Here is a 288,358-nt window from a genome sequence, read left to right on the forward strand (position 1 = left end):
ACCTATTACACCTCTATTTTTCTTTACTAGATAAATAATCCTTATGTTTCATGATGCCTACCACATCAGTTACATGTCCAATAGCGGAATAATTAGATTTTACAAACAGCTCACGCTCACAATATGAATTTAGCATCTCATACGACTGAGCTATGTCTGCGCAAACCTTAATACTAGGTCTGATACGCTCTGCATGGTAACGAGATACGGGCATTCAAATAGAACATTAGAGTACGATGAAATACGTTTGAATACTGGTACTAGTATGAGAATATTGAATGATGGCAAATGTCTAGAATCATTTTGATGTGTATAGATTTTCCTGGTACTATTGTTTTAAATGTAAATATGGTTTAATTTGAAAGTACCAAAGAAAAAGTGCCGAATAGTGCAACAATTAAAACCCAAATTCGTCGACAACATTAAAGTCCATTCTTTCCTAAAACAACTGTTCAATGTGAAAATTCATAATTAACAGTTATTTTAAGAAAACTGTTTATGCTGTGGGTGAAATGTTCTTCACACAAAAGTTTGTAAGTACTCCAATTTTTTTTACTTAGTTTAATCAACTATAAAAGTCCAAGTAATATATGCATAGGTATCTATGCAGTACATACATACTACAGAATATAACTTTCAAACCAAAATACATGGACGCTAAAGTTGACGGATGAGGCTTTCACAAAGAGATTTTCACTCTACTTCCACGAAATCTTACTGGGAGCGAACAAACAACCATCAAGGTCCTTTGGAAACAAGTAAAGCCTCAACTCCCTGTACTTTCTTCACAATTTTTAACAGCTTTGTTTTTTTTTTTTAAATACTAAAAAACTTTCATTAATATAATACAGTTTAGAAATTAAGTTCAAAATTAGAACACGACAGTTTTTACAAAGCAGTTCCATACTCATTTTAACTATATTCCCGAACCTCTTTCTATAATTGAGACGTAACCATACCAATCGCAAACAAAATCCGTCTTGTTCCAAGTAAAAGCTTATATAACTTCAGCAATGACAAAAACGGACACAGATATACATAAATCTGTCAGCGTATCACACAATAGACCAGTGAGGACCAATAATACTACACATTCATTTGTTTTAACACAATACAATACAGATTACAAATTAAATTCAAAATTAGAACACGTCAAATTTTACAAAGGAGTTCCATATTCATTATACGCTAATTACCGAACATTTTCCTTAAACTCCAGCCGAACTGACCACGCCAATCTCACACAGAATCCGGCTTGTTCCCCCAAGTAAAAGCTATGGACACAGATATATGTACATAATAAAGCTGTCACCATATCACACAATAGACCAGTGAGAACCAGTAGATACTAAACCTTCATTTGTTTTAACTGTGTTACCTGCATGAGTGAGATAGTGCGTATAATCCGGTGATTTAGTGAGCATTCCGCTTCGTTAGTGGGAAGCTGAGATCAATACGTAAATGTGTCATAGTGGGTGGATTTTTTGTTCTGTTTTGGGGAAATTGTGGTGGTGAAGGTGAAGGTTGAATTTAGTGATTTGTGGAGTCTTTTTGAAAAATGAAAGTTTTATGAAAAAATATAAACAAAAGAAACACATAATGTTGTTCTAAACTTCTAAGTAAGAATTACAGTATAGGGGTAACACCATAATTACATGGTATTAACAATCTGAAATTAAACACAAAACCCAGATGATTTGTCACTATTACATGTAAAATGTAGGTAGAGTATATACCCATTACTGGACTTAAGAAACAAAAGAAATAAAAGCAATTTCAATAGAGTTATAATTTAATTAATTCATGCCCCATCACACATATACTATCAATATTTTTTCTAATATTAATTAATCTCTTCATTTAATTAATCTCTATACACAATACCGACATTATTTTCTCCGAATCTATTTCTCGGGTTTGAGCAAATATTTCCTTGCTCCCAATACGTAATCTTCGAGGCAAGATACCCAATTAATCGTTTTGACGTCGAAATTAAATGCTTCTCTATCCACAGCTGACATACTTTCTAGAAGATTCCTCACATTTCGGTCAGAAAACTTCCATTCGTTAAGTAGGAAGAATTTTACAGCATCTATGATTTTTTTCAGACGACCCTGAAGCTTCATTTGGCTGAAAAGGCGAATGTTTATATAAGTATGTATTTAGTGTATGTATTTATTGTAAATATGATAAATAAAACAAAAAAAAAGTGTGTATTTGATAATTCTTCACGTGTAAGTAACTGATCTGATTTTAATGGAACTTGGCCGTTATTTAGCTTATAAATCAGAATAAGGCTAAATATAGGAAACTTTTGTTTAGTACGCGGCCGAAACCGCTGCCTAAAGATGGCTAGAATTAGATTTAAAGTTCAACCATCCATAAAGTCAAACCATCAAGACTGTAGTCTTAGTCAACCCTATTTTTATTTTGGTAAATTTAGTAATACATCGATAAAAGGTTGATACATAGAGGACCAACATTTTACAAAACAATATTAAACAATATTTTCAAAAATACATAATTAAGTTAAATTAGTTACTTACGTAGCTTTCTTTCTCATTAACATACACCAAAAGTCAATAATATACGCTGGTATAATTTGTAGTACGAAAGTAAGTATCTTGTATAGTATAACGTTCGGTGTAAATATTAGGAAGGGGCACGGTAACGAATCTGAAAGTTGAGAAAAATATAAATTCATTAGTTGGTCATATACAACATACCGAACAATTTTGATTATTCTTTTTGTATTTAAAACAAGGTCCACGGAACAAAATAACAAACTTCAATATAAGTTTTAAAAAACATAAGGTCTTAAGGAACTCCAATGCGACCCTCAAAATACACATAACCATTCATGATAATTATTTTTTTACGATTTCCAAAAAGCACAAGGTTCTCAAATTATTATATTTTTTGGAAATAATTATCAAAAATCTTACTCAACGAGTGTTTCAATGCTATTCTCCTACAAATCGCGCTGGCCCCATCGCACGTGATAGGATTCGAAGGTCCAGAACAGCAGTTATATACTTTAATATGTTTTGATCTGAAATAAAACCGAAGGAAATATCGATTATATGCCATTGACAGCAGTTTACGTGAATGCAATAACTGCGGCCTTATGATATTGTCACAGACTGCTTGGAAAAGATAGTTGAAAACAATATCCTTATTTATATACAACGGATTTCAATAATGTATCTCTATATGTGGATTTGCTAAGTAGAGATAGAATTTTGGGATTAGCCCTATACCTACAAGTTACGTCAAGTTTCTATTTCTAGTTAACAAATTAACAAATAGATAGATTATTGAAACCCGCTAATAGAAAGAAAAAAACAACTGACTATCATCCAGATTGTCTCAAGGAATTAGCATTAGGTAGTTAAGGAAAGCATAAAGGTATAATGCAAATAAGTCGGGTACGCATGTACTGAAAATATTATCACATCATAAATAAATAAGATAGGGATCATTCGTTTTACGTATCCAATAAAAAATATGACTTGTTTTGATATGTAAGACGGCCTCAATAACCGAGCCTTCTCATAAAACACAAATGTCTGCTACTTACTTTTTACACTCCGTAGCGGCGACGATAATAAGGTTACTAACAATGTCAACTGGGATTAGATCTGTGATGTTGGTGCCCCTGCCTTTGACCACCTTCAGGACGCCAGCAGGCATACCTACGAAGAGTCCTGTGGAACCATTCCAAGTGTCTATCCAGCCAGGACATGGTTCTTTGAGGGCTGACATTACTGAAAATTTTAAAACAGTAAGTGCCTTAAAGAAACATACGAGCAATGAAGTCGTTTGGATCAACTTAAAAAAAGAAGTTTGCAATTTTTATTATCATGAGTGTAAATAAATTGTCTACGTGTAATTTTTTGGAGTAAGAAACTGTAGTAGTAGTTGACGATTTTTAAGAACCCAATAACGTTTTATCCCTAGGAAGGAGTCTTTAAAAGTCTGCCTGTTCCGTTTTGTAGAAATATGTGTGCAGACACGTCCAATTTGAACAACAGGAAAATTTGATTAAGAGGATATTATAATTTATTTACTAAAAGGATTTTTAGCCATGCAGACATGTCTGTGCGATATCACCGATCTATACTGATAAGTTGAGCTAATTTCTTAGCATACCTAATTTAAAAAGTCTGAACTCGCTATCTGACCGATTGGACGTTGATTAGAATTTTCTTATTAGATATCCAAATTACAGAGATAAATTAGATAGACTCTAAAGATTATTTCTATTGTCCTAATTTTTGGAAATCATATCAAATAGGTTTTGAGGTTACCTATAGATGGTCTCACTATAGCAACTGGCAATTCTTCGCTTTGCTTCATAACTTGTTCTTCGGCGAATGCTTTGGAAAAAGTATAAGTATTGGGTTTTTTTCCTGAAATCAAAGATAATAAGTTCTTCAATGAATTTTAATTAATTAGCTGTTATTTTAATAATGGGAAAGGTTACGTCTTAAAAAATGGTGGTGAATGGTGACATTTGAAACCGGTCACATATTGGACCTCTGACGCACATGAGACGATATATTGGAATTTATTTCTTGGTGCAGAAATAAAAAACTGAATTAACTTAAAAAAAAATACTCATCATCTCCCGAGCCTTTTCCGAACTATGTTGGGGCAGGCTTCCAGTTTAACCGGACGCAGCTGAGTACCAGTGTTTTACAATGAGCGATTGAAAAAATAAAAATAGTCTGTATGTAAATATTTCTTGTGTACTTGTTCGTGGAGGTACTCACCTAGAAACACGTCAATAATCCTTTCCTTATGGGAAAACGATTCAGCAACTTTTCTGGCGTCTTCTAACTTAATAGGCATGGGATACACCACTTCATCGATTTCCTTTCGATCCGAATTGGTGAATGCTGTCGATACGTGCACGAAGGCCTGTTAAAAACAATTTAGAATATTTAATATGAAATTATTTCAAGTCTTTAAATAATAAGTAACCAACAGTACTGCTAACAAAATGTTACAAAACTGAACTCAGACACTTTTTACTGAATTAAACGAGGTTTTCCTTCAGAACATTTTTTCAGTCAAGAAATTAAGTACATGCATATCAGGTTTCCATTAACTTTTATCGATGGTTATTGAACATCCCTTGTAATTTGCGTACCTGTAATTTTTTCAGACGGCGACATAATTCTATTACATTTTCAGTTCCATTTACGTTGATCCTAATGGCATCTTTCAGAGGCAGTTTGAATGCTACCGTTGCTGCTAAGTGAAAAACAACCGACACCTGTAAATATATGTATAGTAAATAAGTAAAAGGAATGCAATAGCTAAAATAAATGCCAAAACTACCAACTGAATTATTGTATGCAACGTATTTATAAGTAGCAATAAGTAATAAGCAAACTTAAAAAATAATTTAGAACATTATCTACTCGAGTTCTTGCTGAGTTTCATCTTACGAGGATCTTAATTATAATTTCAACATATTTCAAAAATTCTATAATTTTGTTTAGTGAAATTCTATAAACACGCCTAAACAACAATGTAGACGACACGCAAGCAACTTTATTGAAAAAAATACGCTTAAAAAAATACCCCGTGAGATCCATAAATAAATATTCACACAGACATACCTCGTCCTCCAATATATTTAAAACATTATCCGACAATCCGAGATTCACCCTGGTAATGTCCCCAGTGATGACTGTAATTTTTTTGAGGTCCTCATTTCGGCGTGCTTTTAATCTGTCGAAAGCCTGAAAATATGGAATTGATATTCGCCAGAAATTCATAAAAATGACGCAGTTGTTATATATTTTTATGTAATCGTGAGTACTAAATAAAATCTATCTAATTATGTATATATTTGACGACACATACCCTCAAATATTTTTTATTAGTAGGATTCTGTAAATTATATTATATATTATGAAAAAAACTATACTGAATAAAAACTCAATGCATTTACTTAACTGGGATATAATATATTTCATGAAACAAAAACTTCATAGACTTTTTAACAAAACAATCTACTTTGATTGCAAACATCTATTCTCAACCTCTTGGCACCAAAAATCGCGTTGCCAAGTTGCGTTTCAGCCTTTTTTACGCTTTACTCGGGTGGGCATTCAGACATATTAAACTCATATTTAAAAACCTATACTTACTGGCGTGCTAGTAATACGAGCCAGTCGCTCGCTCGCCTTCTTGCCATACTTGTCACGTACTAGCACATAAATTTTGTCAATCGCACTGCAGCTGAACAGCAACTTTTCTATTAAAGTCTGAAATGATTAAACTTGCTGTTTTGAATACTGTTTAGGGGCTAACTACGTGCATTCATGGTCTAAATGCTTGTGACTCTAGCAGTACCTACTCATTACATAGTTCAGAAGTTTTACCACAAAGCATAACAATGTAGTCTCGTTAATTTTCCCATTTTGATTTTATAATCACAAGCTATGTTATCTATGATTATCCTTATAAAGCCTTTGTCTGTTAAGAGACTCCTAAGCTCTTGACTTTTCGTAAGAGAGACACCTCCTCTGGTACAATACAGTAACAGAAGTGGTCATAATCCACATATCGATGGTCACAGAGAGTCACATTAGAAATCATTAACTTAAAAACAAAGCATTCAGTAGGTGAAATTAAATTAAGTTTATGTTACACAATTGTACCCGAATTAGTACTATAGTATAGAGGATGCAGAAAATTATTTATGTTAGTATAAGATTTTTTTGAATTAAAAATGCTTTTTAATTTAGTCGCTACAGTTGAAAGCTATTTTAAGTCACTATCGAGAGACGCACTACATGTAAGAAAATAAAACCAATTTCTTACCTTCCCAACGAATCCAGTACCGCCAGTCACGAGCACAGATCTTCCAGTATAAAAGGCTTCGACCCTTGATATATTGTTATCAGACATAATGAATTATTTCTAAGCAACGACTACCCCAAATAAAATTATATCTCACTTAAAAAAGTAGTTTCAGACCTTTAGTGGCCACAACCGTTCATTTAGAACTAAGTAAGACCTATTAGAAATCACTAGATATGAGATAACTTATAAAAACGATAGTTGTTATCTATTTTGCAAGTAGGTCAAATTATATTTCAGTTTTAAAAAATCGTGGATCTGGTCATAGAGAAATTATAAACTTTTTTTACTAAAAAATACCTATATAGGTTTTTCATTAAAAAAACCGAGAACACTTTCAAAAAAAAAATACAGATAAGTCAACTATTATCTCATTATGGATAAGTTAACTATTAAAAATCCAGAAAAATACACCTATTCGTACAATAGCACAGTTTTATGTCATTTACACCAAGAAAATTATATCATTTATATTAAGAGCTTCTTTTTCTCTTAAATTAATATTATTTTAAAAGCGTCAGCGCGAGTCAAAATTACTATAAAGAGTAAAGGGAAAATAAAGCTTCGAAACCATTTATAGCAAAGTTTTGAGTTTGCATACAGATATTTTTTTTCATATTTATTGAGATTTTAAATGATTTATTCAGAACTAATATTTTGAACGCAGGTAATGATTAAAAGCACTGTGACATATTTTTTGAAGAGCCCTCGTTTGATCTTAAAAGTGTGATCAGTCACAATGCCAATGACATCAAATTGTTCTTATGGATAGGTTTAAATCACGCCATGATTTGTCATTAGAGAAATTAACTATACATATGTTATAAACATAGCAAGTTATATTTTATTCTTAATTATTTCTTAATAAGTAATAAACATTGAATTGAAGAGTTGGATCAGTATTTCCACGATTTCTTGGTTCACCGATTAGTTTTAATACTAAAGTATTCAAATATTTTGTAGTATCTAAAAGTTAACCTTTCAGCAGTTTTTGCAGTCTGAATAATGTTTTTTTTTGAGAAGCTCTATAATTCATCGAAATATACCTCTACAGCCTGAAAAAAATATAAGCATGTCGCTAGTTACATTGCTTGTAGAAGTTTCGTTATCAGTTCAATTAGGTAGTAATTAATAATTTTCTTGTGTAATACCATAGCGAGCCATCTATCATGTGTATCATGTCAAGTTTAAATGTCGGGCATAGGGATAAATGTTGGACATGGACACATACGCTGTACAATGTTCCCCTGAAAGGCAATCAGTACCCTCGCCCGCCGATAGATACCGCTGAAACCGCTGAATGAACCGTGAGCTTTAAATTATCTTGTGTAAGTATGCTTTCATCAAATCTTTTTCAATTTTATTAACTAATTATGTGTTCTTTTTATTTCGTGAAACGATTAGTGCTTTCTGGAGGAGGCCCACGTTCAGATGAGGACATGGTAAGTATATATGTTATGCATTTACTGTTTTACGGGTATTTCGTTTTCCTCTTTCCTCTTAATTTAATGCTTAATTTAAAGCTAATTTTTTGTTAGTGAAAAGTAACCCGCTATTTTAATAAATCTCAAATACTCTGTGATTTATTGGCCAAAATTCTGTAGCACACAAATAACAAAAAAACATCACTTTTAAAAATTTAATAACAAAAATAAAATATACAGTCACAGAAAATACAAAAAGATAGACAAAAAACAAAACTTATCACATATATAGAAATAAAATTATATATTTTTTTTAATCTGAAAATATTAAAAAGTAATAAGTATCTTGCGACACTTGCACTGTTTTCTATCGATCCAATAGTTATAGGAATGTAGATCACACGACATGTATGATGTGAGAAACTTCATAAACCTAATCTATCACTAACAATCAAAATAAAATTTCCACCATATCCACCGTACCTTTCGGCGGCCTTTTTCTAATGTCAAAATTTTAAGTGACAGTATTTTTGACAGATTATGTTTTTTATACAAAATCTGGCTTGTCACGGCAAAGGAGACTTAAACTTTAAAGGAGTTTTGTAGCGCTAATCGGTCCAATACGCTACACGACTACAATAATTCTTCAGTGTTAGGAGGAAGATTAACGCTCAATTCTTCTCCGTGTGAGAGGAGGCCTGTGCCCAGCAGTGGGACGATGAAAAAGGCTGTAACAGTAACAGTAACGACAGGAGGAAGATTATAGGTAGGTTATACTTTTTATCGTTTTATTTGTGAGATCTGGGTGTAACTGTAACTGTCAAAATCGAAACTGCATCTGTCTGACACAAAATATGTATTATCAGAAAGCTATTAAGATAATTATTTCCAATGCATTTCGAGAAGATCGCAGTTTTCCCAGTGGGCTCACGCCCATTTCTATCCATCGTAACTTTTATCAGAAGCAATAAATAAATACCACAACAAAAAGCAAACAATTTATGATAGAACGAGATGTCAGATTTGATAGAATGTATTTAATATGATTAATGGGTATTTAATGCAAATCTGGGTAATTATAGAAAGATGTCACTAAGTTTAAACCTTTTATAAAGTATTTAGTCACAATTTTGTACAATTAAGGGAAATAATACATTAAACCTTTTCAAGGATTGTTTTGGTGACGCAAGAATCCCGGAAAAATATATGTATTTACGCATAACAGACGCACCCATAGAATTCATTTATGTAGTTTTGCTATTCAAGGTAGGTAAATATCTCACATGTATGCTCTATTTAAGTAGGCACATAATATAACTGAAGGTACTTATTAATCTTATTCTTGATAGAACTTTTTACGTACATACAAAGAAACAAATAAACATACCTACTGCTTAAAATAATGCTTCAATAAAATTGATTTAGTAAAAGTTATTATATACATTGATTTTATCCGTATGTTCTTTTTAAACTGAGTTTAGGATCACGTTCAAATAGGTATTAATGTCAGGTTCGACTGCGGTTTTACTCGATATCGAATTCATGGTCTTAGCTATAATGAATGATAAACATTTTATTACAATCAATCGAAGTTACCGCGTGAATCCCTCGTGTGGTTATAATTAAATTAATAAACGCCTGAGCGATTCTTGCGGCAATGCGTGAACGTCGTACAATTGAATCACTTTTCTTGCAGGCGCTTCATTAGAAACATGTGATTGGGAAACGTTTTCGGTTTTCATGTATCCAATTTGGATAGTATTGAGATATAAATTAAATAAGAAATAGTGTTTATTATAAGAGTAATGTAAGAAACTATAAAATTCAGGACATGTTTTTTTTTAATATTCTGCAGTTGATATTTTTTTTAATTAAATAAATATTTTAAATTACTTTTGGACACGGTAATTTCGATACTTAATACCAATCCAAACACTTTTAAGGATTTTAAAAGTATTTTTGTCGTCCCTTTCATTCTTCTAGATCGTTTCAAAGCAGATGCCACTCGAAATACTTACATTAAAAATCTGTTTCCGAAATCATTTTCGATCTAATTGGACCTATAGTATGAATGAATATTTTGGTTCAAACTATTCCCCGATTTTTTTTTCAATATCCGATATTTCCATATCAAAAACTTTTATCAAAAAAATATTGTATCGGTAAAACGAACGTATTGTTTCATTTTGGTCAGCTACTAGCCTATCAAAAGCTTCGGGTTAATCAATCCAATAAAAAAACGCGCGATAGAAATTGGCACGTCTGTCACCTACTGACCTTATTCGAGCGATGCAACCATCACTGTGTCAGCTGAGCAATTATAAGATCGATCTCGTGCGTGGGTACGCAATACGCTATGTAGAAAGCATTGCACGAATGTTATAGTATGTACATTAGTACTTATGTGCACCAACGAGTATGACAGTACAACTGTATTATGAAGTACATTTATCTAGTAGAACAGAGTAGTAAAGATGACGCTGAAGAGTCGTAACTTTCGCATCATAACATTGTCGTTGTTCCAAAGTAAAGTAATAGTTCCGGAGCAAGATAGAGACAATATTTGTATTTCATAGACTAGGTATTGAAACATTATCAAATCAGAGCATCTGATCTTATGCATCAATTTTGTAACCATGTTTTTTTACGTGCTCTGCTGCCAATTATTTTAAGAGTCTCTGTCAGCCATCGTAATAATATCTATTTAGTTATTCGTATCATCTCCCAGGCAATTCATTCATCTTTTCCTCGGTCTTCTTCCCTTAACTTTGTGAAATATATTTTTAACCACATCCCGTCTATAAAAACACCTAATAAAATAACAATGAGCATACTAGTATTCAACAGGAGGAACATAATTTAAACCTACGTCGTGTAGTAACAAAACATGCTAAAGAATCTAGCACTCTAAACAAACAATGCTGATTGTGGAACGTCGTGGCCTGAAAACCGAGCTTGAATACAATCTCTTCCCCGACTGCCGACCAAGAGACATGACACGGATAGTTTGAACAGGCGTTTATCAAGACAAAGGATTGACCAATGTATCTATCCAAGATTAAAGATAGACGCAAACCGAGATGCTATCGGCAATTCCGGGACCGTATTCTAGTGCTATTTCCGGATTTTACTATGAGTGCTGTCGATATTTTGGGACTATCCTATGTCAGATTACAGGAGGTTTTCCGTTTTATGTCTTTGAAATACTGCTGGTAACATTATTTATGAAAGGATTGGAAAGCCATAATCTAGAGATATTGCTAATGTTAAACAAAACGTATAAACTTCTCGTCAGTTCTGAAATGTTCCATCAGACGACAGTTCATAACATGGAGTGATGAAACTTTTTTAATGTTTGTATCTTTCATTTTGTTTTAAATGGGAGAAGTGGTATTTAAGTGTGTACGGTTATGATGAATGACAGAATTAATTGTTACTAACAATATAACTTCTAGAACGAACACGGAAATAGTATTTTCATTGTTTAAATATAGCTAAATATAACTGACGTGTTTCTCACGGCATTTAATTATACATATTTTGTTAAATATAAAAATAGAAACTACGTAGAAAGATAAGAACAATATTATATATTTATAGTTTCAATGCTAATATATAATAATATGGAGTTTTTTGCCGGTTCTTCTCCATGAGACCACCTTTTGGGAACAGTGCAACTAGTTAGACTTTTCTTAAGAGCCTGCAAAGGCTAATTCGAAATTTTAATATAAGCATACCATAATGTACTTTAGTAGGTATAATATCGCTAATAATGAATGCTTAAAAATATTGTGAAGAGAATTCAAAAACAAAGTTTTATTTTTCTACTTCCAATTAAATCAACAGGTTTTTCCATTCCTTGGGTCTCATGCCTAAACTGCATTTCTTACCACGACGGCTTATCTCGAATGAGTTAAGGATCGGCGCTGGACAAAATCATGGTGTATAGGTGTACGCGCAGTATCAACTGTCAGTCAGACCTTTTTCCCTCACTCTCATAGCCCGATGGGACGGCAACCCGACGCGGCTGGGGAAGAGATCAGGCGCAGATCCGATAGGTAGGAAGGGTTTATCATCTCTTAATATTTTTTTCCGTAATTTTTAGTCTATCTTCAGTTAGCATAAAAATACTTTATTAATGTAAAAATATATTTGTAAAAGGAGTCAAAGGAAAAACTTTGAACAAAGAATCAGCACTGCCATTGAAAGTGGAAATGTATCCCCGCTGACAGCGTTGCGGACGAATATTTTCAAGCATAATTAATGATTTTTTTTTATATTATAATATTAACATAAAACAAATTTTAGTTTAATGTTTTAAATGTACATAATATTTTTTTTTATAAATATTTTTTTTTTTATATATTTTTTGATATAGGTAATGTAGTGCGTATGAAAGCAAGTAAATATGAAGCGTGTACCTGTTGTGCCACACTGCCACAGTTGACCTCAATTCAGTTATAGGGTCGCTGAAACCCATCCTGCTGTCAGATTTCCATTTACTCCAGTGACAGGCTACGATGTCAAATCCGTCTCTACTCAACATTAAGAGCACTCTCGTCTCTAATTAGAGATTAATTGAATCAGGGAGCGACGGAGAGCCCTTTGTCGGTTACTCGCATAAAACGCCCTCTCCATCAAACGAACCCTTAAAAAGAACTTTTCAATTGTAGCTAAATGAATAAAGTTTGATTGATTTCTAAGTCATGGTGATAAAGAATCGATTGGATTATGAATTTCGAACGTTTTACACACTCTCAGCGGAGTTTGGATGTTATGTCAGATTCAGTTGGCCGCCACGCGTAGACGGCGTCGCACGTAGCGCTATGTTCCGCGCTGTAACTGACGGCTGGAAGCGATATTGGTGGGGAACAGGTACGGAACAAACAATCACGACTTCCTCAATAAACTCCTAAATTGTTTAATAACACGTGACAAATTAAAAAAGTGGTTCGATTATTTTTTAATATTATTAGTCCGCGCAAGTTTTCTCTGTATATTTTACCGGAGAAAATAACGGTAAATGAAGAAGTGTCGGCCGCTCGTTATATTTTATGTCAGGTGTCCTTATTGTGGTATTGTTACGGCAAATGATTGTTTGTGGAAACTAACACGGCGGGCATCATGTTCGCTGTAAAAGAAAAGTCGTGTTGTGTAAAGGGTGCTAAGCGGTACGAAGTACAGCGTAGCTCAGAAGTTCGAAACTATTTGCGTCTGCGTTCGTTCAACTTCGCGCGCACTCGTGCGTTTCCGGAGCACGTGGTGAGGGTTCGTGTTGACAGGTGTGCTGTAATACTGCAAAACCGATAACAATATTTACTTACCGGTTTTTCGAGAAAATGTGCCGGTGACTTTGTTTCTTACGCTCTTGTACCTAGGCCCCTATCTGCAATGAGTTGCTGTTATTATTATGCTACGATGAGTACCTATTGACCAAGCTAACGGACTTTCGATTTCTAATTAAACAAATTATAACATTAGCAATTGATGCTCATTAAAATTAAATTATTTGCCAGTACTGAGTCAAGTGAATGTAAGCTATTGTTTACTAGTTAAATAGAGTATTACTTTATAAATAATGCAAATTATTCGTAGGTATCTTGTTGGTTGCCCGCATGTTTTAAATGTCTAGGTCAATAATGACGACGTTTATATAATTATTTATAAAACCTTGGCTTGGAAGTATTTATTTCATAATTTCTGCTATTAAAAATGCAATAATAGAGGATCATTTAAAATTAAACTATTTTGTAATCTCTGACGATCATTAAAATCCCAAAATTACAGTTAGTTACATATTTTTTAAAAACCTTACATACAGGAAAATAATAACTTATAACAAAATATTATAATTTTAACCCAGATCTTAGTTTGTTTACGTACAACATAAAAATATAAATTTAATTTATGAAATAGCTCTCCATTTCAGTAAACGGATCTGAAACTGTCAACTTTCAATAAAAAAATAATGCTTGTAGGAAAATATTTGCAATAGGTAAGAATCGAATCATTTCACGTCACTCTAAATAGGAAAATCCCTACCAAACAAAAACTATATTTTGCAGAAATCCCGAAGAGTTTCAATAACAAATTAGTAACAAAACTTGGGAATACATAAAACAAAACAATAGGAAAATAGTGTATTTTGGTAAAGTTTGTTGAAATAGGACATCGCGTGATACAATTGTACGATAAAGACAATATTTTTCCTTGTAGAAGCTGTTACGTAGGTAGTTTAATTACTTACAATTATTGGTACTTTAAGACTAAGTAAACGCTTGCTTACCTTGAAATGACAATATCGTTGTGTTCGCTCCATTGCGTTAGATACATGTTTTTATTATTATTGATTTGTAGAATATAAAGGAACCTGTTTGTTTTTTTCTGGTTATTTTTTGTTGGTGTTGTTATATGGGTACCATACTAGGAAGTAGCATACTTCGAAGAGTACGTAATAATTTATATCTAACATTATTTAAACTTATAGATACTAAAATCAAAAACATCAAAACATGCTTGTTTATTTGTGAACTGTGAACTGAAATGAAATGAAAATGAAATGAAATACGTTTATTCAAGCGTGTGACACTGCCTTACAAAAAAAAAATGTTTATTTTTATTTTGATCTAGGTATGCAAAATCATTATTTAAAAAATACAAGACTTGTAGCTTGACAACTGGTGTCTGTAACTAAACAATAGATACACGGAAGATCATAAATCTTCCCACATCAAGTAAAAAGACGTAAACAAATCGTTTTTAACTGAGTAGCAGTTACTCAGTCACAGTAACATAAGTTGACATTTAACCTTCACAAAGAACTTGTCATGTAAAGACTATGTTAGAACTGTAGAAAAAAACCGTTCTCTAGGAAACTATTTATCACAGTTATTTTAATCTTGTCAGACTTGCTTACTAGGCTTCATTCATTCAGATAGTTGTATGTATCTAGACGTTCATAATTTGCCTAGCTTTTACCCAACTATGCTCGGCTCGGCTTCCAATCTAACTGAATGCAGCTGGGTACCAGAGTTTTACAGGGGGCAACTGCCTGTCCAATCTCCTGGTAATAAAGGTTTATATGCTTGTCTTTCTGGCTTCTGACTTTAGTGACTGCCACAGATTTTCCAAAGACCTTCCGAAACACGGAGTTTAATAAGATGATCCATGGACCACGAGTTCGTCAATTCTAACTAGATTAAAAAAAAACGAATTCAATCACGAGTTAGGTACACTCTCCTGAACGAGATTTTCCCATGTTTATAGAGGTACAAAACAATGTAGCTTCAAATAAACTTTTCACACGTGCACCTCTATAATTTTCCTCCGAGCTATAAATAATACTTAAGTTCACACACTCATTAATAAAACATACCCATATAAATAGATTCATCTCATATCAACATTATGTAGTAAAGATGCAGAGACTGAGAGTTTGTGGGCGTGAATCTCTTCAACTACCAGACAGATTTAAAAAATGTCTTACTGTTAGGAGTAAATATAAAGCATAAGAGCTCTTGTCCACTGCATGTTTTTTATAGTGACCCATACAACACTGACGGCCGTGAGAGCATAATTTACCGTAGTTTTTTGCGGCAGCAAAACGTGTGTGAACAAGAGGCTTACTTCTCTTTATCACCTCTTTCACCAGCGTCACGTAAGATCCACTACAGATAAAATAAACCTATGTTACTCGGGAAGAGTATAACTTTCGAACAGTGAAAGAATTTTCCCAATCAATCCAGTAGTTTTTGACTTTATTCATTACAGATAAAAGTACCTACCTACATTTTTTCCTCCTTATAATATTAGTAAAGATGAGAAAAACAAAACACTATAGAGCCCCTCAAAACCATACATTAGATACAGGTTCACGGGCAAGCGATACCAGGAATCATAGCTAGTCTTCATAAAGGCACGCACATAATTAACCGGTCCGGTCCGGTCCGGTCGGTCGGTACGGTTTTATTGGCCTAATAACCGGTCCCATTGCACAACCACTCGTAGTTAGTAAGGACAGTTACTGACTCACGTTTGTGAACTATGGAACCTCTTATTGACTCTAAGTAGTAAATTAGTTGGCTATGAACGTTTTAATTGAAATGTCTCAATAATTTACGGCTTCTGTTAGTAGCTACAAATACAAGCCTCTGTGTTGTTCTTATAATGCAAAGTAGAAATCATTTTATCAATCAAAATCAATATATTCTGTTAATTAATATTCCTTACCTTGAATTATTTAAACTAACTGTCCATAACAGATACTTCTTTTTAGTCCTGTTTAGTTCTAATTTACGCATTTACATATATAATCCTTTTTACTTAAATTCAGATACCTAATCTTTGACACAAGTTGAATACATTTTTATTGGTACAGTTAAAAGACAGTTAAATAAAGAGTTTTTTTTTTTTATGAAGCCCTGTTTCTCTCTTAAGATTATCTTACAACTTTCTTCATTGTTGTTGTTATAAGGTCTTATGACTATAAAGATAAGTTTCTGACTCATAAAAGCACGTGGTAATTTTATATTAGCCAGGACTATAAAAAAACTGGTAAATAAATATTTCCAGTTTCTAGATAACTATACACTAAAACCAGCTTTGAATGTTCACGTTTTTATGTTCGAAAACTAGTACTAAAAACGTAATTTGGTACTGTATGGTAGGTCAACATGCAATTTCTCCTGTTCTAGAAAAAAATACTGGTTTATTTTGTAACTGAAATGAGGTTATTGTCATGGTTTATTATTTTGATGTCCAAAATAATGGTTTTTTAAATCTCTGCTTTGTAAAAAAATAAGATTTTGCTTAAACTGGAGCACTCAGGCAATGATTTAGTACATATCCTTATCAATACACGTGTAATAAAAATGATTTTCATTTCATAAACAAATATTGCTAATTCTTTATCATATACAAATAATCACCTCATATCTTATAAGCATTATTAATAAATTAATCGCCCCCACTATCAGAAGACGCTTATTCAAAAGATCGCAATAGATAAAATATTAATCACTATTATCATTTTACTTATTATAATATCCTTAGGAAAATTTATTCAGGGCATTGCTAAAATCGGTTGCTGACTTCACCATTCAAATCTAAGATTAAAAACTATGAATTGGGCATTAGGGAAATCAATTAAATTTAACCAAACACCACTTTTTACCAAGAGACAAAACCGACTTAGGCGATTATCACACTGCCCCGCATGATGCAGCGTAGTGCGTGGATGCGTTTTTTTCCGTTGTATGGAAATATCTCCGTTTGTATGGAAAACACGCATAGTCCAACACACTGAAAATGCATCCACGCGCGTTCATGCGGATCACGCACATACATGCGGAGAAAAACGCAGCCCCGTGCGGGGCGAAACGCAAGGTATGGCACACTGATCCCGCAGTGACGCGCGTGATTTTGAATGGGCGTGACGTGTATATTTGAAAATGGAAGCCGCCGTGCGTGAATTTACAAAACGCACCTACGCGCGTGAGTGCGTGAAAAACCCGCACGATGTTGCAGATCTGCACTCCCGCAGGAACGCGCGTAGGTGCGTCGACACGCAAGATGCAGCGTGATGCGGGGCAGTGTGAAGATCACCATAATATACCACTAACTTTAACAAATAGGTACTATGCTAAATAACGCATCAAAATCGGTAAAGCTAAACGCACCATTGCTAAGGGTAAAAAAAGTTCAAATCAATCTTGTAGGTTTGAAAAAAAAGTACGGTCGAAAGGAGTTAACTCGAGTTTAGCGCAAATTGATTAGTGATCAGGTAACATCTATTGTATGGTAGAACCGGTTCCAAACCGGTCTACAGGGAATGTTTCGATACTTCGATAGAATTCATTAATTATTCGAGTCCTTGGTTCGTTATTACGAAACAGAGCGAAAATGCAATATAATTGATAATGACTTGGATTCCTAACACAGATATTATTACTGTTACGCTCTGAAAATCGATATAATTTAATTAAAACTGATATAGGTGTGTTGCATTTTCCTCTATTGCATCGATGAATACAATACTGATAACATTGCATGATAAAAAAATGAAAAAATAGCAGTAAGGAAGTACCTATTAATATTATTGCAGGAAAACCTGTCGGAAATAAATATTTTTTCAAGAGTGTTTATACGGTAAAGGTACATTTTGAATGTCAACTGCCGACCGCACATGCCGCGACTGCATGAAATCGGCCGCAGCTTCACTTCTGGCTAGTATGTCTTTACATGAAACCGTTTTGGATCGAAGCGGCAGCAGCATGTGCAGTCCCTCTCTGATATCGACTGTTGTCATGCAGTCGCTGCAAGTGCGGTCGGCAATTGCAGTCGGCAGCTAGCTTTCAAAAAGCAACCTTAAAGAATTTCGTTCGTCATGTTTAAATATATCATAGTATTCTATTAGGACGCGACATATGAGTATGTTTATGGAGCAAATAAATTGACCAGAGCAATCATTCCTATAAAATCGATTGCGGCCACACGCAGATTGATGGAACCAATTTGTAGCATTCTTCTGATAACTATGTAATATGTACTTGTAGGGTAGAGTAATAGAACCGATATTAATCGTCAATAACTGTGTTGAATGATGATAATTGATGATTAATTGTCAATCATCATGCATCAATGTCTATAAAATAAAGTCTTATTTACTTTGGCCCGTAAATAAAGATCTAAACATCAGCCGCTTACATTTGGAAAGGGATAATATTTCTTGAATTAACAATAATACTTTATTTATTAAAATCAGCGTTTCCCTATTTAATCTGGTTTCCAAAACAGCATCCTAAATCTCCCAACATTTCATTTACACGCCTGCCAAAGTTCTAATTATTAGCATTCCAACGGCTGCATTTCAAGCGTAACATAATTTATAATAATATTCATAACATTTCAACATTCGGAACTTGTAACAATAATATACGTGATTTATTATTAAAACTATTAGCGAACATATGTAGTTTTCTTAGCTTTAGCACGTGCCAGAAACATTCTTTATTATCATTCTAATTTATAAATATCCTAGTTAATTGTTTTACTCTTTATTTTGATTTAATAAATGGTACTTTGAACCTTCACTGGACACTGGACAAAGTTTTACAACATTTATTTTTAGCACGGTCAAAATTAGAGACAACTGAATTATTCACCAGGAATCCTTTTATTGTACAGTGCCTTTCTATACTAAAATATATTTCCCAATGTGTGTTTTAAATTGTGTAGTTTTCTGTTATTCGTATAAATATGTTGGTGTGATCAAGCGTGACTTCTTTAAGTGCTCTAAAAAACTGTACAATAAAACGAAGTAGGTAATCGCAATAAATCTCAATTTCATATATGATTTAAAAATAACTAGGTACATCTCGACCAACTTAATTATGTCGGTGACCGTACAAACAGGCAACTACCACAACTACTGTAAGGTTTCACGCTTAATAAAACCTTTAATTTACGCGAGCAAAGCTGTAGGCTATTACTATGTATGAATGAATAGTCAGTGGGAGGGAAAAAATGAATGCGGCCGAGTAATTTAAAATTCATATGTCACGACTGCATAGCTGCGCTGTGTATCAGAATGCAATATCCGTAGATGACATCTCTACTTCATGTAGAATATTAATCAATGATTTGAGTACTAAATGAACTCTTGTATACTTATACCTACCTAGTCTAATAAAGTTATACTTAGTTGGTTTTCAGTTCAATATTAATTTGAACATCGTGTTTAGAATACAAAAGCTACTAAATGCTAAAAGGCATTGTTGTCGAAAAATAATCACGATTGTGGTGAATCGAGATAGAGTATAGATAGAAAGAACATTGCTTTTTAACCGACCTCGCAAAAGAGGTGAGGTTTTTATGTGTGTTCACAAATTATTCATATTTCATACCTCTATACTCAGTTACATAATTATAACGACTCAGGATTTAAGCGTGACAGCGAACAGAGAGATAAAGCTACATTCCCATTTGTCACACCAGTCACAACTTCACCATATAAGTACCCAAACACGCGGTATCAAAATCAGATAAAAATCGTGACCTTCGCATAAAATACCGTGGAACATAATGCGTTTATAATCATGTATGTACCTACTTTAACCTACTCTAAATTGCACCTACAAGTTATTAGTATGTAAACAACGTGTAAATGTAAATAAGACACACACGACATTTCCAACGTGACTGAATTAAAAAAACAGGTTTGTTTATCAATAAAAAAGTACGAAGTTCAAAGTAGCCAAAGTACGGAATCGGTTTCCTTGCAAAAATCTTATCTTATCAATGAATTCAATTTGAAGTCTTGAGGTTTTATTACTCCGGTTTTTGGGTCAATGCTACATTTGTATACGCTTGCTGTTAGCCACAGTAGTTTGAAAGTAGATATTTTTTTAGATACATAGATAACCCGTGACTCTTATAAATATCTGATATTTATCTGTATGTATTAAAATTCTCATGGCAAGGCCTTCCTTAGGTTAGTCTAATTTTGCTCAAATCATCAGCAACAGCAGTTTTCAACCTTTAGTTTCGTTGGAACTGTTTTATTGGAAACCACAGAATCCCAAGAACCGACACCTTAGGGGAGTACCTACCCATAGTACCCATAGTGTTATTTATAATTTAACTCTTACTTACAAACCCAAAAATCATTTCGCACTTAGTGCTAAAAAAAACTTAAAATATAGTCAAAATTATCGCTAGGAAGTAAGCGTATCAGATAACATTATCTCACACCATTAACACGACACTCATACATTGTCCCTTATCGCGAACACTCCACTTATCTACGCCAGAATATCTTCTCGTACTACCGTAGTAGTAATTATCTTTACGTAACGGTGAAACCCGTTTTCTTGTGAATTAACTCGCTTTTGATTCTGAAGGGGTGGTGAAATGATCTCGAGTATATCCTTAGACTATGTATTTCATAAATCTTGCTACTAAGTTAAAGTAACCCGAAAAAAAAAACATTTTACTATTTCATGCTAAAAATGCAGTTTCTTTAATATAAGGGCAACTTAACTATAAGCCTTCTCACTCTGTCATCCAACCTTTAAAGACAAAGTCAAATGTTTTTATTTCAAATAGACCTTTGCTCCTATGAAACGCCACACTAGTTGCACGGTTCCAAAAAAATGGTGTCCTGGAGAAGAGCCGGCAAGAAACTCCATAGACACAAAGTAGTCATATCTTACCATGATCATCGTTATAATTAAATTAAAAATACTTACTGATTAACAGACCAAAATTGCTAGGCATCGAACTTAATGACTGAGCCTTTGCAATAATGCCTACAAATTAAAAAACAGTAGGTACATAATTTCCATTTAACTACAGCCCTTTTTGTTTCGGCTGAGGAAAATGCCTGACGCATACACACGCCCGGGAGACGGTGAGGTTATGTGGGGCTTGCACCCACTAAAAACCTCAGCGTTTGTGCCGTCTTCTGCCTTTTAGAGAGGGGCCACGAGGACCAAAGACGACTTTCGTGACCTCTCGGCAGTGGCTGGTCGCCTCCGTCTACTGGCGATCCATCTCAGCAGCAGCTCGTGCAATGCAGGTAGCAGGAGTTCCCCGGTCTGCTACCCACTGGCTGCTGCTAGGGCGGCATCTGGGCGGCGTAACGCGTCCGACGCCTGCCCACCCTCCGGCGACGAATTGGGTCCGCATGAGCGTCTGCCTCACGGACCCGCTCCGCCGCCTCCTTCTGCGATATTACTTGTTCGCAGAAGGTATCTACGGCTTTCCAGCCGGCCTCGCTGCCGATCATCCCTCTCACCAAATTCGGCAGCGAGAAGTCCTGTCCGGTGTAAGCCGCCAACACATTGCGCTGCTCGTCCCAGGCGGGACACAGCTCAATGGTGTGCTGCGCTGTATCCGGGCTACTACCGCACTGGTGGCACACGGGGGTAGGTTCCCGTCTAGCCACCTTATGCAGATAGTACCCGAAGCACCCATGGTTGGTCAAAATTTGGGTGGTACGGAAGGACAGCACTCCGTACCTTCTTCCCACCCACTCTTCGAGAATTGGCCCTATTGCCGCCGCAGTCCAATGACCAGCAGTAGGCGCCGCCAGTCTCTCCTTCCACTCGGACAGGACATCCTCCTGCGCCTGCTCGCGCCATCTTCTCACAAGCTCGGGCGGAGGACAGTCGCCGCTCGAGCGAGCATTAGCTCTCCGGGAATAAATCTCCGCGAGCACTTGTGCCTCTAGATCCCACGGGGGGGTTCCAGCCAGGGCGCATGCGGCCTCCGCAGAAACGGTCTTATATCCGCGGATGACTCTGTTCGCCATGATCCTCTGTGGCTTACGCAGTAAAGCCCTATTTGAGGGACTCCTCAAAGAATCAGCCCACACCGGTGCTCCATAGAGCGCCATCGACCTAACCACCCCCGTGTAAAGCCGCCGACATATCGCGCTTGGTCCGCCCGAGTTCGGCAACAATCGACCAAGGGAGGACGCAGCATTGATTAACTTTGGCTGAAGCTGTAAAAAGTGCTCGCGAAAGTTCCACAATCGGTCTATTACCAGGCCCAAGTATTTCATTTTGGTTTGAACTCTTACCCTTGTAGTCCCAAGGGCAAGGTGGGCCCCGGCAGGTGGACGACGCCGGGGTCCATGAAATACTATGGCCTCCGTCTTTTCCAGAGCAACGCGCAGTCCGAGCGCTTCAATACGGCTGACGACCAGGGACACGCACTGGATTGCCGATTGAGCTGCTTCGTCAAAAGTCTCACCCCGAGCGGTAACGAGGGTGTCATCTGCATAGCAAATTGCACCCTGCCCGGCGGTAAAGCCGCCACGCAGGGCCCAATCGTATCCGATGTTCCACAGGAGTGGTCCCAGGACTGACCCCTGCGGAACACCGCACGTAACAGAGCACCGTACCATGCGCCCGTCGCGTCCCTGGTAGCAGACGCTCCGTCCTCTCAGGTAGTCTGCCACTAGCTGCCTCAGGTATGTAGGCACTCCGTGGAATTGGAGCGCTTCACCTATGCAGCTGAATGGCAGACTGTTAAATGCATTGGCGATGTCCAGTGACACCGCCAACAGCACGTTCCCTCCGGCGACCGCTTCCCTCGCCTCTGCTTTCAAGCGCAATATGGCATCCACAGTCGATCGTTCGGCTCGAAAGCCATACTGGGCATCCGACAGGTTGGGGCCGGTCGTATTAAGGTGTCGAGTTATACGGCTGGCCAGAATCCCCTCCAGCATCTTACCCGCTTCGTCTAACAGGACAATGGGTCTGTAAGCCGAAGGTGAATCTGGCGGCCGACCCGGCTTTTGCAGAAGCACTAAGCGTCCTTCCTTCCAAGGCTCAGGGAACTGTCTCGACGTTAAACACGCGTCGAACAGTTCCTTCAGCTGATCATTCATCGCATCGCTCAGTGCCATGGCTAGTACCTTGGAGGGTACGCCATCCGGGCCGGGAGCTTTATTCTTGGAGCGCGCCTTCAAAATCACAGTTTTCATCTCCGCCTCAGTGATTGGCAGGATCTCCTCTTCATCGTGCTGTTCCTCCTCAGGCGGAGCCATAACTGGAGGTACATGTTCTGCCCGATTGGGAAATAGGGCTTCCACTACTTGGCTAAGGAACTGAGGTTCGAGGGCCTCCGTAAGTGGGGGGCCCTGAGCACGAAGTTTGTTCCTTGCTGAGAGATACGGGCGTCCCCAGGGATCGCGGTTAAGGCCATCCAGCATCTCGCTTCTGCTTTGGTCTTTCGCCCGAATTATCGCCACCCGCAGAGTTTCTCGTGCAACCTGGTACGTCTCATAAAGCTCAGCCTCTAAGATGTTAAGGCTGTCGCTGCGCTGGCGTCGCCTGCGGACGCTAGAGTAGCACCTCCGCGCATGAATACAGGCCTGCCGGAGGCCCGCTATTTCCTGAGACCACCAGTAGACCTCCTTCTTAGAAGGTCGCCGGCGCACACGAGGCATGGCCGCATCACAGATCGCCGTCATGGCGCTCCGGAAACGATGGGCCCCGACGTTGACGTCGGCCGCTTCTGAGCGTGTTGGTGGCAATAGCCACGCCTGAACAATGGCGGCCTCTTCCAGTAATTCTCTATCAAGCTGCTTTTGTGCCCATCGTGGAAACTTTTGGGCATTCGAATGTCGAGCAGCAGCGTCATTGTATGAAGACACAGATACATCCAGACGAATGTATCTGTGGTCGGATAAGGTTTCAGTATCCTGCACAACCCGCCAATCTAGTACGCGCGCGGACAGAGCCGGCGTAGCGAAAGTGAGATCCACTATTGAACCCCCGTTCCACCGCACGCACGTGTTAACTGACCCTATTCAAAGAACGAGTCCAGTTACCGCCGCCCATTCTTCGACAACACGTCCTCGTATGTCAGGTCGGGAGGAGCCCCATGCAGTAGACTTCGCATTGAAGTCCCCCATGATCAAGACCTGGCTTGGTGCCATCCGAAGAACAGAGGCCCCAAGTCTGTCAAGGAAGTCTTCAAACTCGGGAAGGGTCCTATTCGGAGAAAAGTATACGCCGAAGATGATGACCTCACCCCACTTAGCTGCAACGTATCCCGAGCCCCTTTCCTTGAGTGTAGGAGGAGTGCAGTTGGGATCCGCTGAGCCGATTATAGCTACAGACGAGTCCACGTCACCCACCCAGTTAGGGCGAGGAGAGACAAAATATGGTTCTGCAGCTACGGCCACGCCTATCGACCACTCTGCCATGGTTTGCAGAAACAAGTCCTGTGCACCGGCACAGTGATTTAGGTTCGCCTGGAGTATTTTGTGGTTACGGACTTGGTCCATTAGAGTCCTCGATAATCATTTCTATCTCCTGTTGCCTTTGGTCTGGCAATACTTCGCTATGGGGGGTGGCCTGGATGTTGGCGGCCGTCTTCCCCCTCTTTGGCTTGGCTGGGGCCTTACAGCCCTTTCCTCCTACTGCGTGATTTGCGGGCAGCTTTGCTGCCTCGCAACCCAGGCAATGGGGATCGTCAGTGCAGGTATTTGCCTTATGACCTGGTTTTCCACAGCGGTAACAAAGTCCGGCGTAGTCCACGGTAGAAGTGCATAGAGGAAAGGTATGTCCTAACCCCATGCACTTATAACACCGTATGGGTCTTGTCTCCAGAACCTGAACCTTTGCGGAGCTCCAGCCAACGAGAAGTCGATTGGCTTCGCCTAACATCTTGGCAGAGGCTACGGGGCACCGAATTCTGGCAGAACCGGCTCCTCCAGGACCAACACGAATTGCGCTGACGCGCACCGCCTCCTGGGAGCAGCCCGTCCTGCGCGCAACCGCCTCACATATGTCATCTTCGGTGACAGAATCGTCAAGGCCGACAATGCGCAGTTCGGCACACTTTGTTGGCCTTGAAATCCGGATGCCCTCCGGAAAGATCTGGCGCAGCTGTTCAGCTACACGATCCGCTTCTGCAGCGCCATTGGCTCCCGTGAACTCAAAAAGTCGAGCCCCCGTTGCAGCTCGACGGTATCTGATGTCGGTGATACCGTTCTCTTCATGATTGGCCGCTTGTCTGGCCTTTGTCAGGACATCTTTGTAGGTAAGCCCCTTTTCTGCTGCCTCAGGTTGAAGCGTCAGAACCAGGGCAGCTGACTTCGGTTCGCGAAGCTTTCTGCGTCGATTCCGTGACTTTTTATTTTTCTTCCGTCCTTTGGCTTGAGACGACGAGGGCTTAGCACCGCCTAAGATGGTGGCAGCGGCCTCTTTCGACGTAACCGCTTTCTTTTTATTCTTCCTGTCTTTCTTCCTATTAGAGGCAGTTTGCCACTCCTGCTGTGGTTGCGCAGACGACGGTGCCTCTGAGACTGAGGCTTGAGTTGCCGCGATGACAGTTGCGGTTGCGGACGCCTGGCTTGTACCAGCCGCAGCACTCTGCCGCTGTTTTTGGGCTGCCGTCTTTCGATCGGCTGCTAATGGAGGGCGAAGATTCACCTGTGGTAGAAGGCGATCTTCAATCCCCGCCATACGAGCATCCAACATTTTGCCTACGCGGTCAATAACGCCACGCAGCAGCTCGTCGTCTACTGTGGACTTTTCCGGGGTGGAAGGTATCGACGGCTGCGGTTGCTGACGTGGCAAGTTAACTGAGTGGAGACGCAACGAGAGCATCTCCTCTTTGAGAGCTTCAATCTCCTTGTCCTGGGATCCAACCTGCTGCCTCAGGCGCTGGATTTCCAGCTGGAGGCGGCTAGTCTCCTCTGTGGCACTCCTGGCAGCGAGCATCTCGACGCAGCAGCGCACCTGCTCCGCCGCTTCTCTCATGGTACGTTGACTCGTACCTTTAAGGTTCTTTGATTTCCGGATGGACTCCAGAAGAACCTCCACATTCTGGATGCCTGTCCGCTCCAGTCCTGCCGCCGAGCTGTCGGTGCCCGTAGGTGGCAGTAAGGAGCATGCGGCTTCCACGTCCATCGCTTCAGAGACTCGTCTGATCCTTGGTTCAATCGAGGCCTGAGACGTGTCCGTATCGCTTTCGTCACTTAAGCGCGACGTACTTGGCCGCCAAAAGCGTCCCCTTCCATGACGGCCAGGCTTTTCCTTGGCCTTCGTCGGCACCTTGGGAGGCGGCAGCAATTTATCGTCACTGGACGCCGCCTCATACTGCCGCTTCTCAATTTTCCTCAGCCTGGAGGACCAAGGTTCCAGTGATGCGGATGTGCCGGGCATAGAACCCAGCGACTCTACATCACAAGGAGTATTTCCATCCATCTTTTTAAAAACATCATCCAATCGGTCAGTATCAATAATCGGTATCCGGTTTTCGCGCGTTTGGTCGTTGGTAGAATTGTGGCAAATGTTGTCCCCCCCAGAATACGCGGGACAGACAGAGCCGTTAGACGGGTCTGTGGAGGATTCTCCCATTTGGGTACCTCCCTGGGGTACGCTATCTGTTACATGTGCCATTTCCATAAGGTTCCTTTTAAGGGTGAGGTCCCTATCTCCCACATTCTCGTCTCAATATATACATACAGATATATACAGTAATATATTTATCATAATTATAATATTAATACTATATGTACACTATAAAATATAATATATACTCGTATAAGTATAACCCTGACCCGCACCATCCGATGACCATAGCTATGGCCCACAAACGGTGCATTCCCTTCCAAAAATTCTAGCCTGCTTACAGGAGCAGGGCAGATCGTATGTATCACCAAAGGTGTAGGCTAAAACCCCTCAACATTCACAGCCTGATTAGATCAAGGAGCGAATCCCATACCACCCGAGCGGCCCGCCAAGGCAGGAGAGACTGGATGGTACAACTTAGTGATTTTTTATAGAGGTTTTCTTCCTCGCGACCCTGTAAACAGAGCCCCCGTTCCGCTCAATGAGGCTTACGGGTTGTCCGACAGTAACCGAAGTCGACGTCTAGCCAGCAGAAGTAGCACTGACTGACCGAACCTGCCGCACGCGATCGCTTTCTCTACTGAGGAGCAATCCCATCACCTGGTTTTGGTCCGCGCCGAGTAAACCCGGTACCGCACATATCTGTGCGGTATTCCCCTATCCGCCACCTGGGGACGCGCCCGGTTGGAGACCAGAAACTCCACCGGGTTTAACTACAGCCCTAGAGCCTACCAAACCGTATCCATACGGTTCGGTAGCTTCACTCTAAAAGCCGCGTGTTATCTGCTAGACCAAGAGCCAGTAACAACCGAAGCAGTGGGTATGAACAAAAGGTGGTTACGAAGTTTGACTGATGGTTACTTTGTAGTTGCAGCTGTATTTGAAAATAACATAGCTAAACAAAAACTTATATTTTTACCATCGTGTCTTAGTTTATATTCAATATGACATCAATAAATACCACTTTTCTATGTCAGTCCAGCATCGCAGTAGTCTATCGCTCATACACACTTTAAGGTAGATACACACACAGTGTTTCAACCTTTATAAAATAATTAAGATCTGACAGTCGCTCGCTCTACATCTATTCCGTAATTATTACGGATGCGTGCGCGCACCATATCGTTTCAACGTTCAAACAATGCGTGACACGAGATCAACTGAGAATAGGATAGCTGATACCGTGTGGTTGTTATCAACTAGGTATGTAGGAAAGATTTTGAAATGAAATGAATTTGGGTTCCGGGTTCAGGTCGTTAACAGTCGCCTTTAGATAAAAATATGAATAAATAAATGGTTTTAAATAAGTATAAGAGACAAAAAACCTAATTAACGTGATTGTCACATGAATGAATTACTGGAAAGGCTTAAAATGATTGAGTAAAAGCAATGATAAGGAAAATGTTCCAAGAATAACCACTATTTTCATTTTATTTCGCACCAGCCACCTAAAAAATCACCACGTGCTAAAATAAATGAATTTTGATATTAGCTCCATAAAGGTAAATGATGTCAAATATCAATCTCTAATCGCTAAACAACAACAAGATCAGTTATAGAATTCCACAGTAAATAACAACGCATTTTGAAATACCCACTAAGTCTGCTGCCGCTTAGTCTAGATTCATAAGTTACCTGCCTTGAAACAAGCCGGTATTTAGGCTGCACGCGGGTCAAGTGCCGTGACTACTTTAATACAGAACACCTTTCATTTAATGTTCAGGTTTATCTATACTAATATTATAAAGAGGAAAACTTTGTTTTTTTGTTTGTTTGTTTGGTTGTAATGAATAGGCTCAAAAACTACTGAACCGTTTTTAAAAATTCTTTCACCATTCGAAAACTACATTATCCACGAGTAACATAGGCTATGTTTTATCCCGGTACGGGCAGTAGTTACCACGGGGCGCGGGTGACACCGCATGAAAACGGCTAGTTTGCATATAAACTAAGGTAGCATTCAAGTTTAAAGACACGATAAGCGAAGTTACCAAGCGATTTGTCACATGTAGACTTTATCAGGCGAAAAATAATTACATTGACTTAAGGGAACCATTCCTGAAAACCACCCAAAATATGGCAAGGTTAATTCAAATAAGAGGTACTTTTTATAAAGCCTTATCCAGAATATACACGGATTATCGATCGCTCAGTCAACATCATTACAAGTCTCAAATAAAACGAAAAAATCCACACCGTTTGCTAGGCGGGGTCACCCTATTTGTACCCCTATACATATAGGTACAGGTATTTAGGTGTAGGTATGCAATATTGTTAGTGTAAGCTATGGAGCATACCTATGCCAATTTGAAAACTTTGTTAGCCCACTAGATTGGTTGCACGAGTACCTATGTGAACTATACCAGTGTTAATAGGAACTTACAATGTTTATTTTTATGTCAAGTAGAATCGCAACAGTAAGCTAGTTTCAAAACTTTGATTCTTGTATATTTTTGCACAACAAACAATCTTATTTACACATCATTTACTTTAAATTAGAAATCATTGTTGTTTCTCCATCGCCCTGTATCTCACTTATAATACTGTTTTATCATCATCTCCCAAGCCTTTTCCCAACTATGTTGGGGTCGGCTTCCAGTCTAACCAGATGCAGCTGAGTACCAGTGCTTTACAACTTTTTTTATCTCGCTAATGTTTTATATGCCGTGGATAAAGCGATCTAAAAATATGTACACTGAAAAGTACTGTATGTGCACAGAAATATAAAGAGTATCGTGCAAATCGGCCTTAATTTCGTAATGCTCATCGATTCCTATCGCGGAATACCTATCTACGATCGCTTTATTAACAACACACTCTATTAAATTAAAGTATTTTTATGACCATGTTTGCTAACGTTAATAGTTTCAGTAAGTATTAATATTTGGCCTCTACACACCTATGTATACATGATTCGTACTTTTATGCAAGTCGAAGATGTCCTAAAGTAGGATTGTGCATTTAGGTCACGTCAGTTTTCTGAAACGCAAAAATACAAACAAGCTTCAAATTATCTATTTTAGCATTATATTAAAATAATTTCAAATCAAATCTCTATGAAGAATATCTAACTTCTGGTAACTTTACCAGTCCATACTTTGTAAATGTCAAACTTACAAAGGACCTATGATTAAAAACCAGCCCAGTAATTAGGTGATCTATTTCAGTACTAATATCAAAAGTCTTTTGTCTAGCTTGCCTCAACTTGAAGTAAGTATTTTAAATATTCAACTACTTCCTTTCAGCTGTATTGTTCCCACTCCCATATGTGTTATTATCGCTAAACCATAAAACAGTAATTACTTTAAGTTTTAATGTGAAAGAAACTATAAAGGACAGAAATGTTTTCTTTAAATATATACTCAAAAACTATAACAATAAAGTTATGGGTATTAATCTAAGCAGCCATGCAATTTGTTAAAAAATATAAAAGAAAATATCGAAAATATGTGGATCGCCCACATATTTGCATGCAGACAACGTCACCTTTTCGTTTTATTCAAAAAAAATAAACAGTCAACAGTTCAGTCAGCAATGCACCTAGCGTAAGAAAAGTTTTATAACTGAAGAATGCTTGTGGAAAAAATAGCGATTGAAGTCGTTTTAATTGCACTTTCGTTTATCATAATCAAAAATGTAATTTTAATGTGTTAATACTTACAAGAAAACAATGCCTCTCCCAAAGCCTAACGCACTTAATTATAAAAAATTAGCATTCATCAGTAAGTAGGTTACCTACTTAGTTACGTACCTACTAAGTACATATGTATACGTAAACCAGCAAATAGGTGTCAACAAAAAACACTGATTTCTATTAAAAAAAACAACAGCGCAATAAACAGCCGTTTAGTAGTAAACATCAATGGTGAAGATTCATGAATTTTTTACGATGAAATCCGGGTCAGCTGCCCCTTACCCGGGTCGCGGTGTCGCGTCAACACGCCTCTTCATATGAGTGCACTCTATGCGTGTGGTAAGGGTATGTTTATATGCCAATATTTTTATTTGTAAGTACCTTAAGTTTGATTGCGGTAGGAAAAGTAGAAGTAATGTTTACTGGGTTTATTTTCAAACGTGATGCCACGGATATTTCATCATCATCATCATCATCAGCCTATCGCAGTCCACTGCTGGACATAGGCCTCTTCAAGTGTACGCCACGGATATTTGCATAAACCAATTAGTTTTTCACGTTTTACGTATACAGGTATACACTTAAATTAATTCCTATTTTAAGAGAAAACTTTTGAAATCATTTTTTTTTGCTTAATGATTTTCTAGGCCATTGTAAAAAAATACCCTTCATTTGTCATTGTTTAAAGGGAAATTCCAGACATTTTATATTCAGTTCAATACAGTCAAATCCATTTCCAAATGAAACCTAAAATAAGCGCAGCTATAAAAGTAACTTTGTTAATGTAACACACCTGTTGACGTACTGATGTAACGAATTACGACGAAGTCATACGCTGAAGGAAAATTGAGTTTAAGATATTTTAGTCATAAAATATCGGCAAACAATGGTCTATTAAAACTAAGAAAAAAATTTTTTGATACTGGTAAATTATGGAATGAAATAGCTACTTTCATTTTTTTTTTATTAAATAGAAACTACTTTTAATTAAGCATTTGTTAAAAGTCCATAGACGGGAAACTAATCAGTTTCATTGTTGTTGGAGAACACAATGACTAGCGGAGATATCATAACGCAAAAACTCCTAAGAACTGGTCGTTTGGATCACGCCCACCGTACGTTGCTTGACTTACGAGAGGATGGCTGTCCTACCATCCCTATGTGCATCTCTAGCTATCTTTCCGTCTTCCACAGTTTGATCATACCTTCTGCACTTCAATCACATATATTTGTACCTACAAGGCAAAATGTGACATAAAATCAAAAATAACTTTGTCCAAAGCCGACGGTGGTAAATGCAAAATCAGAATATCCATGACTGTTTACCTTCACTCATTTCAGTAGCTACCAACTGACGTAGCCGTAAGCAATCTCAAACGATCAAAGATCAGTCAAATAAACAAGAAATGAACATATCTGTCATTCTCTAAGGTACCTTCGCGTGCTGTCAATTGAAGTAAATTGCAATATAATTCAGCATAAATATTGAAACAAAATTGCATTGTTATTTATTCAAATTGAGTTTCGCATGTATATAACTGTGGGAACTTGCCATTATCATTTCAGTTCCTATACAATTTTCACAGTGCGTTAAAAATAGCTTCAGTTCCAGAAAAAACATAATTATTGTTGAAAAGTTTAATCCTCAGTGGTGAAAGAAAATTCTATAGAATTGCTGATAAAAATAGGCCGCAGTGGAAACGTACAATGTTTTCTAGGAATATCGCTTATTTATTTTTAATATTGTTCGGTGCGACGGAAATACTAGCTGGCGGTAGTGTTGCGGGCACTGTAGATTATATTGGCACCAATCCTGGTAATAATCAGATTTCTCGATAACGCATTAAATAAACATTTTCCATTAACTTTACTATTGAAAAGTGATTGATAGTGCAGAACAAGTTTTTTTTTTTAATTACGTACTATTTATGTTTCAAGACCAATTCAATGGAATGGCATTTTTCTTTAATGCAACTTCTCAAAAGTATTTCGACTTGTATTTTGTAAATTAAAAACGCAAAAATATAGTACATAAGTTAAAGAATGACGTTCAAGAGTATTATTAGATATTGACCTAGTTTCGAGGAATTTCAAATATTTAACGCAACTCTAAATCTATTTATTTTTCGTTTCAGGAATCTTGCCGGACAGGACAAATCGAGTTGAAGACATTTATTTGAGATATTATAATGGGTAAGTTTATGTTTCATTCTTTATCTATTCTAATCTTATAAATCTGAAGTTTGTTTACTTGAACTCGCTAATCTCATACCTCTAATAACGAAAGAAATTCAATCTGTTTCAAACATGGAACAGATTACATTTTGTGTGGGAGCACGAAGCAGTTATGAAACGCGTTAAAATAATCCTATGAAACCCTAACAATCTTACTAAATATTTTCCGTTTAAAACAGTATTCAAATAAAAGGAAGGACAATATAGCTCAGCATATCCATAAGTCCAATAGAAAAAGAAAATGTAATCATGACTCGGTGCCAATAAGTCGGTAAAGGAGAATTGAATGCTTATTGGAAAACGCTGTGTATTACTGTTTGTCACGCGATCTAGTCAATGCAAACAATTCTATGTAAGGCAGTAAGGGTACGTTCAAACCAAAACCATTCTGGAAATAAAGAAGGCTCAACCTGTTTATAAGGAGGTTCTTATAGAGAAAGAATGCTTAAATGCTGTGAATAAATAGATTAGTTCTGTGTACGTTTGATTCAAGCATGTTCAAAGTTGGCCTACGAGCACACTGTAGACTTAACAATCGGAAGACAGTAGACGCGAAGGAAAGCCAACCTTTTTTAAAAGAAAATCTTAGGTCTGATGCCGGCTAAGTCCATGATCTTTGTAATGTGCGTACTAACATTCATTTTCACACTGATCTACGAGCCCAAACAACTATCGGCCTACTAAGAGTTTGTAGTGTGCTTGTGCTCAATAGGATCAGGAAGGAATGCTCTTATTTGTTTGGTCTAAACGCACCCTAAAACAGTAAGGCAGGCAGTAAAAGATACAGGGAAAACGCATTATGCATTGAATGAACCGCACTTGGACTAGATCCGTAGGCCAAACACGAACCGTCAACTGTAAATGTAACCGAACGTGACTGAATTTTCAAGATAAAATATTCGTTTCCCATCTGCGTCGATATTTAAATTCTGCACGAACCTATTGTAATTGTTCATGTCCGTTGATGTCAAAATTTTGTACTTACATGATAGTGAGGAGCCACCAACAATCACGAACATTTTAAGTTTTATAAGTCTGTTAGAAAATGTTCGCGCACAAAGGTTACAGAAATGGAAATGTACGCTCGCAATTGGTAACCACTGCGTGCTATAGCGTGTAGAACACAAGAAACGTTTTGTACATCACACTGATATCAGAATCATCAGACAGCCATCCTGATATCAGAATGGCTGTCACCTTTAGATTCTGAATATCTTCAAATCCACGAGGGTAGCAATTGGTAACAACTAATGGTAGCTGGTAGCAATTAGGTAGCAACTCTCTATGTGTATTTCGAGAGGATCGGTCATTTGTGGCAGCGATCCTGACGCAGACAATTTACAATGACATGCATAAACTAATAAAACTTCCTTTTTCTTTTTCAGACAAACAGTGGACGATTACGTGGACATTCCCCTCAGCCAAGCCAGCCGGCTGTTCGAGATCAAAGGCTTCGACAAGAGCAACCCTACCGTCTTCTACATCCACGGGTTCATTGAAGTCGCCCAGCAGGAGAGTATCCAGGTAAGGAAAGCCATATATCTGCGGGTTGTTCGAAAAAGATACCGCGGCCCTGGTACATGAAAGGCCTATGACGGAACACGACCTTTTTTAGTCAGTAAGAGTCTGACACTCCCTCACCGCTGCTAACCCACAGCGGGAGGGGTCATTTGATGATTTTTGACGTCGTTAAAAAAAAGGCAAACCATATAACTGTATAATCAGTTCAAAAACTTATGTTTACAGCTACTTTTTCTCCGGGTGGAAAGTTGTCCCTTGGGTTGTGGAATATCTAGTAATAATTATGCAATACAGATTTTATACTTAAAAACATAAACACAGGAAAGATGTGAGCTCCGCAAGCTTTAAATTATTTATCTTAAGTAATATGCTCCTATTTTCAGTTATAAATGTTTTTCATTTTCTTTCATTGATTGCAGTTTAGTCGCATTAAATCAAAGACTGCCAGTTGCTACATACTCGATACATTGAATCAGTATCTCATTTCAAAGTAGTCAACGTTAATATATTAGGAAACAGACCATCAACCACCATAAATCATACATAGTAACCAGAAACGTTATGGTTTTACTCAAACGCAAACATGATCTAAATACCTATGTATTTATGTTATGAATTTATCTTCTCTATGATGAATAGTTTGGTTAGCAGCGGAATACCGCTAAACCGAGCACGCCAAAAGCCGTTTAATTAATACTAATTTATGAGCAATCCTGCCGTAATTTACTAATTAAATTGCTTCGTAGTGTTGATTGCAATGTATTTTGAGAGTTCTTCGCATTCCGACCGATTCATTCTAAAAATATTTTAATGGGATTTATAGCTATGTATGCAGATTGTTAGGCTAAAGATTGATCAATCTACTTACTGGAATAAAGTGTATAGGTACATATGTACATATTAGGCATATCTTCACGTACCATGGAGAACAAAATCATTCGATATTTATACTATAAAACTTCGACAAGAACTAGGTAGTCCGAACTAAAGCATTCTTTCACTAGACTAGACTATCTTAGTCTATTTATTGAGAAAGACTTCATATAAGTACTGGTGAGCGAAGCAGTTCCCTCGGGACGCACATAAATTCGCAGGAAACTGCTAGGTATAGCTATTTAAGAGAACTGTTATTTACATTTTCACGTGATTTATCACCACTAATAATATCAGTTAAAATATTTTCACTACAAACACGTACTTACATTCCATTTTGCGAGTTACATTTTAACATTCACGTTCTTATGATTCATACAGTGCATTCCGAGATGTGCAACCACGGCACTTTACGTATTGCATACAAAATATTTTATGAATGATTTAAATGTATCGATTCATGTAGACTGTAATGCAGGGGCAGGTTTGGTAGTTTTGATTTGAATAACTTTTGTCCAACTGCCAAGAAAGGTTATATTGTTGAGCTTCATTCTTGTGAAGGGAATAGATTTCTAACCTAAGAATTTTTGATTTAATAAAGCGGCCAGTCTCTGTCTCTGACACACATTTAGATATCAAACTCATTACTTGTTACTAATTAACGAAACAGAGAAATAGAGACTTTAAATTTCATGTGAACAATGAAATAGGTAAACGGTCCTGGTTAACATGTAATTTTATTCTTTTTGTTATAAGAGTTTATCACTATTGTCTAAAAGACCGATTTCTAAAGACATTTCCTACGCGTTCTATGTTATCTCGCCATTAACCCTTTACCAGGAAGACATCTGTCTTCCATTACGCTATCTGGTGCCATGGGATGGGATAAGGTTGCACAATCACGGAAGGGTTGATCACCGAGATATATCGTGTTTATACAAATATAACTAGTGTTTAAGTCGATATATTTACCAAGTTTAAGCCATTGAATATGTTAGGGTTAAAACCATGTACATATAGACAATATGAGCTTTAGTTGTCAGCTGTTTTATGTTTTTTCAACATTATCTAAACATAGCAATAAACCATGGAAAAGCGGTGTGATTGATGGCAAAATATATGCTTGAGGCTACTATTTAAAATGCCATTAGACCACAATAAAAATCGGAATCCATTTTTTCTGTAGGTAATTTTGTAGGTGTAAAACCACAATGCCATCATCCTCTAAAGCTCATGCTGTTTTTATGACCTCTGATTATTGGTTAGATGAATCGGTATGAAAATCACATCGTAATTCGTAACTTATTGATAACTTAAGCGGCAATAACTCATGGCTAAATCGTTAGCCTCGCAGACGAGAGGTCTAACTTCGACTCTCTTCATAGCACTATTGCCATAAACCCACTCCAAATAAAAGAAAATTTAGCTTAGTCAAGCCATCTTTCATCATCATCAGTAATTTTATTTAGGTAGTCGTAATGTCAGCAATAGGTAAAACCTATTGCTGACACTTTTTATCTTGTTGACAAAGAAAGAGTCAGCAATAGATTTAAAGAAGCTTTAACATTAATGGAGCTTTGTGCAACTGATGGAGTTAAACCACATTGCATTGCATACCTAAGCAAAAATGTTTAATAACGTAATCAATTTATCATTTTTTATTTCCAGGTCATGGTGAGCTCGTACTTGGAAGCCAGACCGGGTACAAACGTGATATTATTGGACTGGTCCAACATGGCCCACGGTTCATACTTAGTCAATGCCGCGCGCAACACGAAAAAGGTAAGATAACATAAAGACATACCTGCGCATTTACATATTCATATATTTAAATGGCCCATATATGTATAGATAAATCCACGCATTTATTTATATTTCAAGAGCCTTAATATTTCTCATATGGAATTGGCAGAGGCGAATGCTCTTTATTGCAGCTTAAAATTCTGTTTACTAATCGTTTTATGTGCATACACACACACAGTACACAGTTTTGGCAATGGAAATTGACAGCTTTCAGATTTAGATGCCAAAAGAATAATTTTGTACTTAAATACGTAATTTTGATGGCGCAATAAACACATAGTTTGTCTTGCAAGATGTCATGAATAAGATGTGTCCATTTAAAAGTTCCATTTGTGTCAATAACCAAAGCAATTTTTAGATGGTTAAGTTTATTCATATCTTATAGGCTTGACCTAAAAAATCAACGATGATATCATAACGGAATTTTCTTACCATCTTATGCGTATTCAATCGACATGTTGTTTTGTTTTTCTATATACAAGTAAATACGTACATTTAATATACATATGAATAATTTAGACCTACGCCAAAGGTGATGGCTTGTTAACCTGGTGACCTTCATTTGTATGCCATGTCTTCGATATTACTAAATACTAATTTAGTGTGATTGTTTGTAGGTACTGTAATTAAATCCTTGTATTTAATAGTAGATGGTCGGTGACTAAAGAGACTTTGGGGTATTTTAAATATATTTGAGATTTTGTTTAAACTAATAATTTGATAATTTCATTTCCAGGTCGGAATGGCGGCAGCTGAGCAACTAAACAAATTGTTAGACTCTGGACTTCTGTTAGAAAAATTCCACGTCATAGGCCATTCTTTAGGAAGCCACGTAGCTGGATACACTGCGAGGGAACTTAAGACGAAATACAATAAAGTAGTTAAAAGGTACGTAATTAGTCTTCACATTCTATCTTAATAAAGATTTCAGTGATAATAGGGATATACTTATAAGGAGAACCTTCATTTATCAGTAAACGACTGGATGTCTTACAGCTGAAATGATGATGTCAATGAGTGGTATTAATAGTTATGAGCTTTAAGCAACGGTTATAGAGCTTCAGTTATCAATATTTCCATGCAAAAGGGCCTTGTGTGTGAGGGATCCATTCTTTACAAAAATAGTAGCTAATTAGTGTCACCCTATCTATAAAGCCCAAAATTAAATGTCAATGACCTCAATATTTACCCCCTTACACCTTATCTCCCAAGTTAACATCAGCCTACGAAAATTTCAGATTAACAGCACTCGATCCTGCTTTTCCAGCCTTCTACCCTGACGGAGTGGTGATGGAGCACGTGAACGCTAAAGATGCGGAGTTCGTGGACGTCATCCATACCGACGCTGGTGGTTACGGCGCTCCCGTCAGAACTGGTACTGCTGACTTCTGGCCCAATGGGGGGAAGAGCATACAGCCAGGATGCCCCAGATTTGCACCTATACCTCTCTCCGATGATAGTAAGTTCGTAAACTTGTGTACATTGATTAAGTTTGTTCTAATCCTTGAGTTCGTTGAGTGCCAGCTAACCACAGAATTCTGCTTCTATCATTCTCATTTATCTGCTTAAATAAAGTATATTGTCGACTTCTAGCGTCAACCACGTGTGTTGCTTCTTTATTCAGAAGTTACTAACAGCATTTTATAATTTATATGTTAAATGCTTTTGCAATATCTATGCTAAAGTGTTGCTTGTCCATCTTCCATTTATTTAGCTTAGTCGATTTATCTAATTATTCTTTCAGTCTTAATATTACATTATTATATGTATCGTCATTCGTGAAATTGTTCTAGACCTTTATCCTAAATTGTAAAAAATATTCAGCTCCATCTGGTAACACTGAGAGACGAGGCAAACGTTCGCGGGAAAACGCTAGACGGATGAAGAGTAGGTAGAATTTCAACATTTACTTCATGTGGTGTGATGTTCCTTAGCTTGATACTTAAAAAGTAAGAAACAAGGGATTCAGGGGCGTATTAAGACACGCTATAAGTTTTGGAAGAAGGAAGATCTCTCTTGCACTGTATCATGAATTAATACAGGTCATCGAAAAATAGACAAGACTTTTGAGCTAAAAAACAAATAGGTAGTAGCAAACATGGTGACGTTATTGTAATAAAGATACAAAGGTGGTGGTATAAAACACATCTTTAACTTATAGCACTTTCAAAAACAAACCATAGTAGCAAAAGCACAAGGACCATATTTAACTTAGCACCGGCTATGGCTATGTCTCTTACCTCCGTGAGGAATTACGGTAAAGACAGACAAGTGTCTCAGCAAAACATAGCATTTTTTTCCTTGTTTGTCTAAATATTCCTTCTAATATTTTCAGACCTCTGCAGTCATTGGCGGTCATGGCGATTCTTCGCGGAATCAGTAATAAATCCGGAGGCGTTTCCAGCCTCACCTGCCGAATCTTACCATAAGTTTAGAGAAAATGCCAACCCTGAAGAAGGAATGGTTTACATGGGCTTCAACTGTGATACTAGGTAAATTATTGTCGTTTTTAACCGACTTCCTAAAATGGAGAAGGTTCTCTATTGGGATGTTTATTTTTAATGTCTTCATTTATTTTTAAACGTGTGTTTTGGTTATAATGAAATACAGAAAACAGGTACAAATAATCTAGAGGCATACACATAGTACGTAGCTATGTGTGTACCGTCTAGATTAATTGATTTGTTCAAAAATTAATTGCAGTAAGATTTTTGGGCCCGTGGCTGTGTTATAAAAAAATGGTTCAAATATTTTAGGTTTAAAATCAATTGAAGATAACAATTTCAAATACTTAATATTTATTATATTTTATTCCAGTGCCCAAGGATCATATTATTTGACGACAAACTCCGAAACACCATTCGGGAAAGGAATGGATGGACTTTACCCGAAGAGCAAAAAGAATTCCGTTAAAAAATAATAATAATTACATTTAAGATTTATTCAATAGTAAGAAAAACTCTTTAAAAGTACCTAGATGTAAAAAACGATACTCAAATCGGTGTCGGATATTTTCTATGAAAAAAACACAAATATGTTGTTGTACCTTTACAAAAACAATAAGAATTACAACTAGATACTGCATAAGATCTTTATAGTAATGTCGTTAACAAAAATGAAACAAATTCAAACGTAGTACTATATTTCTCCGTATAAATTCATAGTTGTACAAAATACTTAAACAGTGTGTATAAATTCGTTAGATCACAAAATAATTTGAATTAACTATGCTATACATCACATACACAACTATTTTGTAGAAAAAAAAAGCAAATGCGTTCTTTTGTAATTTAATTTTGAAGTTGTGTAAATCAAATATAAAATAGGTGCAGTATGTCATAAAAGTACATAAATAGAGTCTTTATCACATAGTATTTTTATTTTTAAGACAAGGGTGAAATCAAGGGTTTTGTCAATGGTGTACAACTTTATGTGTATCTAATATCAGCAAGTTTAGTGTTCTGTTATTTTAGGGGCTACATATAAAAAATATACGACAAAATATAATTTTTATTTGTTAAAAAGTACTTAACCAATTCATAAAAGCTGTAAAATATAATAAAAACCAACCCATATCGTATTAGAGACACACTTTTATTTTATACTTATCTTATTCACCGACTGTAATTTTGAGACATTTTTGAAATGCAATCAAAAAGTAAATTACCTAAATCCTACTTACATAGTACCTAGTTATTATCAAACAAAATATTTATAGAAAATAAATTATAAAGAGCCTAAAAATAATAACACATTCAATGTTATAAGTAGCAACGCACAATACTATATAATATAGGCATATAATATACATATGTATATGTATTTTTAAGATTGCATCGAAAAAAACTTTACAAAAGTTATAAAGTTACATTATGTATATGTAAGTATAACATCACACTTTCTATAGTTTTAGTAATTTATTAGTGTTCAATCGGTACTTAAGGGAACAATGTTATATTTTAATTTAAATGCAGGACATTTATGATATTATATATTTTGTTGTTGACTTGATTTGAATGTCAGTTTAAATAAAAAATGAAAAATATTACTTTGTATTTTTTTTTATATTAGACAAACTTATATCCTATCCTGGGTTTATATATGACGCTGCATAAATTAATCCAGTAGATATCATTCTTCAATTCTTCTCTGTATACTTTTTTTTCGTTCTTATCACACGTCAAATTATTTTGAACTGGCTTTTGTCATTATTTTGTTTTATATTCAAATTCCGTTGACTCATTCTCATCGTTGCAGCACTCTCATTTGACAGTCGGCTTCCAGTTTTCTGATCGAAACATTTCTATTTCTTCATCATAAGCGATACTTCCCGTTTTCTGATATTGCTCAAACCTTAATGATGCATCTCTTGAAATTAAATACGTAAGATAACCTGCCAGAGCGAAGGCAAAAACCCTGAAAAATATGTTTATATTTTGTGATTTCATACAGCATAAATATAGCAATAACATGTTCGTATTAGCAACGCGTTTATGTCAGTAACGAAAAATGAAAAAAAAAGACAATATGGGACTTGGCAAATACTCTGAATTAAAATATGGGTACTTTTACTTAGTACAATTTTTATGTCACAATATTACATATTTTTATATTATTTATATACATATTATATAAAAATGATAGCCACTTTTCGTTCTAATTTTATAACTCAAGAAGGTTCCCCCCTATCCAAACCAACGGTTTTTAGACTTTGTTCGGACTATTTACTAGATTGTTTATATAATGTTTGCACAAAATAGGTTGAGCGGTTCTCCATTTAACGTAGCGAAGCGCGTATGGGGCTGCTAGTATGTTATATATATGTTACCAGCCAAACTCGATTCCACGACAAACGAACTAAATTTGAGTCAGCTAAACCTCAATTGTCATATTGGACAGATATATTACTATAAAATTATTATATTTTGATACTTAATATTATAAATGTTACTTAATATTATAAATGTTTCTTAAAATAATATTGCATACTATGTTTTTCATAATATACTTTCTTTTTTAAGCTTGAAAAAAAAAAAGAAAAAAAAATTACTACTTCTTTACATTATTATCACTCAATCACTCCACACACAATGTATTTTAGTATATATATATATTTTTAATTAAAGACAGTTGACTCACCCGATCAGCATTTCGTAGGCCTGTTCTACTGCGGCGTGATCTTAGAACGGAATCGCAACGCATAGAATTTCTTTTGTAAGGCAGCGGTCATACAAAACTCTTTGCGGCTCAAAGGTAGAGTAGGTGAACTTTTATAGTTTTTTTTATTATTTATTTATTTATTTACACCACTACCTACCATTACAGGTTTATCTTAACCTAATGCGATAGACGGGACACAATACTACAAAATAATAACTGAAAACATATAGATAACGCCAATGCACAACAACATCAAAACATAAAAATTAAACAGGAAAATTTAGTTCCATCGCTTGGTGGTGCACCAGGATTATGGGCGCACAATGCCTGTGTTTGGAAGTTATTCGCAAATCGAATTTGGTGAAAAGTTTCCACGATAAATGGGCTAACATTAAAAGAATTTTTCCAGATTGTCTTACGTAAAAATCGACTATGCAGGAACTTATTATACCTACTCTATTTGAGTAGGCATCAAACCATGGACAAACCAACAAATAGGTCCAGAATTCGAGTCAGATTAGTTCGTTTGAGAAAACAAACTCTTCAGCTTTTCAATATTAATTTAGATTAAACGTATAATATTAAGTCCAGTAGACTGCACATCAGTGGTAACTGTCATGCACCTTAACTTAATAGTAATAAGTACGATTTTCCTATAAAACTGTTACCACTGACCTGAAGTTGACTGTACGGTGACTGCTGCATATATGTGTACGTAGCCTTATAATTCTAAACAAACGCATTGTTTACCAGGTATGACGTCATTTGTATCGTCTTGCCTTATTTATTTTACAAACATTCATTGTCGGCTCAATATGTCTTCTGCTTCCATTCTTCCCTGGCATTCGTCATACTGACACTCACTCCCTTCTTTCATGTTTACATCTTTCATGCAATATATCCATCTTTTCTTATGCCTTCCTCTTCCTCTCCATCCATCTACATTCATACATAGCACACACTTGGTTGCATGCGTATCATCCCTCCTCATTACATGCCCATACCACGACAATATTCTACTTCTCATCTTTTCTGTAACTGGCGCTACTTTCAGACTTCCTCTAATGTAATCATTCCTCACTTTATCCATTACTGTCACCACACGTCCATCTCAACATTCTCATTTCTGTTATATGCACTCTCTTCCCATCACACTTTTTCAATGCCCAACACTCAGATACATACAGGACGACAGGTCTAGTTATGGGTTTGTATTTTTTAAATTAATCAGATCAAGTGCATCCTTCCATGATTTTGGAAGTAAAAAACCACCTAACACCAATTCAGAAATGTATGGAAATTGAAACCGCACACCGCCGTGGAACGACAGTGGGTATTTATTTTTATTGGCAATGCAGGAAATAAAAAAATTGAATCGTCGTTTTACTAATACTATTTAATTTATTTTAATTACATGTGATATATAACTATAGAATAACACAGTGACTGAATAAAATTATTGATAGTTAATAATACATTTAGGTACCTAACATTTTACAATCAGATACAACCAACTGTAAACTAAATCAGGCCTTGTTTTATTATTCACAATTTTAATTAATTAATAGATAATAGATGGTTCTATTTCATAGGTTAGTATTTTAAAGGATGACAGACATATAATACAGCCATATAATATGTGTAAATCTATGTGCAATTAACTTTTTGCTGACAAATATACTTAAGATGCAACCCATCTCATTCCTAATTTGTCACATTAAGGGTCGTCGTGTTTGGTTTCCAAATCCATTCCACCAGTTCCTCAGACTTAAGTTTGAAGTAACTTAAAGTATCTGCTGACCGTTTTTGTTTAATAGAAGCCCTGATATGACTTACAGTCATATAAACGGTATATATCGCTGCTATGGCCATTCCAGCTCTGAAAAATAATAATTTTAAATACCTAAATAATGATTGAAAGAAAGAAGACGTGACGTTCGTACAAATCCAGGTAACGAACATTAAGGGAAATGTCGAATTAATTTGAAATGGTAAATGGAAATGGATCTGCTGTATTATTGAAAACTGAAAACTAGAAAAAAATAACTATTTTGGGGGGCTCCCATACAACAAACGTGATTTTTTTTGCTCATTTTGCTCTGGCACGGAACCCTTCGTGCGCGAGTCCGACTCGCACTTGGCCGGTTTTTTTCAAATTGACTAAAAGCTAATTAAAGAAATATTTACAGAAGAACACACGTAGCCATTGTTGACTAAAAATGAAACCACTAAACCACTTCAACACCATCAAAAACGTCACTTTGAAATCCTGAAATGTATTGAGCTCATATATAATTAATAAGACCGACTATTCTTTTTCACATCAAAAATACATTTCAAGCAGCTATCAGAATGAAGGAAAGTTGTTGAATGGAGTTATTATCAAGATAGAAAACAAAGCAAGTAAACAAGTATTGTGATATCCTATTATTGAAAAAGCATTTTAATGCAGTGAATATCTATTGAATTGAATTACGTTATCACTTTGCGCTGCCGTACGTATATCGAAAGACCTACTGTTATGTTCCAAGCCTCTATAAGCATTGAAATCACACATATACGTTAAGCTCTAAAAACAATATAATTTATAATTAATTCAAACCATAATTTGGCAGTGCGATTCTTCGCGGAATCAGTAATAAATTCGGAGGCGTTCCCAGCCTCACCTGCCGAATCTTACCATTTTAGAGAAAATGCCGACCCTGAAGAAAGGATGGTATACATGGGCTTCAACTATGATAATGAGCGAATGAAATTAATAGTTTTTTTTTTTTCACGTGCGTCGTATTTTGATTTGTGGCTACTGACTACCCATAATGACTGCCAAAGATGTTTAAATGACAGCCGGGACAAAACAGTTTATTGTGCCTCCTGAAACTTCTTATGACAAGATGGTAACTCATCCACGGACCGACCACTCTAAGCGTTGCTTAACCTTATGAACGAGCATTTCAGTAGATACTGTCTATGCGTTCACAAATAATAAAATTTGTAGTAAGATTTTTGGCTTATGATTGTAAAGAGCCTTAAAAGTTTTATCGTACATGTCTTTCCCAGCTTCATAATCTTCCACCTCTATATACTTAAAATTAAAATATTAATTGTGATTATTTTATGCCTATTTATTGTAATTTTATTCTAGTGCTAACAATCATATTATTGAACAACACACTCTGAAACACCTTTCGGAAAATGAATGGATGGACTTTAACAGTAAGAAAACTCTCAAAAATTAACTAGGTACCTAAATGTAAAAAGCGATACTCAAGTTGGTGTCGGATATTTTCTACGAAAGAAGAAAAAAAATATCCCTTTAAAACTAGCGGGATTATTCCTATTTTTAATTTTATCTAAATTAAGGTGAAATCAAGGATTTTAGGTCGACAGGTTGAATAATGTAAAACTTTATGTGTATTTAATATCAACATGTTAAGTGTTCTGTTATTTTAGGTGTTACATATAAAAATATTTAATAAAATTAAATTTTATTTCTTAAAAAGTACTTAACCATTCATAAAAGCTGAAGGATATATACAAAAAAAAACAACCGATATCAAGTTAGATACACACTTTTTGTTTTATATTTATCTTATTGACTGACTGCAATTTTGAGACATTTTTTAAATGTAATCAAAAAGTAAATTACCTAAATCCTACTTACATAGTATCTAGTTATAGATTCAAACAAAATATTTATAGAAAATAAATTATAAACAGCCTAAAAATAATAACACATTCAATGTTGTAAGTAGCACAAAAATATATAAGATAGACAAATAATATAAATTTATATGTATCGAAAATTGAGATTGCATCGAACAGAACTTTACATGTATGTAAGTATAACACAGCACACTTTCGATATTTAATTGACAATGTTATATTTTAATTTAAATGCGTGATATTTACCTATAACATAGACTAATATACTAGTCTATGCCTATAATATTATATGACTTGATTTGAATATCAGATTAAATAAGAAAGAAAAAATATATAATTTTGTATTTTTTTTTGCGTTTGATGTTTACCTGTATGGGTTCCGTTCAGATAGACCGGGTCGGAGAGCATCGGCGGCGCGCAGTTTTCTTTTGAGCCAAACGTCAAGAAAAAATACACGATCGGAGCCGGTCAGCTCCTCTTATTGTTTCACAAAGAGTGCATTCGAGCATTCTCAATGACAAAAACAGTGCACATGCAAAAATAAACCTTACTTCAAATACTAAGTACTCAATTTTCAACGTGCATAGAATTTGCTCTGCTCTCCGACCCGATCTATCTGAATGGACCCTATTTGTGACATATCACATCAGTAAAACTTAAAATCCTGGGTTTACATATCACGCTGCATAAATAAATCCAGTTTTTATTCTTCAATTCTACTCTATTTACATTATTATCGTTTTTATGACACATCGAATTATTTTTAAGTAGTTTTTGTCTTTGTTTTATATTCAGAATCCGTGGCTCATTCTCATTACTCATCCTGTTCAGCGCAGCACTGTGATTGCATTGTCGGCTTCCAGTCATCTCGGAACATTTCTATTTCATCCTTAAAAGCGATACTTCCAGTTTTCTTATAATTCTCATACCTTAATGATGCATCTCTTGAAATTAAATACGTAAGGTAACCTGCCACAGCGAAGGCAAAAACCCTGAAAAAAAATTTTTTGTTATTTCATACAATATAAACATAACAATAACATGCTCGTAATAACAAAGAGTTTTAAATGATATCAGTAACGAAAAATTAAAAAAAAATAAGAAAAAAATATCAACATGCCACTTGTAATCTGAATTAAAATAATTGCATTTTTTATGTCACAATATTCAGTGTTTACATATTATATAAATAAATTAATGCCACTTTTCTTTCTAATTTTAGGTAAAACTCAAGAACGGGCTCACCTATCCAAACTACAAGGCTTTGTTCGGATTATTTACTAGATGGTTTATATGAAGCTAATTTTGCCACAGCTGAACATCAACAAACATCAACTGTCATTATTTGTATAAAATTATTCCTTCTTTATATTATTATCACTCAATCACTCCACACAAAATAATCTAATTTTAGGATTAATTTTTGCACAGGGATTAATTATTTTTTCATCCCACCATCTCGGAAAGAGTAGTTTTACCCTTTGATATCTGAGCGCAAAAGTCGTTTTTATCCTCTAGAGCGGCAAAGTGATTTGAATTTAGAACATCGTGTGCAATACTCCATTTGTGACAATCTTGATAAGACTTTTCAAACAAATACATAGTAAACAAATAAAATACTGCTTAAAATAATTATTTAATTAATTAAGTAATTTTTATTATTGTTTTTACATATATTTTTAACCTCGTTTCATTTTTAAACTGAGTTTTCAAATAAAATGATCCTTAATAGGTACTTCTTTTTAATTTGATACTCATATGTGCGCGCCATTTTGTTTTCTAGCATCTAGTGTAATTTCCTCGATGAGGTGGGATGAAAAGTTACGTGTTGCACTCGAGTGCAAAAATTTTTCACCTTGTGCTCTTTTGAAAAATTGAGCCCGCGGTTAAAAAGCAACTTTGCACTCTTGTATAACAAATAACTATTACCACATATGCACTAAAATAGTTAAAAACAGTTGACTCACCCGATCAGCATTTTGTTGGTTTGTTGTACTGCGGCGTGATCTTAGAGCCGAATCACAACGCCCAGAATTTCATTTGTAAGGCAGCGGTCATACACACAATGTCTGTGTTTGGAGAATAGTCGAATAGTTGTTAGAATAGTAGAAAAGATTCCTCGATAAATGGCTAACACTCAAAGAATGATTAAAATCAATAAATACCGTAGCGAAATAATTTATTTTCCAAAACTTTAAAGAACAACAAGCCTTACAATTGGGCCTAAACTAGGCAAGGTCTTGGTCACTATTTAATTTATCGTTTGCAAGATAAAATAATCGTATAATACTAGTAGGTAGGTACAGTGTCTGCTGCATATATGTGTACGTAGCCTTATAATTCTAAACAAACTCATTGTTTACCAGGTATAGCGTCATTTGTATCGCCTTATTTATATATATAAACATTCCATTGTTGTTGATTACAGTAGTACTTCATAGTTAATACGGATTGTAACAGTATGTTACAAGCAAAACCACAATACAGGATCCACCACGCCCCCCTCCCCTCATCTCAATAATTTCCAATGCACCTTACTTGTCTAACAGATAGAATACCTACCTTGCCAGGCCAGGTGACCGAAAAAAATCAGCTCTCGAATGTCAGTCTTACAAATTTAAGACCGCGTTTTTTTTTCAAACTTAAAATTAGTTGCGCTCGCTTTTCTCGTGCTATGTTTCCCTGTTTTTTGCTTTCTCCAACCAACAAAAAAATAGGTACGTCTAGGCTAAATTTTACGTCATTTTTGTTTTGAACTAGAACTGCGCTCGCTCATTTAGAAACTGCATGCCATTGTTTTTGCATTTGCTTACTAACAAAGAAGCGAACCTGCGACGGTACTTGCGTTTTGTAGACCCAATGTTAAGTTTGTAAGTGAAAGATTTGATTGGTCGAAAACTCTGTTTTTTACCCTTCCACCCTTGTTTTTTATCCCTTGTCAAAACTTTAAATACGTTCGTTACTGATACTACATATGTATAATAAAAAGTATAGGTATGTCCTATTAATTTTTTGGCAATGTAGGAAAATAAAAAACTGAATCATCGTTTTACATACTTAATTTATTTCAGTTACATCTGACTAACAAATACATAATATAGAGGTAGAATAACACAGTGTCTGAATAAATTATTAATAATTAATAATACATCTACCTAACATTTTACAGTCAGATATACCTAACTTTAAACACAACAAGGCCTCGTCTTGTTACACACAGAGTTCTATTTCACATAGTATTATTTTAAAGGATGACAGACAATATAATTTTATATGTATGAATCTATGTGCATGTGAATTTTTTTGCTGACCAAATATAAGTAAGATATATATCCCATCTTATTCCCAATAACTTATCATGTTAAGAGTCGTCGTGTTCGGTTTCTAAATCCATTCCGTCAGTTCTTCCAAGTACTTAAATTTGAAGTACTTAAAAATATCTGATGATCGCGTTGGTGACATAGTATCCCTGACATGATTTACAGCCAAATAAACGGTATACACCGCTGCTGAAGCCATTGCAGCTCTGAAAAATATTAATTTCATTCAATTAAAGAAGTTTCGTAGACAGGTGTCATTGAACATCTTTGGCAGTCGTTTCTGGTAGTTAGAAACCAGTAAGTTCGACTTCCAGTCTTACCAAGGGAAATCCCAGGCTCTTAGCCAGGATAACTGGGTTGAGGAAGTCAGATAAGCAGTCGCTCCTTGTAAAACACTGGTGTTTAGCTTCATGAGCGTTTCCGAAAAAGAAAGACGATGTGATTCGAACAAAACGTCAAGGGAAATATCGAATTAATTTAAAAACCTTGTTTGTATTTAAAAATATAATAGTACGCCAGTGGTTTTACCCGCTTCTTGAGGGAACCACTCCGCACACCTGGATAAAACAGGCAATATCTTATTCTAATGGATCTGCTGTATTATTGCCAAGTTTCTCCAAAATCCGGTTACAAGAGAACAAGGAAGGAACACACACACACACACACACATGTTACTGCTTTTTTTAACTTTAACCAAGTAAATACCATATGTATTTTAAATTAACTTAAAGCTAACTAAAGAAATATTTACATAAGGACAACCGGAGCCATTGTTGTGTGTCTAATATTTTTTCTGTTATACGTATTTTAACAACTGTAATACCATTCCAAAACAACAACAAAATTACCAAAACTTCACTTTGAAAACCTGAAATGTATTGAAATAATTAATTGCACCGTCAAAACTACATTTCGAGCAGCTATTAGAATGAAAGAAAGTTGTTGAATGGAGCTATTATCAAGATAGAAAACAAAGAAACTAAACAACTATTGTGATATCCTATTATTGAAAAAGCATTTTAACGCCATGAATATTATTATTAACGCTATTGAATTGAATTACGTTATTAGGTTGCGCTGTTGTCGAGTAGATTTTTTTTAAATGTATATTTTATTCCAAGCTTCTATAACTATTTAAATCACACATATACTCTAAGCTTCAAAAACATAATGTAATTCATAATTAATTGAAACCATACTGAGTTCAGTGTTTTTATCTAGTTCCTACTATCCCACTGATGAACAAAGTTCGGCCTATTACATGTCTGCACCCCCTTGATGTTTTAAATCCATCATTAAATATTATTTCTTGACTTTAACTTTTTATAGGTTCATACGCTTTCATTCACTAAAGCCCACCGATAACATAAACGTCAATATTCTTAATGTTCAAGTACTGTGAATTTTCACTATCAATTTTCAAAGTAGGCAGTCGTTTTAGGAAAAAGGGTCTCTCCTTATATACCCTTCGTCGGTATGTCGGTAAAACTTAAAATCGTCTGAAAAAAAAACTGGTAAGCATAATTCTTAAAAAAAAAAAAACAATTTTGTATTATTTACTTTTGTATTTATTTAAAACATTCTTGTACATATACCTAATTAGTATCTCTACGAAATAATTGACTTGTTAGAACTAGCATCATAGTTTTAAACTTATTTAAGTTAAAATCTATAACATAAAGTATTTCAAGTAACAATATTAACACTTGGCACTATCTTGTATTTATCATTATATATTTTTCTTAAAAGATGAAGTTTAAATACATAACAAAAATCTACCACTTACGGACACTTTAATTATACAGGTAGGTATGCTTTACAAGTAGTAACGTATTAAGTAGTTATAAGTTTTTACAAGAATTAAAAATAATTATTACAATTTCAGTATAATTCTTAAATTATATTATCTGAACTTTCGCATGGCTTTTGTTACAAAATTATCCAATATTAATTTAAGACATAGGTTACATTACATTTTTTATTTCAGAAAACCTACAGATATTATTCAGCCCAATGAAACTAAATTACCTTTTAATCACAGCCTATAGAGTAAAATTTTATTATTAATTTAACATTTTAAATATTGTTGGATTCATTCCAATTGGAGGTCCAATTATCAGTCCAATTTGCATACATCTCGTAAGAATCGGGACCTTGATATTCAGTATCATCACTTAAAAATTTGAATTTCAGTACTTCTTTTTTCAGATCGTGGTATATTAGATACACGCTGTATGCTAACGCACCTGTCAATAAATATCTGTAAAGAAATAGTAGATTTCTGTAACACTTTTTTCGAAAAATATCTATATATTTAGAAGGAGAAATCTTAGATAAAAACAGCCAGGAATAATAAGAAACATTTTTAATTCTTTCAGGTCAAACTAAACCTAAATCTTATAAGCGTGCAATTTTTACACTTACCTACATATACCTATAAAATGGCCCTCGAAACACGAATCGAATCGAATAGGCAAGACCATTTAGAAACTTTTCGACACCATGGTGGTAAAAAAATTACAGGCGTAAAATCATGAAGAAACTATTTGACCCATACTTCGAGGGACATCCCTATAATAGATACAATACGTTACTACATGCAACTGCATACTCTATTACAAAATATACAATCTAAAACAACAAACCAATCTCAAAACTAACTCTAGGACTTAACTACAACACTTAACTATTACTACTTTTACAAAAATTATACACGAACTAATTGCAAAAATTTACACTGCATCCAAAAAAATGCTGGCCATGTCAATACAGTTAATAGATAACTTTATTAACAGGAGTTTCAAATGTGTAAAGTCTACCATTAACTAATTTACTCTACATATTCAATAAACTCCTTATTTCTAAAGGATACGTTAAATAAAGGTCGAAATGTGGTCGTCGTGTTATTGTGGCCATCAGTTTCGTACACTTCACGTAAAAATTTTGTGGTCCAGAAAACGGAAAACGCAAAGGCTCCGAGTAGAAGGACCCTGCAAGACAACAATATGAGGACTGCATTAAATGTTACTACTAACCAATTTCCCGTCTATCCATTGAATTGCTAACTAAAGATATATTTTTTTGTCCCTTACAAGAAATGTATAATTCCTATCGTTAGTTAGCAAAACAGTATATAGGGAACGGCTGTAAATGATCTTAGTGATAAAAAATCATACGGCATAAAGCGTACCCATTTCTAATCGTGTTTGCAGTTGCATGAAGTGTAAAAAAACATTAGAACTGAACTTAAGATAATTTTTGCTGATGGGAATGGATTTCTGAACAATTTTAGCTTCTGAACACCTTTACATCGACTAAATATGCTAGAATATTACTCAATCCTCAATTTTGTGTCGGTATTTAAAACACTGTACTAAACTCTGTCATAAAAATAATTCTTCGTGCATTCCCCTACATCTACCTGATAATTATATTATCAAGAAATTTAAATTAATAGAAAAAGAGAATACTTACAGTCCTACCGCCATTGTTTGGGCTGATCTTCCTGTGAGTACGCAGCAGCCAACGTCTTCTGAGTAACTATTGCGTGATTCTCATTATAACACTTAGAATAATGGAGTTCTCGTTTCATAACAATCCTTATCTAATGAAAAAATTGTTTACATATATCCCTTTATGTTTATATTATGTCACTATTCAGACTTTCACTTTTATAGACAATCACTCCAACATAAAATATGAGTTTTTTTTTAATTATAGTCTCAAAACACTTCACGCGACCTACTTAAGTGGTCTCCTAAATTAGTATGTCAAATGAGTGCGAACAAGGACCGTATAAAAGCGAGCAAGAAATCAAACACGAAATTGTGTTGAGAGAGTCAATGTTATGTGAATGTAAGAAATAATAAACTATTTGAATCGTCACCGACCATTGTGTAATATCCTTGCCTACCTGATGAGGTAATATAACAAGAAAAACGTTTTAGAATACACTTCCATATTTATCGAGGACTTCCTTTCTAACTGCCCTATTCAATATTATATCCATCTGTCGTTTTGCTTAGTCCAAAAACACCATGAAATATAGAAACGAAAATATGACTTTGTGTGTGTCACTATTTCCCATTTCCTGCAGTTTCACCAGCGTCCCATGGAAACTTTTAACCGGACCCGGGATAGCGTACCTTCCACTTTTGCTACATAAAAAACATAGTTTTTGTACTACTTTGTATTCAAGCAAAACTCAAACAAGCAGTTTATTGAATTAAGTACAATACCCATTTAGTAATAAAACAACGGGATTTGAAAACACAATGACCAATATAAGTTTATGCTTTTATATTATGAACATAATTTTACATTGAAACAAGTTGGTCGATATGAACTGCATTTCTTTAATTAAACTTAACAATGACACAAAAGAGTGATGGTCAATTAGTCATTATTATAAACTTAGTACCTACCTATTATGAAGTTGAGGAGTGTAATGTACATCATCAAATATGCTTTACAGGCATACGTTTGAGGATTCTCTCTTCATCTCAAAAAAAAACGCTTTGACCTTTTTATAAATGCTCACAAAAATGGTTTAAACAAGTTGAATATATTTTCTATCTCTTCAAGTAGCTTTGCCTGTCCAAAGCCACTAGTGGTCAAGCTGTACGACGTAATAATTTTTCTTCAGAGAGCGTTTTCACAACAGCGCCAGGTTTTCTGCGCGGCAAAGCTCGGTTATCAATTGATTGACAACTACACCACACGTCAGGACTTTTGCGATGCGTAGAAAAGCCGAGCTGGCGACAAATCACACAAACACACCAAAGGCGCATTGGAAGTAAACACTTATCGTGTTGACTTATTACAAAGAGTTTATAATGAAAGTACTTATATCTACTAATTGCACCCTTATTTATTTCAAGAAGGTTTAACTACTTTAAGAGTCCGATACATGGCTTAATCTAGACATCCATTACCTATACTAATAAAGAAGGGAGTGGTCTTTTTATGTAAAGGGGAGACAACGAGCAAACAGTTCGCCTGACAGAAAATGATAATCGCCGCTCATATCCTACTCCCAAGTGCGTTGCTAGTATTTTTTCAAGGGGATTAAAAAAAAGAGAAATTATTCCAGCACTGTTTAATGGAGTATTTTAACGGAAAAGTGAGGCAGCCCCAAAACTGCCAAAACACAAGGAATAAGATTTTTTTTCGTATAATTTTTTATCTTTTAAGCACCTGATAAATTTTCATTAGCATGATGTCGTTAGATAAATTACGAAATCAGGCATCAAAATGTTTGGAAAAAATATGTATCTATAGTTTCGAGTGGCAATTTATCAGAGCTTTGGGTACTGGACAGGTGTTGAGCTCTACATGTTTGGCCTCTCCACGGGGCATCTTCAGGAGATGTTGACCCGTCGACCATTCGCGAGCGCCTAAGCAATTTGTTACACACATTAAGCGCGTCTTCTCTAACTACATACATAGTTCATATACATATTAAAAAATCATATTCATATACATACTGAAATGGCTTCATATTTATATATTTTCCCTTCAGGCATGGAATATTTTATAAAGTTCATAAAATCACACAAAATATTTATAAAATGTCTACGTCTAAAGAAAAACATAATTACAGTGCTATTGATATTTAAGATTATGGTACAGCAGATATGTCTGTTTGTTAAAAATTGACTAGGTACATAAAAATAAGATTAAGATTATTATTGAAAATAATCAATTACTTCATTTAAAAGGGTCAATGGAAACAAATTTATCGTTTTATTTAATTTCATACAAAATCTATTCATATCGATAGTCATCATTTTACAACATTGTGCCTTTATCTATACTTATAATAAATATGTAGAGAGTTTCTGTACATTAAATATATTTCCAAAATATAATCACCCGATTAGTGATCAATACTGATACCAAAAATGAAATCAGTAAAATTTTTGTCTGTCTGTCTTTCTGTCTGTCTGTCTGTCTGTATGTTCGTTATGGAAACAAAAACTACTCCACAGATTTGAATGAAACTTGGCACAAATATTCTTCATACTCCTAGGCAGGTTATAGGATACTTTTCATCACGCTACGATCAAAATAAGCAGAGCAGTGAAGGGAAATGTTGGGAAAACGGGAGAAGTTACTCCATTTTTTAAGTTTTCGTCGCGTGTGCAGCCTTTGTGGTTAAAGCTAAGTAGTAATAGGCTAGGTATGCATAGATTTAGATAACTGGACAGGCTGGTGATTATTATTTCTCCCTCTCTTCGCACAAAGTCCGAATCTAACGCGAACGAAGTCGCTGACAGAAGCTAGCTGTAATAAACCTTATGGTTGGACAATAATTGTGAGTGAATGAACAATAAGTGTATTGAATAAACAAAGTACGATCTATGAGAACCTTTTTACCTTTGTGAAAGTAAATTAATAAATCTAACAATAAAATGTTTCTTTCAATTAAAACAATGAGCTGCATTTGGTTCACTAATTGAATGAACTCTCTCCATAACGACGACAGAACTGTTTTGGATTGCACGAGGCTATCTTAGATGCTATATATTATGCCATCTTAGATGTCAATAATCAGCTATGAACACGCGAAGTGGGAAAAACCATTCCCTCGCCAGTTGTACTCTCTAGTTCCATTTTTCGATTAAAAATCAACAGATATCATTATAATTCTCCCGATAACCATAATCAAATAAAAATAAATCAGGTAGAAGCAAACAATTTATTTAATTACATTATCATACAAAATAAAAACAAACCCTTGTAGGTATCTTATGAAATACTAGAAAATTCGTTAGAACTATTTTTCCTTTTTGGAAATATAGCAGTGCTTTCACACTAGCGGATATTCCGCTCGGTTCCATTTATAAAAATACTCTGTACCCAGTTCAAACGGCCCTTGTAGAACGTATGAGCCATAGCATGAACAATTGACGACTATATAGGTACAGAATATGCCGCCAGCAACCGTGTGACGGATATTTTCCGCTCACGGTTTTTCGACGCGCGACAAAAATCCTCTTGTATGAAAGCGCTGTATCAATAAGATTATCTGTTGTTCACTTGGTTGCCATGGTTACTAGATACCCGTGGTTGGTAAGGTTGGTGCATGGGTCGTCGAAGTTGTTAAGGATCCCATGGGGTCTGGCATGCTCATCAGGTATTTGGTCGTCCAATATGCTCCGAAAGCTAGTAAGCCAGTGATGATTATGCTGAAAGATAAAATTCAATTAATAATAGAAGAAAGAATTGACTTGAATTGAATTGAGTGTTCATGGTGATGATGGTGACGAAGAAATGACTCGTAGCCGTTTTTTTACTACAGCACAGGTAAATATGCCAACTTGTGATAGATTTAAATAGAATATTACTGAAACTCATTTTGTCAAAGGTCACGAAAAATTACGCCTTTTTCTTTTGAGGAAGTCGGTTAAAAAAATGCACAAAGCAAGCTACAGTTTCGCGACTAATACTTCGATCCTTATTTTAAAGTTAAAGCTTTACCAGACCTCTAAGTCTTCTATTAAGAAACGACTGGTTGAGGAAACCAATTTAGAGTTAGTTACGTTACAGGTTAGAACTAAGTAGAAATAACTCTTTTTAACACTAACACAATTACTTCTAAGTAAAAGTATACACTTACAATCCAAAAGGCATTTTGATGTGGTTCTATCGCCTGCTTGACGGTCTGAAACCTGCACTCATGTCAGTCAAACTTGCCTACAGTAACTCAATAGTAACAAAGATTACTATATATAGCCCGAGATTAGTGAGGACAAGAGCACACTGGCAGCGAAAACTATATATTGCTCATCGCTCAGAAATTCTCCTTTCGAAGACTGTGCGAAGAAAATTAAAGTTTGTATTTACTACTAGCTGAACCCGCGCACTTCGTATCGTTTAAACCTTCCCTGGACCTCTATAAACATTTTAAAATCAAAAAAAGCCAAATCGGTCCAGCCATTCTCGAGCTTTAATCAGACTAACGAACAACAATTCATTTTTATTTATATAGATTTCTAATGCTATTAAGAATGCAGCTACTTTGCTAAGTAGGACTAGGATAGGATAGATATAGGATACTAGGATGAAAAATGTACAATCGTCGTATTTCCAAGATGTAGTTTGATCTTAATCTCGACATCGATTCAGCTATACCTATACAGATAGCAGATTCAGAGATAAAGCGTAAGGAAAAAGCAAACTCATTGTAATGTAAGTAATTATCACGACAATTAGTGGGTATTTTACAAATCATCAATCAATTATAAATAAGACTAAGCTTAATTCTTTTTGTGCGAGATCTATATTGAAGATAGGATATGTAGGGATGTAGTTACTTATGATTTCCAGAGTGTGAACGTTTCCATATCATTCTTACGAAAAGGAACGAATAAATCATCAAGCTACTTAAAAGTATAGCTCTCACTAGAAACAGTCCTAACATTCTTCCGAACAAGCAAACTCTGTATTGTCTAAACACTTTTGTATAGTAAAGAATAGTAGCCTGTGACTTATCAATACAGTCATTCAATTCATTCATAGACGTAGTGACCGGCCCTAAATGTATTGATATTATATGATATTCAACACCTGTTGTACAATGAAAGAGAATGCACTTTCTACTCACGGTAAAGAAAAACATAGTTCAGAATACATTGTCAAACCGTCGCCATTTCTTCGAAGGACGGACCGGTTTTACGTTTGACTAAAAGTCATTTGAATAAAGATAATTTTTGATTGCAAAGTGTTAAAAAAATATTAAGTGCGCAAACGTGTATCCAGGAATTGATGGTAAATATTTTTATTCTTTAAAAATTGTAGATTTTGCAGAGTGGACTTTCTATATAAATAGTTTTCTAATACCTTCTAGTCGTAGTGCTAAGTATCTAATATTAGAGGACACATTTTTTGTGTATCCTAAAGGCTCCGAAACTACTGAACCGATTTTAAAAATTCTTCTATTGGAAAGCTACGCTATTCCCGAGCAAACCCGCGGAGAATCAAGTAATAATGATGAAACCTAGATAAGAATTAGGTAACACAACAAAACAAAACTACATTATGTAAATAATCTTTATTGATTGCAGCGATGTGAATTGATCTATAATATTCATCATGATCGAAATAATTAATATTCTACAAAAAATAGTTCATGGAAAGAATCCATATACAAAATAGAATAATTATCATCTTACACGGCACTATGTCTAGATCAGATATAGAAATCGTAATTGATCAGTGTCTACCTTAAAAAGTCCTGAATCATTCAAAAGATTGCAAGATATTTTGCAATAACTAGGTACTCATGAGTTTCAAGTACCTATGAAAATTCTTTCATTTCATCCTGCAAATCGCTTATATTTTAAAACGTTTATCTTCTATCTATCGTAACGATCGAATTGCAAAATTATTTATAAAACCCAAAAGATAAGTGATAACCAGTTCTAACACAATTCATGTTAAAGAACTCAAACGAAACACTAGGTTTGTCCCAAAGTTCGTTTCTCGTCTCATCCTACCTCAAATGAAAGGAGTACCTATTCATCATTCAGAACCTTGGCTAACTAGACGTTAGAATAAAGACGAGTTCAATCAGCTTCAGTATACCAGCAACGAGGCATACTACTCCTATTGCATAGTAGACTTTGTCAAAGGTATCGTCACTTCCCCCTGACATAGGTTGTCCACGGCCGTGATGGGTGCGCGGCGGCGGCGGTGTCTGGGTAACATTACGTCGTCGAGACCTTCTTTGGCATTTTACTTCATGTATTATCTGTAAAAAAATTGATTCATCGTAATCACGACCTCCCATTTTTTCAGAATGAATGTCTTTCGGATGGCATGTTATACTGTAGGTCCCGTCTGTCATTGAACATCCTTGACAGTCGTTACGGGTAGTCAGATGCCAGTAAGTCTGACACCAGTCTAACCAAGGGGTATTGGGTTGACCGGGTAACTGGGTAGAGGAGGTCAGATAGGGCAGTCTCTCATTGTAAAACACAGCTGCAACCGGTTAGACTGAAAGCTGACCCCAACATGGTTGGGAAAAGGCTGGGAAGAAGAAGAGATGGCAATGTTTTGATGGATTAGCATTGATATTTGTGCATCCTTACGGGATATGCAGACTTATGAGTTTTAAGTCAAGTAGAAACACACACGAAGGCGGTGCCATTTATTGGTAATAATTTGCAAAAAACACACTTGTATCTAATCTCGAAAAACAAACAGATTCAAACCGTATCTAATTAAACAAAAATTAGACACCCAACACGTTAGGAAATATTGAGGCTTTCAAAAAATACTGACCAAAACGATTCCAGTTGCCCATAAAAGAGTGATTCCTGTTATCAAATAAAAGCCTTGTACAAAATTGTCAATGTGCTCCTCCACAATCTTGGATATCATTAGTCCTATAGGTATAATTATTTGACTCCATATCGTGCCTCCGACCAGTGTCTGTTCATCTCTGAATCGAGGTCTTGCATCCACCCCTGCTCCCGCCCAAAGTCCGGCCCCAGCAATCACTAACCCTATACTGCAGAGTTGCATTACTACTTCCACGTACTTTACGACCATCTAGTTATATGTCGGAGTTTTGGGGTTTAAATGATGCCTATCTTTACATTATTGGTTTAGTTTTATACCTTTAATTTTGTTGACAAATATCTCAAAGTAAATCATGAAATTCTGACAGCTGTCAATAAAATATGATGCATTCACCGCATTCGGCGTTGAAGCAATGCCATTAGCAGCGTTCGTTGGTGCTCAAATTTCATGGAAATGAAATCTTCTTTATCGATTTGTTGTAATATGAATTAATATTCTTACAGTCGTCATTGAGAGTCATTTTTATGAAAGTAATTTCACTTGCATTCAAACTAACTTTCTCATAACAAAATATTCCCATAACATATCTAACGTCACGACCTTTATTTTCATACAGGAAAGAAAATATGAGCAAGATAGAATAAACATGAATGAACGCATACGAAGAATAGAATGGCTTTCTCATAAGCCGTGCCTGTATAACACATTGTGCGAAACAGGGTCTTCTTACACTGAAATTCTAATACATACATACTTCCCGTATTTTAACCTTGAATTATTCTAATAGTCAAAGCAATTCGGGAGCATCGTTTAATATACAGCTTTTAACCTAATATTTTGGAATACCTAAAATTTCTTCTTGTAGGGATAATGTAAGAAAGCAAGGAAGATCATTCTCGTTTTTATTTTTAGACTTTTTTTATAGATTTTAAAGTACAGAGGTGTATGTGTGTACTTAGTTATATCTACATAGAAGTATGGCTCTCCCGTTTTTACGAAATAAAAGATCTTTTCAGGCCGATACATAGACACCATATTACTTAAATAAAACAAAGATTTACATCAATACCAAAACTCAGTTTAATTTGCTACTATTTCCAGATATCATGACTTCGATGACACTGCAGGACAAATTGCAGCTATCTCCATAAAAAAGTGCCTTGAATGCATATAGGCCATAAAAATGCATGCCACCGTAGTACGCCCGTAGAACCTCTTCAAAATTAATTTTAAATAAATAGCGGCCCTGAAATAGAAACATATTATTATGTAGTTTAAAATAATATTTCCTCGTGGCCAATTAACAACCACACGGGCTGGCCTGTCTCATAAATTAACATATTATGGACATATTGTAGTATGTGCTATGACTGGTGATCATTTCTTATTTTAATATCATAAAAATGCAAAAGAGACTGTCGATCTGCCGCGCTTTCAAGCCAGAACCAATGAACAGATTTCAATGAAAACAAACATAGTTTAAAGCCCAAGAAAGACGTAGGCTACTTTTTAACAGCATCTGAAAAGCAGTTCCGTCATCTCATCGGTAGAACTACTAAGAACATTTAGTTTTATTAATATTCTTTAAGCTAATCAGATGTGTTACCAAACCTTCTTAATAATGCAGTTATTAGTAATGTTGAACAAAGATGTAATGATCGGCTTCACGAATATATGTTCACAAGGCTTGCTAATCTGTAGCCTCAAAAATTCCTTGCCTTTGGATATCGCCAGTACTTTTCCCTGAAAAATTTGAGAAAATACGTAACTAATACGTAACTAATCGTTATAGCGTGCTGTCTACAATCCATCTCCATCTGATATATACGTATAAGCCACTAACGTAACAATTATTCAGCAGTTTTCTTAAGATATTTTTCATCTATACAGGCGGTTCTTAGCCAAAATGGTCATCATTGATATAGAATGGATAAAAAGTAAAACAATGTAAAACCGCGGCAGGGGCGAATATAACTACATATACTTAAAGATTTTTTTCTTTATACGGTATTAAAAAATATATTGAAAAATAATATAGAATGTACTGAAACCTTAACCGGCGACATGTTCTCAGTGATCTGGACATCAAAGTTAATGGTGACGTTATTATGAAGTTTCACGCGGTATATGCTACAATCTTTCCGTTTTGGTCCCTTGCAGAGCTCCACTTTCGTTACCACGAGGCCAAATGAACCCTGGATAGCAGAAAAACAATATTATTCGTTTATTTCAACCTACTACGGTATTCGTAATGTTACTTGATTTTGCCTAAAAATCCATCGTTGCATAGCCTTTTCCCAACTGTTTTAGGGTCGGCATCCAGCATGCTTCCAGTCTCACCGAATGCTGCTGAGTACCAGTGTTTGACATAAAGCGACTGCCTAATCGACTACCACAACCTAGTTGCTTGCGCCATCCGACACCCCTTGGTATGATTCGTGGCCAAAGTAAAAACCAACGGAGATAAACGCCAGCTTGGGCTATCCCGGAACAGTTTAACGAAGATAGGACCACTTAAGAGAAACTATCTAATCTGATAAGAAATTATTATGAAATACAAACCTCCTTAAGATAAGGAAACTGTACTACGTATCATTAGAATCATTTCACAATTTGTTGCAATTCAAGTTAAAAATAAAAATTAATTCTGTAGACACAGCATAGTGTTACTTATCATATACTTCATATATATAAGATTATGGGAACTTTGCTTTATAATCTAATCTAATAAATAAATGATGCAAGAGAAAAAATAATTTGCGATACTCACATAATCCTTAAGTTTATCGGAACAAACATAAATAATAGTACAAGAAATTATAAAACTGTATAAAATGTATGACATTTTCTCTGAAGTCACAAAACGGAGTACATATTGGACATTTTTGAAATTGGCCAACCCAATTATCCACGGTTCATGTTCAGGATAATTGGACCTATTTAAGCTAAACTAGCACAGAATATTATGTGTATCGTTATAGTTCAAAGTCTAAACATGAATTATTTAAATTGAAAGGAGCCTATTATTTTTGTTTGGGAAATTAAGCCTTTCATAAATTGTAGCGTATAATAACCAAACATCTACACCTCGTCTAACCGGAACACTGAAAAAACTACTCTTGAAGAATCTGAAAATAATCACTAAAACCACTAACGATCAGTTCCTATGAAGAGAAACTTCGTTTTGCTTGCGGATGGTAGATAAGTTCTGTTCGTACATATACGTAAATGGACTGGGTAATAGTGTTTGCTACAAATTAAATCGAATAAATGGCGCAATTATCTTGCGACATTACAATAATTTATGTGTGTACATGTATGCCACAATAGTTCAAAATGTTAAAAGGAACACATCTCTTTGTATTTGTACTTATATTTATAGGTGTCAGTTCGGATATAAACTATGTAAGTTTTTCATTTTAGCAGGGAAAAGAAAGACTATGTCACAACATATATGATTATTATATTACAAGTATTTTTATAACTTTTCAGGGGTCTTTCAATTTAACGGTGACAGGCGTCGATATATGCAAGGGCCCGAAACATAAGGATTGTTCTTCTATGACGGTGCAACTTACAGATCGTAATTTACTGAAGTATGATTTAAATGTAACTCAAACCCTCTTGATAACTAAAGTAAGTACTTATTGTCTCTGAAACTCTGAAACCTCAAACGATTTTATTGCTTTTCAATTAATGTTTCTTTAGAAATTAGCATTACCTTTGTAAATTCACTTTTCAAATTTGCACAACCTTCTTCTTCTTGTTCTTAAGTTTAGTTTTTTACGTTTTAAGAGGTTTTCACTAGGTGTTTGATATGTAGGTACTTATTAATAGAACAGATTTAATAATAGCGTTTGAATATTTTAGGGAAAAATAATGGCAATACAAGCAGGAAGAGAACACTTAAGACTACATATGAAGAAACCATGTGAACATCTATTTTTGAGACCGATATTTCAGACTTTCTTTAATGTGACAAAAGACTGTGGTGTATTAAAAGTAAGTCGTTTTTTTCTTTTTATTTATTCCCGTTTCTTTTGCCGTTTATCATGACAATGCTTTTTTCTTTCATTAGAATATATGAGAATAGTTTAGAAGTACATATTTCATGTTTCAAAAAAATAGGAATAATCTTATTCAATTTTTAATTTTTTTCAGGGTCGTTACCAATACAATGTGGATATACAAAAAATCACTCAGTCGTATTATGGTGGAAGTTTCTTACTGGGTAACTTCATATTCAAATCTGTGTTTTATAGTGACGATTGCAATTTTTATTGTGCTGGGGTTAAAGTTACTTTGTTTTGACATAAATTAAGTTAAATAAATACATAGATATTATGTATTATACATATCTTTTTATTCTCCCTGCTGTGGAAAGATGGTTAGTGTAGACATACGTCTATTTGTTTAGTCAAATGTCAGTTTAAGAGATAGTTTGTGAACTATACATAGGTAGTTAAGAATACCCCAAAGTGATTATCTGTAGTAAGTACATACGGGCTGATGAATATTATAACAAATAATAATAAATTATTTTAATTAACACCACACATATCTTAACGACCTTTCAAAGTACTTGTAGGTAACAACAGAAGCTCTCGAGATAAAAGCTGATAAAAACAACACGTTGCTAACTATATGGAGAAAATAACTAAGAGAGAAAAGAGACACTGCAGAATAAACAGTTAGTCGACAATCCACCCAGCCTGTGTTAGTGTATAATCACTATGATCGACCCTACATTAGGCTTTTTTAGAGAAATTCTTGATATTATTCAAAGTTTTCAGCCGGCCTGATGCCGGCTTAATACCTGATCTTTACCATTCATTTTCATACTGATTTATGGGCCCAAACAAACTATCGGCCGACTGAAAGCTTGCAGTGTGCGGGAGTTTTGCGAGTAAAGGGAAATAATTTCCACACCGGAGTAGCGAAAAATAAAGATATCGTATTACCTATTATAAAAATTCCATGAACCTCAGCTATAAGCTATGTAACTGATATTTAACGAAACAGGTACCTATTGTTTTTATGTTCAGTCTAGACAATTCAGACATGCGACGGACTGTTTCATAGACGTTACCTAAATGAGATTGACAGTGCGTGGGCGCCTCTTTAAGCTTATAATAATGAAAAATGTAAGTGTAAGGTATGTCTTCGTCTAATAAGCATTTACTCCTTTCTTAGTTAATATTGTATTAGAGCCAGAATAAAACCAGAATAAAGCAAATGAGTATATGAAAGACATAATTTCAAGGCCTTAGAACTCAAAATGTTATTATGTACATACCTGTGTATTAGTGTGTACTTACAAGTTAGTATCTAGGTACTTACATGGTCTTACAATACAAGAATGTTGAATAGAACTACTCCAAAGGCATATAATAATATGCGATTAAAATAACATTAAAATCAAGTGCTTTTGTGTCTAAGAGTGGACGAGACGAGTCAATTTATTCGTATTTTGTAGGCGGACACTTTTCACATCACAAAGTCATATATTAACATGTCACCGAGGCCCAACCTTGTGCAATTTAAATATATGTATTTTAATGTGTGGCTAAGTAACAGACCTGAATGGGTCCTGTTTGTCTTGCAACGTTAAATCTGGTCCTGACTATCTTTTGAAAATCCTTTTCAGAAGCTAGAAAGGTTGGGAAGTAAAGATAGGCATTTGCTCAATGTAAAATGTCAATCAGCTTCTGGCATCCGGTTAGACTTGAAGCCATGCTCAATATAGTTGGGATAATTATTGTCAGGTGAGGCAGATGATATACACAGCTACAAGGATTCAGGCGATCATAGAATTCTTCTGAAAACTTATTATGTACGTAGCAGGAACTATAAGTAACTAACCATAGGATGCCTACTAATAGTAATTTTATATATCTCCATAGGGAAATATCAAAGAACAATATTATGCTCAGTACCTACGCCCTCACTCACAATAAGTTCAAACATTAACTACATTAAAGAGATGAATTGTTCTTCTTATCAATTTGTTTTTCATTTCACTTAATGTTGTTTATTATTTATTGAGAATGTGAATAATACTCTGATATGATAGACCTCTGTGTAATAATGAGGACAGTCAATGATAAAAACTCTTTCAATTTTATAATTAACGTTATTTATGTTAAAAAAATCTTGTGATATGAAAACATTGTGTTGATAGGTATACCTCCTGCAGTATCCGCTATCACTATGCGTATATCAGTTACATTGTATTTAAAAAGCAAAATATAATTAGTTGTTTTGGAAAAAATGCCCCTATGGCTTTATTCGCCCAACGAATTTGTAAATATTCCATCATCATCATATCAGTTTATTGTCATCCATTACTGAACATATTTCTCCTCCAGTGATGGGCAACTATCCCGGTCTGGTGCAGGGCGCAGCCATGCCCTGCCCACCACTCTTGAAATCAATTATGTTATAAGATGAATGTTGAATCTGCGCCTGATGTCTCTCTGGTCGTGTTGGACTTTCGTTTTGCTGTAATTGGCTATGAGAGTGGGGGAACAGTGAGTGCACCTGTGTCTTCGCAAATGCTCGTGTACTATAATATGTCCTGCGCAGCTGGCTGATCTCCTCAAATCAGAACAGCTTCCGTACCTAGTGCAAATTGGCCTTAGACCAACCTGAATTATAATATGTCCTGCACAGCTGGCTGATCTTCTTCTATGAGAACAGCCGCCGTGGCCGAGATCAGCCTTGGATGCCTACCTTAGTTTACTCCACGGCTAAATCAAATAAAACATTTACTTTCTGAATGTACCGAAATTACCCAAAACGTTTGTATTGAGATAAGTAATCGCGCTTTATTATTTTTCAGTAACACCTTTCCTTTACAGATGTGTGAAACAATAACAACACACACATAGGCATATTAGTTAGATAATGCTTCTATGCGATATAAATAAGCAATGTCATTCTCCTCAGCGTATGAATGCCAATGCCAAGATTTATTTTCAGGATTCAGCGAGTGAATTAAACTGTAGTAAAACCAAATGTGTTACTTTGTTGCGTATGTTTATAGAAAGATAATTTTAGAAATCTGTTGGGTTATGCACAACATATGAAACTGCTGAACCTTTGCCTGACGTTTTATGAATTTTATAAAATGACGTTTTATGACGTTTTATAAAAAAACGCAAGTAAATTTCCTTGTCGATAACATGTTTATTATATAAGCGTACTTTATTACACTACGAAGGACTATAATCTGTTATTACACTCAATATAAGTGAAAAAACATTATTATAAATTGTAAGTCTTCTAGGTTTTAACTGAAAAACGTCTATAATAGTTGATTTTAATATGATTTGGCATAGAGCCTAAATATTAATTTTAAAAAGACCTAGCTAAAATAAACTTAAACGACAGATTTTTTTCCTTTTTTTTACTAGACAAATATAGCATAACATCGTAAATGATCAATTCAGCATTTGATCATCCTAAAACGAATGTAAAGAATATTTATTTTAAGAATTATTTACAGCATTTAAAATAACATAATACTGGCTATAAAAATAAATAAAACATACGGAACACAAAACAAATCAACAAATTCTATACTGCTGTTCGCTTATCTTTAGTCGCGTATGTTTAATACCGGCCCACAGTGCGCGAACTACTCATTTATAGAAGACCGCTGGGGCGAACGCACGTGTGGTAACGAACCGGCTTCAAAATGGTTAAAGTAGACATCAAATACACTAAGGTAAGCTTTATTTATTTATTAATCTAATATATTCTATCTCCATAAAATATTACATTAATTTTTTTTAATTTCAGTGTAAAATCTGCTGTAAATGTGTACTTTTTCAATCAATCGGTTCATCTAGTACAATTCGCCGGGTGTTATATGAAACATGTGTGTTGTCGCTAGTTTGTCGGATTCAATTGTTTACGTACCTACCGGCTTTTTTAATTGTAATTAATTAAAGGTTAATTTTACTCTGATAGTTAGTATTTCCCTACATCTATTTTGAAATGAAAATGTGTACCTAATCATTCATGGAACATAAAAAAAACAGTTTCCGAATAAACCTGTCACAAAATATGTTTGCTTAATATCGTCGTATGTGCCGGCAGTTTTATCGTAAGGTTTCTTATTTTAATGGTTCGTTTGGTTAGCAACGAGCTGTAATTTCATACTTCCGTACTAAACCCGGTGTCGACAATGCAGCGTTCAGCAGTATACGATTGACCAACAAAACCACAATAGGTGATTCTCGGGCCAGTGTGCAGTATGCATTGTAACAAATTGAAAACATTTCCTCAGTTCAGGGAATCGTGAACTGTATCGATGTGAACTGTATCGATGTGAATTGTTAATTCATAATATCATGTCACAGAACTACTCTTTCAGTTAAAATAAGGAAAAATACAGTTTCATGAATGGTAACATGTAGGTACATAAATATGTGTTATACAGAAAAAATATTTATCCCGTGCGTATTAATTTTGTAGTAGAAGATATAAGATATTATAGTACCTACTAAATTACATTTATTTGAGATTAGTAGAAGTATTAAAAGTGCTAAAAACTAGCCTAGTTTTAATAAACGTTTTTGACTTTGACTTATTGTACATATTTTTACTCTTGTAGGTAGATATGGTTTTTTTTCTTGACATACTCGAATGATTATGAGGAAGGTGTACCTAAATGTATTTATTCAGGTGTTTAAGGAGTGTTGGTATCAGTCTAGTAGAACTCAAATATTTACGTGTAGTTACACTAACTTAATATTTCTTTCAAATAGTTGTTCATCAACAATGAGTGGGTGGACGCTGTCAGCAAGAAGACCTTCCCCACCATCAACCCTCAGGATGAGTCCGTCATCACACAAGTGGCTGAAGGCGACAAGGTAACAATGGAAATATTTTTTTCTAAGGCCTTTTTTCACATTTTAAGCAATTAAGCAATTTTCTATATTTTCAATGGAATTCCCATCTTATGTAAAAATTCTGTACAAATTGCGGTGACTTGATTAAAGCTATTAAATAGATTACCATAACAATAAATTCATCAGTTCAAAAATAATGTAGGTTTTCAATAACCGAAGATAGTCAGTACTGTTGTTTACGCTTATCACTTTTAGAGGGAAATGTATTTATGTCAAGCACCTGATTTAGATAACAACATCATAATAATCATTGATAAAGCAGATACTACTGGCCACCTATAATTTTAAATAACATTACTTAATACATAAACTACTATTCGTAGGCTGACATAGACTTGGCTGTAGCCGCAGCCAAGAAGGCATTCCACCGCTACTCTGAATGGCGTACCCTCGACGCCTCCCAAAGGGGTCGCCTCCTCCTCAAGTTAGCTGACCTCATGGAGAGAGATGCTGCGTACTTGGGACAGCTGGAGACCCTGGACTGTGGCAAGCCCGTCAAGCAGGCTGAAGGCGAAGTTGTCTGGTCTGCCGGCATCATCAGATATTATGCTGGAAAGGCCGATAAAATCCTTGGCAACACTATTCCCGCAGGTAATGTTCTAAACAAAATGTCACATAAAATTGAAGCACCTTTACGAACTTGAAAATATCATCATGTAACTAACAGAAGCATGTAATCTTTTATTGATGAGTTAACTATTGCGTAGGTGCCTTCTTGTCAGGAAATCGTTTTAAGGCCAGTTAGAGCTAATATAGATCTAGTAATTCTAGATGACTGCAATGACACATTCCTAACTCCTAAGGTCTAACTAGACTGTTCTTTTAATCGCAATTATATCAGACATTGGTAACATGATGAGCATAAAATAATCTGATGTTAAAAACTATTTCTAATCACAAAAGCTCGACGTGTCCGGTGAGGCGTACATCAATTTTATGATAAACGTCGACATTCTATAATAGGTGTCTCTAAATGATAAACAAAATGTTGTCAAAAAAAAAAGTAAATGTTAAGTTCAGATCTCACCCCACAATGAAACGACAAATACTCGTTCTTAACAATAATTCCGGTCAAAAAGAACCAGCGAGCATACATGGTTGACCTTGTTTGATGGACCCTTGCAAACCTAACCCCACATTTGTGAACCCCATCACACACACAAACCATACCTCACTAGCTACAGAAAAAACGTCAGTATTTAATCTACCTCTAGTATAATGTCGTGTTTACAACAATTTTTGCCGAACATTTTCATAGGTGTGACCTTGGGCGATGGCGTTATAACAATTTTGTATTTCAGACGGTGACGTCATGACCTTCACCTTGAAGGAGCCCGTGGGCGTTTGCGGACAAATTCTGCCATGGAACTACCCAATCCCCATGTTTGTGTGGAAAATCGCCCCTGCTTTTGCTGCCGGTAAGATATTTTATAAGCGTTTTGCTACGTGATAAAAAACTTATGTAGATAACGTAGTCAAATATTTTCTAGCAGTGTTCTAATTTTGGAGCTATATTTTGCATTTGTATAGTTAAGAATACTACAATAGACTAGAAATTGTTTTTGTATATATCTGAAAACCATTTTTTGAACACTGTACAATTAGTTGCCTACATACGTAAATGAATACACAAGAAAGAAGTTGAAAGAAAATTCTTTAAAATGCAAAACCAACATGAAAATAAATTTTCCAAACGTCATTTCTTCACCAGGTTGCACCGTAGTAGTCAAGCCCGCCGAACAGACACCTCTAACAGCTTTAGCCATGGCTGCCCTGGTCAAGGAAGCTGGTTTCCCTGCCGGAGTCCTCAACGTAGTCCCTGGCTACGGTCCCACAGCCGGACACGCTCTGACCCACCACCCTGATGTCGACAAAGTTGCTTTCACCGGCTCCACTGAGGTAAAACTATGCAGAATAAAATGACTAACGGAGATGACATAAAGCAAAACTTCCTAAGAAAGTAGCGCGCCAAAATGAGGATGACAAGGAACCCAAACGTCTCGTTAGTTCTAGTAACTGGTCATGCATACTTTACGCTCCTGGGCCTACAAGAAGGCGCCGATCTCCGCTATCTTTCCTTCCTCCGTAGGTAAAACCCATATCTCCTTATATCCGACTGCACCCAGAAATGTAATTTATATAAACATAAACAAATGACTAACGAAAATTCCCATTCCAAAAATGTGGAGATAAAAAAATAAATGTCATGTAAACGTAGAGTAGACGGAATTTGTATTACATATCGCTGTGTTGTATGTTGTATACTATCGGTATTGTACGATAAATAAAATAATAATCAGCTGTTTTCGATAAAACTGTAAGCATTCCTAACAGTATTAAGTTAGAAGAACACATAAAATAAATATTTTTTACCTGCTAACTTATGCTTAACTGCACTAGAATACGACTTCTAAGCCAATGCATCTAAAAGATTTTTTGCTTATGTGTTCTCTAAAGCCTTTTTTTTGCGACAAAAAATATTTTTTCACCCAATAATACAGGATGTTGAAAATTAGAATTCAAAAGCCAATTTTATTTCGTATTCTCAAAGGTATTTTGTTTGCTAAAAGTCGAAGTTTTAGGTATGACAAACCATAATAAAGATGACATAACAAAATTCGACATGAAAATGAAAATAACAAATAAAATACTTCAGTCTCGTGCCATATAGAGATAAGATTATACATATTACACAACATTATGTAAAGCGTTACAATAGATAAACTTATCGGTAACATTTGGGTGGGATACCTAATGTTTACAATTGCATTAAAATTAATTATCATCCTCTAGCTAGAGCTAAAAGTGCATAATCATGTTTATTTACCTAGTTGACGACTTCGTTGATGTAGTGGTCACCATGCCGGTCTGCCGAACTGATGATCGGTAGACCAATACGTACGGTACGGTCAATCTTTGTGAGATGAGCATGCTTTTTGGCAGTATGGTCTGGGTGACCCTTATATGTACTCCTAAGTTTATATATGTAGTATTTCAGTTGTGTCAGCGCCCATAACACAAGCTAATTGATGTCGCATTATTTATTTATCGCGTTATTTATATTAGTATTCCTCCTTGAAGGGACATAACATTTGCAATGCCAACTACATTATATTACGTGCTTAGCATAATGATTCATATAGGAATGTTTTTTTCTCTAACAGGTGGGTAGGATCATTATGAAAGCTGCATCAGCCGTAAACTTGAAGAGAGTAACTCTTGAACTTGGAGGCAAGAGCGCTCTGGTGGTCTTCAATGATGCTGATGGTAATTGCTATAGTTAACTAAGATGTTACTAAGATTACGATATCAACACACATGTGAAAATATGACGTAGTCACAATATATTGTGTAGATATGATAGTTGTAGAATTGCTCTCATAATATGGTTTCTATTAACCTTTTAAAATCATTCCACGTATTTGGTCTGGTGATTCTCGTTTTTGCTAGTTTACTTAAATGTGCCTATTCACACTATTTTTTTTTAAGTCTTAAAGACGCAATATTTTACATTATGACCCATCATTTTTTTTTTGTTCTCTTATACTTGTGAAATAATAAATTGAAGTGCATGTTACATTTTGTTGTGTAACTTCTGCACACAACAACTGAGACAAAAATAAAACAATAATCTCCAGACCACTTGAGTGTATGTACTTGTGATAAATCGTTCAATTGTTTGTGAAGAGCAAATTGAGGATATAAATGGTCGTTATTTATCGCTTAAATAAAGACAGCACTGTTGTTATGTCACTTAACGCGAGTATAAGTACTATATTTATTGCAAACATCTGTATTATCTACGCTTGTTGTAGGTATAAAAATAATGACGAGTTTCAGCGAACTTATTAAAATAGAGCTTTATTAAAAAGAACATTTCATTTTAATATATGGATGGTCCGTTATCACAAAATAAATATGTATACCTAGTACCTACTGTTATTGCAGTGCACTGTTTTATAAAAACACGAAATCCAAATATCAAAATTGACCATATAATTTTTCTCTACAGTCGACAAGGCAGCAGAGATCGCACACAGAGCTGCGTTCGCCAACGCTGGTCAGTGCTGCGTCGCTGGTACCAGGACTTACGTCCAGTCAGGCATTTACGACAAGTTCGTCGCCAAGGCCGCTGAGATCGCCAAGAACAGGACTGTTGGAAACCCCTACACAGATGTCCAACAAGGCCCTCAGGTTTGTTAAAGAACTTTAGATGATGCAAAAGTTATACTAGAGTGAGGCTCCAACAAACAGCTAGACTAATGAAACGATATTTATACTTGATGATGAGGCCTATCTCGTCATAGCCCAATGATGTCCACTGCTAGATAAAGGGTTCCCCCAAGACTTGCCCACAGTCACCTCTCTGAGTAACGGTATTAGTGAGTGAGTCTAGTCTAACCCTGCTCAAAATAGAGTATTTTTAAAGTAACGCCTATTACTATTACAAATGGTTCAAAGCAATACCTCAAACAACTGGAGATTTTTGTACTGATAAGACTTTTAGAACTGAGATAAAAAAAAATTGCCAAAAAAAAAAGGAAATGCCGACAATGCCACAATAATTTGCATTACAATAACCAGAATCACTTAAAATTTCCAGATCGACACAGAGATGTTCACCAAGGTGATGGGTTACATCGAGGCTGGTAAGAAGGGTGGTGCCCGCTGCGTCGCTGGAGGAGAACGCCAAGGAAACGTCGGCTTCTTCGTCAAGCCCACTGTCTTCGCTGATGTCAAGGATGACATGAAGATTGCTAGGGAGGAGGTGAGTTTTATTCTGTGAGACTTAAGGTTCAAATTCGAATGACAAGTCTCGGGTACAAGGCACGAAGGATTGGACTTTGTCTGTTAGTCTTTGGTCCTGCTAGTTAAATAGCACGTGTAGAATATTTTGGGAGGATCCACGTGTGATGTGTGGTTATGGCATTAACATATGGGCATAACAACATGTTCTAAAACCGGTTTTAACTTTTGTCTGTTTCTGTACTTTATGGGCAGTGCCTTAAGTAAAATCTTAGTTCAAGGTTGTTTTTTTTTCTATTGGACATCAGTTTCTCCTCTATTGCTATTTATGTTTTGGTTGTTCTTAATATTATTGTTTTGTTTGTATAGATCTTCGGGCCCGTCCAGAGCATCCTTAAGTTCGAGACCTTCGAAGAAGTTGTTGACCGTGCTAACGACTCCAACTACGGTCTGGGTGCTGGTGTCATCACCAACGACATCACCACAGCCTTGGCTTTCATCAAGCACGTGCGCGCTGGCTCCATGTGGTTCGTATTTAATGAATTTGTTATATGCAGTCTTATAATGTATTGTAAAAGCATAAGTACTGTATTGGTCGGATGATTGGGTTGAATGATCAAACAATTAGTCATTCCATTTAAAATACTATCACTTAGCTTCATCGGGTTAGAATGGAATCGAGATGATGTTAAATTATTAAAACTCCATTTTCTTATTAGCCAATAGTTTTTAAAGATAGACCGATTAGAATACAATCACTTATAAATTATACAAACATTGGAATACGGAGTCTAAAGTTCAGTTTGGTGTTAAAGATAGAAGTGACTAATACACTTTTTATACCGGCAATGCGATGATTAGCACTGCTTTTAGGTAAGAAAATAACGGAAATGGCAGAAAAAAAGGTTTTCTTTTTTTAGTAACAAAAACAGAAGCTGTTTCATTTTTGCGTTAACCTAGCGTTTTCATTGAGCGCACGAAGTACTTTTATTTAGGTCAAGAAGTTTTCAAATAAAACTTAGTTGAATATAATGCTCTAATGTTCTATAATTTCCAGGGTCAACACCTACGAAGTAGTGACTCCTCAAACTCCCTTCGGTGGATTCAAGGAGTCCGGAATCGGTCGTGAAATGTAAGTAGTTTTCCATTATTGTAACATCATCAATCAAGAATAACATTGCCCACATCACAGGTTTATTTTTATATGCCGTGACAAACTTCCAGTTCTAGCCCAAGCACGAATATTTGCGAAAAGTTATTCGTATCGAAATCGAGTAACATTTGTATGAGAATTGTACAGCGCCCCTATCGGGCGTAAAAGGAAACAAAATATGGCAGCACGAACATTGTTTTGACGTACGGTAACGTAAACTCTCGAAGGCTGGCTATCGAGTATGGTCGAAACATTATTCACTTGAAAAAAGTCGGTGAGAAAGGTTTCGAGAAGTGTAAAAATAAAGTTTTAACCGTGTTTATGTTTTGTTTAGAGTTAGTTTTGTGAATAAAAGTGTTTTAAAATTATTGTTAAGTTATTGGAACAATTAGTAATAGCTTCAATATATTTTAAAATGCAAAGACCGCCACTGTATGAACGTAGTTCATAGTCTTTGCCATATTATGTCATACTATCTTTTAGCGGCAAATTTACTAGAATATTATAGAAATCAATGACGAGAAACAAGGTAGATAATCCTACTATCCTACTAATATTATAAACGCGAAAGTTTGTATGTATGGATATTTGTTACTCTTTCACGCAAAAACTACTGAATGGATTTTAATGAAACTTTACAATAATATAGCTTATACATCAGAATAACATTTCAACAAAAATTTGTAAACATATTGTTCGAAATACTAAACCTGCGCAGACGAAGTCGCAGGCACCAGCTAGTAAATCATATTTTATTTATTTGCGTGTAGAATTAAAGTGTTTGAAAAAAAATTGTTATTTATATGTTTATTTTTAATCATTGTAGAGCAAAACTTAGGAATAGAATTAACCCACTGGACACAAATGAAATAGAATTTAAAAATATAGAAATAGCATTGCACTTAAAATACTTCACACTAAAGTTTATGCCACTCAAACTTATTAACACTGTTTACTCACGCTTCCATGAATTCAACCATCATTTCATATTGCGTCTGACTGGTTCTCATAATTATTTATTAATATTGAAAGCACTTAATTATTTGTAGCAAAAAAAAAAACCAGAAATACTTTTGTTGTGGACGTGTAGCAAAACATAAACAAATTTGGCGCCCTTACGCGCGTCGGATGTCAAGTGGGTGCGTTCGGTACCCGTCATTTTTTAAAAATAAAATCTCCGAAACTATATTATATTGCTAAAGATAATGCCATTTTATAATGTCTAATAATTAACTTTGGGTCTCTTTTTTATATTACATTCAGTTTTTATTATAATTTAATAATAATAAAACGTTTAATCAAAGGTAAAAAAAATATTAACAACTAGAGTTAGTTTTCGAACGCACCATTCATTCAACAATCGTTCATTTTGCTCACTATGGCGCGTCCCTATTTACATTTGCATGACGTCACATTAGAATTCGAATCGAGTGTTCGATAGTGCTTCGAATGTGCTTCGTGCTGCCTACTATCGACAGACTACGTTTTCGAATCGAGGCCTCGATACGTTGTCGATTCGAATACGTTAGATATTCGTGCTTGGCCGGACCTTTGTATATTTTATAAGTTACAAAATGTTTACATAAACGTCAGGAAAACTACTCAAATAACACTATGAGCAAAATAAAGCTACTTTCCCCTAAATCCAAATTTCCTGTATTTGTGAAAATAGATAAATTTATATCTTTCAAATTGTTATTTTAGAAATCGATGGGGGCGGTTTATGTTCAGAAGTGGACGTCCCACAGCTTGAGACGATAATGATGATTTCCATGATTCTAATGGAGGTTTTTCTTTCAGGGGTGAGGACGGTATCCTGCAATACTTGGAGAACAAGACAGTCTCCTTCAGCCTCCCCAAGAAACCACAGCTGTAAACCAAAGAACTGAAAATGACACGAGAATTGAGAAATTAAGACAACTTTTATATTCCAATTATATGTTTATACATGTATGTCTGTAATGCCTGTTATGTATATTATGTCTGTTATTGATATATTTGTATAAATACAAAATTATCAATTATTTTTTAACATGGTCGTTTTTATTTAACACTGCTTGAAAACAATATTGGACCTATTGCTTAGTTACTAGAACTTTTGCAGTATCAAAAAGATTAGGAGTGTAATCATCAAAATTGTTTAACAGTACTCTATTTAAACCCCTAAATATCTACATATATACCCACTTATCTTAGACATTCTATTACTAATCTACAAATTAATAAAATAGGAGTTAACTCTGTGATGTCAAACAGCTTTTTACCTATTGGGTATTTAGATGTACTATACTGTTGTAATAAATACGCAGACAGATAATTCGATACCTATAGAACACAGCTGAATTAATTCGTGTATACCAATCCAGTATCTTAAAGTTAAGTCCGTTTGAATGAGGGGAGCATAAAAGACAAAATATAGAACACAAAGAAAGTTAAGAAAATAAAATACAAGTATGTTTCTCACGAGCTTTTTCCAGGGCCGAGGTAAATATTTCAAACAATCCCGCAGCCGCGGCAGGCTATATATCTATATAAACAATAGTTATATCATAGATACCAAAACAATAACTTAAACAAGCGATATTGTAGATCGTTCTATTTATTTGAGCCTACGATTAAATATCGGAAACTAAATTATGATCATTTGCCTCCAGCCAACCATGATGAATTTACAAATTGTAATTTATATGTTCATGTTCAGCTAGAAAGGTGTTTGCAAAGGGAATCTATTTTATTTAAAACTAAATATAGATCGTTATGTTAAAGTATTTTGTGCTTGTTTCACTGTTTTTCATTCTTTCGAAATCTTTGAAGACACTGTTGGAATATGTAAGTAAATTTTGTTTGTTACGTTAGTTTCAATGATATGAAAGACCCTAATTCGATGCCATTTAAATCATTAAGTAATAATATATAGGAAAATATTCGCCGCTATTTAAATAAAGGAAGCTTTGTGCAGTGTTTAAAGGACATAAAATATACAGGACTTTCCAAGAAGCCCTTCTAGATTGTGATAGAAAACTGTTCATGTGAGTTTATGTCAACCCTCCCGTGATGAATGCTACTCGTATAAAAAAAGAAACAGAAACCCCGGATTCTACTCTGGTTTCAAGTACATATATAACATTTTGTTTTTTAGGGTGAATTCGACGTGAAAATGACAAACATCGAAATTTGCAATGGACCTAAACGTAGAACTTGCGCTGACTTCTCCTTTGAAATTGTCAATGACGTTATTCTTAAAAGTGAGATGAATGTGAAGGAGGATATGAAAACTGTTAAGGTAACCTACCTTTGGTAACCTTTGGTAAAGGTAACATAAAGTGTAGTAAAGGGATATCATTAAATGACAGGGTTCGTCATGGATGCTATGGATATTTATCTACTGACTATAAGCCACCCATGTTCCTTCTCCCTTCCGCCCTTCCTCTCTCTCTCTCTCTTTCCTGCTATGCGTCCAACATGGTGGTGGGGTCAGCTTTCCTTATTGTTCTTCTTCACTTCGCTCTATCCATGACATGTCGCTCTCGGACACCTCCCTTCCTCTACCAGGCCAAAATCCCATTAATTTGTTTTTGTTAGACTTTACGTATATAACACACTCTCTGTAAAATCTTTGTAAAGGAGTTCATCAACAAGTCTGATTCCCTCAACGTGATGAAGCAAAGATTCCTTGATAAACAGTCCTTCATTCAGATGAGGGTTTTCAGGTTATCATCCCATGTCATGGAGAACAAAAGACGATGCTCATGTTAATGACATTCCTATTCACGAAGAAGGTATAAATCTAACGTAGCTTTTTGGTTTTCAGGGTAAAATCGTCGGCACATTAAACGGCAAAGAATTACTTAGGGTGCAGGTCAAAAATTTGTGTGACCACATTTTCTTAAAACCAGTCATTCAGTCTATCCTTAACAATTCCGACCACTGTTCTGTATCCAAGGTAAGTAAAAACTTGCAAGTACAGGCTTGTAGTTACATTGATATCTGTATGTTCCCAAAGATTGTATGTTACAACAGCAACAAACAGTTGTAATTATGGGAGCTAAATTAAAACCAAGATAGGATTGAGCAGAAATCTAAACGTCCACCACGTCCACCAACAAGGTGGACAGACGACCTTATAAATGTCGCCGGAAGACGCTGGATGCAGGACGCCCCCAACAGGTATCTGTGGAGATCTAAGGGGGAGGCCTATGTTCAGCAGTGGACGTCCTATGGCTGAGATGACTAAATCTAAAATCTCCATAAACGTTGAAGATTTTTTGTTTCTATCCCTGGCTTTGGGAAATCAAAAGCGAACATTAATTAAAGTATGTTTTGTTAAATGTGTAAGAACAGTGTTTATATTTCTTTTTCCTTTCAGGGTCACTACCAATTCAGCGTAGATATGCAAACGATTGCTCGAAGATTCTATGGAGGCAAGTTTATTTACGGCGATTGGGCGTTCAAGTGGATTTTTCATGCTGAATATTGTAACTTTCAGTGTGCCACATTGTATCTGACGATGAGCCCAAAATCTGATTAATTTGTTTTTTTGTTTAATATAAAAAATCTTTGAATTTGTTAGTTTTTTTTTTAAATTCCTTGTCCTACCTAATATTACAAGTTATTTGACAGCTAAGTTTTACTTAAGTAATACTCATGATTAAACAACAACAGGTATAAGAAAATAGGAATATTCTATTCTGGGTTATGAAAATTTAATTAGGTTTATAATGTCGTGAGAAGCAACTTTTGGTCCATTTTAGCCATGAAATAAAACATTGTCACCTCAGTCATCAGTTCGATCCTTAAATTATGCATCGAGATAAAATCAGAAAAGATAGAAATAAAACTATAGCACCCCCACTCAAAAGCAACATTTCTATAAATACTTCCAATTATGTAAATACTTATCTTCTCTCAGTGAACAAAATTAAATGCTCAGTTTCCACGTCAATCATAACATAATTTTACTGTTTAACCATCCAATTCACTGGGCACTAACAACCATATTTGTTTGTTAAAAATAATCTTTAAATCTAACCATTTAGTAAACTAAACTCAGGTTTAGTTGCTATTAACATTACAGTTAAAGCTACTTTCAGAACAACATGTACATAAAATGTTTTGTGGTCTTTGCAATCTATACTGTATATTTTGTAACTTCAAATCAGCAGAAGGAGTATGTGAGTAAACATGGTCTTATCATCATCCCTTCGTCCCTTTTAGACATAATGGCGTCCACGGCCGATTTCGGCCACAGCGGCTGTTCTCATTTAAAGAGATCAGCCAGCTGCGCAGGACATATTATAGTGCACGAGCATTTGCGCAGACACAGCAGGTGCACTCCCTATTCCTTCACTCTCATAACCCGATGGGACGGCAATACGTCACGACTGGAAAGAGGTCAGGCGCAGGACCGACATTTACGTGCTCTCCGATGCACGGAACTGTCCAACCAACAAAGCAAGCAAAGCCACCCCACTGACCTCAACAATTTAAACTACAGGATACTTGTTAACTTTTTAACCGAATTTCAATTTCAACGTTCCAAGAGTACCATTTCCTACAGCCGGGTAAAATGTTTTTACAGGGAAAGTTTAACTTAACAATAACACAATTCGACGTATGCAAGGGGCCAAAACAAAAGGATTGTGCAGTTCTACAGGCCGGAATCAGCAACTACCATTCTTTATACATAGACTTGAATGTCTTGCAGAGAATATCGCCCTCAAAGGTAATGTATTAATAAACTTTGTTACTCTTACAGCCTTTTTTATCGTCCCATTGCTGGGCACAGGCCTCCTCTCACATGGAGAAGGATTCGCTTGCTCAATGCGGGTTGGTGATTTCAGACTTTATAGTCCAGGTATCCTCAAGATGTTTTCCTTCACCTTTTTATCAGCCATTGGTGTCTAAGATATACTCGTCGTCGTGGTGGCCTAGTGGGCAAAGAACCATCCTCTCGAGTATGAGGGCGCGGGTTCGATTCCAGGTCAGGCAAGTACCAATGCAACTTTTCCAAGTTTGTATGTACTTTCTAAGTATATCTTAGACACCAATGACTGTGTTTCGGATGGCACGTTAAACTGTAGGTCCCGCAGTCGTTACGGGTAGTCAGAAGCCAGTAAGTCTGACACCAGTCTAACCAAGGGGTATTGGGTTGCCCGGGTAACTGGGTTGAGGAGGTCAGGCAGGGCAGTCGCTCCTTGTAAAGCACTGGTACTCAGCTACATCCAGTTAGACTGGAAGCCGACCCCAACATAGTTTGGGAAAAAGGGTCGGAGGATGATGATGATGGTGTCTAAGATATACTATACATATACAAATCGAAATAAACTTTATACTATTCGAAATACATTATACATATAATATACTCACCCTTATATACTTACAGGGAAAAATCGTTGCATATTCAAATGGAAAGGAGTTTCTTCGACTGCAAGTTAAGAAACCATGTGATCACCTGTTCTTGAGGCCTCTGTTCAATTCCATCATGAATATTACTAAGGACTGTTATGTGATCAAGGTAAATAAAAATATTTGACTAGGCAAAGACAGGGTTGTAATAGAATTGTGAATCGGGAAAATCAACAACCATCATCAACCATCTTGTGGTGCCACTAGTTAAAGCACCTGCAAGTGTACTGTGTAGTGATTAGCGCGAATTTCTTGTTTAATATCAGAACAGGCCGTTACCCTTTAATGGGTCAATAAAATGACACTGTTGGGGTCGGCTTCCAGTCTAACCGGATGTAGCTGAGTACCAGTGCTTTACAAGGAGCGACTGCCTTATCTGACCCCCTCAACCCAACTATCCGGGCAACCCAATGGTGACTGAATCATGGATGACTTATTCAAGAGCCTCAGCAATTGAAGGACATAAACTACATAATTATGTAGATAGTACCACATCTTGCACAATGTAACTCGTTATTCGTACATGCAAAATAAGTGTAACCATAAGACCTTATTCACAGGGCCACTACAAATACAGCATCGATATACTCTCAATAGCACAGTCATACTTCGGTGGTACATTCATACTCGGCAATTGGACCTTTAAGTCGGTGTTCTACAGTGATGTCTGCAATTTATCCTGCGCCAATATATATGTAGTGATGTCACCGTTGAAGTAAGAATATCAAACAATCGATAAAAAATCCAGAAAATTAGATTATCTTTGGTTCGAAGATCGGGTCATTCTATGGAAGGAAAAATATCTGAAGCTACTTTAACCTTTTCACCGCCACGCTATATCGGTATTCCTATGCCCTGTACGCCAAGCCCGAAAATCTTAAAATTAAATATCTACTAAAAAATACATAAAAGTAATGATTTAATAGGTTTATTTTGTATTTTTCTGCGACCTGTTTTTTGTCGAGTATAGCCGTCGTTGGCGCACAGGGCACGCTTGCTCATGTCGGCTATAGCCGACATTGGCGTTCAAAAGGTTAAGCAACGTTCGACGAAATTTAAGACTACTTTTTTGTATCCAAAACTCCCCTTAATCAGTAAATAAAACTCTTTCGAAAAGTGTAAAAACTTAATTTTATTCCTTATATTACAAATCAATAAATTAGTTTCTTAAGTACTTTAACCACTTATTGTATTACTTTGGAATTGTGTACTAATAAAATTCCCTTCACTTTGAATCATCTGTTGAAAGATGAACGAATGAAGACCTCATAATTCTTCGGAATCAGTCGAACGGACAATCTTCGTTGTGGTCGAAACTGATGCAGTACATCCCTCGTGCTCTGAAAACCACAAAAAATATTATTTATTGAAAATGTATGTATCCTTTTAATAAGTTACTCAATTACGAAATTTTAAATAAATGGAATGGATATAATTTTTAGATTAAATGTCAATTGCGTGTTGTAGGTATACTATATTATTATAGCCTTAGTCTTGAGAAAAATATTTTATTTATTTTTAAATCCGTGACCGCTCGACTATTCAAACGACTCTGTCCAATATTTGTTCCTTCTCATTTTTTACCAATTTACTTCTTCTTTATTCTTTCCTCCACTCTCTCTATCAAAAAAACTATTCTAGAATAGCTACTTACGAGTCAGGAACATCTTCGCCAAGCATCACAGCTTTCCTATCGAACTTGATGCCCCAATGACCTCGTTCCTTGGGGCACGTGCTATCACATGGTATACCGACCAGGCGTCTTTTTTTACGCACGCTGGCGGCAAAGTAGCATGAACTCATGAAGTGGCTGCAACGGGCTATGCCTGGAATAAAAAAACATTAAAACTTGAAAAATGCTTTTTAAAGATTTATGGAGAACTTAAAAGACGCATCGCCGTGTTTCAAATCCCCATAAGATCAGAGTATGAATATACAGTCACAGAAATCGCTAGAGTAAAAATGAGCATCTGCATATAATATTAGAAACTATATTGGTAACAGGTAATCATCATCCTTCATCTTTCCCTCTGACTTAACAGGGCTAGCAAGTTCTAATAGTAGAAGCACCTATAATAAAAGATAAGTAATAAAAATATTCCCCTACATTTATTTTAATTTATTGTTTGAATGATAACAGACAAAATAAATAAAATAACTCTGATCGATATACATCACTTTCTTACATAATATTTATCAGGTCCATTCATATTAATGTGGATATCAATATCACGGGACTCGACTTATTTTAGGAGGTCACAGAATTGCGTGACAAAACCTAACAATCAAAACTGTTACCACGACTGAAGTAATGTTGGTTCATGGAGAACAAAATGAAGAGCGGAGACGTCATAACGGAAAATCTCCTAAGAAAGTAGCGTCCACAAAATACGGGTGTTGGGGGGTCGAGTACGCCCTTTACTATTTTTTGTAAAACCAAAAATATTCGGCAGAGGTGACAAGGAACCCGAACGTCCGCCGTGCGTATTTGATTTAGAAGAAGGCGCCTGGCCTATTTGCCTTATGGCACCTCTGCTTATCTTTCCTTTCTCCGTGTATTAGCTCACTAGCTCCCGCCAAATTCTGATTCCCCGTCAAGGCAAAAGTATTTCGCATAATTGGCATGATTGGATTCAACTCAAACAATGATACCAACACGTGTAAAATACGTCATAGATAGACCAAAAATTTACACTATAAACTCGAAGAGGTTTGTTTGAAAGCACCAATTTCACTAACTACCGGTTTCAAAAGTTTCTTCAGTGTTAGATTTTACATTTTACCCATTTATCTAGGACGACAAAAGGCTTCGTTTTGTCCTGATAACCGAAGTATACGGACAGTGATTTCATTCAAAGCCAAATTAAATGAACTATTATAGCTAGAACTAGACCAAGACCATTCCTTAAGCGTAAGTAAACGCATTCTCTTGTTATTCTCTCAAAGGGAATTAGATTAGGTGAATAGAATAAGCATCAAATCATGTATTTAAAACACCCCCCTATAATATAAAAAAAATACGTGTGGCACTCGGGGACTGCCGCGGTAAAGCTATTGCATAGCATTCTGTATCAACTTATGCAATTATAATTATTAATTATGAATCATAATATCATTGATCAAAATCGAAATCAAAAAATACTTATACACCTATATACTTTCTCAAAAACAGCTGATTATGTATTCGTCCGATTTCGGAGCAGCTCGTCTCAATTCGGGCGAGTTCCGTAAAGTCGTACAATACGTCTAATCGCACGACACACAGCGCCGTGTCGAAGACTGCCGAACTGACACGACGTTAGACAATGCACGCCCTTCAAGATGCCTTCAAGCCACACCTCCGTGCCCGTCGGAGTGGGGAGCGTGAGGTTTTTTCGTTACGGAATTTCTGGATTTGGTCCCTGCGCTCAAGGCCTGCGATAGAAGCTATGCAATAGCTTAAAAATCAGCAATAACTCACGCATAACATGTCCTTTACATCCAGGCTGCAGTCTTCCCCCATTCACACAGAAGTCAGCATGGCCAACCAGGCCATCTTCGCCGAGGAAACCAGCATTAGTATGTATAACATGAACCACGTATGCATCATCCCTGCCTAGGCGGAATTGACGAGACCCGTATGCTGATACTAAAGGTCTGCCTGGATCTAAACCTGAAAACAAAAGAATAATAATTTATTTTAATAACATAACTATCTGTTGATGTTCTTACTAGAGATATAATTTAAGATTACTCTTATGGGGCTGGCTCAAGTAGCTTGCTATGATTTCTCTCAGTGCTCAAGTCAAAATAATTATATCTCTTGTAAGCAAATCCGTGTATAATGGGATTATTTAAAACCCCAGTTAGTTAAGCATTTATTTTAAATCTATTTTAGGAAAATAATAATTATTATAAATATATTATAAATTATTATAAATATAAATAATATTATATAAAATAATTTAAAAAATGGATAGTAATAAAAACTGCGGAAATTCTTGCACATAGTTTCTTTAGATAATACTATGCTTATGCTATCCGTATAACTGGGTTGTCATTCACAATTAGGTACTGTACCTACTGATTGGTCTTTAAAAACTGTTCAAAATTGAACTCACTAGTAGACACAATACGATTTATTTTAGTAGAAACGAGCGGACGTTGATTGTTATAGTTCAAGTCCAATCCCGGAGTTGCCAGCAGATACAAAATTCCCACTTTAGCGGTAACCTGATATTATTTGGGGCCTAATTGATAAATAACAGCGCACACTATTGAAGCCATAAAGGATTGAATGGTGAATTAATATCTCATTACTATGATTTTATGATTGATACACCCACGCCACTCATAACTCACTCATTCATAAACAAATTGTTCTTGCTTTTATCATATACTAGCTTCTGCCAGCAGTTTCACCCGCATCCCGTGGGAACTACTTCCCGTACCGAGATAAAAAAGTAGCCTTCCTCGATAAATGGGCTATCTAACACTGAAAGAAATTTTCAAATCGGACCAGTAGTTCCTGAGATTAGCGCGTTCAAACAAACAAACAAATGAAAAATGATGCGTCTAAAAATACCACATATTTTTTTATAACAATATAGTTTATGTTCTCCAAAAATAATAGAAGCAAAAAGATTGTCACGAAAAAGGTTACAAATCGCAAATTTAAATTTCGAATCTGGCAACAACGCCATTCCTATCAGTTTGCCTGAAGCCGGCTTTGGGCGCGTACGCGAGAAGTGTTTTAATAAGAAATAGATATTCTAAACGTAAAATATGGTGAAAGTAGACGTCAAATACACAAAGGTAAGTGCCGAATAATCTATTTTTGTATAAAATAGAGATACAAATGAATTAAGCGAGTAAAACGACTAGTTCCAATAAAAATATTTATAGACGCGTCGCGAGGGTGCCGGCAACGATAACATGTTTTTTTTTTTATGTGTAATATAAGGCACAGACGATAAAAGAGTGTTAATATGACATTTCAAAGAGATTTTAGAAAAGTATTGCTTCAGTTTTAAGCTTGTAGTCTGCAGTACAATATTAAGTGTAGACTAGATACAAGCAGTATAAATAAAAAGTAATAATAACAAATATTGGCTACATATTGACCAATCTTGTTTGTTTTGCCACCGGTCCGCTATCACTAAAAAAACAAACTGTTCTTGACGACAATAATTAATTACTTTATTACATTCTTGATAAATAGAACTTCGATACATAAAAAAATTGCGCGGGTTAACGATTCGTATTGTACATTTGTACCCACACTATTACTATTTACTCAAGAATTTTATAGTGGTGGTAATCTTATTTCTAAGTATTAACTCATATTTACATATCAAATTCGAGTCCTTGCCCCGCACTTTTCTGGTTTTTGTTTTAATTTTTTTGACCAAAACGAATTGCAACCTGATTGCAACCTTTTTTGTTTTCTAAAAAAAAACAGACGTCAAAAAAGGACGATGGGTTTATGTCATTGATATTGCCTGAATTTGAAATGGAGAATGACTAAGCGATTTCTTCCAGAAATAAGGTTTTGCAATGTGAATTCATATTATATTCATAAATGTATACTTGACAGATTTTGCCTGGAATTTTTTATTTCGTATTTAGTTAGCCGTTGTTTGTAAACGTCTATTTAAATATAGACATATATAACGCCACGATAACTTACTGTAGTTCATTATCTCAACCAAATAAAATACATATTTTTTATTATAGCACATTCCTTAGTGATAATTGCTCTACTTTCAATGTACTAGTCGCTGTTCAAGTTCTGATTTGTTCCATAAAAACACCAATACAGCCAAGTTAAAGGGAACGAGGCATAGAATATAACTGCGACGATTAAGAACCTGGTTTTGACCCAGTTATACACAACACTCAAAACAGACTTATTCCAAAACCAGTTATGTTGTCTTAGTACTTTTATAGTCCATCTAAGATATCTTGAGATAATTGACAGGATATGAACAATTTCTTGACAATGATAGCTTGTGTATTTAGATCCATTTTGACCTGTTAGAAGAACTAGTTTGGTCCCGTGGTTTTCTTGCCTCAAGCCCAAAAAATTAAATCTCTCATGAGCAATTTCATCTAAATGATAAGATTTTTTTAAATCACCCAAAACAGTTCACATTTACAAAAATAATCGTAGATCGGATTATTTTCACAATAATTAATTTACACGATTTTCATTCACATAGTTGTTCATCAACAATGAGTGGGTGGACGCTGTCAGCAAGAAGACCTTCCCCACCATCAACCCTCAGGATGAGTCCGTCATCACACAAGTGGCCGAAGGCGACAAGGTAAAGTCAGTCATAATTCCTGACATTAAAGATTACATTACCATGAACTCATAAGTCATGCGGTATGAACGAGAATTTTATCTGGGTCCATATCACGTTAGAGAACCATTTGTTATAGCACCAATTAAAATTATCTTATCACCATAACTCAAAATCCGGACAAGTGCGAGTCGGACGAGATTTTCGTGCCATCCTGCTAATGTTATAAACGGGAAAGTTAGGAAGGATGGAAACAAATTCTCTTACATGAATATATTTTTGAAAATATCGATGCGATATTTTACCATTTCCCTCAAACACTCTATGACGATGCCACATCTCCCATAACTTTTTGTAATCTAAGATAAATGGTCTTACAGGCTGACATAGATTTAGCGGTAGCAGCAGCTAAGAAAGCGTTTGACCGCTATTCAAAATGGCGGACCATGGATGCTTCTCAACGTGGCCTTCTAATGCTCAAGTTGGCCGACCTGATAGAATCCCAAGCCAGATACTTAGCTGAACTAGAAACCTTGGATTGTGGAAAGCCGGTCAAGGATGCTGAAGAAGAAGTGTACTATTCAGCATCAGTTTTGAGATATTACGCAGGCAAAGCTGACAAAATATTGGGAAACACTATCCCTGCAGGTAATTTATATTCTTTCACCAATAGAAAAATAATATGTAGATAGCTGAAATACCGGAGTTTTTTTCATACACGTGGAAATTACGTTTACCATTCGAACTTCGCCAATTGCGGTCTTTCAAAATATTTCCACGATTCTAAAACGTTCACGATACTTTTACATGAAAAGGGAAAATAAACTATTTAGACACTGATAATTTCATATTCATCATTATAATGGGAAAACCAAATTATAATTTTCTCCTATTACCGGAGTCATGATCACAATTAGCTCACACTTAATTGTGTGTTATCATTACTTCAGGCATAGATAATTATTATTGACGTCTATTGTCACGGTCTTACAGAATCTCTTCAACGTGATTGCAGTGTGTTTAGGACCAGAAAATCTTACTTGGCTATTTGCTTTAGAGATAAGCTTGAAAATCAAGGTTACGTAGTATTTCGCTATCGGCACAGTTGGTTACAAAATGTGCATATATGTATATATCCAGATGTTTATAATGATATAGCGGATATATGATTCTCGACAATCTTTGTCAGGTTTACATGCAACTCTTAAGTCGATCCGATTCATTTAAACAACATCTTTAAACGTTTAATTCAGTTCCCATTGTGTCTTGCCAAGGGTCGTATCCAGATGCGATTCGATAGGTATACGGCTAGCCATTTCATTAAACAATAAATAAACCCTATTACAGATGGTGAAGTGTTGTCTTTCACTTTAAAAGAGCCAGTTGGTGTATGTGGCCAGATCATACCATGGAACTACCCAATACCAATGCTTGCATGGAAAATTTCACCAGCGCTAGCGGCGGGTAAGTAATATTTATTTACCGCTATAATTAGCATTTGACGTACCTAGTGTTGTAATTAACATCTGTTTACAATCCGATGAGGAAATATAAATAAAGATGTTCTTTAATACCCCTTGAATAATGTAAATATTTACAGCTTGAGGCAGGTTATGGTAGGAATCAATGCCGAGACATGTATTGGGTAAAGATACTCCTTCTAGAAACCTCAAGAGCAGATTTATTAAGTAAGATCTCAATATTCCTACATTTTTAATGGTTTTCAGGTTGCACAATAGTCCTAAAGCCAGCAGAACAAACGCCCCTCACAGCTTTAGCAGTAGCTGCCTTGATCAAAGAGGCAGGGTTTCCCCCAGGAGTGGTGAATGTAGTGCCAGGCTATGGACCTACTGCAGGATCAGCTCTTACCCATCACCCTGACGTCGATAAAATAGCCTTCACTGGGTCTACTGAGGTTAGTAATATTTTAACCAACTATTTTCATATGCTAAAACTGTAATGAAATGACGTGACTTTAGCATTCTTCTTCTAATTGATGAGAAGCATTATTGTTCAGTAACCATGAACACCATTTCGCAGTTCGTTAATAGAAATGATGATTGAAATTTTGTTTAGGTTGGCCGTTTGATTTTGGGTGCTGCGTCTGCTGTCAACCTGAAACGAGTCACTTTAGAACTTGGAGGCAAGAGTCCTTTGGTGATCTTCAATGATGCTGATGGTAAGAAATACATATACTGCATCAATAAAGTATTTATAGTACCCTTACCAAATGCTACAGACTTATTTTATAAACAGGGACACGATTATTAGATGTGGAATAGCATCGTACGAAACTTCTCCTAGCAACTAAATATAAAACTGACTACGATAAGATTGTGATTGATTTATGGGCAAATAAAAGTGATTTAACAGATATTGTAAATTTCACAATCAATGATGATAATAAATGTCAAAACAATATAAGCTGCTTTACCATCCATAAATTCATGATTCATGATGTTTGGTCGTTTCAGTGGAGAAAGCAGCTCAAATAGCCCACGCGGCTGCATTTGCGAACGGTGGTCAGTGTTGTTGCGCTGGCACTCGCACATATGTGCAGTCTGGTATCTACGACCAGTTTGTTAAAAAGGCAGCTGAAATCGCCTCGAAGAGGTCCGTCGGAAACCCCTTCGATGATGTACAGCAAGGACCTCAGGTAACTAATACAGTTTATAAAACGACTTTTACGGACTACCCAAATAATAAGTAATATGAAGCATCAAATTCAGATTGTTACTTCATCCTCTTGACTATAACAACGTTAATAAATATTTAGGTACAGGAACTCGAAAATTAAGAACATGGAATGCTAATCAGAACATTAATTAATAACCTAAAAGCGAGTATTGTTAGTTCTCTTCACACTAAAATGGTTGAAACAATAAGTAGCGAAATTTAGTAACATGGTCTTCCATTTGGAGAATATAAAACAGTATCAGAAAAAATGTAATTGTCCACCAACATGCAGAAAGTACAAAATACTCAATTCAAATTTCCAGATTGACCAAGAGATGTACAGCAGAGTTCTGGGATACATCTCGGCCGGTAAAGAGGCAGGAGCTAAATGCGTGGCTGGTGGTGACAAGATGGGAGACAAGGGATACTACATCAAGCCCACTGTCTTCGCTGATGTTACTGATAACATGAAGATTGCTAGGGAAGAGGTAAAAGAAATGAGTATTTAACTTATAGGAGCATGGATGATCATCCTAGTTAATTGAAAAATATTTGCCCACATTTTCATAAAATACCTCTAGCTTTCCCCAGCATTTTCACCGGCTTCCAAAGAGGGTAACCTACTTCAGCCATTAGGATAAAAAGCCTTATATGTTATTCTGAAGTGCAAGTTCAAGCAGTATTACGCTCAATTCTCTCGTTTATTAGCGTGACATCTATTTGACAAATAGTTTTGGGTCAATTTCATCACCTCTCTCAACTATTACTTATTGAAATGGTAACAGAATAGATTGATAGACTCAAATTGAACACTAACAGTGATCATGTATTTGCCTTGTTTGCAGACCAACCATTTACTCGTTCAGAGTTTCATTTATTTTTGCTTCTACTACTAATCATTTTTTTTTCTTCCAGATTTTCGGCCCAGTTCAAAGTATCCTAAAGTTCGATACGTTTGAAGAGGTTATTGAGAGAGCTAACGACTCTAACTATGGGCTGGGAGCTGGTGTCATCACCAATGATATCACCACTGCGCTCAGCTTTGCCAAGCAAGTTCGCGCTGGCTCCATTTGGTATGCCATTTTTGTTATTAGTGTAACCTACTTTCTTACATTAGCCTCTATTTTTTCAAAGCTATCTACTAACTACAAGCTACATACTATGTGCTTTCAAATACCACGTCTTTTAAAAATTTAATCTTCTATTCTACTTTTCTTAACTTACATTTCGTATGTGGACTTGCGCAAATATTTTGTTTTCTTTCTTTCTTTTAATTATTAGATATATTATATTACCATGGATCCCATGTAAGTACTTTAATGTTCCAGGGTGAACACGTACGACCACACCACAAGTCAAACTCCGTTTGGAGGTTTCAAGGATTCTGGTATTGGTAGAGAATTGTAAGTATTATTTACATACTTTATCATTTATATTCAACTTATATTGTACCTATATACATAGTATACCTAGTATTGCAGTGGCTTTTTAAGTCAGAGCCTGATTTATTAGCTACAACATCAGCCTTAGAAATATTCGTGCCACCATTATTATAATTATTATCTGCTACATACATATTCAGGACTGTTATAGAAGTATTATAAGACAATCCGAATATTTTCTGTTTCAGGGGAGAAGATGGCATTAACCAATATTTGGAAGTCAAGACAGTCACTCTATCCCTGCCGCGTCAACCACAGCTGTAGACGTTGTTGATATTTGTTTAATTATTACTTTAAGGAATACGTATAATATCCGAGAGTCTATTTTCGTACTGATACCTAAAAGGTGAATTATAATGTATATTAAAATCACTGTATTTCAGTGCCGCTATTAAAAATAAAACGAAAATTGCCAAGAGCAAGAAAAATTGTCATAGTTTAATTTGTGCTTTCTTTATGGGAAAGCATCCAATGACTCCTCCCGCTGTGAGTTAGCAGCGTGAGGAGTGTCAGACTCTTACTGAGTAAAACCTATCATGTTCCTTCGTAGACCTTTTATGTACCAGGGTCGCGGTAACTCTTTCGAGCAATCCAGCAGCCCCGGTTCAATTTGTGCTTCAGCTATCTTAAAATACTTACCAACGATTTTGTACTGCTTCTCGGTGAGATGGTTGGAGATCATGCCACATATATGAGCTCCTAGGGAGTGTCCCACACATGTGATCATCTTAGCCAGCGCTCCGGCTTGCGTGATCGCAGAGTAAAGTTGCGCTGTACATTGCGCTGCCTTTCTGGAAAATATTAAGGAAGTAATTAACAAAAGATTTAGGGTGAGTTGCAGATGTAACTGTAACGATAAACAAACTTGCACCATGTGTGTGTGTATTTGCCACCAATTCATCAAATCGACGATTTGACAAGTGAAAATGGTTTAGTTATCGTTATATGTATGTGACTAAAGTATATGGTTAAAGATTGGTTGGATCAAATAGCCCAAAAAGAATAAAGTAGCCAAGTGGCATTTTGGAAGAATTATTTATATAGCTAAAAAGATGGGCTTTGTATGTACCTATGCCCACTATTTCCGAAACTCCTAAAATACAATACATTGAATGCTACATTTAAGTGCCTTATCCTTAGCTATGCCATATACATCTGACAATTATATAAATATTTCGTAAAAACTTACTTCATATTAGACAGCGCAGAAAGGTAGCAAGGAAACCTTGTGAGCACCGACCAGTCTACCATGAATACATTGTAGTCTCTGCGAGACAGGTACGCTGTGGAGAAATAATGACACTTCATACAATGTAAATATATGGCCTAAATTGAGTAATTCTGGATTTTTGAAACAGAGCCATAATAAAGAACAAATTTTCCAAATCATGCCGTAGTTTAGAAGCTTTTATGAAGAATACAAACTGGCAGATACAAACGAACAAATTATTACTCTTTAAACTTTAAATATTAGAGAGAAGAAATGCGGTAGACCGCATTGAGCCATAACATCTAGAATAGCAGTTATATTCTCAAAATCTACTTTCACTTTCCAATTAACTTTATTCGTTTTTTGGCTGCTAGCTGAAAAAACTAATTATAGTTTGATATAACTGCTTCGAAATCGTTAATCTTAACTGTCCAGTTAATATCTAGATTTAGAAAGTTTCGCTTATTTTATGCATTTCTATTGATATAATATTTTTATAGCTACGATTGTATAATGATGTCCGAAATAACTGTTTTATTTTGAAACTGGAATCTGAACACATTTAAATGTTTGGATTCCTATAGCCGTAAGACTTATTAGAAACAAAGTATTTTTGCTCCTGCAACTGTGGCTAGGCTACACAGTTCTACAGTCTACAACTACGGACATTGAAATTTACCCTAGTTCGAGTGTTGCATCAGAAAAATCTGTAGGCACTTTGGAACTTCTCAACACCTACTCACTGACTTTGTCCCGTGAGAACTTCTTCGTGCATGCTGATATAAATGGTCCCATAAGCCCCGACATGTATCTGGCAGTAAATCCATTCTCAGACAAACCGGACCTCTTTCATTTCTGAGATTAGGCAACCATTTAAGGATGCTAACTCTTCAGCTTTATAACAGAACTAGCTTCTGCCAGCGGATTCACCCACATCCCCCGGGAACTGCAAGAACCCGGATATAAAGCCGATAGTTTTATATTATTAGTAAAGATAAATAGATAAATCTTACCATCTCGAATAAATGTCATCGGTGTTTTAGAGTAGGTGCCGTTAAAGCCATGGATGATCAGGACATTCTTTCTCGTCTTCTTCCAACCGTAATCACGAAGGAGTTTCGGGTGTCGAGGATCCACAAAATGTTGGTGGGGGTGTTCTCTAGAAAGATAAAATATAGAGAAAATTTTACATACCGCAAACGCGTAATTACGCCTAAGAGAAAGCAAATGGGTAAGTATTTTTTTAAGGCAGCTCGGAGTGGATTTATGTGGTGTCACAGCTCTGTGGATACCTGGGATGGCATAGCGTCATTTCAACCTGCGAGGACCATGGGAATGTCACTAACGAATCACCATAAAGTAACAGTTGTTGTTACGTACAATTCCAGGTCAGAGTCCGTTAGGCGAATTTTCGAAACATCCTAGACCTGGTAAAAAATGTTACCCTGTAGTCAGATGGAAAAGGAACCCTTAATTATGTAGCCTGTGCATATAGGCGTGACACAATTGATTTTCTATTGTTCTTTAAATAGCGGCATACAAGCGGTCAATTGTTTTGTTAGAGTAAAATGCATTCGTTATTTTAAATACTTACGGAGTATACATAAAAAAGTTGATTTCGCTGTCTGGACATTTCCACTCTCGCTTCATAACACAGCGAAAGTATCGGAAATCTATCATCGATGCGAGATCGCCATCCGCTTTAGAAACTGCAAATAATATATGAGGAAACATTATTTTTTATGTTACGACTAGGTGGTTAAAAGTAATACCTAACGCCATTTAGGTAATTAAAAGTGAATACGATGAGCGGAGCAGGATATTCAAAAATAAAATGGTTTTTGTTATCTAGACACACGGCAGAGTGTCCGCCAAGTTCGAGCAAAAAAAGCGACACACCGGCCGTGGGTTATATTACACGAACCATTTCGGGCCAAATTCGACCCCCCTGTAACTCAAAATCTATTTTATTCACGCATATCAAATTTCTAGTATCTGTTGAGACCCCCTCACTTATCTAAAATACAAAATTTCACTAATATACCTATTGTAGGTCTTGAGATATTGACGTCAGAAAATCGCTATTTTTACTATACACTCACTGATTGATTGACTGACTGACTGACTGACTCACTCATCAAAAACCTAGACCACTTCCAATGGTCGTATTGACTTGAAATTTGGCATGGAGGTAGGTCTTTATGTCAAGGTAAAGGGAAAAATCTGAAAATGGCCAAGTGTGAGTCGGTTTCAACATAATGAAGGTGTTTTATACCCGGTGTAAATTTATACCACTAAGGAACTAAAACGAACTAAATTTATCTATATTTATATAATATATCTTCGAATGGTACAAAGGTTTGTATTTAGTCAAAGTAAAGTAAAAATCTGAAAACGGCCAAGTGTGAATCTTTTTCGAAAATAACGAATGTGTAACTTTGATCCACGAACATAATATGTGATAACATGTCATGTCAGTCAGTTGGTAAATCTAGTCCATTTAGTTAATCTACTTCATTTCTTTGTAAGAAACATAGTGCATATTAAAAAATCTAAAAGATAGTATAAATGAGACATTTCTTTAACTAACTTCATCATAAGAAAAAAAAAAACAACCTTACAAAAATAAATGAAATCCCACCCAAAACAAAAATGTGAAAGACTGCCAAGTTCGATAATATTTCCCATATTATCGAACTTGGCAGTCTTTCACATTTTTCGTACTTCGAATAAGTACCTTATTCAGATCTCACTTCTTTTATAGGCGAAGCATTCCCATATTATCGAACTTGGCAGTCTTTCACATTTTTGTTTTGGGTGGGATCTTATTTAACAACAGGTAACTACGAATCGCGATCTTATTATTATTCGTGATAATAATATACAAGTAATTTTCTCAAACATGTTATATCAACATTTTCATGTTGGTATAAGTACTTGAAAATGTCGACATAACTTTCAAAAAAATAACCGGAGTATCTAGGTATTTTAATTTAATTTAAATAAGATTGCGCAATGATGTCACTGACCAAAATGTAAGTTGCACAATATTATTATTTTATATTGCAACTATTATTAATATTATATTGCAACTTCACCGCTGCAAAATTTTTTTATTGCTCAATGTTATTTTAGATCTGGGGGACGCTCATGGCTCATGGCCTAAGGCGGCTTCTAAATAAATAAGTCTCTTTGCTTAGAACAAATTGAACGACCGACTGGCAATCTCAGCCAGATTTAAGATTAGAAGCCAAATCGGCAAATAATTGCCCCAATATGATTAATGTCCATTGAATCACATAAGTAAGTTTACATAGAAATAGCGGATTTTCCGCGAGCAACATTGGTTGGTCTGTACGGGGCGATACCAACAATTGACAACAAATTATGATGTTTAAAAAAATAAATTAGGTTTCACTACAGGTGAAGCGCTGTCTACGGTATGCCTCCTGCGGTTCACATTGGCATTTTTCAAGACCGTAAAGCTTACAAGGAACGTATTGTGCAATGGATACGTCATCTACCGCTTGTTTACAATGATGCGTCATACGCAGGGAACCACGCCGGCGCAGTGATCGAATGCGACGCCTTCAGCTCGTTTCGTTCATTCATGAATCACACTATATATAAACGCGATAAGTGCTTGTTTCGTATCATTTTTGTTGTGTTGTGGTGGTGAAGTTTGTGTGTAACCTTATAAAACAAGTTTGTTTTGGAAAACAATATAAAATACGAATTAATTGACGTGTGAAATTAGGTGGGTGGTTCTTCAACATACACAATTACATACATACATAGTTTTGAAGGACTTCCACAGTCTCGTGTTGTGTGTGTGACAGCGTTTGTTTATTCGTCATCTTTCATGTGTTCGATAATCATTAATAATACTTAGGTACGATCTGATAAGCCTATCTGTGTAAATATTAATAAATTAAATTATTAGCAGGTTTCCTTGCTATAAGATCATAGTTGATTTGTACAACTCACAATCTAATTGTGTTTACCTACATATGTTGCGCAATGAGGAAAAATCGCTTAGAATTAGTGTCGTTTTTATTCTTCGTTTTGTTTATTTTTATTTGACTTCATCAAAATTGGTACGTAACAGATACTGCTGAGTATATTGATTTTATAAATTCATTAATAAAACTTATTTGTATGGGTTTTTTTTAGAGGAACATACCCTCACAGACAAAACTGGTACCTATAAAAAAATAAAATCACTAATAACGATTATATATACTACTACATTGTGCAACAAAATGTTTTTAATATAATTATGCAATCGTTCATTTTGTACTAACCGTTGTGCTTTCACAATACCTAATCCGCTTGGTTAGGTATTTAACTAATTACTAAAGGTTAACAATATTGATAGGGTTTTTTGAATCAGAAAATGGAGTATAAGAAGATAAACGTTCGAAAGTATTGCACAATTGTTTACGGTAATTCTGTAAATAGGTACTTGAATTACATTCAAATTCACCGATTCACTGCGTTCTTTTACCTATTGTGATTAAAAGGATAGGTAAGCAAAGAAATAATTTAAATTTTTAATATGTACAAAACAGCCCTTCCTGCCTTTTCCCAACTATGTTTGAGGTCGGCCTGCCTGATGCAGTTGAGTACCAATGGTTTACAGGGAGCGAGTGCCTATTATATACCTCCTCATCCCCTTTACCTGGGCAAACCAATACCCCTTAGTAAAACTTTTTGTCGGACTTTCTGGCTTCTGAGTACCATTTACGAACATTCAAGATGTTCAAATGACACCCCGGACTATTCCTCTATTCCTGCCAAAGTAAATACTTTTTATATGTGTTTTAACCTTTATCTCTTTTTTCAGGAACGGGTTTAGAACCGATCTACAAGTAGTATCCATCGAAAGACCTATCTGCTTCTCTTATATAAATAATGGGTAAAATAGCTACGTACGTATTCTTAGACATAACGACTAACGGATATCCACTAGAACACCCATGGTCTATAGACATTGCAGAACTATGTATGGTAGCAGTAAAACGAAAGTGCATTGAGAACCGCCAAATAGAACCCCGAACTCAGAACAAGTTCAAAATGTGCTTCTGGATCTACAGCGGTTTTTATAAAACTGGTCCAATAACAGGATTAAGCAAAGAAAATTTTTATGAAGCGATACAACTTAATGAGGATGTATGCAATGCTATCAATTCCTATCTAAGTTGTCTAGAAAAGCCTGTTTGTATTATTGCCCATGACGGCTTCAAACTTCAGTTCCCATTACTCAAAGTCAAGTTTAGTAGATTGACGTGTTCGTTGCCAGATGATCTCCTGTGCACTGATAGCATTTACGCCTTTTATGACATATTGGCCCTAGAAAACAAAGAAGGCACCAAAAGTTCTCGTTCGAAACATAGTAAACCTGGTGTTAAGGTTTACAAAAACATGGTACGGGAAAATTTTTACGATAAAGAACCAAAGGAATCGTACGTATTGAGTGATATTTACTATAGAGTAATAAAAGGCAATCTTTGTTCATACGAAGCAGAGGATCACTGTCAAATGATTATGCAATTAGCGATCGAGAAAAGTAAAGACTTCGTCGCGTGGGTTGAACGAAACCACTGCCGATTGTCAGAGGTGCCCTTACTTTATTGAATGGGCCATCATACAAGCCACTTCATTCTTCAGTGTATATACCAAAGAAAGAAAAATAACTAGATTATATCGAGGAATACTTCGACGCCTTATCATTTTTCTTTTATACGTTTTTAATTTCGATATTGTACATAGTATTTTAGTTTTAAAATATATTATTTATTTATTATTATTACAACAGTGTACAAACAATTTTTCGGACATTTTCCCACAAAACCGGTTTAACGGTTTGACTGTGGGTGGTGAGTCGCATTGCTTTATATAGGTAAATTTAAAAAAAAAAACTACTCAGTCATTATATAAAGATATTTTTTTAAACTTAATTTTAAAGAGTTTTAAATCATTTTTTTTTGTCTGATGTCTGTCGTCAAACTATTGAGCACATTTATGGTACACGTTTATTTAGAGTTCTATCGCCAAAAAAACTATATAACTTTGGAACATTATATTCACCGGCGGACATAGACCTTATTGTGTATATTAGTAACTACAGATACGTCATGTTCTTTATCAAGTATAGATACAAGTTTGTATATATAGAGTGTATATATTTGTAAAATGTTATGTTAGTTAATATTGAAATAAAATAATATTATTTATTCTATCTTACGATATATTATTCTCAGCCTGGAACTTCTACTACTCTCTCCTAATCTATTCCTCTATTCTTACCAAAGTAAATACATTTTATATGGTTTTGACCTTTATCTCTTTTTTTCAGGGCCAGGTTTAGAATCGATCTAGAAGTGGTGTCGCTCGAAAAACGTATCTGCATCTCTGTTGTAAATAATGGGTAAAATAACTACGTACGTGTTCTTAGACATAACGACTAATGATTATACACTGGAACACCCATGGTGTATAGAAATTGCGGAACTGTGTATGGTAGCAGTAAAACGAAAGTGCATTGAGAACCGCCAAATAGAACCCCGAACTCAGAACAAGTTCAAAATGTTCTTCTGGTTCTACTGCGGTTTTTACAAAACTACCTCTATGAAAACAGGACTAAGCAAAGAAAAATTTTATGACGCGATAGAATTTAACGAGGATGTATGCAACGCTATTAACTCCTTTCTCGGTTGTCTGGAAAAACCTGTTTGTATTATTGCCCATGATGGTTTCAAACTTCAGTTCCCATTACTCAAAGTCAAATTTAGTAGATTGAAGTGTTCGTTGCCAGATGACCTCCTATGCACTGATAGCATTTACGCCTTTTATGACATATTGGCCCTAGAAAACAAAGAAGGCACCAAAAGTTCTCGTTCAAAACATAGTAAACCTGGTGTTAAGGTTTACAAAAATATGGTACGGGAAAATTTTTACGATAAAGAACCAAAGGAATCGTACGTCTTATGTGATATTTACAATAGAGTATTTAAAGGCGATCTTATACCATACGAAGCAGAGGATCACTGTCAAATGATTATGCAATTAGCGATCGAGAAAAGTAAAGACTTCGTCGCGTGGGTTGAACGAAACCACTGCCGATTGTCAGAGGTGCCCTTACTTTATTGAATGGGCCATCATACAAGGCATCCTTCAGTGTATACCAAAGAATGAAAAATAACTAGATTTTATCGTTATTACTATTTATTATCATAAATTAGCAATTAGCATTGCCATACAACGTGGCAATGGAGCCAGTCTTCTGGGCACATTTGCGGAGGACAGTGATGCGGAGGAATACTTCGACGCCTGATCGTTGTTCTTTATGTACATTTTTAATTTTGTACATACAATTTCAGTTTTAAAATATTATATAATTTATTTATTTTTATTACAACAGTCTACAAACAATTAAAAGGACATTTCCCACATAACCGGTTTAGCGGTTTGACTGTGGGTGGTGAGCCGCATTGCTTTATATAGGTAAATTTAAAAAAACTACTCAGTCAATATGAAGATATTTTTTTAACTTAATTTTAAAGAGTTTAAATTTTTTTTTTTGTCTGATGTCTGCCGGTAAACTATTGAGCACATGGTGCACGTTTCTTAAGAGTTCTATCGCTAAATTTATTATGTACCCTTAGAACATTATATTCACCGTAGTTAGTAACAGATACGTCATGGTCTTTATCAAGTATAGATATAAGTTTGTATATACAGAGTGTATATATTTTGTAAAATGTTATGCTATGTTATTATTGAAATAAAATAATATTATTTATTATATCTTACGATATATTATTTTCAGCCTGGAACTCCTACTTCTCCCTCCTAATCTATTCCTCTATTCCAACCATAGTAAAATCTTTTTATATATTTTTTGACCTTTATCTCTTTTTTTCAGGGCCAGATTTAGAACGGATCTAGAAGTGGTGTCGATCGAAAAACGTATCTGTATCTCTGTTGTAAATAATGGGTAAAATAACTACGTACGTGTTCTTAGACATAACGACTAATGATTATACACCGGCACAACCATTTTGTGTAGAAATTGCAGAACTATGTATGATAGCAGTAAAACGAAAGAACATTGAGAACCGCCAAATAGAACCCCGAACTCAGAACAAGTTCAAAATGTGCTTCTGGTTCTTCTGTGGTTTTTACAAAACTCCCTCTAGTAGAACAGGACTATACAAAGACAATTCTTATGACTCGATACGTTTTGACGAGGATGTATGCAACGCTATCAACTCCTTTCTCGGTTGTCTGGAAAAGCCTGTTTGTATTATTGCCCATGATGGCTTCAAACTTCAGTTCCCATTACTCAAATTCAAATTTAGTAGATCGAAGTGTTCGTTGCCAGATGATCTCCTGTGCACTGATAGCATTTACGCCTTTTATGACATATTGGCCCTAGAAAACAAAGAAGGCACCAAAAGTTCTCGTTCGAAACATAGTAAACCTGGTGTTAAAGTTTACAAAAATATGGTACGGGAAAATTTTTACGATAAAGAACCAAAGGAATCGTACGTATTAAGTGATATTTATAATAGAGTAATAAATGGCGATCTTGTACCATACCATGCAGAGGATCACTGTCAAATGATTATGAAATTAGCGATTGAGCAAAGTAAAGAGTTTGTCGCGTGGGTTGAACGAAACCACTGCCGATTGTCAGAAGTACCCTTACTTACTTTATTGAATGGGCCATCAAACACGCCACTTCATTCTTTACTTCTTTAGATTCTAAAGGAAGAAAAATAACTAGATTATATCGTTATTACTATTCATTATCATGAATTAACATTGCCATACAACGTGGCTATGCCAGTCTTCTGGACACATTTCCGGAGGACAGTGATGCGGAGGAATACTTCGACGCCTAATCGTTCTTTTATATGCATTTTAATTATGTACATAGTAGTTCGACAGTTTCAAAGTATAGTATAGGTATAATTTGTATATACAAAGTGTCTTTATTTGTATAATATTATGTTATTTACTCTATGTTAAGTTACATAATTTTCAACCCGGAACTCACAAGCATTTTGTAAATAAAACAAATTTTGTGTTTTGAAATAAGGTTTTTTCTTTTAAATCAATCTCTAATATTTACGATATGATAAGCTATTGCCAGTTCTCTATCAAGCTGTATTTACCTTTATGATGATGATCTCCTATCCGATTAACTCTCTTAGAAGATCAGCCATTTAAGATCAGGGTTGTAAAGAGTGCGATATCATTTTTAGTGGCCAAGATTTTTATTGTTATATTGCACAACTTCATTTTAGATCTGGGGGCTGCCTTAGTAGTCTCTTTGCTCAGTACAAATACAAATTGCATTCACGTGGCTATAGGCACAGTCCAGACGTGACTTCCAACGGTCCAAAAAGTTACATGGAGTATACAATATTGCCTAAGTTTCCTCGAGATATTTTCCTTCACCTTCAGTCAGTCACTGAGGGCCAAGATATACTTAGAAAGTACCTACTTGGAAAATAGGTTTCGCTACGCGCCACAAAAGTCCACCAAGTGAAAGCGCTGTATGCCTCCTGGTAAGAGAAGGTTCACATTGGCCAATGTCCAGAGAGTAGGCTTTCATTGAACGTATTATGGAATGGATACGTTGTCTTATCTCTCGCTGGTTTAGTATGATGCGTCATACATAGGGAACCACGCTGACGGTGTGATCGAATTGGACACCTCCAACTCCATTCGTTCATTCGTGTAAACTGCTATATAAACACGACAAGTCCTTGAAAATTTTCATCAAAGTTATTGTGTCGTTGAAGTTTGTATGTAATACAGTAAGGTTTTTCGAAAAACAGTGTAAAATAAGTACAAAATAATTGACGTGTGAAATTGGTAAGTTCATTAACATATTCTTATACTTATAACACATTCTTATATAAATATTACTTAAAATATCCTTAGCATATTTTTATACTTAGGTATTATGGTTTTGAAAGAAGAAGGTTTTTCCTTGTTCACAGTATTTGGTTATTCGTCATCTTTTATGTGTTCAATAATAGTGATACTTAGGTATGATCTGATAAGCCTAATCTGTGTAAATATCAGTAAATACAATTGTTAGCAACTTTTCTTGCTATTAAAACATAGTTTCCTAAATGTACGACTCACGCAATGAGGAAAAATCGGTTACAATTACTTATTGTCTTTTTAATCTTATTTCTTCCTTTACATTTGAAAAATTTGATGCCTGAAACTAAGTAAGTGGTAACCACAGAACGTCTATTAGATATTTACTAATATAATACATAAAACCCGCTTGATCAACATTGTTAGGTAATTCTGACAGCATTTATCTTTAAGTAATTTTATTCCCTCTCAATACACAAGTAGGTACTTATATACTTATTTATATGTTTTTGACCTTTCTCTTTTTTCAGAACCAGATTTGGACCGATCTTTAAGTGCTATTGATTTACGAAAAGACGTCTCACTAAGTACGAATCTAAAACAGAGTTTACAGAATGCGTAAAATAGCTACGTATGTATTCTTAGACATTACAACTAATGGGTATCCACTGGCATGTCGGTGGTCAATAGATATTGCAGAACTGTGTATGATAGCAGTAAAACGAAAGCACATTGAGTACGGCCAAATAGAACCCCGAACTCAGAACACGTTTAAAATGTGCTTCTATGTTTATCGTGGGACTTATAAAAGGAAAGCTCCAAACACAGGATTACACAATGAAAACTTTGATGAAGCGGTACACTTCAACGAGGATGTATGCAACACTATTATCTCCTTTCTCAGTTGTCTGGAAAAACCCGTTTGTATGATCGCCCATGATGGCTTCAAACTTCATTTGCCATTACTCAAAGTCAAATTTGGTGATTCGTTGCCAGATGATCTCAGGTGTACTGATAGCATTTACGCTTTTTATGACATTATGACGCTAAAAAACAAAGAAAGTACTAAAAGTTATTCTTCGAAAAACAATAAACCTGGTGTCAAGAAGTACAAAGACATTGTACGAAAAAAATTTTACGATGAAGATCCAAAGGAATCGTACGAATTATTTGATATTTACAGCAGAGTAATAAATGGCGATCTCACACAATACAACGCAGAAGATCAGTGTCAAATGATTATGCAATTAGCAATCGAGAAAAGAAGAGAGTTTGTCACGTGGGTTGAAGGAAACCACTGCCGATTGTCGGAGGTTCCCTTACTTCACGATATATTCTGAAAAAGCGATTATAAGAGGCACTTCTTTATATATTTTTTTATATGTTAAGATCAAACAAACGTTTTATAAATAAAATTACTTCTGTTTTTTTTTCATGGTTTATTTTCTCTCTCTCCTATATTTATAGTAAATTCTAACATTATAAGCTATTGCTTGTTCTCTATCTAACTAAATTGTCCTATGTACCGTCCTCAAGGCAAACCTTATATACCTTTTATATACGACTATCTATCCTTCGGGAATTAGATTGGATTCTCGCATTCGCATCACTTTGCGCATTTTGTCTTAAAGAAACTTGTCAGGAGTGAGTGTTAACTTGGTCTGTACAATATGTTTAACCCTTCCAACATGATAGTCAGATAGCTAATCATTTATCGAGGTCAGAACTGTTTATCTTCTGTCTGAATGAACAGTAGTTCCCTCAAGGAACAAGGAACAGTGGTCTCGTAAGAGGAAGATTCATCTTATTCCTGCCAACCTAGTATAAGTACTGACATGAACTTGAAATTAGCTGTGGTAGAGTCTAAAAAAGTTTTGTGCATGAATATAGTGCTATGTGCTCAATTTAATTACGTACAGATGGAACAATTATTATTAGTAAACCAATAAAATAAACAAATGACGAGTGCCAAAAAGGAATGGTAGCGGAATACATACTTACTGCGAAAAGCTTCAAATAAAATTGGGGCGAGGGCAGTAAGGTAGACAGTTACAAAATGCGGCATAAGGGCCTAGTCATTTTGTCCTCCGTGATTAGGACAGGTTACTTAATAGTGAGTACGCAGTATTAGTCTTCACACTACGGCCGGCAGCCGTGGCATCGACACGGGTGCCAAGGAGAAGGCCGATCGATTCTATACGCATCGCCAAAAACGTAAACAAACGTTCGATAGCTGAGTCAGAGTGATCATATAATTTATTTGTGAAATATTTTCAGTATAAGGTTGGTAGATAAAATTCCTATTTATTTTAATCTTGTGTGTTATTTATTACATTAGAACCTAATCCAAATGAGTCATTTTATTTGACTGTTGTTGTGTATAAGTTAAGTATATCTTAGACACCATTGGCTGTGTTTCGGATGGCACGTTAAACTGTAGGTCCCGGCTGCCATTGAACATCCTTGGCAGTCGTTACGGGTAGTCAGAAGCCAGTAAGTCTGACACCAGTCTAACCAAGGGGTATCGGGTTGCCCGGGTTACTGGGTTGAGGAGGTCAGATAGGCAGTCGCTTCTTGTAAAGCACTGGTACTCAGCTGAATCCGGTTAGACTGGAAGCCGACCCCAACATGATTGGGAAAAGGCTCGGAGGATGATGTGTATAAGTTAATACTATCTAAGGGTTTACTGAATTCGTGTTTCTCAATATTGTTTGGGCAGGTACCTACCTACTTTATAAATAAGTATTGTTGCAACAAATTGTAAACTTCTGTGTTCAAACATTGTGCAATATTTCAAACCCTCGACTTTCCGCGGTATTGCGCAATCGTCAACAATATCAGTAACATATGTATTTATACATTTGTGTAGGCATTTATCTACATATAAACAATATTGATATTACTTTTTTGTTGTTATTGTATTTTTAATATTATTGTTTTGTATTGTTAAGAAAACTGACTTTCCCGTTTGATTATAATTATATAAACTGGTCCAGATGTTTTTATTCATAACACTTTAGCCATTGCCATTAAGAGATTTTATTATATTTTCTCCCAAAGCGTATTATGTGGTGTGGTACTTATTCTATTCTATACATATAATAATATAATTTACTTTCCTCTTTTCAGAACTTCAATTAGAACGCAAGACCTACAAGAGCTTTCAATCTACTTTTGAAGGGACGTATCTTTTACTCAATATTTTTAACCATGAGTAAAATTGCTACTTATGTATTTTTAGACGTAGCGACAGACGGCACATTTACAATTGCAGAACTGTGTATGATAGCAGTGAAACGAAAGCACATTGAGCTACGAGAGAAGGAACCCCGAACTCAGAACAAGTTCAAACTGTGCTTCTGGTTCCGCGATTATAATGAAAAATATACAAGACCAGAATCTTTCAAAGAAGTATTTTATATAGATGAAAAATTTAATGAGGATGTATGCAACTCTGTGAACTCCTTTCTCAGTTGTCTGGAAAAACCTGTTTGTATCATTGCCCATAGTGGCTTCGATCTTCATTTCCCATTACTGAAATACAGATTTAGTAGATTTAAATGTTCGTTGCCAGATGATCTCATGTGCACTGATAGCATTTACGCCTTTTATGACTTGATGGCACTAGAAGACAAACAACTTAGTAAAAGCTCTCGTTCGAAACGTAATAAACCTGGTGTTAAGCTGTACAAATATTTGGTACGGAAAACATTTTATGATGGTTCTTCACCAACAGAATCCTACGAATTAAGTGATATTTACAACAGAGTAATAAATGGCGATCTCACACCAGACGATACAGAGAATCACTGTAAAATGATTATGCAGTTAGCAATCGAGAAAAGTAAAGAGTTTGTTACGTGGGTAGAAGGAAACCACTGCCGATTGTCAGAGGTTCCCCGTTTCGGGTCATCATAAGAGGCACTTCTTTATATTTTTATTCTATGAGACACGTAACTATCAACCCGGACAACAAGCGTTTTATAAATAAAAATATATATTTTATTTTTAAATAATCTTTTTTTCTCTCTCTGATAGCTAAATTATCCTTTATACCGCCTCCAGGCAAAACTCCATTACTTACCTATTTTCGTTTCGTTCAGTGTATTGAATACGACCTACTTAAAAGTGGTTCCCATGACATGTGGACGAAACCGTGGGAAATACTTAGCTAGTGGTCTCGTAAGCGGAAGATTCATCTTTTTCCGTCAAACTAGTATTAGTAGTGAAATGAAGAAAAATTTTCTGTAGCATATCGAATATCTAATATTAGTACTATTTGCTCTATTTAATTATGTAGGTGTACGGATGAGAAAAAATTTTGGTAAACCAATAAATATAATAAATAAATGACGAGTGCCAGTGACAACGAGGAAACCACTGAGCCAAGCTTCAAATAAAATTGGGGAGAGGGCAGGAAACAGAAAAAGGGTATTATAAAACCCAGTATTAGTCTGCACACTACAGGCAGTAGCCGTGGCATTGACACCGGCAGTCGGCACCAAGAAGGGCGATCGATTCTATAGCTACGCAGCGTCAATATAAACAAAAAGTTCATTCGTACGGCCCAGATAGTTGAGTCAGAGTGATCTATAGGTAGTGTGTGGTTGTGTACTTGTGCTGTGTCTGGTGGCTACAAACTAAATAGGAATCACGTTTAAAACAACATATTATTTATTAGTGAAATTCGTCAGGATAAGGTTGGTAGATAAAATTCTGATATATTTCGGTTTTGTGTCATCAATTATAATTTTTGCTTATTTATAGCAACAACTAGTTATTTACTAAATAAGTAGATACCTATTCCAAATAAATTATTTTATTTGACTCTTGTTGTGTTTCTCAATATTGATTGAATAGGTACTTTATTAATAAGTATTGTGCCACAAATAGTAAGCCACTGTTTACAAACATTGTGCAATCTTTCAAACCCCTCGACTTTCAGCGGTATTGCACAATCGTTAACGATATCAGTACCTAACAGATAGGTAAAAGGAATGGAATATTATATTCCATTTGTAGGCACTTATCTAAAAATCTTGATAGGACTTTTTATTTCATAATTCTTTTTAAAAATATTTTAGGCAGAAGTTTATTTCGTTAATATGTAAGTATTTTTATTAATTGTATACTCAAATACAGTGTCTGTGACTTCGAAATAATCCCTACTTGAGACTTGAGAAAACTGACTTTCCCGACTGATTTCCACGGCACTAGTGCAGATTTAATTAGATCCTCTCCCAAATTATGTGATGTGGTTTTATTCTGTTCTATATTTGACTTTTCTCTTTTTCAGAACTTAAATTAGAACGCAAGAGTTACAAGAGCTACCAACCTACGAAGAGACTGCTTCCCACTCTTATTTAATAATGGGTAAAATAGCTACGTATGTATTCTTAGACGCAGTGACAAACAAGGAAACAGCTCAATACAAAGGTGAATTAAAAATTGCAGAACTATGTATGATAGCAGTCAAACGAAAGCACATTGAGCTACGACAGGAGGAACCCCGAACTCAGAACAAGTTCAAAATGTGTTTCTGGGTTTATTATATTCACGACGATGACTATTCTCGACGCGCTGGATTAAGTTCCATAGATATGAGAAACGAGGCAAATTTCAACAACGATGCTTTCAACGCTATTAACTCCTTTCTTAGTTGTCTGGAAAAACCAGTTTGTATGATTGCCCATGATGGTTTTAAAGTTCACTTCCCCGTGCTCAAATATCACTTTCATGACTTGAGAGTTTCATTGCCAAATGATCTCATGTGTACTGATAGCATTTACGCCTTTTATGATATAATGGAACCAGAAACCAAAGGAGGTACTAAAAGTTCTCGTTCGAGACATAATAAGCCTGGTGTTAAACTTCATAAAAACATGGTACGAGAAACATTTTACGATGAAGAACCAAAAGAATCATACAAATTATGTGATATTTACAGCAGAGTAATAAAAGGTGATCTTACTCCTTACAATGCAGAGAATCACTGTCAAATGATTATGAAACTAGCAATAGAGAAAAATGATGCTTTTGTCGCGTGGGTTGAACGAAACCACTGCCGGTTTTCTGACGTGCCCTAGTATTTCTGCAATACATCCTACATGACAAGCTGGGCTATACTGTTGTAAAATTGTTTTGGTGAGTCCGAAAATTATTTCTGTTAATCAACACAACATTTTGTTTTTGACAATTTAATAGCAATCAACTCTCTATGAGAAGCGAAATAAAAATCTATACTTATTGTTTTTTATGTCGCAGTAGCATACCGAAATATTTACACCGCTGAATTTGTATACCTTATCTAGACACACGGCAGTGTGTCCGCCAAGTTCGAGCAAAAAAAGCGACACACCGGCCGTGGGTTATATTACACGAACCATTTCGGGCCAAATTCGACCCCCCTATAACTCAAAATCTATTTTATTTACGCATATCAAATTTCTAGTATCAGTTGAGACCCCCTCACTTATCTAAAATACAAGATTTCATTAATATACCTATTGTAGGTCTTGAGATATTGACGTCAGAAAATCGCTATTTTTACTATACACTCACTGACTGACTGACTCACTCATCAAAAACCTAGACCACTTCCAATGGTCGTATTGACTTGAAATTTGGCATGGAGGTAGGTCTTTATGTCAAGGTAAAGGAAAAAATCTGAAAATGGCCAAGTGTGAGTCGGTTTCAAAATAATGAAGGTATTTATACCCCTAAGGAACTAAAACGAACTAAATTTATCTATATTTATATAATATATCTTCGAATGGTCGTACCGATCTGAAATTCGTTACAAAGGTTTGTATTTAGTCAAAATAAAGTAAAAATCTGAAAACGGCCAAGTGTGAGTCACTTTCGAAAATAACGAATGTGTAACTTTGATCCACGAACATAATATATATGATAACATGTCATGTCAGTCAGTTGGGAAATCTAGGCCATTTAGTTAATCTAGTTTATTTCTTTGTAAGAAGCATAGTGCATATTCAAAACTTAATAATAAGAAAACAATAAAATAAACAACCTTACAAAAATAAATGAAATCCCACCCAAAACAAAAATGTGAAAGACTGCCAAGTTCGATGAAATGGGAATACTTCGCCTATAAAAGAAGTGAGATCTGAATAAGTACCAAGTTCCATACACATACCTTAGTTAAAAATAGTTACTTTTTAATGATGTTACTTGGCAAGTTTTAATAGAAAATTAAATACTTGATTCATTGCGTTTAGTAGGTTTATAACAAGGTGTGTGAAAACTTGCCAAGTAACATTATTAAAAAGTAACTATTTTTAACTAAAGTATGTGTATGGAACTTGGTACTTATTCAGATCTCACTTCTTTTATAGGCGAAGTATTCCCATTTCATCGAACTTGGCAGTCTTTCACATTTTTGTTTTGGGTGGGATCCTATTTAAAGAATTAAAATCATGACTGAACTGTTTGTTATCTATGAGTTGTCATCAATTTTATACCAGGCTTTGAATGCCTGACCTTGGCTAATAGATTACTGGTGTTCCGTGGCAAGGGCATTGACCTCGGCCCCCGCAAGGTGGGGCCGAAGAGAACGAACTGAGTTTTAGCGCCAAAACGCAGATGTTGTTACTCGTTCATTTCATTCATTCTTATAAACAAGCCAATAGTCGAATGTTGATTGTTGATAAGTTGAATCAGTGCGTTGAATTTGCGTATTGTGGTGTGTCGTGTTGTGTGTGTGGATATTGTTATATATTGTGTAATACAAATTATCGGTTAAACAATTCCAATAGACGCAATTCCTCACAGTTATAATAGGTAGGAACGTAGGTCTCTATCTATAAAAAGGATCTACAAAAAGTATTCTTTTACCGACTGACTTTCAGATATTTCGCAATGAGGAAAAAATGACACTTACATTTTTATCTTGCATTTGTTAGGTTTTGGGTTTTTGATAATAAATTAATCAATAACTATTGTGCCAGTGTTGTGTTTTCCTCTTCCGATATCATAACATGACTTTGAATTAAAAGATTACCTAAAATCTCAGAGTTAGTTTGTATAGATTTTAATAAATATATCAAATGGTATTTACTGTCAACCATTTTAGTCGTCTACAATAATTATTATTAGCCATTTTCAGTCTGAAATATTGCGAAATAATCTGCAAGCCACTGTATACAAACATTGTGCAATTCCCCCCAAGACGTTTGGCGTTATCAATTGCGCAATCATCAACAATCATACGTATTTTGATTTAGGCAAACACGAGTTTACATGACTAACTAAAATAGTCACTTTTATCAAAATCCCAATTTATTAATTTTTCAAAGGATGACCACTCAACGAAAAGCACATTCTTAACCATACTTTCATTTTTCAGAGCCAGAATAAACAAAATCAAGTTTTGTGCCATCCAGTCTAAAGCACACAGTTAATAAACAAGAAGACTGATATCATAGTTTAAACAATGGGTAAAATAGCAACGTATATATTCTTCGACATACAGTCCAACGGCTATCCAGGACCATGTCACTGGGAAGTGCAAATTGCAGAAATATGTATGATAGCCGTAAAATGAATGCATGTCGAGGCACGCGAGGAACAACCGCGAACTCTCTACGAACGCGAACGCGAAGTCTGAAACACATCTTGAACAAGTTCAAGATGTGTTTCAGACTTCGTTATGTTATTGCAGACATTGTGGCTTTGCGCAGTGGATTAACCAAACCAGTTTTGAAAAACGAAGCTGAATTTAACGAAGATGTCTTCAATATTATCAACACCTTTATAAGTTGCCAAGAAAAACCCGTGTGTATGATTGCCCATAATGCCTTCGAGTTTCACTTCCCATTACTCAAATATCACTTTCATCAATTGAAGGTTTCATTGCCAAATGATATTCTATGCACTGATAGTCTTTACGCCTTTTATGATATAATGGAACCAGAAAACAATAAAAGTACAATACATAATAAGCCTGGTCGAACTGCTTATAAAAATGTCGTACGGACTAAATATTATGATGTAAAACCTAAAGAATCATACAGATTATCAGATGTCTACAGCAGAGTAATAAACGGGGATCTTACACCATACAACTCGGAGAATCACTGTAAAATGATTATGAAATTAGCGATGGAGAAAAGTGAAGAATTTGTCGCATGGGTTGAACGAAACCACTGTCTTCTCTCCGAAGTCCCCATAATGTATATGTAGATGATTTATTCTAAACAGGCTGTAGTGCCTATGGATAACATGCCTAAGCAATGTAAGTGCTTCCAAATTATTATTTTTTTAATTGTGTACCTGTGTTCTCTGATGTAGATAATTTCCAAAAATTGGTTATAAACGTTATCATGAGATCCATTTAAACATCTAGCAGGTCTATATCTACCCAGCAGGTTTATATCGGAATCCTCTTCTGACATAACACTAAAAATATTGGTAGCGAAATTAAACCTATCCATATAAAAGTAACCAGTTCACAGTTACAGTTGACATTATCCGTAAAACCAGACTTAGGTAACGTTATCTTAACGAGAGGACTAACCGTCTCACGGTCACTAACCCACTTCCTTGTATAACGTTCTTTAATATTTTTAGATTTGCCTGCAACGAGGCATAATGTAGGGAGAGACCGAGACGGCCGTCATACCCGAAATTGAAACAAATGCAAGTTTCAACTGACAACTGAAGAAGCATTGGATGACCATAATATGACGGCAAAAACGGAACGCCAAAAAAGTCACGCCGCGCGGCGCTGTTTGCAGTCACGGCAAACGATGCAATATCGTTATTTAGCCACGTTTTTTTTAAGACGTTTCAGATAGTACTTGCGTATAAATAAGTACAGTTATTTATGTATCGTAGCGTATTTTGAATAGTAGGTACCTAGCATTCAAAATACAATACACAGGTATGAATTAATTAATTGCTGTTCGTTAGTCTGACTAAAACTCGAGAATGGCTGGACCGATTTGGCTTTTTTGGTTTTAAAATGTTTGTAGAGGTCCAGGAAAAGTTTGAACGATACTAAGTTCGCGGGATCAGCTAGTTTCAAATAAATTACTTAGGTACTGCATAATGTTGTACACAAGTGAGTGGACTGCAATAAAGTATACTTATACTTAGTTTAAAGTTTGTGAGGGAGAATGCAGGCAGACTAGAAATGGCACTTTCACCACCCATCCACCGGACTGGCCAGTTTCCAGCAGTAGGTTCAATCACTGTTTTATAAACACGCAATTTACAAAATATGTATTTGTATGTTAGGTACCTACCTACCTAATAAATAAAAAAAACATGTTGTAATAATTACTGAAAAATACTGTTTGTGTGCACAAGTAATTTCTGCCTGTTAAAAATGTTAACAAAACAAGACTTCACTCCGATTGTGAACAGAGGCATTTGAGTATTTTCCATATTTATATTTCTGAGAAACATTTCTTTTCTTAAATTTTGACTAAGTATAACCACAGATTACTAAGTAGTTGTAGTGGTTAAGATCATCGTCAAAATAACTGTTATTTTTAATTTATTAAAATTAATTAACTTTTATAAATAGAAAGTTGAAGTGCAATAATATTTAAATAAATGATCTTTGCATAATTAATGTTGTTTTTTTTTTATTCGATTTGTTTTCAAAGTGTTTCCAACTGACGTGGGTTCTTAAGAGAATAGACAAGGGAGCAATTAAAGAGGTGTATAGAGAGTATATGTAAATTTAGGTGCAATACATAAGAGTATACAACGGGAAGGAGAGATACCCGGATATACATAGTAAGGGAGTAAGTATCGCATACCGCACTGAACATCGTGCGCCTAAAACGGTTAAAACTAATAAACCACAATCACATAAACATCGTTAAGGAATATTAAACCAATAAAGACTGAATAATTAACTACTTCACGTATAGTAAGGGAATAAACACGATACCATCCTGTATTGTGTAAATAAAAGTAAGTAAATTGCGCAAGTACTTTCGTTGTTATTTAATTCCGTACACTACCAGCGTAGTGACAATTTATTTTGATTTCTCTGAAAGTTGTTCCACTTTTAATGCATCGTCAGGTATCCATTTGGCGTTTAACGTAATGGCGAGGAGACAGCAGCTGCATACACTGTCCCTTTCAACCGTTGGTAGCGTTGAGGGGTTAAGTAGGCTAACGATATACGCCTTTGTATTTATCAAAATATAACCATTAGTATGTAAAACGATAGCTTTAAGACACGGGAACTGAATAATGATGATTATACGTCTGTCGGTTATATAAGAGACTCAAGCGTCGTAGTTCTATTTTTTCAGTTATTACCCAGGTATCCACATTAAGAGTCCCCTGAAAACTCCAGAAGGTAGTTTTGAACCCCATCAAACTTTTTAGTTGTATGCGCCCTGTAATAAATTTCTATACAGATTAGCAGTTAAGAGTCCGATCAAGCAATTCGCCTATTAAACTTTTCAGTCTGCGGTGTTTAAATATGACGTCCATCTTTCATTGACCAGACAAGGCAGTCTTGACTATGAAAAAATTATGTTGATCTGTTAACAGAACAAAAGTCGATGGTAAAGAAATAAGGGGTGATTGATCTTTAATAATAGACACTAATCTACTTGTACGACAGATTCACTTTTACTTTCTCAAGGTAAAGTTTACTTACAGTAGTAATTGTTCGAAGCACAATGCTATCATCTATTGTTATGCCATCGATATATAATTTTCTTGTTTAAGCACTAAAGGTGTCATAATTGAAACAAAGATATATTTTTTGGTTGGAACATGAATATAATGTAAGTAACTCCGAACATTTTTTGTAGTGCTTATCTCCTTGCGTGCTAAGACATTTGTTCTTTGCAATGTTCCCCACGGTTTCACTAATGTTTACGTGAGAAAACTGGATTAAAAAAATGACACATGCTATTTCCTAAAATGATTCCTATTTTTTCAGATGTTTAGATTTTAAACCGCTTGTTTCTTTATCTTAGCGCTATGAAGTTAAATGGTTAAAGTTTTTTTTTATTAGATCTTTTGGAAATTTGTTCCTTGTGATTTTTCATGGAGAAGTTTTTTAGATATATATGTATGTTATTTTTTAGATATATTAAGTAACTAGCTTTTGCCCGCGACTTCGTTCGCACGGAATAGTGACTTCCGGCATATTTTTGGTTTGTACCAATAGATGGCGCTATATGTCCGGAATAAATTTTTGGTTTGTACCAATAGGTAGCGCTATATGTCCGGAATAATTTTTTTGTTTTTTGAAATAAAAACTATTCTATGTCCTTTCTCAAGTTCCAAACTATGTCTGTACCAAATTTCACACAAATCGGTTCAGTAGTTTAGGCGTGAAGAAAAGACAGACAGACAGACAGACAGACAGACAGACAGACAGACAGACAGAGTTACTTTCACATTTATAATATTAGTTAGGATTTACTGAAAATAAAAACTTTTGCAATTTTATGACAATTCCAATCAAGCAAGGGTTGTTTGGATAATGAAGAACATTTTTTTTAACACAGGCGATGCTCTTACATTGTAACAGCACAGCATTAATACTCGTCGCATCATTGAATGAACAAGATTATGAAGGCATTCACAATCAATGCGTTTGTGAACCAATTAAGAGACACAATTTCTCCACTGATTATACAAACATTGTTGGAGTAGAAAAAAGCCAGTTTAATTGTAGTATGTGAGTAAGAAGTGCATATCGTTATAACATTGACTAAGTACCTGCTAATACGAGATATTGGCGATGGTTTTGACGTGGTAAGGGTAAAGCCATGGTTTATTCGTTCAACTAAACCTCTGTGTTTTCATCCTCTTAAAAAAGTCCTTGCCCGAGTGTAACTAATAAGGTTTGAAAAAATATTTACAAAATAACTGAAACAGGTTTAGCAGCTCTGCAATCCATTTTTTAAAATGTAATTTTAAAGATTATGATTATAATCCGTATCTTCATCTTATTGGGGATTCCCAAAACATCAAAGTAATGAGAATCGGTAGTTTTTGAGACCTGTTTTTATTTAAAGACGGGTACAGTTACTTTTATTGCAAGGAACCATTAACTGTATCATTTCAGTTTTGCTTCATATAAAACAAATAATTTATCTATCAAGTATTTTACTCTAAGAATCACTCCTTCACCATTCGTTCAAGTGGGTTTTTGGATCAGCGAAAGGATAGGTAATAAAAACTTTCCACAGATCTTTTCACAAAAAAAAACTTGGTATTTTTTTCAGAGCCATGTCCTTGCTAGTTTAAAATTCTTTAAATACTATGAAATACGTGAAATAAATAAGTACTTGCCTAATTCTGTAGAAATAAATATTAAAAACATAAAAAATCCACATTTTGTAATACACATTATCACATGCACAGCACTCACAGTTTTTATTTTTTGAAAACAACTATCACCTCATTTGAGATTCCTTTTTGTAAAAAAAAAAGTTAATTTATAAATGGAACGTTAACGCGCGCTGTCGGCGCAGCGGTATAGTGGCAACGATGCGAAAACAACACGCAGAGAAAAGTAAAATGCATGCCCACCTCTTGATCGCGATCTGCAGTGCAAAATGTTGACCCTGCCCCTGCACGGTAGCCGGGCAACTCGTCTTTCTCATGTTCAATGTTTCATTAAAACAATTCTTTAAGAGAACCTCAAAATTATGACGAACTGTTAAGCAGAATAAGTACTAGCAGGTAAGTAGGTAGGTAAGCAAGAAAGTTAGTGGTAAACTAGCGGGAATGTTATTGATTTGCTTAGACAGAGGACAATAAATGTCGTTCCTATTAATCAGCATACAGATTAATCATCTTCATTAGGTTCCTAGGTACCTACCTGAATTGCAAAATAAGCTCGCATTCAAATATGGATCACATGAAGCGTCGTAACATTGCCCATAGCTTAGCTCTCTGTATCATGTCTTAAAAAATAAATCACAACCTACTAGTGTTGTTAATCCTCGGCAAATGTTAAATTAGTACATAAAATTTGTATTTTCAAGCACATTATCGTTTATCGTGAAAGGAGATACAAACATACATTTGGTTTGTTTTACGGACTAACACCACAATCTTTCCAAACAATAGTAGAGGTAAGTCGAGGTTACCCTTTCTGCAAATATTGAACCATTTACGCGTAACGGACTGTAACTCCTAACCATATAGGCACTTCACTTTTCAGAGCGAACCTTTTGAACGCCTCTATTATTTATAAAAAAAAAAGATTGGAGGGAGTGAGGGAGTTAAGTCAAAGGGCTGGTTGTTCTATGTTAGCTTCTTAACTGCGACAATAACATCATCCTTCTGGCACTACTTACAAAATAGAAAACTAAACTTGTCTAAACAAAATTTCGAGAGAGGGAAGAACTTCACCGCCGATTTTTCATAATTCAGCAACACCTAGTGACATCTAACGAATTTCTGTCGTACTATTTTGGTTTTTCCTATTGACTCCGTGTGATTGACCGCCAAGGCCGGACGCTTCAAAACAATGTCATATCTAGCACTTTTATCTTTCTCCCTCTCTCTTCTCTGTCTATCCTATCATTCAATGCTAAACACTGAAGCTCAACTACTTACACATTTTTTTTTATTACAGAAGGTACAAATGTTTATTTACAATGCATTATTTATGTTTCTTACTTTTAATAATTTAATGAGGTCATGTTCCTACATAAAAGTTTGAATTAATTTGGAACAGTCGAAAATACATTAGTTAATCAACTTGTGGGTGCGTTGTTGTACTGGGAATCAATAGCATTTGTGGGGAACATTTTTTTGTTTTGTTGTGTACTTAAAATAACTTACTTTTGAAAACACACACAGTACTTAGGTATTTGGTAAGTAGAGTAGGTATATGCTTTGTTAAAATTTTATTATGTTTGGCTTATTGGACAGTCACTTTATAAATCTAGCAGTTGTTTAGAGGTTAAGTACTTACGTCTAAAAAAATTGTTGTCCTCGTCAAAATAACAGCTGATTTAACATTGATTTGTTTTTGATTAGGTTGATATGTAAATACGAGCTCAGAGTAAAATTCGTGTTTTAAAAACAGAATGTGGCGGGTACCTTTAGCAGTGGATGAGGGTTCTAATCATCATAACATCGTAATCATTTTGATATGGTAGGTTGCTAAAGGTAATAATAGGTGGCTAAAGAGAGACAATTTTGAACAAATTAGGTGATACTAGATATATTTACCACAGGAACTAATTGAGAATAGTGATTTAAAAGTCGGCAAACACGCCAGGAGAATAATTTATTCCATTCCAATAGGTAAATCGCTGTCGTGGTGCCCGACCACCGCCGCCATCATTGATGGTATTGCCAGAGTAAATAATATTATCACATGATAGGGAGAACCACATGTTTTCAGTTATCTTGTTGACTTTTGACTTTAGGTAGCCTTCTCACATTTATTGGTCAGCAGATTCAGTAGTATAAACACGGCGCTAAAACCCGGTCGTTTAAAATTGTAACTGAGAAATCTTTCGTACAACTTTTAGTTTTACGATTATTATTTTTTTACGATAAAAATTAGATTATTTAAGTCAATGTCAAAGTTCTTTAATCTTAAATGTTTAATTGGACAAAATAATTGTATAAACTTGATACTATTTCAACGGTAAGTTTGAAAAATTTATTCACTTTTCAAAAAGCAGGAATTAGAGGATCATTTTTTTTTTACCTTATGAATTTTTGTCCAATATAATAAAGTGGTATATTATATTTCAAAGGTTTACTTATTGTCAAGAAACCTAATTTTGGGTTAAGTGCGTCGACACATTATGTTCTCGAGTAAATGTAGGTTTTTTTAACAATTCGAATTCAATTCGACAGATTTTTACCTATGTGTAAGCTTGTGAGCAATAAATCATGCAATTTTGTTTTTTGGACAAATCGTTCTGCATAAGAAATATTTACCTACACATATATAAAAAACATTTCACTTAAGTTATTAACTATTTATCTACTATAAGTCATGTTAATTTTTATAAATAACTAGGTTCCAGCAGTTTAACCCGCTGCCTGAGGAAATCGGGTTGTTATGTTATTCTGAAGTTTAAGCTACGTAACTGCCAAATTTGTAGCAGGTATACAAACATACACACACATACCATCTTTTGCCTTTACATTAATAGCGCAATATGAACAATTAAAGAGGTGTGTGATACACGATTACCTAAGTCAATATATAATATCTAGGTATTTGTTTCATTATTTCTCAAAAATATCGAGATCTATAAATAGAAAAGCATTATTTACCTTGAGACATTCGTTAAATCTGTCTCTCCTTATCTTTATCTGACACACATAAAATAGCAGGAAAATAATAATAATTTCATGACTCATCACAGGAGTAAACATAATATTGTTTTGATTATGATTCATCTACCAACTCTTACAGTTTCTTATGAAATAGATGCAAATTTTAGTACATAAAAACTACTGCCAAACTGAACTGTAGTCCAGTAACCTACATAGGTATATTATATTCGCTAAGCGGTACACTGCTGCGCTCTGCTTTGTGAGTGCAGTAGGTTCGGTTTAATAGTATTAAGAAGAAGAAGTATTAAAGTGATGACTTGGAAAAAGTTGATCCTGATCAGTGTTCGCTAAAGATAATGATGTTAGATGTAAAAAGAACACAATAGTAGCCCTATATCTTTACGCGTATGAGAATCTCGCTCCTATTGTACGGTTTGCACCAATCAAAAGGCATAACATAGCTTTATCATTATAATATCTAGTAGGTAACTGTTTCATAATTGTTCAGACATATCTACGAGATAACTATAGAGTAGAGAGTCAATTATTTTTCAAGTGTTCAATACTTCAAAACAATGTTTTCAGCTAAGCGGCTTGGTTACTTAGACTTAGATATGGAACAAAAACACGAAACAGGTCAGACATTCAGTTTGCTATCTTATTTATTTGTATTATTTGTTTGAAAGCTAACTATTTGTCCCATCTTACATGTTCATGTTTTAATCGTTTATGTGTTTATAGGTGTTCGGGTATATACGTTTGTAGGTAAACAAATCTTTGTTGTAAATTACAATTTGCACGGCTTCGCTTGTGAAGAAGTAAATAAATGGATGTTTTGTAATTTTAATGTTAAAATGGGGAATAAATATGCTTTCATTAATTTACTTCTCTGTGTTTTCACATCTTCATTGTCTTGTCTTACGTTTTAATTGTTTCATTGCTGATTCTGATGCATCACCCTCTGGTATGTAATTTGCTAGCCAAAATTAATTTCGGTATTTATTTTCATAAGCAAAAAATTGAATTTAATAAGGTGTCGATTTTTTTACAGATGACGACGGAAAAAGTCGTAAACGACAATATAAGTAAGTACAAACTAAAATTAAAATATCTGTAAACAAAGATTGTTGATAAATTATACATTATAGGTACATATTTAAATTATACATTTATAGATGGTGGGAAAAATTTTGCTTACGATGCCATCAAGAAGACTCAACGCCCTCATGGCAACCGTCGTGGTGGTCGAAAGTTTTTCCGTTTCCATTTTTTTCAACCTACAGACAGTCGGCGCAACAAATCTGCATTATAATGTTCTGTAAGTTTTGCTTTCAAAGGACTAACAAACAGAATTATTCTTTTATATTGCTCTCTTGCAGACTGAAACTATCAAGAATGGTATTGTGAAACAGAGCTACAGCCCTTTGATAATATTATACAAATCCGTTCAGTCATTTCGGAGCCTTTATTATAACTATTTATAGTAGTATGATAAGTAAAACTAAAAGCATCTGAGCTCCAGATTGTAGAAATTGTTGTACTCACTCCACCTGATTGAATCGTTATCTACGTTTATCTAACTTATTCACATCAACAGTCAGGTCAACATGACACGAGGACCTTCATTCATATTACATACAATAAATCGATATTTGCTCAAATCGTGCACAATATTGAAATAACGGCACTTCATGACATTCACGCTATTATTGTCTTTAATTTACCTATACTGTTATATAAAAGCAGGTACTAGAACTATTTATTTAATAATTCCATCATTGTTTTTGGTTTCAGTTCTTCTCACATGGGGTATCCTGTATTCAGAACTCGGTGAATCTGTAGGTTTACAAGGCGAACTACTTAGCATGTCACTTCTAGTCATCTCCGCGTACTTAATCGGCTGGGTATGGTTGAAGATAACGACACTACCAGCATTAATAGGAATGCTTCTAACTGGAATAGCTTTTCAAAATCTTCAACTCGTGCATATGACAGATTCGTACAGAAAATTGAATCAAGATTTGAGGTAACCTGCGTCACCTTGCTCTGGATTAATGCACATTTTCAGTGGCTTGATGATTGACAAACCTTTCAGAAAAATTGCGTTAGTGATAATACTTACAAGAGCTGGACTTGGTTTGGATGCAGGAGTTTTAAGGAAACATTACGCTGCGGTGCTCCAACTTGGTCTCCTGCCGTGGCTGGTAGAATGCGTGTTAATTGCCGTCAGCACCCATTACCTGTTGTACTTACCATGGATTTGGGGTTTGTAGTTTTTTTTTTTATACTTGCTTCTCATGATGATTGTGATCATTTGAGGTGTATATTTGCATGTTGTTACACAAATCGCTGCTATAACTAGGCGTCTCAAATTCTTATGCTTTATTTTCAGGATTCCTTCTAGGGTCAATGATAGCATCGGTATCCCCGGCAGTGGTAGTTCCATGTCTGTTTAGGCTACGAGACGTTGGTTACGGCGTCGCCAAAGGAATACCAACTATTGTTGTAGCTGCGGCTGCGGTGGATGACTCCATCAGTGTGGCTATTTTCGCCATTATCCTAAACGCTATGTTCTCGACAGGATCTGCAACTTTCAATATCATTAAGGTACAACCTTTTAATTTATTTTACTGTATTATAATTAGTCCATATCTTATGTCTATAGTCCATATACCAATAAATGTTATGGTTTTCAGGGTCCAGTATCGATAGTTGCAGGTGTGGTCCTTGGATCCCTTTGGGGAGCCATGACTTCTGTTATTCCAGAAAAGGGGGACACTTACGTAGTCCCATTGCGATTCATGGCACTATTTCTAGGAGGCTTATTCTCACTGTTTATATCGAGCATGATTGGGTGGAGTGGAGCAGGTAAAAAATGCCTCATGGGTAGTTTTTCTATTACAAGTGAAATGTAGAGACTCTCATTCATCAAACTACTGTTCATTTCAGGTCCTCTAGCTATAGTGTCGTCTGGATTCGTAGCAGCATATTTCTGGGAAAAACAGGGTTGGCCTGTAAACAAAAACCCAGTCAGCAACATTTTTAGAATTTTATGGATATTTTTCGAACCCATTTTATTTGCTTTCACTGGAGCTCAAATTACGGTAATACGCGATAGCTCAACGACCCTGGGATTATCAAAGTATATCAATTGTTTGTAATGGCTTATTAATTCCAACAGATAAGCGCCTTAGACCCACAAGTGATCAAGATGGCTGTTATTTGCTTGGTATCATGTTTAGTACTGCGTGCCATCGCCACATTTTTTGTAAGCTTTGGCTGCGGTCTTAATAGTAAGGAGAAAATATTTATTGGTCTTACATGGACGGCGAAAGCTACTGTACAGGTACGTTCTAAAAGCTATTATGTACCTAAAATGTATTACCCCTATTTTCGTTACAATGATCATTAAAATATACGAAAAAATCTTAGATGACACAAAAAATATGAATGCGATGTTAAGTATTCTTTATAAAATTTTCAGGCCGCGTTAGGGCCAGCTGCCTTAGATTTAGTTAACAGTGGCCAAACATCAGGATCTGCCAAAGAAGACGAACAATATTATGCTAAAGCAATCCTCGCTGTCAGTGTTATAAGTGTGGTGATTTCAGCTCCTCTAGGAGCGTTACTCATTGCTCTTACGGGTCCTAAATTGCTTAGCAAGGATGCGCGTAAGTATCTTTACCATCAACTACTTTGTTTGACTGGTAACGAATATGCTTTTGGATTGCGTCATTTTTTTATTTCATACATTCCAGCTGCCGAGGTGCAGAATGTTCAAGACGTTGAAAATCAGCAGTCAACTCAAATTTGACGCTACTAGTAAAAAGTACGCTAAGTACGCGTACTCGTGTTGCTTAAGCTCCGGTACTCCGCAATATATAAATAAGATTAAACAAATTCTCCACTATTCTAACTTAGGAATGTTAAGTTCTTATCTCATAGATTAGATTTAAATGTTTAATTAGTAGGTACCTTAGGTTCATAAATATGGGTATAGTTTATAGGTATATGTTTAAATAATTAATATTATACATGTTATACATGTAATTATAGTCAGGACATAAATGTACAAAAAAGTACTTCAGTCATGTTACTTAACTAGAAAATAAATAAGCGTGAATTTAAATACATATAACAATTGAAAATGAAGGTGACTAGAAATATTACTATGGTACAATGAATTTTGTAACTCTAGATTTACATTATCTGTTTCAAACCTATGTCGGTGCTCTTCATAATAAAATAATAATAAAAAAGCTGAATTAAGTATATTTAAGGAAAAAATCATTTTACCAATTTCTTGACGTATTTTATTTGTTATAACTTTTTCTTTCTTTCATCATTATCGTTATAACTGTAGCCCAATAGGTATACAAAATATGAACCTATCTTGACGTTAATAAAAGCACATCCTTTTTTAATGGAAGTTGAAACATAGATTATGGCAACACACTTCTTTGCGAAATGTCAAAACAAACAAACCGATTGGGGCTGTGTTGTTCATTAAAGTTACGAACTAAAAGTTTTAGAAACTTTTGTTTATAATTTAATGGTTTTGGTTTATAAATAGAATCTTTTTGTAAGATGTCTGTGGTCGTTATTGCTGTTGCAACAGAAAGTGGCGTGCCCATATTTTCAAGAAAACGCGGTAATAATGAAAGTGTAAGTAAACAATACAAATATTGAATTAAAATTTTTTGGCTGAGATTATTTATTAGATTTGTTGAATAAAATTGTAACTTTTCTTCATTATCTAATATCTTTATTTCAAAAAGTCCTTATTAAATTAATATTGTTATCAAATACAAGTTACTATACTGGATTATTTCCCAAACTTTTAGGTCCAATTTTCTACCATTGCTTCCCTCCACGGCATTAATATGTTCAGTAAATGCCACAATTTATCTATGATCAACACACAAGTCGACAACGGTGCTATTTTGTGGAAAGAATATTGTAAAAGGTATTTATTATTTTATTAGATTTTGCGCTCGTCTTTGAATCCTGAATAAACTACACACCAAGGTTTGTCTTAGGTTTACACCGTTACCTATGAAGCACTGTATCTATGCAGAAAACTTTGTTTAAATTTCTGTAGCTACAATGAAAAATAATTTTTCAACCACTTTTTATAGACAAAGGGCTCCTCTCCGAGCTGAATTAATTAAGAATTGTTTATGAATTACTTGAACAACCCTACTGAATTCACATAACTATATAAATGTTTATTTTAAATTTTTCAGTGTAACATTAATTGGCATTGCAACTGGAGGGCTGGAATGTGATTTGGAACTTCTCTTGTCCTGCGTCCACGATGCCATGGTGTTCTGCATTGGAAAGAAGGATCTAGAAGCTTTAAAGAACATTGACCAAATTAAAAGGGATTTGAGACAGTGCTATCCAATATTGGATTATTTGTTGGAATCTTTAGATCCTAATGCACTGTCTAGTCCGCTGCCGACTTTGGTCTTGGACTTGATACAAAGTATTTTGTGTCCACAAACACAGCAATTACAGGTATTTTTTAATATTGTTATGTTAAATTACAAACCATCTTTCCAAAGGAGAAAATTGAAGAAGATCTTAATTTAAAAATATGAATAATCACAATTTTAAAGTTAACATTATTTTTTTATTTTAGCAAGCTTTAGACCACTACGCAGAAAGTGTGACAGGCAGATGGGCTTGTTTAATCATTCATGGGCACTTAGTCGCAACCAGTTCAGATTTCTGTGAGCTTGACCCGAGAGAGGCCCGGTTAATGCTGTTGCTTGCTGCAGCTCAGGATGGTGCACCACTGAGAGATACTCCTGTATATTTACCACAGATGAGTCCTAATGTAAGTTAATAACATAAAACAAGAGAAGCGAGATACTCAAATATGGTATAGAGCTACTTTACAGAAATGTTTGATAACTTTCTAAAAATCATTAGAAAGAAAACAATGTACTAACAAATATTTTTATGGAAAGAAATCTAAGTTATAGAACTATAAATAAATCATCAATATTGTTTCAGGTGGCTTTCAGAGCTGTCACATGTAAACTTTTGGCAGATGTTTACATTTTGGTAGTATGTGGGGCAACTCCCGCTTTATCACAGATAGATGAAATAGTCCTGCAATGCTGGGAGGGTTATGCATCAATTATCAAAGAAGCTAAACTTGGATACCCTAGAAATTTTCCTATGAGTTTGACTTTTGAGCCATGCGTTTTAGGGTATGTATTTTTTTAAATTTTGTATGAACAGCTCCTGTTTCAGATGATGCTAAATAAACTAGATGAATCTTTTAATACCATTTAAAATCACTAACTCCATTTATTTCAGGGTCCTGGTAATCAATATAAATAAGCGACGCTGTGTATTTTCACGGCACCTACACCCATCTAATCAGAAAGGTCGAGGTATGTCGGGAGCTCATAGAATGGACATATTGAGGACTTTTTACGTGACTTCGGCAAGGGATTTAGCACCTGAATTGAAACTCAAAGACGATATAGGTATTGAGTGTTATACATATAGCTAGTACGATCATTATGTTTATTATAATATTTTTCAATCATTTCTTTTAATAACAGGGATAAAGGAGGATATAGGAAATATGTGTGAAACATACTGGTGCTCTGAATATCACAAATGTCATGCACAGCGATCTGGCAACATTTTGTGTTGCACTCTTTATGCATCAAATGTACAAATGCACACAATCAGGTAAGAAGTTGTTCTAAGGGAAAATTTTGATTACTTATGTGTGTACATAAGCTGACAATCAATTTTAATCCTGTTTCAGATTAATAACGAATCAAATACTTCAAGATATAAGTACCAACAAAGATGTTTATTGGTGAAACCAAGTGAATGTTGTGTTGGATGAAGACTGACATATGTTTAAGCGTGCACAAGTATAACTTGTGATATGTATGAAATCAATAAATAAAAGACTTAAATATGAATACTTCCGCTTTTAATACCAGAACATTCAAATTTTACATGTACTACGCCGATGGTACTAAATGATATATTTCCTTGTAAGTCTCTAAAAAGGCAATGTATTTATCACTGAATATATTCTTTCGTCTAAGCTTAAAACTGTTTAAAATCCCGTTTGGTCACCACATCTATTTCCCAACTTAAAATTAACACAAAATAATAATCATACAATACAATGACTGCTATAATAATTAATTTACAGCTCATTTCCCTTTCTCAGTATGTATGTCACACGTATACACGTGTATGGAACACAGGTCACTATACTAAATCCATGATTTAACATTACAAAATACTGATTTATAAACTACTGATTTAATATAATTTATCTCATTGAAAACACATCAAGTGATTGGTGTCAAGGTATTGTAAATTGCTTTGGTTGTAATTTCAAGATTGGGGCAGGGTTATATCATATACACAAATATATTATGTAGACAACACATATCTATTTATAACTCTTATAAAAATATACAGTAGCGTTGTGTATAATTACTATACATATAAGAAGTTCGCGGAGCTTTCTCAGATAAAGGCTATATTATTCCACCCAGTAAAATAATCAGTTTTCTTCTTAATTTCAATTAAATCATAATCAATTATTTTCAACAAAGTTTGCCTGGAAAGCTTAAGAATACATGACGGCAAGCATTGCTTAATTTGAATAGGATCCAAAAGTGTGGTTCTTTCTGAGATCATTTTATTTGCACACAACACATCAAAAAGTGGATCATAATATAAAATTATTCACTGTCAGTAAAAAACTGAAACCGAATACATATTTATTATCTTTCAAATGAGCGCTATCCATGTGCTCTCATATCTAAGACAAAATTTTTACACTAAAATAACGGTTGAGACAGCATATAAATGACACATTTTGGACATATCATTAATTGATATAGGTATCTCATTTTAATGCAGTTACTGTAAACTAGAAAAGACTTAATGAATTTGTCATAATATTCGAGATGATTAATTATTTCGAATGTCCTACGTATATTCAAGTCTGATAATAATATACGAACATTTTCTTAGTCATAATAGCTTAGTCCAATAAGGACCAATGCATTGCAGAAATCATATCATTTTTTGATAACTCGGAACCTGACAAAATATTTTGCACCCGTGCTAAAACAAGTTCAGTGAAATTACAAAGCCACTCACGCTTTTTAAATGAATATTATCAAGAAATATACAAAAAATATGTAGTGACGAATATAGAGGAAAACTCGTCATACACACACAAAGCTGATATCAAACATTAGTGACTGCCCAAAATATGTTTACAAAAAATTATCGGCCATTATGCTATACCAAAATATAGGCGGGAGAGTAGATTCATGTACTTACTATTTCTATTTCATAAATATATAGTTGAATCCATGTGTAAAGGTTTACTTGATAGTATTACTATCCGGATTCGACCGACCAGAAGTTTTAAAAGCTACATCGCTGCACGTTTGTAAAAATCAAGAAAAAAGTTTGAAAGTTGAGTAAAAAGAGAAAAAATACTTATAATATACGTTCTAGTACAAATTTCGATGATTCTGAAAACTTTTGTCATATGTTTAATTTAAATATTTGATAATTTACGATTAGCAATCATTATAGTTTACTTTTCAATCTGTAGTCCAATACTAATTCATGACGATTGTGATTTTAAACAAGACTTATCCATAACATTAAATTAATTCATAGACTATCACTTTCTTATAAATGTGTGATGTTTGAAAATCATTGTTAAAGTCTTATGTGATTCAAAATTGTGACAATTGTTGACTCACGGTCTATAAGGCTAATTTTTCTACCTATGATCGACATTCACACACTCAGATGCTCTAATCAGCCAATTTAGCAACCAAATGTTTAAACAAAATTGATTACATAAATTATTACACAGGAGTTCACAGGACCAACGACCCGATGGGAATAACCCATTACAAACGTGGAGTGAGGGAGCTTATTCAAATAAACACTATTTAAAACTACTTAGCAATCTACATTGAGGTTGTTTTATTTTACATTTCAACTGTTGTATCAAGTCGAAGATTTTTAACGACGGACCTACTTTCATTTCTAATAATTCGATGATTTCATCTTTTGTTAACTGGAGCATCATGGGGCCTGTTATATTGGTGAAGTTAATACAATAAGGTTGGCAATCATTGACGGTGAGGAACTTTGCTACATCTGCTGTCGACCAGTTTTCAGGGTCAACAGAATTGAGGACATCTAAGGGCACGGAGGTATTGACTAGTCTAGGTATCACCTTGTCGGTGTCCGAATCTTCCATGGAAACTACGGGGGAAAGCTGCGCTAAGTTCTGGCTTGAATCTTGAGATATGTCTGTAAGAGTATTCTGAAAAGAAAAAAAGTATTGACTCTTAGTTATTGAAAATACCTAATTATACAATTGATGCTTGCAATACGAAATACAGGGTCATTTAAAAACAGATCCTGATCTATGTAAAAATATTGCAATTTCTCATATACCCCTCAACATGGATACTATACTATTGGTACTAAAATTCTGATGATAATGAAACTTACAGGACTATCAGGCTTTGCCTCTGTAGGGAGTCGTTCCTCAGACGGTTCAGAACTATCCTTGGACTCAGCATCAACATCCATTTTCGTAGGCGTCGATACAGTTTCAGCGCGCGGTTCCGCGTCGGCTGAAACTTCAGACACGCTTGTAGGGGGAGAAAGACTCTTCGTATCACCCATGTCGGAGTTTTGTGAACTATCTTCTGTTGTGTTTGGCGGTTGTGATGTCACTTTTGAACCTGAAATTGAGAGAGCAAATGTTTAATTCAACAAAAGCAATGGTTCTAAAAACTCGTTAGGTGCAAAAAAAACATTTACCAAAATTCAATTTGTAAAATACGTTCATCCGGAAAAAAGTACGGGTAGCAGTGAGGCCAGTCAGTCTATATAGCGCGACTGTCTATCTGACATTTTCAATCCATTGGCTCCGGATCTACAGAACCGATTAGAATAATTCTTTCACTATTAAGAAGCTACAACCTCCGCGCAACATGGACTATGTTTTATCCTGGTACAGTACACTAAGTAAATCCCTCAGGAGTCAGGACGCAGGCAAAACCGCATGCAACAGCCAGCTCTTTATAATTACAATGTATGTATGTACCTTGTTGCTTCCGTCGTCGTCTCGGTTGCTTAGGTGGGTGTTTGCGCGGCGGCCTCGGCGGCGGCTGCAGGGGCCCTTCTAGCCGATGTCCTACCGCGCGGCACCAGCCTACCGGGTACACGTCCGTACTATGCGCCCAGAGCCATTGGTCGTATTCCATACCCCAGCCGTCGAAGTGGACCTGAATAATTGAATAATAGTAATGAACAATTTGAGCGCAATGCAGATAGATGAGGAATATGGGTTTTTTGGCGTTCCTTGGACGAGGCTAATGATCATGATACTGTTAGGATTTCTTAACGCATGCTCAAATTTATGACATTAGTGTAAACTGAATCGAAATCCGATCAGCAGTTTACAGTAGGAGACTGATGCGGCGAAAGACTGCGTTTTAAGTCATGGTTTGATTAGCTTTATTTCCTACAGCATTTCAATGTTATAAAAGAAGAAACTCTATTAAACACAAACCTTAAGTAAATCAGCAACAACTCTAGCAACAGTTGCCACACAAACAAGCCTGGGGTCCATGAGATCGGCGCATTCTAACCGCATGCCGGCCACGAAACCGTGAGACACCACGTGACCTCGCGCCGCGAACAACGACCGGTCAGCCGCCTGACCACCACACACTGACAGGTATTGCTCCCAACTGAACTCCTCCATTGTAATCCTGAAAATCAGAATAAATCATAAATGACTGCAGAATGAAATTAAGCATGCCTTTAAATCAATGGAATGTGTATTCTATCACATTCTGTCACATTCCCCAATTTCATCATCTCAGCCATAGGACGTCCACTGCTGAACATAGGCCTCCCCCTTTGATCTCCACAGATACCTGTTGGAAGCGACCTGCATCCAGCGTCTCCCACCATCAGCATTCCCCAATTTACTCATCTATTTTCATTAAGGGATTTCAATTATTACAAAAAGAAAAAGGTTTTACTTTCTAGTAAGTACCAGTTCTTTCTGGTTGTATAATGATGAAAAAAACACTGTATACTCACCCAGCAGGAGGCACAAGTGGAATATTGTTAGCTAAGGCAAATCCAACAGGAAATATGCACGGCGATCTCTGATGGTAGCAAAACCAGTCGGCGCCCGACGCATCTGCCGGATAGCAGTCTATCCTGATCATCATGTATCCTTCATTCAATATCTGCATCACAGTTGCGGCACAAACGGCTGACAAGTTGAGAGGATCTATGGCTTCAAGCTTCATCCCCTCTGAGAACAATGGAGGCTCATTGCTCGGATATTTATAAAACATTTCTGGTGTTGAGTCATTTGGTATGAGCCGTCCCGCAGCTACTCTTTGGCAGTAACTCTGAGGAGCATCTAAGGGATGTCCAATTCTAAAAGCCCAGCCAACAGGATGTATGAGCGGCGAGTCCTCATGACACCAGAAACCATTGTCTTCTGGCGAACTATCATAATATTTTACATGTAAACGTTTTCCTACAATTTCACACACAGTAGCTACCTAAAAAGAAAACAAGATATTTAATAAAATGGCATAACAAATAACACTTACGTTTTGTAAAGTTGTATCTTCTCAGACTTTACCCACCTTAACTTGAGAGATCCTATTCTTATCAACAACTTCCATAATGGAACCAATAGAAAACCTAGATGCAAGACTATCATTTAACTTAGTGTAGAAATTGGCAGGTAGTGTACGTGCCCCTGTTAGCTGCTTCACAAGAAACCTGAAAGAATAAACAGATAGGGGTCATCAGGGGTCAGGGGAATCTATGTAAAGCCGGGACACCTTTTCACACATGGTCGGTTAGCCCCATGGTAAGTTATTAAGTAACTTGTGTTATGGGTGCTAACACAACTGGTAAACTACATATAGCTACATTTATACATATTTATAAATACATATTGTAACACCCAGACCACGGCCAACAAGCATGCTCATCACACAAATGTCGACCGAACCGGGAATCGAACCCGGGACCTCAGGTTCGGCTGTCCAGCCATGACCATGCGCCATCGAGGTTGTCCTGTAAAAGTTACTTTCATTTTTGTTTTGTGATGAAAAAGTTAGGACATGAAATAGACTTTGCAAGCCCTTAAGCCATGTATTCACTGGGAAACAATTGTTTATAAACACTGTTTCGGAAACAATATCTAAGTGTTTCTGAAACAAAATTATTGGTTTCAGAAAAATATAATTTTGTTTCTATGGACGATGTGGACGGCAGAGTTTCCGAAATATTGTTGTTGTAAACATCTACGTGATGTTTCAGAAACTGTGTATCTGAAACATTGTTTCCCAGTGAATACATGGCTTTAACTTCACTCAATTGTGTTTTATATTATGAGTTATGACTTGTATGTAAGTTACAAATAAACTTAAAGACAAGTTATATGTAGCCAAACTTACTTTTTCCAATCAGTATATTTATCCTCAATACTGCGAGGAGGTATAAGTGGCTTGCCTCTAGTCGCACACCACCCCACTGGATGCACTTCTGAACAGCACAGATTAACCCAAAAGTCTTTAGAATCATCACTGCCAAAGCCTTCATAGCGCAATAAGCCCATGTAACCTTTTACCTAGAAAAATAATAAATATTGAAGTTATTATACATTGCATTGAGGGTTCCTGCCGTTCCTGGTCTACTAGTGTTAAGGATCTTTTTTGAACTTTGAAATGCTTAATACCAGTGCTTAATTTTTCAAGTTTCTTTATGAATAATATAATGATAGACCCCAGATTTTCCTTTCAATTTATAAAGAAAACTTTGAAGTGTACTTAAGCATTATTATACAGCACATAATATGTAACATTTTCTACTTACTTTCAATACTGTAGCTACCCAAAAATAGTCACTTAGTTTCTCAGAATAGTTTTCGCAGTCTGTGTTCTTAACTTCTACTTTCATGCCTTCAAATGTGCTGTCCCACATTTCATGAAGGGGTGCATGTTTGAAAAGGCTGACTGGTGCTGCCAGGAAATCACAACCAAACAACTCATCCTTCCATTCATAACTATTAGCTACTAAAGCAGCTGACTGTTTTATTGGCCCGGGCTGTAATACACAAAGTAAAATTAACTACCTAGGTACTTAGGAAAAAGAGCAAAAAAACTAATTTGGCCATGAAACAAATTGGCCTCCATATAAGACTGCTCAAAGTTATTCTTTATTTGAATGTCAAGTTTTTAAATCAACATTAATAGTTAAAATTAATTGCCTGCTTTCTAATCAAATGATAAGGAGTCAAACATAAACAAATATTATACCTATTATTCCTTCATAAAATCAGCTGATACATAAGTAAAAAGGCTATTAAAACAAAATATATGTACCTGTAAGTCATTTATGGTGGCCTGCCAGTGCTGCAGCTGAGGCAGAGGCTCCAACGGAATCATATCCGCCATGTGTTCGGCTCCTTCCATCAATCTGAACCTCCAATTACAATTTCTTTTTCTAGAAAAACTCGCTTGGCATCTAAGCGAACAAAACTTATTGTTTCTTGGGTAGAATTGTCCCCGACGACCAACTCGACCACACAATTCGCATATTGCTGTAAAATAACACTAAAAAGTTGATCTTAACAATTGCGATACTGTCATTACCAGTAAAGTTACTCACCGAAACTGTCTTTTTCTAATGGTATTATTGTTAGATCGTCCGTAATATTTGTATCATCGGTTTCCTCAGGTGAGTTATTTATATCTACGACTTTACCGGCATTATAAAAGGCCATATTTCCAATAAAGACACAATATAGCTGTCGAATGTCGTCGCCGTAAACACTTCAATACACATGACTAAAACTACTCAAAATATTTGGATACGTATCAATGAATACCCATAAATACACTATTTCCATAAACGGTTTCACCGTAGTGGTCGTACTTATAATAAAAAATTGTTTTCACGTCGAACAAAATTAAAAATTGTCTTGCTTTGCATTCACAATTTTCAACAACATTGCTTGAATTTGCTTTTTGCTTTGCTTGCTTGCGAAGTTGCGATTTGCGAATTGAATCCACAGACAAAAAAACTCTCTTATTTGTTTTCTCTATGATACAATACAAGCTCTAGAGGCCATGAATTATATCCATATTATCCCTTTTTTTATTTATTACAGTATTATTATTTCAACTGCGACGTTAATATATCAATTCTATAAATAAACCCCATATCAATCTGTGGATTTAAAATATACTCATCATACTGGATATAGTCAGAAGCCAGAAAGTCTGTCTGTCAACCAGACTTACCATTATCCTCCGAGCCTTTTCCCAATTATGTTGGGGTCGGCTTCCAGTCTAACCGGATTCAGCTGAGTACCAGTGCTTTACAAGAAGCGACTGCCTATCTGACCTCCTCCACCCAGTTACCCAATACCTCTTGGTTAGACTGGTGTTAGTCTTACTGGCTTTATGGTCGCTGCAGACAGCGGGCGGGGCGCGACGGGACGGGACGGCGACGAGACGCTGAGCAGTTGTAATGAACTAGATATTACGGAGGCCGCCACACAGACCCGTCCCGCTCGGCGCGACGCGACGCGACGATCTAGTACATTGTGTCACGTCGCCGTCCCGTCCCGCCGCGCCGCGCTCGCTGTGTGCAGAGACCATTAACCAGTCTAGCCAAAGGGTAAATATCCGGTTGGCCGGGTAACTGGGTTGAGGAGGTCAGAATCAGCTCAGATTTAAAGTCATTGTTAGACTAAAAGCCGACCCCAACATAGTTACTTGGGAAACCGCTAGGCAGGCATATGAATTAAAATAAAATATGTTTAATACCCACGGTGGAAGTCGTAACTCATAAACGATAAACGTTCTTATAAGCTTGAATAGAAAAAGCTGCAATTATGAGGGAATATTATGTTAACTTTAAAACAGGTAACATTTCTGTATTTAGTTCTGTAATAGTGCAAACCCTGTTGATTATTATTGATTTATTTGATAGCACAACATAAACAGTAGTATACAAAACGTATTTGACAGTTATGACAGTTCTGCATTGGCCGGCCATTGATTGGTCTGTGATTAGAGATTATTTATTTTGATTGTGGTGAGTGGAGTCGTTTGCTTGGATTGTGGTGATTCTGGAGTAGCACTAATTGCAAAATATAAAGTGTTGTTGTTTTTTCAGGTTAATTGAAATCCCAAGTAAAGAAGTCCGAAGCAGAAATGTAAGTATACTGTACCAGTACTTGTAGCTATCCTTGAGATTATATATTTGTGATTAAATGGGTTTCAACGTGGTTTCGTTTCGATTTGCTTTCCAATTTTGCAGTAACTGTCTGTGATAGTTCCAGCTCTTTATTATCCATCGATCCCATTCAATAATTGGCACTTGAGTTCCTAAAGCACAACTAAAAGCTAGTACATATCTATGTATGTATACTTTTACCATCCGCCATTTGGACCAAACAAGATAGTCCACTATTGCGTGAATAAAGTCGTTGTTTTTGAGTGAAAAAGGAACTAAAATGATTTTTCAACATATAGGTAGGCATCCAATAACTATGAAACGCATAATGATAAATGAAGAATCTACAGTATACAGTCATAAAATTTTGTTTAACTGTTATTGTAGAATCTAGTTTCATTTGAATAAATATTATGAAATCAGTATTGGCAGCAAGTGCCAACTTGTTTGAATTATTATGTTCTGCACAGTTTTTTAAAACTACTACCTATAGATTGTCAAAGGATTGGTCAGTCGTCTTTGGTTCATTTAGATTGAGGTCAAACCTCCAAACGCAAGCCTCCTAGTACCTAAAAAAAGGTGCACAATAGATTTTGTTGTCTGAAATTATTTAAAATTTGTATACAATTTATACACAAAAGCAATATATTCACTTTCATACTAGTAATTTTTTTATTTCTGCAATTAAAGCGATTGCGGCTTGCAATTTTTTTTTCACCTGGCCTACCAGAACACTCAAAATTGTTACCGTCATTGTTTGTCTACTTTGAAAAGACCGAGAAGAGAAAACTCACAGCCACACAATTTTAATTAAATGTTGCCATTTCAATAATTCAAATAAAGTGGCAACACTGTAGTAGGGGAAGTCTATAACTTTCATTTCTCCATGTATGTTTATTTTAGACTAGAACATTCTATCTAACAACATACATTGGACGTGTTATAAGACACCAGACATTGCATTGATATTGTTCATTTGATACCAGTGTGAAATAGTGCACCTGTGCAAATTCAGCAAATTTTATTCTATTTTAGAATTGTGTATTCAACTAGTATTGTTGTACTCTTACAGATCTTGAGAAGTTTGGTTGGAATCTAAGCAGTTTCCAAAATGGTTAAACCATGTAAGTGTTTGTGTTTTGTTTATTGTTTATAGTGAAGTAGCGAGTTTAGTTTAAGTTGGCTCCATAACAAGTATTGTTGTATGATGTAACAGTTAATAACCTATTGCTATAACTATTTGTTCTTTTGTTCATTCGGTATTGTAATTTGTGACTACAGTTTTAAAGACTTTATCAATTTTCACAAAAGAGTATTTTGAGCTTTGCGAACTGTGTGTATTTCTGTGTTTATGTATGTGGTAGCTTGATATTGATTTGTTAAACTAGGTCATTCAATGCAACAGGTGTGTTCTAGATTAAGAAATGAAGTATGAGTCATTGCTTCATCCCAGGATCATAATAATGTTGTGCAACAGTGATGCAACAGTCAAATTGTCCTTGACTTGATTTTTTTTTATCCCCGAATAGTCTGAACCCTCGTTTTATATTGTATATATAAAACTCAAAGGTGACTGACTGACTGACATAGTGATCTATCAACGCACAGCTGAAACCACTGGACGGATCGGGCTGAAATTTGGCATGCAGGTAGATGTTATGACGTAGGCATCCGCTAAGAAAGGATTTTGATCAATTCTACCCCCAAGGGGATAAAATAGGGGATGAAAGTTTGTATGAAACTTTGTCAATTTTAAACAGATCGGACTGAGACTTTGCATGCATAAAGCTACTATGGCGTAGGCAACCCTTAAGAAAGGATTTTGATAAATTCCATCCCTAAGGGGATAAAATAGGGGATGAAAGTTTGTATACATCTTCTTAGATTTTATGAAGAAGTCCTGATGACGAATCAGAATTTTATGATGACGTTCGCTTAAATACGATTTTGATTAATTCAACCCCCATTCAACCCCCACGGGTGATAAAATAAGGGATGATGAAGGATGTAAAATGTATTAGTTTGAACCTATCAGTACGTAATGGAATGAACAAAATAATGTTGAATCAGAATCTCATTGCTTCTCTCATGAACAGTTTTATGTTGTTTGCTCACGAGTAAGTTCACCCAATAACTTAATAGTTTTAGTGCCTTATGACAGATTAGTAAAGAATATTGTATACCAAAGAAGTTTTGTAGGCCCTAATTTTTTACACACGCTAAAGAAAAGTAAAGCCGCAAAAACCATACCTAATTAATAATAATACTTCTTAACGCGAGCGAAGCCGCGGGCAAAAGCTAGTATTGTATAAAATGTAATTGTTAATCTGATCAGATTGATATGCTACTGTTACAAAGCTACTGTTATGGTTAAACTATAACAAAGCCAAGCTTGTCTCAGGGTTTGTAATATTCCAAACTGCATCAGTATAAACATTAATTCTATGGACAAGAAGACACATCTGTGTCAGAGCATACAATTTACTTACTGTCCTGATTTTATACAATGAAGACATTAGCAAGGTTGAGGTCCACTAGTTAGGATCAACTCATGGGTGTCTTCTTTAAGGGACAAGTGTCCTTCTGGACTCACAAGAACCTGTAAAGCTTTCTCTAGTGTTGTTGAGTCTGGGGCTCGATTCTCTTAATTTAACTTAAGCGCCATTCGATTGACGTTCGACTCGATTCGACTGAGATCCAATCCCGACTCGATTACGATTGAAGCGTATGTGGCATTCCGCTATTTTTTCTTTGAAATAAACGTTTTTATCCTGTTCTGTCATTCAATAAAGAATCATTTTGTCTGCAAATGATTTACGATTGCAAAATGATTGTACAGCAAACTACCGTATAGACCAAAATCATCAAAATAGCAGACCAATCGCACACCAATCAAATGTCAATCGAATACGATTAGTCTTTTATTAGTAGCAGAATGCCCGATATGGTTAAAGCTGCTATTACGATCATATTGCGATTCGATTTCTATTCGATTTTGACATTATTAACTTAGGAGAATCGGGGCCCAGGTTGTTTATGTTGTGTGAAAAATATTTTAATTAAGTTACTTATTTAATTTATTTTTGAACAAAACTCGTTTTTACAGCGAAAAAGAAAGGGAAAAAGGATTCTGCAAAGGATCAAACTCCTAGTAGTGTCCAAGAAGAAGAACCATCTACTTCAGAAATACCACCACCACCAGCAGAGGGAGAAGATGACTCCAATCTTTCGGCTGCAGAACGTAAGAGGAAGGAGAGAAAAGAGAAGAAAGAAAAAGCTCGGCTGACTATGGAAGCGTCTAGAAAACCATCACGTTTGGATTCTACTTCTGAATCAGCATCTGAAACTATGTCTAGAGCCGCATCTGAGGCTCCGTCTGAACCGTCGGTTGAGGTACCAGAAAAAGTTAAAACTGATGCTCCTCCCGAAGCGCCGGCCGAAGTTGCAAAGCCGGCTGCTGCAGAAGCCGCAGCTAAACCTGAACCTGAAGCTGAGGAAGAATCTGGTTTAGGCTTGCTCAGCAGTAAGAAAAGGAAGCCTCGGAAGAAGAAAGGAGCTGCTGAAGGTCAGCAACCAGCTGCCCCTGCAGGCCCTGCTGCCCCTGCTGCACCTGCTGCCTCTGCTGCACCAGCAGCCGCTGATCAAAGATCAGTGTCAGCGTCCAGCTCAAGTTCTCAACTAGTCTCACCTAGTACCTCAGGGCCTACTCCTGTATTAGTACAAATGCCGGAGCCTCAGAAAACTGCGGCGCCAGGTCCTTGGGGCAGAGGACGTGGTTGGTCTGCTGCGGCAGGTCCGTCTACTTCTACTGCTATGCCACCTCCGAGAACGTCGCCGTTGACGCCGACAGCCGCGCCGATACCCACTCCGCAACCAGTTGTTGCCCAGCAAACCCCACTGCCGACACGGCCTCCAAAATCTCTAGAACCGGTATTATGTCGTTACAAGATACCAAACAAGATACCTGGAGGTATGGTTCGGGCCAGGGCTATAAGAGTAATGGTCAATTACCTGGAAATGACGTTTAAAACACTTCAAATTGTAAGTTAAGTCCTTAATTTTGCATATTTTTATCACTCTATATTTCCAGCTATTTTAATGTGGTAATTACCTTTTTACAGTCGCGTTACGATGTTAGCTTCAGCCCGGACAGGCCAAAGAGAATGTTACCCGAAGTATTCCAGAAGGTGAAAGCGGAATTTTTCTCGAAAGATTTGATTGCATTCGATCAGATGAAGAACTGCTATTCTCTGCGTCCGCTCAAGAATGTTACTTCAACGGAACGATTCAATACACGCGTTGGTATTTTTTTAACCACATTTTGTTTTATTTTATGGTTAAATTAAGTGATTTTGTTTTAAGTATATGTATTTTTCAGGTTGAAATAATAGACCAAAATGGAAGGCCTATGAATTTTGAAGTGTCAATGAAGGCTACTGGTGTTGTAGATTTGGGTAACATTCAACGGTAAGTTTGTCGTATTATAAACAAGTTGCACGATTTTTGCTGTAGTTCGAAGATTTTTAGTAAATTTGTCATTAGATGCTTACTTGAAATATGATGTTGTTACAGTTATATGGCGAACAGAAGCTCATCCCTTTGTCACCCCACTGAAGAAATTCAATGTATTGATGTTATTCTACGCCAAGGTGCTTTGGAATCTTATGTGAAGGTATGTTCTTAAAGTGCCAATAAATTATCGTTACATATGTTTTTAATTTGATTCGAATATTTAAAGTAATAACATAATATTTGCAGGCTGGTCGTCAATTCTTCAAGCGTCCATTGCGCCCTGTAGACTTGGGCAGTGGATACGAAATGTGGACTGGATTGTTCCAATCTGCTATATTTACTAACAAGGCTTTCATCAACATTGATGGTAAGTATTTTTTTTTGACTAAGAATATCTTTCTAATACTGGTTCTCAAATCTAATCACAATTTGGTGTCTTAAGACATATTATTATGACTATTAAATATTATTACGCCATTTGCAAAGTGGTTCTTACTGACATCACTGTTATTTTTTTATATTTAGACCGCAACATTATTTCAGCATAATCTACATACATCTACATGATTATCATCATATCTGCACATATTATAGATGTTTTTTGTTATTCTAGTTGCTCACAAAGGCTTCCCTAAACACCAGAGCGTGCTTGATGCCCTCGTCAAAGATTTCGGTTTGGATCCCACTCGCAATGTCGACCATCAACGCGGGGGTGAACAGTTTTCTAACTTCGTGAAAGGCCTAAAGGTAAATAAAAAAAACATTTAAGATATTATTATCGTATGTAATGAACGCGGCATGTGTCTGTGTTTTTAATTTCCTTTAGCTGGATATTTAACAATTCTATTTCAAAATTCTTAAAACACTTATTTTCACATCTCCATTGGGTGCTCCGCAAAAATCTATAAATAACTTAGCTTACGCAAAACAATTTATACAATTGCAATTCTTTGTAAAATTCCTACATATCGGCCATCGGTATGTGTCCACAACTGCCAACCCCGTTTGCAGCTGATAGCTAGAATTTAGTTCTGTGCAGTAACTCTGTGACGGAAAAAAGTTTATCGTGACAAAAAAATATGGCAACACCAAAACTATCTTTAAATTCCAGGTGGTAGCAACACTGGTAGGTAACACGCCCTCAGCGGGTCATCGGCGCGAGTTCGTATGCAACGGTATGGTGGGACCCCCGGACGAGCTCACTTTCACTATCACTGAACCAGACGGTCGTACACGGAAGACTACGGTCGGCGAATATTTTGCCAGGGATAAGAAATATAGGTGAGTTACTGAGTTCTTATACATCATTTCCACTTAGAAAGATCTTCCTAGCCGATTATCGGCCATGGCGGCTGCTCTCATATAAGGAAATTAGCCAACTGCGCAAAACATGTTATAGTGCAAAAGCATTTGCGCAGACACAGGTGCACTCACTATTACTTCACTCTCATAGCCCGATGGGACGGTAAACCGACACGACCGGAGAGAGATCATGTGCAGGACCGACATGTGCTCTCCGGGTGTATAAATCACCAACTTCTAGCCTCCGGGCTGCTTTGTGAAAGTCTCTAAAACCCACAAAGCGATTTCGGCCCGACCACGGAGTCAGAAAAGATGAGCGGAGATGCATTTAGGTCATGAGCCTTCTTCTAGGTCGAATGTGTAAGGTGGTCATGACCAAAACGACCAGTTACTAGAGAACTAAAAAGGCGTTCAGGTTCTTTGAGACATTTTTGGTATTACAAGAAATAGGCAGATTCTAAAGAAGGTGTATAAGGCCAAGAATAGTAACGTTCTACGAGTTAGTAAAATGTCTGTTTTCAAACGATTTTGTGTTTTGTTTTTAGGCTGAAGTTCCCTAAGCTGAATTGCTTGTGGGTTGGCTCCAGGGACAGATGCATTTATTTCCCCATTGAACTGTTGCAAGTGGCTTATGGACAGGTATGTACTAATAAATGAATAAAAACCTATGAAATACTCTTAAAAACTATTAAGTTCTCTGACTGGACTATGGGAAAACAGTGGAGGATCTACCTACTTGCAACATCTTACCTGACACTGCTGTAATTTGACCTGTGTTTACAAATAAAGTATTCTGATTCTGACTTGTAGCTTAAGGTTTTTGTGGAAATTCGAACAAAAACTAATTTGGCTATAGTACCTACAAAATCATGCTTTTAGTAATATTTATTTATATAATTGTTATTTATATTTATAGCCATTAACCAGACAGCTGAATGAACAGCAAGTTGCAAAGATGGTGAAGGAAGCCGCGACTCCGCCTGATGAGCGACTCCAGAAAATTACAGAAGTTATTTCCAATGTAAGTTGTGTAGAAAAAAAAACATTCATTTTCAAGCACCAGATAACTTTTACCTGAAGAATATGTATGAAGTTTTGTCAGCTGTTCTATAGAAAATATGCCAAACCGCCATATATATTCCTCAGAAAGAAGAAGAAAATAGAGTAATATTATAGTTGGTTTACAAAAAAAAAACGAGATGAATCAGGAACAAATAAGAATAAGTAATATATTTTAAAATAAGTCCCATGAAAAGGAGCACTTCAAAAAAAACTGCAGAGATTATTTTATTAATCGCACAGATAACTCTAATTTGTTGAAAATGTTTTTCTTTCATATTCACGAAAAAGTTTTTATTTTTAGATGAAATACTCGCAAAACAAAGACTTCAAGCAGTTTGGCCTTGAGATATCTGATAAGTTTTACACCGTCAAAGCAAAGGTTTTGGAACCACCAACTTTGGAGATTGGCAATGGCAAAATAGTTCCTAGGTAAGAACAGTATTTTTATTTATTTTGTACTAGCTTCTGCCAGCGACTTCGTCCGCGTTAGATTCGGAGTTTGTGCAAAGAGATATGTCTATAAAGTCGTCAATAATATTATTGTCGGTCAATAAGGTTGAACATACGTGGTTTCGGTGTAGCTTCAACCATAACGGCTGCACACGCGACGAAAGCTTAAAAAATGGAGTATCTTCTCCCGTTTTCCCAACATTTCCCTTCACTGCTCTGCTCCTATTGATCGTAGCGTGATGAAAAGTATCCTATAACCTGCCCAGGAGTATGAAGAATAATTGTACCAAGTTTCGTCAAAATCTGCAAGTTTTTGTTTCCATAACGAACATACAGACAGACAGACAAAAATTTTACTGATTGCATTTTTGGCGTCAGTATCGATCACTAATCACCCCCTAATAGTTATTTTGGAAATATATTCAATGTACAGAATTGACCTCTCTACAGATTTATTATAATTTATTATGATAAATGGGCTACCAATATCCTAACATTGAAAGACTTTTTTCAAATCGGTCCAGCTGTTCCTGAGATAAGCGCGTTCTAATAAACGAACTCATCAAATTTGTTATTAGTGTACATAAAAACAATAATATTTATATGTAATTTTTCAGAAGAGGACAATGGCAGGCTAACCGCCTTTTGAAACCAGAACATTTGCAGTCATGGGGTCTCGTCGCTTTGGACACAGATCCAAGGAATAATTACGACGAAATGATTTCATTGGTAACATTTCAATTAATTATATTTTTTTAAATAACATATACTCTACCTTTTAAAGTGGCCCTTTTAATTGACACAGGTGTGATCTTATTATTCGAGTTAATAATTTATCAATATATTGTGCCATTTGTACATGTTATTGGCAGTTCTTGTAGTTTCCCCATTCCTAGTCCATTAGCATCGAATCACAATGGAATGAGTGGAGATGCCATAATGCACGTAGGTCAGGCGCCTACTTCTAGGTCAAATTCGTACGGTGGGCATGACCAAAACGAGTTACGAGTGAAATAAGTGTTCGGGTTCTTTGGGACATCTGTTAACTATTTTTCGGATTGCAAAAAATGGTCAGGTCCGGAGAACGTGAAAAAAGAAAAATTCCTCGTCCCCCACACCTCCGCATTTTGGCAGCATCTCTGCTAGTCATTTTGTTCTCCATGGTTCCAACTGTTATTCATATTTACATACATATGTACTTACGCACTGATACTCGGCTACATCCTGTTAGACTGGAAGCCGACCCCAACATAGTTGGGAAAAAGGCTTGGGAGATGGATGGTTCCAACTGTTTTATTAACTCTGTGAAATAATTTCAGATCATAAGCACAGGCAATCAGATGGGTATGAGTGTGGCTCGGCCTAAGATGGTGATGGTGAGCGCTAGAATGACATCACTGCATAATATCCTCATGAATGCTTACCGCGATGTCAAGTTCTTATTCATTATCGTGTCTTCGAGGGGCCGAGATGACTATCATAAGGTATTTGTGAATAAATTTTTCTTTTATGACATAGTAGAATATATGTATGGTTCAAATGTTTCAATGATTTCATTACTATTGAGTTTCGAAGATATTTATATCGATAGAAAGTCCATAAAAAAGAATGAATAAAAAAAGAAAGAATACCATGAGAACGGGACTTTAAACATAGATGTAGCCGACTGCGGGGTTTATCAACAAACTATATATTTTGATATATTTTTATTCAATATGTATTAGCTTGGTTAATGTTTCAGTCCCTTTAAAATAATCTTAATCTCCAGGTGAAACAGATGGCAGAACGCGAAGTAGGAATTCTGACCCAGTGCGTAAAGGAAATGACAGCTAGGCGAATGAACCCGATGACAGCCAGGAACATTCTGCTCAAGGTGACAATGATCCTTCTAATATTATGTGTAAAGGTGAAAGTATGTACCTACGTTGGGATGCTTATGTCGTAATGGCTGAACGGATTCTAATGTAACTTGGCAGTGATATAATTTATATACAGAATAATATATAAGCTACTTTTTATCCTGATGTGGAAGTTGCTTCCCTCGGGACGAGATTTCATTTCATTTCTGTGGAGTGAATTCTGAGTACAAGGGAACGTATGAATGAGCAGGAAGGAATGCATGAGCGATGAAGAGTGAAAGAGAGTGAATGAAGATTAGAAATTACAAGATGGAAGACGTAGACGCTAAGACGCTAAGATTATAAGATTTTTAAAGATTTGTAAAAGAAGTTCAAGAGGAAATTAAACCAGTATTAACCTTTATTCGCTTTATTTTTTGCCACTAAATCCCACATTCCTGTAATTAAAAATAAGTAGCCTTCTGGCCTTCTTATTGGCCTAAATAATAGCCTTATAGGTATATGCTTATTCAATAGGAGAAAATGTAATAGTGTAGTTAATGTATGGTTTTTGAACAGGTGAACTCGAAGCTCATGGGTATAAACCAAGCTATAGATACGGTCACTATGCCCAAGTGTTTGAAGGACGGTGGAGTTATGATCGTTGGTGCTGATGTTACTCACCCCTCGCCGGATCAGGTATTTAAAAATTCATATATGTCACTAATTTAATTTATAATACTTGTTTGTCTTAAAATGTTAGTTTGACAGGACCGCCAATATTACAAAGAAGAAATATTAGATTGTTTGATTTTGTAGGCTACGAATATTCTAAAAAAATTGAAAAATGTGTTGAGCTATATTTTGAAGTATAAAGAATTTCCTGAAAAATTTCACCTGGTACGCGGGTGAAAGATAATAATGTATATGTATAGTAGATCTAATAAAATCACTGTTTTTTTTTTGACTAATCATAAACCATATATTTGTAATAAATACTCGTTTTGTATAAATGAACGCAATGCTATTGATTTATCTGATTTCAGTCCAACATACCGAGTATTGCGGCGGTGACAGCTTCAATCGATCCGAAATGTTACATGTATAACATTGAACTCAGCATTCAAACGCCTAAGGTAAGATTTTATACCTCAATCCCTTGAATAACAATCTCGTACAATCTCGTACAGTATGTATTCATAATTGTGAAAGTTTTATTTATGATAACGTTGAATAACTTAATTTCTATATATTTTTATTAAAAAATGCCTTCTGCCGCTTCCGGTCATTAACATCTTTATTGTCGCGCTGAACTCAAAATCTACTGAATGCATTTTCATACGGTTTTTATTTCACCGATGTAAGTACGGATTTTTTCATGGATGTATTAGGAAGAATACCCACACGAACCCGCGTCAAGTCCCTAACCTAGCAGGAAAAACCACTTTTCATCAGAAAACCATCAATTAAATTAACCACCAAGTGTCCAACAAATATTCTGTCTGGGACCGATGTCAGTTAAGGGTCCGTTCAGATAGACCGGCTCGGAGAGCATCGGCGCGCATTTTTCTTTTCACACAGACCGGAATCGGCTCCGATCGGCTGCATGAGATGCAATCAGAGCAAAATATCTGCAAGCAAGACCGAGAAAAAGTACGCAATCGGAGCCGGTCGGCTCCTCTTATTATTTTACACCGAGCGCGTTCGAGAACTTTTTGACGATGAAAGCAGTGCACATGCAAAAATAAACCTTGCTCCAAATATCAAGGTCCCATTTTCAACGTGTTAGGAATTTGCTCTCCTCTCCGAGCCGGTCTGTCTGAACGCATCCTTAACCACCAAGTGTCCAACAAATATTCTGTCTAGTATCGATATCAGTTAAAGGGTTAATTACAATTACAGAAAGAGATGATAGTGGAGTTCGAAGACATGATGTTCGATCACCTGAAGGTGTACAAGGAGCGCAACCACAACGCTCTGCCGAGGAAGATATTCGTGTTCCGCGATGGCGTCTCCGAAGGACAGTTCGCTCAGGTATTGTAAGACAAATCATTTATTTACTTAAGCCTTTACAAGAACTTATAAGTCAAAAAAGGTTAATATATTTTGGTCGGTATATTCAGCCCTTAGAACTTAGTAGTTTCGTCTCAAAGGAATGTTACCAACCTAAAGGATTTGAAACTTTTGTTATACGTATGTCTAAATGAACGGGTCTGAAACGCGCGAATTATATTATTTTATAGGTACAATAAACTATTGTTATGTTATCAACCCGAAGAACAGGTAACCAAAGAGTAGTAGTATAACTTCAAAAACTGAAACTTCTTCCAGTGTATATTCCACTAAAAATAAAATGTTTAAAGGAGTATTTATTTCCTCGCATAGGTGATGAACAGTGAGCTCGCAGCCGTTCACAACGCTTACCAGCGCATGGCAGGACAGTCCAGGAAGCCTGAAGTACTGTTCCTATTGGTGCAGAAGCGACATCACACGAGGTATGAATTTACATGTTACTAGCGGTTTTCAGCGATTTCACCCGCGTTCCGTGGGAACTACCGGGATAAAATATAGCGTATGACACTCAGGAACATTGTAGCTATCTATCAGTGAATGAATTTTGGAAAGCTTTTCTTTAATAGCTATTCTTTAATAAACAATAACTCAGTTGGACGTTTTAATATACATTTTTTTTAAAGTGATCCATAGACTAGCAATTTTCATACTTGGTACTTAAAAAGTATAGCTCATGGAAGAGAAAGAACGAGTGGAAGTGCCAATGCGCTGTTTCGCCCGATCCGACTTTCTGTGCGTAATCGCTGTACCTTCACACGCGGCCGCAGCTCACTGGAATTAAAACATCCATATCCAAATTCTACAGTGACTTATTTTGTAAGCAGCAAAAAGGAGCATACAGCGTTTCTGATTATTTTCAATACAATTTTTGTAACAATTGTAAGTTAAATAATGAATTGCGTGTAGGGGTATTTCAATAAGTATGTATACGTGTAATCGGAAAATATTCAATTAAAATAACATTGTATTCTTCGTTTGTCTTTAGATTGTTCAACGAAGGAGTGAACAAGCAACAGAACGTGGAACCAGGCACCGTCGTGGATACTGACATCGTTCACTCATCTGAATTGGACTTCTATCTGGTATGTATTAATTGTTTAAAGTAACACGCCTAAAACTAGAGTTCATAAATAATAAATAATAATGTACCTCTAGGGAACGGAATGACTAAATTGTATCAGAATGTTACTATTTCGGGACAAAAAATCTGACGCGCGAACACTCTGCAACATTTGTAAAAACCGAGAAGAAAAACCGTTTGTTTGCGTTTTCGATTTTAAAATCATATTAAAATATACTTACATAATTTCTAAAATTATGTTTTTCTAGATGTCTCTCGTAACTTTTAAGGTGGATTTTTTTTTTAACAAAATATGTCTTATGTTTTTGTTTGTCAGGTATCTCACCAGGCCATAAAAGGCACGGCCCGTCCGACCCGCTACCACGCGGTGTGCAACGACGGCAAGATCCCTGACGATGAAGTGGAGCAGCTGACGTACTACCTGTGCCACCTGTACTCGCGCTGCATGCGCTCCGTGTCCTACCCCACGCCCACTTACTACGCACATCTCGCCTGTCTGCGAGCTAGATCGCTTACACAGTAAGTAGTATATACTAATATTTGAACAAAAAACGCATAAAGAACAAAATCACTAGCAGATGTGCCATAACGGAAAATCGCCTAAGAAGGTAGCGCGCCAAAATGCGGGTGTACGCCCTTTTGGACCCGACCATTACATAGTAGATTGCAATCTTAATAGTGGATACTTTATATCTAATCAAAGCGAGTAGTTTCGCCGAGTAGCGGGTGAAAACACGGATGGAAATCAGTTGCTGTATAGTTATCGGCACGAATCTTGAGCTCTGACCTACATCTGCGCAGAAGTGATTTATTAGCAAAGAACCAATCCCGAGTGACGGCTATGACGCGGTGCACTGCGGGCCAATCACCGCTTTAGCCCGCTCCCGCGCCTCACTTCATACCACAAAAGGGACCCAATAAATTACTTCTGCGCAGATGTAGGTCAGAGCTCAAGATTCGTGCCGATAACTATATAGTGATCAGCAATAGCGGCGGGGGTGGGTTCTGATGACGTATTAATAGGCTCTATGTATGTAAAAATAAAGAGCGGTAACTGATAAATATGTTTTTTATTTCCAGTGGCGAGAAGTTTGACAACAAAGAGCTGGAACGCAAGCCGAAGCGTCTTCACGTGCTCGATAAGATGCTGCAATTCAGTCGCATGTTCTTCGTTTAATCATATTTATACTAGGAAATCATAATCACTTTAGTATTCATATTATATTCATCTTATCGCTGTATTAGCCGTTTTACCGCAGGTTCACCCGCGCTCCGTAACACTAACCGTACCCGGATAAAATATAACCTATGTTTAAATGATTTTTTAGAATTGGTCAAGTAGTTTCGGAGCCTATTCATTGTCAAACAAACAAAAATAATCAAATCTTTCCTCTTTGTAATATTAGTGTAGATTAACGCACATCATTATTAAATCATTCATTCAATATCAGTGTCCATTTATATTAGTCGTAAATAATTAAATAGACCAAAATAAAAACCTAAAAAATACAAAAAAATATAAATGTGTGAAATTGGATATTTTCTAACATTCTTTATACCTACTATCGTAATGTTTCAAGTACTGCTTATAAAAGGTACTTCCTATTTTGTTTACCTGTTTATATAAATCGGAATTTCTATCTGCGTATTTTTAAGAAATGATTTCTTGCCTATTTATTTTTTAAAGTGAGATTTTTATTTTTAATGTAAGCATTATGCAGGGATTGTGTCAAATGATCTTAATGTTAGAATATTATTATCAATGAACTTTTAGAATATAATGCATTTAATCTCTGTTCGATGTCCTTAATATAATATAATTCAATGTCGTAATATCAAGATTTTAATTCTACAAAATATAAGGGGGGCGTTACCACGACCTAAGTTTTAGACAGGATTGCACCACTGCTCACTAAATAGGTTTACCGCTAAATTGAATTTCCCACAACCTCAAATTTATAAAGACAGTATCTTTACTATATACAAAGTTATTTAGCAGTAAAATATTTAGGGAGTAATCTAAAGTTGTAAGAACATAGAGGTATAAAAATAGAGTGCAATCTCACTAGAAGTCCATCAGGGGTTTAAAGAGATAGCATTTCAAGTCAGCGCTCTGTCTAACTCGTGGTTGAGGAGGGGAACAACCAATCACGAGTCAGCAAGACAAAGACAGAGTGCTGGCTTAGAATGCTCCCTCTCTAACTTTCTGATATGCACTCTGATACCCTATTCTTATACCTCCATGTGTAAGAACGTTTTAGAGCAGTTCCAATAGATTTGAGCTTGACAATTTGTTCAGAGACATGCTGAAGTAGCTAGAATCGCCTAAGTTTCTAGGTTGAGAAAGGAGCATGATTGAGGTAACTTAAATGTCTGTAACTGATGTGAATTTGAGAGACTGAAATTGTAACGAAAAAGATTGTGATGATGGTTGGTAACGGCTTCGTTATACAATTAATTTAGCTTTAACAATTATATGTGTAGCTGTAGTATATGTTGTGTACTTTTAACTTCAGGCTCATTATTTTGTCGTGGTATTCCTACGATAAACTATAACCAATCATGTTTTATCTTCAAAAGAACGCCGTCGTCGAAATAGTTTGCCTGCAAAAAAATAATAAAAATCAAAAAAATGGATCTATAACAGGGTGAGTTGTGGTATCTTATAAAGTCCACAAACGCTGTTTTCTTAAAGTACTTTACTGTCTGTAACTTCAATTAAATTATCAAGTAGTCAATAAATACTTTAAGGGTCTGTTATGTTTTATTTTGCAATTTCCGTTTCCTACCTAACAATCAAATCTTTATATTAGACGTTACAAAATTCAAACAGACAACTCCTCAAAAGGGATGTCGTGTATTCTTTCTCTCATTTCTCGGCACACGTCTACAGGCATAAGACCGATGCCGATTCTCAACCTCGTCCCCTCGGATGTACGGGGATGTGACCGAGTTTTCAAAATGAGGTTTGTGAGGGTGAAGGACTTCCGAGGCGCCTTGTTAGTCGAAGTCATAAATCGACGTAGAACCGAATCTGCTATGAGCCCTAGAACTGGAAGACCTTTTTGAGCAAAATAGTTCCTAGAGGTATGCTTATTATTAGTATTGGACTCGACAGCCAGGTGTGTAGTTCTGCGTTGGGGTATTATAGGAAATAATTCTTATGGGATAGGTAAGTTTTCAGCCTGTCTGAAATACTTCTCAAAAACAGAAGAAGACTTACCATGTTTCCAGCTATACAAAGAGTCGCCGTCTTCCTGGAACATCTACTTACTCAGCAATTAATAAAAAACTAATCGCCACTAATGGTCAGCTACGACACAGTTCTCAGCCTTACGTAATATTATAAAACAAAACATTCGTACAACGGTTTCCGGCGGTTCTGTCCTATTTAGTTCGGCCTCAGCACCGCCTCGACATAGAGTGCATGTTAATTACCTAACACTTCGCTACAGCTTGTTGCATGTTTAAAATAACAATAATGCTTTGCAAATTAACAATTAAGTTTTTCTATACGGAATGTCTCGTGGCACCCCGGAGTCTGGTTGTGGTCAGGTGTTGTGTCCAGTTTACCTAGATTTTTTGTAAGCGTCCTGGCTTTTGTTGAAAGATTTAAATATATTAAATAACTTAATTTGGCAGATCAAAGTTAATCCAGGATTTTTGCCTACCTGCCTAGTTTTTGATTATCCTTTTCTTGCTACGCCGCCGTAGCAGTGGCGGATTTACCAATAGGCCAAGTAGGCCAGTGCCTAGAGCGGCAGATTTAGAGGGGCGGCAAATTCAGCAATTTTTTTTACAGGTTTTTTTTATAATTGAGTATATATGAGTACACAATCCATATATAAATAAACGAATAATTAACGCAAATTAATAAACTGTAATATATATATGCTTTTTCACTTTACACTGTTTTTTTTTCAAACTTGTTTGAGTATTTTTGTGTTCCAAGACTCAAAAAATTTCGCGCTCGCTGCGCTCGCGCCTTTCACTTGACAGTGACTATTTTCTGATTTCTTTAGGTATTATTGCGTCCCAAACATCAAAAATTTCGCGCTCGCTACGCTCGCGGCTTCTTCTCTTTGCAGTGCTTTTTTTCCACTCTTGTTTGGGTAGGTATTTTTGTGACCCAAAACTAAAAAAATTCGCGCTCGCTTCGCTCGCGACTTTTTCACTTTACGGCGGTTTCTTTTTACTCGTTTTGGTACAAAATTATTGATTTTGGAACAGAAAAGTTTTTACATTTGTCGTTTTTTTTTGGGGGGGTGCTCAATAGGTAGTCCGCCCCGGGTGCCACCCGATGCTACGCCGCCACGAAACGAATGAACCGATTTCAATTTAGTTTGTTTTTTGTACTACAGGTGTTTTACGAGCGAGTGTTCTTAGACATGTTTGATGAAAATCGATTGAGCCGTTTAAAAGTTACAGAGGTTTTACGCTTCAAAGTCGCTGTCATATAAACTTGTTAACATTAAACTCTTCGGTACATAGAGGCTTGCAAAAATAATCTAGTAAGTAACTGACAGAAATATCATTAAGTTCACAATCATTAGGGGCGGCAAAAATTGAATGGCCTACTAGCGGCAAGTTTGTAAATCCGCCACTGCGCCGTAGACTCGTCGCTACGTATTGCGTAGAAATTATTCACGTACCTAGTCTATTTTTTACAATAGGATGTAAAACCACCTAATTAACGGGGAAAAGTACCGTTGATATTTGATTGTAGCTTATTTAAAGTTAAAAAATAAGAGTAAAATGTTCTAACTTAGGTAGGTATATGCTTCTATACGAAAAAAAAATATAGAAGAAATACTTAAATTCCTCAACGACGTGGATCAGAAAGTACGAGCAACCTTGCTGACTTGTAAAATCTATTTATTTGAGTACTATTTCGCTACTTTTTCATAGTAAAAGACATTGAATGTATATAGAAAAACTTCTACAATTCTATTCTTAGTGTTCACTGAAAGAAAAGTATTATTGTAACAGCACTTTTTTGCTTCTTCGAGGCATTGGAATTAAGCACGTATTTCGTCGGATCAAGGTTGATTATACAACAAAGCTATCTTAGTTATCATCACGGCTTTATCACGAATTCTGAGTCGTGCAAGTGGTCACGTAAGCTTGGTTGATAGCTACCTACTGTCTTAGCAACCGTAGGGCCTGACCACAGCTATGTAGACCGCATTGTGTAGTTAACCAAATTATTGTAGACGTATGCATGTATAAGTAGGCTCTAGTACTGCAGCGAATTCTTTTGTTTTAGACATTGACGGCACATCTACGACATTATTGACGACATGATTAAGTACTCTATCTACTATGCCTACAGAAGAAAATGTGAGTAGAGCATATTTCACAGTGGTTCATAAAAATTATAATCTGTGGTATCTACGAGGTGGAATTGAAATTCCTTGTTGTTCTATCGATGCATGCAGTTTATGGTACGACAATGAGTAAGCTATCGTTACAAATGTATTGCTAAGAATATTGCAACTCTGACACAACATCTATTAAATGATGAACGATAGAGTGAAGATGACTTTGAATCACAAAGAAAATGCCGATTAGTAACAGGTAATTAATTCACACGATTCTTGCCTTTTTTAGATAGGCAGTGCCTACAGCAAATAGAAGGCTAAAGGCTGCAAATTAATTCTGCAAACAGGTTTAATTAATTGAAGGAGAAAATATTGTATTTTTGCGACGTGTTTATTAGTATGTTTTACATTATACGCACTTTCTCGCCATAAAAATGTCTGTAGACTATATTTATAAATCTAGATTGACGTGTGTTATACCAATAAAAATAAATTGCATAACAGTTTGTTATAATTACACCGGATTATTAGTTTATCTCGTGATAAGTAAATGTGAAAAAACACATTTGCATTTCGGCTTAATTGTATAAGCCTATAAAGTCTTGACTGCATAATTGTGTGTTCAAGTAAAACGGGTTTGAAAACAGCGTTTTCTACTATATAATCGGTTGACATTGTTTTTTAATAAGAAATTTATAAGTAAATATGAGGTGTACCGTGTAGGTACGTTTCATTGGGTCGAGAGTGGAGGTTGAGCAAGTGCACTAGTTCCGATTACGATAAAGGAAGTAGATGCAAGGTCTATGCCACCGTCATCCTTCCTTCCGCTATAAGATTATCTTATTCTAATAACACTCCATATGTACCTACTTTAATTTATTCACAATTAAACCGCGACATTCACCCATTCTCCAATTGTGACCGAAAAATAAATCGTGTTAATAATACCTTTACTTATTTTAAAGTTTGATTCGTAAGTCAGTAATTATTGCATGGTTGCATGCAATTTGAATGTTTTAGTATATTTAAACGTAACTTATTTGACCAATTCGGTTTCAATGTTGTGTCGAGGACAGCCGAATGAGTTCATTCTGTGCGCATGTTGTCTTGAATGCTACCATTATTTGCATTTACATAAAGATTAAAATAAATCTACTTAAATTATATTACGAAATGAAGATGTTGGTGGATAACATGCGTGACGTTGCATGATTGAGGAATAGGTACGTTAAGGTTGGTAGAGCGGTAGACTGAGTCATAGTTAGACTTCCGATGATTCCAAAGCTCAGAAGCTTAAGAGGACCCGGGCCATAATTTACATTTAACACAGTCTTAAATAGTCAGAAGATTTCTAAACCGTATATGCTTTAGAAAAAAATACACTTTCATTCAGAAAAATACCTATTGAACTTTGTAACATGACCAATATTTTGCGGCTTTTTTGCATTTCTTAAAACGAAACATGCAATGTCGTTGAAAGCTAGTGTTTAATGATAATAATTATGTCAATCCCCGATTGCCCTGTCAATACTAACAAAGTTAAATTACATAAATAAACCCATCATTCACCACATACAACATGGGAGAAGTTGCTGTTTTCACACATAAACATCGAGTGTTCATAGGCGCTTGCAGAAACGCAAACGTCAGCAAGAATACAATGATTAATGATTGAACGAAGTTACAGTAAAGTGCAATAGTGCCTTAGTTGTGTTATTTTAGATGTTACGTTTCACGCTAGACAATCAGTTTACACGACCTAGAACATACCAACATGTCAATATTGCGTAGGTCAGTTAACAATATAGGTACCTACATACTTTGTTAGATATGTAGTTAGATTTCTAACAATCATTTAAAAGTAATTATTGATCTCCTAAATTGCGTTAAGTTCCTTCCGCCTTCCTTAAACGATTATCTTGATTCCATTTTAGGTACTGATCCGTAGGTAGCAGCCTTAAAACATTTTTTCCTTATGAATATACCTATGAGTTTCTTCGACGAATTGAAAAAAGTTATGATTAATTGTGGTTGAGGTAAAATATTTTAATTTTGATGCTAATAACCGCACTCGAAACCTAACTTTTAGTATTTGCATCTTAGTTAATCGCAACAATTGACAATAAACGAATGTGTCGACGTGTATTGAAAGAAAAATCACACGAAACCACATTATTTTGTCCACAATCGTTGGTATTGTTTCGAACTTATTTCAGACAATTCTTAAAGGCATAGTGCCCAATGAACTTGGCATAATTCTGTTGTATTAAGTAATAATGTTTTTTTGGCGGAGTTACGCTTGATCGAGAGATTGGCAAGGTGAAGGATTGTCGAGTATGCTTAACCTGTTTGATGTACCGTGTAATAACTAAGTGTTTGTTCGTAAATGCTGCTAGTAAATAATATGTTACCGATGGTCGAATGACGTGTTGCTGATCTAGATGTTTAGGTCAAGTGAATATTTCCGTACAGATTGTTAAGGATATATTATCGACAAGACTTAGTGTTTTTCCCGATTCTCCCCAAAAACACACGCACTTTTTATTTCTATTTCGTCTTCGTCACGAAAATTAATGTGAATGAAAAAAATGATTACAGAAAATTATTTTTACCTAACCATTAAATTGGTTGGCATGACCATTAAGTTCATTTCTAAATAAGTTATTTTTCTATTGTCTGAAATACTGATTAGCAGACCTACTAAGAATACTTGTTTCAGTATTTCTCGAAATAATTTGTAGTTGTTATTATTTCTATTTAAATTGGCGCAATCGAATGGCATTTATTAATTGAACTGCGGGGTGGTTTTACCATGATTAGATTTGCGTGGTTGTAATAGATACCTAATGGTAGAAAGTGGGACAATATCAAGTAATTTAATAAATGAATAACTCTGATTTCTATGAATAGCAAGATGGGAAATACGCCCATTATAAGAATAAGTAGCGTGACTAAAATCTAGACACTAGAGATGCTTCAGAAATTAGTATTGATTCAGTAATTCGTGGGAATGAAGGTTCGTTTTCATTTCCAGGCATTAAGGTATTTGATTTATAGCATTCAAGAATGGTATTGATTTAAGAATATAATTTATTCTTTGAATCTGTTTACGATGGCGATGATTGGAGTCTCCTTGAGTTGGGTCAAGTTTTCAGGCTAAATCGATACAGGACTATTTGGAAAAACCATTTGTTGTTACCTACTGCTTTATGCGATGTTTCTTTATCATTAATCGACATCAAAAGGAGGAAGCTATTAATTCTGATTTGACTGCTTTTTCTCTCTTGTATCATTTTGCTTATCTTGTAAATAAACATGCTTAAGTCATTAGGAATATTAAATGTTTATGACTAATTCGGCTAGAATATCGGAATGCTTATTCATAAACTTCTGGCGCCAGATAAATAATATAAAATTTTAATCTATCTCCCAAGGTTTTACATTAATTCTTAGCATCATCAAAACATACAAGTTCTTGAATAAAAGTAGGCGTGTTATCCTTACATTATCGTCTTTCAGTTGTTATTCTATATATAATATATCTATATATTCTAATTCTAATCTATATATAAGTAGGTATGAATGCCACTTTTCGTTGTTATTTTATAACTCACGAACGGGCTCTCCTATCCAATTTGGTTTGGATAGGCGAGCCAGTTTAGGCTTTGTTTGGACTATTTAGTAGATGATTTATGTGAAGTTTGCACAAAATCGGTCGGGCGGCTTTTTATTATTTTATTCACTGGGCCACTAGTATCATATAAAGAGCGACTGCCTATTTGACCACCTCAACCCGGCAACCCGGATCACCTTGATATGACGAGTTCCACATGTCAAGAAACAGTAACATACCAATTATCCTTCGCAAGCTAGAATAGAAGGAGTACATACAAATAACTGTAGTAGCTCGTTCCGATCATGCCTCGTAAATAGAAACAGATCAGTACCTACTCAGTCTTTCAGACTTTTTATGACCGACATTGTTACATATTAATTTAACTTTTTAATTACTTACTGCCAAGTCACCGGTAAAGGTTTACTTATTGGACCATGGATATATTAATTAGGTCGATGTCGTTCTATTTTAGTCAAGTTCAATGATTCTTGGCGAAACAGTGAAAAAACTTGACTTTTATATTATTATTATTATGTAACTGTTTTGCAAATCGAAGGCTGGAACATCCAGTCGGTTGATAAGGTCTAGCTTTTTGTACCTATTGTCTGTCGTGAGATTGTTTTTTGTGAATGGGTGAAAGGTATGAGGTGAAGTGCAAAGTCCGGAACTCTTCAGTTCAAAGTATCTTTTTTAATTAATATTAATAGAGGATGTAACATTCTCCGTAATATTAAGCACAATAATATTTCGCTTATGAAGACATACCTATCAATTTAAATAATTAGTTAGCACGTAAATGTAATGTAATTTTTGTGGTTTAGGTATCAGTTATTTTACTTAAGTATAGGTACATATTATATTAACACATAAGTAAGTATCATAAGTCGCAGCGTTTACAGAACGAGCCACTATCCCGGCAATAACTAGCCAAAAAGTTTACATTTTCAGTCAAGCAGACACTTTTTTCCGAGTAGTCGGATTTACATACATTATAATCTTAAACTATACCTACTGATTAAAAGTGATAGAAATCGGGTTTTAAATCATCTTGTAATACAACGTGATCTTAAAAAAATCTAAGATTTAGTGATAGGTTTATACAATCATTTTAAAGAAAAGACAAATTTTATAATAAGTCAAAATCCACCATGTGGTTGGTGATCATTGCTGTAACTATAGAAAAATACGATGTCCAGCAGCAAATAAGGCCAGTAGCCTAGAGCATCATGCGCACGATTATGTCAGCGACTTCGACCACTATGATGTGTGAAATAATGATCATTATTAGAGTATGTGCCTATTGTTATATCACCGGCGATAATCTACATATTGTTTATGTGGTAAGCACATACCTACGTGTGTGGCAACGACTTTTTTATTTTATTAAGAAAGACAAATCATGTTGGTCTACAGTTGATATAGTAAGTATGGGAATGAAATGTGTCGGTACAAATGTGATAAAAAGAAAAAAGTCTTTGCTTAATTTTTATCCGGAAGGCTCCGAAATTTCCAAATACTTTCTATCCCCGGGTGACATACCTACACATAGGTTGTAATTTATCCTGGTACGGGACTTAGCTTCCTTTGGACGCAGGTGAAACCACGTTAACAGACAGTTCATATTGCCATTAGGCTGTCTATGCATATCGGAACTATTTCACTATTCAAACTATGTCACCTTAATTAATCAGTCGCACATTAAAACCGTAATAATCTGCAAATTAATAGACTGAATCACTTTTGCATGTCCGGTAGACTAAAATCTTCTAAAATGACAAACATTAACCATGACCGAATATCAGTTCGATGACACCAGCAAACAATGATTTTCCGTTAAACGTGATGAAATGGCGTCCAAGTTTCCTTTTCACTATTTTGTTATTTCTATAAGAAATTGATTTTCTGAGTGAACAATATCAGTCTAGTTTTAGGAATAATTAAAATGCTTTTAAAGGACAATGGGCAGATTGGTATACCAAACCAATAGAAATGTCATATATATCATTGGATAGGCCTTTTTATGTAGAACAACATTTACTATGACAGCTTTGCTGAAATTTTTGTCCGTTCTGAGATATAGATCAAAAACTGTGCAAAAGTTAGAACTAAGTAATCTATTGATAACTCAAGTTTTTAAAGGAAAATCTAAGTACTACCAAGTAAGTAAGTAAGTCTTGTAAGTGCTACCTGCTGTGCCCGTTAGGGTCCATAATTGTTACTATTATGTAGCATTTCAACCTTTTATTGTATCAACTGGATTTTGGGCGTAATGAGAAACCGCACCAATAGCAAAGTCATATATATCGTTGGATAGGTCTTTTTAATTGGAACAATATTTACTATGGCAGCTTTGTTCTATTGTTTGTCTGTTCTGAGATATAGATCAAAACTAATCTTAAAACTAATGCTGATCAATACTGTAATCTGATTTTCTTTGAAAAAATAATACCATTGTCGTTTTTATTTTTATTTTCTTATAACTAATCATTTTAAGTCGTGGTGTCCTTGTAGTCTTAGTATGTCTTGGACACTAATGACTGTATTTCGGAGGGCACGTTAATCTATAGGTCCTGGCTGTCATTGAACATCATTGGCAGTCGTTACGTGTAGTCAGAAGCCAGTGAGACTGACACCAGTCTTACCAAAAGGTATTGGGTTGTTGGGTTGATTACAGTATTGATCAGCATTAGTTTTGATCTATATCTCAGAACGGACAAACAATAGAACATAGCTGCCATAGTAAATGTTGTTCCAGTTAAAAAGACCTATCTAACGATATATATGACTTTGCTATTGGTGCGGTTTCTCATTACGCCCAAAATCCAGTTGATGCAATAAAAGGTTGAAATGCTACATAATAGTAACAATTATGGACCCTAACGGGCACAGCAGGTAGCACTTACAAGACTTACACTTGGTAGTACTTAGATTTTCCTTTAAAAACTTGAGTTATCAATAGATTACTTAGTTCTAACTTTTGCACAGTTTTTGATCTATATCTCAGAACGGACAAACATTTCAGCACAGCTGTCATAGTAAATATTGTTCTACATAAAAAGACCTATCCAATGGTATATATGACATTCCTATTGGTGGGGTATACCAGGTCCCATATATTTGTGCCCATTGTCCTTTGATTAACGTTTTTTTATGTGTAAGAGGATATGCTTCCTATAGTACGTGTAATAGCCACTTAAGAATAGTGTAGGAAGTAAATTAAACATCCTATATAGATAAGGACCTGTTTTTTACTTTTATCGATAGTACCTATTAGCTAAGCTAATCATTCTTCGAAGACCTTAAAATCCATTGACATTGAATAACAATTTAAGAAAGATAGTACTTGAGTGTTAAGTTAAGATAATAAAGTAAATTAAGTTATCTACCTTAGTCGTGTTTTTGCTTATCTCACTCAAGGTTAAGGTTAGAACTGTTAATTTAATTGTTTAATGACTTCAGTAAAAACTCTTTGAGACAAAAATACTCTGCAAAAAATAAACACGGTGATAATTCTGTCTAATCACATCATTTAAATTAATGAGTATATTAATCCTATGGTAGGTGACACCTGGGTGACACGAACACTTCAATTTTAATAATGAACAGAAAACCTAGTAATGATATTTTTGACACTGAAAATAAAATAAACCTTTTTTGCAAAGTACGTACAGCTATCAACATAAATATCTGAAAGTCAATAAAACAATTAACTTTACCTCAAATTGCGTAATCGAACAATCGATATTTAGCCGTGGCGAAAAATATGACATAAAAATTACAAGAAGAAGGATTTTAAAAAGTCCCACTCACTGACATTGCCCTGTATCGAGCCCACGGGCATTCACCTTCCATGTCACTCGCGGAAGCCTAGTTGCCAAGCATTTTAACGTTTCAACATCAACAAGGGCAAGTTCACTCGCAGTTTTATTTATACGAAAGTTACTTAGTGTTAAAGGCACGAATATGTGTTGATATGTGTGTCCTGGCATTGTTGTAGAAGGTCGTGCTCTATATTTTTCTTGGTTTTGTTTTCGTTACGTTGGAGGGATCATCTTTTGGCATGAATGTTTTTTGTGTTCCTGGATATAGTATTCCTACCCAGAGTGGTTCTGCTACACAAAGGTTACCAGAAGAAACAAAAATAGATTCGGTCAGTAAAAGTCTGATACTCCTCCCTGCTGTACCCAATGGAGGGAGGGACATCTGATGTTTCCCACCAAAACTTTTATGGGCCCTAGTTGCCTGAAATAAAGGAATAAATAAATAGAAACTGTGTATTTTAAACCATAATACTTAAAAATGTTACAAAACCATCACACCTGATAAAATGTTTACCTAAAAGACTTAAGTCATCATCATCACTCTGCTGTCCTTATCAAAAATATATTTGGAGCATGTCTTCCTCTTCCATACTGCCTCACGTCTTCTCGCACGTAATTTTCTTTCTAGCCATACCGCCCTTTATAAGTAGATCTGATTTTGTTGAAAAAAAATAAAGAAAATGTTTTTACCAATAAGACAAACTCTTAATTTAATACTCATCATACATCATAGTGTATGAGTAAGCACATTAGCGGATTCACCAATCTTGTTCGCGTTGCTAAAAATAAGCTCATAGATAAAACTCCTGATGACCTTGCGATTAACGTATCATTAAATTCGTACAGGAAAACGACATAACTTTACAACTAGGAAGTCTTTTGGATTCCGACACATATGTCACTTAACTATCAAGTTACAAACTGTGAGAATTTACAAATGATTGAACGCAATTTAATTTCATGACGTGTGGTCAGGGGGTGGCGTGTTTTGACCAAAAATGTGGTGAGATGAATATGTATGGTGTTCGTGTTTTTAACATACTGGCCGATACAGGAAATAGTCTTAATTAATCTAAGGGTGCGTTTAAAATAAACGAGCGTTTTATCCTCACCTAACAAATTATTTTTGAGAGAACGACGAGAGGTACCTATGCTTTGCGTCTGTTTATTTCAAATTCAAATATATTTAGGTACGTGAGAGTAAATACTTCTAGAAATATTACAAAAAGTGTAGGGAAATTACATTTTTCAGAGAAAGAAAACCCCCAAAAGCTAGGTTTTGTTTCTGGAGCCTAAAAGCATCCCAAGTTAATAATTACAAAGTGACAAACTCCTGAAAAATGCTGAAAATCCAAAATCCTTTGAAAGCAAAATAAAAAAAACATTTGAAACTCGATCCCTCGTTTGTATTTCACACTTAATATCTCATTCAAAGTGTGAACAGTTGAATATGTTCAATCAATCAATGTGGCAAGTGTAAGCGTTTTAGTTCACTGGTCACACAAGCATGTCGAGTTGTTGGCTCATCGCAAGGACCTCGATTCTTAATCCAGATTCCTAAGTAACTCTCTCTACTTAGAGTACCCGAACACAGACTAAACGTAACACCACAACACAGAAAAGTAACTCTGTCTGTCTGTCTGTTACGCTTTCTCGTCTAAACCACTGAACTGATTTTAATAAAATTTGATACAGAGATAGAGTTGACCTTAAGAAAGAACATAGTTTTTATCCTAGACTTTTGATGAATTCTCTTGGAAACGCGATATAACCGAACACTACGCGGGCAAAGCCGCTGGTGGAAGCAAGTTATCAATACCTGATGTTATGTGTGTATTAATTTCCTACTGATTTATAGCCCCGAACAAACTGCCAGCCAACTAAAAGTTTGCAGTATGCGAGAACTCCTAATGCTATGTATTAGGATGGTCTCAACATGATGTAAGTTAGGTGAAAGAAGTTTTCAGTAAACGTTTTTGTTAGACCACAATTAACACATTGCACATGATTGATTTCATAAATTGCTGTTTTCATGAAATATTTCGCGCGTCCCTAGGAAAGTTTCTTGTTGTACACTGTTTGAAATTAAGAAACGTTCAATCTAAATGAGGTATCTGTAGTACAACTGGTAAGAGTAAATTAATTATTTACTTTATAATTACAAAGGTATTTATTAGGTCTAACTATATCTAAAAATAACAAAACGAGGCAATTTTAGTATTCGTTGAAGAATAAAATTGAAAATGTTAAAAATATGGGACACCCAGAAGAATATAATCTACGATACTGTTCATGCATATTTTCGCGATAGCTCTTTCAGGTACCCGGCCTGGCTGCATCGGTTACCATGGCAGCGGGAGCACGTGGTGCGCAGACGCACTTCCCGCGTGTCGGAGGTCGCGCAGCGTTCTATATAATGTGAACAAGTTGCCCAAGCGCACACTACCACACTCACGCGCACGCCGCCAACATCCACCCACAAAACACTGTACGTAATAAAGGATATTTAAAAAAAACTCATAACATTAAAATCGATCTAATTTCCAAGGTCAATTGAACCTTTTTTTTCCGAAGTGTGTAGCTACCGGTTGTGTCGCGGTAATTGTGGACCCACCACCGATCGTTTGGTTGCAGCGGGAGCGGTCAGTCCTGCACCTCCAAGCACCAGTCAGTCTGCGCTCACGCATCCGCCACTCGGACACAGTGCGCGCTCACTACAGTGATACTGTGACAGTGACAGTACCCGTTAAACCAAACAACATGAACCACTACGTGAAAATCGTAAGTCATTTTTTTTATTTGTGCAATTAAAATATAGAACAACCTTGCCCATTAACGTGTTAAGATTAGATTCAAATTGTTGGCCATTTAAACAATTAATTTTAATTAATAACTCGCTACTGGAGTTAATATAAACAAACAATTTTTTTCGACTATTGTGTTTGTGAACAATTTTTATTAAATAATCGGAATCACGTAATCGATATTGTTTTCGTGTATAATGTGAGACAATCACGATATTCAGGTATAAGTGTTAAAGTGTCAATGATCCAGTTTGTGTGAATTTATGTCAAGTTCTTTAACACATTGGTATAAAAAACGTTTACATGATGAACTTGAAAAACAATGATGAAATGGTCATTCGTAGCTTACGTGTGTACTTGTGTCATAGCAATGTTTGTGTAAATAGCATTTTTATGACTTAGAATCATGTTGAGCAAAACCAGGTACAGAAAGTTAAGCCATGAAGATATAATTGATAATATATAAAAAAAGTTCAAATACCATTAATGATGTAACAGAGTTTAATCAATTTATTAAAATATTTTTCTGCATAAAAATAATTGATTTAATAGGACACGATAACCATAGTTCTATTAAGTAATAATATTAATTTTATAGGCCTCAATAATAACCAGCAAAAACGGAAATAATAATAATAACCACGAAGTGCAACGCATTTCATATTAGCATGCTAATTATACGTATGATACGAATACATAACTTACGCACAGATTTTCTCAACTTACTTACATAAGAAACCAGTTCATATGACAAGGAATATCTAAAGCATTTTCGTGAAAAATATACAAATATTACTCAATGAATTTTATGTAACATTGACATTATTTATTAAATAATAGTAGTAATATACGTCAACAGTGATTTTAGAAAATCAGATAGGTAATCGTTCTAAAGGCCTTTTAAGGAAATTAAAATATAGATCAAGTCTACCATAAATTCCAAGACATTATGTGTATAATTGCCACATTTAATTAACTATATTGTTTTAATATCTGATCTAAGCCAAAAATATAACAAAGGTAATATTATAATACATTAAAGTTTTAATTTCATAGATAAGATCGTTAGAACAAATTATTTTAATGATCTTATTTCGTGGTTTAGTAAAAGCGCTGAATTTATTTCATGTTAATTTATCGAATCGGTAACTTGTATTGTTAGTTGGAGTGAGTCATTTGGCTGTCGGAGACATTAATCAAACGATCGGTTAAGTTAAGACACGGATTTCCGTGATAACGTTTTGTTGCCGATTTGTTGATTTATGAATATTTTTGCATACATAATAAAACAATAATCGATCCGGTTCATTATTTTTGAAACTATTAGGCTCTGATTTTAACTAGATTATTTATAATCTGTTAACCTGTCATAGTATTATTTATTAGCTCTTTTAATTACTAAATTACAAAGCTATCACGTTCTATTTGAAATTTGTGGCTTTATTTGTTTATGATCTTAACTAGTTTGCATAAACTTAATTAGTTACGTTACGGTGAAGTTTCGTTATTTTAACTGTGAGTTTAGTGCTTCTAATTAGAGGTAGTTGTTTATGTAAAGCGATTGAATTTAGTTTAATTGATTTTTAGGTATTGCTTCAGTATTTCATGACAAACACTATATTACACGACCAAAATAACTTAAATTAATTGAGTATCAAAAGCAGAATCTTGGGATATTTAATGTGGTTTCTTTTTGAAGTAATTAACGTGACTAAGCTGACTTTTAGGATAATATGAAATCGACATTTGGCGATAACAAAAGACATTAAAAAGTGCAGAGATTTCGTTACATAAGTTTTAATTAGTTTCAAAATCTTTAAGCGTTGTCATCCTTTCATTTGTTTAAGCCGTGATTCTTAAAAAAGAAATTTTTATCTGATTTAAAGATGTTGATTAGCTTTCTCTACTTTGTAGGTAGCTAGAATGGTAGGTACCTATCGGACTTTTTGGTCCAGACTTTAATTTTTAAAGTATCTGGATAAGTTCAAAAAGACCTGAGCTTAGCATAATACTATTTGGTACTTCATTAAATAATTAATTTAAATAGTTCAAAACAACATTAACTTAAAACGATTTATAATAAATCTTTATTAATTAAAACCGCGCCTTCCTAACTGTTTTGAACACTTATCAGAAATAACTGTTTTCCGTTAACACTATAATAATACGGGGGTAAAATATTAAACTATTATACAGTAATTTCACAATTCATATCGCGTTTCACAGATACAGCGATAGACTTGTTCTAACGATAGTGGTCGATAACTGCCCATTACGTCGCGAAGCTTATAAATCGCACAAAACAGAATTGAAATAGGTACCTACTCACTTTGAATATAATTTACGGTATATTTAAATAGTTTCAGAGTTTTGTTTAGCAATCTATTTATTTTTAAATAACCTTTTACCTAAATCAGTTAGCTGAAAAAAATGTCTGGTGCTGTGCAAAATTCCGTTTTAACCTTGCTGTTTAGTTTAGTTAACTTGCTACAAAATCTATATTTAATTATAGTAAGTTGGTGGGTATGGGTACAGTCCCATAACAAAAACCGATGAACACGTCATGCTCGGACGACGTCACTGTCACACGAATGAAAGTTGTATATTTACAAGCCGACGCACACATAGGGCCGCGCGCAAATCTGAGTTGAACTATCTATATAACGTTTTTCTTGTAAGGTGTTTCCAAATAGAAGGAAACTTTACAAGTAAACTAATTATTTATTTAAATGAGTTAACATCGAAAATAAGGGCTCGGAAAGCCTAATATAGAAAATGCTTTTCAGTGTATATCTTGAATTCCGAGTTTACACATTCTAGATGGTAGCAATGTTATAAGGATCTACCAATTTAAATAATGATGAAATTTCATATTTCTATGGGAAAATCAAGATAGTAAGCAGTAACCAATTGTATTTAGGAATGCGGCTTCATAAATGTAAATCACGCATTGTTCATCGTTTTAGGATACACTGACATGGAGCTATGTTTTTGTAGATAGTATAGGAAGATTTTATTGTTTGCACATATATTCTGCAAAGCTTTACACAATGATATTAAACTGTTCGCAAAATTACCTCTCACTAAACGTGATACATTTTTTGTTTGCCCAATCCTATTTATTTTTAGACCACGCCCTTCGAATTGTTTGCAGCGATAGATCAAATTTCAAATTATGCGTCAAACTTATCATAAAATCATTCACGTTTTAGAGTAGACAACAAAATCTGAGAATCAGAGGTGACAATGACCTATGACCTGTGTCATTCAGAATACCTATAGGTTATTAGTGTCATTTGGGAACCAAAGCTATTATATTTTACAGCTAATGCATCATATGCAGTGTATTGCAACACAGTTGCATTGACACGGTCAGTAAATAGCTAAAATTTTAATCTATTTGCTTTATTTCTTGGCTTGACGTCAGGTTTAGTTAAATACCTTATTTACATTCCATTTGTGAGACCTTGGTTGAAATAATAATTGTTTGGCGAAAAAACATCACTTAGATTTCACGCAAAAAATAAAGTCTTCGTAAAGTAAAGCAAGTGTCGAAAATCAATCAGCCCAAAATGTTTTGAGCTTTGAACAAGTGCCTTCATAATCTTGCTGAATAACGTATTCATGTCTGAGCTGTCAAACAGTTATAACAAATGATTTGTATCATATGAATACATGCTAATTCTATCATATCATTTTTCAATACAACATGATTTACTAAGCAGCTTTTATTAAAATCATTATTATAAGTAGTTGCATCAGCGTAACAAACATGCTTCCTAGTTGAGCAATGATAGAAGATCGCATGCAGACAATTAATTAATATCTCTGCAGACAAATACAGTTTCCATGTAGTGCCACACAAGTCGCTCAGTTATTCCTATCATACATTAATCAGACAAAAGTATTTGATTAATTACGGCCAAGGGTGACGTTGCGTCAAACAATGGTTCTCATAATAATTGCAGTATTTTTTGTGTGGTTTATTCGCATAAATTTCATATTTCATGATCGCCAGATGATCATCAGTTGGCTCGTGACCGAGATATGCAAAAAGCGACCTTCACGACTTTACGGATAGTGGGTGAATGACCCATTTAGTGACAAGAGTATGTTGACTTCGTTTTTGCTATAAGTGCGTTAATTGTCTGTTCAAACTAATGATGTGACGACTAAATTATTCGCGATAATTATCGTGTTTTTAATGAGCTATTGAAGTGCGATTAAGCTGTGATTATATTTTAAACAATGATTAAACTATGCTATTTAAACACGAGATTACGTTGACAGTAATGTGTTCACAATTCGTATGTGACCAAAATAATAGTACTTTAATGATAGCGTTAGCGCAGTTTTAAGAGCAACTGTTGTAAGATTGTGTAACACAGAAAGCGCATTCGTAAAATGTACGTAGAAAGCGAAATCGGCGATTGCATTCAACGCTTGTTTTAGTTTCTATGGGAATTATAAACTGCAGTGTTGTGTTAACATGGAAATAATTGCTTGAACAATTTCCTGATGTTTCACTAAGAAAAGTTTAATGTTCATAGTTGTATAATATATTTGAGTTATTCAAATTTTAAGTCCCAACAATTATTTATTTAGAATTTTATTTCGGTCAATAAAATTCAAGTTAAAATAACATCAATAAAATAATTTGTTGACTAACAAGATACACAAAGCATATCTACAATTTATGATCATCAAATCACATAATGCAGTAATTTGCAGTACAATTGAATAGCACAAATAATATGGGAAGTATGTAACGATACTTTAATACCATAGTCTTACGGTGTCAATGTCGATGGGATTAGTTAGACCTTCGTAGAACGAGACCTGGTAATCGTAATCGTCAATGGACGAATTTTCCATTGTAAAGGTCTACTTCCTTTTTCCAATCCAAGTGAGGCCTCAGTATTGTCAAGGCGAATTTAAATATGTCTTTTAATGCGTTATGAAGGCCTTGTCTCTGTTTACATAAATGATGACCTCTTGTAATGCAGTCGCTATATAATTGACATCTTTCAATAGCTCTGTACGGTTATTGTTTGTTTTGGAACGGAATCTTAAAATAGGACGCTTTTTCATTGTTTTGCAACTTTTTGTAAAATTGACGCTTTTGTACGTAAATGGGAAGTAGTTAATTAAATTATGTACGCATCTTTGTAGTGACGTGTTTCTGTAGGAAATTAATTGGATTAATATTCTATTGTTAAGACTAGGTATAGAGACAAGGTCATGTACTACGAAAGTTACATTACAGTACATAGGTACTTATAGCTATAAAAATATTAATATTGTGAATTGTGAACATCTTCATTCGAATTTGTCAGTCATTCATGATACAGTCGTAAAGCTCGTTACGTCATATAAACTGATTTAATAAGCAATATATTTTGATCCAATTTTAAATAATCATTGCGTAAATATTTACATTTGTTCTTGGAAAATCTTTTATATCATTTGTTTTGAAAACTGTACACGTCATCAACTGTTAATGAGGACATAATTTTACATGTAATTTAATACCGCTAACAACTGTCCTATATTTAATATTATAATAATTTACAGGTATGATCATCGTATTACATAATTTGCCGATAAATTGAGTCATGGTACGGTTGCCAGTGGTTTTCGCAACATCATACAGTTGATGAGAATTTTTTGTATTTTTCTTTACTGATGTAACGGAGAGAGTGCACAGGCGCGGGCACTTATGTCTGCAGAATGCTCGCAGTTTAACGCTACGACATGTGTGACATGTGAGAGTATAAACTATTAGTTATAGTGTGTAAACACAATATTATCAGATTCAGATAATCTCCGCAAACGAGGCATCCACAGTCATTTGTTTCGGCCTATTACTAAAATGACCTCTAATATTTCGGAATGCGATTAATTTGTCAATAATCCGATAACATATGTTTTCAAATTCCACGAAAAGAAGATGAGCCCATTTGTAAAGCCTAATAAAAATTTAAATTAGGATTCCATTTTATGGCTTCATTAACAAAATTTGTCCGGACATTAAGGTCGCGTCTAAAATAGCGAATATTAGAATTATAAACAAACAAATATTAATAGCAAATCGATAAATGTTATTGCGGTAGTCGGAAGGCGGAAACATGTAGGACCGGTTAAGCTCGCGTTATCAAGTGCGCGGGCGCATACTTCCCGCTATGTGACGTATGTGCGTACGTTGCCCATTCATGGTACGTGCAAGCTTTTTATTACGTGATATAAGCTACGGGTTTTCTATAAGTACTTAACTATTTGATTTTATAATTTAATGTTTATTTATTTAAGTCATAATTTTTCTAGCTTTCTTAGAAGTATGACTCATCATTATCCTCCCTGTCCTTATCCCAATTTATTTAGGGGCGACGCAGCATGTTTTCTTCTTCCATATTCTATTCGACGTCATTGCTCAAGTAGCATTCTTTCTTGCCATATCGTCTTTCGTCTTCTTCCTCATATGTAGTAACATGATAAAATCTTGTTTTCAACCTTGCACATATTTCTTCTATTTCAACTCATCGTACTGTCAAAGTGCTAGGTCGTGGTCACTCCGAATTATACAGAATAAAAAAATATTTACATTTAAACACATGCATTTGAATAAGTCATTTAAAAAAATTCTAACCGCATAATGTCGCAACTAATTTAAAAGTTAAAAAAATAAATCTATAAAAATAACTGATCTTATAAATGATTGATGATATTGATGATTTCGTGTGGATTAAAGATTTATAAGGCGTAAAAATTTGTTAATGATTGCCAATAAAGTATTTTTCGTTTTTTATATTTAATTTTATGCAAACATTGATTCTTATTTTTTTTCCTCATGAATGTCCAGTTTTCCCACAAAATATATTTGGTAAAAGTTCCCAAAGATGAATTTTCTGAGAGGTAAAAAAATATAAATATGTAGAAGGAAAACAAATAACCATTTATCATTGAAATCTTCTGAAGATTAACGAAAAAACGCATGATTAATAAAGGAATTAGTCACCTGGATATTTCTCAACCTTACCTAAATAGATAAGTTTCCCTAATTTACCTACTTAATATTTATGGTATTCAAATGATAATATCGATATTTGATATAATAGCTGTTGAGGTTAAATAAATCACTCCATATATTGGAAGCCTCCAACAAAAATCCATATAGACCCAGATATATTTTATTAAAATATTTAGAGCTACCTAAACTAATAAGTTATCACTTAGACAAATATGCTGATAGTTATGTGCTTAAAGTAGGTATTTATCACTCTTAACCCAGTTTCAAAATGTAGTATCGTTTAGCTTTATGATTACTTGAATTATGATAGGTTGTTCAACCGGAAAAGTAGGAAATGTAATGTTACAAAAATGTTCATACAAAATAGAAATATTCTTAAACATTTTCTACTAATATAATTAAAAGGAAATCATTTTTTGTTTGTACCCTAGAGGCTCCAAATCCACTGAAGCTCTTTGAAAAATTCTTTCACTGGTGGAAAGCTTTACTCTCTCCGAGTAAGATAGGCTATATTTTATCCCGGTGCGGACGGTAGTTTCCACGGGATACGAGCGAAACCGTAAGGAATCGGCTAGTTAATCGCTAAAATAGTCGTAGACGTGCCCCCGTTTTTTGCGGTCATAATAGTTTCTTCATATGATTTGAGAAAGATTGTTGATGGATCCTTTATAAACCGATACCTACTTAGTCTGAGCAATAAAACAATACATTTCTTGCTCAACAAGATCGTATTACATTGATTAGCAAGCTAGGTATTATTTTAGTGTTACTAAATAGATCACACATGACTGTGTAAGTAGGTACCTAGTGCTTAATTTAGGATAGAATTTCAAGTAAGATTATCTTCTAAAAGAGATTACATTATATTGACAAGGCCTAATATATTTTAAATAGACTTCTTATTAGTTTAGAATAACGCAGAAAAAAACTGTGCGAAAACCGAACTCAAAGTGGTTTCAAGATCACACGAACAGAAGCGTAAAGGAACTTAGCCGAGATATATAATTTATTTATTTTTATCACGGCTACGTTACGATTATCTTTAATTGCAATTACCCACATACGCAATCGTAGAAAAAATAACATATCCGTATGTAACAGAATAATACTGAGAAACACGATAATGTAAGAAATCCGTTCGTTCGGTAGACCACACTTTGGTTACTGGATTGTAGGAATGCGGAACTTTTCGTGGACCTAATAAATATTCGTGGATTATTCAGTGCAAGTAGGCCTCAGGCTATGTGGTCACAGCTAAGTGATGGTTACAGCTGTTTATGCGTAGGTAGAGGACCGACTGACAAATAACCGATATCGGTTTAGGAATAGGAAGTGTCTCCGAATCCTGTCTTGCGTTTTTTATCTTACGTCACGCTTGATTTCTTAAGAAAACTGTCATGTCAACTGTTACTTAATTTTTAATGCCAAAAAAAAAAGGTCCCGTGAGAAAAAAGTCTTATTACAGCACGGGAAGCAATAATTTTTATTCGTATCCGAGTCGGAAACATGCGTGTGTTATAAATTTCAATGTTCCGATATTGTTACGTAGTTTGATGGTTATTAATGGTAGTCAATGTCGGTGTAGCCCACAGCCTTAATGTCTGGGAATGCATTAATTCCTTGTATCATAATTCAGCTTATATCTGTACCTAGTGGTGGTCGTACCTAGAGCATGTCAAGGGGACGTTGATAAATACCTCATTGTTACCACTTCTGCGCTTGTCAATATGAGGATATGAAACACTATAAATTATAAACAACGAGAGACTTGAAACTAACTACCTACTAGATTGCAAACAATTTAGAGTTCATTTATTATATTTTTTGTGCAGGCAAATATTAGTAAACTAAATAATATTAATATTTATTGCGACTAGAGAAATAAAGTTGCGCAATGCAAATAAAAAAGTGAAACCTGAAGTTTCTTTCGGAAAATAGGCTTCAGACGTCCTTCAGCGTACAATGTAGACTTTAATTTAAAAATAATTATCGAAAGTCTTTACATAATACACGTAAAATCGGTCGTTGGGGACATGCGACCTTCTCGAATTCGCTTTCATTACTTGTGGACAATTTTATAATCGAATGTAAACTATTATAGAGGTAGTTGAGTTGGTGACTTGGAATAGGCGTGGCTTTAATGATGTTGGCCCGTGTGACGTAGCCAGGCTAACCTTGGATATCTAGGTGACACTAGGCGATCACGATTAGCATCAGCGAAGACGTCAACACAATGTTATGATGTTTGTTCATTCAAGTGTATTATTATTCGCTCTTCATTCTATTTATTTATCGGTAGTTTCTCTGGTTTGCATAATGTCTAACAGATTGCAACTCCTTAAATAGTGTTCGCTATTTTAAAATCAAGGTGAATAACCAAACTGAGATCATACGATTTTATATTGATGAAACAATTTGTCAATTTAATGGCAAACTTTTCGAAAAGCTTGACCAAGAATGTGTCTTAAATCATCGTAAGCGCAGATAGTTCGGCTGGTAAAGTTATTAATAAGTAAGAATAATTTAAGGCTTGTACAAAAAAACTAACGAGACTTGCCAGCCCTGTATAATTTGTACATAGAAACGTGAATAAAAGATAACGACTCAATCTCCGCTCTATTTGAATGCACCAAAGTGATACATTATGACGTTTTTGTGCACATTTTGTCTCGTGATCCAACAAAATAGACTGTGGATGCAATAAAGACTATTTCTATCGGTGTTTGTATCGTTAAAGAGCTTACTGGCATTTAATTGGACGTTTTAAATAACTCGTTCACCTGCATACCAGATTCACGGTAGCATTGAAAGCTTATGACAATTATATTGCGTTAATATATTAATTTATGTGAGTGCATTTACCACTTTTTATTTTTGTTATTGATTTGTTTTGTAATGTCATGGGTAAAACAGAGATGCGGAAGTTGGTTGTAGCTAATTGTTTTAATATTCAAAAGGAAAATTTCATTCTTAATCATTCGGTCACTATAAAGAGGTATGTTTCGTACCTATTTTTTAATTCCCTTTAAGTAATTTACTGATTCCGCGAAAGGTAAGAAAATTATAAAAAACACAAGGGCCTTTCCCGTTGCTTTTCCTCAGACAATCAATATAGGTTTCTCCATTTTGAAATATTGAATATCCCTTTTAACCTACAGATGATGCATCTCATATTTAGCAGTATTTGTCATACGCGGAAATATATTACCTTTAAAGTCGAAGCTTATGGAGAAATGTTGCCCTAATAAAATATTTAGTTCAAAATGCAACAGTATTTATAGCAGTAATAAACATTATACATAGCGTAATAGCGCTTAGATGTCGTAAATCATGATACCACTGTATTCAGATATGCCCTATATAGAACTTATAATAATAGGTATGACCTTAGACAGCATATTACTTTGATACGAATCGATAATGGGCCGTAAACGTTTATAGCTGGACATAGGGCCTTCTTTACGGTTGGTACGACAATTGAGCATAGGTCATAATGCAGTATTGTGATTGGAGGGCGCTCTGTGATTTTGATACGACTTGTAATTGAACGGGAATTAGCCTGATAATTACTTGATTAGCATTTTTGCCCAAACAGATATTATGCTTGTATGCAGCCTATTCTAAAAACTGAAATATTTGTTTCTGTGGGAAATTAAAGTCTCAAAACTTTGTTACTTTGTGTTCCGGGTGAAAGAATTTTCTGCGATCAAGATTTTTTTTTGCCAACTCTTTAGTAGAAGTTCTGAATGTTAGCTCTTACTATTCTTTGTGTATTTAATAGAGAAGGATGAATCACAATGACGAAGAACTTAATACAACAGTCCGTACTCTAATAAGCCCACGCAATAATCATAAGATGACCTCTGATAAAACTATAACTTTATGATATGAATCAATAATTATCATACGCAATGTAATTGGTGAAACTAGGCGCGTGATGTACAACATTTTTATTTCGTCTGACCCTCAAGAATATCCGGTATTCGTGATCAAAATCATCTGCTGTGCTAACCTGAACTCCGATTATTATCTCAGACCGAATCATTTTCGCATAAATAAAACTATAATGCCCAATTATATGGTAATTAAAATGTTCAAGCTGTTTAAATTATAACGAATTATGGTCTATGGTTCATGACAAATGAGGATGTTATCATTTAAACTTCAGTAGTCAGACTTTTCTGATATTTATTGGCCATTTTTCTGGGCGTCGTTTTCTCTGCGTGCGGTCAAGGCTTGTTTTGCATAGATGATCATTATCATCATTATCTTTAATTGCAGCATAATGACTTTATTGCTGTTGTTAGATTTGCTCATTACGCACTGAAGTGTTAATTGTTAATAATTCCTTCCGCCGTCAAATAATATGTTAAAGCATTTTGAACTGAAGACAAAAATATCCTACACCAGTGCTTCTATATCCTGATTCTGTTTTAGCTCTCAAAAAATGCAGCGTAGCCTGTTTAAGGCCAAGCATTCCCCAATAGAATCCAGTCCAATTATTCAAATGAAGCTTAAATTCCGTACATATTCCCAGAACAAACAGGTTGCTTTGCTCGTGACTGCAGGTCTGATCTAAATCGATCATCTTCAAGTGAGAGGTAGCTACTGTTGCCAGTAAATCCTTTAATTCTATGCAACCGAGATGGATTGTCTTCGTGAGTAATATTTATGTGCAGATCTGACGCATATCCGTTATGCACGTAAATGAGTTATTAGTGTCGCTTGAATTAGGAGCTGTGGATTTGTAAAGGTGAATTGAAATTATACAATTTGTTCAGTTCTTTATAAATTATGGAGTCAGGGGTTACCTACGTTGTGGAAATCCCTCTACGGGGCTTCTTCAAGAGATTGATTCGTCGATCGATCGAGCAAGTATCTTAATTCTCGATTAACGATCACCTGGAGCACGCCATGTATATTTACAAACATTTTAGTTATTTATTACAAAAACAATGGGACTTACAATATGTCATACTTATTTTTAATGGTCTTTTTAATCTAGAGCAACATCTTAAGTAATTTCATTTACTTACTAAAATCTACGTGCCTAATCTCGTTTATACTTCTAGTTGACCCAAAAAAGAGAAATGCAGACTTCAATTACCATACATCGGCCATTAATCTGTAGTGAAGCATACATAGTGAATTTTAAGTAAGTTGCGTCCAGCATAACAATTCCAAGTAGCCTGTTCCGAAATCACTTGTGTAATATAATGTAACAGTTCCACATAATACTCGTATGCTATATATTAATGTAGCCATTAGTTCATAGACCTGAAATTGCAATTTTACTGTCGATTGATCATTGACGTGTGTTCGTAATAAAATGCGTGAGTGCTTTTTCGGATGGTTTTTACTTTCAGTGGTTTGGGCCATTTTATTTACTGTTTCTTCAATGTAATCTGTTATTTTTCAAATCAGAATGTTTCTTACAGTAACTGATTGAAACGAAATTGTTTGAACTAAGTAACACTACAATGTTGATTGTTGGTATTCTGCAAATGTTGAGAAATTAGAAAGATTACGAAGCTGATCATTAGTCGTTACGTGCTTGTCCGCGCTTACATACCTATCTGGTAGTTTATCATTTTGATAGATAGAAGTGACAATGCCTAATGGTCGGATTTTCTTTCCAAAACTGACCATTAGCCATTGTCATTGCTTTTACAAAATACACTCCAATATAGTAGGTTAATTTTAGAACATAAATTGCATTTCATCTCCAGTTTTCTAAAAGGATTAGATTTGTGGAAAATCCAAAATATGGATAAATTTTATAGGTATATCAATAGTCAGCGGTTGAGTCAAAATATTTTAATAATAGTTTTATTATGTTAATCGTTCCAATCAATCACTTCAAACAGCAATTTCGACTCATACATTTCTTAGGGACACCCCAAAAGTAGTCCAAGATCGGACCATTAGACGAATAATGCTAAATATGGACTTACAACAGTGTCTCGACACAATGGCCGCCATGTTGCGTCACAGTGTCGCAAGCGCACCTCGGTGCGTTCACACTTGATTCGGTTTCCTCGCACGCATGCGCGTGATTTGTGAATTGTACGTACATACTTAACGCATAGGCTAATTTTATACTGGTGCATTTTCTAACGAGGTTCTATTTATTTATTGTATTTTATTTAAATAGATTAGTGTCAAATTATTTATATTTCTTTTTGGTTATTGCCAAGGCTTTTTTTTGTGCTGACGTATTTGGCGTTCTAACAAAGTCAGTGTAGCTCATTGATAAGCATAATAAAAATATGAATCATTAATATTCATTCATTTATTCTGACTATTTTTAAAAATTTAGATTTACTAAGAATGACACTTAACAGTATGTTGTAAAGATAGAAAATTACCTCAATATGTGAGAGCCTTACGTTTCAGAAATGTGGTGAAGGACTGAGATTGTTAAATTCTGTTACCAAGATGGATGCCTAATGATGTGAAGAACTAGATCTGATTTATTAACTTCTTAAGTGGTTAACGCATAATATGATGAAATATTACACAATTTTAAATTAATTTAGAAACAAGCACTATTCAAATATACTTGACGCATTTGGTGTAGCATTTAAATAATTAATTTCCTACATATAGAGCCTCGGGCATGTGGTGCGTTCATTATATTGATGTTACATTGAACCATATTTTTCATATTTTGAACCATAGTTCTAAAAACGTAAGGTTTTATTTGCTATGTCAACTTTCTGATGATCATCTCTTGTGTATTGTGTAGCAACTCAATGTACGCAAAGAATTTAATGAATCTGAAGAATGTAATGTTCAGGTATTTTGTGAGTCAATTTATTAACGCTCTTTAACCTTGCTTTAATTTTCGACGTGGGAAATTCATTAGGCGTGTATGTAGATATTAATAATTAGTACTAGCATTTGTTTTTAAAGAATGTGGGCACCAATGTTATCTTGTATGTATAAGTACAAGTTTTATGACAGTGACAAATTGCAATAAATACCATAAAGTCTATTTATTACGAAGCGTAAGGTTAAACTTATTACACGACCATTTATTTATTTCTCTATTTGAATAAAACAGTAAATAACTTAAACATACTTCAGCTCTGCAACTGATTTCATCAATTCAATAAGATCACGCCGAGTTCAGGAGAAAATCGGACATACCTATTTAATTATTGCCCAAAAATATATTCAGTAGGTTGACTAATAGAATTTTATTTAAATCACATGGTCACTGGACGGTACTCGTCTCACGTGGCCTACTAAAAGACCTTGTTGTTTGTAGTGAAATTTCGCGATGAGAATCAATTGGAATGCAATTTGAATTGTGCAATTTTCGATACAATTGTAGTAGAAAATAGGTTACCTATGTTTTTTGCTTTAAAGGCTTTTTAATATATTTTTCAATAGCAATTCAGTTAGTAATATTTACATTAAAAATGTTTTTTTTTTTGCTTGATTTTCAAAAAGGAAGAGGTTCTCAATTCGTCGGAATCTCGACTTTTATTTGAACAAGACTCCAGAACTGATTTAAAAAAATCGGATTGACACAGAGAGAGCGATGATGGTTTGTTAGAAATTGATTATGAAATGTTGCAAGAGTTTTTGGCCAGATATACAAGTACCTAAGTGATCTTAGTAGACAAAGAAATGAATGAAGCCGATTCAAGGACCAATCTACAAAGATTGATTAAACTTTTCTCGGGCCACCCGAGTTTTGAAATTGAAATACATCAGCCCTACATTCGTAACCTTACAATAAAGGTTATTTTTAGAAACTTAACATTTGCGTAATGACACCTGTCTGTATTTATATTATAAATTATTATAAGTTACAACAGATATAATAGAGAAAAGGCTCTTTGTAAAGGCAAGACCTTTTGTTCAGCATTTAAATAACTTTAGTTATACGATTGTGTAATCAATTAGTATTTCTAACCAGTTAGTAGTAACCAGGAAGAATCGTTATTTAGAAAATAGATAGATTTATGATCTACAGATATCTATTAGATAATCCCTACTTATTGAGATGTAAATAATATAATTTATATGTATATGTATTATTTGATATTAGCATATATAATGTTTATGTATTTGAAAGTATGATTTGTTGCTGTTTATTTTTTGGTTCCCGGTTTGTCTCGAACTTCGTACTCTTCCTTAGAAATCACTATTCACTATTATTATATCAGCATTATTCAAAATTTTATAGGTATTGTTTGAATCTATTTATAAGAAAATGGATATTTATGAAGAAAATGTCGGCTGTTTTGAGAATTTAATCTTAATCTTAACTATAAACCTGCAAACCTTATAAACGATTACAATTTGTTTCTAAATTTGCTTAACTATGAATAATCATTTATCAATAACTTAAGATATCATTAATTGCATATATTTGTAGACTTTGGTAACTTAATCGCAATCTCAATTAATTAGCAAAGCTATCTCAATTTATTCTCAAAATACTTGTAAATCTAAATCAATAAAAAACACCGGCATATCATTACCACGAACTTGCCACCATATTTATAAAATTAGCCTAAAAAAACGTTTAAAATATGGACGAGAAAACTTTCAGACGCCATCTAGAAAACCCAGTAATGCATAGATATTCAGTTTCGCATCTTTATTAACCCGTATGAGCGAAACAACTTCGAAAACTACGCTCATAACACAAAGGCCCATATTCTGATATCACTCGTGTTTACATTAACTTATTAAGCGATAAAATAACGAGTGATATCGTTTACTCTGACACTATCGTAACTTACACCCTGTCAGTTTTGTAATGACCAGTCTCACCCACTCGCAATCTGCTGATAATCGAAAAGTCACATTATAGAATTTACGCAAAACAAATTATTTATTAAATTATGTGAAATTTTCGTTGAGATATTTACACAGCGTTAATGTAGGTAATGTCTATTTTAGATTTCATTACATAGTTTCATTAAATTTCGTCTAGCTTTATGACTATGACAAAAGGTACGTAATATGTTTTAATGTGACTATTATTCTTTCTTAATACTCTTGTACTTCAGGAGTCAGCAATCAGTAGACCTTAAAGCCTTTCTAATAGGAGTTGTATAACACAATTATCTGTATAGTTTTATCGCGAGCAGTTTCATCAATAGAACACTAGTTGCTAAACTTCCTAGACAGCATTTAAACTCGCTTCGTTACTTCACATAACCAAGTTAGAATATTTAAACTATTTTATTGCTCTTTACTCCATTTACTTTATTTATTAGTGGTGTTACATGTGAATTATTATTTAACGTAACTGATTTTGGAAAATTAATTCCAATTGAGCTTTACGTCACTTCTATAATACCTATACAATAGTAACCTATCTATCTATGTTATGTGCAATTCATGTGTTATAATTGGTAGCGTGCAATAATCAAATTATTAATCTTTTATTTCATATTGATTTAATAGAAACTGGATTATTCTAGTTATTATGAGAAAACGGATAACTTACAGTTACCGAATGGCCTTAAACTGGGTTAAGTATTTAAGGGAAATTAGATGACATTTAACGACACGCAATTTATAATTCGCTGTTTTTTGACCGATCTGCCTTGACACCCTTTGCAGGGACAGTTTAAAGGGCTCTGTAATTAAAGGGAACTATTACTAATTGCTACACTTTCAAAGGAATTTGGTTTAGTAATAAAATTTGTCACAGTTTTGCAAGCTAAAGTGTATTGAACTTATTACCATATTTGATTCAGAAAGCGTTTACAACGTCTCCTTAAATGGGGGCAGGTATGTTGCGTAGGGCTCTACAGACGGGCGTCTGGCCCACTGGACTAGTTGCGAAAGTCACTTCAGCAGTAAATAAATCCTAGATACGGAAGCAATCAATGTATGGGTGGGAATAAATCTTGCAACGGTCAATACATTGGCGAGTTACTTTGTTTTAATTGAAGATACCTGTTTTGATGATATTCTTATTGAATTGTTTTTTTTTTATGTTGACAATTAAATTAATGGACAATGGATTTACAGAGGCTGTTTTTATAGGTATGACGTGTTAATCCATTGATAGATATCAGATACCACAATTGTCGGATTTCACAATCGAATAAAATAAGTATAGAGGTAATAATGAAGGCCCGGCAATAATAAAGAGAGTAATCCTTTGTTAAAGAATTTAAGTCAGTAAAAACCCTCTATAATATGCAGTCATCGAAAGTGAAATGAAACCACAACATCGTTTACACCGCCGGTCTGCTCGCCCAACCCACGTGTGTACACATCAGCTGACTGCCAGGGTTCACGCACGCCCAGCCCGCCACGGAGGTCACATATCAAGATCACATACCTGTTTCCAATCTGCTCTGAACCAGTTTAGCCGTATGAATGTATGTATGGCTTACGTCACTGTATTTCCGTACATTACCTTCCTACTATCGCAATTGATAAAAGCCAGTTGTGTAAGTCATTGTTTAATATGAACTATATGGAGTATTGCTTGTAAAAATAGTTTTAGAAAGTATTGAAGGTCGTTGTTTAATTTGACGTGTTCCAATCAAATGTTCCGTGTCTCTGTTTTGGCAGTTTTTGTCGCCAAATTGTCTGGTTTGTGTGCTTTGACAGTAGTAGCGTCCCCGCGTCCGCGTCAGACTTTTTATAGGACAGATAATCGGATCTATTTCTTGTAGGACATTCTAACCGACTTTAAGTAGATCGTATGCGTTGCAATATAGCAATCAGTGTGTTCTATTTTTCTCCTACAAAAATCGTAAATCGATTATAAATATTATAGAACGTGGGCGGCCAGCCTTAGTCGGCATCTTCTTTTTGGTTATGAAAAGCTTCAAAATTAACTGGAATAGAATAATTATGATGATACTGATTAATCGCTATTGCACAAACGATAAGAAGGTCGCATAAAAATCACGGTTATTGCGAAGGCTTCTAAAATAACTTCGTAGTAGCAATGTAGCAATTTGAATAAATGATAATAATCTTATTACATGTTACTTAATTATAACATGTTCATATCGATTCCTTTTAATCGATCCTTTGTTCTAATGATAAATATGTTGTGGGTCATGTATGAAATATTTTTGTATCGAGATGTAATCTGATTATGATTATCGGCGCGAATCGTTTTATGTTTTTGTTGCAAGCTCTGAACTAGTTTGGCATACATTTTGTAGATAGGTAGATACTGTTTATTGCTCATGTGTTAGGTAGTTCTTTTACATATTCTTGATTATTTTCAAATGTAGGTACTCTGATTACCAATCAAACTACTATAACAACTCGAGTAAACTTCTCTCCTCTTTCAATTATTCTCAAAATAAGCAAAATATTATTTACAAAACTCTGAAACCTAAATTATCTTTAAATACTCTGAAATCAAATTCAGTCGACTATTGAATTATTAACGTAAAAAAAACTGCTCTGAAAACGGATGTCCTTGCTGATTCTTTCCGAGTTCAATGACCTGGAGAATTAGTGCACAGATTAATTTGAATTACCCATTTTCCTGGTATTGTACAGTTCCATTTCAGTTTCACAATTGTAAATTACAGTTCAATGACCTCTGTAACGTCTTAACGTATTTTTATTTTCCTCTGTACTTGACGTGTTAAACACTTGGAGGTTTTACGAGCAAAAACCAGGATTATAGTTGGTACGAAACATGAATAATAGTTCAAATCCATTACGATCCATTAAATGCCACACGTTCATGTTTTTTGTATGAATTCAAGTTTTTGCATTCATTACTGATGTTAAGCTTCGCAGGTAATAAGTCTCATTCACTGAATGTTATTAGCCTGTGTACCGAATTCTTTGTCTTGGCGATCTTTTTTTTTAATCATCGTAATATGATCGTGGGAATTCGGTGATTAAAACCTTTCTATATTTTTTCTCACTTATCCATGACTTCATACATTTTTCATGATGACTGGTCTATATCTAATTTAATTCTGCGATTACGTGATTCCTATCCTTTTTTTAATACTGTCAATTATCAAGACCTATGTACCCATTGTCAATTTTAATTAAACAAACATTTCTTTTGTCCACAGGCGTTAGTTGTGTGTGCGTGCATAGCGTTGACATCAGCTCAATTTGGGCACTATGATGTTGACTTTTCCGACTTCGGCACCAGTTTCGGAGGTGCGGGGTACAACAGTTACGCAGCGGCCGCGAGAGACCCCCGGGCTAACCAGGGTAAGGGGTTCCAAGGTTTATACGGTTCCAAATTTTGTCTGCATGCTAGCATAATTGAGGTATGCATGCGAAATGAAGTTATTGCATGATAATTGTAGAGATTTTTGCTGCATGGTTTATGACGGATGAATTTTGCAATATCTTTTGCACTAGATCGTTAACTGAGTTATAGTTTCTATACATTTTTATAGAATGAAAACTGACTTAAAATGCATGTTTAGCGCAATTTACTACCTACACAATCACGTTGTTTCAAATAGTTTGCTTCGCCGCTAATTATAATACTGCTGGCTAAATCCGTCAGGGAACGTAACTGTAATTGTACCCATTCATGTAAATGCAAAATAGACATACACTTCTTGTTTGTTTATTTATAAATGCACGTGTAAACTGCAAGGTTATTTAACATTATTATGCAACCACAAAAAATCTTAACAATCAAGAGTTAAATGGAGCATTTGACACTCAAAGGAATTCTGATATAAAACGAAAAAAATATCCCACGAAAAGCACGTACCTACTTTTCAATGACACACATTTATAACGAGACAAAACATAATTCATTCTCATACCATGTAGGTAGCCTTAAGTAATTAAAAATGTCAAAGCTTTGGGTATTAAAACAATGTCAGACATACGTCGGCCCTAATGTTTAATTGCATATTAAGAACCAGATAGTTGTGGCGAAGGTCGTGAGAAGAACAATTGTGGTCTGATTGTTATCAGAACGTTGGTGAACGAAAATGTTGGCCCGTCTGCGTTTGCCGTGTAGCTGTCACGTTTACGAGCTTGAAAAATGGTTTAGTCTTTGTTAAAATAAAAATGGTGGAATAAAATCCAACATATTGGAGAGTTCTAAAAATAGTCGCCTTTTTTGTGGAATATTCGGAGAAACGTGTAAAATAAGCTCAGTGTGGAAGATATTGATAAGTGGGTAGGTACTGCCATTTTTGTTAGCTACATATGTAATACATAGTAAGCTTGATACCTGAAAAAAATCTTATGTTTTATATGATAAGTAGATAGACAACACATGTAATTCGTTATATCAATTGCTCATTTGCAAATCAATCACAAGTTATTCAACACACTGTATAACACTGTTATCGATATTAATTTAAATAAGTAATTATTAAACACGCTATCACAAATTTCCACAATTTCCTACCAGTATGCAAATTACATTCCTTCATTCAAATGTACGTACAATAATTATCCTGGTATCGCAATCAGTCATCGTAATTTTATCAGCTTCGCGATTTAGTCAATCAACTTGGTCAAAACATTTCACAATGTTTGTCAAAAACGGACTCAGACACAGGGCTGATAAGCAAGCTGCCCATGTAGATAGAAATCGCGTTTGTTACGAAAATCACCATTGCGTAGGCACTAACATTTTTGGCAGTTAAATATGACGTTTGTTAAAATGTAGAAACCATAATGTCTGTGCCTAGATACTACCTTTTGAACATAATAGCTAACATGATGTCGTCAACATTCTAAGTTCTAAAATAGCTCTTTGAGCTTTGACATTTCAATTCATCAGTTCTCAACTGATTTATACAGCAGTATGAAAATAATTTTATGGCTATTACGGAAACGGTATCCGCTAGTTAAACACTGGTTACAACCTCATGATCATTTTATGAAGTGACGATACTCAGTAGATCTTGCTCGGTCAGAACCGATCCACCAGTTACAGGTTACTGGTAAAATAGTACCATAATGACGTTTTTCTAGTTACACAAGCTGCAATTCCATAAGGCGCGGCACTCACTAATGTCCATGGCTATGAAATTGAGGAAGTACGACTGTCCACGACTGTACTATAATTAATTGCATGTAACTGATCTGTCGGAGCTAGTAAACGCTTTTGTTGTTGCCAGTACAAAGCTCGAGTCCTTTTACTCGATGTGTAATGTCCTGTGTCGTTTGATAAACCCCCGTGGTGTTCTGTTTTCAAGTCGTTTGTCTCAGTTCTACCATTAGCAAATCGATGTAGCTGCATTGCGAAAATTGAATTCCTTTTAGTTGAAAGAAAACAGTCACTTAAAGATAGTAGTTTACAATACAAGGCGAACCTTTTACAAGGTGGTAATTACCCTTTTAATTCTATAGCAGGAAGTGGATTAAACGTTTTACGCAGCTAATGCTTCGATTTTGAGCTTATGCCTGTAATTAATTATCCATTCAATCCAATATGCTTTGATTAATGGGCACACCTAAATTCCGGGACGTAGAAGCATTAAGTAGAGGCATATTATTACCGCACAGCAAGACGAGGAAAAAAATCACATACTGTTACATATTATGTACCTACATACATAGTTCCGGATAGTTCACAGAATGTACATTGTCTTTTTATTCGTAGTTTATTTACATTGCAACAAGCGTTTGTAAAAGCTGTGTGCAATAAAACAAATTGGATTGAACGAACAAAGTTTCGTTATTACGGAACCTTTGTAGATACAAGGCTTGCTGTATGGAAATTAAATATAATTAACTGGCTCGGTCCTTTTTACGGCTGAACAAACCGCAATGTTAGTCTATTTGCATTTTGTTATGTAAGCTAACTTTGGTTTATTGATTGTTAGACAACGAGAGGGATCTATCTATTTGGAGTGAGGAATGTTCAATTGTTTTGACAAATTGATTGGACTTTTGACTTGAAAACATTCTTATTTTCTGCTCCAGTGTTCAACTTATTTGTGCAAAGGGAGATAAAAGCTCATTATATATTTTGATCAATAATCTAGTTGAAAAAAAATTGCCTGTATATGTGGGTAAATACCTAGATAAAGCTTCACTTATCAAGTTTATGCAAGTAGGTACCCCTATGGTTGTTTATCATAAAATAACTAGGCCCTAACGGGTACCTACCCAATGTTTGTGTTCTATGCGGGCCCTTATTCAATTTCAATTACTTATCTATTTACGGTTTGATCTATCATTAATATAATATTGGACTTGCAAACTTCGCTCTTAATTTGATGATCTGAATTAGGTAAATATTGCGTTATTTAAGAAGGACAAATTCTTGGTATTCGTCATAATTTCCATACATTTTAATATTGTATCTAGAGGGGTTTCATAATATGATTTCAATTTGGTTCGGAGAAATTTGCTGTTTTTGAATAAATAAAAGGCAATAATACTAGAGCAATTCGTGCATAAAAACAGATAAATATCTAGTTTTTGTGATAAGTCTGTATTTTACAAGGGCGTTCTGTAAAATTGATTAGTGAGTCACGAAAAATAACTTCACCGTTGGTTACAAAGTTACAATACTCAAAGAAACTATATTTAAATAAACCTTATGTGTTTGTGGCAATTGTTTAGAAAATTAATTACAAAGGTCACAGTTAGAATTTGTCTTTTTGAAACATTATCATTAACTGTGTGAAAATGCGGGATCATTTATCATGCTTGAGTTTAATGACCGACAAACTGATATATTATATTCTCGGTGCTTTTACATATTTTTTTCTGTATTATATGTATTTTGGCTTTGCTTTGTTGTATTATCCAGAAGGTACTTAAGACTTAAGCGTTAGTAGGTACACGTTACGGTGTACCTAAAACATATTCTTGGTTTGTGTGAAGTTAAAAGTCACAAAAGTTATGTAAACGATACGCAATGTGACACAAACTTGGGCCTTCATCTGTGTAATACACACAATATTTTAGCTGTTTATGTTAGAAACACGTGTTTTCTTCACAAGTGTAAATATTGTGAAACTTTTGTCTCACGACTTGTTTCTTGCTTACTTGTAATTCTTAAATGTAACGTTAATACGCTAACTAGTTCACCGTTAAATATTATATAAAATTAGAAAATACTTAATACATAAGTGTCACATAATCAGGGAATTAAGATTTCCTACCAAACATAGTACCAACGTAATACTGCCATCCTGTGGTTGATCTCTTCGTACTCGTGTCAGACTCGACTTTCCGTCGCTCCCGACTGCGTGCATTACATTGTATGCATCTGTTTGAGTTTCCTATATCTATAAATGACTATATTTCTGATGATGATGGCATTAACCTTTAGCCGCTTTTAATGAAATTCAGAATGCATGCCATTTTGCCTCGCTTTCCTATCAAATAGACACTGGTCTAATTTTTTTCCTGTTGAAAGAGCAGACGTTTTCTGTTTACCAAAATTCTGTACTATTCAGCCACATACCTATATGTCAAAGTCGATTTTCCATATCGATGACTCCACGATAAGAACAAAATGACTTATCAATTTAACACCACTTGTCTATAACGAGACAAATTAAGCCATACATGCTCTCGTTGGTCACCTAGCCATGGCATATTTTGCGTTCAAATTTAACGTGCGTAACCGCAGTATGACACGCTCTTAGAAGGGTCCTAATGACAGAATCATGCTTCGCCGAGCAAAAACCGAGGACATTTTGCAAGTCCGCGTTTGACAAATGCATCCCTCTATCAGAATTAATTATGGCTACAGCTTGTGTCCCTAAACAAATAAACTTTGCATGTTATATTATTTTGTGTGGATTTCGCTTTTGGATGTTTTGGTTGGCATTTAATTTTGGTCAAAACGGTTTCTGTATGCTTCAAGTATTCATATTTATATCAGAATGCTCCTTTCTGCCTATTTTGCATTCATATTTTATATTATTATTCATTAAAATGCTACAAAAACGTCTTGAAATAAGGATGTCCGTCTGTATTTTTGGTAATATTAGCAGCGCCTATTTAGCATTTCGCAAGTAAAGGTACATCAACAAAGAACAATAAGTAGCTACTAATTGGCATACCTATTTGTCTGTAGGACCAAAATATTACAATCCCATGTTTGGCACAGTTTACTTTATGCAAAGTGCATTGCTAAATACACAGCAGCTCTCAGAGTCTATAAAAACAAGACCCGTAAATTGACTCTGAAAAACGGTCAATAAGGATTTATATAGAAAATAAACAAAGCGATATATAAATGACCTTTTTCACCACAGGGTACTGCACTGTTTTTCTTCCACTTCCATATACGAATAGAATTGATTTAATTAAATTATCACGCGACTAACATAAAATTTGCATTTTATAAGACGTGTATTTATTGATTCGAATCTATCCGATTGCGTAAAGGTGTCGATCGAAAATACAAATGTAATAACTATTGGGAGTTTACTATGTGAATGAAATCTACAGATACAAGGACCTCATAAAGAGATCAGTATCGGACATCCCTTTTAGTTAAATGAGTGCTTTGGAAGCCAATTCATAAAAAGTTCATGTTGAAATTATTTAAGGATGGCAGATCAAAAGTGATAAGCGTAAACATATGAATATTAACACAAAAAACTGAAAAACTATATTATTTATTATATACTCGTATAGAAACGTACAAAAGATCATAATATTACGAGATGTTCCTATTTCGGAACATCCGTCCATCTAAACAACATAATTGTTCTAACGAAAACTATTATAGTTTCGTCTAAAATTTTAATTACATAGCAGCAGAATATAAACCAGATAATATCATGTAAGTGTGGTTAATTTAATTGTTTCTAGCTGCAGTCACGATTACCGCAGCATTTGCTAATACATTCACGCGCTCTGTTTAGTTCCTTCAATGTCATGGTGATGCCTCGCTTTGCAATTAGAGCATGATCGTTGCGTTAATTTTTTAATGTTATTCTATAGATTTATGCCTGGTTAGATTAGGTTTGTTGTCAGCCATTGTTGTAGATTCTTTATTTGAAATACGTAACTTGTCAAAGTAATACACGATTTTTTTTCTTTCAAATATTTTTATGGCCAGTATTCTTGTAGTTTGAAAGTGTCATTCTTTTTTCTCTCTTTATAGTGAGCACTAAAACAAATGTCATGCATTGTTTCTTCACAATAGTTTAGTACAATTTTGGGACATATTTTGTCTAAACCACACAAAGAGACAGAATGACTCACAAACATTAGTACATGAGCAATTTAGTATCAGAGCTTGACATCCTACTTCAATGGTACTTTAGCTCCTAAGGACAAATATTTCGCAATGCACGTTTATGTCGCGTGTTCAACAACAGAGAGACAATTATATTCATTACAGACACCTTTAATAATCTCGGAAGTAACCACTTAACTATAATATGTAAAGGGTTGCATAAATATAATCCTTGCATGGTCGATATACCTAGCCTAGAATTACAAATTCAATAGTAAGGTAAATTGTTACCTAGAAAATAGCTTGCGGCTCTTCGAGTTGTAAATTGTGGTAAAGATATAATAATATAACGTTATCTATCATTACTTATTATGCCAAGTGGGTATGAATTTCCATCTGGGTGATCCTTTTGAGTTCTACTCGGTCAGAATATTGCAATATCTGAAATATTCACAACTGCAATTAAAATAAAACAAAGGAACATGTTTTGGAAAACGTGGAAAGTAAACCACGTGTAATATTTTAATAAGCCTGTGTATCAGATTTGAAAAGAGGCCAAGTATGAATTTCAGTTGTATTACTAAATTTTTCTGACCTCAGTACTTTCAATAATAATTAATTGTTAATTTATACTTTTACATACAAATAGAGGACACTATGAAAATCTGACGTCAAAAAGTCGTGACGACATCTAATACATAATAGTTAAATAAATAATACATAGTTTAAACTATAATAAAGCTGTATCATTTTTGAATAGCTGTCTAAATAAGTGACTTGTTTTCCAAATGTCAAGCCCAGAGGTCTAATGACTACCTGCAAATCGTTGTTAGCAATTTAAATGTATTTAAGGCAAACAAAAATTTGTAATCATTTAGGCCTCCCACGGAGAGTGCGAGGCGGTCTCCTTCAATCAGTCAATTATTTCGTCACATTATTGTGTTCTCGTCATAACGGCTCAATTAATTATTAGTTTGTAACATTATAATCATGTGTACTTTCATTGCGTAAAGGTATGTGGGCCACTGAAATAGCCTTAGGGGCCAATCATGTGGTTATAGAAGCCTTCGTTTTTAGGGGACCTAATTTAGTAATGATAGATAATGATTTCATTGTAATTGATAGATGTAATTGTTGAGAAATTGTGGCCTAGGTGATTGCTACAAGAGTTTGTCCATTCATATTTTCTTGTGACATCATACAGGATATTAGCGGTATTTTTATCTAAAATACTTTGATATTATTAAATTTAATTCGTTTTTAATTATCTTTAATAAACCAATTTTTAATCCTTTAAAATGCACCTTATCTAGCCTGTCTTAAAAACAATAATAAAATAATACTTAAAATCAAAAGGTTACTGAACATTAACATTTTAAAACACCCGCATCTGATTTATTAAGAGTAAATAAACAAATAATTATCTTTCTAGACAAATTAGGTATTATAATTTTGAGATAACTGCCTAATTAGAATTAATATTGATATTTATGAAGTTTATTTTTAGTTATGAATGTGGCGCCAATGTTTTACATGCTCATTTATTTATACTTAGTTAGGTATAAATTAATATAAAATGTCTTTTTTTTCTGATTTCCTGATCGAAGCTACTTATTGTGTTTGTGAGCAAACTGATCATCATGACCAATATGACTATAGGTTATCTATGCTACACTTAACTAAAATAAGAAAATGTTTTAAATACCGAAGACAATTACTATTTGTCGCCTGTAACAATTCTACTGTCATTTCAATAAACGTATATACGCAATCAGAAATCGTAACCAAAACATTGATCTACAATTAAATGATCCTTGAGTACCACAAATTAGAGTAATAGACTTCTGTTTACGACTTCTATTATACTCGTAACATCTTATTTGTCAAAGACTTCATAATTCAACTGTAATTTTACGAATAATTAGCAGTTACTCAAAGGTTAACGAAAGCTTAACTAGCTACTGATTTACATCTGTAACCAATTGAGCAATAATTGAACGTTAAGACGTATTTGGACTTATTTATTGGTTGCTAATTATTAAGTCTATCAAGGACTTTTTAATTTGAAAGCATATCTTTTATTATTATCTAAAAACATACCATACTTATATCACTTGCTTGTTATACTTAATTTTTATTTCTTAATGAGATAATAAGGGGTTATTTTATCGAGATTAAATACCAAGATGTTATCCGTAAAAATCTCCATGTACAATAAATTATTTAATTAATTTAATCCCAATGTTTTGCTTTGACTTCATAAAAAAAAGAATCATACAGTGACCTTATTGTATGTTCTTAACAATTAATCGAATCTCTTAATGATAACATAATTGATGTGAATAACTGTCCGTATCATTAATAATTATTAAGTATTGAATCACAATGAAGGTAATTGTAGGCTTGGTATGAGGAAATAGAACTATGTGAATAAAGGCTTCAATTACTGACAGGAGGAAATAACGAAATTATGAAGCTTCCTCATTTTATACGTATAAGGAATCACACAACGGATTTCCTAAGTTGTGCTAAATATTTTAGCTTTTATTACCTAGTGCTTATACATCACTATGGACCACTTTTGTACTATATACTAGCTAAACGATTTTCATGAAGAAAAAGTATGCGGTAGTAAGGAGCTACTGTTGTGTTAATAAGTATTCAGAGAAAATTGTAATTATCGCGGAACCACGTAAGTGTATTGTGACACTGCGTGTGGCCTTATCATTTTAAAGAAAGTATGATACAAAGATATAACAACATAAATAATATGAAAATCCAAGGCATTTTAACGACTCGCAATCTTCATATTAATTAGCAGAAATGTGAAAATGTCATCGTAATCGCATGCCATGTTAATCCGGTTCGTTTATGATTTTACATAATACGAAGCAATTGCATAATATCTCAATTACAGATTAAGTTATTGGCCGCAAATCTTCATTACAGTGTCAAAGTATAAATAAAGTTTACTCGCTTATTTTGAATTACGATTGAATTGCTCCTTAAGCTGATAATATCGCTATGAAAATGTGGCAAAGCATTTGTCTATATTAACAGGGAAAGGGTGCCTATCTATTTTGTACTAAGTCTCCGGTTTATCTAGAATCTAGCCTTTATTGAAACTTTGTTTCTAGCGGTATAATTCGATTATCTTGTCTTATCGGGCTAACATCTATGAGGTAAAAACTGATGCAATCATCTATAATAGATTTGATTACAGCTCTGTTATCTTTTCAATCTTACTGGAAGTTGTTTGTAGATAAAGCATTTTCCTCGCTATACTAAAAGCTGAATTGATATCCTCGAATATTATAGAACTATGCAAGCTTTCTTGCAATCAGTTTCATTAATATCTTACTAATCACTTCTAAAACAATTTGGTGACCCAGAACGGAGCGTACGCATTTATTCTCCCCCCTTCTTTTTCTAAAGGCCATTGTCGTTCAATTATCACTTAACCGAAGTGTCAGTGTTCTATTTTTGTCATTGTCAAAGTTACGTTTACCTAATTGATAAAATCTTGACAATTGATTAACGATTAAAGAATTTACTTTTGTCAGACTGCTGACAAATTCATAATGATTGCTATGTGATCTTTGAACTGACAGGTCGATTATAATCGCTTTGTCTGTTTGATTAAAAAGAAACGTTCCTTTGTTCGTTTTCGTTTTGAATTCTAAGAATGTTTAAATGTTGAGGTTGGTTTAAGGTTATGGGTAATGTTTAAGAAATACTTTACTTAAATAACAGTAGACTAGACCTCATAAAATGCCATTAGGAAATATAAAGCATTTTAATTCATTACAATTATTTTGTCTACAAATATTTGAAACCCCCAAAAATTTGAAATTTTTTAAAATATATAAATAAAATGAGTTCCATAGACACCCATTAACAAAATATTTCAAACAATTCCAGGTCCAGTGCTGTTCCCTCCATCCCCCAGTGGTGACCCCTCTCAGACCAGCGGTGTGGTCGTAGGAGCATCAGGCTACGGCTTTGTGCCCCCCGGCTCCCAAGGTAAACCCTACGGCCGATGAATGACCCCCTAGTCCAAATGTAGTTAGCACTAATATAGATATACAAATTGTAACACGAGATTCAGGTCCAACATATTTTTATACTGGCATTTTGACCCCCAATACAAAAGGGGGTCATGCCCAACTTTGTCAGAAATAGACCCCTGTTCGACAATTTCTGACAAGGAATAGTCAAACAGGACTCTTTTTCTTTTTAAAATTTCAAATTTAGGTAAATATTTAGTTTGGATTTATGATTTTGCAGATTTAAAGAATTACTAACAAAATGGTGGCTGAAAACTTAGTTGTGTAGGTTATGTTTGAGATATTTTGGACAAACCGAAATTATCTGAAATAGTTTATTTATGTATGAGTTACTGTAAGTATATAATAGATAAATGATGAAGACTGGAGTACTAAACTAACTTGATCTTAAAGTTGAATACTTCCTAATCTCGTGTTACAAGTTTGTACAAATAAATGTAACTGTTTAATATGTTATTCTACCAAAAACCATTAATTGGAGAATAGCATATTGATTGTAAATTATTTTTGTTAAATATTGCTGTAGTGTAATATAATTGCATGGGTAGTAACTGCATGTATTTTCATACTTTCCCACGGGAGTTTTTGGTTATTTAGCTGAACCTGTAGTGGGTACGGGAAACCAAATCCTGTATAAAAATAGCAAAAAAAATCAAGCATGTACACTGAGCTGAAAAAATATTTTGTATTGTATAAGTGTGTTTGTGAGAGCCCATGTTATTTATGATTTATAAATAAACGAATGAATTAATATATGTTTTATTTTATTACCTGCGCGTTGCACTATAATACGCATGTTTGCACTGCCGACAGCCGTAGTACTTACCTATTAATGTACCTAAAATAACAATTCGCAATGTAATTATTATATAGCATTGTAGAGCAATATAAATAGCTTTTTAATTAGACAGTATCTGTACAATAGTAGTGTCAAATTAGTCGTGATCCTGACTCCTGCACGATCTTGGTAAGAGGTGTGACAGAAGCAATCCGTCTCAACGATTAATATCTAACGTTATTCATTTTGAAGGAAACCCACTTGAACGTTGATTTAATAACTGAAAGTATATTAAATACTATTGCAGAAAGTGTGAGAAAAAAACGTAAAATGAAGTGTTTATTTCTACAGGTACAAATCCTTTGTTGCCAACAATAAATTTTCTTCAATTACATCCAATTACAGGTAAACAATAAATATTCATTAATTGACAAAACTCGTCAATAAAACGAGGTCGGTTGCCAAAGTTTGTATTACCGATGCAGTACCTGATACCGACACTAAGAACTTACAATAGTTACATGTTGAAAGTCGTGATTGATTTGACAATAGTGGACAAAGAAAATAATTAGGTATAAATAAACTTAATAGGGAAACGAATGCTTGCTTTCTGATCCGGCATTATGAAGGTCACTTGTACGTGAACTTGCCGGAACAAGACTGGCATTAGGCTGCTTGTACATGGAGATAGTTAGACAATAGATCGTGAGATGAAGGGGCGAGTCTCTCTAGTGAGCGGTAACCGTATCCACCTTTCAAATTCACGCGATAGATAAACCTCCTCTACCTCTTTACAATTCTCATAATTGTAATAATTCGTTGGAGTAAATGAGATGTAAATCAATTTATTTTACATTCAAGATTTGCGGTTCAAAAGACTATGTAACTACCATTTTTGAACAGTGTAAACCGATCTACAATATTCATAAAAAGTAAGATACAGTAAAAAGGTTAATTACTTATTAAAATGCACCTGCACTGAATCACCCTTTAACATTATAGACACGGGAACTCCAATGAGTAAAGCGAAATCATACAAAAACTGATTTAATGTGACCGTGTCAGCTGATTCAAATCACGGCCAGTAGACTAAGTCGCGTGGTATGTAGCCAGCCTTAGATTACAAACAATTCAATTGACCTGAGGGCACTGCGTTTTGACACGTCAAGTTATAAACTTATATTAATCTATCAATTAATATAGGTTGGTTGTAATAATTTGTATAGGAAATGTAATAAAGCAGTTCAAGTGACGTGTATTGCTGAGTCATAGATTTTGTAATGTCGGTTGGTTTCAACAGCTATTGTTCCTGAAATGCAACCTCAGAAATGCTCGTTGATAATAATATGCACTTAATAAATTGAATTTATGTGCTAAGTTCTTTAGAAAACCCCTTGAACAGATTGCACAATCATTTTCAGTCTTTTTTTTGCAATAAAAATGTTAAATATTAACAATAAAATATCATAAACACAGATCTAAACCGTTTTCACAATCAAACAAACACTCGCTAAAATTAAAGGTTTCATCAAATTAATAAAACAAAACAGCAGTATGAGATTAAATTATTCATAACGGACCATTTTAATTGTGTTTGACTAAATTTCCCGATAACTTCATTTATATTTTCGGGTTCACTTTCAACCGGGTTCACTTTTCGGGCTGAATATTCAATTTGCGTACTTATAATCTCGCGGGCCCTCCCTACACGGTCAAATGCATTTTAATTATGAAATTGACATATCACAAGTCCGTAGGCTGCGCACATTTTATAATTTAATAAAAGAGTTTGGACTTATGAAATTAATTGAACCCTTCCTCGGCCATTCCTAGCCAGACCTCTGATATTTATCTAATGCATATTTATATGTTTGCTCACACAAAAATAGGGCGTTGTTTGTGTTTATTAAAGGGTTCACATTAGAACCCTTTTAGTGATGTGTTTTGTATAAATGCTCAATTTTGATTGACCCTTTTTATTTTACACTAAATTATTGTTGCGTGAAAAATAAATATTTACTTTTTATGGAATAGTTTTGTTCGTTTCTTGTATGGCAAGATAACAATTGTTTTAACAAAGGGCGGAAAAACGGATACGTATTGAAAAGTTCCCCGGCGCGACAGTTTCATAAGCTTTTTTGCTGTGACAGCTTAGACATGGATTCTGTTTTATGAGGGAAATGTTTGTTTTCTTACAGAAGAATTGTTGTCAAAGAAAGTTCCACGACAAAGTAATAATATTTTTGAGTAATTTTCTTTTTGGTTGTCTCGTAGTCTGGGACGAATATAAAAAGTACTTGTGGCGGTGAGTTTTAACATATTAACAGTCACTGACATATTTAATGATAAAAATACTGATACGATGGCAAAAATAAATGCAAAATGTTTAAGACCATTATCACGACTTACGGTAAGTTGCGTTTAAAAAAAAGTTATTCTTGAACTCGCATTACATACGTAAAAAGTTGGTATAGAAGTGTTCATATACTTGGTACAAAATATATTTAAAACATTCCATGTCAGATACAGTTAAGTTATTCAAAATTAACATACCTACTACCAAAGATCCAAAACCGACTCGTCTAGCATCAAGTCAGTTTAAACTGTAACACGAATTAAATTCTAGGTTTGTTCTTAATGAACACGAGTTCTTGTCTGACTTAAAACTTTGCACGTCTGTAATACGTGCATCGCTTGTTCTGTGTAAAGGACAGGTTATGTTGAGGAGCGTAGACAGAAGCGACAAGCGATTGATAGTTTATTTGAACATCGCCTTTTTGTATTGGTTTGTTTGACTAACCCTCAAACAAAAACTCTTGGACAAAAAATCACCCTTTAGCAATATAAATGATCTCAGTCAGTCAGTTGAGTTTAAAAACTGTTAAATATGCATTTTAAACAAAATACATCATTCTTTTAGAAAATGAAATCACTCATAAGCACGTGATGAGACCTTTGTAAAATGTCGTTAGGACAGAAAAGTCATTGTGATGATTCAGAAATGTCATTATAAACTCCTCCTAAAATATTTGAAAAGTAAATAATAACACCAAAATAAGTATAAATAATATTACAACCGCTAAATCTTATAACTGGGGCAGTTCCATGACGGAAGTGACGCGTCTCGCCGTAGCGGCGCCACGCCGGAACCCGGCTGAAGGGTTGCCCCGTCACAAATCAAGTTATGAGAAACGCCACAAAAGGAAACTTTGTGCATTTCCGAGCCGACAAGCGTGAAATCCGACACAAACGACCCCGTGCAACTTTAAACCTTAAACTTATTCACTAAGCCCCAAATTCCCTTGCACGTAATTAGAAGCACTCTTCAATACTGATATAAGTTTACTTGAGTGATTATTCTTGGTATATTGAATGTGTTTGTAATATTTTGTATTAAATTGTTAGCGCGGATAAACAATGAGATGAATGCCTTTGTTTCGGTCTAGTAACGAATTTGAGGTTTTCTTTGATGAGGTTCTTTTGCAACCGTAAACAGAAACTGGTAAGTTTGAAATGGTATCCCTTTACCACGGAAAAGATAAATAAATATGTAACGAAGTTCATTAAAAAAAGTGATAAATTTCTTTCAAACTTGTTGTGAGAAAGGTGTTGAGCATTAATGTGGACGGATATAGAGAAAAAAGACGACCAAACAAACGTGGGTACATAAGTATTAGGTGCTTGTGAGATGACGTCTTATATTAAAGCATGGAAGAAGAAAACGTGCTGCGCCGACTTTACGCCGACAAGGCTTTTGTCACAGATCTAAATACTTTAAACGACTTCAGAACCGTTCTGATATTTAAGCTATGTAGTACGAAGTAGATTATAAATAAATAATAATCATGATTCATTCACTGTTTTGGTGCAATGCATAAATTTGGTAAACACGGAATTCACGAGTCATGACTAAGCAAGTTGGCTACTGTTCCACTGACAAATAAGTAAGTAGCCGAAATACCGGATTATAATAATAACAAGAAAACCGTGTCATACATACAACCTATTTGGATAAGTTACGTGGCTAGGAAACACAAAAAAGATCGTCCTCTCATCCGGAAAAGTGAAGATACCAAAAGATTAAGCTATCAGTATGCGTTCTTACAGAAGTGATTATATTAGAAAAAATAATTAGGTGTTGCAGTTCAGCAAATAGAATTGAAATTCCAAGGCCTATTAAAATAAAATTGTTATACATTAAAAAAAAACTTAAACTGTCTTTTAAAAGTACATTATTGATATCAATACAATAGAAATGAAATCGAGACAAAAACCTTATCGGACTGCAAGCAATTTATTGTACATTGACTTTACATTTATTTGATTATAACCTTGTGGTTAGTTTAGCAAATATTGTAACCAATCAAACGAACGTTACCGTTTTTGTTAAAAGTTTAATTTGAAAGTATAATATTTAGAACACACTGCAGACTAAACAGTCGCAGTAAGAGTCTGACACTCCCTCACCGCTGCTAACCCACAGCGGGAGGGGTCATTTGATGATTTTTGACATCGTTAAAAAAAAAGTCGGCCGACAGTTGGACCGATGCTTGGGAATCAATTTTTTAAAAAGAAAATCGTTAGTTCAGTCTACTTAGATTTTACTCGATTTCATGCCGGTTAGGCCGGTAAAACTTGATATTTGTAAAGCGCATATTGATTTATGGGCCCAAAAAAACTATCGGCCGACTAAAAGTTTGCAGTGTGCTGTTACTCTTAATTCAAAGCGTTGACGTCATTAAGATATGATTTATAGGAGCAAATAGTGTCAGTAGGTCTGATTTCATCCAACGAAGTCGAGTTGTAATTCTTGAGGTTTTTATTTTTAACTTACTCATAATGATGATGGAAATCATGCTAAAAAGAGAACATAGTTATTTATATTTTATTTTGTTTATATCTAGGCTAATAACTATTTCAGAGATTACATAATTTAATCGTGTTATATAAGCGATAAATAAAATTTACTTATGGGTAGTAGAGAGTTTGGAAATGGTTGGTTATAGAAATATGCGCTTTTAATAACGAATTTGATACATTTGAGAGCTGGTAGATTTAACTTCTAAATAATATTAACGGCATAACGAACAGGTACACGTAGGTTTAATTTATTTGCACGTTTCTTCCGCATGTTCTGACATATTTTTTATCATAATTTACATAGATGCTTTACTTTAATACAGCTTTCCCAACACGGGGTCCCTGATGAGTGAGTAAAACCTAAACTGTTTCTGAAGTTGATCTATCATAATTTCCGGCAATAAGAATTAAAATAAACTTTTGAAGAAGTTTACTTACCCAACACACTTCGCGAAGTATAAAACAATATAAAATTGAACTAAACCTAATGCATTATATTTTCCTACTTTCAGGCCCGGCGATACCTAGGTTTTTCTACAGAAGACGTCTTTATCTAAGAAGGTAGAACACAATTAGTTAAATCAAACACGAATGGTGTCTACGTTGGTTTGTACAAAATAATTATTTAATGATTGCCCGAGTACCTTTATGTGTTAAATTAATAAAAATATTGATTTATGAACGTGTCAAATATCGCCATGTGTTTATAAATATTTTATAAGGCTTGTTTCACCATTTTAAATGAATAGTTTAATTATGATTGGCAGATCATCAATAATTTTTCATAGCCCTTGACTTAATGAATTAATTTCAAGCAACATTATTTTAAATTAAGGCAAATCTTTAGCATAATAATCTTGTTATGGAGTAGTTTAACTACGTAAAGAATTTGCTTTGATTTAGATGTAACTTTTATAACGTGTAAATTAAGTGTATTTTCAAATATATAGGTAGGAATTGTAGAATAACTTTCCATAAAATGCACGTAGCTTTAAGCATCATCTATTAACATTCTCTATACATATATTTAATCATGTAGGTATATTTAAGATTTTATCAGAAAAACTTTCTTTAAATAACATTCTGGTGAGACAAGGCTTATAGCTTATGTATTCATATTATGTAAATACAACACAATGACGAAAATCTGTGATAACAATAAAATAAGTATGTATCTACAGAGAAGGAAGATGTAAAGTATTCTTTATCCCTATATATAATAGGTATGTGCCGAATGTTGTGTATTAATTTTGTATGAAAATGGGAATTTATGTGAAAAATAGTAATGTAAATAAATATGGAAAATGTATATAAATAAAAGTCTATATTTCTTAAACGTTAGTTCTTTATTGAACCAATTGTAATTTGTAAGTCAATTTTAGGTTTAAAAAATTAAAAAAAAAGCCTGTTGGTATTTTTGTAACTCTTGGCTATCCTCAAGTGACATTTACATTGTTTTCTAAAATGCTTGTCGCTCCTATCAAATATTAGTTTTCATAAGTATTTTAAAACAAAAAAATAACCTCTATTTATGCCTATTACCAATGAAGCAGAAACCATCGATATACCAATATTGTCTTCACACATCCCCAAAATTTTTCACCACACAAAAAATATCCATATCAAAGCAAAATCCTACATACATAGGTGAAGCTTTTATGAAGATTTTTTCGTCGAAACATGTGTCCCAAAAGTCTTATAGGAAATATGTAGTAAAGTTAAATGAGATTTACGTTCACAGATGTAGTTGCCAGCCACTTCAATCTGCTCTCACGCCTCATTTCATCACCTAAACGAAATTCGCTCTTTTGAAGGGTGAATTTGTCATACAAATATGATGGTAGGTAGGTATAGTTTATCGTATGTAAGTACAACTTTACTCTGTACTATAAGAAGATAATTCAAATTTTATAAACGTGAAAGTTTGTGTGTGGTTTTATTGTATAGTAACTGCTAAATTAATTTTGGCAACTGATAATGGAACTCGATAATATTGCTTATATCAGTAGATTATGTAGCCTACTTTTTTCATTCAAATTCGGGAAGTAGTTTTCCCGGAAAGCGGATGGAACCTTTGGTGGTTGATAAGCTTCTCATTATGTTAATTTTACATCTTATATTTGGATGAAATGTTTTGATCAAAATCATAATAAATTCAAAATGATCTACACAACTACGTTGGTGGGCCATATAAGTCTTACAGTAATACTGATGGCGTTTACCAAACAAATTAATTGGAGTATTTCGCTGCTACGATCAAACTATTCCTGCCTTTCGAACTTACAACAATTACTCAACGTTATAACATTTTATCTGCATTCACGCTCCAAACACGTCGTGTTTATGTAAATGTCTGGCAAACCGTTGCCTTGTACAAACATTTGATAGTTCACCCAGTATAGTCTTAAAGGCGAAATTAACATCAGAGGTATCACGATTTAATTATGTACTTATATTGTTTGGTAAATAGTATTTGTTAATGTAAAGCTTACTGTTGGCAACATTGCAGAAATAATATTTTATGAAGACCGGCCATACGAATATGCATCTAAAGGTAAGTACTTGACCTTCCCTTGTTCCTGACTGTCTCATTTTCAAAAAATATAAAGGAAAGTGCCTACAAAGTAGTATCACCATATTTTCCCCTGGTTCCTTCAACCCTAAAGACACGTATGTTTTCTTCGGAGGGTTATTTATTTTTAAATTAGATTTGGTTTCGGAGGCGGCCTTCTGTCTTCTATCCGATGCCATTATGTGGAATCTATCACGTATCCACGAGCCTTCAAAGACACGACGAATCTTTTTTTTTTTACCACTTTGATATTCAAAGCATGGCCAGCCAATCCGTTTACCGTGAACAAAGTAATATTAGAACTGTGTGATACAGGACTCGCGCAATATGTTTGATATTCCAGATTATGTCACATAGCCGTGTGTTTTTATACAGTTTTTAATTTGTAATAATATTATACGCAGTGTGAGTTTTCCCCAGACTTAAGAATTCAACATTATTGACTATTTTTTGTAACTTCCAAGGTGATCTTGTAGGTACTATACCAACCTATTAAGAACTTATGTAATTTTGGAGTGTAATTGTGATCTGAAAGTTAACTCAAAATAAAACAACTTCAGGTGCATATATTTTATTTAATCATGTGACAAATTGGTGTGTTATGATGACGGTTCCACAATTTTCTTGAATATATTATTACCAGTGCTTTGATAGTTAAATTGAAAACTTTGCGCGTGTAAGTGGCGCGGTGAATTTTTTTATAAACCCCAAGTGTGACGTCTACAAGCGGCCAAGTAGCCGTTCTTTGATGGAATAAGCTTTCTCAAACTTCCTTCTGAGCTTAGATTTAAACTTTCGTTTGATGCTAGGTATAAGACCATATTCTCTTTCAGGAATGTATCTGGGATCCCCCCGTGGGTTTCTTCTTGGATCGTTTTCGTCAATTCTGGTACCAGGACGTTGTCCGTCATTCCGATTACGATCTTGGTCGTTATTGCGATCACTTCCTCTTTCGTTTTTGCGATCACCTCTTCGTTCGCTGTCGCGATCTCCTTCTCGTTCGTTGTCGCGATCACCTCCTCGATTATCTCTCTGGTCGTTGTTTCGACCGTTGTCTTGGTCATTGTTATCATTACCACCTCGCTCATTGCGATTACCTCCTCGATCATTGTTGCGATTATCTCTCTGATCGTTGTTGCCATTACCTCTTTGGTCATTGTTGCCATTACCTCTTTGGTCATTGTCCTGATTACGCCTTCGATCAGAGTTTTCATCATCTCCCTGATCATCGTTTTGATTATCTCCTCGATTTCTATCCGAATTACGTCCTTGATCGTTGTTCTGATTACCTCTTGGGTTGTTATTCTGTTTACCTCCTGGGTTATTGTTCTGTTTATCTCCTGGGTTGTTGTTCGGGTTACCTCTTGGGTTGTTGTTCGGTTTACCTCCTGGGTTCTTGTTCTGATTACCTCCTTGATTCTTGTTCTGATTACTTCCTTGACCCATGTTCTGATTACCTCCTTGATCCTTGTTCTGATTACCTCCTTGACCCATGTTCTGATTACCTCCTTGATCCTTGTTCTGATTACCTCCTTGGCCCTTATTTTGATTACCTCCTTGACCCTTATTTTGATTACCTCCTTGACCCTTATTCAGATTACCTCCCTGACCCTTGTTCTGATTACCTCCTTGACCGGAGTTCTGATCGATGTTCTGACTGGAATTTTCCTGGGACGTATCAGTTGAAGCCTGATCTTGGTTGGCTACCTCTGCCGCCATATTGTTTGAACCTGCATCATCCGGATAAAAACGTTATTTATTAAAAAACAATTGCTATATTTATCTCAGGAATGGTAAGGTTTAGGAGAAAACTGTTAATCCCATTTTTGTATAAAATTTAAAGATCTACAACTTTGGTCTGATGTCTTTTTTTGATAAAACTTACCGTTTTCGAAAAAAAAACTAAAAACCTAAAATTTTGACATTTGACCTCGAATAACTTTTGACGCACACATGGGATCGATGGGGACTTTCAGTATTTTATTTATAATGATCAAATCTAGCTCTCCACTAAAAATCAGCTTTGTGGGAATTTTTGTTGTTTGACCACTACTTTTATGTCTATTTTGACCGGGCTATATAACATTAGTATTTCAAATAGTAGACGCAGACAACAGCATGTATAATTTTGTTGTTTGGTTTGATCTGAAACTCTTTTTATAATAACAAAAATATAATCGTCTATATGTGCAGACAGTATATATAGTATGTATAGTGTATATAGTACCTACACTAAAAATATCTAAAAAGATAATATAATATTACTCACCACCATCAGATTGATCCCTTCTTGGAAAAGTATTTTCACCTTGTCCATATCGAGAATAAACGTTTGTCGAGACTTGAGTTATTTGTGTATTGGCGGCATGGCTTTCAACTGAAAATTCAGAATACATTATTACAAAAGGGTATAAGGGTAAGTGAAAACAAGTTTCAAACTACCGATATACACATAGTTTAGAGTAGAAGTGGTATTGTATTTCTTGAATGGCTCTTAATATTCATTTATTGCTGACGAAGTTACTTTTGTATGTTTTGCTATTATAAAACTAGAGGAGCTTTTCCATTGCAATTTTTTAACCATGTATATTTTACGCATCCTACATAATATTAGGGGTTAAAGTATGAAATTGCCGTTTTATTCTAGTAGGTTTTTGAATTGCCATAGAGTCTTCATGGTTTGAGGTTTTCGAATGGAACTTTTTTCACGTGGTTTCTGTGATGTTCTTCTTTTAAAAAATGTGAAACATTTGATTATCGATGTTCAATTGTTTTTGTTATTCAACTTAACCCCTCTGCTCGACAAGATTTTGACATATGACTTTACCGTTGATTCGGCGGGAATTTTGAATCGCGACATGGAAGTCAAAAATTTGTACTAACTTTCAACACCTGAATTCTAAGTCCGTAATGCCTGATCAGAAGTATTTTAACTATAACTTTAGAGCTCACTTATTTGACAACAACGTGCAAAGGTCAAATGGGGTCAGTTAATTCAGAAAAAGATAATAATTACGGTGTTTTTAAGTCTATCGAAAAGTTAGGCATTTCAAATTTGGTGAAACATTACCAATAAATAATCGCATCACTTTCTCAAACACAACACAAACGTCATATTTGTAACATTTTCAATCCGTTGCAATACATTTCGTGCACTTATTTATGTTCAACAACTAAAAAATCAGCACATAAAATACACAATAAAAATGAACAATTTACAAGATCAAAAAGAAGTAGAGTTTGGAATGGAGTATTTTTTTTTTTTCAATCAGCGGTGTGCATTCGATACCTAAATCGGATATTTATTATAAATAATCGAATACCAATTTTATATATACCTATTTTTTAATAGCAACTTATTTCAATTTTATTTCTTAATTTTAAATTATAGGTTCAATTTGTTTTTGTTGTTAAGAAAAAATATATTTAAGTTTTATGAAAGTTTCTAGCATTCAATTTTTATATGTATTATTTATTTTGGTGTTGCGTCATTCGTATTAATTTTTAACTTTAATTGAATTTTTATTATTCTTATTTGAATTTTAATTTATTCTTATATTATTTCTCAACAATTCTAAGATTTTTGTTTCGGCGGAGGGTAAGCCTGGTGTTCTGAAATATAATGCAATTTGTAACTACCAAAGTAATGTACTTATTTGATGATGAGAAACAATAATAATAATTGATTGATTTTAAAGTCACCAAATATTTTTTACCGAATCCCAAAAAGGAGGTGGTTCTCAATTTGGATGTTTGTTTTTGGTCGAAAGGGTATATTCCCCATATTTGTTATTAGGTCCAGGATCTGATGATGGAAACCTTGAGAAATCGAGGGCAACTCTCGAAAATTGTAAGCATAGATAAGGTTATAACTTGACACTCAGATGTATGTCTGATAACACTATGAAACAGTAAAGGTTTGGAGCTGACCTGATGATGGAGACCAGAGAAGGTCGAGGGAACTCGACAACCGAACTTCTCTCGTCTCCACCTCCTTCACTGTTGCAGAGGCCTCGGAAATACGAATAATATAAGCACAAACACGAGAAAGATTAAATATTCAGTTGTCGAGTTCCCTCGACCTTCTCTGGTCTCCATCATCAGGTCAGCTCCAAACCTTTACTGTTTCATAGTGTTATCAGACATACATCTGAGTGTCAAGTTATAACCTTATCTATGCTTACAATTTTCGAGAGTCGCCCTCGATTTCTCAAGGCTCCATCATCAGATCCTGACCTGATAATGGGACCACCTCGGAAGTATACGCTATCAAACAAAAAAAGAATCACCAAAATCGATAAATAAATGGCTGAGTAATCGCGTAACAAACATACAAAAAAAAACCGGCCAAGTGCGAGTCGGACTCATGCACGAAGGGTTCCGTAAATTACAGTTAAATCAACCTATCTCAAAAACTATAAGAGATACTTTGATCAAACCAAAAATCGTTGAAAGAGTTAATTAGCATGCATCACCTCTATTTTTTTTAGAATTTTATACCCCGTAGTTATAAAAATAGAGGGGGGGGGGACATACTTTTTACGACTTTGAGAGCTGATATCTCAAAAACCGTTCACTTTAAGAAAAATGTTTTTTAGAAAACTTTATATCATTTTAAAAGACCTTTCCATTGATACCCCACACGGGTATGTACATCGAAAAAAAAAATTTCATCCCTCAGTTACATGTATGGGGGGCCCCACCCCCAATTCTTTTTTTTACTATTTAGTGTCATATTTTTGTAGCGGTTCATACAACACATATTCCCATCAAATTTCATCACTGTAGTACTTATAGTTTCCGAGTAAATCGGCTGTGACAGACGGACAGACGGACAGACGGACATGACGAAACTATAAGGGTTCCGTTTTTGCCATTTTGGCTACGGAACCCTAAAAACGGTCGAATTGAGAACCTCCGCTTTTTGGAAAGTCGGTTAAAAATAAGTCGGCGGCGGCCATCTTTCCATCTTAGATCAGCTTTCGATGAACAGCGAACTATTTGCCCTTTCAAACAATAAAATCGTCTTAAAATTTTGCGATAACTACACCTAACTACGGCTCTCGTCAAATAGCGTTGCCGCTCAATTAAAAAGTTGGAAGTAACGAATCGCCATTAAGTTTGGCAGGTCTACAGGAATCCTGCACATAAAACACCCGAAGAAAAATAAGTCTTCATTTGCCGTCTTCAGAAACCCTAAAAACCGAAGATCTTTTTTATTCCGGCTACAACGTATTTTCTACCACTGATTTTCTAGCATTTTTTTCAAAATAAATTAAGTCATCTTACTTTTCCTAATTTATTTTCAGATTATGGTAAGTATACAAAAGTGCAATTTAGTAATATAATAATATCAAATAATATAAAATTATTTAATCGATTCTTTATTTTAACGAATCGGATCATTCGATGCAAAACTTCTATCACCGTCGCCATCTTGTCTATGCGTCTTCAAATTTAAAAAAACAACTAATGTAAACAAACATGGCGAGTTCGATCGGAATTCCCGGTAATTACGATTGGATTTTAAAAAGGTATATTTTCTAACGGGATGCTAAATATGAAAGGTTTAAATGCGTAAAAATAATTTAAATTTATTTAGTTATTTTATTTGGTACTCACAAATGCGGTTTGATTGGAAAGAAAATAAATATGAGCGTAAATAATTAGGAAAGTGTATGACTGATTCGCAAGACCCCGATTGGGGTCTAAACCGAGCTTACGGTGACATTGATGTTCAGACCCCAATTGGGGTCCGCTACGGATTTGACGGTTAAACAAGAAAGATGGATACTGCGAAAATTTGAGTAATTTTTGAATATGAGTTCCGACGCGGGATTGAACGGCAGAAACAGCCCGCAATATCAATGCTGCATTTGAAGAGGTGTCTGCTAAAGAACGCGCCGTGCGATTTTGGATTAAACGCTTTCGTGGTGGAAACTTCGACTTGAAGAACGAGCCATGAGAAAGACCGCCTGACAGGTGATTAACGAGAAATTAAGAGAGACGGTGAACGCCGATCCTAGTCAAACTACCCAGATACCCAGCCGAACACCGAATAATGTTGAAAAAATTAGCAGTAAAACAGCCACGACTCATGAATCGACCTTCACCGCTATTGCTCCATGACAACGCGAGGCCTCATACAGCAAAATAAACCGTTTTAACTCTTCAGGAACTGCAGTTGGAAACTATTCGTCTTCCTCCATATTCGCCAGACCTTGCTCTAACGGACGACCATTTTTTTTGTGATTTGGACAATTATCTACGTCACAAGAAGTTTCTTCCCAGGAGGCAGAACAAAATTCTTTCACACTGTTTGTGCAGTCTAGATCCTCAGAGTTCTATCGTAAAGGCATAAATGACCTTCTTATTAGATGACCGCAATGTATAGATAATAATGGCAACTATTTTGATTAAATAAGTTTGTTAAAAATTTAAAAAAAATACAATTTAGGTTTTCAGTACAAATCGGCAATTTCATACTTTAACCCCTATTATTATATAAATGTGAAAGTTAGGGAAAATGTATGGATGTTGTACGCAAAAAGTGGTGGACCGATTTGGTTTAAATTTGGGATGTAGATAGATGATACCCTGGATTAATACAGTCTACTTTTAATCAAAACACCACGCAGGTGAAGCCGCGGGCGGCAGCTAGTATTAGTATTATGGATATACATTGGGACTTACCAATTGCGAAGGTAATGACAAATGCATATACCAGGTACCGATGCCTCGCCATCGCGAATGCTTTTGTTACATTAAACATCAGTGAAATGTCATATCTATATTTATAGGTAAAATTATAGTTATTAGACAGTACTTACCTATAGAAATTAAATTTATTAGTGTATCATGATTATTCGTGACTCAGGTTTTGTGGCTAATCGGGCGTCATTTGTTTTTATTATGTCGTGGATTTGGAATACTAAATTTAATAATAAGTAGACTATTAATTTAATTGTATTTATTGAATATTTATGTATACTATTCGTCATGCACTTGACTGCATTTTTATATATAAAATAAATACTTTATAGGATTCTATGTCATAGACAAATTGACACAACGGTTTTGTTGCGCATTTTTAGCTGCATTTAACATTGCAAGAGTAGGTTTGTAATACTCTGCACATCTATTTTAATGTAAGCGAAGGAAAAGAAATAATCAATCTCACACAGTTCAGAAGGTGATTTCATGAACACGCCTCTTTCTCTCCTGAATACTATCTTGTTGTGCCTGTTAGGGTTCATAAAAGTAGATACCGACATACTACAGTCAGAATAAGTAGATGGCCGACAGCTGATCCGATGTTTGGCGTAGGTACTACCATCTTCATACTAATTTGTGAGCTCAAACAAGCTATCGGCAGACTAAAAGTTTGTAGTGTGCGGGTTTTGTGTCAACCATTTTATATTAATACCTGACCTAATATTATTATAAATAGGTAAGTTTGTATGTAGAGGGCAATCGTCGGATTTCCATTTATTCACTGATAGATAGCTACAATATTCCTATATTTTATCCCGGTGCAGGCAGTACCTAAGTATTTCCCACTGAACGCGGGCGAAACCGCGGGAAACCGTCTTGTAAACAATATGAATATGAACACTGTATTCAGGCGCGTTTAACATGACACTGAAACCTTACAGAATACATGATAAAAGCTAGTTGCAATGTGATAAATAGTTGATTTGTTTCGACTCTCTTTTGTTTTAACTTTTATTTTTTCAAACTAATTAAGCAGACTACGGTTGACTTGGTCTAAGACCAAAGACTATAAAACCACTTGACTGCGCATACAGTGCCTCGACGCTCGCCAAAAGTTAGTGATTTTGCGCGTACTATAAGGCTACGATCAGTACGATCCTTTAGTAGCGACCGTGAACTGACCAATAGTAGCCGCGGATTATGCCGCGTCCCCCCGCCCGCAGTGGTGAGTCGTGTTCTTAGAAGAAATTGGCGAGTGCGCTCTCTAGTGGTTATTTACTTTATGTCTAAGACTCACCAGTAAGATTGAAATTATCGATAGAAAGCCTTGTATATATTGTTGATAGAATGCATTTTATTGATGAATCTAAATCCTTTGTTTGTGCTTTGAAGATCATGCCATTTCTCCATTGTAGTAAGCCGCCGCGCCATAATATGTATGTGGGGTAGATATTTAACTTTCAGGTGACACACAAATAAAGAATTTGAATTTGACAATGGCAGTTTGATGTGAAAAATCTGTGACGCCATAGCTTGCCTTTTCATATGTATTGCATAGAGAGTATCCTTACAGTTCAATAAAAGTTATGAATTTGACTCGTTGGAAACTACCGAATTGATGATAGATAGATAGATAGATAAAACATTTATTTAGACAAACAACAAGACACCATAAAAATACATAATGAGAAATAAAACAAAACAAGAAGTGGGTAGAAAGACAAACATAAAATACAAAAATTAACGGCGTGGTGCAGTGTCTTACGCTTGCACCGAATGGGAGTCCAGCTCAGAATGTGTCAGGTAGAATACCTGACGCTGGTATTCTGCTGGATCCCGAAAATGACGCACGGACGTCGAGTAGATAATTGGTGTGTGCTGTGTGTATTTGAAATAAGTGTTTTATGTTCTGTGTGTGTTGTGTTTGAATATGAACTATGTATGATTAATAATGTAGTGCAAAAATGTGTTATTATGCAATCTGCTAGTACTAGTTTTGTCAGACTACAAGTGAACCGGAACACGGCAACGAAACAGCATCACGGCAGGTATCTGCTATCGCTAGATTATGGACGTATTTGAAATCGTCATACCTAGTTTTTTTTTGTGATGTAATATGGAACTTCCGTAAGTGTGTTCTAAAGGTACCAAGTGATGATGATGATGTCCTCCTAGCCGATTATCGGCTACGGCGGCTGTTCTCATGTAAGGAAATTAGCCAACTACGCAGGACATATTATAGTGCACGAGCATTTGCGCAGACATAGGTGCACTCACTATTCCTTAACTCTCATAGCCCGATGGGACGGTAATCCGACACGACCGGAGAGAGATCAGGCGCAGGACCGACATTTACGTGCTCTCCGATGCACGGGTGTATCAATCACCAGCGAAATACTTGTACGACTTGTTGTTATTTATAAAGGATTTACGTAGGTATTTTAGTAAACGTTACATCGGGTATGTGAAAGTGGAAGCCATTTTAGTGTTTTTTTTTTTAAGTTACATAACCGCGGAGGACACCGACATGGTGCTTATTTATGGCGAATGCTATCAAAACACTGTCCTAGCTTTGCGGACACATCGTGAGCGATATGAAAACAGTCGCATTTGTCTTACAGATTCCCGAATCTTTGTAAGGGTGGTGCAATCAAAGTCAATATTGATCTAGTGATTCATACTTAATGAATAATCAAAATAAAAGTGGTGTGATGATCTGTGTGTGTGTGTGTGTCATGTGTGTGTAAGACGATTGAGATGTTAAGTCGCCTACATACAACACAGGACAGTGAATTATGCAATGTACTTATTAAAAAGGATTTCTAATGCTCGCTCATTTTGATTCTATTTTTAATTTTTGCTTATTTTTTATTTTTTCTTTGTGTTGATCGACATACATTAACTAGTATATTAACGTATTTAACTTTGTTTTCTTTGTTCTCATGTGTTAGAAAATATAAGCCACTTTCCTCAACTTCAAAATCGTATGTGGCGTTTCTTTCTTTTGGACATAGAACATTCAAGCATATTTGCATTGACATTTCCAATCTATAAAAGGTATAAAATTTAGTTCAGCGATAAATCGCTAATAAATTAGACCTGGCTTAGTAATATAATAAGGCACTTCAGCGAAGAATCCGCTACTTTCCATATCCCCGGCTATCATCCATTTTTTTTGTTTCAATGTTTTCGTGTCAAAGCCGCTCTGGATCTGCGTTACTATATTTTAACATTTAAAACTGAAATTTATCTTCAGTCGCAGATCATATCAGGTCCGATTTGAAATATTTTAGATAGACAAAGATAAGATGATAAGATGCAAAGTAGATGCAGGTGAACACACGAAAAGAAAATCAGGTTGAATACTCATCTAGGATTTATGGACGACGAGCTTTGTTATTGCAAATACAACTAACTCTCCTTTCTAACTAAACTTTCCTATTTTTATTTTTATTCTTTTTGAGCTCTATTTCAGGACTGCTACTGAAAATACCTGCATCATATTTATTTTTCCTAGTTAGCACTTTTTACTTATAAGAAAATGTTAGGCAGATGATTACATCTGCCTAACCTTTTTCCAACTATTTATTTATTTATTACACTATGGAGAACTTACAGCTAAACAAAAACTAAACAATAAAAGGAAGTCATAGTCGACAGAGAGCCAATTACGAGTCCTCGCTTATAATATCAGCCTAGAAATAACGTGATCACACATCAGTGCAACGTTTGAGACAATAATATAAATTTTAAACAATAGCATTTTTAAACACAAAGAGAAAAAAAAATGAGTAGATATATCTAAATTTCAAAATAATAAACTAAATCTGGGCCACTTGAAGAGCTTAAGGCTCAACGACCTTCTGGCTGCCGCCACACTTGTTGAGAAAGGATCCAAATCATGCTATGTTACTATGTTAGGGTCAGCTTCCAGTCTAATCGGATGCAGCTGAGTGACTAGTGTTTTTACAAGAGATAACCATTCGAAATAGCTAGATTCTTTTCTGCAAAAGAATAGCTTATTCTGCCTTATAAGATTGACTTGTTAGTATTTAGAGGAAATTTCTTATATTTCTACTAATATTTCTTTTGAGGCTATTTGCGAGTCAAGTTGTCTACATAATTAAAGGATGAAGGGAGAGGAACCTCTAGCAAATAAAAAGGTAAATTATCATGCTTGCTTGAATTTATTGCCATTAAAAATTTATCCACAACCAAAATTGATTATATATTTGTTTGAATATTAATAACTCGGGTCCATTTTCTTGCCGCATTTGTCGGATTATTTCTTCACTTCTTATTCTAGGTAGGTATGTGCTGAAATAAGAAAAAACACAAGAATTAGTATGAAATCTTTAGAGAGTGAGGTTTTCTCTTAGTTGAAAGTAAAAATCTAGACAAATCTATATGTATAGAAAATGAATCTCTGTATCCCTTAGTCACGCTATCACGCGTGAACGGCTGGACCGATTAAGCTGAAAACTAGAGGGGAAGTAGCTTAGACCTACATACATATATAGAACATAGGGTAGTTTATGCTACCACCCGGCTATGGGAGTCAGTTATCTCGGGACTCGGGTGAGACCGCAGGTAGAAGCTAGTATAAAATATAAATACTTTTTGCTAGCTTTTTGTATGTAACAAAACTAGATTAATAAGAAATATTGAATAATAAGTAATGCCATACAAACCATTGTAGCGCGTCTAGTTTTCTGGTTTTCGATTTTTGCAAGAACAACGCTTTCTTTCCCTACGCCTTCTTCTATTCGCACGAGCCCGGACTGAAAAGAAAAAACAATTAGATTACATTTTAATAATGAAAATGCAAGGGCTTGGGTTCGATTCCCTTATCAGGCTGAAATGGCTTTAACAGACTATGTTTCAAAGCTATTTGGGAAAAAACTGTAAGAGTAAGAGGCCTAGCTCTCATATCTATACTTACTATAGAGGTATATCGTTGCAATAGTGGCTATATAGCTATATGTATATGCTTGCATAAATTGCTCAGGAAGTTGTACAAAGAAAAGCTTTCTTGATTAGTAAAATAATCGTCAAAAGATCGAAATAATTATCATGAACCGTTCGTTAAAAAGTCGACAATGATTTCATAAATTCTGTATCGAATCTGTATAAACTAAAAAGTAATAAGATGAAACTTACTCCTCCTGTAGGGACGACGAACATACCGTTCGTATTCTTCCAAAGTAAAATCTCTGTTAGGGAAGATTTGTTTAATAAAGTCGTTTAATGGGATGCCTTTGATAGGGAAGCCTTGAACATATGGGCTTGGATCCTTGGAGCCAAACCTTCGCCTGAAAATGCGCCTTAGCCTTCTTCTAGACCTTCGTGACCTGCGACGAGGGTTTTCATCTAAAGACTCATCATCATCGTTAACCTCCCGATTTCCTTCATCAGAGCCATCTGAATCATCATTTTCATCATTTGATTGTAATTCATTGTCATCTCCAGAGTCCGTTTCATCACCTCCTGTTAAAAAATATTTAACAATCACTAACTAAATATCAACTATCAGACTTGTCATGTATGCTATGATATTTTTTGCTTTTCCTTTAACTAAAACTTTTCTAGGCTGTAATCTTAAATAACGCGAAAATCATTGCGAGTTGTGCTGGACTTTCGTAAAGAAAGCTACGATTAGGTGCGCTTTAATAAAATTTAGAAATAAAGCACTTTTTACAAACCTTCTTGATCAAGATCGTCTGATTCTTCATTGTCGATATCATCATTGACCCCACAACCTCTGTTATCCTGTCCGTCAGTATTATCCCCAGATTTTCCTGAACCAGTCTGTTTGTCACCACCTGATTGCTTATCTTTGTTGTCACCACCTGTTTGGTTGTCACCACCTGATTGCTTGTCTTTGTTGTCACCGCCTGATTGCTTGTCTTTGTTGTCATCGCCTGATTGCTTGTCTTTGTTGTCACCGCCTGATTGCTTGTCTTTGTTGTCATCGCCTGATTGCTTGTCTTTGTTGTCACCGCCTGATTGCTTGTCTTTGTTGTCATCGCCTGATTGCTTGTCTTTGTTGTCATCGCCTGATTGCTTGTCTTTGTTGTCACCGCCTGATTGGTTGTCATCGCCTGACTGGTTGTCATCGCCTGACTGGTTGTCATCCCCTGACTGGTTGTCACCGCCTGATTGGTTGTCATCGCCTGACTGGTTGTCACCGCCTGATTGGTTGTCATCGCCTGACTGGTTGTCATCGCCTGACTGGTTGTCACCGCCTGACTGGTTGTCACCGCCTGATTGGTTGTCATCGCCTGACTGGTTGTCATCGCCTGATTGGTTGTCATCGCCTGATTGCTTGTCTTTGTTGTCACCGCCTGACTGGTTGTCACCGCCTGATTGGTTGTCATCGCCTGACTGGTTGTCATCGCCTGACTGGTTGTCACCGCCTGATTGGTTGTCATCGCCTGACTGGTTGTCATCGCCTGACTGGTTGTCACCGCCTGACTGGTTGTCACCGCCTGATTGGTTGTCATCGCCTGACTGGTTGTCACCGCCTGATTGCTTGTCTTTGTTGTCACCGCCCGATTGGTTGTCATCGCCTGACTGGTTGTCATCGCCTGACTGGTTGTCACCGCCTGATTGGTTGTCATCGCCTGACTGGTTGTCATCGCCTGACTGGTTGTCACCGCCTGATTGGTTGTCATCGCCTGATTGCTTGTCTTTGTTGTCACCGCCTGACTGGTTGTCACCGCCTGATTGGTTGTCATCGCCTGACTGGTTGTCATCGCCTGACTGGTTGTCATCGCCTGACTGGTTGTCACCGCCTGATTGGTTGTCATCGCCTGACTGGTTGTCACCGCCTGATTGGTTGTCATCGCCTGACTGGTTGTCATCGCCTGACTGGTTGTCACCGCCTGACTGGTTGTCACCGCCTGATTGGTTGTCATCGCCTGACTGGTTGTCACCGCCTGATTGGTTGTCATCGCCTGATTGCTTGTCTTTGTTGTCACCGCCTGACTGGTTGTCACCGCCTGACTGGTTGTCACCGCCTGATTGGTTATCATCGCCTGACTGGTTGTCACCGCCTGATTGGTTGTCATCGCCTGATTGCTTGTCTTTGTTGTCACCGCCTGACTGGTTGTCACCGCCTGATTGGTTGTCATCGCCTGACTGGTTGTCACCGCCTGACTGGTTGTCACCGCCTGACTGGTTGTCACCGCCTAACTGTTTGTCACCACCTGACTGGTTGTCACCGCCTGATTGTTTGTCACCACCTGACTGGTTGTCACCGCCTGATTGTTTGTCACCACCTGTTTGTTTATCTTGGTTGTCACCGCCTGATTGTTTATTTTGGTTGTCACCAGTCTCGCTTGTCTTGCTCACTAAAAAGAAATTTGTTATTAAAAATAAGTGCAAGTGACGAGACGATTTCAACCTTTTGTTCAATTGAGATACAGTTGGTTTGTTTGTTTGTGATTTGAGAATTTATGGGTCAGTTTAAGGTCATTGCACACATGAACGTCATGGCACGGCGCAGCTGTAACCCAGCGTTTAACTTGTCATTTGAATTACACCCTGAAATCATATCTCTATAAAACATTTTTTAACATCAAAATGAGATTTTTTTAAGTCGACGACAGGATGACAGCGAGCTTGCAGCTACATAATATATGTAACGATAGCTGCGCCGTGCCGTTTATGTGAACCAACATATTTGTAAAAAACACACCTTTTGTTGAACTACCAGTGGTCGAGCCAGCTGTAGCATTCCCTGAAGAAGTGCCTGAAATTTTAGTACATTGTATGTAACCATTGTTTTTACTAATTCTTTAATATATGATTTAGTGAAAAAGTATCATTACCCGAAGTCTGGGAAGTTGATTTCGTTGATCCGTCTCCATCTTTAGTATTGCCTGAAGAAAAGGATTAGATTTTAATACTACTGGATTAATATCAAATGTTTGGCTTAAATTATTGGGTGTTTTAATTATTTTTATTTTTCTTATTTATCATTAAAAGTACCTACGTTCAAGAGATGGGACAGATGTAATTTTCATGCCAGTGAGATTCCTGAGATTCAATGAGATTTCCTTTAACTCAGTAATTTCGAGTAGGCAACTTAAACTATATACTAACCTGTTGTCGATCCAGATGTAGTAGCGGTTCCTCCTTGACCAGATATCACAACTAGAAAGTCAGACACAGATTAATATTTAGATCTTCAAATTGAAAGAAAAAAAAATTACTGACACAACACAAGACATACATGCACATGGTATAAAAAAATAGAAAAATAACAAAAGGTTGCGCCAATTAGATCCAGATCAGCATTATGCCAAACATGCTTGTGCATGTGTTTTCTGAATAGAGAACCTACCGCTTTGAGATCCTGAGGAATCAGTTATGTTTATAGTTGTCTTCGTCCCTGGCTTATCTGATGGAGTTTTGCCCTGTGCGTTGTTTCCACCTGATTGCCCAGATTCTGAAGTTTTGTTTACTGAAAAAATCAAGAACACAGTAATATATAAAATCTCACGATATCATAAAATTATTATAATCATCATTATGAGTGATTAAAGTTAAATTAGAAAATTAAATAGAAAAGTAAAATATCCTTAACACACATGTTGATGAGGTTACAGAGGTTGAGCCACCTGAAGCATTTCCTGAAGAAGTGCCTGCGAAATAAAAACTGTCTGTGTGAATAGAAGTCCAGCTGTAGCACTAGTTACTTAGCATTTGCATGTAAACTTTATAATTAAAGCATCTATATTCTATTGCATGAATCTTTGAGTCCTATTAGTTTCTACTATCTGAAGCGTCAGTTTCAAACCTATGGACATTAAACAGATGATGATGAGAATATCGTAAGACTAAATGTTTAATGATTTGAAGCATACGTTCCTACCGAGCCATTCCAACGTCATTACCTGAAGTCTTAGTGGTCGATTGTGAATTATTTCCGTCATTAGTGCCACCTGAAATAAGATGAAACGTTCGAAAGTATAATTGGGTTGGTAGTCTGTGGTTTACTGACGAAATATTTAAAGTTTTAAATGTATGCCTACCTTCTGACATGCCCGATGTAGTAGCTGACCCTCCTTGTCCAGACACCACAACTATAATGCAAGTAAAAAAAAAAACTTAAATTATTCAACTTCAAGTAGGTGAACGATCATCATCTTTTATGGAGATACGTGTAACCTTGGCGACTGGTTGCAGGCTACTTATTTTATGGAAACATCAATTTAATATCCAGGTGAATAAGTATTTTGAAACAGCTAGTTAAAGTATGTCAATGAAGTGTACATTCTATTACAAGTTGGATTAACGTGTTGGGGTTTTCTATTACATTAGCAATACTTTAAACGACGAGTACTTACCGCTTTGAGATCCAGATGAAGTAGTGATAGTTGTTATTATTTTATTCCCTGGTTCACCTGCTTGAGATCCGTTCTGCCCTCCAGAGCCCGCCTGAGTTGCATTCTTGCCTGGTTGATTGCCTGGGGAGCCACCCTGTTGAGTTGCATTCTTGCCTGGTTGGCTGCCTGGGGAGCCACCCTGTTGAGTTGCATTCTTGCCTGGTTGGCTGCCTGGGGAGCCACCCTGTTGAGTTGCATTCTTGCCTGGTTGGCTGCCTGGGGACCCACCCTGTTGAGTTGCATTCTTGCCTGGTTGGCTGCCTGGGGACCCACCCTGTTGAGTTGCATTCTTGCCTGGTTGGCTGCCTGGGGAGCCACCCTGTTGAGTTGCATTCTTGCCTGGTTGGCTGCCTGGGGACCCACCCTGTTGAGTGGCATTCTTGCCTGGTTGGCTGCCTGGGGAGCCACCCTGTTGAGTTGCATTCTTGCCTGGTTGGCTGCCTGGGGAGCCACCCTGTTGAGTGACATTCTTGCCTGGTTGACTGCCTGGGGAGCCACCCTGTTGAGTGGCATTCTTGCCTGGTTGACTGCCTGGGGAGCCACCCTGCTGAGTGGCATTCTTGCCTGGTTGACTGCCTGGGGAGCCACCCTGCTGAGTGGCATTCTTGCCTGGTTGACTGCCTGGGGAGCCACCCTGCTGAGTGGCATTCTTGCCTGGTTGACTGCCTGGGGAGCCACCCTGCTGAGTGGCATTCTTGCCTGGTTGACTGCCTGGGGAGCCACCCTGCTGAGTGGCATTCTTGCCTGGTTGACTGCCTGGGGAGCCACCCTGCTGAGTGGCATTCTTGCCTGGTTGACTGCCTGGGGAGCCACCCTGCTGAGTGGCATTCTTGCCTGGTTGGCTGCCTGGGGACCCACCCTGCTGAGTGGCATTCTTGCCTGGTTGGCTGCCTGGGGACCCACCCTGCTGAGTGGCATTCTTGCCTGGTTGGCTGCCTGGGGAGCCACCCTGTTGAGTGGCATTCTTGCCTGGTTGGCTGCCTGGGGAGCCACCCTGTTGAGTTGCATTCTTGCCTGGTTGGCTGCCTGGGGAGCCACCCTGTTGAGTGACGACATTCTTGCCTGGTTGACTGCCTGGGGAGCCACCCTGTTGAGTGGCATTCTTGCCTGGTTGGCTGCCTGGGGAGCCACCCTGTTGAGTGGCATTCTTGCCTGGTTGACTGCCTGGGGAGCCACCCTGCTGAGTGGCATTCTTGCCTGGTTGACTGCCTGGGGAGCCACCCTGCTGAGTGGCATTCTTGCCTGGTTGACTGCCTGGGGAGCCACCCTGCTGAGTGGCATTCTTGCCTGGTTGACTGCCTGGGGAGCCACCCTGCTGAGTGGCATTCTTGCCTGGTTGACTGCCTGGGGAGCCACCCTGCTGAGTGGCATTCTTGCCTGGTTGACTGCCTGGGGAGCCACCCTGCTGAGTGGCATTCTTGCCTGGTTGACTGCCTGGGGAGCCACCCTGCTGAGTGGCATTCTTGCCTGGTTGGCTGCCTGGGGACCCACCCTGCTGAGTGGCATTCTTGCCTGGTTGGCTGCCTGGGGACCCACCCTGCTGAGTGGCATTCTTGCCTGGTTGGCTGCCTGGGGAGCCACCCTGTTGAGTGGCATTCTTGCCTGGTTGGCTGCCTGGGGAGCCACCCTGTTGAGTGGCATTCTTGCCTGGTTGACTGCCTGGGGACCCACCCTGTTGAGTTGCATTCTTGCCTGGTTGACTGCCTGGGGACCCACCCTGTCCTGAGTTGCATTCTTGCCTGGTTGACTGCCTGGGGACCCACCCTGTCCTGGGTTGCATTCTTGCTTGGTTCACTGCCTGGGGACCCACCCTGTCCTTGGGTTGCATTCTTGCTTGGTTCACTGCCTGGGGACCCACCCTGTCCTTGGGTTGCATTCTTGCCTGGTTCACTGCCTGGGGACCCACCCTGTCCCTGGGTTGCATTCTTGCTTGGTTCACTGCCTGGGGACCCACCCTGTCCTTGAGTTTCATTCTTGCCTGGTTGACTGCCTGGGGAGCCACCCTGCTGAGTGGCATTCTTGCCTGGTTGACTGCCTGGGGAGCCACCCTGCTGAGTGGCATTCTTGCCTGGTTGACTGCCTGGGGAGCCACCCTGCTGAGTGGCATTCTTGCCTGGTTGACTGCCTGGGGAGCCACCCTGCTGAGTGGCATTCTTGTCTGGTTGGCTGCCTGGGGAGCCACCCTGCTGAGTGGCATTCTTGCCTGGTTGGCTGCCTGGGGACCCACCCTGCTGAGTGGCATTCTTGCCTGGTTGGCTGCCTGGGGAGCCACCCTGCTGAGTGGCATTCTTGCCTGGTTGGCTGCCTGGGGAGCCACCCTGTTGAGTGGCATTCTTGCCTGGTTGACTGCCTGGGGACCCACCCTGTTGAGTTGCATTCTTGCCTGGTTGACTGCCTGGGGACCCACCCTGTCCTTGAGTTGCATTCTTGCCTGGTTGACTGCCTGGGGACCCACCCTGTCCTTGAGTTGCATTCTTGCTTGGTTCACTGCCTGGGGACCCACCCTGTCCTTGGGTTGCATTCTTGCTTGGTTCACTGCCTGGGGACCCACCCTGTCCTTGAGTTGCATTCTTGCTTGGTTCACTGCCTGGGGAGCCACCCTGTCCTTGGGTTGCATTCTTGCTTGGTTCACTGCCTGGGGAGCCACCCTGTCCTTGGGTTGCATTCTTGCTTGGTTCACTGCCTGGGGACCCACCCTGTCCTTGAGTTGCATTCTTGTTTGGTTCATTGCCAGTTGTTATTTCTCCGGTTTCGCTTATATTGATGACTATGGAAAATATGGAAAAATTTGTTTAGTGGAGAAGAAATAGTTCTTACGATACTATTTTTTTCAGGATCAGGATCTATTCTTCCACAACGACATATTTTTTGTTTGTTTGTACCCTGAAGGCTCTGAAACTATTCAGCTGATTTGAAAAAAAAACTCTTTCCGAGTAACATAGGCTATATTTTATCTCGATGATGATAGTAGTCTACACTTTATTAAAACGTCTAAAACGTGAAGTCAACATACTGAAGCTTTGTGTGACGAAATGTCTTGAAAAAATCTTCCATTACAGAATTTTCATGAAATCTTATGTTTGACAAGGAACTCTCAAACATAATGTTTTAAATAGATAAAAGTCGATTAAGTATTTGTAAAAAAACAAACCTTGTGTTGAACCCCCGGAGGTCGAGCCAGCTTTGGCATTTCCTGAAGAAGTGCCTGCAAATTAAAGTTTCGTGTCAGAGATAGTGTGCCTATTTCATACATTATATTAAGCAAGCATAAAATGAAGTTTTGTTACCTGAGGTCTGAGATGTCAAGTTCGTAGATTTGCCTCCATCTTTAGTGTTGGCTAAAAAATTTAATAATGTTGTTATTGTTTCAACGTGATTTTGCTGCCTTTGTTTTTTTACAATTACTCGGTTTATCTTTATACCAATCGTTGATAGTATATTATATTGTTTTAAATTTCAGTATGCTTATTCTTACGGGTATGCTTATTATTGCTAACGGGTTATTCTTTTGTAGAAACATACGTACGCTATTGAAGATAACAGTGCCATTTATTTATTTAAATAATACATTTTTTAAAGATTTACGGCGTTCTCAAATTGCAAGTGAAGTCCTCAGTTGTATAGTAGGTATAAAGTAGAAAACTGTGTGCCTACCTTCTGTGGATCCCGAAGTAGTAGCTGTTCCTCCTTGTCCAGACACCACAACTAAAAGATGAGACATTGATTACGGGATTTCAAATCAGTTGTGTTACTTATTCATGTAATATAAAATGAGCATAGATACCCTGCTTCATCAATGTAAATTTTGGAAATCATGTCGAATGTGAACCTACCACTTTGAGAACCAGAAGAGTCGCGTATGGTTATAACTGTCTTGCCCGGAGTGTTATCTCCTCCTGATTGTCCCGTTTCAGATGTTTCGTTTGCTGAAAAAACAATTGATGTTAAGGACTACAGAATTGGCAATTAAACACTTGTACCTACGAACGGATGAAAGTGTGTATGTAATTCAAATTGATCAATCTTGCGATATTACGAGTATTAACGATATATTGCTTTTAATTTATTGGAAAATAACATTGTATGATTCAAGTTTAAACTTAAAAAACACTCTTGGAATATTATTAATTTTAAGCAAAAAACAAACATATTTTCAATAAATAGCCACCAACTTACAACTAAGAAAATAGGTTAAACTGTAAACGTGGCAAAATATTTTAGCTGGTACTTACATGTTGTTGATGTACCCGTGATCGAGCCACCTGAAGCATTTCCTGAAGAAGTGCCTGCGACAAAATATAAGTGTCATTGTGTACAAAAAAACTTTTACTCTTTATTTATGTTTTATAAGAAAAACGAGTCAGTAAAAGTTGAGTGCGATAAAGTACATTGTCAAGTATGATACCTTTTTAAGTTCTATTTATGAATGGATGCAAGCATATCCAGCTATATTAGTTTAGTATAGTGGTATAGTATCTATAAGAAACAGGGCTTCTATGTGAGTTCTCAATATATTTTTCACATATTTCTCTCTTAACTATAAACAACATTAAATTAGACAGGTGACATCGAAGAAGAATAAGGTCAGAATAACTTAACAAACATTAATATTATTCAATTACCTGATGTCTTAGTTGTCGATTGTGAATTTTTCCCGTCTTGACTGCTACCTGAAAGTGAGATGCCACGTTTGAAAATTAAAATTAGGAAGTAAGGTATGAGTGAGTGAATATATCACAATAAATAAGAACAAAGTATAACGCTACAAATGCTTGCATACCTTCTGAGGAGCCTGATGTAGTAGCTGATCCTCCTTGTCCAGACGTCACAACTAGAAAATAATTAATAATGTAACTTCTTACTTCATCAGGAATGAAAAAAACCACAACATTTAATATATATAATCTAAACCTTAAATGTGTGTAGACTATTAAATGAGCGATATTTCCATATAAATGTTAATTGTAGAATTCTTAAGAACATTATCGAAGATAACTGACACAGCTTGACTATTTTATTTGATGCATCAAAACAACATTTGATACCAGAATTACTTACCGCTTGTAGATCCAGATGAAGTAGTAATGGTTGTCACTACTATCTTCCCTGGAACATTTTCATTTGATCCTGGTTGACTACCTTGGGATACCCCCTGCCCTCCTTGAGATCCACCCTGTCCTTGGGTTGCATTATTGCTTGGTTCACTACCTGGGGACCCACCCTGTCCTTGGGTTGGATTCTTGCTTGGTTCACTGCCTGGGGAGCCACCCTGTCCTTGGGTTGCATTCTTGCTTGGTTCACCGCCTGGGGACCCACCCTGTCCTTGGGTTGCATTCTTGCTTGGTTCACCGCCTGGGGACCCACCTTGTCCTTGGGTTGCATTCTTGCTTGGTTCACCGCCTGGGGACCCACCCTGTCCTTGGGTTGCATTCTTGCTTGGTTCACTGCCTGGGGAGCCACCCTGTCCTTGGGTTACATTCTTGCTCGGTTCACTGCCTGGGGACCCACCCTGTCCTTGGGTTGCATTCTTGCTTGGTTCACTGCCTGGGGACCCACCCTGTCCTTGAGTTGCGTTCTTGCTTGGTTCGCTGCCTGGGGACCCACCCTGTCCTTGGGTTGCATTCTTGCTTGGTTCGCTGCCTGGGGACCCACCCTGTCCTTGGGTTGCATTCTTGCTTGGTTCACTGCCTGGGGAGCCACCCTGACCTTGGGTTGCATTCTTGCTTGGTTCACTGCCTGGGGAGCCACCCTGTCCTTGGGTTGCATTCTTGCTTGGTTCACTGCCTGGGGAGCCACCCTGTCCTTGGGTTACATTCTTGCTTGGTTCACTGCCTGGGGACCCACCCTGTCCTTGGGTTGCATTCTTGCTTGGTTCACTGCCTGGGGACCCATCCTGTCCTGGGTTGCATTCTTGCTTGGTTCACCGCCTGGGGACCCACCTTGTCCTTGAGTTGCATTCTTGCTTGGTTCACTGCCTGGGGACCCACCCTGTCCTTGTGTTGCATTCTTGCTTGGTTCACTGCCTGGGGAGCCACCCTGACCTTGGGTTGCATTCTTGCTTGGTTCACTGCCTGGGGAGCCACCCTGTCCTTGGGTTGCATTCTTGCTTGGTTCACTGCCTGGGGACCCACCCTGTCCTGGGTTACATTCTTGCTTGGTTCACTGCCTGGGGACCCACCCTGTCCTTGTTGCATTCTTGCTTGGTTCACCGCCTGGGAACCCACCTTGTCCTTGAGTTGCATTCTTGCTTGGATCACTGCCTGGGGACCCACCCTGTCCTGGGTTGCATTCTTGCTTGGTTCACTGCCTGGGGACCCACCCTGTCCTTGGGTTGCATTCTTGCTTGGTTCACTGCCTGGGGAGCCACCCTGTCCTTGGGTTGCATTCTTGCTTGGTTCACTGCCTGGGGACCCACCCTGTCCTTGAGTTGCGTTCTTGCTTGGTTCGCTGCCTGGGGACCCACCCTGTCCTTGGGTTGCATTCTTGCTTGGTTCACTGCCTGGGGACCCACCCTGTCCTTGTGTTGCATTCTTGCTTGGTTCACTGCCTGGAGTGCCACCTTGTCCTTGGGTTGCATTCTTGCTTGGTTCACCGCCTGGGGACCCACCTTGTCCTTGAGTTGCATTCTTGCTTGGTTCACTGCCTGGGGACCCACCCTGTCCTTGTGTTGCATTCTTGCTTGGTTCACTGCCTGGGGAGCCACCCTGTCCTTGGGTTGCATTCTTGCTTGGTTCACTGCCTGGGGAGCCACCCTGTCCTTGAGTTTCATTCTTGCTTGGTTGACTACCTGGGGACCCACCCTGTCCTTGGGTTGCATTCTTGCTTGGTTCACTGCCTGGGGACCCACCCTGTCCTGGGTTGCATTCTTGCTTGGTTCACTGCCTGGGGACCCACCCTGTCCTTGGGTTGCATTCTTGCTTGGTTCACCGCCTGGGGACCCACCTTGTCCTTGAGTTGCATTCTTGCTTGGATCACTGCCTGGGGACCCACCCTGTCCTTGGGTTGCATTCTTGCTTGGTTCACTGCCTGGGGACCCACCCTGTCCTTGAGTTTCATTCTTGCTTGGTTCACTGCCTGGGGAGCCACCCTGTCCTTGGGTTGCATTCTTGCTTGGTTCACTACCTGGGGACCCACCCTGTCCTTGGGTTGCATTCTTGCTTGGTTCACTGCCTGGGGACCCACCCTGTCCTTGGGTTGCATTCTTGCTTGGTTCACTGCCTGGGGAGCCACCCTGTCCTTGGGTTGCATTCTTGCTTGGTTCACTGCCTGGGGACCCACCCTGTCCTTGAGTTGCGTTCTTGCTTGGTTCGCTGCCTGGGGACCCACCCTGTCCTTGGGTTGCATTCTTGCTTGGTTCACTGCTTGGAGAGCCACCCTTTCCTCCAGTTTGTTCATTGCCAGTTGTTATTTCTCCGGTTTCGCTTATATTGATGACTATGGAAAATATGGAAAAATTTGTTTAGTGGAGAAGAAATAGTTCTTACGATACTATTTTGTTCAGGTTCAGGGTCTATTCTTCCACAACGACACATTTTTTGTTTGGTTGTACCCTGAAGGTTCCGAAACTATTGAGCTGATTTGAAAAAAAAAACTCTTTCCGAGTAGGCTATATTTTATCTCGATGATAACAGTAGTCTACACTAGATACTTTATTAAAACGTCTAAAACGTGAAGTCAACATACTGAAGCTTTGTGTGACGAAATGTCTTGAAAAAATCAGATTGCCTTTCTACCATGACAGAATTTTCATGAAATCTTATGTTTGACAAGGAACTCTCAAACAAAATGTTTTAAATAGATAAAAGTCGATTAAGTATGTATTTGTAAAAAAACAAACCTTGTGTTGAACCCCCAGAGGTCGAGCCAGCTTTAGCATTCCCTGAAGAAGTGCCTGCAAATTGAAGTTTCGTGTTATTGTCTTACTATCGAGTGCGTATGCTACATTATGTTAAACAAGCATAAAATAAACCTTCATTACCTGAGGTCTGAGATGTTAATTTTGTAGATTTGCCGCCATCGTTAGTGTTGGCTAAAAAAATATAATATTGTAGTTATTGTTTCAACGTTATTTTGCTGCCTTTGTTTTTTTTTCAATTACTCGGTTTATCTTTATACCAATTGTTGATAGTATATATTGTTTAAAATTTCAGTATTTTATTTACGGGTTATCCTTTTGTAGAAAAATACCTACGCTATTGAAGATAACAGTGCTATTATTTATTTAAATAGTAATTTTTTTTAAGAGTGAAGTGAAGTCGTCAGTTGTATAGTAGGTATAAAGTAGAAAACTGTGTGCCTACCTTCTGTGGATCCCGAAGTAGTAGCTGTTCCTCCTTGTCCGGACACCACAACTAAAAGATGAGACATTTGATTATGGGATTTCAATTCAGTTGTGTTACTTTTTCATGTAATATAAAATGAGCATAGATACCCTACTTCACTAATGTAAATTTTGGGAATCATGTCAAATGTGAACCTACCACTTTGAGAACCAGAAGAGTCGCGTATGATTATAACTGTCTTGCCCGGAGTGTTATCTCCTCCTGATTGTCCCGTTTCAGATGTTTCGTGTGCTGAAAAAACAATTAATGTTAAGTACTACAGAATTGGCAAGTAAACATTTGTCTCTACGAACGGATGAAATATTCTCTTATTCAAGTTCAAACTTACAATAAGCTCTTGGTATTTTATTCAATAATGAAGATATTACATATACATGTCGCTACTAACATTATAAATGCGAAAGTAACTCTGTATGTCTGGCTATCTGTCTGTTGCGCTTTGAAATCTAAATCACTGAACTCATCATCCTCCGAGCCTTTTCCCAATCATGTTGGGGTCGGCTTCCAGTCTAACCGGATTCAGCTGAGTACCAGTGCTTTACAAGAAGCGACTGCCTATCTGACCTCCTCAACCCAGTTACCCGGGCAACCCGATACCCCTTGGTTAGACTGGTGTCAGACTTACTGGCTTCTGACTACCCGTAACGACTGCCAAGGATGTTCTTGAGGTGTCTAAGATATACTTAGAAAGTACCTACATACAAATCACTAAACTAAGTCATCTAAATCACTGAACTGATTTTAATTAAATTTGGTACAGAGATAGAGTTGACCTTGAGAAAGAACACAGGATAGTTTTTATCCTGGACTATTGAAGAATTCTCTTGGAAACGCGATATAACCGAACACTACGCGGGCGAAGCCGCGGGCGGAAGCTGTCAATAAATAACCGCCAACTAACAATTAAGAAAATAGATGAAACTGTAAACGTGGCAAAATGTTATAGTTGGTACTTACATGTTGTTGATGTACCCGCGATCGAGCCACCTGAAGCATTTCCTGAAGAAGTGCCTGCGACAAGATATAAGTGTCATTGTGTAAAAAAAAACTTTTACTCTTTATTTATGTTTTATAAGAAAAACGAGTCAGTAAAAGTTGAGTGCAATAAAGTACATTGTCAAGTATGATACCTTTTTAAGTTCTATTTATGAATGGATGCAAGCATATCCAGCTATATTAGTTTAGTATAGTGGTATAGTATCTATAAGAAACAGGGCTTCTATGTGAGTTCTCAATATATTTTTCACATATTTCTCTCTTAACTATAAACAACATTAAATTAGACAGGTGACATCGAAGAAGAATAAGGTCAGAATAACTTAACAAACATTAATATTATTCAATTACCTGATGTCTTAGTTGTCGATTGTGAATTTTTCCCGTCTTGACTGCTACCTGAAAGTCAGATGCCACGTTTGAAAATTAAAATTAGGAAATAAGGTATGAGTGAGTGAATATATCACAATAAATAAGAACAAAGTATAACGCTACAAATGCTTGCATACCTTCTGAGGAGCCTGATGTAGTAGCTGATCCTCCTTGTCCAGACGTCACAACTAGAAAATAATTAATTATGTAACTTCTTACTTCATCAGGAATGAGAAAACCACAACATTTAATATATATAATCTAAACCTTAAATGTGTGTAGACTATTAAATGAGCGATAAGAAAATTAACGAAGATAACTGACACAGCTTGACTATTTTATTTGATGCATTCAAACAACATTTGATACCAGGAGTACTTACCGCTTGTAGATCCAGATGAAGTAGTAATGGTTGTCACTACTTTCTTCCCTGGGACATTTTCATTTGATCCTGGTTGACTACCTTGGGATACCCCCTGCCCTCCTTGAGATCCACCCTGTCCTTGGGTTGCATTCTTGCTTGGTTCACTGCCTGGGGACCCACCCTGTCCTTGAGTTGCATTCTTGCTTGGTTCACTGCCTGGGGACCCACCCTGTCCTTGGGTTGCATTCTTGCTTGGTTCACTGCCTGGGGACCCACCCTGTCCTTGAGTTGCATTCTTGCTTGGTTCACTGCCTGGGGACCCACCCTGTCCTTGGGTTGCATTCTTGCTTGGTTCACTGCCTGGGGACCCACCCTGTCCTTGAGTTGCATTCTTGCTTGGTTCACTGCCTGGGACCCACCCTGTCCTTGCATTCTTGCTTGGTTCACTGCCTGGGACCCACCCTGTCCTTGAGTTGCATTCTTGCTTGGTTCACTGCCTGGGGACCCACCCTGTCCTTGGGTTGCATTCTTGCTTGGTTCACTGCCTGGGGACCCACCCTGCCCTTGAGTTGCATTCTTGCTTGGTTCACTGCCTGGGGACCCACCCTGTCCTGGGTTGCATTCTTGCTTAGTTCACTGCCTGGGGACCCACCCTGTCCTGGGTTGCATTCTTGCTTGGTTCACTGCCTGGGGAGCCACCCTGTCCTTGAGTTGCATTCTTGCTTGGTTCACTGCCTGGGGAGCCACCCTGTCCTTGGGTTGCATTCTTGCTTGGTTCACTGCCTGGGGAGCCACCCTGTCCTTGGGTTGCATTCTTGCTTGGTTCACTGCCTGGGGAGCCACCCTGTCCCTGGGTTGCATTCTTGCCTGGTTCACTGCCTGGGGACCCACCCTGTCCTTGAGTTGCATTCTTGCTTGGTTCACTGCCTGGGGACCCACCCTGTCCTTGGGTTGCATTCTTGCTTGGTTCACTGCCTGGGGACCCACCCTGTCCTTGGGTTGCATTCTTGCTTGGTTCACTGCCTGGGGACCCACCCTGCCCTTGGGTTGCATTCTTGCTTGGTTCACTGCCTGGGGAGCCACCCTGTCCTTGGGTTGCATTCTTGCTTGGTTCACTGCCTGGGGAGCCACCCTGTCCTGGGTTGCATTCTTGCTTGGTTCACTGCCTGGGGAGCCACCCTGTCCTTGGGTTGCATTCTTGCTTGGTTCACTGCCTGGGGAGCCACCCTGTCCTGGGTTGCATTCTTGCTTGGTTCACTGCCTGGGGAGCCACCCTGTCCTTGGGTTGCATTCTTGCTTGGTTCACTGCCTGGGGAGCCACCCTGTCCTTGAGTTGCATTCTTGCTTGGTTCACTGCCTGGGGAGCCACCCTGTCCTTGAGTTGCATTCTTGCTTGGTTCACTGCCTGGGGACCCACCCTGTCCTGGGTTGCATTCTTGCTTGGTTCACTGCCTGGGGACCCACCCTGCCCTTGAGTTGCATTCTTGCTTGGTTCACTGCCTGGGGACCCACCCTGCCCTTGAGTTGCATTCTTGCTTAGTTCACTGCCTGGGGACCCACCCTGTCCTTGGGTTGCATTCTTGCTTGGTTCACTGCCTGGGGAGCCACCCTGTCCTTGAGTTGCATTCTTGCTTGGTTCACTGCCTGGGGAGCCACCCTGTCCTTGGGTTGCATTCTTGCTTGGTTCACTGCCTGGGGAGCCACCCTGTTGGGTTGCATTCTTGCTTGGTTCACTGCCTGGGGAGCCACCCTGTCCTTGTTGCATTCTTGCCTGGTTCACTGCCTGGGGACCCACCCTGTCCTTGAGTTGCATTCTTGCCTGGTTCACTGCCTGGGGACCCACCCTGTCCTTGGGTTGCATTCTTGCTTGGTTCACTGCCTGGGGACCCACCCTGTCCTTGGGTTGCATTCTTGCTTGGTTCACTGCCTGGGGACCCACCCTGTCCTGGGTTGCATTCTTGCTTGGTTCACTGCCTGGGGAGCCACCCTGCCCTTGGGTTGCATTCTTGCTTGGTTCACTGCCTGGGGAGCCACCCTGTCCTTGGGTTGCATTCTTGCTTGGTTCACTGCCTGGGGAGCCACCCTGTCCTTGGGTTGCATTCTTGCTTGGTTCACTGCCTGGGGAGCCACCCTGTCCTTGAGTTGCATTCTTGCTTGGTTCACTGCCTGGGGAGCCACCCTGTCCTTGGGTTGCATTCTTGCTTGGTTCACTGCCTGGGGACCCACCCTGTCCTGGGTTGCATTCTTGCTTGGTTCACTGCCTGGGGACCCACCCTGTCCTTGGGTTGCATTCTTGCTTGGTTCACTGCCTGGGGAGCCACCCTGTCCTTGGGTTGCATTCTTGCTTGGTTCACTGCCTGGGGAGCCACCCTGTCCTGGGTTGCATTCTTGCTTGGTTCACTGCCTGGGGAACCTCCCTGTCCTTGAGTTGCATTCTTGCTTGGTTCACTGCCTGGGGACCCACCCTGTCCTTGGGTTGCATTCTTGCTTGGTTCACTGCCTGGGGACCCACCCTGTCCTTGAGTTGCATTCTTGCTTGGTTCACTGCCTGGGGACCCACCCTGTCCTTGGGTTGCATTCTTGCTTGGTTCACTGCCTGGGGAACCTCCCTGTCCTTGAGTTGCATTCTTGCTTGGTTCACTGCCTGGGGAGCCACCCTGTCCTTGGGTTGCATTCTTGCTTGGTTCACTGCCTGGGGAACCTCCCTGTCCTTGAGTTGCATTCTTGCTTGGTTCACTGCCTGGGGACCCACCCTGTCCTTGGGTTGCATTCTTGCTTGGTTCACTGCCTGGGGACCCACCCTGTCCTTGAGTTGCATTCTTGTTTGGTACATTGCCAGTTGTTATTTCACCGGTTTCCGTTATATTGATGACTATGGAAAATATGGAAAGATTTGTTTATTGGAGAAGAAATACACAGTTCTTACGATATATTTTGTTCAGTTTTCAGATACTTATTCTTAGACAACGACACATTTTATTTACTTGTTTGTACACTGAAGGCTCCGAAACTATACAGCTGATTTGAAAAATTCTTTCATTGTTGGCAATCTACACTCTTTCCGTGTAACATAGGCTATATTTTATCTCGATATTGACAGTAGTCTACACTAGATATTTTATTAAAACGTCTAAAACGTGAAGTCATCATGCTGAAGCTTTGTGTGACAAAATGTCTTGAAACAATCAACCTTTCTTCCATGACAGAATTTAGGGTGCTCACATAAAGAAACAGGTTACCGGTACAGACAAACCTGTACAGGTAGGTACCGATCAGTGCAGGTATAATATTTCAATACAATCCTATTCACTCACTCACTCACTTATAAAGAAACAGGTAAACCTGTTTCTGTTTCAATAGGATTATATTGAAATATTATACCTGCACTGATCGGTACCTACCCGTACAGGTTTGTCTGTACCGGTAACCTGTTTCTTTATGTAAGCACCCTTACATAAAATTTTATGTCTGACAATGAACCCCAACAAACTATTTTAAATACGTAAAAGTCGGTTAAATATTTGTAAAAAAAAAAAAAAAAACAAACCTTGTGTTGAACCCCCAGAGGTCGAGCCAGCTTTAGCATTCCCTGAAGAAGTGCCTGCAAATTAAAGTTTCGTGTCAGAGGTAGAGTGCGTATTTCATACATTATATTAAGCAAGCATAAAATGAAGTTTTGTTACCTGAGGTCTGTGATGTTAAGTTCGTAGATTTGCCTCCATCTTTAGTGTTGGCTAAGGAGTGAAAATATTGTTGTTGTTATTGAATCATTGTTATTTTAAATTGTCGTCATTCTGCTTTTTTGCCCGTTTATTTTTAAACTAATTGTTGATACTTTATATCGTTTTAGTTTCAGTATACTTATTTACGAGTTATTCTTTTGTAGAAACATACCCACGCTATTGAAGATAACAGTGCTATTATCTATTCAGATTCGTAAATTACAAGTGAAGACCTCAGTTGTATAGTAGGTATGAAGTAGAAAACTGTGTGCCTACCTTCTGTGGATCCCGAAGTAGTAGCTGTTCCTCCTTGTCCAGACACCACAACTAAAAGATGAGACATTGATTATATGTTGTTAATTCATCTTTATACATACAATTTCGATTTAAAAAAATATTAGATTAAAAAAATTAAAATTAAAACAAAGGTGGGCACCGATGTCGGGTACAGGGTCTAAGTACCGGTGATTAGGGTCGCAGAGACAGAAACCTCTTCACAATACGCGCCGTATCATGGAGTACTGCCTGTCTATCTATCACCACTATATCAGGCTTATTGGTTGCAATAGTCCTGTTAGTGATGATAGATTGATGCCATTACAACGTGATATGGTCCTTTTTGAGAACTGTAACCGTCTCTTTATGTAAAATGAGAACCTACCACTTTGAGAACCAGAAGAGTCGCCTATGATTATAGTTGTCTTGCCTACTTGAATTTTGGGCAATGTGTTATCTCCTCCTGGTTGTCCGGTTTCAGATGATTCGTTTGCTGAAAAAAACAATTGATGTTTAGGACTACTGAATTAGCAATCAGCGATTTAAAGGGCGAAAGTCTTCTGGTAATTCAGATTGATAAATCTTACGACATTATAAACGATATTGGAAAATAGCACGATTTTTAGATGCAAGTTTAAACTTACAACTAAGAAAATAGGTGCAACTGTAAATGTGGCACAATTTTTAGTTGGTACCTACTTGTTGATGATGTACCAGCGGCTGAGGCACCTGAAGCATTTCCTGAAGAAGTGCCTGCGACATAAAAAAGTGTCGTTGAGTAAAATAAAAAAAAAGCATTAACAGAAGAAATTTTAGACAGATGAAATCGAAGGAAAAAATTTAAAGATCGGAGAAACTTTAAAAACAATGATTTTTTAAGTACCTGATGTCTTAGTTGTCGATTGAGAATTTTTCCCGTCTTGACTGCTATCTGAAAGTGGGATGCCACGTTTGAAAAAGAAAACTAGGAAATGAGGTAATGAGTGAGTGAATACATCACAAGTAATTAGAACACAATGATAACGCTATAAATGCTTGCTTACTTTCTGAGGAGCCTGATGAAGTAGCTGACCCTCCTTGTCCAGACGCAACTGGAAAATAATTAATTATGTAACTTTTTACTTCATCAGGAATGAGGAAAACAACTACATTTAATATAATGATCTAAACCTTAATGTGTGTAGACTATGAAATGAATGATATTTCAATATAAATGTGTGACGCAATTTGACTATTTTATTTGATGCATCAAAACAACATTTGCTACGACGAGTACTTACCGCTTGTAGATCCAGATGAAGTAGTAATAGTTGTCACTACTTTCTTCCCTGGAACGTTTTGATTCGATTCTGGTTGACTACCTTGAGATCCGCCTTGACCTCCTGTGTTCTTTGGTGCCGGGCTTGGTTCAGGTTGGTTACCCTGAGATCCCTGTCCTCCTTGACCTCCTGGGTTCTTTGGTGCCGGGCTCGGTTCAGGCTGGCTACCCTGAGATCCCTGTCCTCCTGGGGATCCACCTTGACCGCCTGCGTTCTTTGGCGACGGGCTCGGTTTAGGTTGGTTACCTTGAGATCCCATCTGATTGTCATCGTTACCTTCAGTGCCATCGGTTACGATATCTAGTATGACAAAAGCCATGAATAACTTATATGCACGAATATGTATAAGGCTTTGGCAAAAAACAAGTGATTCAGACTGTTACGAAAATAAGTAAAAAATTACATTAAAGATATTACATTAATCATATCCGTCCTTAGAAAAATATTTAAATATTGCAAAGTACCTAATGATGGGAAACTAAACGTGCTAAACTCAGTTCTATATTTTCAATTTTTTTTAAATGTAAATAATATATTACCTGGTTCGGGTCTTATTATTATTGGTCTGCGCCGTATTGGTTGGTTTCGACTTGCCGCATAAGAATTAGCCACTGCAATTAGATATATTAGAGACATAATGTGTGTAGTGTGATTTATACGCATTATAAGATTTATTTGAGGACGATTATAAAACGGTTGTTTACTAGGTCAAAATATTGTATTCTGTTATCATAGGTTTTGATAACTCATCAAAAGTAGGTATTAAAGACTACTTGTAAACTACCGTTTTTCCAAACAACCAATTTTTTTTTATTTTCTGTGTTTGAAATTATTATTTTGAAAACAGAATATTTTGATATCTTTCGATATGATTCCAAAGCGTTTTAAAATTTCCAAGCGAGTATTTAATTATATCTAAAGCATTATGATTCTTACACATTTCTGCAACTAAAAGTTTGTTTCCACTTACTTGCTTGTGATTGGGACTTGCCACCTCTGCTACCAGCTGCAGCGTTGGCTACAATATAGAATTTCATTATAAACGCTCATAGTTCTCAAGTTTCAATCCATTACACTCATAGTATCTATATGCTGTATCGTACCTGATGCCATGGAGCGGGACGGTTGTGAGCCAAATCTTCCTCGTGGTCCAAAATATGTTCCTGTGAGTTTCATAAAGGTAATAAGCCTTATGTACTTCTAAGTTTCGAAGTCATATTATACATAGTGACTCAAATAGGTAGGCATTTACGAGTATGCAACTTGGATGACACAAAAACCTTTGAAACATTGAATTCGGAAACAATTAAGGGACTTGTCACATTAGGATTTTTTTTTGTTTTCAAATAACTACCAGTGATAAAAAAATAAAACTCCAGTGTTAATCTTAATTTAACTATTTAAATGACTTACCTTCACCGAAGCCCCAGAATGGATTTCTGTACAATCCTGTAAACGATAAAGAGAAGTAAACGAACAAGTCCTTTTTTTGTAGAAAGTAAAAATTACTTTTTTCCTTTTTTACATTATTTATTTTTATAGTACCGCGTATTAGTGTTTTGTCATTGCTGATGTATTATAGAAGTTCTTACCTCTTCTGCCTCCTGAGCCTGACCCTGCGTATGAGCCAGCCTGGGCCGTACTTTGGCCGTAACCGCCTGAAAATAAATAAAATAAAGGAATTACATTATAATTAGGTACCTATATTTACAATGTACATACTTATGTATGCATCAAGCACAAGATATGTTAACATATTGTTAGAACGATAATCATCATTTATGTATGAGGTAAGTAGGTTAGCACTGTGATTTGTAATGGGTACATAAAAGATTGATCAACAAAATATATCATAAAATGCTTCGTAGTTCACAAATAAAATGGCGAATCATACATTTCTTAGTTGTTGAGTAAATTACACCATTGAACAATAGTACCTATACCATATTGTTTCGCTGAAGCAATTTCTTACCTTTGCCGCCTCCTGCACTCGCTCTTGTTTGTGCTGAACTTTGTCCATAGCTACTTCCTGTAAGACCACAAGTCAATTAATTTATTATTTACTTATATCATTGTTATTTTACATTCATTTTTGGAAATGTTTTTTTTTTGTTTCAATAGGTTTTCCAAAAAGGGTACTACGGTTAATACCGGTCAAGAAAACTCATGAAATGAATCGACTGACTCACTTAATATTTAGAGTGGTTTTATGGCCTTTCAATTGAGATGATTGAAATACTGAATTTTAAATAATTTAGCGCTTCGCCTTTTTAATTAATATTTGGTATGTAATTCTCACCTCTGCCTTGTCCTCCTGAGAGCGCATATGATCCTGCTTGGGCACCACTTTGTCCATAACCTTCTGTAAAACATAGTCAACTTGGTTGTATTGATAGAATAATGTTAAAGTTTATTTACAAACTTAAAGAAAACAAAATGTATTTCTTGAATCTATGAAATAGATAAATTTTATATGGCCAAGCTACTTTTCAATGGGAAAAGTCTATATGGAGAGATATTAAGGAGTAAACGAAACTAATTAAAGTTACAAAATAAAGATAATGCTTACGATTAGCAGCTCTTGCGATGGCTTGAGATTGTGCTACATTTCGTCCTTTTCCACCAGCTCCTATAACAACAAACAACCATTCGTCATATTTATTTATTACCTTGATATTATTAATTTCAACTGGCTAAAGACAAAGTGAAATTACGTTTGTAATCATTACATTTTAATGAAGGCAGAAATAAAAAAGATAAAGCTATAGACTCACTGCTGGCAGCGTTAGCTGAAGCTATTGAATTTGACCCATCTCCGCCAGCTCCTGCAATTATAAAACAAATTATCAAAATGAAAATTCCATGTACCTAAATGTGCCAGCCGTCATACCCAAAGGTTAGTCAGAAGTACTCAGAAGTCAGAAAGTCCGACAGACAGCCTTATCAGACTCCTTGAACGGAACTGAACAGAACTTGTCCTCCAATGAAAAGTGCCTAAAATATATTTTAAAATTTCGTACCACTGTAAGCATTTGCCAGTGCTTGAGATTGTGAGTACCCATCATCGCCGTATCCATCGCCACCCGACACTGTTAACAAAATAATGTGTTAAAGACGGCAAAAGTTTTGCTATTTACGTACATGATACTATTTTACAGTTAATTCACACATCCAAGGTAACTCAGCCTTCAGTGTTGCAAGCATACAGAAAAACTGTTATTCTTTTCGTATTTATTCATTTTCTTTGACTAGTTAAGACTTATTGGCGAATTAAAAATAGAAAAAAAAACTTACGAGAATAGGCGTTGGCCAGAGACTGAGCTCCGCTGTCCCCACCATATCCGTCCGCGCCAGATTCTGTGACATTAATATAGTAGATTAATTACTCTCAACAAGCTATCAGCGGATTATCAAAAAACATATTTTCAAGTGATGAATATTATTCAAGTAGGTACATGTGCAGTGATAGCCAAGAAAAACTAAATAAAATTCAACAGAACACTGATTTGGTAGACGGATTTTCATCAATAATGGAGTAAAAGAATCCCGAATAAGCTTAAGTTTTCAATTAATAATAACAGACCCAGTTAATACCTACATGTCTAACTTATAGCACCGCTAGTTGAACTGAGGTTGCATTATTTATATGAATATAGAAATTAATCTTTTGCAAATTATACGCACCTTTTAAAACGTGTAGTAAATATAAACGTAAAAATTAACTTAGATAATATTATAGTTAATTTATTTTATATTCATTTATTTCAAAATAAGAAAGCACAATCACGTAATAAAACACAATCATCTTCGCGCCATTTTATATTTTTTTCTTTTCATTGCGCTGGCTTGTTTGAATTTCGAACACAATTTTATTATCATTTTATTGCTAAACTCCTTGGTAAACAAGAAGCGATTTTTTTTCTTTTGGCAAAATTTGAATCGAAGTTCCAAACGCATAAAATGAAAGGGATAGACTGATTATGTAGGAAAGAGTAAAAAAACGTTTAATGAAACAAAAGACACATCAATTACCTCACGCACGAAATGAAAGGGATAGATATAAATAAGAGAGGGACAAATATATTTTTAAATATATGTTTCTTTTAATACGAAACTAATTCTAATTTTGAAGTTTATAAGGTTGATATTTCTTATAGAGGCTTTGAAAGGCAGCATTAGTTTGGATAATTCGAACTTATGTTTATATTATTATATCTTTTTTAAATAAATAAATCCAACAGAGTATTTTGTAGGCAAGTAAATAATGTAAACAGATTTTTTTGAGTTCTGACTAATAGATATGAAAAGTTCTTACGAGCTATTGAACTTGCGTAGGCGTTTGATAGTCCTAAGCCGCCATCGTCATCTCCCTCAGCAACTATGAAAAAAAGTTACAACAATTATGTATATTAATATTTTATACTTAGATGATTTAATTGCTGGTAAAGAAGCAGTTGATATTATTTTGTAAACACAAAATTGAAATTCGAAAGTTATATCTTTATAACATTGAATAAGCGTCCAAAGACAATAAAAATAAAGCTGTGGGTTGTCGCCAAACATTTTGTCGTTAAACCGACCGACCGATTTGAGAACGGCGGCTGTTCTCATGTAAGGAGATTGGCCAACGGCGCAGGACATAATTTATAGTGCACAAGCATTTGCGCAGACACAGGTGCACTCACTATTCCTTCACTCTCATAGCCCGATGGGATGGCAATCCGACACGACCGGAAAGAGATCAGGAATTCAATGTAGCTATAGTCTGTATGGTATTCAAAAAAAATTCTTACCTGATTGGGCTAAGGCTTGAGCAGAACTTATAGAATCGTCTCCATCATCTAAAATTACTGTAAAGAAGTTAAGTTAATTTTCTTTTTAAGGGGTTGCAGGATGTCGAATAAAAGTTTATATAATAACTGATATTGCAATGAATGTACTTATTTATTTATGTACCTATCTAAATAACATCCACGTAAAGTACTTTCTTGACATTTTTTTATTTCATGCAATTTACAGAATTATTATTTGTTATTTATTCAAAATTTTTAACAAAGAAAAAATATTACGTAATATAGGTACTTTTAAATGTTAGTTAAAATAGGAAAATCTAGAAATAAAAAATTGAACTCACCATCCTGTGCTAATAAGCCCGAAGGCAATGTGACTAAGAGAACTAAAGCCCACAGTTTGGTACCCATCTTCCAACGAGTGCCTGGACTGATGATACGAGCCAACGCTCCAGTATTTAAACCAAAACAAATCAATTAAAATACAAAAATTACACCAAATTCGTGATGAACTAATTAAATAAAAGTTTTATGACATTTCTTTATAGTGTTCGTGATAGATATGTGATAATAGAATAGATAATATTCATTATAATTACCTATATAAACTGTAAAATCAACTTAGTGTCAGTTTTAGTACTGTAGAACAGTCATTTGCGTATACATAAACTAATATTTCCATTAGCTATCTACTTGCTTTTATTTAAGAAATAAACAGATTCAATATAGGGTGAAAATGCTATGCAGCGAGACAATACACGTTCAATACGCCTATTTTTCATCCACTCTCTCGATATGAAGGTAGACATCTTGCTTTTATGACGTCACTAGAGCCGATTTCAATATACGAAGCCATTGGCTGTTCAGTTTTCTACATTTGCGTCGTCGTATGCATGCCGTTATTTTGTGGAGGTTTCTGAAAATATTCATATTATGTTTCTATGTGAAAATCTTGCTGATAAATACATTTTCATTTTTCTTTGATTTGGTTTTGTGGTATTTAATTTTGTAAGAACCTTCTAGAAATGGTATTCTTCAAAGTATGGAGCAAATGGAATAAGGGCATAGGTATACGTCACTTGCTAACTTTTTGTATTATTTGTAGGTTCAATTTACAAAGAAAGAATCAGCCATTTTCCCGTGACAGCGTGACAAACAATCAAAAACTTACATTCCTGTTTATAATATTAATGTAAATAATAAATAACATAAGCTAGGATTTATAAAATAGAGTCATTAAAAAAGTACAGTATATATTTCAGATTCGAATCTTTAAATGATTTTAATAACACCTCTCTACACAGTGTAGGTACTTTGATCGAGTAAATATAACAAACTTGTTAAATAGATAAGTATTTTAATTTGGATTAAACCGTAAAAGTGTAATTATAATGTAAGCATGGTGCGTGGTGCGACTTATCTATGTTCACGTCAAATAACTTTTTTTTCTAACAAATGGGTAACTTCAGAAATGCAAAGTTCTTTAGCACGATCGCTAGGTACCTACTTCGTGTAGGTATGCTATATAGGTGTAAGATATACAACAGATATTTTATTTATATAAGTAAATCGTTATTCTGAGTATGCAGTGCGCAGTAAATTGAAAAACTGGTAGGACAAACTGCAGACCTGTAAATAAAATACATTGTTTTTGTTAATTAGAGTTAAACTAAGTGGTTGATTTGTTTTTTTTTTTTCATAGATTCCAATGATAATTCTTACCCCACTAAAAGTATCTAAATTCATAGTCAGGTAGCCTTTTGCGCTCAATCCAAAAGGTTTTTGTGAACGCATCAAGAATATTAGCAACATCTTCTTTGTATCGGAATCAGCATATACCCAGTCTGCGAAGTATATGGCTCTCTCCAGTTTATTACTCTGGAAACACATAGGAAGGCATATTGGGTGATCACAATTATAAAAAGAGATTTCCATGACATAGTCATCAACAAAAAAGGTGGAATAAATTAAGGAAGAAAAGAGCACTTTTTGCCAAGCCAAATCAAAATGGGCCTTCTAAAACTAAAAGATATATTATAGGTCCTGGAATTAGCTCGTTAAGCCAAACAAACTCTTAATTCAGCTTATAATATAAACAAAAATTAATATAACTTACATGATCAATAAGAAGTTGTCCTATAATACACTGTATGAATACTTCAACGAGCAAAGAACAGAAGAAAGAAAAATATCGCATAGATTTGTACAGATCATCCACAACCTAGGAAATAAATAGGATATTAGTTACTTTATTTATTTACTTATATTTAAAATGTAAGAAATAAGTTTACCGTTGCTGTAAATATAGTCAAGCAAATGAATACAGATCCAAATAAGTATGTCAAAAACATCCCATCACCTAGGACTTCATCTAAATCAGACACTATTCTGCAATCAAAAGAAAAGATTATTTTGGATTTTCATTTTACTATAGGATAGTTTCGAGAAAGTCTAACGATCAGTTCTATCATGGTGCAGGAGTATGTGTATTGGGTTGCACAGGTATCTCTTTTAAGAAGGTCAAATAGGCAGTCGCTAAATGTAAAATAGCGTTGCTGCTGAGTCCCAGTCAGCTGGACTAATCATAACTTTGTTGGGAAAAAGCAAGTCAAATGTTAACTTTATTACATTTACTACATGGCGTAAATGCTGATAATAACACTATTGTTTCTCACCTGTCCAAAAATTGATGCTTACAAATTATAAATTTTAGTTTTTGTCTAATGTTGCAATGTATTCTATCGACATCTTTACGTTTCTTGATTTTAACAACTTCTTCATTGCTAATAAGTCCTTCCATGGAACTACCAAGAATTTTCAATTCCAAACATATAAATCGTGTGTAAGACATATGGAGCATATTAACGTAAACGAAGACAAAAATTACAACTGTTGTCATGAAGCTTTCCCAGATATATGCAGCGTCATACCATTTAATCTTATCAAACGGGTACCAACCATCAAACGGGTATAAATACTGTTTCTCTTTCCCCAAAATATTGTTCTGGTAAACCATGATGAGTCTTGGAAACAAATCAATGACGATAACCAAGCCAATAGTGTAATAGAACTCAAATCTCAATATAATCTTAGTCATCCATGTACTATTATGTAAAATCTCTTTGTGTGCTGGTGTATCCGAAATAGCTTCCCATATGTCAAATCGAAAATTTTTGTTAATTTGATCATACAGCACTTTATTGTCATGAATTTTACCGTATTTGATCAGGATCATGAGACAGACTCCGATGTTTGGAGCCACATTGATGATCTCGAAAACGTCGATGTCATTAATACAAATTAAGGTTAGAGTAATAATTAATTGGGTCATTGTGAAAAATAAGAGTCCATATGTGATGTGGTAACAGTAAGTGGCAAGTTTGGATCTGCCTATAAAAGGATATATGAACATTTTGACGCCAAGGTTACTGATGAAATCCATTTCATGCAGAAAATTTTCTTTTAAAGAATCGTATGATTTATCAGCCATTGTGAGAAAATGGTTCTTTCTTACCGCTTGCCCCGATAGAAGTGTGATTTTACATTTCTTTAAATCAATAAATTGAATGTATTGAGCAATACATTGTTGCAATAACATCCATTTATAGTATTCGATCTCAATTTCAACATTGTAAGAATCCTTAAACGAGATCAAGTCTTAAGTAAAATCGTAGCATGTAAAAGGCACAAGAATCAATCAAGTTTGTGACAAATAACTGGTTGTTCCTTAGATCAAAGACAAGTCATGTAAGTATGTTTTTGTCAGTGCTTATTACAGGCTTATGATTCTAGAACATAATGCGCATCGATCGAAAAGACTTCATGGAAAGGCGTAATTTCGTAATTATATTTTTTCCATTCTCTACTTTGGTAGTAGAAAAGGTTATCTACAAAATTAGTATACAGAAAAAAGATTTCATTGTTTGTTTAACATGAATAAGCTCCAAAACTACTTGATCGATTTGAAAATTTATTTCACTATTGTGAAGCTACATTATCTTCGGTAAACATAGGCTATATTTTATACGGGTACAGGCAGTACTTAGATCCCACGGGATCCGGGTGAAACCGATGTAAAACGGTTAGTTTATTATATTATTTTGCATAGTCTCTATCGATTGCCAGGTATGTCATCCTTTTACAAGTTACTGGCCTTATAACGTATTGGAGCATATTCATCTCCTTCGTTTTGAACATCTCATACTTTCAGATCTTCATATATTTCCAGGGAATGTTAAGTGTTGGAATGTTATCTGTGCTATACTAGTATAATAAATAGGAAACATTTTTTGATTGTTCGTTTTTACCTCAAAGGCTCCAAAACTACTGAGCCGATTTAAACAATACTACCAGTGTTGGAAAGCTACACTTCCTGAGTGGCATAGCTAGTTTTGATCCCTTTGTGGGTAGTAGTTCCCAGTATCTAATAAGACATTCTTTCAATTGTTTGTTACAGTATTTTTATAGTATGAGCATTTAAACATACTTTTCATCTCATTTGTAGTTCTCCTACCTAGCAATGGAAATAGGAAAGGCCACATATCAAAAGAAAAAAGTGTTACCTGAGAAACATTTAATAAATAAGAAGTGATTTATTTGAAATTCCAAATTGCTAAGTGGAAATAAATATTTGTACCAGATATATATAGTTTTACAATATTTATTTTTATTACATTTATGCAAGATTTCTTCATAAATATTGCGTAACTGGAACAGCGGCTCCTGAAAACATAAAAAATAATTATCGAAAGTAAATATCTACCAAAGTTTGGTATCTGTTAGCTATTTTACATGGTTTTTCTCAAATTCTTGGTAATGTATCTAACATTCAATTACAACATTAATGGATTAATTATTTTGTACCTACATAGTGTTAAACTAGTTTTGTCCCCCAACTAAGAAAATTGAGAAATCTATATTTTTTCAATGTAATTTGTACTCACCTTCTGTTGTTTGGAGAACTTGTATGACTAAACTACACTGGTCGCCATGGTGAAAACTATTGCAAAAACAAAAGATTTTCATTTGAGTAAATTGTTAAAAAAAAACTGGTGCAAAATTAAAAAGTTTAGGTACTTATTGCGATTCTGGATTGACAAAGATTTTATCATTAATAAAATTGCTTCTCGTATCAAGATCAAATAGAGGCTAGTAACTCTACAGAGTAGCAGGTTCAGCTGATATACATTCTTATAATGCGTAATTGCGGGATTCTACCAATAAAGTCTCGGGACTCCACTGGGAGTTTTCGCGCACAAAGGTTGTGATTTTGCGAACATTTCGGAAATGTCCGCACGCAATTTGTTGCTGTAACTGTTTGCTAGAGCGAATGGTCCAGACGAAACATTTGTGTGCGTCACAGTGCCGAACAGAGTTAAAGCGATTCTTGCCGAATATGTAGGTGTTCTCTCAAGACCAGATTAGGGCATTAGGGGGATATCATACCTTTAGACGCCAGGCCAGTGCCAGTATTCATCATTTGACCTAAAAAAGATTTATTATTATATTTGATGAAACGAAAAGACGTTACAATCAACATGTTATAAAAAATAAATTAGGAACTAATAATACATTTATCTAGTACCTAACTTGTCTTACCTGCTATGTCCATGGCACCATTCAATGCACCCGTCGCAAAGCTCAGGCCAGGTAAGCCTGAAATTTTATATTAATAAACGATTAAATGCTGCTCTTGTAATGTATAAATAAACATTCTTTTAATAAATAAATTGTAGTAAAACTTGCCAAAACCAGCGCCCTCGGTATCATCACCACCAAAGAAAATGGCCGCAGCTGATGCTACTGACACTAAAAAAAATATTTGAGCGAACGACATAGAAAAAATAAAAAAATGATAGATATTTATCATAAAATAACAATATAATTAAAACTTACAGACTATTGGGAATATCCATATACTTAGGATGCTTTTGATTTTCATTTTGAAAATGGAAAACAAACTGGCCACTTGAAAACGGCGTACGCTTATAAAAGATAAAATAAATCCATTAAAATTATATCACATTTTGTACTTACTAGAAATCGTGAAACGAAAATAATTACCTACGTCATTTCAATAATATCGTGACTATAATGAAATATGATAGTATTTATATATTTTTTATGAAATGGGTACCTACTAAGTTATTTATGTTACATGAGTAAATTATTTATTAAATACCAGTTGCTGTCACTTCAAAATCTTTAAAATGTTAGTGAAAATATTATTAAAAAAATCGTATAAAAATGCGAAATCGTCATCAAATAAATTCACCAAAATCCTATTAATTGAAGTCACCAAATGCAAATAATTTTCAATCCTAAACTTACACTTATAATTTTGAAATTCGTATAACTGTAGCTGCGTAATTCGATATTAGGTCAAGAAGCTCTTACCCATAGCGAGATCTCATAATTCCTATTGTTCAAATCACGGGAGTACCCCATACTGAGAGCCTTTGATGCATGCGTAATATAGATTAATTCGTTGAGTGTATGACATATACTTGATGCTAATGCGCCACGAGTATGGCTTTCTACGGCTTTGCAATTCCCTTAGGTTATTTGAGGTACAAAATATTACAATTTGATGAGCATTTCAAGTGGTATTGGTGGAATTAATTTGCACTGTGATTAGGAACAGTAGGTAGTAGTATCGGAGTGGTTTTGGAGTGGAAGACGTAGTTAATGGTACTTTATAAGCAGACTTTATACCTATGACACATTCTCCATAATTTCAAAATAAGTGATTGTATTGGCTGTATGCTAGATAAAATTTCCCGAAATCATATGATCAAAACCGCTATAAAAACTACCTACTTGCCTTCTCTTAACAATCTTCACATCAATGCACATAAGTTATACTCAGATAAGGAACAAGCTTTTAAATAAAATTACATAAAGGTAAAACATATTCTTTCATCTGGATAACCGTTTAGCTGTCATCCTTTTGTGTGTTCCCCAAACATTGGGGCTGACAAAATATGACGTCATTACGGTCGAATCGGGCGCCGAACGTTCATTCAAATTGAGAATCCAAAAACGCATTCGTCTTTAAATTGTGTTCATTTGCGGAATGCGTTCGAAATCTTTATAAATGCGAACTTACACGCTTTGAGATCATCTCCAAAAACGACCAGTGTTACCTGACATCCCCTTCCTCCCGTATTCCTAAAAGAATGGGGGAAAAGGGGCTGTTCAAACGTATTTCTGAAGGGCATTGGATATTGGACGTATAATACACGTGGGTCGTATAGGCCCTTTGCGTGTATTCTTATTCACACGCAATGGGCTACGTTTTCATATCAGATGAAAATGTCTTTGGAGTTGTTAATACCTCTTCAGGTTTCATTTTAGCCTTTAACTGAAGTCTGAAATTTTTTCTCTTTCTGATTTACACAACATAGATTTTGTTAAAAGGGCTGTTTAAAAAAATAATGATCATAAATGGAATATAAATGAAGTTTTATGTCCAGCCTTCCGGAAATGCGGAATTGTTTAAAAGATCAGTTACAGCGGCAATGGTAGACAAAAGGCTCTCGAAGAAACAAAGTTAGGTTTTACACGAATTTGATCTGTTTGGCTACAGAAGATTTCCTATCTCATAATGAAAGACGTGACCATGATTGTATATACCCGTTCACAATGTCTCAAGGACAGCAACTACATATTTAACCAGGAACCTATTCACCTTCAAATCACACATGCCATAATAAATACTAACACACCATTCACATCTCTATACAATTCCCCTTTTTACACCAAAATGAAGAAATCACAAGGAATAATAAGGCGTCGCGATGGTTATGAGATAGATATGTTCCACCTTTCAAGCCAGCACAATGGGTTCTCTTCAACGCTTTATTTGAACCGGCAGAGGTCTCACACGTCAAATTTCACATCCTGAATAGACCTCCCCTTTACCACGGAATCTTTATAAATAGTTTTGCGAAGACGGTGCTTAATTTGATGGAAATCCGGATCTCGGAGTCAGATGCCGTGAAGTCAAAGGATTGTGAGCAGTTTCTGAATTCGTGTTTGATTTAATTACTGCGTATTTGATTATGGGTAGTCGTTGAGGGTTGGTATTGAATGTTGAGGACCACTTTAAGTTAGGAATTAAACAAGTTCTGAAAGCCTTAATAAAGAAGCAAAACTAACATTTTGAGGAAAATTCACGTTTGGTGATTTCTGTATTTAAAATACGTAAGTATTTACGTGCAATAAAATGACAACAATAAGTGAAGTTTTCTTTAATTTTATATACATCTCAGGAAGGTTTCTCGGAAATGAAGAAGACATGCCAAAAATATTACATATAAATAAAACTCTTTATATTAATTTCCACAACCATTACAGCGTTAACATCAGCATCAAAGGTATTTATTTTTACAGCAAACAGTTTCTCTTTCAGTCTCCAATTAGTTGTTCAACACACAACACACTGAGAGCAGTTCTTTACATTTTTCACGAGCACAAAATTACAGTTGCAACAAAATGTAAACAAAGAACTCTTAACTGTGTTCTCGTACTGTGAGGCACTTATTTTGAGCTTCAACGAACGATAAGTATGCACATTGTGCTAATTAAAATAGTCTTTTCAGAAGACCGGGGAGGTATTACACAGAAGTACACTTAAACAGTAAATAAAGTTGCAAATTAGCTGTATCTTTAGAGTACTTGAATATTTTTGCTGAGTAAGATTTCTTCATATTTAATGAGCCTGTTATTTCCGAGCGTCTGTCTGTCGTCTGATCTTGTCATGTAATGGATTTCGAGGGTTGTTGATAATCTAACAATATTGTCTAGTTTTCATATTTTATTCAAAATACTGTGAAATTGAAAAGTTAATGCTGAAGTGACGTCTTAAAAAGCTTTTAGGCAGCCAATACATCTGAAGAGGAATTAACATTAAACATTTTTGACGGACAGAAATTATATATACTTACATTTTTTCAAAATTGCATACAAAAGTTGCATCAAATTTTTCCACACAATACCGAAACCAATCGTACACGAGTTCACAGAAAATTCTACAACAAAATTACAACACACAATAAACAGAATCGTGAGCATTTTTAATACACAACAATTTAATTATAGGTGCTTTCTACAGAACGAAACACGAACAATTTCATTACTTATTTTAATAGCCAATAAAGTTCACTAAATTTATAGCGACTATTACGTGTGGGGAATCAACTGAGACCGTATCCTACTCATGAATAATGGGAGGACCTTTAAACTTTAATATGGTCCTTGCAGTACTGTATGAGTAACGATCTAATTTTACAATTTTCCCTTAGTTTGCTTCGTAGATATATTGAGAGGACGAGGCGCGAATTAAGCAGTTTCGAACTTCGAAGATTGTGTATTCGTATCTGTAGTAAAATTGGTGTATGGCGTTTTCGTGTGTAGGCTGTCTAAATTGGTTTGGAGGTTTTATTGCTTTAGCATTTTAACTGTCTGTACTTTTTGGTGTATTGTCTTTTCAGTATTAGGAAGATCGTGTGGAGGTTTTAGAGTAAAGAATTCAAGTCAGGGTTAGCCTTTATTCTGAAGTTGAATACCTACAAGGGGTGAAAGGTCATTTGACCTTATCCCATCTGATTTTACATCCTCCTTAGTAGAAAAGCAACAACGTAATACGGTAGTGAATAAACACTGAGTATGATCATTACTAACAAAAATAAGAAACAAAAAACAACACAACATTTATTATTTTTCATTTGTTTTTTCCTTTAGTAATTTACAGCGTCATAAGAGCGGCTCATAACTCCAGCAAATTGATCGCGTCAATCCATTTCTTCCTTGACGATTGCCACAAAAAAACTATTTCTATCACAATAACAATAAAGTAGCTAACAAAATTGCCATTATACGCTTATAACGTGGCCTGAGTTATATTGCTCGACGAACGACAGATTGCTCGCATTACAGTAACGAATTGCACCAGACTGGCCTCGAGGTGGATGAACTTATAATATTGCTAAACTATGGTAATACACGGTAATCTGTTTACGATTTTGTTTATATTGTTTACTTTGTTACCTGTTTTGTTTGCGTCTTAAATTATGATTGTCTCGTTAATTTATTTTAGGCTATCTACTTACCTCCGGGAGAAGTGATTTTAACATTTAAATAGGCAATTAACATTTAAATGATGGTATTTATGTAACTCAAGCTACAAAGCATATTTTATCTCATTTTCGTTATCAAACTTTCAACTTATCTATCTTTGTTGTTTATTCATGGTTAAGGACATCAACGTTAGATATTATATCGTTAGCTATTCTGAATAAACTGATGTTAGTTCCCTTATAAGAATTAATTATATCTTCCCTTAGACAAAGGCACTAACAAATACACTATCTACATTACATAAATTACAATGTATCAAATCCCTATCAGAAATGTCGCCAGTTTATTACAGAATCAAAACAGCAAAATACCAACTAAATAACAAAGGCGACTCAATAAAGCAACTATTTCACGAATGTTGTCAAAAAGGCAATATAATAATTAATAGCTTACGTCCACTGGCTAGAGCTGTGGTCACTGCCAGAATTTATAGAGGAATTATTATTGAAAAGCAACCTCGGTTTGGGACAAATTGTCGGCCGTTGCGAAGCGACGGCTTTTGTCCCCACAGGAGACTTAACTGATATAGTTATTATTTTGATGCAAGTAATAAATATTGGGTAAATTGAGAACACCTATAAAATATCTATCTTGGTAAAGATTTTTTGTTGGTTCGTTTGGGTCAAATTGCCGAATTATAACCAAATGTAGTAATTCATTCGTTTGTGAGAAAAAAGATTGTGTTGGTCAATTTCGGAGCAATTCAAAATTCTTAAAAAAATTAATATCAACGTCTAGCTTTATGCAAAATAATAAAGATTATGAAAGTTCATGGTGGCCGAATTAAATCACTGGATGATGGCAAGTATTGTCCCCTATTATATGGGGCTTACAACATTCGTGTGAAATGTGGGTGACACCTATCCCTTCAGGGAATATACGAACATGTTTATGGTGTGCTTGTTTTATGAAAAAAAAACGGATCATTGGCTAGATAAAAATAGTTGATTAATGTGCAAAATCAAGAATTAAAATACATAGCAATCTAGGAAAGCGGTGCCGTCATATAGCGGCCGTAATATTACGGAGGCAAATGGACGGTCGTCTTTACGGTGATGACATGTGGAAAGTTCCACGGCCGTTTTAACACACCGTCATAAACTTTTTGTTAGTTGTATTATACTTATTAACCTGTTTTATTTCATATTTCTCAAATTGAAATGGCTCTTGGTTACGAACGAAATCAAAAGAGCTAGTACAAATATTTTTCTATTTCTTATTGCACTTTTCCGTATTGAAAAAACAAACCCTTGTACAAATGTTATATTTTTGATATGAAAGAGTAACATGAAAGCTTATGTGCTTAAGATAGGTACTGTCATGTTAGCGAGCGACCGCTTGCTTTGTACAAAAGTATTTGTTATTTTTGCTCTCCGTTATGTTAAGAATCACGATGATTTAATGTTTTACATCAATGTGCGACTGTAAATAATGGAGGAAGAATAAAATGTTAGGTTTTATTTTTATATTTTACAGTTGTCGTTGATATCGGTTTTACCAAAATAATGTCTTAAAAATTCTTATGATCTGCGTGGGTTTCAGACAGCATCCTCTTCTCACTAAGTTACAACTATTTCTTAGTATACTAATTGGAAGAAATCAGAAGGAATATGAAAAGTTATACAGTTATTTATCATTATTTAGGACCTAGCCGTCGCATTTAGCACCTCTGTCAGTCATAAATGTCTCTGAATACGATTTACATAAACAAGACTTCCTTTACATACTGTCCATCAAAGTAACAATTAAATAAAATATGAACAGCGCACCCCAACATCATTAGATCATACATATCCGATATACCTGCTACAATGTTCACCCTAATCAATGTTCCGAGGGAACAATAACGTGTGGTCATCCTCCTTTGGACGAAATTCAATAAATTCGGACAGCTAGGGTGGCCCCATCTCCGTCAACTGGAAACTTTTGAATCGCCGACAGCGACCATCGCACAAGGGGCAGCCTTTTGTCCGCGAAATTGCCTTATTTCGTGGTGCACCTAATAAGGGTTTTCTGGAACTATCAATTGAAAATTGTAATTGAGTCTACTCTTTGTAGTCTTTGATGTCGTCTGCATACTGTCCTGTTGTTATTATTTCTGCTTTGTTTAATACACAACAACAGTTTTCGTTGCGATCAGATAAAAAGAATAGCATTTTCTTTAAAGGAATAACTACTCGGTATACAGATTCGATTGTTATTGGATGTCGTAAATGCAGGAGGTTATGTAAATGCGATCCGATTGGAATATTTATTGGATACATCGAATTTGTAATTAGAAATCTTCATCTTGTTGAGTCGGTCCATTGGGAAATCGTATCGGGTCGGAGAGACGTCGTGACTTTGCATGAATTAGATAAGATAAGCTCTGTATCTTGATTTACTTGTTAACTTAACAAAGCTTGTGAATATATGATCAAGGGTAACGAGGGTGGTGTTAGGTTAGGTTGAAAATCCAACGTAGCTTTTACTCACAGCACTTCAATTTTGAATCTTATACATATGTATTTGCCTAAAGATCATTATAGTTATGTGCCTATAGTATGTACAGTCCTGTAATTTTATTTTGCGATCTAAAAAGCATGTCCCAATTAATTTTATCAGGTAATAAGGACTACCCTTTCACAATCCAACAACGTTACTAGTCACCCACTTCGACTCTTCACACTGATTATTTCCGCCAAATGTAAGGTAGCTATGAAAAGAGAAAGCTGCCAATTAGTGTAACTACGAAATATGTATATTAATTGGGTGTAAGGGAGCAGTCCAGCCTAATTAAGGGCTGGTTTCAACTCGCCTTTATTGTAACTGACCAGTCGTGACATACAGGCATAAAGTTGTGCCAGCTTACGAAATGATCACTAATATTGAAATAATTATTAAAAAAATGACAAAAACATACATATTATATTTTTATCCTTAAAAATACTGGTTGCGGAAATCAGTTCGCATTAATTTATTTTAAAAAATACATACTTTGTTGAAACTTTTTTTGGGATGGGATATCTCCCTTGTAATAACCACTGAATTTGGTTCTATCGTTTTTGTGGTACACCTTTCACACTTCGTGAATTGAATTTTAGAAATAAGAATTTGACTTGAAACTGCTACATGAGATACGAAACTTTTTTTTCGACAACGATTTAAAAACAATTGAAGGTAACAAAAGTGTTGTCCAAACTATTCTATCTGTGAGTACCATAGACAAATTGCAAAACGAGCATCAGTGTAGCCCAAGTGGGCAGGCTGGTCCAACAGGGATTTGAAGCCGCTATAATCTGAGATGAGAGCGAGCGCCGTCACGCCCGTCAAATCCATTGTTAATGAAGTGGGGTGCTGATGATCAGCCGTTACACGTCATGAGATAGTTTGTGATTGGAATCCTATTTGATGTTTGGTATTTGTATTTTTTTTTGTTTCGGTGATGAATTTCGTATGTTTTGTTCTGGGAATATACGGAGCTAATCTTTTTCCGAATAGGTAAATAAGTGATGCTGAAGCCAATAATCGGCCACGGCGGCCGTTTTCATATAAAGAGATTAGCCAGTTGCTTCAAAATATTATAGTGCACAAGCCTTTGCGCAAATAAGTACTGGGCATTTAAAAAGCGCGATAATTAGGGGAGCAAATCGTACAGAGTTAGTTAGATCTGTTAAAGACATGTCACGTTTAATAATTTTAAAAAGGATCGACTACTTTATTGAAAAAGATAGATTCTAATGGAAGGAACTAGCTTCCATTTTATTCTAGAAAGATAGTGGTCTAACAAAACGGATTCACACAAAGCGACTCACAAATTGTTGTCGCGTGAAAAATGTCCGTGGTTCTGACTAATCTTTATTCTGGCACGGTCAATCCGGCACGGCACCGACTATTTTTCACCAACCGCCTCGTTTGTTAGGATATTCGTAAATATTTCAAGCTTTATTGCCGACATCAACATAATGTTATGGGGTGAAATTTTACAAAACGGAAACAAAAGATATAAAGCGACGACGTGGCTGTATCTTATTCTGTATTAATGTTGTTTTGAATTGTATCGGACGGTTTGTTTTGATTCCGATGTACCTATGTAATACCATGGTATACATTTTTAAGTCTACTTCAGTATACGTATTTATCATCAACGGATTATAACATCATATTTAGGTATCCAACTTTACCTTTAGTTTCACAATAAACCAATTTTATAGCGCCATTAAAAAGTACTTAATTCATTTAAAACAATAGCACTATAGTTCAAAAAACCTATTTTTACATTCCCCTAACTCCATAACAAATGTGAAAATAAATTTCATTTTTGCGTAAAAATCCTTTTTAATTTCTAAATAATAAAAACCGGGCAGTTAGTTTTCAAAAAAGTGTCCAAATCGTTTTTAAAGTGCTTTAGAAAAGTAAAAAAGATAGAGCTGTGTGTAAAAATGCACGTGTAATGTAAAACAAATTGCTGCGAGTGCAAATGGAGCGTTGTGCATTATTGTCGCGCGGGATGAACCGCTCCAAATTGTTCTGTTACGACACCTGCGCGGGATAGTGCTGTGCTGGGTTGTGACAGTATGGAAAAAAGTTGAGAGAAAATCCACTGCTTCCTTTATCTTAGAGGGGTATTTATAAGTATGGGTGAAGGAAAGTCATAGGTTTTTCGAGTCAAAAACTAGTAATAATTTAAATAATTACTTGTAATGTGTATGTATGGCTACCAAAATGATGTTCAGATTTCCAAATTTTGTTTTGAGTTTAATTTATTTCGGTAAAAAGGAAACATCTGAACACGAACAAAGTCGCTGGAGCATTGCTACAAAATAAACTAAGTTTACTTTAAGTTGACAGAGAGAAGTTGTCAGTTGTCTACGCTGCATGAGGATTAATTCACACGAAACATTTTCAATAGAAACACGAGTTTAATTTCAAGTAACAGTGTTATTTTCAGCGTTGTAAAATCACAGTACTGTCACAGTATTAAATTTGAAAGCGCCTGGGTACGTCTAGGCGACATCTCCGACTACCCACTATAGCTTTATAAATAAATGATCGTTCAGTCCCTTGCATCTTCTAAATTGCATCGGAAAGATTGAGGGAAAACCTTTCCTCAAATAACTGAAGGAAACGGGAGTTAAATTCTGCAATGTCTGCACTTAAGTGCGTTTGAAAATGACTTTGTTTTAAAAAGTATGTACTTCTTTTTTGTTCTGAATAACTCCTCACCTACCTTTGGTATCAAGTGGAATATAATTTGCATTTCTGGTTATTAATTCGATAGTATATATAGCAGCGTTTTCAAAAGGCAGTAAAATAAAAGAGGCTATTTTATTAAACGTTCTTTTTGAACCAATAACAGCCGCTATAAAATACACCAGTGCTATAAGTATTCCTCCGAAACCATAGACCGCCTGTTGTACTGAACACACATAAACTTAGAACACCACTTGTTCTCGTAAACCCGAAACGAATTATGTTTAAAAATAAACACGAGAGACTGAGCGTTTAGCGTAATGAAAATAACCGTAAACATAGAACCGCAAAGCCGGCTTCGCAAACCCTTACCCGGCGGCAAGAATTCACGCCGGTCCGCTCGACGCTCAGACCAAATTAGACATTATTGAGTCAGTTATTTAATACCACACGGACCACGTGCATTTTTGGGTTATTATTATTATTGGGGCTTATGTAAGCTCCGTAATCCAATGAAGTCTCATTACGGTGCGTTTTGAGCATAACTTTATTTGCTCCCGTGGCTCGGACGAAGCCTCTTGATACCCTTAACGGCACGAAGCAGATACGAGGTTGCTTCAAACGGTAACATAACGTAATTATTAAAAATTGCCTTTATTTAAAGGGAAATGCTTTTTATTAGAATACATTTTTCAAAGCGTAGTTAATTTTGCGGAAAATTTCTGTTGTGCGTTTGTTTTTATTGCGTTATTTGATGTTAATGCTTATTACGAGAGGTTTTGTTTGCTTGTTTTTTATTTATTTAAAATTAAAGTGATCTTTTTTTGGTTGAGATTGATTCCTGTATTTCCAACTAAATTGGTTTTGTTCTTAGTTAGTGAGCTGAAAGTCTATTTGTAAGTATATTTGCTGTATATTTGTCTAATGATGAAAATAAAATTTGTTGCAAGATTTTAACAAATACACTACAACCAATTAATATTTTATTGGAATAAATATTTAAACCGAGAAATTCCTAGATAGATACGTAAGTATCGACTTATAAGAAAGACGTTGCAAGTTAATTAAAATTTCTTTCTATCAGAGTAAATACAAAACCGTCCAAGTCTTTCGTTAAGCGCAAACCTACATTTTTTATCAAAGCCCCATTCCCTTTAATATAAATTCATTTTAAAAATTAAAACTGTAATATAAACCGGTTAATGGACAGGGAAGAGCAACATTTTCTCGCTCATACGCCCGCGCTAAAGACTGAAATAAAATTGAACTTTAGACGGTAAGCCGAGGGGGCAGTAAGGGGGTAGACGCTGCCCGCTAACCATCATGTTTATGACTTCTATAGGGAAATACAATGCGATGTACCCACTAGATGGGAAAAAACTTTCATCCCAACACATGTACAGAACATTAGGTATATTTTTCATATTTTTGCCGATGAGTTTTTTATGTTTATATCGTCGTAAAGTTGCTAGTCGTTTAGTTCGCGACAGTTCGCTCCAATGTGTTTACGTTCCGTATATGAAATTTTCAGTGTTACGGGCGTTGAGCGACTATTTATTACCGAGGCATGATACAGTGTTGATAACACCCTTTAATGGTGTGTTTTCTCCATTTCTTGTATCTATTTTATTTTGCAATAATGTATGCACTTTGTTGATATTTTTAAAACTACATACATTGTAGACTCTACAATGTAGAGCGTATTGAATTGAAATAGAGGATGAGGCGAGTCTTTAATAGATTTTACAACTTCTGTGTTTATTTTAACCACCATGTGTAGAGCCAAAAATTAATATTACCTATGTATATGAGACCATTCACTAAAATGCTTTTGATACGTTATTAATCTCAACAAAACAATACAAAACCCATCATACACGCCTCCTTAAATGAAAACCACAAATAATTACTCCTCAAAACTTTGTCACTGGATTTCGATTTCACCCCACACAATACTCGTTCTATGACATAGGGCCCCACGGGAGCTCTATTGACACGACCCACCACGATGGCACTTGGCAACAAACACGATTTTAATCAATACATCAAACAAAACTTGGCCACTACCAATAATAATTAAAAGCGAATGATTATATGGAATATTTGTACAGGACCAAAGGGATGTTTGGCCGCGGGCGAGACGGCTATTGCATAAGTAAGACATAGTTAGGTGTAGGGTTGTCACTCTACTGATCTAAAAAAATGCGTAAGTATTTGAGATACCTAATACTTATTAATTTCAAAAAGTCAAATTCTTCTTAGTAAAATATTGCGAAAAATAATCAGTGCGAAAAATAATGTATGTGCTTTATAGCAGGTATAATGTCTATTGGGAAATTGTGCGGAACTTTTAGCTAGTCGAGGTACTTTAAAAATGTAGAAAAAGTATAATGATAAAAAACAGGCTAAGATATGTGAAAAAAGATATAACATACCTACGCATTTCTTTTTAAAAGTAGGACAACGATGTCCAAAGAACATTTTGGCAGCCCTGTCCAATAATCCCGTGCCCTCGTGTAATCCTGGTCCAAGATGATGATTGCGTCCCATTTTAGTTTACAAAAGGTAATCCTTTAAGAGGAACTATCGGGAATTTTGATAACAGTTAGTGTTTACGATGTAAATTCTACTGTAATATCATAAACCTCTTTGATTGGTACCCAAGTTTAACTTCGGAAGGGATGAAGACTTTGCATTCTGCAGATTATTACGGGGTTGTTACTTTGTATGGAATGGCGGAATTATCTTTGAAGTTAGCCCTTATCTTATGTACTTACCTCAGTTATTATGTAAATGTTTTGCGTACGTTATTGACTTTAATATATTCGAATCTTATTGAGGGAAGTTTCTGTAGCTAACATCGATGAAACTAGTTTAGTTAGTGTACCTGCTACCTGTCTGCCTGCCCTGCTATGTAGTAGTTAGTAGTATTATGGTAAAATTGGAAATTGTTTTGTTCATTCGCACTTCTCAGAATTTTGAAATAATTTAAATTTTCCTTGTTAGATGAAAACATTGTCCAACGAGGTCGTGTTTTCCGTTCTTCCGCGAAGTTCAAAACTCGTGGGTAAACCTCTAGGGAATAATTTGTATAACAACCTAATTTTCCTCAAAAATGTATCAGGTGGACCCGGAAAAATGCTCATACATCACCCCTTCAACTTAGTAACTCAAAACGAAAAAAAAAAACAACATCGAAAATTTTCAAAAAGCCTTCCAATTGCGTGGAACCTCTTGGCATTCATTCGGAACCCTCATCAAAAAGCGTTATATTATCAAAACGCGCATTGTTTAAGAGAGTATCTGTTTCTGCAAGCTCGTGTTTTCGACGCCATTATGCTTGCGTCTCTTGAAGAATAAAAGAGCATAGAACGTTTCGTATGCTGAAAGGGTGGTTCACAAAAGCCTTTTTATAATACTTTCGGCAGGCATGTGCATAACCAAACCACCCGCTGTTCTTAATAAATACGAGTACCTGTGCTGAGTAATTATTTGGACCCTTGTTTTGTATATTAGGTTGTTTTAATGCACGGTTTTGTTTAATTGTATGAATGTTTCGTTTAGGAGTTTTTCTAAAGGATCGTAGACTTTGGGTGTGTTCAAAATTATTCGTATCTTTTAGTATATTTTTGCATGTGACTCTAAAAGTTTCCACCAAAAATGTTGATATTTTCCACGATGTAGTCGGTGTTATTGGAAACAAAACGTAAATACTGGGTAATGGTATAAAGTACACAATATTTCGATAAACAGGAAGGTACTTTACATGTCTAGGAAGAGGTCGGTAATATCCCTGGGGAGGTACTGCAATTTCACTGCTATCTAACAACTATACACGAAAATATTACAAGCAGATAGGGTGAACTAACATGTTCTTGATTATATATATGTACTTACCTACCTATTACAAAAGGTGTATTGGAATATATTGTATTTTAGCAGGTTATTATTAGTGAATTGAACTTTTATACAAGAAATTAATGGTGTTTGTATATAAATCGTAAATTAATTTAGAATATACATTCATATTAAAGTAAAATTCCACAAAACTAAGTCTTAATCAACGCACAGCAAAGCTATTAAAATGTGACTTTAAATTAATTAAAACTGCCTCTTTAAAGAAACTACTCCAAGATTTATGTTGAGAGGTTTTTAATTTGAAAAGATCTTTAAAACATTAGTGGCCGATAACTGGTTCGTTTACCTTTTTACGCCAACTAGCCAGTTTCACGCGGTTTCAATCGCGTCCTGTAGAAACTACTGCCAATACCAGGATAAAATATAGCCTATGTTACTAGGGGATAGTCTAGCTTCCTAACAGTGAAACAATTTTTTACATCGGTCCAGTAGTTTCGGAGGCTTTTGGGTACAAACAAAGTAGAAACCGCTTATAAAACCATTTACGGCGTCACCTACAATATAGCTTACAGTAAATAGCTCGATAACAATTTCGAACTGGCTGAAACAGCTACGATATTGCTTATAAACTTAGCATTAGATACTGGAAAGCTGAACAACGATACAACTTTTATCTCCTGTGATATTCAAATTTTATTTAAAAGGTCTCGTTTTCTTTTCATTATTATTTGTTCCGTGGCTATACCTACTAACTTGCGTCTTGACGGAACCATTTCAATCACATGGGGGGTGGCTGATAAACTGTTAGGAACCTATGTAAATCATACACCAAACATGATTTTATATTTGACGACCTCGATGGCGCAATGGTCACCATGCCGGACAGCCGAACCTGAGGTCCCGGGTTCGACTCCTGGTTCGGTCGACATTTGTGTGATGAGCATGCTTGTTGGCCGTGGTCTGGGTGTTACAATATGTATTTATAAATATGTATATATGTAGCTATATGTAGTTTATCAGTTGTATTAGCACCCATAACACAAGTTAATTAATAACTTACCATGGGGCTAACCGACCGTGTGTGAAAAGGTGTCTCGACATTATTTATTATTTATATAAATCATTGTCTTTTTTACACTGGTTGTTTTATAAAAAAAGTCGCAATGGCATTGTTGTATTTCTACAGAAATTATTGTATTGTTAACTTTGATTGCAACAGTTTTGACAACAAAATTAATTTTAGGTCTCAGAGTAATGGTATACTTTGTGCATACAGAAACTAAATATTTCGTGAATGTTAGCATTGCGTATTGTTTTATAGAAATTGAGTGCGTTAGAAATTAAACAATCAAAAACTGTAATTGCAAAATTATTTTAATCAGTGTTTTAATAGAAAAGTAATTTCATATATTGTGGTGAGCAGACGTGAATTATTAACTTTAACTGTTAAAACTTAATAATTTATACTTTTATAATGACTGTAAATTACAATTAAACACTCAATTTTAACAAATTGAGAGCGTACAAACAGATATAGGTACCATTTGTTCGAAACCAGGACATGTTCGATGACTGTTCGAAAGCCAACTATTGGGTAGTTGAACACATTATATTCCACCCAGCCAATGAACCAAAACAATACAGGGTTGGTACAGTCAGCGTCATATGCACCTCATCAAAATATCACATTACTGAATCACAAATTCATTCCGGGACGCCAATTATCCGTGAGCGCTCATTTTCCGACTCATTCCCCGGTGTAATGATCACGTGGTGATTTTGACAGTTGCCCCGGCTTTGCTCGACGACTGTCGTGTTGACGTTCCGTGAAGGCGAATGTTCGGTGTGAGATGATACTTTTTGAGGCCAAAGTGGAAAACTGCAAGAAAAGATTACGGGAAAATGTGAATGAATGGTTTGCCTGTGTTTTTATAATTTTCCACAATGTCAATTTTATCGATGTTGGGTTGCACTGGCATTGTTGCTGATGGAAAGAATTTAAAAAAAATATAATTATAATTATTGAACATAAAATACCCAACTTTACGTGCAATTATCGGAATCCACCCTAGGAAAGATAAACAAAATAAAATACGTCTCACACAAGCTCACCAAAATATCTTAGGCTCGCGCAGTGAAACCAACCCCACAAACATAAAGCGGGATCCAAATGCAAATGTCAGTCGTTAACATGCATGGCGTGAAGTCGGCCGTCTAATTAGGAAAACTACTTTGACAAGGACTGCAGATATCATTTTGTGAAATGGTTATGAAAATTTCTAGATAAGTATTACCTCTTTGAGTGAGTGTTTATGTCATGGCGTTACATTAAGGACGAATCCTTTATGGTACAAAGGGTTTAATTTGTAAATAAAGGCAGTTATCACCCGCATAAATTGTCAAGCCATTATCAACAGCAAGAATAATTTTATTTCTAATTCTCAGTCTATTTACTTTCTACAAAACTTAATATGATGTTTAACAATACTGATCCATTAAAGAACAAACCACGCAAGTAACATTTATCACCACATAAAAAGATAAAATGCATTTCCAAAAAACTGAAAGCAGATTCTGTTTCTCCCAACTTTCTCTAAGGTCGTTGTAAATTTCAAAAGATTGAAACTTACTAAAAATATATATCTAGTTTAGAATTTATTGAAGTGGCAGTTAGGGGACGCAGTTAAATTAGTTCTTCAAGCTTCTGGAATCGACGGAGCAAGTTTGTCCCCCTCCTCCCAAGCTCCCACTACTATATCTCCCTATTCACAAGCGAAACGGGCATACATTAAAAGTTTACCGGCAAAATATAAACATGCTGTAGGAAAAAGGATATTTTAAAGTTTTCTATTTTAAATGAAACTGTGGGTTGTATATCATAAGAAGTTTTGTTTGTAACTGTTATTGTTCGTGAATTGTGGGCGAGTTTCTAGTAAGCGATGTGTTGACTGCCTTTCTCTATGGATAAAACTAGGAGCGAACAATATGTCCAACTAGTGAAGTTGTGCAGGTTGGCTCATTGTGCAAAATTATACTTCTCTATGGGTATTTATTTAAAAACTGCAGGGGTTTCTAAAGGAATCTCAGTGCAGTCTGAGATAAAAAGTCAGTTTTTCAGAAATCAAGATTGGAGATGATACTTGCACCTTTGCTCACTTTTACCACTAGATTGAAGTTTAGTTAACTATTAACTTTTCTATAATAAGATTAATATTACCTTACTAACATCGTCTTATCAAATTCCGAGCGTCTAAAACCCTTGAAAATTCGATTTCTCGTCAAAGACGCGATCATATTGGCAATTTACAATTTATTAGTTGCCATAACAGCACAATTGCTCTTCAACTTACGTACAACGTTTTCCAACTATGCTTAAGTAATTGACTTTCCTCTCCATTGTATTATAAGAGCCGATAGCTAATCTACATTCTCAAATATACCTCAGCAATACGCATAAGCCGACCATTTTAAAAGGTCTCCGTGGGTGCTCCATGTTTTGTTATTCTCGTGTGACGATCGAAGTAATGTGGTGTATACAAGTGTCTCCTTAAACTGGTCGTATGTAGTGGTGTGTTCTGCCAGTGTGAGTAATTGAGTTACTCAGTATAAATGAAGGGTCTCGAGCTATCTAGAACAGGTAATTAGTTTATGCGTCAATTGAGCTCCTCATTGTAATTTGTATGTAGGAAATGGAAAATTATGATCCTTCAACGTTTTTCTATGTCATTATTTTGTTAAGGAATGCTGTTTTTATTGAATGATCTCAAAAATCCCTGAATGTGAATTACATCTCGCCAACGATTTCATACTGTGTGAGTAGAAATACCTAGGTAATAAGTGTTTTGTTCACGACATAAAAGTTTACAAAATAATAAATTGTGAAACTTAAAACATACATGACTGATTTGACTGACGATTGAACATAAATCTATCATAAACGAAAATCAGACACCGAAATAGCTATTATAGTCCACATACCAATCAAAATATTTTTAATTACAATTAATGTATAGGTACAGACCTATTCTGCTTACCACTTAAAAATCTCCCTCCGACTAAAAACCGAAACAAACACGAAATACACATTTCACTCAAAACAAATTGCCATGACAGTTAGCGCACAAAGTGGCTATTCAATATAAACCTGGCGGACCCTTTTACCAATTATTATAATTAACTATAAGAGGAAGTGACCTCTTGGGCTTAGAGGGACGCAAACTTTGTAATACGGAGGCCATTTGAGCAGATTGATGGCTACAAGACAACAGACTTAAGTCAATATTGTGTTGCTAAGTTTGTATATAGGCTGTGTTTGCATCAGCGTACGGTAAGGGCCAGTTATTGGTTATTGCGTTTCACGTTTCATGATTTTGAATATGGAATTTTCGAGGTGAAAATAAATTGTTCGAAAATTTGAACTATTTGCAACTAAGTTTGATTAATGAGTGAAAGTATCTAGTATAAAAAATACCAAAGAAAATCTAAAGGTCATGATCTCATAATCGAGACGATAATGCTGACCAGAATATTCATACAACCTTCAGAGTTATAAAATCTTCAGTGCCATAAAAATGCAAATAATAATAAAATCTCAGAATAAAAATTAGCCGTAACAGCGAATTCGAATACAGAAAAAACTTTGTCGGAGTTGGCACAACTTTCAGGTCATTATTTCTGCTGTTGCCAGACGAAGGAATATTTGTAAGATGAACTTGCTTCATTACTGCTTTTATTTTCTCTTTTATTATGTTGAATGTGATTGAGTCTAAACAAGAATGAGTAAATGAATGCTGAGTGAACGGAGCCGAACAAACCGCTAATAAAACAGTTTTCCGATCAATGCCGGTTATGTTTGCTGCTTAAGTGGAAAACTTGAGATTGGCGAAGCTCAAATCGCTTTCTGTAAATGTTGGTCTAGACGGGTTATTAAAAATTTATTCTTCATAGATTTTCGGTAAATGCATTCGTTTTGTTTGTATTTGCATAACATTAATATATTTTGTGTTTGACTTGATTTTATTCTTGTTTGGATTACTTTCTTAGTAAGTTAAATAAAAATTGTTGAGTCACTTTATTTGTGAACTTTGATAGGTGTAATCAAATATTTTTATGTGTTTAAAGTTTTTTAACCAGTTTTTCAGAACTTGAAATTATGGAAAATTGTATACACAAAAAGTTAAATTTTATTTTTAAAAACTATTAAAAGTTAATCTCATTCTGCAACAGGTGTTAATCTCATTGTACATTATAAACATTTGTTCATAGCAGAAGCCTACTTTTAGGAATAAAAAATATACGACTATTTCTTCACTCGCCAGTACCTACCAACACCATGAAAGGTCGTGACCGTGAAAACTGAGAAACTGAACTCTCAATGAAACAAGAAATACGGCCTAAACGTGTAATATATTATAATAAATAGACCTATAAACATGTTAAAAGCTACAACAATAAACTATTTGTCTAACTACGAAGCTTTATGTTTCACATTTAGTATTTATCGAGCCATTAAATCATCGATTTATGGTGATGCAAAAACACTATAAACTTGTATTAAAATAGTTAGTTGCGAGAATACTTTGTTAGTGATCTCGTTTTAATTTAACTTGTAACATTACTTTCTTGATATCTAGATTTATATTCCTATGCTTCAAAAACATATTATTGTGTAACGAAATAAATAAACGTGAAGAAATATAAAACATTGCGTAATAAAAGATCAAATGACGTTCAGTGAATTGACAAAAGATGGCGCTACACGCACCGTTTAATGCACGGATATGCACTTTCGTTTATAAATATTGTTCAAAAATATAAATTTAAAGCTACTTATTGCATTTAATTTTATTATTTCGTGGTTGTCGTAGAGCGATCATATCTATTGTTAAGCCAAAGCTTTGGATTTGCAGAAAAAACTTGCACTCTTCGCACAAATTATTTGGTTTCAGATAGTATTTAAAGTAACTTTAGAATTAGTTTTAGTTTTCTTTTTTAATTGACTTCAAGTATTTAGGATTTTTCTAAAAATAGTAGGAGCTTCCGCTAAGTACATAATTAATAACTTACATAAGAGCACCACATACTTACCTACACAAATAAACAACACTAGCATTGATTTAAGAGCTTTACTTGCAGCAAACAAATCAAACCATATCAGTTACAATACTGTAGCATTTAAGCGAGATGCTCACAAGCATACTACATTATATCCCGTATAGAACAGCATATAATAAGCAAGGCCTGAATAGGACTGTGTATTAATAAAAATGCTTCATTGAAAATTATATAAGTGTTGTATTCTGTCAGCTTATTTTTTGAAGGAGAAAAATTTATAAAATATAAAACAAAACACAAAAAGTTCCGACTATACAGGTTTTAGTCCGCCACAATACTTTACCTATCACTTACAATCAAAACCAATTAAATTATTAACACACAATCTTAATAATAGGAATATTAATTTATTCTGCAAACGAAGTGTCTCAACGCAAGAGGTCACTCTGTGGTTAGAGCAATTATTATAATGAAATACATTAGTTAAGAAGAAGGGTTAGCTCCTTCACTTAACTCCTTTGTCTTGATCTCTCGTTAATACGTATTTATGGTGACATTTGAAGTAATTTATGCCCCTTTTTGGCGTTATTCGGCGAAATTATTACATCGGTGATGTTAATGTGAGTGATTAAGATTTTAACGAAGGATTAACGGAGGTATTCATTTTATTCGTGGATATTGTTTTACGTGAGCTGAGTTGTATATTGGGATATGCTGTTCCTATAGTTTTGTATAGGTACGGATTTAGTTTCTAACGACCTCTATCTAGACTAGATAGATAATGGGACACTCACTAACAGATTGCATAGGTATCTTTTTGCAGTAGGTTATTGAATAGCTTTAATATAGGTAGCAGAGAAAGGAATCCTATTGTAATGCAATAGTATATTTTGTTTGTTATTTCTTTACTACTGAAAAACTACATGAAAAAAATACATGTATCCTTAAAATTCGTGCCTCCAAATTTACGTTCACTGTTTTTCTTCCAGACTTTGTATCTAAGAATCAAAGGGAAATTCGATTTGTCGTCCCTATACGTCAACCTGTAACGAATAAACAATGCGAATGGGATTTTAGTTCGAAAACTTTGTGCATGGTAACATATGCAGTTCAGGTATGGGTCGGGTCTAACGAAGACCGTACGAAGAATACTTGATGTCAACGGGTACATTTTTAGTTTGTTTTTTGGACCGAAGATGCGCTTGGCTGCGAATCTTTTGCAACAATGTTTGAATATACAATGTAAGTTTGTTGTTGTTTTTACCTATGTTATTGATTGGAGCACAAAGTTATCTAGCTAGTGAGTTCTTGATAAGGTAAGATGAAAGATCCATCAAAGTTGATATTTCAATAAATAATGAACAAAGTAGCATAAGTAATATTAGCATGTAACGAAAGATCTTAGCGAAGACAATACAAGTACAAGGGATTATTTAGACTGCATTAACAGACATAAATATTAAACGCACCTAACAGAAGCACTCATTGGACCGTGTCATTACTCTGCTCAAGCGTTTTAAGGATCTAAAAAGAATGTTCCTAAACATCAAATAGAGGCATTTGAAGAGTACCCCGCAAACGATCCCCAGATTTGCATGTAATTATCATTTTTGATTCTCTCTTCTTTTGTGTAAATACTCGTCTAAAAGGTAACGCCGTAAATGACATAATGCGCAGAAAGATATGCTGAATTATTTATGTGATAATACGTTCCTGTGAGGCTTGGCTTTTTAGTGTGGGGTAACCACGTTGTGTAGTATATCGATAGTTTGTGGGAATTTGGCATAAAAAAGTATAATATATTTTGGTATAAAAACTTTTGCAAAGTTTTAATTGGTTGTCCTGAACATGCATAGGTACTATAATAGTGGAGTCTAATATTTTCAAATATACTATACTTCTCTTTCTGGTGCTGGTATGAATTGTCATTTAATTAATTAGTCTCCTTAAAAAATAAGCTTAAACCTTTAATATCTATAAGTCATACTTTATTTTATCGTATTCCCCCCTCACTATTCGACATCTCCACTTCAGCGTTAAATACGCTTCAATGGATATTACTTTTGGGGATTTTTGTTGCTTAAATAAATTATTACATTTGACTAAGAACACGTTTTAATGAATTTCAAGTTGGGACGTCGAAGACTAATATGATTTCCCATTTCTCTCCTGTTGCCTTAACGACATGAAAGGGAATTCATTTGGGGTTTGTCAACGTGTCGATATTCGGAATTGAATAATAAATAGCTAGGTGTGCTATTTTATTCATGCCAAGACGAGAGCGGTTTTTGCCCTTTAGAATTGTTTAAATTTTCTAGAATAATCAAGTATTTTCTGAAGCTTATTTTAGTTCATTGGTCAATTTCAAATATGAGAATTTTCCCAAGCCTACAAGTTAAACATCGTATTATAATAACTAAAAACTTACTGAAGATAAATGTCAAACCTAATTCATTCTAGCAATTTAATTGAGCTTTGCGAAAAAATATTACACATTATTAATAACTAAGCCCAAAATTCTACGTCAAAAAAACAAATTGAACACTTAATTTATTTTCCAGCAATATGAAAACTCGAGATTACATTTACAACAATAAAAAAAATATCGCACTGTAATCGCTGCAGCTTGACATTTCACTCCGCCATCTTTGTTGGCGGGAATATTGTGTTTGACGTAAACATTATTCGTTCGGATACAACACGAAAACAACTTAAAATTGACTTGCTTGCGAGTGATGGCTAATAAAAATTGGGAAAGTAAAATGGAATTGGAGTGTCGACGTTGCAAATCGGGAAATATTTTTGTAGGTATTATGATATGGAGTTTTCACCAAATGGATGTGTATTTTTTTGCAAATTATATTTTGCTGTTACTTGGTCCATTGTTTCTACTTACCAATATTTGAAAAAAATTGTACCCGAAACATTTTTTTTTATGTCTAGCGTTTCCTAATAATAACGTTCTTTCATAAAATTATAGCTAAAGGTCCAGATAATTGCTTCTATTTGTATCTTAATAATACAAAAATCTAATAACTGCATATGAGATTGACTTTTGAAAATGAAATTCATTAACAAAACTCAGGCGTTCAAGAGATTGTAATTTAATCAAAAAGATTAAAAATATAATATTTGAAACAAAAGAGAGTCTTTTGTAACGAACGTGAAATATTCAAATAGTCTAATTATTGTTTGCTCTATCAAAATTGAAATAACGAAATAAACTAATGATTGCTTTGTCTATGCTCGATTCGTAAATATATCTTATTAAATTAAATCTGTCGCGAGATTCATTAATAACGTTTATTCAATTAATTTTACGTCTAATTAGTTTTCTTTCGGAGCTAATGAATTAGATACTTGAGTATTTCTTGAAAACGAGAAAAGTAATGTCAAGAATCTACTAAGTACGTGTTCCAAGAAAACAAGTCTTGAGTTATAATCTATTTTATTTATATAAACTAAATAGTTCATTAAGATTTTCGCAGCCCAGATCGTAACGCGAAACAAGGTACCATATTCACCATCATTTTATGTAGTGAATCAATATTTTTTATTTTCCTAAGACCTAGACATTTCTAGACGATGTTGCCAGGTAAAAAAATAAAGAAAGAAAGAAAGCAAGCGACGGTAATATATCAGAACAAGATCTGTCGCTGGGGCGGCGACGACGCTGAAAAACTTACTTCATATAACGATAGTTTACGATTTCCGTTCATACATCTACTACAGAACTGTTAGCCCGTAAAATTGATTATTTATTACATTTGTTGCAAGTTTTTTTTATTAAACTAGAAGTTATCAAGACGTTAACGCTTTATGTGTTTTTGCTGAATGACAAAAGAATATCGCCCTGCACCGAAAGTTTGGGCACCATTCGACTGGAAAAATCGTTGACATTTTGAAATATTTTTGTGTGTTATAAATCTTAAAATTTAAACTGATTTTAATTAAAATACGACATCCAAATGAAAATGAAATACCTAGAAAAATAATGGAAATTCGTTATAAATTGAAATAATATTTTTATGAAACGAAGTTCAAGCTTTCAGGTGGTATGAACATAAAACTTTTTCAAAAGTTACATTGAATAGACCAATTTGATGTGCCTATTAAATACTCAATTTTTAAGATATGCATAAATACGATGACAAACAGTATTGATAGCAAATCTGTCAATAATAAATCTGAATACAAATCGGGTGTCATCCCTCAACATCACGTAAACATAACCGGGCTTTCAGCAGCAAATTTCACACACGATAGCCCCCCCTGACACACTACGTGTTACTTTTAACAAAGGGAAAATCCGTACGAAATGACATAGGCTGACAGTATCCACCGACGTCGAACATTATCGCAAAATACCCTTAACTCGATTCGTTCATATAATATTCATGACGGGGTACAATCTTTCAAAAATTGACACCTTTTTACCCGGGGTTACCCCCGGGATGGACAAGTTTTCTGTGTTACCAACGGTGAATAAATTACTGGACACAATGGGGTTTTTGGTTACGACTGCGTTTAATTTATTGTGGGGAAGGTAATGAAATATATTAATGGTTTATTTATTGATGTGATTATAATATCAATGATCTGTGAGATAATAATGGAATGTTACGGTATTGATGATCTATGAGATTTTACACAATACTTACATATACGAGCAATAAATCCGGATCACTTGTAAAATGCTTTATACCTTCTCATTGGTATGAGATAGCAGCTTTACTTGTTCCTATAAGCTTTACGAGAGAGAGAGTTTAGTGATTGTAAAGTTTTCGGAATTACATAAAAAAACGGCTCAAAGAGAGTATGTAAAGAAGCAGGAATTAAATACAAATTACCATTTACAATGACACTACAGAATTCAAATGATTCTCAACAGTCATCACCATTTACAAATTAAACAAAAGAATACGCAAATAACCCCCGAATTCCGCATTAACCATATTGGTCAACATCTACAAAATTTTTAGAGGGCTGACCTATGCACACATTACTTAGTAATAAAGCTTTAAAACAAATACCATGGTCCCTGGAGACTGTAGAGGATCTCAAATAGATGGTTAGGTGAGGACCCTACGTCAGTGGGGCCGCAGTAACTAAAGCTGATTGTTTGTTCAGCGAACATAGATTTTTCCACTTGATTGTCTGATTTGATTTTGTTGAGGGCCGCCTCTTAGGTTGCCGAGCAAATAGATTGTCTAAAATAATCCTCGTCGGACAAGTCCGGACTTCGATTTACCTTTTCTAAAAGAGTTTGTTTTCGTTTTTGGTCGGATTCTGATTGCAAGTGAAGTTTCGTGTGTTATTTATTGTGTGTGTTTAATGTTTCCTATTGCATTGATGTCTGCTAAGTGTGTGTAAGTGTGTGTGTAAGTACACTATTTATAAATTTAATCATGACTAGGCTTACCTATTCTCAGTTATTAATACTGACTTTGAACTTAAAAATATCTTTACTTACTTTTTTACGAACTAAATTATATAAAAAAACAGCAAACTTTCTTATTATTTACCCTAACTTGCCCAACCACTGACAAAAAATATGACGATTCAAAAATAGTCTTTGAAAGACAACTATCAACAAAAGCAATTCCTTTTATGCTTCCTTTGTTAAAAAGAATCAACATTTCTATTAAGGATTATATAAAGTTGTGTGAGCCCCCTGTTTCGTAGCGTTTCCCGACAATCTCGCGGCGACAAGCGTCTCGAATCTCCTTCATTGTCCACTTGTCATTAAGTTTTTGTCTTTCCCCCTTCTTACACTTGGATGTTAGGCTTATGGTATTTGACATACAGGGAGAAAGTTGGTCTAACATCGTGTCAATATGTACAATTGAATGCTTTCAATTCGTAACACCTAGATCAAATTTAAGGTGATATAATTTCAGTCCCGGCTTATAGTTCCATTGAAGCCTGTTCCTATTTACCCCGTTGAGAAACTATAGTTTTTAGATACCAAATAATAGAGAAAATGTTTGTGTAATTGAAGATATTTATTGGCAAACATAAACAATTCACCATCATGTATTCAAAAGTCCTTAAAGAGTAGTCAATGATTTAGACACTCCCCTTTCGCTGCCTTTGGAAAAATGAACAAATCAACATCTATCTGAGTTCAAAGTGTGTCAACCAACCGCTCGACCCGTGTGTCACTCCAAAAGATTTAACGACAGCAAATGGCCACGGATTGACGTCACATTTATTCCAGTGACATCTAATGTTATTGTGCAGATTTATTTGTTTCCGACAGCATCGGGAAATGCTATTATAATGGATACGCTTTTTGACAGGTCGGCTAATTTGTCATTCGAGTGGTCCGTAGTTTGGATACGACTATTAGTGGGAGATATATTATTCGACATGTACCTAGAGAGTATTGTGTCATCTCTAAAAATAATAGATGTGTCCGAGAAAGCGACGGATTTCTGGTTAATCTACATTTTTGATTGTTCCGCCTCAATCATTAAATGCTGCCTCTATCTATTGTTTTCAGATCAGGGTGAGCAATAGTGAAGTGAAGTGACAGATCCATTATACTCAGCCTCTGCCGAGTATTTCAGAATGATCAACTTAGTACTTTTCGATGTCAGTGTTTCATTGCCTTTCTTATATTGTATCCCTCGTTTGGTGAGCCACAAAACAGCCATCTAGCAATTGTTGCCCAATTTTCTCGCAAGCAATTTCTTCCAAATAAATTCCAATAGAAATGAACACGCAATTCAGAACAATGTTCCTCAATTGGAAAAATTAAATGACGGAATCCGTATCATGTGTGGTAACCAGTTTACATGGGCGAACCGTTCCGAAGGCGATCCGAATTATCTTGCATTCGCCAAAACTGCTGACGTAGTATGAAGACATTATTGAAAATGTAAAAGTACTGGATGAGACAATTTTTTTTTCTGAAACGTAGCATGTTAGTATATTTCTATATGAGATATCGCCTACGAATCATTACATAAAGCAAGATTTGTTCTATTTTGTCTTATAAGATTATTTCAGAAATATTTCATAGCTGTTTATTAATATCAAATTGGCGTGACAATTAAAACATCTAAAAAGTGAAATGATCCAGTTCAAGACCTTATTTTCACAATTACCTGATTGCTCCGAGCCTTTATCCAACTATGTTGGGGTCAGCTTCCAGTCTAACCGTATGCTCACAATTACCTGATTGACTGTAATTTATAATTGCTATAACAAAGCAGCTGCAAACTTTTACACTGTGCGTACTTTAACTATACATGGAACCGTCTAAAATACGTTTATTTGTACGTCAGTCTTCACAGTCACACATCTAACCACATCCAGGCTATCTATCTCTACGCCTCACGTACGTGGTCGCGCGTCTCCATAATGAGCGACGCCGGGCGACCGAACTAACTAGATTACCGTACACGAGTCTCGCATTGTAATGGACAGACACTATTTTTTCCACATTATTAGATGATGTTGTGTGTCTAGAGTTACTCAAATGCCTTTCTAAGTGAATTACTTACGAATATTATTTTGGAATGAGTTCATGATATTTTGGAGTAAGGGAGTAATTCTTATTAGTTCAAGCGTAGGTCTTATTTATGTTGTTACCGCGGCCCTGGTACATAAAAGGCCCACGACGGAACACGACGGTTTTTAGTCAGTAAAAGTCTGACACTTCCTCACCGCTGCTAACCCATGAAGGGTTCATTTGATGATTTTTGACGTCGTTAAAAAAAGTCTTATTTATGTTTATTGTTTATAAAAAGATTCTAACAGATTCAACCCCCGTAAAAGCAATTTAAAATTGAATCGAACTATACCATAGTTTTTCCAATCACAAAAAAAAAATGCTGCACGATCTATAGCAATAAATTACTCGTCAAAGTATACGTAATCATGCAAATAACTTCCAACAAAACGGAAAAATTCCGATCACATCGAATGAATGGAAAACAATTTGATATTACTTTATTGTTTCATCACATACGAACACAAATAAAAGGCTTGCATTCAATAACTCGTTCAATGCAGTTTTCGTGTGTTGATCCAGTCATCAGACAGACCTATTGAAAACAATTGGGGATCGTTACGAATTAAAAAAAAATATCGATTTATTTGGACAACGATTTATTTATGATGTTGGTAGGATGTTGGTTGAATATTCAAGGTGTTTATTTTAAATGATGTGTTTGTATTTGTTTTCAGGCAATTTATGTTTGGCTGGGAATCCTCGAGGCGAGAATTAATAGCATTATTGGTGCTAACATGATCCATCCACCGAAGAATCTGATCAGGTTGATATATTGTACCTAATGATTTTTTTCATTACTCTCCAAACGAATTACTACCTATATCTACCTACTTATCCAGTCTTGCTGGGTATGCATGTAGGTATAGCAAAGTGAATCTTATCTGCAATCTCACAGATCACTTTACCATTCACGTATTACAAGCTTTTTCCTGAACCATAAACCACAACAGAATGATACATATCAAGCAATAAAACCTTTATTAAAATAGTACACGCCGTCGATTAGAGCGCTCAGATAGCGACAGTTAAAGTACACTGATGGCGCCCTTAATGGTTTACACGCGTATTTCACCCTTATTATCTATTTACAACCCGTATTTTATTATTGGGGTTAAGACGAGCTGTATAAAGCGCTCGCGCAACGTCTGGGCGGGGCTAAAGGATCGCACGACCGTTAAGGGATACTTTTACGACCATCAAACGGTACTCGGAGATATGGCGTCCGGTAGTTGCCTCGTAACTGAACATTTTGTAGTCGTTCAGATAGATTTTAGTTTAATTTAAAAGCTTTTTTTCTGTTGATTCAAGTGTTTTATGTGCTTAAGTGCCTTTGCTTAATCGGCGTCTCTTTTCGAGTGCGTCATTTTGAGTTATGGTCCATTTAGTGAATTAAGGTGTTCAGTTGTAATTCTTGTTATCCTTTGCAATGTCATGTTAAATAAAAGTTTTTTAGCATTTAAATCTTTTACACCTCGGAGTACTTTTTAATGTTCTTGTTAAAACAATAATCAATCTGTTAAAGATTTTACAAGAACAAATTACTGCTAGAAGACAACTCGCAAAGAAAATTGTTCCTCGTAGAATTCCAAGGGTAGCTTAAATCTGTTTTGTACGTGGTTCAGCTGTGAACTGAGTTTTTTTAGCAGCAAGTAGTTTCAACTGTAACAATACTGTTGAAAAAACCTTTTTACTAATTGACGCGATACTAGATTGTATAGTTTAATTAAAAATGAAGGAAAATTAGTTCTTTGAAAACTTGATGTTTAGCTACATAGATTTAAGTGAATTTTAAGTTTATGCTAGTAGCTATTGAACACTTCCATACCTACAAAATTAATAGTTATTATCCAATATACCTATAACATAAGTTAAGTACCATTTTTACTTCCCGGTCCCTGAATGAGAGCGTCGCTCAACACAAGTAGGTAAAAACGAAAGGCCAAACATTTTTCGCCAACTTCTAAGTCAATTACGTAACTTATGCTGTCAGGATCAGTAATCCTGAATAACGATAAGTGATTCTGAGGACATGCGACGATCACAATAAATAAACTGCCAATGGTTGGGGATGACGGTAATCATGTGACATTTACCAGCCCCAAACATCTTGGAAAGATCATTATGTTTAGAGGGTAACTTGGTACTGTTTTTCTTTCTGTAACAGAATTTTATAAGAGAACAAATCAGTATTTTAATTTATCATTCTTGTATTGTTGGTATAATTTTCTCGGAGTCAACTTAAAGTGTAATATAAAAACTTCTGTTTTAAAGAGTATCCATGGAAATTCTTGCCGGTTTTTTTACATAACACAAACACCTTGCAACCGTGCTAGTTATTGACGTTTCGTAAGAACCTGTGATTGGGGAAAGAGTATTAATCTACTTACTTTTCGTGAAACAGTCAGCGGAATGGTGTAAATTCTATGTACAAAGCTCAAGACATAATAAGGACAGGTAAACTACCCTGTGTAAAAATGAGAACCATGTTTTATCTAAACTCCCTATCAACGATAAGACCAAACTAATTTAGATTCATAAACCATACTTTCTATGACTAACAAGCTGTATCCACGTCAAAATGCTAGCAGCATTTTTGCCTTTTTCTGGTAAAATGTATGAATGCATATTGCATACAAAATAATGCAAATAAGGAGTGCTATCTACCTTTGCTTGATGAATAATTGAAACTTCGACATACGTGGTGCAGTGTTTACATAATGCCACCGCTAAATATACCAGTGCTTATGTAATTGTATGTTAACATGCAAATCGACACTTAAGGCTTGTTAGGTTCTGTTTTGAGCTAAACTACTACAAAAACTGACAATGTTATAGGTCTTAGTGTTCACTTTCACCTAGTTAAAGCGTCAAAGTTGCTGAACTCAAAACAATTTAAATATTAGATAACCCCTGATGAAAGTTTTTTTTTCTTTTTCAACGTTAAGATTAAAAGGTACATATACGTCACGATTTTCAGTTGTTATACAAAAGTATCACGTTGCAAGTATAAAGCTGACTTATACATATTTCAGGTATTCCATCGGTGCGATTTTTCCACAGATTTAATATTTAGAAATTGATATTGAAATTGTACACGAATATCTATCTACGGTAGGTTACCTACGTTTCGAATATTTGTCAAATATCAATTTTTATAAATATCAGAATTTTTGCGACGACATATTATTATTTCTGATGCGTATTCGCGACAAATAAGTTTTCACGTCAAAATAAATATGTGGTTGTAAGATATTTTGCTTACTTTACTAGAAAATATATTTCAAGAAAATCTCGAAGCCGTTGTTTGAATGTAAAAATATTGATAATACGATAGGATTTATTTTTGGAAATAATGTAATCTATAGAGAAAAGCTTTGCTTTTCTTGTAGCATCGTCATCTTATTGTATCGGATTGGATTAGGCTTTCAGTGTGCCTAATCCAAAGCGAACCTTATATTCATCATAGAACGACTTTTGACCTTTTCGGCTATATTTTTGTTACCTGACCTAATCCTAACATAAACTTACTCAAGTTTTTACTTTTCATCTCTATTAATAGACCCAGATTTTGCAAAAAGAATCCTGCTTTTTATGAGTAATATAATAAATGTACCAATATTGACAGACATGCACATATATGTATACGATTAGATAATTATAAAATAAATGACACTTGTAAGTAGCCCACAAATCGTTTAAATGGACAGGGAGAAACCGAAATCAAATAGGTGTCTGCACCAAAGTAACAATAAATTATAGTAACAAAGGATCACTTAACAAAGTTCATACGACATAAATAACGTCGCGACGTAAACGTCATATTATTAAAATATGAAAACCATCTTGATTATTCAGAGAACGTTTTTAATTAAAGACAGAGCAAGTTCTAACGCAACATAAAATTTTACAACCCTTTAATAAGACATAAAAGTGGTGTTAAGTGTAGTTTTAACGATGGATATTAATTATTATAGGCGCCACAAGATATTTTTCGGCATTATTAAATGGGTTTATTGTTATGCAAATTTTGGAGGCTCGCTGGTTATAAATCTAGAGAATTTAAATAATGAAGACGCGTTTAGTTTAAATTCTTAATTTGTGAAAAGTTTTATTGAGATATAAATCTTTTCATTACTAAACTAGGAGTTACTAACAGTTAAGAATTATCTAGATGATTAATTCATAATTATAAAAAAAAATCCTGAGCTATCTTACTTATACCTTTTAGCATATTTTTATCGTATTTCTGTAACAATTGAAAACCACTTAAACTTGGTCCATTATTAACATATTTCTACTTTTAAAATAACCAAACTGCACTACATAATAACTCACACAAATATAAATAAGACACATAGTTTTTCCGTGGCCCTCAGAGAGCAGGTCCGTAACTTTGGCAGTAAAATCAACGAACCGTTACAGATAAACATTACTAGACGTACCGACAGACTTTCAAATAGAAAGCGAATACTTTATGTGCACTTGTTTTGTATTTAACTCTGTGTTTATTTTAAAAAGTAAATAGAAGGATGCGTAAGGTGATTTGCATTTTGATTTAGGTACAGACTAGAATATCAAAGGCGTTTTTTTTCATAAAATAGAAGTAAAAGTAACTAAACCAAGGCTGGTAAATTAATATATTAAAAAATATATTAATCTTATTTTCAAATAAAACACGTTTCTAATAATATTATAGTAAAAGTAAATCTAGTTTGCAAATCTGTAAATAAATCTAACATTCTGTTGTCAAGCGTGGGATGAAGCTAATGATGTCTTATTAGTTGGAGTTAGGCTTGTATTTATTACAGACATACAAGAACAAACATTCAAATAACATGAATGGTAAACTTTTTAGAACCAATTTTTGATAAAGTGAAGGAGAAAGATATATGTATAATTTTATATTACGTCGAGGTTTACTTTAACGCCTATAAATATCTCAAAATATTTAACTTAAAGTTTTACAGCATAAATATCGTATAACTCATATACTTTTAAGGCCGAACTATTAAATCCAGACTTCTTTTTTACAGCCCACGGCTAACAAATACCTAAACTTTATTCAATAAAATCTTAGCTAAATGCATTTTTTTTTTCTACAAAACACGATAGTTAATTTTCGCTTTCATTTTTGGCTCTGAACTATAATTCAATAGAGGACATAAATTTTTCGTACGGCACTTCTCGGCAGCGTGCAATAGAGAGGGAAATTAATTTGTTTTTCTTACAATGGGTCGTCTAGACAAACGCGTATAATTCAAGTTTCACTTAGTCCTTAGCAGACATTAATGGCCGAAAGCCGAGGCGTATATTAAGACAACAACGGTGTACATCATTTTAGAGGTGGATTATAATATGTATGAGTGCAACCCTATTTGTGAATGAGGTCGGATTTGTGTAAACCTCACACCGACAGCAATTTAAATTGCTTTCGAATGCACACTAGTTCTTTTTTCAATTTTAAATTGTATGTACGAACGGTAAGCTCACAGTACTTTCGTCTACTATTAAAAATGAAATAGCTTTTTAAAATATTTTCTTTTTATGACTTATCTAAGGTTATAACTAAATTACATTTAGAGGTATTTTAACGAAGCTATAAAATATCCTGAGTACTAAATCTAAAAGCTCCGCCAGAGAAATAGCAAGCAAAAATCGAGTCGGTTTTTATTCCCTGTAGTTTTTGCGGAATTTTTAACGGTCACTCTCATCTAAAACAACGGCCATCTTTCTTTTATAACTACATTCAAATTTAATCTAACTGAGTGGTGGCGGATTGTAAATACGGTCTTTTTGGTAGCGTCCGCGTCGTGGTTGGGTTTGCAGTATTTATTATCAGTCCCCAAACGACCGGAATATACCACTTTTGTCTGTCCCTTTTGCTAGAAAATAGAATTTGTAATAATATATCGCCCATTAGGTTTTCAATTTAATTGACAATCCATTCTCTGTGTAGGTATTTACGATATTTGAATACAGTAAACAATACAATATATTTTATTTTATTTTTCATCTCAATAAACCGACTTGTTGAAGTCATGACTCTTGAGCTTTCGTTACCTTTTAACAACAATGTCTTCGAGCACATTTCGAAAAATGACAGTATGACCATCTAAAAAATTGAACACTCTGACATACAGATAGACACCCCCTATTACTCTAGCTTCAACACCTAACCCGACTCTTTATTTATCGGATGGGAAACCCTTTTGTGCCATCCGAGTCTACTTTCCTAATGGTCATGTTTCGGTGCGACTGTGCGATTTTAATTATTTTCGTTCAATTTACGAGTGGCCATTAAAGAAGCGGTCCCTTGTGACCCATTAGAGGTCCTGTTTATATTTTGTGAGGTCCCACTCCTTGTTGATAAGTTTACACCGCTGTATTTTATTCGGGGGTGAGAATTAGTGTTAATCAGAACATGTTCCGTTGGGATAATGGGAACCTTGATGCATGCGATATGTTGGAATATTTGATGGTTTTGCAATTAGCGGGTGGCAAATAATTTAACAATGCTGTTTCAATTTGGTGTGGGATGTCCGTTCTGCGTTTTGTTTTTGTTTGTGTCCAGTATGATTATGGATAGTTTGAGACTAGCCTTAAAGACGTTTGGTACAGTCGTAACTTTTTTAGTCAGGATCGCTCAAGAAGATGCAAGAAGAATGCAAGAATCTTTATACAAAATGGCTGGGAATCACTCTGATTCGAACTCTCACGAATTCGGATACAAAAGTAGCCTATAGTAGTGGTTCTTCCTCAATATGGGCTACCTAACACTGTACCTATTTGATTTTCAAATCAGAATAATAGTTGCTGAGATTATTGCATTCAAGCAAACATACAAACTGTTCAGCATTATACATATAACTATAGTATAGAATATATAGTACTTTTGTTCCAAACAATAATAATATGAATTGCGTTTCAACACAGATGAATCATAGCTCCCAATCAACAAGCTCGTCAATAGGTATATGGGTCAAGGCTTTGGAAGCCTCACAAAGTTGGGCTCGTGTTATTTATTAATACGTCTTATCTTTCATGCCACCCTTCTTTTACGTCGCCCCTAAGTGCAGCCCCTAAAACTGTTCGAAGCTTTTAATCGTTTTTCAAAACTGCGTAAGCGGCATTTTAGGACATATTCCCATGAATAACTGTAATCGTTTACGGTATTTCGGAACTTATGGTTATAGTTACTTTGATTAATTTGGTCCAGTAGTCCTGGGATTAGTAATGTTAATCAAACTCTTTAGTTTTATTTTAATTAGTAGAACTTTTTACTGATAATAGAAAATTTAGAAAACACACTTACTTAAACTATTACTACTATTTTTAAATACGTAGTAAAAATAAATTGCTCCTGATTTTACAGCAACGATATTCAAACTTAATTAAAACTTCCTTCTAAGCTTGCTTTAAAAAACTCAAGGTAAAGGGAATAGCTAATAGATTTATTTTATAATGAACCCCGTCTTTAACAACCGCCATGTTAGCTTGATTTTCGAAGAAACTTTGCTGTTTCAAAGGCTCCTCCATATACCTAAACATTAGGAACTCTACATAATACTCTATAAATAAGCTTGTTGGATAATAAGGTATAATGTTTGTTAAAGCATTGCATTTTCGGAAACATTATTATGTCTAGATAATTTCCAAAACTGCAATAAATAAGCTGAAATCACGCAAGGAAAAAGTTACGAGTCAAGTAAACGCTATGGCTGAACCATTTTGTGCAAAACCTGCAAAAATATACATACTGCCAAACATCACGACTATTTCAACGCAAGTACAGTGTATGTACAATTGCATTATATCGTCAATTGCCACAGTCTTTGATACAAGCAATCATTTACAGTTACAAACGGAAAAGTCTATTACATATTACATTAGATTTATATTATTCTGGAATTGAACTTCAGAACATCATACTCAGCAATACAGTTTGAACAACCAAATCAATGACGCATTCACCTCCACAAAGCAATCAAAAAAATCGTATCCACCAATTTTAATACTTACGCATCTTCAAACAAATTGCAACAAACGACCCCTCATGTTGGCTAAAAAGAATCAAAATCTAAGAGATAATCCGAGACGTGAACAGGTAAATAGCTATTACTCGCTCCGTTGGCTGAAAGGAGATAAGATTAGACAAGCTCAGGCCCCGTCATCTGATTGATGGCAGCGTCGAACTTGACAGCTTCATTTCATGGCTTTTACTAAATAAAGCCATGCACGATAACTGAGTGATAACGATGATTGATTGCTTTGTAATCTTGAGTAGTTTTCTTGTGGCTGTGTTGTAAAAATGTTGCGTGATGTCATAGGAGTCAAGTGCAGGGAGGTTATCAACAATGCTTTTTACGTAGCACAAATAATTTTCTTCTAAATGGCCTAATTCTGCGGTATTTTTCGGTGATGTTGAAAAAGTATTAAAAACGATGACAGTTTATGTTATAAGGTATGTTGACTGTTTAGGATGTAACTTTTAGGGTTAAATAATGTAGGTATTGCTGTTATTACAGGTCTAGGTAATGCGTAGGTTTCAGAAAATAAAACATAAATAAACCCAAGTTCTTTGATTTCTTTTTAATTTAACTGATAGTGTATTTAAGTAGGTATATTTTTCTTTCATAAAGGTGCAAATCACCACCAAACCAAACGCATTCAAACACAGTGGAAGAAAATATCTACTAACCATACAAACACTCTTAATAAAACCGTGGAAGTTGCAACACATACAAACTGTATATTCCTCTTATATACCGAACATTGTATATGGCCCTGTCGCTATTTTCCTTTATGTTGCAGAGGAAATTCGAAGCTGTAACGACATGAAATGTATTGGTACCGTCACGATAAGGCACTTCTGATTTCCTGACGAGGTACGATATTTTATTTTTGTACTATGAACGTCTGTATGCAGACAGAATGGGAATCAATGCGTTGTTTATTTGATATCCTGTTAATCTCGTAACTGTGTTTGTTTAATTGAGAATATATGTGTCCTATCATTTCTTTATTATGGCTCTTCACTTTTACATTTGCCCATACAAAGACACTGAGATCTGGAACAGTAAATTGCCTTTACCGAACCGATCCTAGGATACGCAGAAATTGCTTTGTTCCTAGAAGGAAATGTCCCAGGTATGAAGCTAATAAAAGGTATTGTAATATAAAGCGACTCGAAAACAGTACTTGAATTTCAATGTAAATGAAATACACACCTACATCTTGATAAGGAACGAAGTTCGTAAATTAAACTCTCAAGTGGAACTGACAAAGACTGTCATTGGATAAGTTCGCTACGATAGAATTTCTGTCTCAAGAACAGCCTTATTAAATCAGATTTTCATAACATCGCGTTAGTATCAAATACATTCAGTAGCAAATTGTAAAGCCCTAAAGAATTTCCTCATGCGAAATAATTTAACTTCAGAACGAGACTTCTTTGGGAAAAAATTAAAATACGTCCCGTCTCCTCGATAATTCAGCCCTCGCCGGCGTCGACTCGAACTCCCCATTGAAATCGGAACATTATTCATTAAATGATACTTTAAGCGGCTCGCAATTACGCAGGACCTACTCCGAACTTTATTCACAATTGGTAAATAATTATAATTATCACTGTGGCTGTGGCTCCCTTTGGTGATTCCGCAAAACGGCAAAGTGTAAAACTTCAAGTGACGCCCTCTTGGTTATTAAAATTTTCTCCATACAAAAACATCTAAGCATCACGCTTGCCCAATTTTCTACCGTATTCCGCTAAAGCTAAAGTAAATATTCGTGGCTATAATTTTTCTAAACACCGATCAAAGGGAAGTTAGATTTTGCGGTGATAATTGTGGTGAATCCTTAATTATTTTGAGGGTAAACTTTCTCCGAAGTTAATTTGAGGTGGATGTTGGTTTCCTTTAATGGACACTCTTTTTGGTGACTTCCAATTTATTTGGTTGACTGGAGTATTCATTAAAACGGAGCATTGACTTGATATCCTTTTAACGATGGCTCAAAAATACTTTGATGAATAATTTTGCGTCCGTCTTTGATTCAAAGTATACGTGAAAAGGTAAACAAATTTAATCCGTTGCTCGTGAAGTATCGGGTATCTCGTATACCATGCAAAGTATTTGTTTAAAATACAAGGCAGACTCGTGTATCGTGCTCCCCTGTGCACCGAACATACACACTATAACTTTGATACGAATTTATATCACACGACGCTCGCACCCTTTTAGCATTCCCCTCGCAAATCCCGTCGAGCACCCAAATGTAGATATACCTAGATTCAGTCAGTACCTAGGTATTATGGTTTGGGGCAGGGGCGAGGGAAAGGGGAAGTAATTACTGGGGGGAAACATCAAGTGTGTCACAGGGAGACTGTGTTGTAAGGACAAAAATGTGAGGGCTGACTGCATAGAAGGTAAGTGTGTCGCTACGCGTCAGTTCACTGTGTCACTGCTGATCTTTTGAAGATGTTTGCTATAACTTTAACCACACATATATGCAGTTTTTGGGGGACGAAAATTCGTGCGAACGGTGTGCGGCGTCATCACGAAAATATTTCTGCATGCACCGGAAACTGCGCAGTGAAATTGTTTAAAGCACGTGTACGTGTGTGTGAATATTTATTAATTAAACATTGCACTTTGCATACTTGTAGCAGAGGGCAAATGTTTATATAAGTTAACGAATACAACCCACTTTTATTTTGCATATTCAATGACTTTAGAAAAGTATGACTAAAGAGCAATCGTATTGTTGACAGGAATTGAATAAAATCCACGAGTTCTCCTGTAAACTGCAAACTAGCTGCATCAACAACAGAAAATTTTTCAATAGATTTTAGACCGACCCTTTTGCCTTATGCAATAGTTCCTCATTCTTCGTTTGCTATCAATACATTTCAAAAGCATAATATCAAAGTTTCTTAACATCTCAACAAGTTTTCCGCCTTGCATTCTCCTTACAAAATGACGTAAAATTTTTCTCATCTCAATTCCATCAGTTGCAGAAGGTTAGCATCAATACAGGTTGATATAGTGTTGAAAGTATTCATCAGTTTGATTGTGGCGTTTGAGGGTTGGGTGTGACGCAACCCGCCTGCACGCGGGGGTTGGGTGACGCATACGACCAGGGAATACCTATGAAAGCGTCAGACTTGGACATGACGGACTTTGACGTATTATTTTTAGAATTCTCGGAATTTTGTTGTTGTTGTAACCTTTGATACTGTGGATGCACCGGAATTTTAAGGATAATTTATAGTAGTGAAAATAGGATTTATGAGTTTTGTGAAAAAGAAGATCATATTACATTAAAGTTTACCTACATACAAATACATTATTTATCAAATATTGCTCTAACTACGAAAAATATTATGAAAGATAGGAAGCTTTTTAAAACATAAATTAATGATCTCAGCTCCAAAATTGTGCATTTCAAACAAAATTCTTATCTAGAATAAAATACACATATAGCACAAACATCTCAAAACTTGTTCATTAACAGTTGTAAGTTATTTTCTCTTTTTGAAAACCTAGCCTAAATCGTATCAATGTAAAAAAAACGCTCGTCCAACTTCCAAAATTTCTAACTTCACAAACATCAGATATAGGAACCCTATACGTACGATGATCTGTAGATTAGACCGGGCTAGGGGGCCCAAGTACAATACTGGCGTTGCTAGGTTACCAGACTTTCCAAGGTCAGAATACGACATAAGCGCATGTATGTCTATTGTCTATATAGTCTATCAAATTACACAAGGGGTGGAAAGTACTAGCGTTGCAATCGATTCATTTTATACTTGTGTTATTAGGACAAATATTTTGTAGCGTTTGAAGTCCCTCCAGGGTTTTTCTCATTGGTTGTTTTAGCTGTGTTCATAATTACGAATATGTTCGCTGAGGGATGAATTAGTTGTTCTTTTGTTTTATTGCTGTTTGCCGCCTGTTCTTGTATTTGCATTTGTTTTGTTGTTTGGTAATGTATTAACGAAGGAATTGGTAAAATGGATTTCGAATTTCAATTTGTAATTGGCAGATTACGTGTGTGCAGGTTTGATAGAAGTTCAATTGTTGTTTAGTAAAGGTAACAGATGTATTTTTAATGCGTCACAATCACTGCAAATTAGTTCTTTTACTTAATTAATTTGTTAATTGTAATTAATCTCAAAGCTATTATTATAATCTGTATACGCGCACACCGACTTTATGCAAATATATTTTCTCTTCAGTATTAATTATTTACATGAAAAGTGAATGCAGCTCCGCAATAATAATTTGTCCACAACGTTCAATAAAACTATCTGAAATTGTAAATTTTGGACATGAAGTCTGCATTAGCTATTGGTCTCTTGTGGCAAAGGAACGTTTGATATCGAAAACGGTAAAAAACTTGTATCAAATTCTCAATATTCGAGTATTTCTTCAGACCACACATTTGTGAATTCAGTTGGGAGACAGATAAGCTGAATGGCATAAATAAATGAGCATGCTTTTAAATAAATGCATATACAAGTAAATAAGGTACACAGTATCTATTAGAAGTGATATACCTTTTTATCCTTTTGAATTTAAATATCTGATATTTTTGAGATAAAGTCAAAGTGAATAGTTTGGCCTATTTCATAAACCTAATTTTAAAAACTAAATCAATTTGTAACTCAAAATGTTATGCGATGATTTGAAAGCCGCCTTAGACCGGGATGGTTGGAGCTCATTGGTATAAATATGTGATGCTTTAGTTTTAATGATTCAATATTAGATGTTAATTTTTTAAATGGTTATGGTAAATAAAATGTTCAAGTTATTTGAAAAATACATCGGACAAAGATTTTGTAAAACACAATCAAAAGTCGAAAAGGTCGCAAAAGTTAGATAACGTTAATATTTCAATGGGAACGTTGCTTAGCATTTTTCGCGCTCGTACGATATTAATGGCGATTTCGCGCATGGTCGAGCGCGATCGGAATTGCAACCGTTTGTATTCGAGAGACCGCGGGGAGGCTCAGATTTCATTATGTGATTTATTTTTTTTCATCCCCCTCCCTCCCCAATAAATCCCTATGCGGCGATGGCAAGTTAATTAATAATTTAAGGCCAAACCATACCAGTTATACCGGCTAATGGAATTGAGGTGACAATTTAGTTTGTGAAAAATCCGTAGTAATCGAATCCCGCCGTTGTTAGTTCGCGGATGTGGGCGAAAGTTTTAAATTGAAACTACTATCGTATTCTGTTCATACTTTATCCGATCAAACCGAGTTGATTGGTTCGAAATTGTTTTTGCTATCAGTGAAGTTTTAAATCTGAAACGACTTTTTGTGCAGAATGCTCGTCAATAAATTATTCATTTATTAATAAATGTTTATGTTGATTGTTTTATTTACAATAAAAATTGTAAAAGGAGGAATAATCAGCAAACTTTTTACGAGAACATTAAATTAATTACCTACAGTCCTTTGAGCAATTTAATCTTTTTTCCAAATTACAACTGTGACAGTACAGTTGGGCAATTGTAACAGTTATTTACGACTTCAATAAAGTGAACCTTAAAATTGTTAATGAAAAGGTATTAAAACACAGCGGGCCCCTCGTAAATAATCCGGTGACAGTGCAGAGGAAAGAAAAATTCACTTGGATTTGAACAAATTGTACCCACCGTCACGTTATGGTATAAGTAGATTGGTGCTATATGTTAAGCCCGATGGTGTTCATCCTTTTCATACAAAATACCCCTGTCGCATTGGTAGGGTTAATTTCGTACTAATTGAGTGACATTATTCATGTGAAAAGATTGTAAATTGCCATGAAAACGTTATAAATTCACGAATCTGTTTTTACAGAATTTATACATATTGATTCAATAAACCCATACCGATTTAGAGGTCCCATAGAGACAAATGATTCATTCTGCAATATATATTACAATATTTTTGTGTTGTATACAATTACCTACACATAAGCTTTCCACAGAGCATAAAATATCTCCCAGCTTCTAAACAACTGATCACAGCATGTTTAAATTTAAAAAATAGTTCGGTACATACATATAGATTGGCATAAGGAGACATAATAAAATTGATGGTTCCCATTTTATAGGTCTGTCGTCTTCTACCTTCGAAGAACGTCTAGTGCTTTCAATATCCGATACAAAAGTCAATCCTTTTAAGATTAAATTAGATTAGACAGACGGATCTTACAATTTATTTCGTCTTTTGTTTGAGAAATGGAAGATATTTTATTTTATTTATGCTATATGAACTTTAATTTATTGATCCAGTTATCGTAAGTAGGTATATATATATTTTTGCTTTAGTGGGATTAAGGTACGTATAACTTTACTGTAAAGTAGTAAAGTCTTTACAATATCAACACAAAAATAAGTAATGTACAAAAACTAAACATTTTAAAAGCTTTATAAGTATTTTACGTACATCCATTGCGCTGTTGCTCTGTAACGAATTATAAAAAATATGAACAAATGTTAAATGGTTGATTAATTGTTATCGCAATTACTTCGTTTGTTATCATAAACCTATCGTTCTATCCCATCCTAATAACCAACACAAGTTAATCGAGTAATAGTCTACTAACTAAAAACATAACCCTTCCCGGCATCTAAAAACATTATTTAATCATCACATTAACTCAATTTTTGCTAACACTATAAACGTGTCATACTATAGATTAACCCCCACGTGCGCATCTGCGTCATACCCTAAAGGGTGGCTTCACTATGAATACTAAACGCCATATTGATTATTGACCTTTTCGTGATTCAATTTGACCAAACCAATTCATACGATTAATCGAATATTTCTTGGACTCACTCGAATTATTCAAAGATTTGTATTCGACATTGGAAAGTTATTAACCCCCAAATAATGCCGAGTTGGGATTGTTATCAGAATTTTCAATTATGCGTGAACTTTTGGCGAGTCGTGAACTTTGGTTGAAGTTGACGTGTGAGAAGTCAATGACTGTTTCACATACTTATTATATCATTGTATTGTTTGCAACACAATATTTTGTTAAATGTAATCTTGGGATCGTCTGGTCTGTTATCTTTAAAAGAAGACTCTCTAAACCAGCTGTACCAACTGACCAACTGAAAAACCGAGTTCAAAATCCATCGGTATTAAAAGGCTACTTAAAATAACCTTGTTTATGTGTAATATGTCGGAATAATTCCACCTAAGTGGGTACTAGAGTAGAAAGATTGTCATATAGGATCCAACTATAATCGAAAAAAACATATAAATAAAAATACCTACACCTAGATAGTCTTCCCAAACTTCATAGAAAATATATTCAATTTATCACGAATTTATATCCTAGTGGCGCTTTTAAATTGTAAGGATACTAATCGAAATCTTATTTCATATGGCAAATGTACCGTGAAGGCGAGCCTCAATGTCTCACAAAGATACTGAAGTTTGGTCACATATACGTTTGGGCGCACGGATGAACACGTTTTCAATAATATACACCGAGTATAAGACGGAATTGTTTGGGAAAAAGATTTTTATTTTTATACAGACAGATAGTGGGAACTTTCAAAATGTTAGCTAGGATTAGGTGTCAAAACTATTAGGTTACTATTAGGTTTCAAAAAATGATTTTACATTTGCCTCGCATCTTTCATTCACCTTTTTATTTAAAGCGTTTGTACATAACTTCTTAGAAGGTATATAGGCTTTTGGTAAAACTATATAGACCTTACCATTTAATCCGTAGTTAATAAATTATGGTTATACGACAGCCATATTAACACTTCCAAATTATCAATTTCCGAAGAAACAAAAACAATTGCCTAAAAATATAGACACACCTCGACAGTCCAGTATCTGCTCTAATATATTCCGTGTCCATTCGTCCGTCCAGGCGGCCATTTTGTTCCTCATTCCTGTCACGTTCGCGTTTCTTTTTTAACAGGCTCCTGCATGTGCCCTGACTGAAATTACAGTGTTTTCGACGACATCTACGGTGTTTTGATTCCCCTATTGTATTGATTTGGGTTTTGTACCGTGTTTCCCTGATATGAATGTTGATGGTACACTGTTTTGAATATTTTTTGTGAAATTTTCGACTTCAGTTTTGGTCAAAATCAAAGCGTTTATCCAGTTGCATTTGGGACTAAATAAATACATTTGAAATGATAAATATTGCCTGCAATATAGTTAAGTTTCAAAATGCTAAATATTTGCAAGTTATTCCATACCATTCATATTTTACTACGAATCCCAGCGAGATGAACATAAAAACAATTAAATACTATGACAACAAAACAGTTATAAAGTTCCTAGTTAAGTCAACATATAAACCGGAGCCAGCCAGAATAACTTACTTATTTAAATAAAACGTTAAATTTTACGTTCACGTTTATTGAAACTACTTTAGAAATTCGATTTTAAAACCGCTCCGTGGTTCTAACACAAACAAATCGTAAAGTTAGCGTCATAAACAGCCAACACCTTGGTTGATACAAAAGGAAATTGCTTATTTTACGTCAATGTGTCGGGTTGTTACGCTCGCTCTTATTATTCTCACCAACATACCTTGACACACGACAGAATTACAAACTAACTGTAGAAGTACTAAATTTGACATATCTTTGACAGCTGTCATGACAAGCAGCGCCATTGTGAAAGGTCACGATATAATGGGTGTCTTCTACGTTTGAAAATAAACACTTTTATGTCCAAAGAAACACGATGACTGTCTAGCAATATGATCTATGATTTCGACTTAGAAAAGATCAGGTTTCGATTCCCATGGGTGTCGTAAGTATTCCTGCGTGGTCATCCTGTGGTATTTACAAGGAAAGTGAAGGTATCTTTTCATACAGTTAGTATAGTCATTCAATATAAGCCCTTTTCAGGAAGGCAGAGAGCTGCTAAAATAATTTTTTATACCTACCTATTGGAAAAATATAAAGAGTCAAGAGCTTTTTCCTATTTCAAGAGTATTTAAAATAACAAGAAAACTTCAGGATTCTTAATAAATTGAAAACTACCATTTTCAAGTTTAATTTCAACTTCCAAAAACACACAATATTACAGACTTCCAGAACTTAAGTTTATGTTTATGCAGCAGTATTAACGATGCTACATAAAATTGTAACAATGCAACTTGTAGATAAATGTTAAGAAAACTTGAGGAACCTCTCAAGTTACTGTCGCGTGCACAGTGGGAACAAACAGGTGGAGTCTGGTCACAATCCTGCTCACTTATAACTTGTTACATTATCTCTTAGAACTTTATTTTCGCACTAATACGATGTGGGGTGTGATACGTAGGTGTTTTATTTTACACGTTAAAAGAGTATTAGATAGATAATAGTTTTTCTGTTTTTATTTGAAATTTATTTCATAGTTTTATCTGCTGAAATGTTTTTAAGTTGAACTTTTTCGAGTAAGCGATAAGGTAATTAAAGATTATTCAATTAAGTTAATGTCGAGCATTTCAAGCAATAGAAATACACTTGTTATCAAGTAATTAATATTTTTTTCCTATTAAAGAAAATTCTCATGCAAGTTTCAATTGTGTGCAACTTTTCAAACTTAAACTTGACAAAAGAACTGCAAACAAAAAAGCGACCGAACAAAATTATTCTAAAATAACATCGTAGAAAAATACAAGGTAAAAACAAGCAGTAGACTAATTTGCTGCCGCTATTGTATTTTTAATTGAACAAGCGAAAGCTTCATTACTCGCAATAAAAATATACATCTAAGCACGTACTTTGTTCCTTCTTTGTTAACTTTACCTCTATTGTTTCTATAAAAGTAACTTATAAATCATTTATTCTTTTCGTGAAAGATTAAATAAACAATGGATGACAGTTTACCTACAAGAGTCCATTTAGAAGACAAAAGCTAAGCGAGACGCGATCTTTGCGAAGTGGATCGTTTTATATTATATTTATCTTTAATTACTACACGACGGTGAGTGGAAGAAAAAACTGTGAAGTTTAAGTTGTTTTCTAATGTTGAGGGTCTGCATAAGAATGAAATGGTGTAGTAGTTTCGCCAATATATGTTTTGCGTTCTTATTTTCAATTTTAGATATTTTTTTTACACTCTAATACTGTTTTTTTTTTTTATGAAACGAAAAGGCCTGCGAGCACCAGAGGACCTTTCAAAATTAATAATACCGAAACTCCATACGGTACCCGAAAAAATAATAAAAATCTCGATCCATGAAATAATGACGTGATCCGCCGCTGGGGAAAGAGAAATGCGGAAAACAAATAGCGATTTTCTTTTGTTAGCTTATTATTCTCAGGAGCATTCATTACTCTGCCCACTGTGTACACACTGTTACTCGTTCCTAATGTGTTAGTATTGTGTTAGATTATATACGACCGGGAGTTTCTATTTGATTGTAAGAACCACTCGGATAAGGTTTCTTTCTTGTAACAGGAAAATTATATGGGCTGCAAGAACAACTGGATTAAGTTGTTCGTGAAAAGGAAGTAATAATCGAACTATTACAGGCAAACCACAAAATTATCCCTGACAATATATTTAAGTTCTTGCAATCCATCGATTTTATTGATTTTTCTTCTTCATCTGTCAAACTTTTCAGTATAAAAGTTTCCCAAAACATAAAATACTTAATACACGACCATAAAAACACCCAAAACCCTAGACGACCACACACAAATATCTGCTTACATCTTCAAATAAAGTTCTAACTTTTCAACATCAATATACTATCTAAAACTCTAAAGGGCTGTTAAAATTTTACGAGCTCGTGTGAAATTTAATTAGAGATGTGTCAGAACTGTGATGCGGTATTTTAATAATGTCCTGTTGTCCCCCAGTGGCGATTTATGACTCTTAAGGACGCTTGACATCGTTAAACCATGAATGTGAATTAAAATTTTATATTGTTTGGTGTCTCAGATGTGCATGAAGTCCATAGATCAGTTTATGATGTACCTAATCTAGTCATTTGCCAATCGGAAAGGATAGTGGGGTTAACTGTACGCGATGTTCTTGATAAACATATGTATAATTAAGTATCAACACTCGTGAAAGATGAAGAGAGTTGGAGGAGACTTGATACCTAATTTGAAGAAAAATACAACTTTCGACATAATGATGGTCTACCAACGCACTTCTTAATGTATGTATTGTTGTGCCATTGTTTAAGCAAATCCATGAACAGAATCTCTTGCGGCTTATAATGTCTTAAGTCTACAATAAAATAAATAGGTATTACAAAGTGTTCAATCAGAATATACGGCGAATTCTGAAGTAGACAAAACTACGTGCTAATCCGCGAAAGACAGTAACAAACGACGTCTGTTCAGAACTACATGAGGTTTAATACAAACTTTTAACTAGCATTTCTTATCCCAAACGTGTATTCAAGAAGTTTTCCAGTCTAACTGCAATTTGCTTCGTTATAATGATTCATATAATGTACAAGTATTCACATAAGTTAATACTAATACCTTACATAGTTGCAGAGTTTATTTTGGATGCGTAATATACTTAGCTTAGCTAACTTTATAATTAAGTTACGTGACTGTTCAGCCATTGCTTAGTTTTGTGTGCTAGAAATAATTTCTGTAATTTAAGTTTAGTGTGCCATGGATAAAAGTTTGTCCATCTAGAGTTGAATAGATCAAATACACATTTACACGCTTGTTTATGTAACCTTCATTAATTACTTAGTATGTCTCGGGTTAAGTAATGCTTCTTTAAATATTGATTGCTGTCCAGCTCTTTTCGCGCAATTTTTCCTCTTGAAACACATTCCCACCCACAAAGCGTTAAAGTAGTTATAAACTCTTTTGCAAAAAAAGCGGGCACCTATGCGAAATCTTAGTTTTAAGGACTTTACGTGTATTTTAAAGGGTTTTAATGATTGTAGTATGTTTCTAGCATCAAAAGGGTTAGCCAAGCATACGTGAGAGTGTATTCTAAATTTGAATTTTGTACAATTGCTAAGAAATTGGTTAAACCTTGTTTTGGACTAATTACTGGCAGAAAGTTCGTCG

General features: G+C 35.6%; 16 protein-coding genes, 2 long non-coding RNA genes and 2 other non-coding genes across 30 annotated transcripts; 12 read left to right on the top strand and 8 right to left on the bottom strand.

Moving 5' to 3' along the window:
• Positions 1–1,802: 1,802 nt before the first annotated feature.
• LOC110370666 (putative fatty acyl-CoA reductase CG5065) lies at positions 1,803–7,015 on the bottom strand. Its single transcript, XM_021326557.3, has 10 exons — positions 6,841–7,015; positions 6,165–6,281; positions 5,631–5,753; positions 5,156–5,281; positions 4,776–4,923; positions 4,311–4,412; positions 3,581–3,767; positions 2,946–3,052; positions 2,547–2,676; positions 1,803–2,130 (listed from the first exon to the last, which is right to left on the bottom strand). Exons 1-10 carry the CDS (start codon positions 6,925–6,927, stop codon positions 1,905–1,907), a joined length of 1,353 nt encoding a protein of 450 aa, XP_021182232.3. The 5' UTR covers positions 6,928–7,015; the 3' UTR covers positions 1,803–1,904.
• A 6,055-nt stretch (positions 7,016–13,070) lies between these two features.
• On the top strand, positions 13,071–41,287 carry LOC110370744 (inactive pancreatic lipase-related protein 1). Of its 4 annotated transcripts, none has more exons than XM_021326671.3 (9): positions 13,071–13,178; positions 32,945–33,002; positions 34,430–34,568; positions 37,107–37,220; positions 37,978–38,129; positions 38,480–38,700; positions 39,066–39,128; positions 39,577–39,733; positions 40,059–41,287. In XM_021326671.3, exons 1-9 carry the CDS (start codon positions 13,130–13,132, stop codon positions 40,159–40,161), a joined length of 1,056 nt encoding a protein of 351 aa, XP_021182346.3. In that variant the 5' UTR covers positions 13,071–13,129; the 3' UTR covers positions 40,162–41,287. The 4 variants fall into 4 exon arrangements, with proteins under 4 accessions (XP_021182346.3, XP_021182348.3, XP_021182345.3 ...); XM_021326670.3 differs by lacking the exon at positions 13,071–13,178 and adding an exon at positions 32,263–32,625; XM_021326673.3 differs by lacking the exon at positions 39,066–39,128.
• Positions 41,288–58,016: 16,729 nt separating this feature from the next.
• On the top strand, positions 58,017–64,024 carry LOC110370722 (uncharacterized). 2 transcript variants are annotated; one of them, XR_010277100.1, is made up of 4 exons: positions 58,017–58,156; positions 63,185–63,328; positions 63,563–63,694; positions 63,854–64,024. It is a non-coding gene; the product is annotated as an uncharacterized LOC110370722 (long non-coding RNA). The 2 variants fall into 2 exon arrangements; XR_010277099.1 differs by lacking the exon at positions 58,017–58,156 and adding an exon at positions 62,971–63,097.
• LOC110370665 (uncharacterized) lies at positions 60,677–61,883 on the bottom strand. The gene is made up of 3 exons (XR_007510938.2): positions 61,744–61,883; positions 61,304–61,435; positions 60,677–60,938 (listed from the first exon to the last, which is right to left on the bottom strand). It is a non-coding gene; the product is annotated as an uncharacterized LOC110370665 (long non-coding RNA).
• Positions 64,025–67,262: 3,238 nt separating the features above from the next.
• LOC110370693 (aldehyde dehydrogenase X, mitochondrial) lies at positions 67,263–76,541 on the top strand. Its single transcript, XM_064037426.1, has 11 exons — positions 67,263–67,421; positions 68,467–68,571; positions 68,934–69,201; positions 69,912–70,028; positions 70,322–70,509; positions 71,775–71,877; positions 72,623–72,804; positions 73,214–73,378; positions 73,726–73,883; positions 74,414–74,488; positions 76,310–76,541. Exons 1-11 carry the CDS (start codon positions 67,392–67,394, stop codon positions 76,383–76,385), a joined length of 1,467 nt encoding a protein of 488 aa, XP_063893496.1. The 5' UTR covers positions 67,263–67,391; the 3' UTR covers positions 76,386–76,541.
• A 70-nt stretch (positions 76,542–76,611) lies between these two features.
• On the top strand, positions 76,612–79,038 carry LOC135117690 (uncharacterized). Its single transcript, XM_064037428.1, has 4 exons — positions 76,612–77,338; positions 77,649–77,792; positions 78,321–78,452; positions 78,876–79,038. Exons 1-4 carry the CDS (start codon positions 77,267–77,269, stop codon positions 79,035–79,037), a joined length of 510 nt encoding a protein of 169 aa, XP_063893498.1. The 5' UTR covers positions 76,612–77,266; the 3' UTR covers position 79,038.
• A 1,037-nt stretch (positions 79,039–80,075) lies between these two features.
• On the top strand, positions 80,076–81,633 carry LOC135117708 (uncharacterized). The gene is made up of 3 exons (XM_064037556.1): positions 80,076–80,231; positions 80,892–81,023; positions 81,475–81,633. Exons 1-3 carry the CDS (start codon positions 80,076–80,078, stop codon positions 81,631–81,633), a joined length of 447 nt encoding a protein of 148 aa, XP_063893626.1.
• Positions 81,634–82,045: 412 nt separating this feature from the next.
• Positions 82,046–115,934, bottom strand: LOC110370695 (lipase member H-A). Its single transcript, XM_049840656.2, has 8 exons — positions 115,726–115,934; positions 94,121–94,235; positions 93,540–93,685; positions 92,506–92,599; positions 91,956–92,107; positions 84,375–84,566; positions 82,569–82,740; positions 82,046–82,254 (listed from the first exon to the last, which is right to left on the bottom strand). Exons 1-8 carry the CDS (start codon positions 115,781–115,783, stop codon positions 82,197–82,199), a joined length of 987 nt encoding a protein of 328 aa, XP_049696613.2. The 5' UTR covers positions 115,784–115,934; the 3' UTR covers positions 82,046–82,196.
• On the top strand, positions 85,567–91,744 carry LOC110370694 (aldehyde dehydrogenase X, mitochondrial). The gene is made up of 11 exons (XM_064037427.1): positions 85,567–85,708; positions 87,115–87,219; positions 87,579–87,846; positions 88,546–88,662; positions 88,926–89,113; positions 89,275–89,377; positions 89,673–89,854; positions 90,198–90,362; positions 90,790–90,947; positions 91,203–91,277; positions 91,505–91,744. Exons 1-11 carry the CDS (start codon positions 85,679–85,681, stop codon positions 91,578–91,580), a joined length of 1,467 nt encoding a protein of 488 aa, XP_063893497.1. The 5' UTR covers positions 85,567–85,678; the 3' UTR covers positions 91,581–91,744.
• On the top strand, positions 96,084–98,767 carry LOC110370697 (uncharacterized). Its single transcript, XR_007510977.2, has 2 exons — positions 96,084–96,283; positions 97,373–98,767. It is a non-coding gene; the product is annotated as an uncharacterized LOC110370697 (transcript).
• On the top strand, positions 104,412–111,232 carry LOC110370696 (uncharacterized). Its single transcript, XR_010277075.1, has 4 exons — positions 104,412–104,712; positions 105,559–107,129; positions 107,726–108,573; positions 110,795–111,232. It is a non-coding gene; the product is annotated as an uncharacterized LOC110370696 (transcript).
• A 1,198-nt stretch (positions 115,935–117,132) lies between the features above and the next one.
• On the top strand, positions 117,133–122,963 carry LOC110370692 (sodium/hydrogen exchanger 9B2). Of its 4 annotated transcripts, none has more exons than XM_021326597.3 (13): positions 117,133–117,260; positions 119,275–119,325; positions 119,431–119,454; positions 119,741–119,774; positions 119,865–120,007; positions 120,484–120,715; positions 120,785–120,954; positions 121,082–121,296; positions 121,386–121,557; positions 121,639–121,793; positions 121,871–122,035; positions 122,174–122,360; positions 122,448–122,963. In XM_021326597.3, exons 2-13 carry the CDS (start codon positions 119,304–119,306, stop codon positions 122,501–122,503), a joined length of 1,575 nt encoding a protein of 524 aa, XP_021182272.3. In that variant the 5' UTR covers positions 117,133–117,260; positions 119,275–119,303; the 3' UTR covers positions 122,504–122,963. The 4 variants fall into 4 exon arrangements, with proteins under 4 accessions (XP_021182272.3, XP_049696293.2, XP_021182271.3 ...); XM_021326596.3 differs by lacking the exon at positions 117,133–117,260 and adding an exon at positions 117,722–118,045; XM_049840336.2 differs by lacking the exon at positions 119,431–119,454 and having other exon boundaries at positions 117,134–117,260.
• A 125-nt stretch (positions 122,964–123,088) lies between these two features.
• On the top strand, positions 123,089–125,619 carry LOC110370706 (protein fuzzy homolog). Its single transcript, XM_021326614.3, has 8 exons — positions 123,089–123,354; positions 123,534–123,655; positions 123,936–124,209; positions 124,334–124,531; positions 124,711–124,910; positions 125,020–125,192; positions 125,271–125,403; positions 125,483–125,619. Exons 1-8 carry the CDS (start codon positions 123,277–123,279, stop codon positions 125,538–125,540), a joined length of 1,236 nt encoding a protein of 411 aa, XP_021182289.3. The 5' UTR covers positions 123,089–123,276; the 3' UTR covers positions 125,541–125,619.
• A 20-nt stretch (positions 125,620–125,639) lies between these two features.
• Positions 125,640–132,830, bottom strand: LOC110370705 (polycomb protein Sfmbt). Its single transcript, XM_021326613.3, has 10 exons — positions 132,442–132,830; positions 132,156–132,373; positions 131,647–131,877; positions 131,229–131,401; positions 130,407–130,545; positions 129,844–130,319; positions 129,305–129,506; positions 128,837–129,017; positions 128,236–128,471; positions 125,640–128,044 (listed from the first exon to the last, which is right to left on the bottom strand). The coding sequence occupies exons 1-10, from the start codon at positions 132,554–132,556 to the stop codon at positions 127,661–127,663; spliced, it is 2,355 nt and encodes a 784-aa protein (XP_021182288.3). The 5' UTR covers positions 132,557–132,830; the 3' UTR covers positions 125,640–127,660.
• A 966-nt stretch (positions 132,831–133,796) lies between these two features.
• LOC110370664 (protein argonaute-2) lies at positions 133,797–149,089 on the top strand. 2 transcript variants are annotated; one of them, XM_064037412.1, is made up of 23 exons: positions 133,797–133,875; positions 133,957–133,996; positions 135,089–135,140; positions 137,123–138,057; positions 138,138–138,314; positions 138,395–138,483; positions 138,589–138,688; positions 138,775–138,895; positions 139,142–139,275; positions 139,640–139,809; positions 140,376–140,469; positions 140,747–140,851; positions 141,194–141,321; positions 141,960–142,071; positions 142,662–142,826; positions 143,111–143,215; positions 143,760–143,879; positions 144,227–144,316; positions 145,083–145,214; positions 145,566–145,675; positions 146,239–146,335; positions 146,651–146,853; positions 147,415–149,089. In XM_064037412.1, exons 3-23 carry the CDS (start codon positions 135,128–135,130, stop codon positions 147,509–147,511), a joined length of 3,297 nt encoding a protein of 1,098 aa, XP_063893482.1. In that variant the 5' UTR covers positions 133,797–133,875; positions 133,957–133,996; positions 135,089–135,127; the 3' UTR covers positions 147,512–149,089. The 2 variants fall into 2 exon arrangements, with proteins under 2 accessions (XP_063893482.1, XP_063893483.1); XM_064037413.1 differs by lacking the exon at positions 133,797–133,875 and having other exon boundaries at positions 133,891–133,996.
• A 12,331-nt stretch (positions 149,090–161,420) lies between these two features.
• On the top strand, positions 161,421–198,046 carry LOC110370740 (uncharacterized). Of its 3 annotated transcripts, none has more exons than XM_021326655.3 (5): positions 161,421–161,580; positions 161,727–161,873; positions 180,965–181,124; positions 190,951–191,052; positions 197,247–198,046. In XM_021326655.3, the coding sequence occupies exons 2-5, from the start codon at positions 161,853–161,855 to the stop codon at positions 197,297–197,299; spliced, it is 336 nt and encodes a 111-aa protein (XP_021182330.1). In that variant the 5' UTR covers positions 161,421–161,580; positions 161,727–161,852; the 3' UTR covers positions 197,300–198,046. The 3 variants fall into 3 exon arrangements, with proteins under 3 accessions (XP_021182330.1, XP_021182332.1, XP_021182331.1); XM_021326656.3 differs by having other exon boundaries at positions 161,422–161,580; positions 180,965–181,109; positions 197,247–198,034; XM_021326657.3 differs by lacking the exon at positions 197,247–198,046 and having other exon boundaries at positions 190,951–191,849.
• Positions 198,047–199,867: 1,821 nt separating this feature from the next.
• LOC110370723 (uncharacterized protein DDB_G0290685) lies at positions 199,868–206,075 on the bottom strand. Its single transcript, XM_064037387.1, has 3 exons — positions 206,000–206,075; positions 201,576–201,683; positions 199,868–201,036 (listed from the first exon to the last, which is right to left on the bottom strand). Exons 1-3 carry the CDS (start codon positions 206,049–206,051, stop codon positions 200,027–200,029), a joined length of 1,170 nt encoding a protein of 389 aa, XP_063893457.1. The 5' UTR covers positions 206,052–206,075; the 3' UTR covers positions 199,868–200,026.
• A 4,113-nt stretch (positions 206,076–210,188) lies between these two features.
• On the bottom strand, positions 210,189–216,082 carry LOC135117728 (uncharacterized protein DDB_G0290685-like). The gene is made up of 14 exons (XM_064037629.1): positions 215,374–216,082; positions 215,059–215,109; positions 214,921–214,968; positions 214,615–214,668; positions 214,368–214,487; positions 214,127–214,177; positions 213,853–213,903; positions 213,720–213,773; positions 212,545–213,372; positions 211,888–211,914; positions 211,723–211,842; positions 211,181–211,507; positions 210,712–210,801; positions 210,189–210,337 (listed from the first exon to the last, which is right to left on the bottom strand). The coding sequence occupies exons 2-13, from the start codon at positions 215,066–215,068 to the stop codon at positions 210,725–210,727; spliced, it is 1,767 nt and encodes a 588-aa protein (XP_063893699.1). The 5' UTR covers positions 215,069–215,109; positions 215,374–216,082; the 3' UTR covers positions 210,189–210,337; positions 210,712–210,724.
• Positions 216,083–217,203: 1,121 nt separating this feature from the next.
• On the bottom strand, positions 217,204–236,037 carry LOC110370732 (uncharacterized transmembrane protein DDB_G0289901). The gene is made up of 48 exons (XM_064037557.1): positions 235,938–236,037; positions 235,597–235,653; positions 235,119–235,181; positions 234,098–234,160; positions 233,824–233,892; positions 233,578–233,628; positions 233,373–233,432; positions 233,103–233,165; positions 232,776–232,832; positions 232,396–232,461; positions 232,217–232,252; positions 231,907–231,966; positions 231,774–231,821; positions 231,343–231,414; positions 230,765–231,103; positions 230,528–230,575; positions 230,368–230,415; positions 230,184–230,237; positions 229,870–229,977; positions 229,485–229,535; positions 229,170–229,220; positions 229,034–229,087; positions 227,832–228,358; positions 225,505–225,667; positions 225,260–225,310; positions 225,102–225,149; positions 224,712–224,765; positions 223,893–223,985; positions 223,713–223,763; positions 223,391–223,441; positions 223,250–223,303; positions 222,691–222,846; positions 222,307–222,434; positions 221,780–222,055; positions 221,496–221,672; positions 221,257–221,400; positions 220,825–221,065; positions 220,471–220,620; positions 220,193–220,243; positions 220,035–220,082; positions 219,645–219,698; positions 219,246–219,338; positions 219,067–219,117; positions 218,700–218,750; positions 218,564–218,617; positions 218,045–218,179; positions 217,481–217,627; positions 217,204–217,223 (listed from the first exon to the last, which is right to left on the bottom strand). Exons 1-48 carry the CDS (start codon positions 236,002–236,004, stop codon positions 217,204–217,206), a joined length of 4,653 nt encoding a protein of 1,550 aa, XP_063893627.1. The 5' UTR covers positions 236,005–236,037.
• A 1,048-nt stretch (positions 236,038–237,085) lies between these two features.
• Positions 237,086–241,644, bottom strand: LOC110370736 (putative odorant receptor 92a). The gene is made up of 10 exons (XM_021326651.3): positions 241,489–241,644; positions 241,339–241,401; positions 241,192–241,248; positions 241,039–241,077; positions 240,537–240,592; positions 238,269–240,315; positions 237,885–237,981; positions 237,710–237,814; positions 237,316–237,471; positions 237,086–237,222 (listed from the first exon to the last, which is right to left on the bottom strand). The coding sequence occupies exons 6-10, from the start codon at positions 239,189–239,191 to the stop codon at positions 237,166–237,168; spliced, it is 1,338 nt and encodes a 445-aa protein (XP_021182326.3). The 5' UTR covers positions 239,192–240,315; positions 240,537–240,592; positions 241,039–241,077; positions 241,192–241,248; positions 241,339–241,401; positions 241,489–241,644; the 3' UTR covers positions 237,086–237,165.
• Positions 241,645–288,358: the final 46,714 nt, after the last annotated feature.

The sequence above is a fragment of the Helicoverpa armigera genome, chromosome 13 (genome assembly GCF_030705265.1).
Source record: "Helicoverpa armigera isolate CAAS_96S chromosome 13, ASM3070526v1, whole genome shotgun sequence".
NCBI lineage: Eukaryota > Metazoa > Arthropoda > Insecta > Lepidoptera > Noctuidae > Helicoverpa > Helicoverpa armigera.

Coding starts and splice junctions, on each gene's coding strand:
- LOC110370740 (XM_021326655.3), top strand. CDS start 161,853: ATGAACCACTACGTGAAAATC. Junction 161,874..180,964: donor TGAACCACTACGTGAAAATC/GTAAGTCATTTT, acceptor TTTTGTCCACAG/GCGTTAGTTGTGTGTGCGTG. Junction 191,053..197,246: donor TGTGCCCCCCGGCTCCCAAG/GTAAACCCTACG, acceptor TCCTACTTTCAG/GCCCGGCGATACCTAGGTTT.
- LOC110370723 (XM_064037387.1), bottom strand. CDS start 206,051: ATGGCGAGGCATCGGTACCTGGTATATGCATTTGTCATTACCTTCGCA. Junction 201,684..205,999: donor TGTCATTACCTTCGCAATTG/GTAAGTCCCAAT, acceptor CTGAATTTTCAG/TTGAAAGCCATGCCGCCAAT. Junction 201,037..201,575: donor AAGGGATCAATCTGATGGTG/GTGAGTAATATT, acceptor CGGATGATGCAG/GTTCAAACAATATGGCGGCA.
- LOC110370695 (XM_049840656.2), bottom strand. CDS start 115,783: ATGTGTATTACAAAATGTGGATTTTTTATGTTTTTAATATTTATTTCT. Junction 94,236..115,725: donor ATTTATTTCTACAGAATTAG/GCAAGTACTTAT, acceptor TATTATTTGCAG/TTTCTAAAGCGGATGGCGAT. Junction 82,255..82,568: donor GGCGAAGATGTTCCTGACTC/GTAAGTAGCTAT, acceptor TGTGGTTTTCAG/AGCACGAGGGATGTACTGCA.
- LOC110370732 (XM_064037557.1), bottom strand. CDS start 236,004: ATGGGTACCAAACTGTGGGCTTTAGTTCTCTTAGTCACATTGCCTTCG. Junction 229,221..229,484: donor TACTTCGGGATCCACAGAAG/GTAGGCACACAG, acceptor TTCACTCCTTAG/CCAACACTAAAGATGGAGGC. Junction 218,751..219,066: donor TACTTCGGGATCCACAGAAG/GTAGGCACACAG, acceptor TAAATTTTTTAG/CCAACACTAAAGATGGAGGC.
- LOC110370692 (XM_021326597.3), top strand. CDS start 119,304: ATGGAACAAAAACACGAAACAG. Junction 121,558..121,638: donor GATTGGGTGGAGTGGAGCAG/GTAAAAAATGCC, acceptor TGTTCATTTCAG/GTCCTCTAGCTATAGTGTCG. Junction 122,036..122,173: donor CGGCGAAAGCTACTGTACAG/GTACGTTCTAAA, acceptor TAAAATTTTCAG/GCCGCGTTAGGGCCAGCTGC.
- LOC110370694 (XM_064037427.1), top strand. CDS start 85,679: ATGGTGAAAGTAGACGTCAAATACACAAAG. Junction 89,114..89,274: donor CCTTCACTGGGTCTACTGAG/GTTAGTAATATT, acceptor AATTTTGTTTAG/GTTGGCCGTTTGATTTTGGG. Junction 91,278..91,504: donor TCTGGTATTGGTAGAGAATT/GTAAGTATTATT, acceptor TTTCTGTTTCAG/GGGAGAAGATGGCATTAACC.
- LOC135117708 (XM_064037556.1), top strand. CDS start 80,076: ATGTTTTTACAGGGAAAGTTTAACTTAACAATAACACAATTCGACGTA. Junction 80,232..80,891: donor AGAGAATATCGCCCTCAAAG/GTAATGTATTAA, acceptor ATATACTTACAG/GGAAAAATCGTTGCATATTC. Junction 81,024..81,474: donor AGGACTGTTATGTGATCAAG/GTAAATAAAAAT, acceptor CCTTATTCACAG/GGCCACTACAAATACAGCAT.
- LOC110370736 (XM_021326651.3), bottom strand. CDS start 239,191: ATGTTATTGCAACAATGTATTGCTCAATACATTCAATTTATTGATTTA. Junction 237,815..237,884: donor TGACTATATTTACAGCAACG/GTAAACTTATTT, acceptor TTTATTTCCTAG/GTTGTGGATGATCTGTACAA. Junction 237,223..237,315: donor ATTTAGATACTTTTAGTGGG/GTAAGAATTATC, acceptor TTTTATTTACAG/GTCTGCAGTTTGTCCTACCA.
- LOC110370666 (XM_021326557.3), bottom strand. CDS start 6,927: ATGTCTGATAACAATATATCAAGGGTCGAAGCCTTTTATACTGGAAGA. Junction 5,754..6,164: donor CTCGTATTACTAGCACGCCA/GTAAGTATAGGT, acceptor CCATATTTTCAG/GCTTTCGACAGATTAAAAGC. Junction 2,131..2,546: donor TTAATGAGAAAGAAAGCTAC/GTAAGTAACTAA, acceptor TCGCCTTTTCAG/CCAAATGAAGCTTCAGGGTC.
- LOC110370693 (XM_064037426.1), top strand. CDS start 67,392: ATGGTTAAAGTAGACATCAAATACACTAAG. Junction 67,422..68,466: donor TAGACATCAAATACACTAAG/GTAAGCTTTATT, acceptor TCTTTCAAATAG/TTGTTCATCAACAATGAGTG. Junction 68,572..68,933: donor AAGTGGCTGAAGGCGACAAG/GTAACAATGGAA, acceptor TACTATTCGTAG/GCTGACATAGACTTGGCTGT.
- LOC135117690 (XM_064037428.1), top strand. CDS start 77,267: ATGTTAAAGTATTTTGTGCTTGTTTCACTGTTTTTCATTCTTTCGAAA. Junction 77,339..77,648: donor TGAAGACACTGTTGGAATAT/GTAAGTAAATTT, acceptor TTTGTTTTTTAG/GGTGAATTCGACGTGAAAAT. Junction 78,453..78,875: donor ACCACTGTTCTGTATCCAAG/GTAAGTAAAAAC, acceptor TTTTCCTTTCAG/GGTCACTACCAATTCAGCGT.
- LOC110370705 (XM_021326613.3), bottom strand. CDS start 132,556: ATGGCCTTTTATAATGCCGGTAAAGTCGTAGATATAAATAACTCACCT. Junction 130,546..131,228: donor AAATATACTGATTGGAAAAA/GTAAGTTTGGCT, acceptor TTATTCTTTCAG/GTTTCTTGTGAAGCAGCTAA. Junction 130,320..130,406: donor ATAGGATCTCTCAAGTTAAG/GTGGGTAAAGTC, acceptor TTTTCTTTTTAG/GTAGCTACTGTGTGTGAAAT.
- LOC110370744 (XM_021326670.3), top strand. CDS start 32,517: ATGTTTTCTAGGAATATCGCTTATTTATTTTTAATATTGTTCGGTGCG. Junction 32,626..32,944: donor TTATATTGGCACCAATCCTG/GTAATAATCAGA, acceptor TTTTCGTTTCAG/GAATCTTGCCGGACAGGACA. Junction 33,003..34,429: donor TATTTGAGATATTATAATGG/GTAAGTTTATGT, acceptor TTTCTTTTTCAG/ACAAACAGTGGACGATTACG.
- LOC110370706 (XM_021326614.3), top strand. CDS start 123,277: ATGTCTGTGGTCGTTATTGCTGTTGCAACAGAAAGTGGCGTGCCCATA. Junction 125,193..125,270: donor GAAACTCAAAGACGATATAG/GTATTGAGTGTT, acceptor TTTTAATAACAG/GGATAAAGGAGGATATAGGA. Junction 125,404..125,482: donor GTACAAATGCACACAATCAG/GTAAGAAGTTGT, acceptor ATCCTGTTTCAG/ATTAATAACGAATCAAATAC.
- LOC110370664 (XM_064037412.1), top strand. Junction 139,276..139,639: donor ACTTCGTGAAAGGCCTAAAG/GTAAATAAAAAA, acceptor TTTAAATTCCAG/GTGGTAGCAACACTGGTAGG. Junction 144,317..145,082: donor TCAGCATTCAAACGCCTAAG/GTAAGATTTTAT, acceptor TTACAATTACAG/AAAGAGATGATAGTGGAGTT.
- LOC135117728 (XM_064037629.1), bottom strand. Junction 214,488..214,614: donor CTCTGTAACCTCATCAACAT/GTGTGTTAAGGA, acceptor TGATTTTTTCAG/TAAACAAAACTTCAGAATCT. Junction 213,373..213,719: donor CACTGGTAGTTCAACAAAAG/GTGTGTTTTTTA, acceptor ATTTCTTTTTAG/TGAGCAAGACAAGCGAGACT.